The sequence below is a fragment of the Gorilla gorilla genome, chromosome 12 (genome assembly GCF_029281585.2).
Source record: "Gorilla gorilla gorilla isolate KB3781 chromosome 12, NHGRI_mGorGor1-v2.1_pri, whole genome shotgun sequence".
In the NCBI taxonomy this organism is placed as follows: Eukaryota; Metazoa; Chordata; class Mammalia; order Primates; family Hominidae; genus Gorilla; species Gorilla gorilla.
This window is the reverse complement of record NC_073236.2, coordinates 36,528,451-36,779,761: the sequence shown is the minus strand read 5'-3', so window position 1 is coordinate 36,779,761 and position 251,311 is coordinate 36,528,451. Positions and strand designations below refer to the sequence as shown.

Genomic DNA, 251,311 nt, shown 5'->3' with positions numbered 1-251,311 from the left:
ATGTGTTTTAGAAATTCTAAAATGTATTTGTGATCAGAACTTCACACTTCCTCTAGGGCAGGAAGAAAAGATTTTTTTCTGTCCAGTTCTGCACCTTGCATGAAGTATGGCTATTGCTATAACTGATCTACATTTGAATATCGCAGCCCTCATAACATCTATCAAATCCTTCTGCTTTTCTACAAACCTCAGTTATTTGTGAAGGTGGATTGTTCAGAGACAAGGATTTTCAGCCAGTGGATCAAAGATAAATGACTTCAGGTTTTCATTAAGCCCCTGCCTGGCAATAGGTTAGCCTTCAGAGGTTTTGAAATAAATACCTTTGGCTGGGCGCTGTGGCTCATGCCTGTAATCCCAGCACTTTGGGAGGCTGAGGCAGGCAGATCACGAGGTCAGGAGTTCGAGACCAGCTGGGCCAACATAGTGAAACCCCATCTCTACTAAAAATACAAAAAAATTAGCCAGGTGTGGTGGCAGGCGCCTGTAATCCCAGCTACTTGGGAGGCTGAGGCAGGAGAATCACTTGAACCTGGGAGGCGGAGGTTGCAGTGAGCTGAGATCACGCCACTGCACTCCAGCCCAGGCAACAGTGTGAGACTCCATCTCAAAAAAAAAAAAAAAAAAAGAAAAAGAAAAAGAAAAAAAGGAAAGAAAGAAATACCTTCACTGGGGCAAGTGGGTAATTCATTCATGAAGCAATAGAATAGTATCTCCTTTTATAGCAATGAATGGCAGGTTTATAGATATTAATTCTTAATGAGAAACAGTGACTAGGAGTTGTCTATTTGAAGAGTTTTCACAGATCATCAAAGCCAGACAGAGCAGACTGTTGTCTCTTTGGCCACTTCTCTGTGCTATCTATTCTGTTTGTGTACTGTTGCTCATAATGTTTAAGAGCTCTCTGGGGTAAAACAACAAAGACATCTCTGGATTCTACAATGGGGAGGAAGAGTTTTTTGCTTGTTTGCTTTTTCCGAAAAATAATATCTTTGTGACCATGATCACATAGGATTATAGACCTGACATCAGATATGCCAAATAAATTGAGAAAGCCTAGAAAAAGTCACCTGTAAGGATGAGGGGGAAAGTATTTGATCCTAATTTTCTGTATTTTGTTATTAGAAAAATCTAATAAGATAATAAAGTTTTAGCAATACTTCATAGCATGCATTTGTATTGTAAAGTATTATAACTGTACAGACAAGTATACAATACAAATTTTTTTTTCACATCCAAATTGTTTATTAATCTAAAACGTGTACTTTTTTTTTTTTTATTGTACTTTAAGTTTTAGTGTACATGTGCACATTGTGCAGGTTAGTTACATATGTATACATGTGCCATGCTGGTGCGCTGCACCCACTAACTCGTCATCTAGCATTAGGTATATCTCCCAATGCTATCCCTCCCCCCTCCCCCACCCCACAACAGTCCCCGGAGTGTGATATTCCCCTTCCTGTGTCCATGTGATCTCATTGTTCAATTCCCACCTATGAGTGAGAATATGCGGTGTTTGGTTTTTTGTTCTTGCGATAGTTTACTGAGAATGATGGTTTCCAATTTCATCCATGTCCCTACAAAGGACATGAACTCATCATTTTTTATGGCTGCATAGTATTCCATGGTGTATATGTGCCACATTTTCTTAATCCAGTCTATCATTGTTGCACATTTGGGTTGGTTCCAAGTCTTTGCTATTGTGAATAATGCCGCAATAAACATACGTGTGCATGTGTCTTTATAGCAGCATGATTTATAGTCCTTTGGGTATATACCCAGTAATGGGATGGCTGGGTCAAATGGTATTTCTAGTTCTGGATCCCTGAGGAATTGCCACACTGACTTCCACAATGGTTGAACTAGTTTACAGTCCCACCAACAGTGTAAAAGTGTTCCTATTTCTCCACATCCTCTCCAGCACCTGTTGTTTCCTGACTTTTTAATGATTGCCATTCTAACTGGTGTGAGATGATATCTCATAGTGGTTTTGATTTGCATTTCTCTGATGGCCAGTGATGGTGAGCATTTTTTCATGTGTTTTTTTGGCTGCATAAATGTCTTCTTTTGAGAAGTGTCTGTTCATATCCTTCGCCCACTTTTTGATGGGGTTGTTTGTTTTTTTCTTGTAAATTTGTTTGAGTTCATTGTAGATTCTGGATATTAGCCCTTTGTCAGATGAGTAGGTTGCGAAAATTTTCTCCCATGTTGTAGGTTGCCTGTTCACTCTGATGGCAGTTTCTTTTGCTGTGCAGAATCTCTTTAGTTTAATTAGATCCCATTTGTCAATTTTGTCTTTTGTTGCCATTGCTTTTGGTGTTTTGGACATGAAGTCCTTGCCCACGCCTATGTCCTGAATGGTATTGCCTAGATTTTCTTCTAGGGTTTTTATGGTTTTAGGTCTAACGTTTAAATCTTTAATCCATCTTGAATTGATTTTTGTATAAGGTGTAAGGAAGGGATCCAGTTTCAGCTTTCTACATATGGCTAGCCAGTTTTCCCAGCACCATTTATTAAATAGGGAATCCTTTCCCCATTGCTTGTTTTTCTCAGGTTTGTCAAAGATCAGATAGTTGTAGGTATGCGGCGTTATTTCTGAGGGCTCTGTTCTGTTCCATTGATCTATATCTCTGTTTTGGTACCAGTACCATACTGTTTTTGTTACTGTAGCCTTGTAGTATAGTTTGAAGTCAGGTAGTGTGATGCCTCCAGCTTTGTTCTTTTGGCTTAGACAATACAAATTTTTATGAGCTCAATAAGTTATCGTGGGATAAATAAATACCCATAAAATCATCACCTGAGTAAAAATATGAATAAATCAAATCTCAGTGGTTTCCTTTGTACACAGACTCAATCACTATTCCTGTCTCCTCGAAATAACCAATGTCCTGATTTCTAAGACTTATAATTTAGTTTTATCTATTTGACAAAATAGTTTTGTGCCTTGCATGAACTATGGCTATTGCTATAACTGATCTAGATTTGAAAATTGTAGCCCTCATCACGTCTATCAAATCCTTCTGCTTTTCTGCAAACCCCAGTTATTTGTGAAGGTGGACTGTTCAGAGACAAGGATTGTCTCTGGAATCAGAGTACTATTTTTCCTTCTTTTCAGGTGATGTTTATGAGATTTACCTATATTGATGAATGTAACTATAGTTTCAGTATGTTCATTTTCATTGTTGTGTATTATTCGATTGTACAAATGTAACACAAGTTATTCATTCTGCTGGTAATGGACGTTTGGGTTGTTTCGTGGTTTGGACTCTTACAAATGACGCTGCTGTGAACATTCATATGTATGTCTCTTGGTGCACATGTGCACACATTTTTGGGGGGTAAACATGTAGAAGTGGAATTACTGGATTAAAGAGTATGCATATGTTCCCCTTAGTAGATAATCCATATTGTTTTCCAAAGTAATTGCACTAATTTACACACCCCCAGCAAGGGAGTTTATGTTGCTCCACCAGCTTGGCATTGTCAATCATTTTAATTTTTGCCTTGCTGGTAGGTGTAAAATGGTGTCTCACTCAGTTATAATTTGCATTACACTAATAACTAATGGAGCTGAGCACCTTTTTAGGTGCTTATTTCCCAATCGGTATATGTATTTGTGAAGTTCCTATTCATGTTTTTTACCTAGTTTTCTACTGGGTTTTCTCTTTTTCTTAAATTATAGTTTTTTAGGTAGTATTATGGATACAAGCTTGTTGTTGGTAGCATGTGTTGCAAATAATCTTCCATTGTGGCTTGCTTTTTTCACTCATTTAATGTTGTCTTTTAATAAACAGAAGTTTTTAATTTTAATAATGTCCAATTTATTAATAATTTCCTTTAAGGATGTGGATTTTTTCTGTCCTTCTAAGAAATCTTGGCCAGGTGCAGTGGCTCACCTCTGTAATCCTAGCACTTTGGGAGGCCAAGGCAGATGGATCATGAGGTCAGGAGTTTGAGACCAGCCTGCCCAATATGGTGAAACCCCATCTCTACTAAAAATACAAAAATTAGCCAGGCGTGGTGGCGCACGCCTCTAATCCCAGCTACTCAGGAGGCTGAGGCAGGAGAATCATTTGAACCCAGGAGGCGGAGGTTGCAGTGAGCCGAGATCACACCGTTGCACTCCAGCCTGGGCGACAGGGTGAGATGCCCTCTCAAAAAAAAAAGAAAAAGAAAAAAAGAAATCTTTCCCTACCTTAAGGTCATAACTATATCTCATATTGTCTTTTATAAACTTTATTGTTTTTCTTGTGAATTTTAGAGCTACAGTTCATGTGGAATTGATTTTTATATATGGTTTGTGACAGATGTGGAAATTTTAAATATTCTACATAGATTTTGAGTTAACTCAGCATCATTTATTGAAAAGACCCTCTTACCCTGCTGCTGTGCTTTACTATCTTGTCCTATCAAGGATGAATTATGTGTGGCTTTGTTTCTGGGCATTCTATACTATTCTATTGGTCTGTTTGTCTGACAAATACCTCATTGCTTTAATTAGTATATCTTTACAATAAAGTCTTGATATCCTTTAGCGCAAGTCTTTTCATATTATGTTATTGTTCAAAAGTATCTTGGCCATTTTTGCTTTTGCATTTCCATATGATTTGAAAATCACTTAGCAAAATTCCTTGTGAAACTTATTAAGATTTTTATGGTACCATATCAAATCTATAGATCCATTTGAGGGGAATGAACATCTCCATGATATGGAGTCTTCCAGTCCCTGAACATACAGTCCTCTATTTATTTTATTTTTCTCAGTAATATTTCATAGTTTTCTGTGTAGAGGTATTATTCCATAAACTTTTAAATATGTTACTAAATACTTGAATTTTTGAATGCTTTTATAAATATGTATCTTTAAATCTATGTATCTTAATTCTTGCTGACAATTTTATTATGCCCTTTTTGTGGGTGGGAAGTGGCTTTGATTTGCATTTCCTAATAACTAATGATGTGGAGCATCCTTTAACATATTTATTAGCCATTCATATGTCTTTGGAGATATGCATGTTGGACTCTTTTGCCCACTTTTAATATGGTTGTCTTTTTATTGGTTTATTTATTTATTTTTTTTGAGACAGAGTCTCACTCTGTCACCCAGACTGGAGTGCAGTGGCGTGATCTTGGCTCACTGCAACCTCTGCCTCCCAGGTTCAAGCAATTCTCCTGCCTCAGCCTCCCCAGCAGCTGGGACTACAGGTGCGTGCCACCACGCCCGGCTAATTTTTTTTTGTATTTTTAATGGAGATAGGGTTTCACTATGTTAGCCAGGATGGTCTCGATCTCCTGACCTCGTGATCCCAAAGTGCTGGGATTACAGGCATGAGCCACCATACCCGGCCCGGTTGTCTTTTTATTATAGAATTGCAAGAGTTCTTTACATATTCTGGATACAAGTTCCTTATAAAATATAAAATTTACAAATATTTTGGGTTTTTTAAAACTTTTTTGATGGTGTACTTTGAAACACAAAATTTATGATGTTTACAAATGTTGACTTCCATCACTTGCACCTTTGGCATCAAACATAAAAAATCAATGCCTAACCGAAGTCAAAACTATTTATTCCTATGTTTTTGTCTAAGAGTTTTATAGTTTTATCTCTCACATATGTGTCTGCAATCCACTGTAGATTATTTTGTGTGTGTGTGATGTGAGGAAAGGATCCTCATTCCTTCTTTGGCATGCAGATTTCCAGTTGTTCCAGGAACATTTATTGAAAAGACTATTCCTTCTCCTAATGAATTGTCTTGACGTTGTTGTCAAATATTAATTAACCATAAATGTAAGGGTTTATTTACATATTAGCAATTCTGTTCCCTTGATATTATATGTCTATCCTGTACCAGTACCAAATCGTCTTGGTTTCTGTAGCTTTGCAATAACTTTGGAACTGGAAAGTATAAGTCCGCTATCTTTGTTATTTTTCAAGATTGTTGTTTTGGCTACTCTGGGTTTCTTGTATTTCCTTATGAATTTTAGGAACAGCTTATGAATTGCTGCAAAAAAAAGTGAGCTGGGTTTTTGATAGGCATTATATTAAATCTGTAAATCAACTTGGAATGTATTATGCTCTTAACAACATTAAGTTTTATTTTTATTTTTTATAGATGGAGTCTTGCTTTGTCACCCAAGCTGGAATGCAGTGGAGCAATCATGGCTCACTGCAGCGTCAACCTCCTGGGCTCAAACAATCCTCCCATCTTAGACTTTTGAGTAGCTGAGACTACAGGCACATGCCACCATGCTCAGCTAACTTTTTGAATTTTTTTGTAAAGATGTGGTCTCACTATATTACCCAGGCTGGTCTTGAACTCCTGGGCTCAACTGATTCTCCCACCTCAGCCTCCCAAAGTGCTGGGATTACAGGTGTGAACCACAGAACCCAGCCAACAATATTAAGTTTCTTATCCATGATTATGGAATAACTGTTCATTTACTCAGGTTTTCTTTAATTTATTTCAATGTTTGGCAGTTTTAGTATGTGAGTCTTGTGCTTCTATTGTCAAATTTATGAATTTGACTTCTCTTGTATATATTTTATTATTTTGATGCTATTCTAAATTGAATTGTTTTCTTAATTTAATTTCAGATTGTTTATTGCTAGTGCATGGAAATGTAATTGATTTTTGTGTATTGATCTTTTGCCATTCAACCCTTATGAATTTCTCTATTAGTTCTAATAGTTTTGGAGAATTCCTTAGGATTTTCTATCTACAGCATCAAGTCGTCTGAAAATATAGTTTTACTCTTCCTTTCGAGTATGAATGCCTTGTATTTCTTTTAATTTCCAATTACTCACCACGGTTGAGGCTGCAGTGAGCCATGATGGCACCACTGCATTCCAGCCTGGGTGACACAGTGAGATCCTTTCTCAAAAAAAGAAGAGGAGAAGGAGGGTGGGGAGGGAAGGGGGAAGGAAGATGTGATTTTATTTATTTTTTCACATGCACTGACCTATCACTTAAAATTTTTCCTTCCACTTGATTTAAAAAAATCTTATTTCTGAAAAAGAGAAACATTTTAAATTCTTTTCCCATTTATGGATATTATTCCATTGCTATTTCCTATAATAGAATGGATATTATTCCATTATTTTTTCCTGTAATAGAATGTATGTACTTCTGTTCACCTGCTGGAAACTCTGCGCTGTGCATTCACACAGACTTAAAAGTAATATATCTAATTTCAGGAAGAAATCAACAGAAGTTGAGTTTATTATGAAAATGAACCCCCTTTGATTTAAAACAGAAACAACTGAGTCATGTGGAGGAGGCTGGTGGTTGAAAGCATTGCTTTGCAACCAGTAAGACCTAAATGTGCTTCCTGGCTGTTATACTTTAAGGTGCCTTTGTTAAGCTTTGTTTCTTCAGATGTCAGTGCCAGTGAATAAGGAGTAAAATGAGACAATATGGTTATAACATGCTTGGTATTGTATATGGCACAGTGTAAATGCACAGTAAAAGGTGGCTGTTATTTTAACACAAATACAGCTGTAAATTCAATGGCAATGCCAAATAACACTATATGTAATGTATAACTTTCAAAAAATTGTTCATTGTCAATCTCTCATCTACCAAGAAAGAATGAAATGTAGCCTGTTAATCTTCTGCCAGAACTACTGAATGTTGGAATTTGAAATCAGATATATTCTAAACAGGTTAATCTTTTCATTTTACTGATAGGAAAATTGAAGTTAAGGAAGTTTCTGAAAATTGTCACAGGTAGACAATCACCTCAGGGCTGAATCAAGTCCAGAACTAGGATTCTTTTCACCAATACTAACACCATCGACGTTTATGGCACCCTTCCCAGTTTAGGCAGTGCCCCCTTCCACTCCCTGGCTTTGTTTATGACACTCCCCTGCTCATCCTGTGGAGACCCTATGGAAGTAGGCATCTGCCCCTACTTTTCTTTGGGGAAGAATTGTGGAAGATTTTTGAATACTTGTCTCTCCAAACCCACCCGTGTTTCTGCAGGAACCTTAAGTCAAAAAAAAAATTATAGGAAGAAAACCACGGTGTATTTCCCTGCCTTGTCCCACTGGAGGTCATACCTTGGTAGTCACAAAAGGAACAGTCTGTCTGAGAATTCTCATGCTGCTTGTCACTTCAGCACTAAATGACTCAGGCAGTGATTTTAATCTTTCAACGGGCATGGAGTTGTTAGTGGTCTACTCTTTTTAATGAGCCTCATTCTGAGAAAGAATGGCAAGACTGGGCGAGCTATTCTTCTTGTAAGGTTTTGCAGTGAGGTTTTCAGAGTATGAAGGGTAAAACCAATTCATTTCACCTCCCAGACTTTTTCCTTCCGATTACTTTTCTTTTTTGTAAGGTTCTCTTAAGGTATGTAGATTTAGATACTATAAAAGATAAGAGAGATCATGTGAGGAAGGAAATTAGCCAAAAAGTTCGAAACAACTCATTAATTAAAAATTAAAACTTGGAGATAGGATGGGAGAGAATAAGTTCTTTTGACACAGCTGTTACATACAGTGCAACTGTCTGCAAAAAATAGAATTAAAAAGATCACACACCAATTTAACTGCAGAATGAAACTGTAGTCTTGGATTTGCAGCTTTTAAAACCTTTAAAAATGGGCTGATCATTGAATACCTTTTCCTGAATAGGCTAAGAATGACACATCTAGTTTGGGTTTTAATGCTTTAAACTGCTCTCTGTCCAGCAGTTCACGGGGAGATACACTTGTGGGAGAATGCCCAGATTTTTTTTTTTTTTTTGAGACGGAGTCTCACTCTGTCACCCAGGCTGGAGTGCAGTGGCGTGATTTCGGCTCACTGCAAGCTCCACCTCCCGGGTTCACACCATTCTCCTGCCTCAGCCTCCTGAGAATGCCCAGATTTTTCCAGTCCAAATTTAACATTTGAGCCCAATGGATGGAAAATACACCTGGTTTGCCTGTTTGGAGTCTGCCAGTTAGTCCTGTAGGTTCCCAGTTCACCAGTTTAACCACTGGGTGAAGATCTGGTTATAACACCACTCCCAAAGAAGACATAATGTCTCCAAACACGTAAAGTCTGTCTACAAGATCTTTAAAGAACTCTGTGAAAAAGTCCAACATCTCCTCTGCCAGTCTTTCACAGGGGTCTTATCTAGAGAGACTTGATCACCTGAAATTTCTGTTGTTTTTTTTTTTTTTGAGACGGAGTCTCACTCTTGTCACCCATGCTGGAGTACAATGGCACAATTTCGGCTCACTGCAACCTCCTACTCCTGAGTTCAAGCGATTCTCCTGCCTCAGCCTCCCAAGTAGTTGGGATTACAGGCACCCACCACCATGCCTGGCTATTTTTGTTGTATTTTTAGTAGAGACGGGGTTTCACCATGTTGGGTAGGCTGGTCTTGAACTCCTGACCTCAAATGATCCAGCCGCCTCGGCCTCCCAAGGTGCTGGGATTACAGGCGTGAGCTACTGTGCCCGGCCCTGAAGTTTCTATGGAACACAGAGTCATCAAGTGGACCTTCAGCTTTTTGACATTTAGAATCTGGTTGTGGCAATGTGGGTGCAAACTGGTCTGGCCAAGGACACAGGATCTCGTAGAGTGTGGCGTCCCCAGCATTCCCCCACTGCCCATGCCCCGCCACCTGCTTTTGAGTTTTGTACATTAATTTGGTAGGGCTCCCATAACAAAGTACCACAAACTGAGTGGCTTGAACAACAGAAATGTATTTCTCACAGTCCTGGAAGTCCTAGGTCAATGTGATTGCAGGGCGGGTTTCTTCTGAGGGCTGTGAGGAAGAATCTGTTCCAGGCCTGTCCTTTGGCGTCTGGGGGCTTCCGGGCAGTCTTTGGTGTTTCTTGACTTGTAGACACATCACCCTGCTGTCTGCCTTCATGCTCACATGGCTTTCTTCCTGTGTTCCTGTGTGTGTCTGTGTCCAAATTTCCCCACATCTCTTTTTTTTTTTTTTTTTTTTTGGAAACAGAGGTTTGTTCTTGTTGCCCAGACTGGAGTGCAGTGGCATGGTCTCGGCTCACTGCAACCTCCACCTCCCTGGTTCAAGCAATTTTCCTGCCCCAGCCTCCCAAGTAGCTGGGATTACAGGCGCCCACCGCCACGCCCGGCTAATTTTTGTATTTTTAATAGAGACAGGGTTTCACCATATTGGCCAGGCTGGTCTCTAACTCTTGACCTCAGATGATCTGCCCGTCTCAGCCTCCCAAAGTGCTAGGATTACAGGCATGAGCCACTGTGCCCAGCCAAATTTCCCCTTTTTATAAGGACATCAGTCTCATGGGATTAGGGGCCCCGCCCAAAACAGTATGGCCTCATCTTAACTAATAACATCTATAATGACCCTCTTCCAAATTAGGGCACATTCTGAGGTACTGGAGGTTAGGTCTTCAACATAGGAGTTTTGAGGAGACACAATTTAAGCTCTCACGCTTTGCTCAGATAGGTCTAGAGGATGATTCATATAGGGAAAATCCCACTACTAAGGTTTGTCTTCACCAGTTGAGCTGTGTGATCCCCAAGGACTCCCTCTTGGGGCTCACAAGCTAGTCAATGTTTGAATATACCCCTATCTGTAGTTAGCACTGGGAATTGTTCAACCTACAGGTCCCTGTTCATCCTTTGCCCGGCCTTGTGGAGTTTCATTCTGTGCATTGCAGCCTCATTGTCAGCAGAGACTAGACTTCTGGAGTTCTCATCCCTCTGGCTTTTTCCTTTCCAGAACTCTGCCCTGCAAATTCCAGCTTCTTCAACCTCCCTCAATTCTGATCTCAATTTTCTTAACTCAGTGAGGCTGCCAGACACTGAGTTCTGTTTGCCCACGCAGTCCAGAAATCACCTTCGGGCAGGAAGCCAAGGCCATCTTAGGACTCAACTTTATTTGTTTCCTTCTCAGGGCTCACAGTCCTGTGCTGCTGGCAGTTAAATGAACATAACTGTTTCATTTTTTCCCCCCAGTTTTCTAGTTGTTAAAACTAGTTCTTCGTACATCATTGTACTCAAGGTCAGAAGTTCAGAATGAACTTTTAAAAATCTCTTGTTTTAAAAACTGAGCTATAAAGTCACTTGTGTTGATGTAAAATCCACAACTTTAATCGTCTGCAGAGCATTGAATACTGGGATGTGCTATTTGCACATCATGGCTTAGCTAAAAGAACTGCAGGGCCATCTTCCCAGAGGCTCACAAAGGCTGGCAATGACATTAATCACAGGTCCTCTCCCAGCCAGCACCCGTTTGTATATGAGGAAGCAGGAATATGTTAGTTTAGCTAAATCTGTTCTCAGGCCACGGAAGGGAGATAAACCACGGGAGGCAAGAGGGTGGCATCCCTAAGCTGCAGGCAATACCAGAAAAGCATGGGAGTCAGCTTCGCCGTATGCAGCTCTCACAGCTCGCTGGTTTTATGGTTATGCCCCATAGGCTAAAAGGAAAATACATTTAAGTTTCTACCAAGCATTTGAGTTCAGAACCACCAAATTATCTTAATCCATTTATCAGAATTTCTCCAAATTCTTCACAATAGAGAGGAAGAGAGGCAACTTCTGAGTGCATATGCCTGAGGCCTCATACTAAGTGCTTTGGGGTCAAACCCAGTTGGTTCTGAATTCTGGCTTCCCCACTCACTAGTTACTCAAACTTTGGGCAAGTTCCCTGTGAGTTTCCTGTTTCTTGGAATGGAGATAGCATTTATCTCACAGGACTTTTATGGGTATTAAGCAGGAGCATGTGTTGGCCAACAAAGCCTGCTATGCAATTGGTTTACCAACATGTTGGTTTACTAGCTGACGTTTATATGATGGGTACATTTGAAAGAAGTCTGGCGATGGGCAATCAAATAGGGCTTTGCCTGCAGAAGGCAGATCCAGGCATTTGCAGGATAGGTCTTTGAGCTGCAAGAGAACTCCAAGTGCACCACAAACAAGCCTCACCTATATCACAATTTCATATAGGGTCACCACTCCCTGGATGGTTTTGTATAGAATTAACATTGATCTGGCAATAGGCAACTAGATACAAAAACACAAAGAAAACTTTCATATATACATAGATGAAGTAAACCACAGAGTCCTAGATATTCAGAATGGGAGGAGATAATGGAGACGGTGGTAACATGATTAACAGTTGTTTAGAAAGTGATGTCAGCGCATGCCATCCCACTTCTTTTCAGCAAGTCTCCCAATCTGCCTAAGGCCTCACAGGCACAGCCAGACAGTGGCTACATCTATTCCCACTTCCCTATTTTTCCATGGAAACAGTGAATAAATTATTCCACATCTTACTTTCACTCCAAACACTATTTTTAGTGTTACCATTTGCTATAGAAACATTCGCTTAGTTCTTTCGCTTTAATGTCAGAGCATTTCCCTGACAGAGATAAGGAAGAGCTGCCGAAGCAGTTTTCACAAGAGGATGTGTTTTGGGTACCAAACAACTGCTTCTGAACGTATTTTTGTTCATAACTCAGCCACAGTTAAGGAACTCCCCACATATTGACCTGTTGTAACATCTTTGTAATTTAAAAAGCTCTACATTCCCTTTTTTATGTACAATGCGTCAGACAAATAGGATGTTGCTTTCCTATCAAATTAATAAGAATGTTGCTAATTTGTTCTACTAAGAAGATAAAATTGTCTGTCGAAATTTTGCTGGCAACTAGCAAAATAGCAGAGACTCGAGAAGCAGCAGAATCAGACAGAGATGGACTATTGGGAGAGTAGGTGGCAGGAGCTATATACACTGCCTCTTGGGTGCAGGCGTGAGGCAAGCTTGGCCATTTGTGGGTAACCTTGGGCCAGTCACTCTCTCGTCCTTCAGACAGTGAAGCTGAAGAGCATGATCTGTAGGCTCCAGGGCTGATCAAACCTTCCAAATCTGAATTCCAGTCACGTAGCACATCGTGCTGGGGAGGCAAAACAAGCCCCAGGTAGCTTCATCTAAGTGAAAATCGTGAACGCCATTGGGTACGCAGAAACACAGCAGTGCGTTCATTGGCAGAGACTGTCACTGTTATTCAGTGCCTCACATTTATACTCCCACATTTGTTCTCCTTGCTTCTAAATTAGTCTGTAAAGACTTTTTAAAAGATTAGCTGGTTTAAAGCCACATTTGCAAAGGGAGCTATGTGGGCCAGCACGCAAATCAGACACATGCTTGTTTTATCTCTTTGCCCAAAAGAAAAGCAGCGGTCTGGACTTTTTATGTATAATCATAATCGAAGTTCGTCTTTCTCTTGTTTAAAATATTATTTCATATAAACATAAAATGAGCATCATTATGTGCACTGTTTCAAAATAATCTTTCAGATTCGCCTGTAGTCCAGGAAGCTGACACGGCCTCTGAATAAGAAAGTGGTGTCAGAAAGAGTAAGCGTTAAGCAGGAAAGTGCAGTTTCATGGAAAGTAACATTGTTAATGTTAGAAACCAACAAACCTATGACTTTTAGATAGCGTAGCAAAAAGGACACACCTTTTTTTTAAGAGGGAAGAATTAATAATAAATCCTCTAAAATTTGAACCAGTTAAAACTGAAAATGTTTTTGAGTTACCAGAATATTGTGATGGACACTGCCCACAGGCATTTAAATGGCTGCCCAGGACTCCAAAATCTCAGACTGTCAGTGTTTAGCATGTGTCAAAAAAAAAAAAAAAGTGGTGCCTAGAAGAGCCTTAGCTTAGAGTCAGCCTAACTCCCATTAGAGCAGTGTGAATGACAACCCCCATTTAAAATATTATATTTGGCCAGGTTTCAGCCAAGGTGTGTCTGCCACTAGACACCTCTGCTATAGACTGTGCCAGTGAGTTGGAATTGGAAAATGGGGTTACCAGCAATGCAACTAGGGAAATTGAAAATAGATTCAGCATTAGTTTCTTACTGCTTTGATAACGAATTACCACAAATGTAGTGGCTTATGACAACACAAATTAATTACCTCACAGTTGTAGAGGCCAGAAGCCTGATAGGGGTCTCACTGGGCTAAAATAAAGGTGTCTGCAGGGTCACATTCCTTCTAGAGGTGCAAGGGAAGAATCCATTCTCTTGCCTTGTGGAGCTTTTAGAAGCTGTCCGCATTCCTCGGCCTGTGGCTCCTGCACCCTCAGAGCCGGCAGTGCTGAGCTGAGCCCTTTTCACACAATCGTCTCTCTGGTCCTCATCTGCCTCCCTCTTCCACTCTGAAACATCCTAATGATTACCTTGGGCCCATTTAGATGATCCAGGAAACTCTCCCCATTTTGAGGTCAGCTTATTAGTGAACTTGTACCTGGTAACTTGAATGTTTCCTGTAGAAGGAATCACAACCATCCAGAGGAGGACACGGTGGGGACCAGGAACACTCAATGAGTGAGGGCAGTTAGGGCTAGTTTTGCTGTGGGGAATGGCAAAGTGAGCTGTGCAGGGACACAGGAAAGAATGTGGTGTCATTCGGGCCTTAGAAGCCTCCCACCTGGGACTCAGTCAGATGCTTCAGCCCATTCACAGCATCTACTCAGGAATTCCTCTCTGTCTCCTAAGGAAATAAATATAGGCAAAATAAATGCAGACAAACTACATACACAGATATTTGTCAAATAATTTTGTATAATACCCTCAAACTAAAAAGAAGGCAATAGAGAAATGATAAAACATAAATTATGATGTACCCACATAATGGAGTATTAGCCAGTTATTAAAAATTAATATTTATACAAACTTTATCACATGGGAAAATACTTGTGTTACAATGTGCTTGAAAAAATCAGGATACAAAATTATGTATTTGTCTTAATCTCAACTATGTAGAAAACATTTGAGTTTCCAGGTCACCTCAAATGCCTTTTCTGTAAAAGAAAAACTGGAAGGAAAAACAATAAAATGGCAATAGTGATTCTTCCGTGGTTGGAATTATTGATCTTTCCTTTTTTCCTTATTTTATGTACTATCCCATTTGTTTTTTTAGAGAATGATTAAATGTTGTAAGGCCCAAGTGAGGCTGGAGACTGTACATTTTTGTGGTTTTGGTCTGCATGGCTCTGTGAATTTCCTTGGCAGCACAGAAGGGCCTGTGTAGGAACAAAGGAGGCCGATGCCGGAGAGGCAGGCCACAGACTGGGAGAAGGTATTTGCGCATTCTCTCTGTGTCCCTCCCTCCCTCTCTCTATGTATGTATGTATCTACACATGCACACACATATGTACACACAGACTTAAATACATAAATATATACAAATATAGATACATTTCCAATAAAGGAATGAAATCTGGAATATATAAAGGGTCCTATCTGGCTGGGTGTGGTGGCTCACACCTGTAATCCTATCACCTATCACTTTGGGAAGCCAAGGTGGGTGGATAACCTGAGGTCAGGAGTTCGAGACCAGCCTGGCCAAATGGCGAAACCCCGTCTCTACTAAAAATACGAAAAATTAGCCGGGCGTGGTGTGGGCACCTATAATCCCAGCTATTTGGGAGGCTGAGGCAGGAGAATCACTTGAACCTGGGAGGTGGAGGTTATAGTGAGCCAAGATCACGCCACTTCACTCCAGCCTGGGCAAAGAGCAAAACTCCATCAAAAAAAAAAAATCCTATCTATCTATCTATCTATCTATCTATCTATCTATCTATCTTTCTGTCATCCATCTCTATCATCTATCTATCTAAAGAAAAAATAGCCCAATAAAAAGCAAAAGACAAATAGGTACTTCACAAAAGAGGATATCAAAGTAGCCAATGGAAAGATACTCTTCATTAGTTATCAGAGAAATGAAGATTAAAACCACAATAAGACATCACTACAGCACCCACTGAAATGACTAAAATTAAAAAGAATGACAATATCACATATGCAAGGATGTGGAGCAGATGAAACTTCTACATGAATGGTAGTAATGTAAACTAGTTCAATCACCCCAGAAAAATGTTTGGCAATACTTACCAAAGCTAAGCATACATATGCCCTGACTTAGAATTCCAGACCTGGATAATATTCCAGAAAATTGAGTGCTTGTGCCTACCAAAAACATCTTTAAGAATGTTCATAGCAGATTTATCATAATAGCACAAACCTGGAATCAACTCAAATGCCCAAGATGGTGCCCAAGGTAAATTGGTATATCCATACAAGGGAATACTACACAGTGATAAAAAGGAATGAGCCAATATTCAAAACATGGTTGAATCTCACAGACATAATATTGAATAACAGAAGTCAGATACCAAAGAAGACACACTGTGTCAGTCTACTTATGCCTGTCTATGAGGTTTAACAACAGGCAAAATTAGTCTATGATAATAGAGGTTGGAATAGTGGTTAACCTGGGGTTGCCACGAATTGAAGAAGCACACAAGAAGGCTTCCTGGGTGCTGGAAATGATCTCGATCATGATGTGGATGATGGTGGTAGGGGAATAATCATATGTAAAAGTTCAAGCTACACACTTAAGATGTGTGTCCTTTAGGTCAGACAGAATCAGAAGACAGAAACCAAACCAATCCTTCCCTGCACACAAACAAGATTTACCCAACTGTAAAAGAATGCAATTTTATGAAATTTATCAGCCATGATAAATTTCTAATAGAAATATAACCTCCCAGCCTCGGCCAACACTAAGCCAGAGCTATTTAATGTTCACTAAACCTGAGATACCTTCCTACAGATCAGTAAACTGGCCGGATCAGATGTATAGTATTTAAATTAGGAGAAACATTCCAAAAGGGAAAATATAGAAGGCCTTGAACTTGTTCTGACCTAAATCTGCTTGATTTTTATTTATTTATTTATTTATTTGTTTATTTATTTATTTATTTATTTATTTTTATTTTTGAGACACAGTCTCACTCTGTCACCCAGGCTGGAGTGCAGTGGCGTGATCTTGGCTCATTGCAATCTCCGTCTCCTGGGTTCAAGGAATTCTCCTGCCTCAGCCTCGCGAGTGGCTGGGATTACAGGTGCCCACCACCACACTTGGCTAATTTTTGTATATTTAGTAGAGACGGGGTTTCACCATGTTGACCAGGCTGGTCTTGAACTCCTGACCTCAGGTGATCCACCTGCCTCGGCCTCCCAAAGTGCTGGGATTACAGGCATGAGACACTGCGCCTGGCCCTATGTCTTATATATTATAGGCACTAAATGAACAATGGGTGTCATGATCATATTTGCAGATTGGAAAGATCCATCTTTGTGGGTGGTGCTCTTGGAGGAAGTGGGTGCAAGCTGATCTTCCCTAAGATCTAAGCGGCAGGGAGATACTGTCTCATGTCTAGGATCAAAGATCAGTGTTACTGGTCTGGGGGTGGATACGGGGCATTGAGAGAGTTCATACCCATCATTAATGTTCTCCGAAGAAGAACGCAAAACCATCTGTTCAGAGGAGAACATGGTGCAGACCGGGAACACACAGTATGTGAGAGCAGTTAGGGCTACTTTTGCTGTGGGCAATGGCAAAGTGAGCTGTGCAGGAACAAAGGAAATAATGTGGCGTTTTTCAGGCCTTAGAACCTTAGACGCCTTCCCACGCTGAGACTCAGAACCTTCAGCTCATTCATAGCCATCAGCTCAGGGATTCCTCTCTGAATATCTCCTAAGGAAATAAATTAAATATAGGCAAAATAAATGCAGACAAAGTATGCATACAGATACTTTTTATTTTTTTTGATACGGAGTCTCGCTCTGCCACCCAGGCTGGAGTGCAGTGGCACGATCTTGGCTCACTGCAACCTCCACCTCCTGGGTTCAAGCGATTCTCCTGCCTCAGCCTCCCAAGTAGCTGGGACTACAGGCACGTGCCACCATGCCTGGCTAATTTTTGTATTTTTAGTAGAGACGGGGTTTCACTATGTTGGCCAGGCTGGTCTCAAGCTCCCGACCTCAGGTGATCCGCCTGCCTCAGCCTCCCAAAGTGCTGGGATTACAGGCGTGAGCCGCTGAGTCTGCCGCATACAGATCTTGTTAAAGAATTTTGTAGAACACTCCCAAGTTGAAAACAAGACAATACAGAAATGGTTTAAAATAATAAATCATGATGTATCACATAATGAAATATTAGTTATTAAAAACATATTTATAAAAACTACATTATCACAAGGGAAGATACTTGTGTTATAATGTAGCTGAAAAAAACAGGATACAATCTTGTGTATTTGCCTTAATCTCAACTATGTACAAGCCATTTGAGTTTGCAGGCCATCTTGAATCCCTTTTTGGAAAAAGAAAAACTGGAAGAAAAACAATAAAATGCCAACAGTGATTACCTCTGCGGTTGGAATTATTGGTGATCTTTCCTTCTTTCTTATTTTGTGTACCATCCTGTTTGTTTTTCAGAGAATGTTTAACCCATTTATGCTGGAGGTTGCAATTTTCTTATGTGAAAAATCAGACCTTGGCCATGACCTTGAGCAGTAGGATGTAAATAACTCCCACAAGCTTAGCATTCCAATAATGGAACACTAGGCATTAATGGGCTCAAAGTAGTAAGGCCCAAGTGTGGGTGGAGACTGTATTTTTGTGGTTTAGGTCTGCATGGTTCTGTGAATTTCCTTGGCAGCACAAAAGGGCTTGTGTAGGAAGAGAGGAGGCTGGTGTATGGTTGGGGTTTCAACCAGGAAGGTGTGGGGGCGGGGGACCAAGGGATGAGGGCACTGGGGGTGCTGGTAAGACAGCAGTCAAGGGATGACCATGAGGCCCAGGGCTAGGCAGGGTGGAGGCTGGAGAGAGATGACTAGTGAGAAATGAGCAGTTGAAGCAGAAGGTCCTTGGATGGGGGAGGAGCAGAAGTTTAGGAAACAACGGGATCAAGACTAGGGTGGAAAAGAATTGGGAAGAGAGAGTGGGTGCAGTCTCATGCATTTGAGATACAGCAGTTTCAGGGTCATGATAGGCTATGGTGAAAGTTCATTGATTAATAAATATTGATCCAGCAGCTATTGTAAACCAGCACCATGCTAGGTGCTGGACACAGATACAGACCCTGCCCTCCTGGAGGTTGTGCTCTGGTGAGGGACTCCAGTATGGAATAAAAAACAAACCACTCCAAAGTGTAATATGTTCTCTAAAGAAGAGGAGTAGGAGGGAAATACAGGTCAGGAAAAAAAGACCAAAGGAAGTATCATTGAAGCTAAGACCTGAAAAATTAGTGGGAGTCAGCCAGGTGAAGGGTGGGGGCAGCTGGGGCTAAGCCCTCAGGGCAGGAAGAAGCTTGGGGTGTACACAGAACTGGAAGAAAGCCAGTGTGGCTGGAGTGGAGGGAGCAGAGGGTGGTACTGAAAGGAAGCCCAAGAGATGTGGTCCTCTTAAGGAGTCTGGGTTTCACCCTAACTGCAGGGAAGCCAGGGAAGGGTTTTGAAACAGGGAAAGGACAGGGTCCAATCCCTATTGCTGGAGAAGGATCAGAGGGATGGTGGCTAAGATCTGGGTATTGCTGGACAGCCGCCTGCAGAGAGCCCCTCAGGAGTAGGGTCCCTGTGGCCTCTGGCAGTGAGGCAGCTCAATTCGACCTCTGCCACCACGGCTCACCTGGGCAATGGGCCTGTTGAGATATTGTTTCTTCCTAATTGGTTCCTGGCTGGCCCTTGACTCCAATCCTCTCCCCAGGTAGGGATGTCTGTGCCTACGGGGCCTGTATTTTCTGAACCCAAGTGAAGACAAGCAGATTGAGTGTCTGTGAAGACCCAAAAGCAGAACCCTGGGATGAACACTGTCCTGAAAATTGTCCCGGCTACCATCCTGGGCTAGAAAGCACATTGCCTTTGACTTCACCGTCTTCACCCCATTAATTACCAGCCTCTTGTTTGACTAAGTGAAGATTCAGGACTGATGATTAGCAATGATGATGATGGTGTTGGGAATAACTGAGTGAAGAAGCAAATGTAAATATTTTTAAGTGTAAATATCAAAAGTGTAGATACTCTTGCTTTCTGGGATCCCAAAAGATGCCTTTCTCTTAGTGTGGGAAGGGTTGATATTCCTTTCTTTTCTAAACTAAAAAATATTTTCAGTTTGCAGAGGTAGACATCATTTTCAGAAAGGCAGCTTTGCCCAGCCTTAAGTGCAGATTAGGGGTTCAAACCCTGGCTCTGCCACTTACTATCTGCATGCCCTTGGGCATGGTACTTGCCCTTCTCATGCTGAGTCTCCTCGTCTACCACATGGAGATAATAGCAGCATCTCGGTTGCAAAATCAGGGTAATGGCAGGTCTTAGCTCAGAGGGTCTGCTGGCAGGTGGATAATTTAAATGAGTGACTATTTGTAAATGGCTTAGATCAGTGCCTGGTTATTTGATAAAAGCATGTTCCCAGTGAGGTGCAATATATTTAGAAGTAGCATGGTCTTCTTTCTTTTGGCTTGTCAATGAGGTTCTCCTTCTCTGAAAGGGATGTGTTCAGGGGTAGCTGAGAGATTTTCTGGAGCCTCAAAAAACAACCAACCCCATGCTCTTGGCTTTCTGGTTGTCCATGCAGGCTGCAAGAAACACTATGTGGGGTCTATGTTTCTTTTGCACTTTTGACAAATCCTCACTTGAACATTTTAGTCTTTTCTTAACCTGGCTTCAAGGCTTGATCCAAAAGGCATTAAGGAGGGGAAGAGCCTCCTTGACTGCCAGCCACTTGGCAGGGCCCTGGGAACCAGAGCTCTCACAGGAAGGTGAAAGTCCCAGGGGTAGGGGAGGGGCACAGTTTCTTTCCACATTTTTAAAGCATGAAGGTGTTTGCTCTACTAGGCTCCAGATAATTTTCCATTTTCCCAACCTATTCACAAAATTCCCCACCAGTTTCTATTTTGAGTGTTGACACCATGTTCTCGGCCTTAACTAATCACCAGGAACCTCGGTTTTTGTCTTCTGAAAACCTCCAGGAACTTCAAAAGCCACCCACAGAATACAAATAAAGCCAGAGGTTTAAGATATTCTGGAAACGAAATTCTTAGGTAGAAAGGCAGTTTATGGAGTCCATAAATATTTAGTAGTTACAGTGGCAAAAACTAACATGATTTTGAAGAGCAAGGAGCAGAGGCTCAAGGTGGGAGAGGAGAGAGGGGAGTATAGTTTTTGCAGTTGTTCAGTTTAGTTTGAGGATTTTGAAAAAAACAAACACACAGACACCCAACAAACTCGTTGTCTCTGATTGTCATGAGTCACCCATACATTGTGAATGCAGGTTATTAATTTGGGGGGGGTTATAAGGCTGAATCACTATTTTTGTTCTTTTCATACAGGGAACTTAAAGCACTTAACCATCAAAAGAGGCTTTTACGTGAATAGCTTGTGCCCAAGGGATAACATTAAAAATTCAAAAAGGAAACTTCGTTTGATATGCCCAAGTAAATGGGAAACTGTCTTGGGCCTCGTTTCGCTCGATTCTTCTATCTGGGATTTTGAGCCCGTTGAAAGCCACAGGTGGAGAGAGCTCCTTCCGGGGTCCAGGCCCTCTCGGCCTCCGACAGCCGAGCAGCTCGGCTTTTCCAGGCCTCCAGTGTGCGCGGCGCTAGCCGTCGGACCCAGCGTCCCGCGGAGTAGCGCGGATTCCGCGTGATCTCCTCCAAACAATGCGGACCTCGCCGCTCGTTCTGGCGTCCGGTGACACCCGAGACTCCCCGTCTGACGTTAGTATCATCTCTTCCAGCCTGGGTTGAAGGCGTCCCCTGAGGACTCGTCGCGGCCTGGGCTCCCTGCTGGGACGCGACTCCCGCGCCTCTCGCCTGCCTGGCCCTGGGCGTGCACCGCCGGGGAAGAGGCCGGGACGGGGTCGCCGGGCTGTGCCATCCGCAGACCAAAGCCGCGGCTCGGGCTCCGGAGGAGATTCGCTGGGCGACCACCCAAGGCAGCTCCCTCCGTGCGCGGTCTCCCTAAATGGACCAGCCCTGTCTTTACAAGAAAAAGGATTTTAGAAAAAGAAGAAAGAAAGAAAATAAAGGCGCGCGCAGCTGAGACGGCATCAGCTGCCTTTCTTCCCACACTCGCCGGTGTCACACCCATGAATCACCTCCAGACGGGGCGGCAGCTTCCCTAATTAGCCTGGAGACGCTCAGGACCCACAGGGTTATAAAACAGCAACAATAACAAACTTTTACTTTTATTCAAATGCACACTTCCTTCCCTCGGCGCCCACGCCCGCCGCAGGCCACTGACTTCGAGGGCGGATCCGGAGGTCACCTGGAGTCCCGGGTCCCTCTCACCGACGCGCGCGGGTGCCCTGGGCCAGTCCCGGACTGACTTGCCGCCACCTCCGGGTCTCCGGTGCCCCCCGGCCCTCCCGGAGCCCCGACAGCGCCGCTGCGCGGACAGGCCGAGGCGGGTCGGGAGCGGCGCGGGCTTGGGAGGGAGCGCTGGGCAGCCGGGCCCGCACCCCGATTGCCCTCCCCGCACCCCGATCGCCCTCCCGCCTCCCGCGGGGCGTCCAAGGCCCAGGCCGGCGCCTGCACCCCCCGCCCCGAGGTCTCGGCCCCACTCCGCCGGGCCAGCTGCGGAGGCGGCATTGGGAGCTGTGCGCCGCGGGGGAGGTGCGCGCGGCGGCCGGCGAGGGGAGCTGAGCGGCGTCCGCCCCCGCCGAGCCGAGCGGAGCCGAGCGAAGCCGGCGCGCCTGCAGCTGGGAGCTGGGAGCTGGGAGCGCGCCGGGCGCAGGGCCGGGCCGGCCGCGGGAGGGTAGTGTCAGCGCCCGCGTCCAGCTCTTCGGCCGCAGACCCGGGCTGTCTGGAGGCCGCGCGGCCACCTGCTGCGTCGCCCCGGCTTTGGGCTGGGGCCAGACGCGCACCGCGGCGGGAGCAGCCCCGGCTCGCCGCACCCCGCGGAAGGTGCCCTTCTCTGCGCGTCTCGCCGAGCCCGGGCCACGCTCCTGTGCCAGGTACCTCGAGGGGTTTGAAATCGCGTGGCCCAAGGCAGGCGTGGGTCGAAGACGGGGTGGGCGCGGGGGCACCGGGCGGAGGTGGGGCGGGCCGGGGCTAGGGGGTCGAGGGCAGAGGCCGTGAAGCCAGGGGCCCCTCGGACCCGGAGAGGCGCCACCCCCGCCGCCGAAGCCCTGGGCAGCTCCTGCGGCCGAGGGGGAGCCGGACGCGCTCGTGCAAGTGCCCAAAGTTTCCCTTTGCTCACTTTGCTGGACCCAACTTTCCACTGTGAGGCAAATCCAGCAGTTTACGCGCCAGGAAAATGAAAGAGGAGGGAGAGAAGGTCCTGCTCGGTTGAAATTGCTAGCATACGAGGTCTTTATGCCCACTGTCTCCAAACGCCGTTGCAGGGGAAAGGAGTGGACACATTCACGAACTGCCTTATGCTTTAGGTGATGGTTTATTTAACAGGTTTTAGGCTTTGATTACACGCCACCCGGGAGGGATTCTGGAGTTGATCTAAGAAGTGTTCACATTTTTAATCAACAAATATTTGTTGAACAGAAGCTTCATCATAGGCAAAGATTGTGTATGAAGTTCACATGTGATCAGAGCATAATAGTCACTTGCTTTTGAAATGCAAGTCAGAAGCAGTGCGGCTGTGTGAATTTGACTCCGTGTAGGTGCAAACCGCCTGCAGGCATCAGGTCCTGTTGACAGTTTTGAGCCAGGAAATCCAAGTGGAAGACAGGCAGCTGTGTTACCCTTTTAGAGCCAGCTCACACCTTCCCAAACTGGTCTTAAAGTATCCTACTAGGTTATTGGAGCCTGCAGGCTTCCTTCATCTGCATATACCATAGACTAGAATCTGTGTAGACCCCTGGTATTTTCCCTGGAGCTCGGTCCCACGGGCGCACGCCTGGAATGATGGAGCACTGTGGTCATCCTAAGAACCTATTGAGGTTATAAAATTGTGAGGAGAAAGATATCTAGAGACAGTGTCCTGTGGTGACATCAGTCGTCCCTGCTTTGGAGCTGGTGGAGAAGGTTGAGCTGGGCTGGTTTCTGGGCTCTGCCCCCATGCTGTGCCATCTTGGAGTCTGAGACAAAAGGAAAAATCAGGAACACTGATCCTGTCTTTATTTAAAAATGTGAGATTTTGTACATTAGGGATTTTTGTATTTGTTTTGATGTTTTAAAATATTGTAATAAGGCATTTATCTGACTGCATTTTTGGTACCCCCTTAAATTTTGTGCCTGTAGTGAGGACCTGGCTTGCCTGAGTCTGATTCTGGACCTCCTCCGCGAGTCAGGTTCTTACTCTCTAAGCATCTGTTTCCTCACTTATAAAATAAAGTGTACCATCCATGGATGCTGCGCAGCTCAGCTGCTGCATAGGATCCGTCATGTGGGGCTCACTCACGGGTGGCTGTCCTGCTGGGATCACTGCTCTGCTTGGCCCTCTTAGGCTAGTTAAGATGAATCTTGGCTGGGCGCGATGGCTCACACTTGTAATCCCAGCACTTTGGGAGGCCAAGGCAGGTGGATTGCCTGAGGTCAGGAGTTCGTGACCAGTCTGGCCAACGTGGTGAAGCCCTGACTCTACTAAAAATACAAAACAAAAATAGCCAGGTGTGGCGCCTGTAATCCCAGCTACTCGGGAGGCCGAGGCAGGGGAATTGCTTGAACCAGGGAGGCAGAGGTTGCAGTGAGCTGAGATGGCACCACTGCACTCCAGCCTGGGCAGCAGAGTGAGACTCAGTCTCAAAAAAAAAAAAAAAAAAAAAAAAAAAAGATGAATCTTGACCAATCTCAGTGCACCATTCAGGGAAATGAGAGCAGTGATAGTGCTATGGTTTGAATGTTTGTGTCCTCCCCAAAATTTATATGTGGATTCCTAATCCTCAAGGTGATCATATTAAGAGATGAGGCCTTTGGGGAGTGATAGGTCATGAATGGGCTTGGTGCCCTTATAAAAGAAGCGCAAGGAGCTTGCTCGTCCCTTCCACCATGTGAGGGCACTGTGAGGAGGCGCCTTCTATGAGGAACGGGCCCCCACCAGACACCCAACCTTCCAGTGCCTTGATCTTGGACTTCCAGCCTCCGGAACTGCAAGGAATAAATGTCTGTTGTCTATGAGCTGCCCGGTTTATGGTATTTTGTTATAGCAGCTGAAATGGACTCAGCTGGCCAGCCCTCAGGGATGCTCTTGTTTAAATGAGAGAATAGATGTGAAGGTACCAGGCCTCCAGGAGGGCGGGTTTTCTGTGATGTCCTGGTGGGCCTGGATTTGACTTAGCTACCTTGCAGCCACTGGCTCTTCCCCTGCAGGCTGGCCCCGTGCCTTGTCATGCAGTTGCTTGTTGTGCACGTAAATACTGTTTGTGTTGCAGGTGGACTCTCTGGGTGGAAACCTGCCCAGGGTTTATCGTGGAAGGGTGCAAAATTTTGTGTAAGTGAGCTTGATTTTGCTGTCCCTAGTGAAGTCCCTTGGTTCCCTTTTTCATATACTCAGTTCCCAGTGCATGGTTCTGTTTTTCTAGAGCCTAATTCAATGGTATTATTTCAGTCACTATTTAGCTTAAAGGTAGCTTCGTCCCTGGAGGGAGTCAGTCTCTCAGTCTCTCCACGTTACTCCTCAGGGACCCCTTTTCGCTACAAGTAACCCCTGGGCACCAGGAAAGGGTTGTAGTCCCATCAGAGCTTGAGGGGAGTGGCCCTGACTGGTCATCTGGTCCTCTTGCGGTGCCCCAGTGAGTCCCTTTCCCCTCCACACGGAGCCTCCAGCTCACATTTCCATCATTGTCCAGCTGGTGTCCCCAGGGTGAGCCACAGTGGGGACCTGGCTCTTCCATTGGCCCAGAGGTCCCCATGCTCTGAGGTCTCTTCTGGGCCCCTATTGGGCACCTGGGAGCCCGCTCAGGTTGTGCGGAACCGTGCTAGGCCTCCATTTCTACTGTTCTGAGCTCGGCCTTCCCTGAGTTCCCACAGGAAGCAGGACAAGAACGCCCCCTCAGCCCCACCCCTGCTCCTCCAGGGGGGGTGCACAGCGGTAGGTGCTCAGTGCCTGGGTTCATGTCCCAGACCCAGAAGGCATTTTTCTACCTGTGGGGCAGGGCTGTTTCTTAGGTTCTGTCTTCTGTCCTCTGCGCATCATGGCTTTGGGGAGAGCTCTAGGCTCCAGCTTCCAGGCTTTGCCCTTGATACATAAAAGGAAGTTTAAAATATCTCTGTATTCACCACTGTCCTGGGTAAAGTGTGCTAGGCCTTTTTATTACCTGAAAAAGACTGGGAGAGCCATCGGGGCTGCTGGAGACTTCAGTCAGGGCTGGGAGAAGGCAAGGAAGGAGTAGCTGGCAGCGGCGTTGCGGGGATTGAATGGCTTTCTGCGTACACAGCCCGGCCCACTGTCATGGGGATGGGCGTCTTCCAAACCACCGTTCCTATTTATGCTGTTGCTGCCTCATCATCAGAGCAACCCCCCATGTGCTTGGCTCTCACTACAAGCCGGAAAGGTCCGAGTCATAATTGCTGCTTCTGGTGAATAAGATGAGCCCTTGTCAAGCCTGTACCTGCAAGCCTGAGCCCTGGATTTAGTTCACACTCAGTTCACACTGGATTTGGAAGGGGAGGTCATCAGGGGAAGCTTCTTGGAGGAGGTGGAACTTAAAGTAACAACTTGGCCACATGGATGTGAGATGCAAGAGAACTGCCTTTGAAAGGGAGACAGGCCGGCCCGGCCTGGTGTTCACAGGCCCAGCTGTGGCTTGATGCTGGTTGGTGTCCCGCCGATCTCTTCCGTTGTCTAGATACCTGCAAACACCAGTACTGCTGGTGTCACCTGTGAGTAGGACAACACAGACAGCCAGTGTTCAAAATCCTTTTGTTTTCCCCAAACTGAACGGAAATCAGGAGAATTCTCATCAAATAATGCTCTTTCTAGATCTCTGTGTCTTGAAAATAACTTCAAAACTTTAGGTCAGATTAAGAGTCCTTAAGACACATTTATGATTTTGACAAATTACCTTGAAGATATTTGTATTGCTTTTAAGGGGGTCTAACCCATAATCCTGAGCCAAGTGGATAATGAACTAGAGATGCTGTTTCTGTCAATGCCCAGTGAATTTAGCAGTGAAATGATGGGAAATGATAAGACAGGCATGTGATGTAACAGGGCACCCCCTTAGCAGCGTCAGCCACCAGCTTTTCACAGGCTCAGATACCATTCTGGAGGAGACTGCTGGTAGGAAGGATTCTCAGACATTTTTCTTATGATCTGGGTATCTGTGAAAGGAAATTATGGAAGTTCGTTTTGAAAAGTGCAGATGGAAAGGTATTTATTTGCTCAGGCCTTCTCCTGGCTGTGGTGTGTGGGGCTGGTTTTTAACTATGTGTGTAGCTGAAGAACTTCCAGAAATATTTGCCTTAACCTCTGAGGTCCATACACCAGTCTCTCCATGGTTTCTGCCCTCAAATTCTCATGTCTGTGGGAAGCACCAGAACCATGAGCTGCGGGGTGTGCAGTTTCCAAGAAACTACTCTTGGAAACACTGCCCCATATGTGGGAGGAGAAAATGTCAGAGAGGTTGCCTTCTTTTTAAAGCAGTTGGTCCAGTCAAGGTCAGGGGAGTCAGGCTCTAGTGTCTTTTTTTTTTTTTTTTGAGATGGAGTCTTGCTCTGTCGCCCAGGCTGGAGTGCAGTGGCGTGATCTCTGTTCACTGCAACCTCTGCCTCCTGGGTTCAAGGGATTCTCTTGCCTCAGCCTCCTGAGTAGCTGGGATTACAGGTGCCTGTCACCACACCTGGCAAATTTTTGTATTTTTAGTAGAGACGAGGTTTCTCCATGTTAGCCAGGCTGGTCTCGATCTCCTGACCTCAAGTGATCCACCCACCATGGCCTCCCGAAGTGCTGGGATTACAGGCGTAAGCCACCATGCCCAGCCCAGGCTCTGGTTTCTGCTGTGCCACTTAGAAGTCCTGCAACCTCAGTCACCCCTTAGATGGGGTGGGGGGTGGTAGACACACACACACACACACACACACACACACACACACACACACACGAGCATTACATGAGGTGCTGTATGACAAACTTAGAAAATGCTCCATAAATTATTTATAGGTATTACTCTCTTATTGTCTTTCTTGTAAGACGGTTAAAGGGCATTTGTTATAACTACCAGTTAGGACCCCCACTAATAATGTTCCCTAAAGCAATAAAGGGTCCTTCCATAACTGAGATCTGATAGCATTTAAGGAAAATGAGCATAACTGCCATACACAGTGCTCCTGAGCACAGCTGCTGGTGGAAGCTGTCATGTGGGGAACAACCTTGATGCAATTTAGAACACACAGGGAGAAGCGAGGGGACGGAAGAGGGGTAGGTGACACAGGACAGGGGTGGGACAGAGATGGGGTAGGTGATATAGGTAGGATAGGGTGGGGTCAGAGATGCAGTAGGGGACACAGGACAGAGGGTGGGGACGGGGATGGGGTAGGGGACACGGTACAGAGGGTGGGGACGGGGATGGGGTAGGGGACACGGTACAGAGGGTGGGGACGGGGATGGGGTAGGGGACACGGTTCAGAGGGTGGGGACGGAGATGGGGTAGGGGACACGGTTCAGAGGGTGGGGACGGGGATGGGGTAGGGGACACGGTACAGAGGGTGGGGACGGGGATGGGGTAGGGGACACGGTACAGAGGGTGGGGACGGGGATGGGGTAGGGGACACGGTACAGAGGGTGGGGATGGGGATGGGGTAGGGGACACGGTACAGAGGGTGGGGATGGGGTAGGGGACACGGTACAGAGGGTGGGGACAGAGATGGGGTAGGGGACACAGGACAGAGGGTGGGGACGGGGATGGAGTAGGGGACACAGGACAGAGGGTGGGGACGGGGATGGGGTAGGGGACACAGTACAGAGGGTGGGGACGGGGATGGGGTAGGGGACACGGTACAGAGGGTGGGGACGGGGATGCGGTAGGGGACACGGTACAGAGGGTGGGGACGGGGATGGGGTAGTGGACACGGTTCAGAGGGTGGGGACGAGGATGGGGTAGGGGACATCGTACAGAGGGTGGGGACGGGGATGGGGTAGGGGACATGGTACAGAGGGTGGCGACGGAGATGTGGTAGCTGGAAAGCATCCGTGTGTCCCGTCTTGCTCTGCAGCATCCGCCTTCCCCACTAATGTGTGAGGAGAAGGACCTGACTTGAAGCACTTGCATGGGGGCCACGGATGGGAGGTGCCCTGGGCCAAGACATACGCCCCGTCGTGTTGGAGAGACACAGGGATGGTTCTGCCCTGCCACGTCTGGGCTCACTAGTGAGTGTGTTGAACAGCCTTGGATTCAGAGGACCAGCATTGAGTCACCAGTGGGGAAGCGAATTTTGAGGGAATATCAGGTTCCTCTGGGTAACTGGTCCCGTGCATACGAATGTATCGTGGTATCGAGCACCTTTTCCATGTCGAATGTATCGTGAGTCTTTGCTGCCCAGCTGCCTTGGGTCCATGTGGCGCTTCATGAATACTAGGTGTCTTAGAGCTCGTATCTCCTCCTCTGTTTGATATACACCTGCTCTACTTCCTATTTATCTCTACTTGACATATCCTATGAGATTCACCCATTGCGTTTGTTGTTTTTTTCTTCAGAATTGAATGTTCCCAAACAATTTGGCAAATGCCCCTTATCGAAGACACTGAACTCGTCCCTGAGAATGGGTTTTGAGATTGGGCATATTTTTATGAAGCCATCATCCCATCCAGATGGGGGAGCCTGCCGTGCCTGGGGCATTCTGGGACCAGGTGTGGGTCTGTAGAGGTTCGTGAAGCTTTGCTTACACTCACTTCAGGTCCACAGACACTGAACTGTGTGCTCAGGGATGGTTTCTTCCCCTGGCTCCTCAGGACAGAGACATGACCAGGGAGGTGGCTCACCAGTCCCACTGTAGATGCTGCTTGGAGTCTGGGGCATACTGGGCTGCTCTCTGAGCTCTTGGTCTGATTACAACTCTGCGACTACACACAAGGTCTGCACCAGACAGGTAAGGGAGTAGGTGCGGTGGGCACAGGGGCCACACCAGGTCCAAGGACATTGGCCCAGACCGTGGCTCTTGGGTTCTCTCCCTTCTGTGCAGGCGGCATGGGAAATACCGCAAGCGCTCTGAAGCCCCATCTCCACTCTTTGCCTGCTTTCTAACCTGGGTTTAACACCTCCCTCCTGGCTCCGGAGTTTCTATGATCTTGCTTTAATACCTTAATTATTGACCTTTGTTCCCCAAGGAGGGATATTAAGAACTTTTTTGTGGATCTTTTCTGCACAGAAGATTTGTGACTTTGAATCTGCAGCACTAGCTTGGCCAGTGGAGGTGAGGAGGGAGAAGAAATGGGGTGTTTTCAGGGGTCAGACCCACTCCCTTGAAGGTCTGAGTCAAATGGCCACACCTCTCCATGGGGCTGGGTGATTCGGTCTCTGAGCTGTGATCATTTCTACGGGAACCGAATTCCATGTAGTTTTGGATGGTTGCTGGGTGTCAGCTACAAGCTCCATTGGAAATCACATTCTGAAATTATCATGTGTTAGTGCTTCCAGTATGCTCTCTGGTTGAAAATGGCATTTTTATAGACAAATACAAGCATTTTGAAGGTTTGAGTCACTTGCTTTGTGAGGCTTGGCCAGTGTTATCTTGTTTTCTTCACAGCCTTTGTGAGCCAAAACAGGTCTTTGAGTTGTGGTGTGCTGGTGCGAGGGGCTTCTCTGGTACCACATTCTAGAACAGAAATGACTGAGTGAATTTTGTGGGCCTGCGTCAGCCTCTCGAGTAGCTGGACCCTCGGTAGGGGAGGAAGCCCTATAGACCGGACATGGCCAGGCCAGCCAGCAGGGAGGGCCCAGCAATTAGCACGAAGAAGGCTGGTCAGCTGTCTGGGGCTCCGAACAGACTTGAGATTTCCCTCACCTCAGTCAGGCTGCTCTTTGGCCACAGTGTTACACAGCTTGAGGCTGGGTGCTGCAGTAACTGTCTCTACCATCAAGCCTGGGGGCGGAACAGGAGCGGATCTCTTAAAACATTTGGGGCAGAGCCTTCCGAACTTCTGTCTGTGCTATACTGACTATACATACATACGTATATGCGCTAACATACATATTTACCCCAAAGAGGTAACGTCTGTATTGTTTTGTGAGCTGCCCTATTTTTTTTAATTTTTATTTATTTATTTATTTATTTTGAGAGTCTTGCTTTGTCTCCCAGGCTGGAATGCAGTGGCGCCATTTCTGATCACTGCAACCTCCACCTCCTGGGTTCAACAGATTCTTCTGCATCAGTCTCTCGAGTAGCTGGGATTACAGGCATGCACCACCATGACTGGCTAATTTTTTTTTGTATTTTTAGCAGAGACAGGGTTTCACCGTGTTGGCCAGGCTGGTCTTGAACTCCTGACCTCAAGTGATCCACCTGCCTCAGCCTCTCAAAGTGCTGGGATTACAGGCATGAGCCACTGCACCTGGCCATGAGCTACCTTTTCAAAATGAATGGTACAAGTTGAACCTCTTTTCCACACTACTAGATTATTAGATATTCTTCGTTTGCATCCATTCTCAGGGCTGCAAGAAATTCCATTGTAGGGATAGGTTCCAGTCCGCGAGCCTTCTCTGGGATGGATGTTTAATTAAGTCATTTTCAACCATTTGCCAGTTAGTTAACATGACAATAGACATCCTTGTCCATTTGTCATTTAAAATTGTGATGTTTTGTGCATCATGGGTTTTTGTATTTTTTGCGCTTTTGTCTGATCAGTGCCTTTGCGTACAGTCTCCTAAGTAGATTTCCTGTGTATATACCAGACTCCTTCTTTGATATGTCCTGCCTGAAATAATTTTTTCACACCAAGTTGTTTTTTTTTTTCCCAAGAGATGAGTCTTTACCAAGATTTCCTGAATCTTGGTTGGCAGCATCTGTGTTACTCAGAATTCACTCTCATTCGCTGAGGCAGAAGAGGATTTAGTGCAGGGAATTCAGGACCCACAGAATTGTTGCAAGCTTGGGCCTTGGCCACATGCGCTGGAACCACCGCAGAGTGACGCTGCAGAGCTGGCCCGCCGGTAACTGCTGCCTCCAGCATGGCCACGGAGTCATTGGTGGCTCCAGGCCACACACCTCCCACCGTCCACCCGCACCAGGGAGAGTCCCACCTGCTGCTCTGCATTAGTGGAGCCGTGGAGGAAGCTCTGTGACCTCCATCTCCGTCCACAGGGGAAACCAGATACGTCCATAGTGGGGCCTCTTGACGTGAGCCCTGAAGCCTCCCTCCCTGCTGTCTCCTGGAAGTCAGATTGGACACTTCCCAGCCTGACTTTCAAAGCAGGTGGAGAAATGAGGGGAAGCCACACGCAAATAGTTCCTGCAGATTTACCTTGCATACAAACCAAGTACTTAGAAACGAATCCCTGGAGACCCGCCCTAGCTGAGAGGGTGGGTGGGTTGCGAGGGGCTGTCTGGTGAGTCTATCTGGACATTGGAGAATCTTCGCTCTCTCTGCCCCTTTCCTGGCCGTGTTGAGTCAATGCCGAGCAACCCTTCACTGCAGGCGTGGGAAGGAGGCAGGAATTAACCCACTGCTAAGTTAATAGCCAATGTTTTTTCATGAGTCATAATTGATTCACATTCAGTTTATGAACAACATTTCTCTTTGCCTCTTCAAACAGGCCTTTGTGCATACTTACTGTGAATTCAGGTGTCTGTAGAGTTCCAAGCTGCCCCTCTGAGTGGATCATTGTATTTTCTGTGTTCAGAGAGAACATTGCTGAGGAAGGGTTCCAGGAGACACATTGTCTTTAGCAGCCCCAAGTGCAGCTGTGGGCCTGCGAGGGTTGGAGACCATGGGGGCAGCTACTTGCTTCATGGTGCACGCTCTTGGGAGCCGGCAGTAAATGTCACCCCTTCAGAGATGGACTGTTCAAAATGGCCTGGTGCTCCCCACCCTGCAAGCTCCCAAGAGGATGGTGGGAGGGGATAGAAAGAAGGCGCCCAGCCCCCTCTAAGTTGAGGTGGAGTGGACAGCCTTCCCCATTCTAATCCTGGGAGGGTACAGTGGCTTATGCTTCTAGCCCATCCAGGAATTAGGCCTGTCCGGGGAACCCATATTTTCTTTAAAAAGAGAAAATCATACTGATTTCACATGTACTAAATGAGTCACCTTAGGTTTCTATGGCACCTTCCCTTTGTGAATTAAAAATAGGATATGATTTATATGTAACAGCTGGTTTTCTTCAATTTTGAAGGGTAAATGTTGATTGTGCATTATGAAGTAAATTGTAATAATTATTTTACCAGCTACAGCGGTTTTTCTTTCAATTCTTCTAATCATATAAAATGAGATCTTAAAAATTGTAAAAAAAATAGTTATTTTTTGTAGCATATAAATACTGGATAATCCAGGCTGCCTAATGCATAACCTCTCCCTCCTGCCCACCCCATATTGTGATTTAAAATAATTAATAAAGTATGTGTGTGTATGCATGTGTGTGCGCGCGCATGTGTGTGTTTAGAAGAGAAGTCCATTCCAGCTCAGAGATTTGATGCTGTATTCCACCTGTCGAGCATTGCTCCCCGCCTTTTGGGTAACTTCACCTTTTTCATCTTATTTAATCCTTGTAGTCACCCTGTGTATTTTATAAGTAAGAAGAATCAGGCTTAGCAAAGTGAAGTCACTTTGGCAGGGTTGCATAGCTGGTGAGCGAGAGCTGTGAGCCCACCTTTATCCCGCTTCCCTCACGAGGCGCACTCCCCATGTATGCAGCGTTTGTTCCTCTGGGTGAACCCTGATGCCTTTGCTCCTCTGCCTGTGCGTGCTGTGTGGTTGTCGGTTTCAGTACTGTTGTGGCTATTCAGCTGACACACAGGGGCTGCCATGATTGCTTCACCTCTCACTGTTTTTATCCCCACTTTACAGAAGAGCAAACTGAGGCACAGACAAGTTATGCAGGGATTTGAACCCAGGGTCCTTTCCTTGTCACCTTGTTTTTAACCTGTCTCAAGCCGAGAACTTGGAAACAGTGTCAGGAAGTGTCCTGGTAACCCACCCAGGGTTTCACTTAATGCAAGTGAACACTCTTGGGCAAGTTCCTCCCCCCAAGTGTGCACAGGGCCTGGGGCTGAGCCTAGGCGAGGGAGGGGCCCTTCATTCCCTGGTCAGCTCCTTCCTCCTCCTTGAAGTCCCACCTGGGACTGGACCCTGGCTGGAGTCCAGCCAAGAGCCCCTTCCTTCCCTCCTCCTTCCCTCCTGCCTCTCCCCAGCCCCTACTGGCAGCAGCTTCCACAGGAGAGAAGGGGAAGGAAAGGGACAGGCTGAGAGCTGGGTCATCCTGGACCACACCCTGGTGGGGCCCCGTGCTATTTAGGTGGCCTCAGGTGCAGCCTTGGGGTGACCTTCCTCCTCTGCACTCTGCGAGGTTGTAGCACCTGCCTCCTAGGGCTGTAGGGAGAAGGAAAGGCAAGCATTTGTGTGGAAATGGCAGATATGTTGTAACTGATGTCCAAGAAAGTTGGAAACAACGTTTTTATTATAATGAGACCTCATTCAGCACCCCCTTTTTGGGGGGCTAATGTATTCCTGGTTAAAATGGAATAAGACCTGCTGGGTGGAGGTGCTGGACAGGGCCCCTAGGTCATGGGAGGTGGAGGAGTAGGAGGAAGGAGGTGGGCCATGCTTGGGGGTGCCATGCCCTGGGGGGGCCCCTTAGGGGAGGCATGTTTTGTGGGGCATACCTTGCTGGGCCCAGCGAGAGCACATAATTAGCCCTGGCTGTTAAGTCCTTCTTCACCTTCTGAAGGAGTAAAGGTCAACTGGCTCCCATCTGTGAGAATAAAAGCTGAGCAGAGGGAGATGGGAATGTCTCTGAGGTTGGCTGAGCATGAGCTGTATTCCATGCACCGTTAGGTACTTAAGGGATATATTATAGCCTCATGTATTACCCCACTAATTAAAAGCAGAAATGATTATCTTTGTTTTGAGGTGGAGAAACTGAAGTTCAGGGAGGTGAAAGTGGCTTGCTTGTCCCCAGCCCAGGAGACCAAGGTGGGGCAGAGAGGGAGGTGGTCGCTGAAGCCCCTGACAGGGTGGGCTGGGGTCCCGAGCTGGCAGCTCCAGCCCAGGGTCTGCCAGGAGGATCCTGACTTGCACTTGGTCAGTGGTCACGTGGCACCAGAGTGGCTGCATCTGAGTCTTCTGGCTCCTGGGGTGAACCTGAGTGAACTGCTCGCCATGTGCCAGCATAATTAACTGAAGGAGCAGAGACTTCCCAAACATCATCTGTTCTTGTTTCTCCCCAATGCCTAAATAAACACTTCTGTTGTAATAGCATGTTAATACTACAACAGTTCTTTGCTCTTCTGATGGACACATGGTCTTTTGTACAAACTTGTGGCTTAAGCTCTTCACTGTCAACTAAAGTGGAATTCCCATCAAATTCCCTCCAAGGATCAATATCCAGGATGGCCTGCCATGGTTTTTGCTTTTGTAAAGGCTGGAAATTCTGCCCTAAAGCCAGAGTTCCCAGTTTTTCTGAGTATGAAGTTCCCTTTGTAATATTGAACAATTTGAGAAACCTTTCATATGACAGTAACTATGTTTTCACAATTCATCAGTAGGAAAAATGCGTATCAGCAAAAAGACAGACACTGTGAATTTTGAGACTTGTCTAAGTGTCATATTTTATTAATCACCTCAACATCTGACACATATTGAGAAATAATAGCCTGTATAAATATGTGACCTAGTATTGATTTCATTTCTAGATAGTGCATGTACATCAGGGATTCACATATAAAGAAATAAGGATCTGTGTTTGGATAACTAATATTTGTAGCCTCTCAAAGAAGTGGGTATGACAGGCTCTCCTTTTGCAATTTGCTTTTTCTTCCTGGGTACTTTGCTTGCAATTTGAGTAGGTTCCGTTAGGGGGTGCCCTGGGACCACAGCGCTTCTGCAATTGATGAGGCTTTCACTTCAGCTACAAGACAAAGTACCATTTTCCCCATGAATTTTTAAAAATAATATGAATTAGCAGAATATAGCCTAAAAGAGGTAACCAAACATGATCACAATTTTCTTTTCTTTTCTTTTTTTTTTTTTTGAGACAGAGTCTCGCTCTGTCACCCAGGCTGGAGTGCAGTGGCATGATCTCGGCTCACTGCAACTTCCGCCTCCTGGGTTCAAGTGATTCTCCTGCCTCAGCCTCCCAAGTAGCTGGGACTACAGGCGCACACTGCCACACCTGGCTAATTTTTTGTATTTTAGTAGAGACGAGATTTCACTGTGTTGCCCAGGCTGGTCTCGAACTCCTGAGCTCAGGCAATCTGCCCACCTCGGCCTCCCAAAGTGCTAGGATTACAGGCATAAGCCACCGCTCCTGGCCTATAAATTTAAAAGATGTAGTAGGCTCAGATAACTAAACTCTCTTAGTGAATTGCTGCTTAGTTTTATCAAATTCTGTATTTCATTTCTTTTTAGCTTCCAGGCATTAAAAGTAACCCCAAGCATTGGCTAGCCTGGTAGAGCTTGCAGCATTAGAAATATACAAGTTGTTTTGTCTGCTCAGGGATCGTGAGACATCCCAGACCCCTCTGTCCTCCCTGGCCCCTCACAAGAAGCTCTCGGACCCTTGCAGGCATGTCCTTCCCTCCGTGGCCCTGTCTTGCAGGGGACCTTGGCCTAGGCTCCCCTGTGAGGGAGAGCTAGGTGTCAAGCTAATTGGAGCTGCATGGCATCATAGGCAGCTTGTGCTTGAGCTGGTCTTCCCTGGGGAGTATTCTGGGCATCCTGCGCTGCTCATGGCAGGTCCAGGCCAGCTGGCCCACTGGGCACAGGGGGCACGGTGCCAAGAGCCCATTGTAGTTTGAGAGGCTTGTGAAAGTGTTTTAATTTCTTTTCTTTCTTTTTTCTTTTTCTTTTCTTTTTTTTTTTTTTTTTGAGACGGAGTCTTGGTCTGTTGCCAGATTGGGGTGCATTGGCGGGATCTCGGATCACTGCAACCTCTGCCTCCTGGGTTCAAGCGATTCCCCTGCCTCAGCCTCCTGAGTAGCTGGGACTACAGGCGTGCACCACCACGCCCGGTGCATGGGTGTATTTTGTATTTTAGTAGAGACGGGGCTTCACCATGTTGGTCAGGCTGGTCTCGAACTCTTGACCTCATGATCCACCTGCCTCAGCCTCCCAAAGTGCTGGGATCACAGGCATGAGCCACCGTGCCCGGCTATTTTAATTTCTTTAATTGGAAGATAAACACTGAGCTGTGATGCCTTCTTCAAAAAGAAAAGAAAAGAAAGAAATCAAAAAAGAAGAAAAACACGAACTTTAGGTCAAATAAAATGTTTTAATATATACTATTAATATATTCACCTTTGTACTGACACAATCGGAAAATATGCTTTTGTAATTGTTTTTTTAAGTGGAGCAAGGGGCATAGGAGGGTGAGTGTGCATGGGGCCCGAGAAAGTAATAATGTTGCCCTGGGTGGGAGTGGGACTCAGGGTCTCCATGACCTGGGGCAGAGTCACAGAGGCGGGGATGACTCCTTACAGGAGGGGCTGGCCGGTGGCTTGGCGTAGCTGTGCACGGGTGCAGGAGGAGCTGCAGGAGCACAGAGAGACCCCACCTCAGACAGAGCCTGTTCTGTGAGTCAAGCAGCCCTGGCTTCTGAGCACGTCTCAGGATCAAGTGCTCAGGGGCCTCAGCCTTAGGGATTACCAAGAGATGGATATGTGGGAATTTCAGGAACTTTGGAGTTTTAGCTAAGCTAGAAAAGGATGGATTTCTCAAATGTAGGGGAGTGGGGTTGGTCCTAGGCCCAGCCTGGTCACTCGGGGATGAGACTTACATTTTTTACTGTGTATCTTTATCTGTAAATGGGGGCAAGAATTCACCCACGTTCACTGAGGGAACACCATGATACATGTCAAGAACCTTCCGAGCCCAAGGCCTGCCTCTGGGCACTGCCCAATGTTGGTTTCCTCCTTTGCCTGTCTGCATTGTATTATTCAAGGAAGGCCAGGGAGATGGAGGTGCGCTCACCTGGGCCGCAGATTGGCCCAGTATCGGCACCACTTGTGGCTGCCCTGCCGCGCCCTGCCAGACTGACTCAGGAGGGCTGGGTGGGACCTTCTGGGGCTTAACAAGCTTTGCAGGTGAATCTGCTCTGTGACTGGGGCTGAGAACTTAGCCTTTGCCTGAGCACGTCTGGGCCATAGTCAGGCAGACTTGATTTCCAAGACGGGGCTCCCACCTTCCCAAGGGAGAGAGGATCGGCTCCTCTCTTGTTGGAAAGGTTCTGGGACCTTGTTGAGAAGGTTCTGGGAGTGCAGGCTGAGCAGGGCTGGCATGCACCCTCATCCACTCTGCAGAAGCATAAATGCTTCTTTGTCCTCAGCCTCCTGTCTTCCTGGAGTACTTCTTTTTGGCTCAGGGAGTGAGCAGGGAGGAACAGGTTCTCCACTCCTGAGGTTTCTTTGATCCACTTTGTCAACACGCATTTGCTGCAGCTGTGGGCACAGCGCTGGATTTGAGGCAGGATGACTTAGGGTGGGGTGTGCTTTCACACTTGACAGGGGACACAGACACGTGGGTGATTCTTATCACAAAGTAGATTAAAATAAGTGCTACTGTGCAAGATGGACTTCCAGTGGGGATTCATGAATTTGGGTTGGGGAGGTAGCGTTGGAGTGGATCTAGAGGAGTGAGACCCGTTTCCACAGGCAGGGAAGTATGGGGAGCTTTTCCAGCTGGGAGAGGGGTCCAGTGTGCATAAGTGTGCCGTGTCTGATGGGACTGGACGGGTGCTGGAGGGCTGGAGGGGACAGAGGAGTTTCAAACTAAGCTGCAGCCAGACTGGGGAGGTCCTGTGTCCCACAGAAAAGTGCTGGCACCCCTTGGTGGTGACAGCCCTGGGTGCCTGTGGGATGACCGCTCAGTGAAGGCTTTGGAACCAGCTGTGCCCCATTTGTGAAAGCTGCAGAGACAGTGCCTACGCATGCGAAGTATGCACAGTGTAGTTGTCTGCCTGCAAGAAGGTCAGCAGATGTGACAGGTGGGCAGTTCTACTCATGATAGAATCAAAGATGGAATACCCAGGAACGATACTCATGGGAAGTGTGTACAATCCGGATAATGAAACTGTACCAGGGACACAAAAGAGCCATTGTACAGGTAGAGATGTTCAGCGTGTTCCAGCAGTGGGGGATCAATATCTTACATATTTCAGTTGTTTCCAAATTAACTTATGGATTTAATGCAACCCCTAGCCAGAATCTGGGTGGATAACTTACCAGATGTTAAAACATATTAAAAAACATATTGTAGGCCAGGCACAGTGGCTCACACCTGTAGTCCCAACAATTTGGGAGGCTGAGGCAGGAGGATCGCTTGAGGCCAGGAGTTCAAGACGAACCTGAGCAACAGAGAGAGACCCCATCTCTACAAAACCTTTTAAAAATTAGCCAGATGTGGTGGTGCATACCTGCAGTCCCAACTACTCAGAAGGCTGATGTGGGAAGATTGCTTAAGGCCAGGACTTCAAGGCTGCAGTGAGCTGTGATCACACCACTGCACTCCAGCCTGGGCAACAGAGTGAGACCCTGTTTCAGAAAAATTTGTAAATTTATAATAATTTAAACAGTTTGATATTGTGATGGAAATAGACAACATGCCCATGGAACAGACTAGAAAGACTGGAATATAAAAGTTAATATATCTGGTTACTATTTAACCACTTGGGAAGCCATCAGGCCCCTTGCTCATATCAAACCCCCAAATATATTCCATGTGGATTAAAATTTAAATATAAAAATGAAATCATTGAAGTGCTAAAAATAATTTAGGTAAGTAAGTAGTTAAGGGATGAAAAACATCTTTCTACACATGATACCAGAGACAGAAAAAAAGTCTGCAACATAAATGACTAATGTATTATATAAACAACTTTAATAATGAATATGAACAACTCATTGTGAATGAACTTCTTAATGAGATAGTGGGTGAGAGATATGAATTAGTTTGCAAAAGGAAAAAATTGTCCTGAAATTAATATGGAACCTAAAAAGAATCCGAAGAGCCAAGGTAGTCTTAAGCAAAAAGAACAAAGCCAGAGACATCACATTACCTGAGTTCAAACTATACTAAAAGGCTAAAGTAACCAAAACAGCATGGCACTGGTATAAAAATGGACACCCCTTTCAATAAATGGTGCTGAGAAAATTGGATTGCCATATGGAGAAGAATGAAACTGGAACCCCTATCTATCACCATATACAAAATCAACTCAAAATGGATTAAAGACTCAAATGTAAGAGCTGAAACTGTAAAAACACTAGAAGAAAACCTAGGGGAAACTCTTCTGATCATTGATCTAGGCAAAGAATTCATGTCTAAGACCTCAAAAGTACATCCAACAAAAACAAAAATAGACAAATGGGACTTAAATGAAAAAGCTTCTGCACAGCAAAAGAAGCAATCAACAGAGAGAACAGACAACCTGCAGAATGGAAGAAAATATTTACAAACTATGTATCCAATAGGGGACTAATATCCAGAATTTACCAGGAACTTAACAACTCAACTAACCCACACAAAATCCCATTAAAACATGGGCAAAGGACATGAATAGACATTTTTTCAAAAGAAGACACACAAATGACCAACAAGCATATGAAAAAATGCTCAACATCACTAATCATTAGAGAAATGCAAATTAAAAGCACGATGAGATATCATCTTATAGCAGAAAGGATGGCTATTATAAAAAAGACAAAAAATAACAGTTGGCATGGATGAGGAGAAAAGGGAACTCTTTTTTTTTTTTTTTTTTTTTTTTTTTTTGTAGACAACGTCTTGCTCTGTCGCCCAGGCTGGAGTGCAGTGGCGTGATCTCGGCTCACTGCAACATCCACCTCCCAGGTTCAAACAATTCTCAGCCTGGGCCTCAGCCTCCCAAGAAGCTGGGATTACAGACATGTACCACCATGTCTGGCTAATTTTTGTATTTTTAGTAGAGTCAGCGTTTTGTCATGTTGGCCAGGCTGGTCTCGAACTCCTGAACTCAAGCGATCCACCCGCATTGGCCTCCCAAAGTGCTGGGATTACAGGTCTGAGCCACTGCACCCAGCTACTTCTACACTGTTGGTGGGAAAGTAAATTAGTACAAGCTGTATGGAAAACAGTGTGGAGATTTCTCAAAGAACTGAAAATAGAACTACCATCCAATTCAGTAATCCTACTGCTGGGTATCTACCCTAAGGAAAAGGAATCATTATTTTAAAAAGATACCTGCACTTTTATGTTCATCGCAGCACAGTTCACATAGCAAAGATATGGAATCAACCTAAGTGTCCATTAATGGATGATTGGAGAAAGAAAATGTGATATATATACACAGTGGAATACTATTCAGCCATAAAAAAGGATGAAAGCATATCTTTTGCAGCAACATGAATGGAACTGGAGGCCATTATCTTAAGTGAAATAACTTAGAAAGACAAAATACCCCATGTTCTCACTTATAAATGAGAGCGAAATAATGCATATACATGGACATAGAGCGTGGAATGATAGACATTGACAACTGGGAAGGATTAATGGGTGAGAGATGAGAAACTACCTACTGGGTACAATGTTTGGGTGATGGTTACACTAAAAGCCCAGACTTCACTGCACAATATATCCATGTAACAAAATTGTGCTTGTACCCTTTAAATGTATACACATTTTTAAAAAGGAATTTGCTCGTAAAAGGAGAAATAAATATCAGTAAGTGTGAGAAAGTCAATCTTACATTAATCAAGTAGGTGCCTATTAAAGTAAGATACTATTTTTTGCTATTAAATTGACAAATTTGTGGTGTGCTTTGCTTTTGTTTGTTTGTTTTTGTGAACGATGGTACTCAATGCATGTGAAAGTGTTTGGCAAGGATTCTCATATGCCTTGGGAGAGGAAGCTGCAAGCTTTCTGCCAAGCAGTTTGGCAGGATGTCTCAAACCCTTTAAAAGAATTCCTCCCTTTATCCTGGGGATTCCATTTCTAGGAATTTATCCCAAGGAAGCAATTAAATCTGCAGTCCAAAATTCCTATGCAAGGATGTTCATCACAATGTTATATATAAAGGTGCAGATTTGGAAGGAATTTGAACATCCAATGATGGGGAATGAGTCATTCGTCTGCCGGAGTGCAGTGAGGCCCTTAGGAACATTTCTGAAGGATGCTTAGTCACAAGGGAATGAGGGAACTTCATGATCTAAGGCTAAATGAAGAAGGCAGGAAGGATAGTGGGCCGAGCCGGAGGGAGAAGAAGGCCCATGGGGAAGAGGCAGGGGCCAGTGCCAAGATAGGAGACAGAAGGTGCAGGATGTGTTGGAGGGCAGGCTCAGCTTCATTTTATTCAGATTCCCTTTAGTAAATTCTGATTGAGCAGATACTGGGTGCAAAGTACTGTCATTTAGGCTCAGTTTAGCAAAGGAGATGGTTTGGGTGAAGTATACCGAAGGACAGGTGCTGACCCTGGGTAGGCTCTTGCTCAGGGCAACAGGCAGCTGCTCTGCCCTGTGTCCATGCCCCCACTCAGGGACTCGCTCCTCTCCTGGCCTCTCACCCCTTCTCTGGGGAGCTGCTGTCTTCACCTCCTCTTCCCAGGGTGCATAGAACTTTTAAAATTAAAAAGAAGAAAAAAAATTCAGGATAATAAAACTTTTTAAAAAGAGAGGTTGTATCCTACATAAAAAAAATTGATATTTATGTGTGGGAGTAGGGAAAAGACTGGAAGGAAACATATAAAAATGAGATTTCTGGTTAGCTGTGATAGAATTATGGGAGATTTCATATCTTTCTATATTTTTATAATCAGCATTTTTTAAAAAAAAACAGCTTTATTGAGGTATCATTGACATATAATCTGCACACATTTAAAGTGCACAGTTTCACACATCTTGATATATGTATATACCTGTGAAACCAACACCACGATCAAGATAGTGCACATATCCATCTTCCCCAAAATTCCTCATGCACGTCCATAATCCCTCCCCAGATCCCCTGTAGGGCAACCCCTGGTCCACTGTCTATCCCTATTACTCAGTTCACACTGTTTCCTAGGATTTGGCTTAAATGGAATCGTGCGCTTTTTGGCTTCTTCCAACCCATGATTATTTTGTGATTCATCCATGTAGTTGTGTGTGTCAGTGGTTTCTTCCTTTCTGTTGCTACGAAGTATTACATTGTGTGGGCATAGTACAGTTTTTCTAATCCAATGAATCACTTGATAATTAGGGAAGTCTCCCCTTTTTGTAAGCATGCCCAGAGATTGGCTAGGGTCCTGGGAGTTTGGATCTGTGCCATCTGTCTGTCTCTGTAAGTTTGGGACAGTTCCTCAGGCCTGGCCCAGTGACCATGAGGGCAATGGCCCGGCCAGCCCAGTGGGCACCTGGGCTGTCATTCGTCAAACACAAGGCTTGGCCATGCCTTGAAACACTCAAGCTGCCTAGAAAGCATGTCCTCATGGTCAGAGCTTTGATTTGGGTGCCAGGAGGTTTAGCGGTGGTCGGCGGATGTGCTTAGTAATTGCCTTTGTGCCTTGCCTCGGTGGGAGAGTTCGAGAAAGCTTGATGTCTTGTCTGAAGTTGGTGTTGCCTAACTTCCACGTGTCACTCATGCCCTTGCCTACACCTGTGTGTGGCTCACAGCTCTTTCCCCCACCCCCAGCAGGCAGCCCACCCTCTCTGAAGAGCAGTCCCCTCTTTGCCTGCCCAGTGCAGCCCTTACCATCACTCTGTGGCTCTCGTCCTTCACCTGGCAGAGCTGATGGCTGTCCCTCTGTGATCTAGGTGACTTTCATGAGGTCTCCCTGTCTCTTGGATTAGCACAGACCCAGGCAGCTCCTCCAGGGCTCCAGAGCAAGTCATGTTCCACCAGTCCCCGGGCATCCCTGGTCCCTATGGTCCCATGGCCTGCTGCCTGCCCTATGCCTTGCCCCACTCATCTCTGAGGGTTCCAGGAGGTGCCTCCCACGCACTCAGAAAAGAAACTGCTGTGATACCTGCTCCGGTTGGCTCCTGGCACTGCCACCAGGGCTGAAAGGGAGGACTTAGCCTGTGCTGTTCCGTGTAGAAAGGGGCAGGTGGCCAGCACCTCTCCAGCACTCTGTGCCCCCTTGTCTCTGAGCCTGAGTCTCCTAAGGTCTGGCACGTGATGTCCTTTTCTGCCTTCTCTTATCACTCTAAGCATGAGTTGGACCCAGTCCTGTCCTGGTCAACCTTCCTCCCCTCATTATTTCTCTACTTTGAGCAGCCTTTGCCAACCCCCTCAAAACCACTCATACTGGCAGGGACCTGTGACTGTGAACAGAGGCTGGTGCCAAGACCCTGGGTCTTCCAGACCTGGGGGACTCTGGACAGCACCTCTTTGCCCACCGGACACCCTCCAACTGCAAACAGCATCTCCTGGGGCTGGGCCCTGCTCTGGGAGCAGCCTTCCCCTTCTTCTCTCTCAGGGGCCTGGAGTCCTGGGATGGCGCTGTCTAACTGGGCACAGGAGGAAGAGAGGCTGGCTGCCCAGGGACCCACTCTTTGGAGGAGTGCTAGTGGACCTGTGCCCAGAGCCGCCCAGCCTCAGGCCTCTGTCCATGTCCCCACATTCAGCAGAGACACTGATGGAGGGGTCTGTTGGCAGGAGAGCCCCAGTTCTGGGGCCAGCGTGAAGCTCCATGAGGTTGCCAGTCGGCTCCCCAGAAGCAGGCGAGGGCTGGTGGGGGGCAGGGGACAGAGCTCCTCTGTGCCCTGCGGAAGCTCCTGTCTTTAAGAAAGTCTCCCTTGAAGAGGATGGAAACTAACAGTAAGCTGTCCTGGCCCATATCCAGCCATGTAATCTTAGAGCCCCCCACCTCGGCGGGGACAGGACTCAACTTCCGTAACCTGATGTCTGGGTGAGGGCTGCAGGCTCTGCTGGAAGCTGCTGCAGGGCTCCTCCTCATGCTGTGGGCTCAGGCTTGGGCCCCAACCTTGAGGGGAGGGTGGAGGGAGTGAGGGGGTAGGGTCCAGCCTAGGAAACAGGCCTGTGAGGAGGTGGGGCTCCTTGCTGTGGGGGGCTGGGAGCTGGGCCAGCAGGACCCTGCGAGTTGCTCAAGGGCCCCTTCCCGTGTCTGCAATTACAATTACCTCTGAAGTGAAGAGCTTCACCAACACAGTCATCTGGGTCCTTGGGGCTTCTGCCTCCTCCCCCCACCTGGCTCCTGCCTTGGCTTCCTGGCTCCTGGTCATGAGAGGGGCATGGGCAGGCAGCCAGCCTCTTACTGGCCAGATGATGCTGAAAGCCTGCATTGCAGAGGTGATTGCTTAGCCTTTCAACAGGGCACATACAATGCGCATTCTGGGAGGGAGGCAGCCGAGGCTTCCATGCATTCAGGACCTCCCCAGGTCCTAGGGCTGCACATAAAGCACAAACCGTGGAGTTGGGTCTGAAGCTGGCTTTATATTCTCCCCATCTCATCCTACTGGGTTGCTGCAGGATCACCTGCCCCAGGCCAGGCGCCTTGCCAGGGCTCCCACATAGCTTAGCTGATTGCATCCTGTAAACAACCCTGCAAGAAAAGGATTGCCTGAATCTTCATTCTAACGACTGGGGAGGCTCAGAGCGTGTAGGTCACTTGCACAGCCATGTACATTTGCTAGGGCTTTCTGCTCCCGAAGACCATGCTTTCTGTGACTCCTCAGATGCCCAGACCTGCCTTTGGGTGGGAGGTGTGGTCCTGAGTGACTAAGGGACTCCCGGGTGAGTCCATCGGCTTGGCCCTCTGCCTGCACCCTCCAATCTATCTCCTCCCAGCCAGCCCCGTGGGTCCTTCCCAGTCTGACCACAGTGCTTCTTGTGTCTGAGCCCTTCCCCACACTCCGCACAGGCTCCAGTCTTGTACTCCCTGTTCCCCAAGCACTCCCCTACCACAGGCCTCACACCTGTGTCCTCTCTGCCCAGGGACCTGCCCCGCTGGCTGACTGCCCACGGACCACCCTGAGTAGCTTTGCCAGCTCTCTTCCCTTCCCCCACCCCAGACAGAGGTGACCGTTCTCGTGTGGCTTCCCTCTAGACAGCACTCCACACACTTCCTTTACAAGTGGGTTACAGACATGCCTGTCTGCCTCCTGCACAGACCAAGGATTCTCAAGGGTGGGGATGGCACCTTAGGTTCTGGCATACTCAGAGGGAGAGCACATAGTAGGTCTTCAGGAAAAGGTTTTCAAATAAGATAGCATTGAACTTCTGGAGGCAAATTATTTCCCTTCTTTTCTGATCAAATGGTTTTTATGTTTGGGAAATGTGGCGGTAGTGTAAGAATTTGCCACATGCTGAAATAGGTCTCAGTGATAAAGAGTAACAGGTTTAATTTTTAATTCCAGGTTTTAACTCCATGATTGTGTGCTATGAGTATATGGCTGCATGTCTCAAGAAATTCACTGGCTTTAAAATGTGGGCTTAGCTACTGCCAGTATGATTTGATGAAAGCGGATAGAGGTCTCAGATCCACCCCCGGATTCCACCGTCAGGCCCAAGGACGGACCCCTGGCCATTGACTGATGCCAAGTGGGTGCCTGGCAGCAGCCTTCCTTCCCATCCCTGCTTCTGGACGCCTCAGCCGTGAGTCAGAGCATGTGCAGCGTGGGCTTGTGAGGGTGGCAGGGAGCCCAGAATTAGCTCAGCTGCGTTTCAGCAAGGCTGCAATGGGGAGGGGGAGGCTGTGCCAGGCGGGGGCTGAGAGTCAGTACCCTCAACCACAGTGGGGGTCGGCTTTCAGGAGCTGTCATAGACCTCAGGGCATTCAGGGAAAGCCTGCTGTGAGCTGAGCACAAGCCCGATCATAGATGAGCAGAGGGTCAAAGGACCAGGCCTTGCAAAGCCGCAGCTGGTGTGACCCCCGCCTGCCGGAGACAAACATGGACCCTGCATGGGTGTGGCCAGGTCATGCCTGGGGATCGAGTGGCAGACAGGTGTGAGCATCACCGAGCTCACTGCTCACAGTCTAGCAGAGACGGCCGGCTCAGTGCCTTCACCTACCCCCAGCACACCCAGGCAGGCAGAGCCAATACCAGACAATGCATCGCCTCCTGACTGGCGTTCTTTCACTCTTTGCGAACTGCCTTTTTGTTAAAAGGCAGAGAATTGTTAGCACAGGTACTTTAATATATTGCAAAATGTTTTATTTGCCCTTGCGCCTTTCCTGCTCATTCTAAACTCTGGCACAGGTATGCTGCCCAGGACGCCAGTGGTTGTCACACCAGAAAACAGGGGAGCAGCACTTGTCACTCTCTGCTCATTAGGGCAAAATGCAGGGTGGGTTTTGTGCCTCCCAGGGGTGTGGAGGGGTCAGGCACTTGTGTCACCACCAAATGAGTCAGCTAGATGGAACAGTAAAATATTTAATCACAAGCGTGTCAGCATTGTTCTAGAAAAACACATCTCTAGAGGCTTTGGTATGTGGTATGGGCACATCATGTTACCTTTGTGGGTTTCCCGTAGCCACATGCGAAACACACACGGAGCAGGGATTGGTATGTTTGGGGTTTCCGTGGGTTTAATTTTGTGAGCACCGCAGACTGGGAGGAAAACAAAACACCCTCATGTTCTCGGGGTGGCCCAGCTTGGAGGCTAAGCCAGATGGTTTCTGCCCTGACCTGGCCTTGGTCACCAGCATTCGGGTTCACAAAATCAGGGTGGGCTGGCTGCAGAGCATTGATAAGGGGCCACCCACCAGCTCCTTCAGGTGGGCTTGGGAGCACACTGTCCTTCAGGCGCCTCCCTTCCTGGCACTGGCACCCCTGACTGGGATCTGGTCCTTCTCTTTGATCTTTGGACAACGCGTGTTGGATGACAACTGGGCCTGGCACACGAAGTGGGAAATTCTCAACTGTGAGAGTCTGAGAGCGGGGACCTTGCTGCCCTCAGCCTTGTCCCTGCAGAGCCTGATGTGATCCGTGGCATGTGGAGGCCCCTTGCTAAGTGCTGTGGACTCCCACCCTGTCCACATCCCTCTGCCGGTACCAGCCCCGGAGGCATTGTGCAAAGGGTCTCACACATCTGGAGAAACCCTCCCACTGATGTAGCCTCTGTTCTTTGCAAGGCCCAGTGTGCACCCAGCAGTCTCGCTTGAGCCCCCGTCCACTATGAGGGGGGCAGGGCCAGAATTCATATGCCCTTTTTAAGGACGAGATACTTGAGGCCCAGAAAGCAGAAGAGGGGTGTGCCTGTGATGAGAGCAGAAGCACGGGCGTGGGGGTCTCCCGCCTCTCAGTTCAGCACCTCACCCAGGTGCCTGCTGCTCCCCCGATGCTTGGCACTGTCCTACCAGGATGTGCTGCTGACAACTTCTCAGCCTCGCTTTAAAAATAAAGGTGTCTTAGATTTTTCTGATTCTCTGTGCCCAGCAAACTCACTGGAAGCTAAGCCCAGAACAGCCCCTCTTTTACTGAGCGGTAATTCCCTGCAACCTTGAGCTCAACACCTTATTTACATCGCCTCATTTAATCCTCCTGTCACCCGTGAGAGGAGGCACCACATTATCGGCTCCACTTTGCAGAAAAGGAAATGGGCCCTGTCAGGGCAAACCCTGGCCGAGGCCACCAGCAGGTGAATGGAGCCAGGCCTGGTGAACTGCAACCCTGAGCTCTGATGGCAGGTGGGTGTGGAGGGAGGGAACACTCCAACTCCCACTCTCTCGGCTTTGAGGCTGCTCCTTCTTTTGTAGAAACGGTTGTCACTGTGAGCAGAGCAGACTCTGGTTTTGGGGGATCCTCAAAACAGTGGCTGGGAAACAAGGAGCATTATTTATTTATTTATTTATTTATTTATTTATTTATTTATTTATTTATTTTGAGACAGAGTCTTGCTGTGTTGCCCAGGCTGGAGTGTAGTGACGTGATCTTGGCTCACTGCAACCTCCACCTCCCAGGTTCAAGTGATTCTCCTGCTTCAGCCTCCCAAGTAGCTGGGATTACAGGCATGCGCCACCACGCCCAGCTAATTTTTTGTATTTTTAGTAGAGACGGGGTTTCACCATGTTGGTCAGGCTGGTCTCGAACTCCTGGCCTCAGGTGATTCACCCGCCTTGGCCTCCCAAAGTGCTGGGATTACAGGCGTAAGCCACCACACCTGGCCTCAAGGAGCTTCTTAGTTTTCAGAGGTGAGACAGTCTCCTCTTCTCAGTCTCCTCTGGGATGCCTGAGGGTGCATCCCAGCTCACAGCCCCCTTGGCAAGAGGTCTCTGAAATCGGCTTCCTGCAGGTAGGAGCAGCTGGAGGAGGAGACAGAGCCATCCTTCCGAGGTGGGAAGTGGTGCCAAGTTATAGGGAAAGTGCGATGTGGGAGAGATGGCGTTACTGACTACTCATGATGTACTAATCCGGAGGGGTGGGAATCGGGGCAAAATGCAGCCATTTCCTGCTTCAGAATTAAGTTTCCCCTTTTTGAAAGCGGCCCAAGCCCTGCTACCCATTCCTTTTGTTGTTGGCTTCCGTAGCTACTCTGCTGGCCCTCTGCCACTCTCACTGATGGGCTTTGTACCTTGAGACAGGCTCTGTGAGTTTACAGGTGGCAGAGGAACAAGATTCTCCTGCCTGTAAGGGAACCAGGGAAAAAGAGCAAAGTGGCCAGGTGGCTTGGGGTGTGCTAACAGATGGAGCGTTTGGTGCCAGGCCCGTTCCCTGGAGAGGCCAGCTGGTCTGGGCGTCAGGTTTCAGTGGGCCTTAGAGCAGGCGGGTCAGCAGCAGAAATGTGCTGGAGGGAGGAAATGCCATTTGCCTGGCCAGTGTTTGCTCGCGTCCTGAAGCCTGACAGCTCAATTTGTTTGCACCCACAGATTTCATGAACAGTGGTTTGACTACGGTTGCTTGGGTCCAGATTAGATGGAAACATTTAGAACCTCCCCTGGGATTGCATCCTTATCTCATAATCATAACTGCTTTCTCAGATGTGTAATAAGGGTTTTCCTGAACCTGCTCACCCCTTCTTATAAGTTACAGCAGTGACATCACAGTTTTTATGTGTAAACCAGAAGCAAGTTGAACCAAAATAAAGAAAGCAATTTTGTGAACAAATAAGTTCCCCTTGAGAAGCACTGGGAATCAAATGCAAATATCATAAGGGACAGTTAAGAATCTGCTGTTGCTATCTAGGGCTCATGAATCTCCTGATGTGCAGAGAAACCATACATAGCAATCGCTTGACAGCTTTCTGCCAATCTCTTCTGAATTTTCACTGGAGAAACCTCCCCAGAGTCTCAGAGGAAGCAGAGCTGCTGAGATGCTGATTCACTGTGTGAGGCTTAAACTCAGGACGCATTTATACATCCTGTACTCTCAGTGTTTGCATGAAGCTTTTAAACACAGGGCTGGGTAAGACAAGTTTGGGGCAGTGGGCTTTTTCCGTGTGTAGACCTGTGAACCTTTAGGATTATTCTGGCTGTGCAAATTTACTGATACAAATAAATATAGGGACTCTGGCTAGGCTGAGAGAAAACAGATGAGGTATGAATGAAATTTATTTCTGTACAGATGGACTTTTAATGGAAATTGTGAGGCTCACTCCACTTCCCAAGTGTAGGTCCCAGCCTTCGGTAGACTCTGAATGTTGTTGCACCACTGATGGAGGCAACACCAGAGAAGGGAAGGTCATTGGACTGTAAGCCACCTTGGAAACCCGAGCCTTGGTCTGTTGTCCAGGGCAAGTGGCAGCTTGTACCAGGGAAGGGAGGGGACAGACCTTAATGGAGTTTATCTGCCTGATAGGCATTTGCAGCAATAGAGTGAGTTTGGCTTTGGGTTTTTGTTTGGGCTGATAAAATCTTTCTGTTCACTTCCAAGCTGTTGGGTTGACAGGCTATCCACAGGCTATGGGATGGGAGAAACTGTGGAGCCATCCAGCTGTGTGGCCAGGAAGGATGGCTAGCCTCTCCCCTGCCAGACTACTCACTGCAGGGACAGGGCAGGCATTTGCCAGGTAAATAACTTTTGCTGGAGGGTTGACATGGAATGGCATCTGCAAGAGAGGCGGTGTGGGACCCATTCCTGTCCCACAGCTGAGATTTTGGAATTGTCTGGAAGAGATGCCCTACCTGAGGGTGACCTCGGAGCTCTCTAGGCCACACATTTAGGCTCTTCTGTTCTTGTGGCTTGCCTCCCAGTTGAGACAGCCAGTCCGTCTACTGGTTACAGCTTTGAACATGAAAGGAGCTCCAGGGTACTGGCAGCTCCTGCTACGGAGTGGCTGGGCTGGGCCAGAAAAACCATGAGGTGAGATCCTCCCATTCCAGCTTCAAAACTGCATGTTCTACCTGACGTCAGAGATGAAAACTGGCCTTCTATTCCCATGGGTTTACTGAAGGTACACATTTTACTCCTGATGCCTTGCAAAATTTGCAGAGATGTTTAACACGTGCAGAAACATTAGGTTTTCTGCTTCAAGAAATACTCCCTCATCACCCTTTTTCATCTGGTCTTAGTGTATGTAGTTCACCTGGCAGTCTCTTCTACGCAGCAACCAGAGTCACCTTTTAAAATGTAATCAGACTTCCAATCCCAGACATGATGGCATAATAAATATCAGACTTACTCTTCTTTCTCAAGCAATTGTGATATTGGACAGAATGCATGAAGGAACTGTTTTCGAGAATGGAACAACACTCAGTGCAGGTCTTTGGTCCAACTGGAAGCATGTGAGTCAAGCCCCACATTCACTCTGGCTTTCAGTCTGGGAGTGCCTTCAAAACAAAGGTACAAGGGAAGCAGAGGCCACCAGAGAGCTGAGCACAAGAAACAGAGATCAGAGTGCAGGCAGCTGGAACTTGCAGGGAGGGTAGTGGAGAGGAGGGTTCTGAGCAGAGAAGGGACTTCAGAAGTCTTCAAAGTGATCTTGAGTCTTGGCCAAATGCTAAGCTGCATTTGCACAGGGAACAACTCTTTGAGGCTCGGCAGAGAACAACTACTGGCCAGGACATTGTGGGGAGGATGGTGAGCTAAACACAACCTGGAAGTCACACAGTCACATTGTGCTGGGAGACTAAGAGTTTTTGTTTTGTTTTGTTTTGTTTTGTTTCCTGAGATGGAGTTTCACTGTTGTCGTCTAGGCTGCAGTGCAATGGCGTGATCTCGGCTCACCACAACCTCCGCCTCCTGGGTTCAAGTGATTCTTCTGCCTCAGCCTCCTGAGTAGCTGGGATTATAGGTGCCCACCACCATGCCCAGCTAATTTTTGTATTTTTAGTAGGGAAAGGGTTTCACCATGTTGGCCAGGCTGGTCTTGAACTCCTGACCTCAGATGATCAACCCACCTCGGCCTCCTGAAGTGCTGGGATTACAGTTGTGAGCCACTGCACCTGGCCAAGACTTAGAGTTCCAATCTGCTAGAGTGAGGAGACCTTACTGAGCACCTTGAACATTGAATCTGAGATCACAGAAACGTCATACATTAGGAATAAGACTGCTCTAGCCCCAAGACCACGCTAAACTCTCCATAACAAAACCTAAAAACAAGCCTTGTTAGGATCCAGATGCTATGCCAGTCAACTAACTCTCTGCCAGAATAAAACTCAGCACTCTTCAAACAAATTATTATCTGCAATATCCAGCATACAATTAAAAAAATCACTAGAGAGGCAGGACAGTGAGACAAATAACAAAGAGAAAAGGTCGATAAATACCAACCCATACAAACATAGTGAGTGCACAAATAGGAATTTCAGCAGAGAAGTGGCAATTTAAGAAACAACCAAATGGTAATTCCCAAGCTAGAATATATACTATCTCAAATGAGGAATTCACTGGATGGATGGCCAGGTGCGATGGCTCACGCCTGTAATCCCAGCACTTTGGGAGGCCGAGGCAGGCGGATCACCTGAGGTCAGGAGTTTGAGACCAGCCTGATCAACATGGCAAAACCCCGTCTGTACTAAAAATACAAAAATTAGCCTGGCGTAGTGGCATGCGCCTGTAGTCCCAGCTACTCAGGAGGCTGAGGCAGGAGAATTGCTTGAATCGGGGAGGTGGAGGTTGCAGTGAGCCGAGATTGCGCCACTGCACTCCAGCCTGATGACAGAGCGAGACTCTGTCTCAAACAGAAAAAAAAAAAAAGGAAAAGAAAAAAGAAAAAGAATTCACTGGATGGATCTAAGAGCAGTTTGGACACTGGCAGAAGAAAATGTCAGTGAGCTTGAAGACAAATCAATAAGAACCATTCAAACTGAGTCACAGAGTGACGAAACACTGAAAAGAAATTAGCAGAGCCTTAGTGACATATGAGAGATAATATCAAATAGCCCAACACGTGCAATTGGAATTTAGGAGATGAGAGAGAGATTGGGGCCAAAAAATATTTGAGGAAATTTCTCCAAATTTGATGAAAAAATATCAGCCTACAGATTCTAGAATTTCAGGGAACCCCTAGCAGGGTAAACTTAAAAAAAAAAATCACACCTAGGCCGGGCATGGTGACTCACGCCTGTAATCCCAGCACTTTGGTTGGCCGAAGCGGGAAGATCACCTGAGGTCAGGAGTTCGAGACCAGCCTGGCCAACATGGCGAAACCCTGTCTCTACTAAAATACAAAAATTAGCTGCGCATGGTGGCATGTGCCTGTTATCCCAGCTACTCGGGAGGATGAGGCAGGAGGATCACTTGAATCCAGGAGATGGAGCAGAGATCGTGCCACTGCACTCTAGCCTGGGTGACAGAACGAGACTCTGTCTCAAAAAAAAACAAAAAAACAAATGAGGTAACACCAGTCTTAGACTAAATCTTTCACAGAGGAGGGAGTAACACTTCCCAAATAAGTTTGAGGTCAGTGTGTTAGTCCATTTGTGTTGTTATAAAAGAATTCCTGAGACTGGGTAACTTAAAAAGCAAAGAGTTTTTAAAAGTTGTTATAAAAGAATATCTGAGACTTAGTAATTTATAAAGCAAAGAGGTTTATTTGACTCATGGTTCTGCAGACTACAGGGAATGTGGTGCTGGCATCTGCTTCTGGTGAGGGCCTCAGGAAGCTTCCAAGCATGGTGGAAGGCAGGGGGAGTCAGCATGTTGCATGGCAAGAGAGGCAGCAAGAGAGAGGGAGGTGAGGGCCCAGCCTCTCTCTTTTTTTTTTTTTTTTTAGACAGAGTCTGGCTCTGTCGCCCAGGCTGGAGTGCAGTGGTGCAATCTCGGCTCACTGCAAGCTCCGCCTCCCGGGTTCACGCCATTCTCCTGCCTCAGCCTCCCGAGTAGCTGGGACTACAGGCACCCCCCACTATGCCCGGCTAAATTTTTGTATTTTTAGTAGAGACGGTGTTTCACTGTGTTAGCCAGGATGGTCTCGATCTCCTGACCTCGTGATCCACCCGCCTCAGCCTCCCAAAGTGCTGGGATTACAGGCTTGAGCCACCGCGCCCGGCTGGGCCCAGCCTCTCTTAAACAGCCAGATCTAGCATGAACTCATTACTATGGGGAAGACACCAAAGCATTCAGGAGGGATCCACCCCCACGACCAGAATGCTTTCCACCAGGCCCCATCTCCAACACTGGGGGTCGCATTTCAACATGAGATTGGGTAGGGGACAAAATATCCAAACTATATCAGCAGGTATAACCATGATTGTTTTAAAAAGGAAAAGAAATTACAAACCAATATTCTTCATAAACATAGAGACACAATAAAACAAATTGAGCAGTGAGGGGGCCCACGTGGTTTTGTTCTTCTTGAATGAAACGAAATAAATTAAAATAAAGGTGGCTTTGTTCTTCTTGAATGAAAATTGAGTCAATAAACACTCATGGGTCCACTGTCACCTGGAAGGCTGGGCATTCATGTGCACTATCTAATTGGATCCTCAAACTGGATAAGAAAAAATGACGTCTTCATCTGCTCAGATGAAGAAGCAGGCTGAGGACAATCACATGGGTTTCCCAAGGCCATTCCCATATGTGGTGGCTCATCAGGGACAAGGATCCAGGTCTTCAAATGGCAAGGCTGGTTCTCTGCTGGAGGGCTCCCATGGAGAGACTTCCTGTGCTGAATGAATGATGGGGTGTGTGGCTGGGACAGAGAGTCACATGGCCACTGTGATGCTGTAGTAACTGCAGTGGGGAGCTTCCTGGAGATCTGTTCCCGAGGAAAGGACAATGAGGGTGTACCTAAGTAAGGAAAGGGATTGCAATAGCTCAGTGGAGGATGCGTGGAAAGTGGGCCCCTCGATCACACTGTTTTGTGTTCAGCGTCTGACCTCTCAGTGTTCCTTCTGTTTGTATAACTCTCTAGGGATCATTTTACCCTGTCCTCACAGCATTTGAGGCTGACGGGAACTCCAAGTATCGATGACACCTGGGATGAAAGTGGCTCAGGGCTCTCTTACATGAGGCTGTGTCCCTCTGTTTTGCAGATGTCTTTCTGGGCACCGAGCAGCTAGGGGACATGCCAGAGATCAGACAAAGGAGCATCACGCAGGCTGAGGGCCGGGAGAGCAGGACTTCTGAATGCAGCAGCATTTCTTAACCACAGGACCACGCTCATGTGTATGCACGTGGACGCGTGTGCATGTTGAAGGATGATCCTGGAAAGAATATTTTTTTCTTCATAATTTAGTGATGTATCTGACTTAAAAATGACTACTGAGACTAACTTCAAAAGCAATTAGAGGGGGAAGCTTGTGAGAATGTCTAGTGCATTTTCAGAGTTTGGGGTTAATCAGATGCAAATGGTTTCATCATTGGTATATTGGCACATTAGGAAAAAGAATTATTCCTTGATTTAAGTGTTTGCAGTAGTTTAAATCATCTGTCTCCTCCACATGCCCACTGAGATGTGGTTTCTTCCGCAAGGTGGAATTATTTAAGAGTGAAGACGATGTCCGCTCTTACGCCTCACTGAGAAACAGTTAGAGGACTCCTTTATTTTTTTCTTAGTGAGATTTTTAGGCATGGGGTGAAACAAAATGGGTTTGAAATCAGGGAATTTTTACAAGCGATGTGTCTTGAAGGTGGGCTTTTGGCAAATTTAAGACAGCGGGTCCCTCAGCCCCCCAATCATGGTCCATGCGCCCCCAGGGATGGAGCAGTGAACGCACTCGGTGTGAGCCTTGCCGTGAGTCTGTGCAGCAGTGAGGGAAGCTGAGGCCCGAAGGGAGCTCCTTTTGGCTTCAGGCTGTTTTGATCAAGGTGCTGAATCTGCCAGTTCACGTGAAGCCCCGGGGCTCGGAGAAGTGAGCTCTCTGCAGGCTTCTGCATCATTGAGGTTAGGTCTCCTAAGGAGCAGAGGCTGATCCCATCCTCACAGCAAATGGGCAGGAGCACTCGGGTCATAGGGATGAGGGTCCCCCGCCTGCTGCTGTGCAGTTGGGAGAGAGTGCTAGCGCGGCCCTGGGGGTGCACCCCAAGGGGAAGGGTGTTTTCATCTCAGCATGCGAAGCTTCCTGGAGGGAGTGGTAAAAGCTGGTCGTAGGCTCTAGGACAGTCGGTTCGTTTTCCTAAGTAGAGGTAGTAAATGTGGGGGCATGTTTTCTGGGGCTTCTTTGCCTACCTTGGGAGAGAAGACTTGTGGGCCAGGATGTCTTCTGGATGAAGAGGTGACTTGAGCCTGGAATACTGAGATCGGGGGTGACTCTGGGTCCCAGAGGCCAGGGAGGCTGGGCCGTGGCAAGTTCTGAGAGTTTGCCCGGTGAGGAGAGGCCTAGCTAGCACAGGGCCCTCTGTCCTACAGACCCTTCCCTCCAGCTCGAGGGATGGTCAGGCCCCGGCAGTAGCCAGCGATACCCACCTACGCTCATCTTATACTACTTTGAAGCCAGAAGCCTGGTTTATGAATTGGGAGAGGGGATACATCTACTCCAAAGACCAGAATGCCTGTGCCCACTGCTCAGGAGCCCCTGACACCCCCACACTCAGGCGCCCCACACACTCGGGGAGCCCACTTCATATTGATCAGATCATTTGCTGGCGTGGCTGGAGTCCTCAAGGGAAAGGTCTTGATCCCGTCTCAGCAGAAGGATTATGTTTCCTGGCTGAGAGGCAGGGTCATCACGTGCCTTCTCCGGAGGCCTGACTTGGGGCCCTGCAGGCAGAGCAGGGGTGAAGGCTGCCGGAGACCCCTTCAGCACAGGGCTGGCAGCACTGAGAGAGGCGAGCCCACTCGTGTCCATGACTACACCTGTCCTGCCTCCTTTCATTGATGACATTCTTCCCTTGTGCCGTATGGGCTGCCCTGACCTATAAATCTCATTTGCGAGCTGTTGCCAAGTCACGGTTTAGGATCGGTCAGTGTCAGAGTCACTAGCCCTAGTTGTTCCCTTTGCAGACCTTTGGAACTTTTTACAGTGGAGAATGGCCTTTTCTGACTGTCCTGGCATGGGGGGCTCTTCCATCTATGACGTCCCGCTTTCTCGGTTGGTGTCCAGACTTCATTGCGCCCACCTTTGTTCGCAGCTTCTCTTGTGTTCCTGTCTTACTGCTTCGCCCGGCTCGCGAGTTCCTGGGGAGGGGCTGTGTTTGATCCTGATGTGCAGCCAGCTGGGCGCAGTGTGTTCCCAGCAAGCTGTTGTTAATACTCACCAGCACCAGGTCACTTGCTGTTAATACTCACTGGCATCAGGTCGCATGATGCACACCCAGGGGGGTTCACTCAATTTTGCTCATTCTGACCCCACATTCCAGACTCTAACAAAGAGGCCCTATCCCAGAGTGTAAATTGGAGACTCTAGACTGTCTCTTTTGTGATTCAGGACTTTGAGAAGACATAGGATTTCTTGAGAACTGCAGGCCCTGTGGTCTGATGTGACTTTTGTGTGAGATCCCGTCACACATCCAGGATAAGATGCCCTGTGAGCTGTGCTGTCCACCTGCGGCCCCCAGTTTGCTTGTTGGTTAGGGCCTCAGGCCACGTGGGCTGGCCACCCAGGACATCTGCTCTGCCCTTCAGGGCTCTGAGCTCTGGATGGGGGGAGCCCTGGGACTGAGGTTTGTGCCATGCCCTGTGATCTGTATATAGAAGATCAGGGTTCTCCCAAGCGCTGGGTTGGGCAGATCTTGGTGGGAACTAAAACCAGAGGTCCTATTGTGTCATGCTGGCAACTTTCCCACTGTGGCAGAGGCTCAGTGGCCCATCATGGTCAAAATGGTCACCATTTATTGAGCCCTTTCTATGGAGGCTCTGTGCCAACACATCAGCATTTAACTCTCAACAACCCTGCAAAGAGGGATGAGCCCATTTCACAGATGAGAGGGGTTGCAGAACCTGTCCAAGGTCACGGTACTCTAAGTAGTGGAGCCAAGGGAAAAACTCAGGGCTGGCAGAGCCACGTGCCTTTACATGCTTGACCCTGTGCGCCAACCCCATTGCTTGCAGAATCGCTTTCTGTCCTAAGTGAGGGGAAGGGCTCAGCGCTCCTTCCTCTGGAGCTTGACTTCCTTCACTTGCCTCCTGGCACCATTATAGAAGGTGGAGCCGGGTGACCTCCTTCACAGGTGAGGCACCCTCCCGCAGCCACACTGGAGTCTCTGTTTCCTGTGACTGATCTGCTCTGCCCAACGAGGCTGTGGAGTGGAGTGGCCAGATTGCTCCCTGGCTGGGCTTGGGCCCTTGCGTCATTTTCAGGGTGCCAAGTCAGGATGGAAGGAGGGTGCTTAGTGTTCTTGAGAGGCCTGCCTTTCTCCATCTCTTGGGACCAAGGAGCTGACAAATAGTACTTTACTAAGCAGCACCGCCACCCTCCACACACACGCATGCACACACACCTGCACGCACGCATGCACACGCCCACACACATGCACAAACGTGTGCACACAGAGGGGACAGGCCCTACTCCCACCCCTGTTCTTTTTCTCACCTAGTCCCCCAGACTCCTTTGAAAAGCCAGAGGAGGAGGGTATTGGAGGTGTGGTTGCTGGGTGGGTTTTGTGGCCTGCCTCTGCCACAGGGGTACCAGGGCACTCCTCCCACTGAGCCTGCATCCTCCTGCCTCCCCTCCCACTGAGCCTCCGTCCCCTGCCTCCCCTCCTACTGAGCCTCCATCCCCTGCCTCCCCTCCCACTGAGCCTCTGTCCCCCTGCCTCCCCTCCTACTGAGCCTCCATCCCCTGCCTCCCCTCCTACTGAGCCTCCGTCTCCTGCCTCCCCTCCCACTGAGCCTCTGTCCCCCTGCCTCCCCTCCTACTGATCCTCTGTCCATCTGCCTCCCCTCCTGCTGAGCCTCTGTCCCCCTGCCTCCCCTCCTACTGATCCTCTGTCCATCTGCCTCCCCTCCTGCTGAGCCTCTGTCCCCCTGCCTCCCCTCCTACTGAGCCTCTGTACATCTGCCTCCCCTTCCCACTGAGCCTCTGTCCCCCTGCCTCCCCTCCTACTGAGCCTCTGTCCATCTGCCTCCCCTCCTACTGAGCCTCTGTCCATCTGCCTCCCCTCCTACTGAGCCTCTGTCCCCCTGCCTCCCCTCCTACTGAGCCTCTGTCCATCTGCCTCCCCTTCCCACTGAGCCTCTGTCCCCCTGCCTCCCCTCCTACTGAGCCTCTGTCCATCTGCCTCCCCTCCTACTGAGCCTCTGTCCATCTGCCTCCCCTCCTGCTGAGCCTCTGTCCATCTGCCTCCCCTCCTGCTGAGCCTCTGTCCCCCTGCCTCCCCTCCTGCTGAGCCTCTGTCCCCCTGCCTCCCCTCCTGCTGAGCCTCTGTCCATCTGTGTCCCCTCCTACTGAGCCTCTGTCCATCTGCCTCCCCTCCTGCTGATCCTCTGTCCATCTGCCTCCCCTCCTGCTGAGCCTCTGTCCCCCTGCCTCCCCTCCTACTGAGCCTCTGTCCATCTGCCTCCCCTTCCCACTGAGCCTCTGTCCCCCTGCCTCCCCTCCTGCTGAGCCTCTGTCCCCCTGCCTCCCCTCCTGCTGAGCCTCTGTCCATCTGTGTCCCCTCCTACTGAGCCTCTGTCCATCTGCCTCCCCTCCCACTGAGCCTCCATTCCCTGCCTCCCCTCTTACTGAGCCTCTGTCCACCTGCCTCCCCACTGAGCTAAGACTTCTCAGACATACTTCTTAGAGCATCAGCCTTGGGCCTCCAGCATCAGGCCGCCCTGGCCTTTCAGCCCTTTTCTCTCATTTCCTCCATAGATGCCTTTTTTTTTCACTCCAGTCTCACTGGGCCCCTCTGACTGCTGAGCACATCTTGCTCTTTGCCACCAGTGTCCCCCTGCTAGGGCACTCCCCTTGCCTGTGGGGCCACCCCTGGCCATTCCCTCACTGTCCTTCAGGCTCAACTGCAGTCCCAGGTGTTCCACACACATGGGATCACAGCCTCTGGGCTGTCCACTTGGCACCTGCTCCTGCACTGCCCTAAGAACATTCTTCTCTTTCTGGTGGAGACTCCTTCAACTGTCTATGTCTGCTCTCCCTCTGACTACAAGGTCCTATGAGGACTCTTGTGTATCTTTGTCACTTGGGTGCTTATTACATATTTGTACATTTTTAAAAGGCTTAACGTCTGAGGTTAAGAGCTCTGTGTCACCCCTTTGTGTGGCCCAGCGGCCCACAGGCTGGCAGAGGAGTGGCTGCAGGGAATTGCTTCACTGGAGTCTGGGGAATGGTCTGGTTTGCATGGTGGCAGGTGAATTTCATGTTCCTGCCACCACCCTGCCTTGGTGGGGTGGGAGGGACACATCCCAGTCATGTCAGCTTGTTTATGTTCAGGTCCCTGTTTGGTTTGACAAAGCAGAGGGTGTGTTGCTGGCGTCTTGACTTTAGGGAGGCCTGGTAGCCATGAACTATCACTGGGGATTTTTCAGTTACAACAAAAGGAGGCTGTGAATTGTGACCCCTGTCTGGATTTCAGCCTGTCTTCCCCCTTTTGGGAGACGATTACCTTCTGGCAGAAATAAGTGCATTCATCTTCTATTTAAGAAAAAAAATATTATCTTCTTTGAAATAGGCTCTTGCTGTTCTAGGCATGAGAACAGGTCAGCCTTTATGCTGCTTAAGCACAGCGGTGGCGGCGGCTCTGTTGCACTCATCCTTGAGGCACATAGTGATGGGACACGTGGCCTCCCTTCCTCATCCGCACAACGGCTGAGTTTTTCTCCATGCTGTCAGAAAGACGCTCAGGGCATCGTGGGCCCTGCTGAGCTCTAGACAATGTGGGAGCCACAGGCAGGTGCTGTGGGTCTGGGCAGACGAGGGCAGGCCAAGGAGGTCAGACTTAGCTCCCGCAAGCCCATCTGACTCTGGTGCACGTGCCCTGGCCCCGAGCATGCTCACTGTGACCAGGTAATGGGACTGGAGGTGTGCCCTACCTGACTGTGATGCGAAGAGCTGGCTGGTCACCCTGGCCCTCCGTTTTTTGAACTTCTGCGACATTTCTCTTCTAGGCCTCACATTTGTCACTTGTCACATGACACCATGCTTTCATGCTTTTACTGTGGGCATGTCTTCTCTCCCCACGCTCTTAGCGAGGTGACCTCTCTGAGGCCCCCACATTGCATACCAAGCCGGCTTGCCCATGGCTCTTCACTTGAGTATTGATCATTGCTGTTTTTTCTCTTTTATGTGTGAAATACTGTCTGACAGTTAAGCCTCACATTCACATTCCAGTCAAGTGACCAACAGAGGATTTTCCTTCAGCGGATTTCGTCATCTTTGTATCTTGACCTTTAGAGTTGCTACAGCCTAATATAACTAACTCTTGATTCGTTATTATGAATTCACCATTTTGGATTATATGTGACAACCTGTGTATCCCTTAGCAGCCTCCCCAGCTGCATTGAGGCTCCTTGACCCACCCACTGGTGGCGAAAGCTTGGGGAGCATCAGGATTTTAATGGAACCTAAGCAAGGTGCAGAGAGGGCAGTAATAAGCCAGCAGCGGAACCTCACAGTGGGCTCCGCGGCTGGGATCTCCTGGGACTGTCCGCCTGGAGGGCAGGAGCTGCACCCCCTGTCTCTGTTTTTAGTACTGTGCTGTGCACAGGCAGGCATCCAGTAAATGTTTGCTGGGTACATTGTCAAACAAGGATATTATCCAGAGTTGCCTTCTAGCTCAAAAGTCTGTGAACAGCTGAACCCATGACTATATGCACCTCTAGTCCCCTCTTATTTTTGTGGGAATGGTAAGGAAAAACTATAACTTGAGTCTTAACTATATCTCCCAAGTTAGGTTTGTAAATAATGAAAATAAAGGTTAATTTTTCTCCTTTCATTGGATTACATGGAACCTCCCTAATTTAGGAATCTAAAGTGACCAGAAAAAGTTATGAAACCTTCAAGGTTTTGGTGTTTTGCTCATCTGTTTCAGCAGAAGTCACTGATTTTCTGCATACTCCATGTTATGAATCTGGTGTGCTGAGATAAGGACACCTGTGACTGAGATGATTTCTTTGGCGTCCGTGCAAGATAAAATGTAGGTGCTAAGAGGAGCAAGGCAAATATATATTTAGCGATGCTGTCAGTGCCTTCACGTTTAATACCAGAAGGGTAAAAGGAACAAACCACCGGTACATGCAACAGCTTGGATGAAGCTCAAAAGCATCACACTTTGTGAAAGAAGCCAGTCTCAAAATGTTACATACTGTACGATTCCATTTTTGTGACATTCTCAAAGAGACAGAACGATCGTGACGGAGAACAGATCAGTGGTTGCCAGGGGGGAAGAGTGTGTGGCTATAAAGGAGCAGCATGGGGGAGGATTTTAGGGGTGGGGTGGTGATGGGACAATTCTGCATCCTGACTGTGCTGGTGGCTACATGACTCTACATGTGTGTCAAAACCCATGGGCTTGTATGTCAAACCCAAGTCCGATTTATGGTGCTATCCTTTAGAAATAACGCAAAGTATTTCCAGAAGGGTGAGCAATGCCTGCCAGGGGTGTCCAAGGCAGAGAGAGTACAGTCATGGGTTCTTAGTTTCTATTTCTGGCTGGTCTAGTAAAGCCCCTTCCTCATCCCTCTTTTCCACTTATCGCTAGAGACAGAAACTAAAAACCATGGCTTCAGGCTGCTAAAAGCCTAAAAGAAAACAAAACAGAACAACAACAACAAAGTAAGATAGGTTGGACAAGCTTGGTAGTCACTGACAACAGGCTCAGACCCCAGCCCTCCCTCCAGACACAGGGTGTTTGTTCTGTGCTGAGGTTTAAACACATCCCCAGCCTAGGGCTCACTTCCATGTTGTGAGTGTCAATCATTCTGCCGACAGCAGCTGTCAGGACTCCCTGAAGGTCACAGTCTGGTTTCCTCTGCTGCATAAAAGATTGTGGAGTTTGCAGCTCTGTCCCAGACTTGCCCCTTAAGGTGAATGTAGGGCACAGGTTTGGGTGGATTTTTTTTGGGCCACTCTCAGGATTTATTTCCTTTTGAGACTATTTATATAAATATGTTTGTTTATATGAAATTGATGAATTTAGAAGAGTTATTCCTGTTCAGCTCTTGATTTATTCCTCTGAAATATTTTCTTGTCTGAAGTCATGCATGTGTCCAAAACTCTCCCCAGCACAGCTGTGTCTTGTCTCAGCGAGGGACTCCACCATCCACTCTCATGCCCACATGTGAAACCTGGGTGCATGCTTGCCGTGTCTTCTCCTCACTTTCTGGCCTTGCTTCAGGCACCATGTCCTGTGTGTTCTGTCCTCAAATTGGCCTACTCCTCCTGTCCCATGCCACCAGCCAGCCCTCCTGCCACAGCCCCCCACTCCCGGTTCTGCCCTGTCTTAGTCCATTTGAGTTGCTGTAACAAACTTCTGGAGATTGTTTGCTCACAGTCCTGGAGGCCGGAAGTCCTAGATCAAGGCGCCAGCAGATTCAGTATCTGGTGAGAATCCACTTTCTGGTTCGTAGGTAGCACCTTCCTGCTGTGTCCTCTCATGGTGGAAGGTGCAAGCGAGCTCTCTGGGTTCTCTTTTATCTTATTCATGAAGGCCCCAGCCCCATGACCTAATCACCTCTCAGAGCCTCCACCACCTAAAGCCATCAGCTTGGGGTTAAGATTTCAACACAGGAATTTTGAGAGGACATGAACATTCAGACCGTAGCAGCCCTGTAACCAAGGGGATGGATCTTCCTTGCACTTGAATTTGATCATGAGATCCTCTGACTAAAATCTTGCCGTGCTTTAATTACCTTTAGAATAGAATCCAAACACCTTAGCATGGTGTAATGTTCTGGAATCATCTAGCCCCTTCTACTTAGTTCCCTTCCCCACCCCAATCCAGCCCTCAAAACTTCAGTGATACTGAATTTCTTCCAGGGCCTTGAGCAGGTTGTGATCCCCCCTGCCTCCGGGCCTCTACATCTGCCATTCCCTGGACCTGGAATCTCGTCTTTCCTGTTCTTTCCCTCCTTCCCACGCACCGTATTTGTCTGGCATGTTTTCCGTTCACCTGTCCAACTTCAGCCTAGTTCTGTCTTCCAAGCTGAGCGTCCGTCCTTCCTGCCCTCAAAACCACCAATCTTTCTATCCCAGCACCTGCCCCACTGTGTGTGTCATAATTCTAGATCTAGGCTATAAGATCTTTGCCATCAAGGCCCTCCCTCTGTTGTCACTGTTGTATCCTAGGCACCTAGCATGGTGCTTGTAGCTAGAAGCTGCTGAGGACAAATTTTCTGATGAATGGACAGAGGCATCTATGAGATCCCAGAGCCAGCCACCAACAGGAATTTTTTTGTTTTTTTTTAAGACAGTGTCTCCTCTGTTGCCCAGGCTGGAGCGCAGTGGTATGATCATGGACCGCTGAAGCCTCAATCTCCCAGGCTCAAGTGATCCTCCAACCTCAGCCTCCTGAGTAGCTAGACCACAGGTGCATGTCACCACACCTGGCTAAATTTTTAATTTTTTGTGTTTGTAAAGTTGAGCTCTTGCTATGTTACCAAGGCTGGTCCTGAACTCCTGAGCTCAGGTAATCCTCCCACCTCTGCCTCCCAAAGTGCTGAGATTACAGACATGAGCCACCATGCACAGCCACCAACAGGAATGTAATGAGTGACATCTAGGTGCAGGTCCCTGTCTTCGGATTTGCTTACATTCTGCTTAGGGAGATCATAACTGTTGACATACTTGAAAATAAGTATGTTAAACCATGGGACATGATCTCCAGATGCCATCCAGGGAGAGGACAGAGGCTGAGGAGTTGAGGCTGTTGGAGAAGGTTCACAGAGCTTCTTTCCCCACACCGTTTCTTGCCTGTTTTCTCATTGCGTATATATAAATATATTGGCCTCACTTCTCTCACTACACAGATTGCCACCCACTCACCAGTGCTGGGCCAGGAGGGCCCGCCCCGCACCCCTCTGTGCGTGACTTTAGGTAACTCCGAGGATTTTCCATCGTACATTGGGAAATCACATCTCCGGCTATTTTATATGGCCACTCTGCCCAGCCTCTCAGGTTCATGCTGCTTTTATGTGGTGTGGTTGTGTTGTTGCTTCTGTGCGCTAATTCACATTGACGCTGTTCCTCATGTGGCCTCTCTTGAGCCATCTCTCTCCTTCAGGGTGACTTCGCAGCCAAATCATTTATGGAGATGTGACGGGAGGGGGTGTTCTCATCCTCTTCCCACTCTGCTTTCCCTCCCCCTATACCTAAAATATCGCTTTCTGCTTGGAAAGCAGTGTCTTGAATCAGAGCTTAAGCAGAAGCATTGCTGATTCGAACTATATAGCCAGCGCCACTGGCGGAGGAAGAGGAAGTGGTGTGTAGGGGAGGTGAGTGCAGGCATGGAGTAGCTGAGTGTGCTCTGGGCCCTGTTGAGAGGAGCAAGCCCATTGCTTCTTGACCCTGGCTGCCCCTCGGAATCTCCTGGGGAGCTTGAACACAGCCTGATGCCCACGCCCATGCCCAGTGAATTCAGTCAGCACCTCTGGGGGTGGCACCCAGGGTCTCCACTGTGCGGTGCACAGGCGTTCGGGTGGATGTGATCATAAGTATTTGCTGATTCTTATGCCCTGACTGGGCTACCCCTGACGGCATGGATTTCCTCAGTAAAAGACAACCTGTTCAAAATGAGGGGGACAGAAATAGACGTGGGAGACTTCCTTCTTTTTAACTATCGTTTAATTACATGATGTAATTGGGGGAAAATATACTACAGAAGCAATAGAAGTAAAAAGATATAATGCCTTCCCCAGAGATAAAGCCATTGTGTGTCCTTCCAGATCTTTTTGATATGTTTACACAGCAGGATATGAAAATAGGGCTCCTTCAGGCGGGGCGCGGTGGCTCATGCCTGTAATCCCAGCACTTTGGGAGGCCGAGGCAGGCAGATCACGAGGTCAGGAGATCGAGACCATCCTGGCTAACATGTTGAAACCCCGTCTCTATTAAAAAATACAAAAAATTAGCCAGGTGTGGTGGTGGACGCCTGTAATCCCAGCTACTTGCGAGGCTGAGGCAGGAGAACGGCGTGAACTGAGATGGAGCTTGTAGTGAACTGAGATTGCATCACTGCACTCCAGCCTGGGCAACAGAGCGAGACTCCGTCTAAAAAAAAAAATAGGGTTCCTTCTCTGCTCTTGACTGAGGACAGTTTGGTAGCATCAGACAGCTCCTTGTCCCACGATGTGGTGAAGACAGATTGGATCTAGTGACCTCCAGCCTGCCACAGAGGTGCACTTTCAGGTGGAGAGGATTACCTTGGAGAAAGGTGCAGGGAGCCCATTTCCCTCCCTGTGCCCCGCTCCCTGCTGCTGTGCCTGGAGGCTGAGGGCACCTGGGAAGGGCCTTTCTGGGCCGAAGATGCTCCTGCAAGGGGTGATGTCAGGGTATAGGCTCCCCACACGGGAGCTGGCCAGGGGTTTGTGAGCTGGCGGTGGAGAGGCCAGACCCAGGTATCAGAGAAACCAAAAAAATCTGTGGCTGAGGTCCCTCGGAGAGACAGAGCAGGGCCACAGAGTGAGTTTAGTAAGAGTGTGAGGAAGGGTGCAGTGGGTTTCTGCTTTCACCGTAAGGAGTCCAGCTGGGTCTATCACTGGCTACATTTACATATATATAATATGCATATTAGGGTTTAGGGTTTTTTTGCAAAAATAAAATCATACTGTATATATGCATGTTTTCCTCAGATCATTTTTAAAAACTTTTTATTTTATTTTATTTCTTTTTTTTTTTTTTTTTTTTTTTTTTTTTTGAGACTGAGCCTCACTCTTTCGCCCAGGCTGGAGTGCAGTGGTGTGATCTTGGCTCACTGCAACCTCTGCCTTCTGGGTTAAAGCGATTCTCCTGCCTCAGCATCCGGAGTAGCTAGGACTACAGGTGCCCGCCGCCACACCCGGCTAATTTTCGTATTTTTAGTAGAGATGGGGTTTCACTATGTTGACTGTCTGGACTCGAACTCTTTACCTCAAGTGATCCGCTCACCTCAACCTCCTAAAGTGCTGGGATTACAGGCGTGAGCCATTACGCCTGGCCTGCTCAGATCTTTTTTTTTTTTAATTTACAGTATATTTTATAGATACTTCTATGTCCATAAATAGATCTACCTCATTTCTTTTAGCTACCCTTTAGTAGCTAATCATTCTCTTACCAAGGAATATTTATGATATGTATAATTTTTTAATACAAACCTGACTGCTGGGGATATATTTATTCATTTATCTACATTTGCCTCTGTGAATATTTCTGTAGAATAGATTCCCAGAGGTGGAATTGCCTGGTCAAAGGATGAATACTTTTAAGATTTTGATAGAAATTGCCAAATGGCTGTCCAAGAAAGGTATATGATTTTTTTACTCCTACAAGCAGTATGTTGGCATGCCTATTTCTCATACTCTGCCAATTGAGTAGTGTCTACCTTCTTAAATTTCCAGGAGTCTGATTGTTACATTTAGTTTTCAGTAGGATTGCCCATTTTGAATTTGCTATCATGTGAATTGTTTTTACATGTCCTTTGCCTACTTTTCAATTGAATTTTTACCATTTTTCATACTGCTTTATAGGACCTCTTTATAAATCAAGGATGGTTACAGTCACGCAGACACCCTTTATTGTATATGTTATATATACTTCCTCCTAGTCTGATTCATGCCTTTCAACGTTATTGAAAGCTTTCACAATGTGGAAAAGGTTTGAAATAAATAAAATAGAAAGTCACATACTTTTAGGACAAAAAATGTAAAGGGCTTATGATTTGTATACAGCCTTCCAAATTATGTTCAACTTGACCAAATAAGAAAGAAAAAAAATATCCAGGATTTACATTGTTTTAACTGTCTTAGATTGCTATTGTTTCACTTCCTCCTCTCTACTTTTAAAATAATTGACATATAATTAGCATATCCCCTAACAAGGTTGTGAACCATCAATACTATCTAATTCCAGAACAATTTCATTACCCCAAAAAGAAACCATGTACCCATTACAGGTTGACCATCCCAAATCCAAAATTCTGAAACCCAAAAAGCTCCAAAGTTTGGATTTTTTTTTTTTTTTTTGAGACGGAGTCTCCCTCTGTCACCCAAGCTGGAGTGCAGTAGCGTGATCTTGGCTCACTGCAGCCTCTGCCTCCGACATTCAAGTGATTCTCCTGCCTCAGCCTCCTGAGTAGCTGGAATTACAGGTGACCACCACCATGCCTGGCTAATTTTTTTATTTTTAGTAGAGATGGTTTCATCATGTTGGCCAGGCTGGTATTGAACTCCTGACCTCAAGTGATCTGCCCACCTTGGCCTTCCAAAGTGCTGGGATTACAGATGTGAGCCACTGCATCCAGCCCAAAGTTTGGAATCTTTTATTTATTTATTTATTTATTTATTTATTTATTTATTTATTTTTGAGACGGAGTCTTGCTCTTGTCACCCAGGCTGGAATGGCACAATCTTGGCTTGCTGCAACCTCCATCTCCTGGGTTCAAGCAATTCTCTTGCCTCAGCCTCCCAAGTAGCTGGGATTACAGGTGCCCACCACCATGCCCAGCTAGTTTTTGTATTTTTGGTAGAGACAGGGTTTCACCATGTTGGCGAGGCTGGTCTCGAACTACTGACCTCAGGTGGTCCACCCACCTTGGTCTCCCAATGTGCTGGGATTACATGTGTGAGCCACCGCGCCCAGCCCCCAAAGTTTCAAATGTTTTGGGCATCGACATGTGGCTCAAATGAAATGCTCATTGCAGCATTTCAGATTTAGGATTTTTGGATTTGGAATGCTTAACTGGTATATATAATGTAAAATATTAAAAAATCTGGAAAACCCCCAACTCTGAAACACTTCTGATCCCAAGCATTTTGGATAAGGGATACATAATTTGTACTATTCTTTAAACATTTAGTAGAATTTATCTGGTAGAAGCCACCTGAGCCTTGGCTTTTCTTTGCGGGAAGTTTTAAAAGTCTTAATTCAATCTCTTTAGTTGTTTTGGTCTATTCATAATTTTTATTCCTTCTTTAGTCAGTTTTGGTAGTTTGTGTCTTTCTAGAAATTTGACCATTTAGGTTATCTGGTTTGTTGGCATGCCATTGTTTGTATTATTTTCTTATCATCTTTATTTCTGTAATGTTGGTAGTGATGTCCCCTCTTTCATTCTTAATTTCCATAATTTGAGCCTTCTCTCCTTTCTTCTTGGTCAGTCTAACTAAAGGTTTGTTGATTTCATTGGTCTTTTCAAAGAACTAACTTTTGGTTTTGTTAGTTTTCTTTGTTTTTCTACTCTCAATTTTATTAATTTCTTCTCTAATCTTTATTATTGTTTTTCTCCTGTTTGATTTCAGTTTCTCTTGCTCTTTTTCTGATTCCTTAAAGTGGAAGTTTAGGTAATTGATTTGAGACTTTTCTTCTTTTTTAACGTTGTCACTTACAGCTATAAATGTCCTTGCAAGCATTGTTTTAACTACATACCATAAATATTGGTATGTGGTGGTTTTGTTTTTATTAATATCAAAGTCTTTTCTACTTATGATTTCTTCTTTGATCCATTGGTTAGGAGTGTGTTGTTTAATTTCAATCTATTTGTGAATTTCTCAAATTTCTTTTGTTAGTGATTTCTAACTTAATTCTGTTGTGGTTGGAGAACATACCTTGTATGATTTAAATTTTCAAAAATTTGTTGAGACTTATTTTATGACCTAACAGATGGTCTATCCTGGATAATGTTCCATGTGCCTTTGAGAAGAATGTGAATTCTGCTATTATTGGATGAGTATTCTATAGATGTCTGCTAGGTCTAGTTGTCGTATCATGCTTTTCAAGTCTCCTATTTCCTTATTGATCTTATGTTTAATTTTTCTATGAATTATTGAAGTAGGGTATTGAAGATTCCAACTATTACTGCTGTCTTCCTTCAGTTTTGTCAGCTTTGCTTCATGTATTTTTGGCCTCTGATATTAGATGCACATATGTGTGTGGTTGTTTAATCTTGATTCATTGGTACTTTTATCATTATACAATTTCCCACTTTGTCTGTAGTAATTTTTATCTTAAACAGACAATATTTTTTCTGTTATTAGTATAGCCACTCCAGCTCTGTTTTGGTTACTGTTTTCTTTCTTTCTTTCTTTCTTTCTTTCTTTCTTTCTTTCTTTCTTTCTTTCTTTCTTTCTTTCTTTTCTTTCTCTTTCTTTCTTTCTCTTTCTTTCTTTTTCTGTTTCTTTCTTTCTTTTTCTCTTTCTCTTTCTTTCTTTTTCTTTCCTTCCTTCCTTTCCCTTCCTTCCTTCCTTCTTTCCTTCCCCTTCCTTCCTTCCTTCTTTTCTTTTCTTCCCTTTTTTTTTTTTTGACAGAGTCTTGCTCTGTTGCCAGGCTAGAGTGCAGTGGCATGATCTTGGCTCTCTGCAACCTCTGTCTCCCAGATTCAAGCGATTCCCTTGCCTCAGCCTCCCGAGTAGCTGGGACTATAGGTGCACGCCACCATGCCTGGCTAATTTTTTGTATTTTAGTAGAGATGAGGTTTCACCATATTGGCCAGGATGGTCTCAATCTCCTGACCTCATGATCCACCTGCCTCGGCCACCCAAAGTGCTGGGATTACAGGCATGAGCCACTGCTCCTGGCTTGGTTACTGTTTTCATAGTATATATTTTTTTCCATTCTTATACTTTCAACCTATTTGTGTCTTTGAATTTAAATGTGTCTGTTGTATACAGCATGGATGTAGATCTTTTTAAAATTTTATTCTATTAACCTCTGCCTTTTAATTGGAGTATTTGAGTGATTTTTACTTAACATAATTTTTAATAAGGTGGGATTTACATCTGCCATTTTGCCCTTTGGTTTCTGTACATTTCATGTCTTTTTTGTGTCTCTATTCCTCCATTGCTCCTTTGATGTTCAACAGATATTTTCTAGTGTACCATTTTAATTCCCTTGTCATTTCTTCTACCATTTTTTTAGTTATTTTCTTAGTAATTGCCCTGGGGGTTTCAGATTGCAACTTAATTAATAACAATCTAGTTTGGATTAATACCAACTTAATTTCAATATTATACAAAAATTTTGCTCTTACGTTTGTGTATTCCCTCCTCCCTTTTCTGTGCTCTTATTGTTATACACATTATGTCTTTATATGCTCATTAACACAGATTTATAGCTATTGCTTTCCACAGTCGTCTTTTAAATTAGAAGGAAAAAATTACAAACAAAAGTATATTTATAGTATTTTTTATTTTTACACATGTAATTGCCTTAACTAGTACTCTTTATTCTTTCATTTGGATTTGGATTACTGTTCAATGCTCATTTCATGTAGGACAGGTTTGCTAGTGCTAATTTCTTTATGGTTTTTGTCTATCTTGGAATGTCTTAATTTTCCCTTCTTTTAAAAATTGAGGTGAAATTCATGTAATGTAAAATTAATCATCTTAAATTGAATGATCTAGTGACAGTGCATTTACAATGTTGTACAACCACCACATGTATCTAGTTCCAAAACATTTTCTTCACCCCAAAAGAAAACTCTATACTCGTTAAGCAATTTCTCCCCATTCCTTTTATTTTTGAAGGATAGTTTTGCTGGATATAGTGTTCTTGGTCCACAGTATTTCTCTTTCAGCCTGGATAGTTCATCTCACTGCCTCCTGGCATCCATAACTTTTCATGAGAAATCAGTTACTAATTTTATCTTATATGTGATAAGTCACTTCTCTCTTGCAGCTTTCAACATTCTCTCTTTGTCTTTGGGCTTGACTGTTTGATTATGATATGTCTAGGTGTCGATCTCTTTGAGTTTATCCTCCTTGAAGGTCATCAAGCTTCTTGAATGGGTCGTGTTTTCCTCAAATTTTGGAAGTGTTCAGTTACTAGTTCTTTGAATATTCTTTCTGCGCCTTTCTCTTTCCTCCGTTTCTGTGGCTCTCAGTGTACACATTGTATGCTCAGTGGTATCCTACCCCAAGGTCTTTGAGGCTCTGTTCATTTTTCTTTTTCTTTTTTTCTTTGTCACCCCGGCTGGAGTGCAGTGGCTTGATCATGGCTCATTGCAGCCTTGACCTCCAGGGCCCAAGCAAATCCTCTGCCTCAGCCTCCTGAGTAGTTGGGACTACAGGTGCACACAACATGTTTGGCCAATTTTTAATTTTTTTTTAAATAGAGATAGGACCTTGCTATGTTGCCCAAGCTGGTCTTGAACTCCTGACCAGCAATTCTCCTGCCTCAGCTTCCCAGACTGCTGGGATTATAGGCATGAGCCACTGTGCCAAGCCAATTTTCTTCATTGTTATTTTTTTCGATGCCTTAAATTGGCTAATCTCAATTGACCTGTCTTCAAGTTCACTGAATCTTTCTTCTTTTAGTTTAGATATGCTATTGAGCCCCTCTAGTGATTTTTAAATTTCAGTAATTGTACTTTGAAACTCCAGACCTTCTATTGGTTCTCTTTAAAAATTTTTCCTTATGTGTATTGTCTATTTGATGAGGCATCATTCTCATACTCTCCTTTATATATGTTTTCTTGATTCTTTGAAAATATTTAAAAGAATTTATTTAAGTTCTTTGTCTAGCAGATCTGACTGGGCTCCCTATATGTGGACCATATTTTCTTGTTTCTTTTTATATCTTGTAATTTTTTGCTGAAAATTTTAAAAATATAATGTGGCAACTTAGAATATTAGATTCTTTCTCTTTCCCTAGGGTTTGTGGTTGTTATTCTTTGTTTATTGACTTTTCTAAACTAATTCTGTAAGGTTTATATTTTTGTCATGTGTGGCCACTGAAGTCTCTGCCTAGTTGGCTTAGCAATCAGCGAATGATCAGACTGAGATTTTCTTAAACATTTAGAACTAGTAAACCTCCCAATATTTGGTGAAATCTCTGTGTGCATGTTGGGACACTCCTTTCAACACTCAACCAGGCAGTTGATGACTCTGTCTAAACCCTCTCTTCCTATTTGTGCAGAATCTCAAGATCAGCCTTGAGAGCTTAGTTAGGGCCTTCTCAGGCCTTCCCTGAGTATATGCGCAGGTGATATTCTAGATACCCAGGGATATGCTGAGCTTCCTTGCAAGCTTTTTAGACAATCTGTTGTTTGCCCCAACAGTTATTCACTTCCTCAGGCAGCTGTGAAGTTAAATATTTGCCGGTAATTGTCTTCAGCAAGCACCTCAGTGGGAGAGAAAAGGCTTTTCACACTGGGTGACTTCTGACTCAGGTCATAGTGGGTTTTCCTTCTTGCAAGTGAGGTTTTCCAGGGAACCACCAGCCAGGTCAATTAATGACAAATCTCTGAGAATGAAGCTTTGAAGAATCTTCAACCCAGTTGTCCCCTTCCAGCGGCTGCCAGGCTGCTGGTTTATACAGTTATTAGGAAGCTGTTGGTTGTCAAGGCTGCCATGGAACTAGAGAGCAGGGTAGTGAAATATGGCAAGCTAAAATGCTGTAGAGCTCACTATTTTTACCGAGATTTGGCTGTTTATCTCAAATAAATGTTCCCTGAATTACTGCATTAATTTCCAGAGTTCTGACAAAGTTCATTCTGACCTTTTTTTTTTTTAACCAGTTTTCTCATTATTTTCATGGGGGAGAGAATTTTTGGAGATCCTTATTCTGTCATTTTTGCTGATGTCACTTGCTTTTGGTTTTATTATTTAAAGTGTTTTGAATCACATTGAATGTTTGGTATCATCATATTTGATTAACCAAGAGAGATCAGTTTTGTCACTCATTCACTTTGTGTCCTGAGGCAAGTTACAGAACCTGTCAATCTCAGTTCCATTGCTTGAAAAATGGTTGGTTGGTTGCCAAGTGAGAGCTCCAGTTTTTACCACCTCTGAGATTCTGAGCCTCTGAAGGCCATATTTTCATCTACATTTTCTATTATCCCCTTGTGCAGTTTTATTGAGCTTATTTTTTTAAGTTCATACCACACCGTGTCAGTCATATTTTCATGACAGTTATTTCATTCTGAATGGTAAACATTAGCGTCCAACAGCATCATTATGGCTTTTCGCTGTTATTTATTTCTGCTGAGAAACTTTAAAAATGCAGTTGGTATGTATTTTACCACCATAACAAAACTGGAAAAAAAATGCAGTAGCTTTTCCCACCAACATCCTCCCCCTTGGTTTAGCAGCTCCTCGGCATAAGTTAAAAGAGAGACCTTTAAATCAGCCTAGTACAGGGTACTGATATGAAGTCAGGAGTTCCGATCCCATATTATCCAAGCCTTACGTCTCATGCACCCTTCATAGTTGCTGAGGAATTGGCCCCAGCAGCAGATTTCAGTCACTGTCTAGACTGGATCATCTCTATAAACCACAGCCCCTGTATTTGAGCTTCGACTTCTTCTGATGGTCCCATGGTACAGATGCCTAATTGCCATAGATACACACCCTTCCACACTCCTACACCTTTCTATGCCCTGCACCCTCTTGCTACCTTCCTTTTGAGCTGAAGCTGACTCAGTGGTCACTTGTTCCAAGGTTTGAAGAAGTAGGCACAGGATCTGACTGCACTCTCTGGAAGGCCCAAGTCCATCCTCCTGTTTTTCAGGTGCCTGCAGGTGGGGATAGGTCTCAGTCCTGTCAGGCTGCTCTAACAGAATACCATGAACTGGGCGGCTCACAAACAACAGCAGTGCCTTTCTCACAGTTCTGGGAGCCAAAAAGTTCAAGATGAAGGCGTTGGCAGGTTGGTGTCTGGCAAGAGTCCCCTTCCTGGTTCATGGACAGCTGTCTTCTCTCTGTGTTCTCGCATAGCAGGAGTGAGGGAACACTCTGGGGTCCCTTTTATAGGGCACAGATCCCATTTGTGAGGGCTCCACCCTCATTACCTAATCACCTGCCAAAGGCCCACCTCCTAATACCACTGCACTGGGGGTTAGGTTTCAACACATGAATTTTAGGCAGGGGACCTAACAATTTTGTGTATATAGGATCATCCATGCAATCCTCTGTCCACTGGAGTTGGTTCAGGTGGCAGTGATGGGCAGGGATGTCCTGCTGCCTGGCTCTGTCACTGTGGAAGAGGGTGGGGTTCAGATCCAGCCCCACCACCTTACTCTATTTTACCTGCTTCCAGCCCTGCATGTTTCTTCTCTGAAGACCTGTGCAGAGAGTGTGATAGGTACTTGGCAATATCTGGCTATTGCCCTCCCTGTCCTTCTGTGTTGAGCCCTTTCTCCTGACTGTGTGAGCTGTGCAGGCCCCTGAGTTATTTGGCCAGTGTTGGAGATTGCTGCTGATCCAGGCTCCCTCTTGGACTCAGTGCTGCTGGTCCGTGGCAGGCAGGGGCAGGTGTTTGCCTGTGCTTCCAGGGCCTCCTTAGCACCAGGCTGTGCCATGCCGCCCCCCTCATGCCCTCTACTGGCCCGTATCTCCAGGTGGGTGGGGCATCTGTGGGTCTGCTGCCCCGCTCCTGCCCCATCCCCCCAACACACGCCGCTTCCCAGCCACCGATCAGCTCCTGTGGGCGGCACTATTTCTGAATCCCAGTGAGTTAGGACGGGACAGCCAGAGCAGGTCTGTCTGGAGGTGGTGTGGGTGGGTGCCCATGTGCTGCATTTTGAGAGATGCCAAAAATAACAGTGAGCAATAATCTCTGCCATTAGCTTCATCCCTCCTTTGTACATTACATCATCTCATTCGGTCCTAAACAACAGCCTGGATGACAGGCCTTGTTTTCCCCTTTTGATAGGTGAGAAACTTACTAGGCCCAGGCTGTTAAGCAACACCAGGGCTCCAGTAAAGACAGAACTTGGAGTTACTTCTGTTCTACCCAGGCTCGGGTTTATTCTCTGGATGGTAGAAGTTTGTCATCTCTGGTTCGTTGTACTGGCTGTGTTAGCTTTATACAAACACGCTCTTCCCAAGGGGCCAGGGAACCAGTGGGAGCAATATGCTGCTGCCCCTTGCGGAGCACCTGATACGTACATGACTCCAGGCTGAGCTTTCCAGGTGCAGGTCTCAGGCCAGCAGTGCAGGCGCCTGAGAACTTTCAGCCTTGTTTATGCTTTGAGCCCCTAGGGCTGACTGCCTGCCATCTTAATCCCACCCAGCCTGGTGTTTCTTCCAGCCTCCAGCACCCAAGTTCTGGGAGGTGGATTGTGGTGCCTAGGCATGTGGATGGGAGAAACACCACTGTTCCTCCATGCCAACAAGACCTCCATCCTCCCAGCTCTGTGCCAGTCACCCTGGGTTGGCATGGAGCCTTCTGTCTTGTGGTCTCTTTTGTTTTTGGTGACCTGCCCTGCCCTAGGGCACCCCACCCCTGCTCCCAATGGGCACAGAACACCGTATGAGACATCCAAAGGCTTCCTTTCCCAAACACCACTTGCAGCTCTTTCTATGCAAGGACCTTGCTGCCACTACCTGGGTCTGCCTATGTCTGTCTCACTCTAAGACGCTTCATCCTTTGCTAGGTTCTTTCCCACCTGGCAGAAGAAGTGTGGCCATCAGATCACACTGGGCACGTGCAGGGGATGGGCCAAAGCTTGAGGTTTGCTTATTCTGCTGGTTACTGAGCTGTTGAAAAGTCACCCTGATACAAAGGGGTCATCCCTCTACCCTGTGAATCCACAACAAACAGATGCTGGTTCTACTGATACCTGCCTTAGAGATTGCCTCAGCCTGTCCTGGCTGTCACTGAAAGTCCTGAAAGTATCCCAAGCCCCTTTGTTCTACAGATCTAAAAATGGAACCAAACAAAGCATTCCATGTGGAATCAGGGGGGTTCAAATGGTTTGACATCACTCAGCCAGCCCCTGTTTGCTCAGGGAATTAGTTGGGACTCTTTCTGTTGCAGGTGAGGCTTGTTTGGCTTTTAAAAAAACCAGAGAGACAGGTTTTATGGCTCATCTGGAAAATCACAGCTAGCTAGCTTCAGGAATAGCTGGATCCAGGACTCCCAACAGAGTCCCCAGAGGCATTTGCTTTTCCTCTCTTCATTGTGCGGTGCTTCGTTCCTTCATAGACTCTCATTTTCCCAGGCCCAACAGAAAAGAAATATTCTCTTGCAACAATTCTGAAAATCCATGAGCTTCACTCTCCTGGGCCTGAAACCAGTCACATACCTGTCCCTGAAACAGCCACTCTTGCCAGGGGATAGAACTACATTGACTGGCTTAGGCCTGGGCCATGTCTGCAGTTTCTGTCTTGGGCCATACTATGTATTAAGAGTCTGGCTAACTGAATTCCTGGGTGATCACAATTTCTAGCCCTGCTGGAGGAGTGGTCCCCTCTGCTCAGTAGTGCCCAGAGTAGAGCTGCTGCCTCACCACTGGTTTCAAGTGAAATGCAGCCTAAATGGCCTTTAGTCGCCCGGCTGAGTTCCCATTTCTAGGAGGCTGCAGTCCCTCCATTCTCCTTTATTTGGCCTTCAGTGACTCGAAGGAAAACCTTCTGTTCTGCAGACTGTAGTATGGGACGTGGAACCAGGTGCCCCCACACAACACCCATGTTGTGTTTTAGTCCCATCAACTCTACTGTTCCCAGGTCCTCCCCCAGGATTAGAAAGCATCATGCCCCTTCCCAGGGAACTCCAGTTGTCCAGGCCTTCCGAGTGCAGCCTAAACAATTAGAGGCCGGGTCTTCCTGGGCTGCCTTAAGCCTGTGTTGGAAGAGGCACCTCTCAGAAGTGGACTGGATCAACTTCAGAGACTCCCTCCTCTCCCCGCCATGATGCTGTGTGCCCAGCTTCCACACCAGGTTACAGACCTGGAAAACACTCGTTGGCCATGAGTGGCTTCCATTGCCTGAATGGTGCAGAAACCAAGCTTGTGGCAGCTCCTTGTCCTTGTGGGTGAGCCCCATATGCATATACATGGCGCCCCAGCTGAAGGCTCCCCTGATGACATGAGGGTCACACTCAAAGTTGTTGATACACCTCTAGAACCGTGGTTCTCTACTCTGCCTGCATTCCAAAATCACCAGGGTGGGGCTTCAAAAATTACACACCCTAGCCCCAGTGCCAGCAGCTGGGCTGAGGCATAACCTGAGTGTCAGGATTTGTCAGAGCTCCCAGGCAATTCTGATGTGCAGCTGGGGTTGAGAACAAGAGCTGTAAGGCAGTGCTTCTCAAGCCTGAATGTGCAGAGGAACCACCTGGGGACCTTGGTGAAGTGCAGATTCAGATTCCCCAGTCTGCGGGGAGCCTGAGTGTCTGCATCTCCGACCTGCTCCCAGGTGGGGCTGAGGCCGCTGGGCCCCAGGCTGCACTTGAGGGGCAGGGGCACCAGCGTTCCCTCTGTGAGGCTTCTGAACATGCCCTGGCAGGTGAGCACATCAGCCTGTGACCATGCTTACCATCACAGACTTGGTCCTACAGGGCTGCCTCCAGGTAGAAACCAAAGCCACAGCCTCCCCAGACACAGAAGTGTCCATCTGGTTTCAGGCAGGTGCTGAGTGCGGCCCATCTGACGTGTCGGCTCTGAAGCCACTAGGAGCCCTGCAGTGGTGCTGATAGCCATCCTGAGAGTGGAAGGGGTGAGGCCTCTCCAGGGGGTTTTAGCTCACAGCCCCTCAAGCTATTAAAAAGGGCATTCTGCAAGTTCTCCTTCAGCCACAGCAGCCGAGGGGCCAAGTGAGTAGGGGAGGCAAGGCTTCCCCCTTGCGGGGAGGTGGATGTGTCACACTTGTCCAAATGACCATCTGTCACAATGGCCAGAAAGCCCCCCGGCTGGGGGCTCTCCCGATACCTGCCTTCCCTCGGGACCCACTGGGGCAAGTCTGGGTTGAGTTTGGCTCCAGTGCCTTGCCCTTGGAGCAACTAGATGCAGGTGTGGGAGGAGACCTTGTCTCCTCTCCTGGCTTTGTGGCCACCTGACCTCGTGGCCAGAGAACTGGAAATCCTCTTACTAACCCAGGGGCAGACACCCTGCAAATACCCGCTCAGAAACACACTCCATCCTATCGTCTGTAGGACTCAGGATGCCCAGAGAAGGGGGGGCCCACCTGCCCGCCATGCCCATACTGATGCAGCGATGTCACTCACTGCCACCTGATGATGCTACCTTTTAGTAACAACTTCGAGTTGCCTGGCTTGGTGCTCATAATATTCTATTCAGCTACCGCTTAAGGAGTAAGCATATATCAGCTACTTAGAACAGCGCCTAGCACAGGGTAAGCTGCCGTCATCATCATGCCTTGGCTTCCTGGAACAGTAAAGTTGGAGAATTCTCCAATGTCCTTGTTTGTTCACAGGATCTTGTCTGATCAGCACAGCCCGTCCTCCTCTGGTCACTCTTCCGTGCATCAGTCAACTAAGGAACGCAAGCAAATGCTCCCTTAGTGACTACAGTACCTTGCCCAGTGCTGCGTCCAACATAACCTGTACCAATAGGAGGATTACACAGTGTACGCGTTGCACTGTATTAATAACTCTGCATTTATTTAACACCTACCAAGTACTCAGCACTGTGGGATATGCAGAACTTATCAAGTTTATTGGTACCGTGCACACGCACTTTACAGTCTAACTGAGGAGGCCAGTTATGACCCATGAGACAACGCAGAAGTCATTATGTGCTAAATGGTGTGGGCCACCTGTGTACTGTGTCCACCCCCATGGAAATATTGAAGAAAATTGAGGCTTCGCTGCTTTTTTAAAGATCTTTGAAATACAGAGGCTGAGGCTGGGCACAGTGGCTCACGCCTGTAGTCCTAGCACTTTGGGAGGCCAGGGCGGGCAGATTGCCTGGGCTCAGGAGTTCGAGACCAGCCTGAGCAACACAGTGAAACCCTGTGTTTACTAAAATGTAAAATATTAGCTGGGCATGGCAGTGTGCACCTGGGGCAGCTACTCAGGAGGCTGAGGCAGGAGAATTGCTTGAACCCAGGAGGGAAAGGTTGCAGTGAACCGAGATTGTGCCACTGCACTCCAGCATAGGCAACAGAGCGAGACGCCATCTCTGAGAAACATAATAATAAATAAAATACAGAGGCTAGAATGATTTGGAATATTAGGTGTCTCATATAATGAGCCAAATGCATTTCCATATTGTTCTGTGTCCTCACTCTCTAAATGCATGTCTCAGAATTACAAACTAGGAAGATATTGATGTCGAACCAGGCCAACCCCACATCCACATCACACAGAGAATCCTATGAAACAGTTCAAAGAAAATCAACTATTTGACATTTGTTTTTCTTAGAGATTCAGAAGAAATGAACACAGTGAAAGACCTTAATAAAAGCGAGTGCAGGTTTGGTATCTGAGGCATTCTTTCCTTAGGTTTTCTAAGCATAGGTGGTGAGGCTCACTCATTCATAAAACATTTATCAAGCCCCACTGTGCATATGTATTAGGGCTACCAAGATGAAAAGAACTGGTTTCTGCCCTCAGGGAGCTCGGAGTCCAGGAGGGAGATGTGTGAAACCAGGTGTGAGTGGGCAGGGGCTCGGAGGAAGGGAGCAGGTTGCCAGGGCAGCGGGAAGATTTCTCAGGGCCAGGGTGGTGGTAATGGCTGGAGGTGAGGTGCACTGGGCCAGGCCAGAGGGACTTTCTGTGGTCATAGCATTCATTTTTCTGGATCACACACAAGCCGTATATTGAGAACCAGATTTTGAAAATATATCTTCAATACAGATGGTCCCTACTGTACAGTGGTTCAATTTAGGATTTCTCAACTTCACGATGGTATGAAAGCCATACGCATTCAATAGAAACTGTACTTCTCTCGTGATGCTGGGCGCCTCTCAGTCAGCCATGCGTTTGCCACTACAATATTTTTAGCTTACGATAGGTTTATCCGGACATAACCCCATAGTACGTCGAGGAGCATCTGTACCTGTTGGTCTCAGCTCCTGTACCTGGTTCATATGTTGGTTAACTAAAACATCTTCATGTAAAACTGAGTTTGTGCCAATTTTACAGACTTTTATTTTTCAAAAGTAAAATACAGTCATGGATCACTTAATCGCAGGAACATGTTCTGAGAAATGCAACCTTAGGTGATTTCATTGTGTGAACATCATGTAATATGCTTACGCAAACCTAGATGGTATAGCCTACTATGCAGCGAGGCTACATGTGGCCTGTTTCTTCTAGACGACAAACCTGAACAGCATGTTACTATACTGAACACTGTAGGCAATTGTAATACAATGGTAAGTTTGTGTGTATCTGAACATGTCTAAACATAGAAAAGGGACAGTAAAAAGATGGTATAAAATATTAAAAATGGGCCGGGTGCGGTGGCTCATGCCTGTAATCCTAGCACTTTGGAAGGCCAAGGCAGGTGGATCACCTAAGGTCAGGAGTTTGAGACCATCCTGGCCAACATGGTGAAACCCCGTCTTTACTAAAAATACAAATATTAGCCGGGTATGGTGGCGCACGCCTGTACTCCAAGCTACTTCAGAGGCTGAGGCAGGAGAATCGCTTGAACCTGGGGGGCAGAGGTTGCAGTGAGCCAAGATCGTGCCACTTCACTCCAGCCTGGGCAAAAGAGTGAAACTCCATCTCAAAAAAAAAAAAAAAATTAAAAATGGTACACCTTTGTAGTTACTTACTATGAATGGAGCTTGCAGGACTGGAGGAGTTGCTCTGGGTGACTGAGTGAGTGAGTGGTGAGTGAATATGAAAGCCTAGGATATGACTGTACACTACTGTAGACTTTATAAACACTGTGAACCGAGGATATACTGAATTTATTTATTTTAAATTTTATTATTATTTTTGAGACAGAGTCCCACTGTGTTGCCCAGGCTGGAGTGCAGCGGCGTGACCTCAGCTCACTGCAACCTCCTCCTCCCAGGTTCAAGCAATTCTCCTGTCTCAGCCTCCCGAGTTGCTGGGACTATAGGCACCCGCCACCATACCCGGCTAATTGTTTTGTATTTTTAGTAGTAACAGGGTTTTCACCATATTGGTCAGGCTGGTCTCAAACTCCTGACCTCAGGTAATCCGCCTGCCTCGGCCTCCCAAAGTGCTGGGATTACAGGCATGAGCCACCGACTAAATTTATTTTTAAAACTAATTGCACTATGATGTTACAATGTCTATAACATCACTAGGTGATAGGAATTTCCCAGCTCCGTTATAATCTTCTAGGATCACTGTCATGTATGCTTTTCATCATTGACTGAAACACCGTTACGTGGTGCATGACCATAATAGAATGTTAGATATCAGAGCCCAAACCACTTGGATCACAATTGAGGCCCAGAGAGGGAAGTGACTGATCACAAGTCACTCAGCTGCTTAGTAGCTTGTTAGTGGTAAAGTCAAGGGTAGAACCCAGTTCTACAGACTTATTGCTATTTCTACCAATAGAGGCAGCAAGCGTCTAGCCAAGTGCTGCCCTGAGCCACTGGCAATAGCTGCCTGGAGTATACACTGTGCTGTGAGCAACCTGAGAATGACACTGTGATTGATTACTGATTTCTGCCAAGGGCAGGTGATGGGAGCGTGGCAGTGGGTGTGCCAGTGTTGCATTTTTGCTTTATCTTTCCTTGTGGTGATGAAAAGAATGTATCTCTAAAAGTGGAAGCTGTGGTTACTAATCCCTTTAGAAAGTAGACTTACAATGCATTTATTTAAGTCTGTGACCATTTACTGGGGCCTAACACATGCTGTCGGTGCTGGGAAGACAAAGCTGAATTTCACCTAGCCTGGCCCTTCACAGGCTCACAGTCTTAGGGCAAAAGCCTTGTTCAGTAGGGAACCTTCCTGAGATTTCAACAACTTGTACACAATGAGAAAATGTGAAAATAATTTAATAGTGGATTTAAACTCTCTAGAGCAGCAGTCCCCAATCTTTTTGGCACCAGAGATCAGTTTTGTGGAAGACAATTATTCCATGGACCAGGGAAGGGCAGGGGGATGGCTTTGGAATAAAATTGTTCCACCTCACACCATCAGGGATTAGCCAGATTCTCATAAGGAGTGTGCAACCCAGATCCCTCACATGCGCAGTTCACAATAGGGCTCGCACTCCTATGAGAATCTAATGCCGCTGCTGACCTGACAGGAGATGGAGTTCAGGGGGTAATGTTTGCTCGCCCGTTACTTACCTCCTACTGTGTGGCCTGCTTCCTAACAGGCCATGGCCTGGTACCAGTCCATGGCCCAAGGGGTTGGGGACCCCCACTCTAGAGCATTCGTGCTGGTTGTCTAAACTATTTTTAACTTAAAATAAAAACTAAATTAATACCTTTTCAGTTACTAAACTTTCAAGGTGATTTTAGATCTGTAAAGGAATCTAAATATTACCTATATTTTTACTCTCGATTTAAGAAAATAAAGGCAAACAAATTCAGACATACTATTTGTTCTCAATAATTGTATAATTTCCTCATATCTACATCTCCAACTCTAAACCTGAATGTTCTCCCCGGTCAGGGAGATCACTGGAGCACACTGGCTTTTGCTCTCAAGTGTAAGAAACCAGTTTGCAAGCTTGTGGCTTAACCTGGGGTCCGGCTGACTGATGGAAAACCTGAGAGCTGACCAAGAGGGAAGCAAGCAGGCTGGCAGGCCATGTTACGTGCCTACAGACAATGTTCTACAGCCCCACCGGGGCAAATCGTTGGCATCTATGGCCTCTATGTCATCAGAGTTCCAAAGTGCCAGCCTACCAGGGGCAAATGTGTAATCTCATTAGCTGACAGGTTCCTATCATGTTTATTTTTGTTTAATAAATGCAGATACTAGCTCTGTATGGAACATCTATTTCTGTCCTTAGTGCTGAAGCCTATTTTCTTAGTCTCTTGTAATGGGTTATTTCCCAGTAATTCATGATGCCCCTGTGTTGAATCATTTATGTCTGCATGTCTTACGCGTCAGGCCACAAGGATCCTGAGTGCGGTTCTTCTGCCCAGACCACCAGCTGATAGAATGTCCGGTGACAGCCCACTGTCCCAGGCTTGCTCTGTTCTCTCTTGCTGTCTGTCAACTGGGACTTTCCTTCTTCCCTCTGTCAGAGATTGCAGTGGCCTGTCTCATCACACCCATACAGAGCGACTGACAGATGTGACAGATGTCAGTGAGGAGCACAGTGTCTGAGATGACACAGCTGGGAGTTGCTAATTTGCTGAGCTGACTAGCAGTGGCCTGTCTTGTGTGAAGAGGCACAGGGAAGTGGCAGTTAGGAGGCCAGGCATCTGGTTGTGCCTTTCCCACTAGGTGACTGTGAAAACCTGAGCCAGCAGCCAAATCTTTCTCTGAGCTGTGTCTTCATGTGCTGAGTGAAGGGCCCGACCACACTCTCTTCTGTGACTCGTGGTGTACATGGGCGGGAGGCCATGCCTGCCCCTGACAGTGAGGTGCTTAACTTAGGCGGTTGTACAGAGTGACGGCACTTTGGGAGGTGATGTTTGCAAGGCATTCCTGCGAATGTGGTTTGATCTCATAAGATGCTTATTATGCAAACTGTGTTTGTTCTGCATGCAGTACATGGGCTCCAGGTGGGAGGGAAGTGAAGAACAAATTGTGTAGCAAGCCTTGTGGGGGGCATTGCTACAGTGGGATTGTTTTGGGGAGGACATCTTGCTTTCCTTGGAGATGGCCAGAGGAACAGAATCGGGGTGAGCCTAGGCTGCCTTCATGAGCCGAGGGTCTGTGTTTGTGACACCCTTGGAAACAGCATGAAGTGATCAGTAACGAGGATGGGACTTTCTTTGTAGAAACACCAGCATTTGTCCCCTGTGCCTTGGGCTACCTCTAATGGTGGGGTGGTGGGGTGACAGATGATGACAATACTGGGCTGGCCCAAGACCAGAACAGAAGGAACCACTGGTTCTGTCACCATTCCTTGCCCAAAAACCTTCTATAGATTCTGCAGTCCCTTGTTGTTCCACAGTGTGGATTTTTGGAGGCCGTGGAGGAGGTCACCACACAGGTCCCATCTTTAAGAACAAGTTCTCCAATGACTGTTCTTTGCCTCCTGGACACTGGGAGGGGTGCATCCAGGCTTGCGGAGGGAGACTGGCCCCACGAGGCGCAAGGTGCTGTGATTCTGCCCAGCAGCCCGTGCGGAGCCTCCTGACTCCCGGCTAGGGCACAGCCCTCAGGTTTCACTCTGGTGTTCCCACAGAGCCATGTCCACCTGGAAGAAACTGTGAGAAACCATCAGGGGGGCAACACGAGCTGCAGCTGCGGTTTCCTGTTTCGATTTTGATCAGGAATCAATGTAATCTATGATGGCTGTTGGGTTCCGTATAGCATCACTTTGGGGTATTAAGCGAGAAAAGAATGTATCTGTGTCAGGTACCACTTATAAAAGTTCACCCTGAACAACACACAGCAAAGGGAAAATTCTGAAGTTACCTAACTTGTTTCTGATCATTGTTAACAACAGATCTAAGTAATTTAAGTGCTCAATTGGGCTTTGGGGCTATAATTGGTTGACTGCCTTTGCAGCTGAAAAGAACTTCCCAGTAGCAAACTTGTCTTGTGGAATTATTTCTTTTTTTTATTTTTGAGACAGAGTCTCACTCAGTCACCCAGGCTGGAGTGCAGTGGCACAATCTCAGCTCACTGCAACCTCTGCCTCCTGGGTTCAAGCGATTGTTGTACCTCAGCCACCTGAGTAGCTGGGATTACAGGCATGTGCCACCACGCCCAACTAATTTTTGTATTTTTAGTAGAGATGGGGTTTCTCCATGTTGGCCAGGCTGGTCTGGAATTACTGACCTCAGGTGATCTGCCTGCCTTGGCTTCCCAAAGTGCTGGGATTCCAGGCATGAGCCACCACGCCCAGCCAATTGTGGAGTTATTTCAATAGACTAGATGTTCAAAATATTCCATGAGGAAAAGCACGTTGTAATGTTTGTAAATCCCCATGAATGGGTGAGGGTTCCTCTTAGAGGGGCGGTGGGCTGAGTGGCACATCATGTGGGGGATCCCCTCGCCTGTTTCCTGGCGGGCCCAGAGGGACTCCAGTTCTGTATCCCTGTCCCAGGCCAGTTCAGCAGTGGACCTGTTCCCACCCTGGGGTCAGAGCTCAGCCACTGTGGTCCCTGTGTGTGGGGTGTGCATTGCCACATTAGGGGTAGTGGAGCCCAGAAGGGACGCTGTGTTCTTGGGACAGAGGTTCTAGGCACCCGTGCTGACTTGCTTTGTGGCCTTGGGCAGCTTGGTTGCTCTCAAGTTCTACAGTGATAGCTTCTCTTCCTGCCTCTGTCACAGAGGTGATGTGGAGACAAACAAGGGAGCCGGTGCAAAAGTACTTTGTGAAAAAGACAGAAATTGCCCCTCATAGACATGAGATCTTGTTCCCAGCAGTGGAGAAGGTAGATCCTGACATCGAGGGTTCCTTCTGTGTGCTAGGCACTGCGTAGAAACTTACATGTAGGATCTGCTTCAATTCTCACAACCGCTGAGGTATGAGGTTTCCAAGTTAGGAAACTGAGCCTCAGAGAGGGAAGTAACTTAACTCCAAATCCTCGGCCCCAAATCCCAGTCTATTTACATCACACTGCCTTGTCTTTAAAAGAAACTATTGGAGCTTCTTCTAATTGTAAAAATGAATGCGAAGTCAGAAAACTTAGGAAGCGTGAAAAAGCACAAGACAGTTTAAAATGAACATAATTCCATGACCCACAGATCATGTCAGTTCTCATCATTTTGTGATCCTTCCTTTATTTATTCTATGCACTAAGAGCTTTACGAAAATAAAAACGGGTTCTTACTGCATACATCATTTTGTACACGTGATACTCATCAAAGGAAGGTCCACAGGCAGCATCGTCAGCATCACCTGGGAGCTTGTTAGAAATGCAAGCATCTCGGGCTGCAGCCCAGGCTTACTGAAGCAAAATCCGTGATGAGCAAGCTCTTCAAATGACGGGGATACATCTTCACTTTTATTTTATTTAGTTTTAATTTTTTTACTCCGGGGGTACAAGTGCAGGTTTTTTGCATGGATATATTTTATAATATAATGGCGAGGTTTGGGCTTCTAGTGTTCCCATCACCCAAATAGTCCACATTATACCCAATAAATAATTTTCCACCCTCCCCCTTTTGGAGTCCCCATTGTCTATTGTTTCCATCTTTATCTCCATGTGTACTCCTTGTTTAGCTCCCACTTATAAGTGAGAACATGTGGTCTTTTCTTTTGAGACAGAGTCTCACTCTGTCACCCAGACTGGAGTGCAGTGGTGCGACCTCGGCTCACTGCAACCTCCTCCTCCAGGGTTGAAGCAATTCTCTTGCCTCAGCCTCCCTAGTAGCTGGGATTACAGGCATGTGCCACCACGCCCGGCTAATTTTTGTATTTTTAGTAGAGACAGTGTTGGCCAGGCTGGTCTTGAACTCCTGATCTCAAATAATCCACCCACCTCGGCCTCCCAAAGTGCTGGGATTACAGGCATGAGCCACCATGTCCAGCCTGGTATTGGATTTTCTGATTCTGAGTTGTTTCACTTAGGATAATGCCCCCAGCTCCATCTGTGTTGCTGGAAAGGACATGATTTCATTCTTTTTTATGGCTGTGTAATATTCTGTGGTGTACATGCACCACATTTTCTTTATCCAGTCATTTGTTGGTGGACACTCAGGTTGATTCCCTGACTTTGCTATTGCATACTCTTAGCAGTCTGTCATAGCTGATTTTCCCCCCATTGCAATGTGTGGTGGGTATTGTCCCACGTCACTGAATATTTTCCTGTATCATGATTTCTAGTGACTGGATAACATCCCTTATATGACTATGTCCTGCTGCTGTGTCTGGTCTGCCTATGTCTCCTACTGGTGAGCCTTCAGTATGTTTCCAGGACACTGTTATAAGAATGCTGGGTTATCTCCTTAGGACAAATTCCCCAGAAGTGAAATTACTAGAGCAGCAGGTTTTGATACATGCTGCCAGATTCCAGCCCAGAAAGGATGTAGCTTGCTTGGTCACTCAGACCCTTGCCAGGGTTTCTTGGGAGGCAGCTGCCATCATGGGGAAGAGCTCACACTTGCGGGGGCACAGGCCTTGATTTCAGGGTCGGACATTCCACTGACTGCCTCAGTCATCTCGGACTGGTTGCTTAGCTGCTCAGGCCCTCTATTTCCTCACCTGCAAAAAAAGCAGTGGACCATTTAACTCATAGCTGGTTGTGAGCCTTAAATGAGGCCTGAGATGTGCTTAATAAATGTTCATTTCCTTCCCTCTGAATGAAAATGAGCCCAGGGCCTAAGGAGGTCCTATCACAAAGTCCTTAGATGACCTTGCATAAGATATTTTCTGTTGCAGTTTATAAATTCTATTTTAATAGATGCACATGGGTGTCACTGACCTTTTCGTTTGGTTCTCTGATGTCTCAGGGAACGTATGGCTTGGGCACAGCAAAGAAGGGCAAAGAAAGAAAACTGAAGTTTTCTGCTCCTGAAATTTGAGCAGAGAGGTAACATGTGTGCACCGTGCTGTGGAGAGCATGCTGGGAGGCGGTGGAGGGGCAGTGAGAGGTGTCAAGGCCTGCAGGTGTCTTGCTACTCCTGCTCTTCGCGAATCTCGCAGTCCCTGGGCATTCACACAATGTGACAGCGCCTCCCTTCGGGGACTTTGTCTCAGTGTGGAGTGATGTCTTGTTCGGGCATTGGGCCACTCTGTGCTGGGCATGACTTGTATGCTGGGCTTCCACGGGGACAGCGTGCTGAAGAGGCTCCTGAGGGGGCCCTACTGCTGACAGAGGGCAGGTCACATGCCCAGAGCAGGCGAAAGCAAGCGGCAGAGGCAAGCTGCATGCTCAATCCGGCCCACCGAATGGGGTGGAATTGCCACTGTGGGCCTTGTGGGGTTTGGCCAGCTCGTGTTGCTGGGCAGAGTGCTGCTGGCTCGGACAGTCCTTAGAGACCTCAGCCCTGGGGCCCAGTCCCTGTCCCTTCAAAAATCCATTCTGCTGCAGGGGCCCCTGCACCACCTCCCAGGATACAGGGGACTCTCCACCAGCTAATTGGCCCTCTCCCTGGGAGAAGGCCAAGTCGTTGGCAGAAGCACAGTGGGCTGCAGACTCTAATTGCACAAAGGGCAAATGTATATAAACTACCTTCAGTGCACTGCGTGATTATCATCTGAGCTCTCCTCTGAACTCACTGCTTTCTTCTGTCATCATCAAATGCATTCGTTGTGCTTTAAAATTAAATTGTAGGCCATTTGAGTAGAATTCTATATACAGTTGCCATTTGGAAAACAGAAAAGCAAACTAGGGCTTTTTCAGAACCATCTTCAGAAGTTGCCTTTGCTGCTGCCTGTTCCTGAGTTTTACTAACATAGAATCACACCTGCCACCCAGAGCCCTCTGTCAACACTCCAGATATTGCCTGGAAACTGCTGACTGTACCGGTTGCAGTTGGCAGCCATCAGACTTGGGAGGAACTTGAGTCAGGTGGCATTGTGATGCCAGTTGCAGGAGTCTATTATTTTGAAGTGGCAGCTGCAGGTAATCAGAGAGGAGCCACCAGGGCAAGTGGCTGTGTCACGTGGGGTGGCTGGGGAGCCGGCTGGGCAGGCTCAGTGGGTGATTTTTGGGAGGGTGTGGCCCCTGCACCTGTCAGGTTTGGGCTCCAGGGGGAGGGCTGGAAATCCCATCAGTGCAACAATGAGTGGGGCAAGCAGGTCCCTGGTAAAGGAGCATTGGGAAGACCCCAGGAAAGCAGTTAACAAAGCATATCAAGGACCTGAGGTAACACGATGGGCCTTTAAGGAAAAGTAAAAAGAAAACTGAAACTGGGGAGCAAGTGTGCAGAGCAGAGACGAACGTGCCTCCCACAGGGTCCCTCGCACTGAGATAGCAAGTGGACATCAAGGCGAGGCAGGAGGGGCCGGGTGGTTTTGGTGCTGGAATGAGAGAGGAGAGCCCTGGGCCTGGGTGTGTCTGGCTCAGAAGCTGTTTCCGATTTTCTCAGCATTCTTCTTTCTTCCTGGGCCCTGCCCTTCCTCAGATGGGGAATGCAGCCTCACCTGCCATTGCCCTTTGCCTGCTTCCATGGTGAGCACAGTCAACAAAGTCCAAGCAACTCAGTGGGGATGCCAATCACAGGGAGGCGAGTCCAACTCCCTACAGAGCGAGGCCACCCCCATCCCGACCTTCAGGGCTTGGAGTGGAAGGCGGAAGTGCATTGCGTTTCTCAGACGGCCTTTTCTGCTGTGTGCCTGTGCACCCGCCCAAGGAGCTCACGGGGCACAGGAGGGCTGGGCTTGGCAGAAGCCCCACTTCCTCCTGGCGCACGGGTGCTTCTGTGAGAGATGGGGACAAGGGCTCTTGATCAGCAACCAGTGGTGACCCGTGGGCCCTAGGCCACTCAGAGGAAAGGGAGGCCCACTCTTCTCCCTGCTGCTAGCTTCCAGGAGGATGAGAGAGCTGGAGGCTCACAGCACACTCAGGAGGATGGCTGCCTTTTACCAGTGCATCACGCCTGACCCCAGGTGGGCCCTCTGAGAGCAAAGAGGTGGTGGGGGAGAGATGCGAGGGAGGGGAGGCCAGGCCGTGACTCCCGGGGCATGGGTGGCCACCATCCCCTGAGGCCTATGGATAAATCTGCAGCGTCTGTTACCTTATGTTCTAGAATGTTTGTGACCTCCTTACTTAACAGACTTTTTATCTCCTTGAGTTGTGTAAATTCTGGAGCAAAATAAGGATTTTCTTTGTTTCCTTTATGACACACATGCATATTCATAAAGAGAAAGGGAGAGGGAAAGGGGAGGAGGGCTGGGTGAGCAGAGTGTGCCATTCTTACCATACCGTGTTTACACTTGGGATCTCCATGGCATAGTTGATATGCTTTGAGTGAAGGGAAGGCAGCAGAGGTCAAAGTTTAAGGATGTTGTAATTATGCCACTACCTAAAGCTCAGCACCAAAGGACTTGTGCTCAACTGATAGCCACAGCCTTGGGAGACGCTCTGTCTGAGCTCCTGCACAGCCAAAGCCAGGGGCCCTACACAGAGACATCTTGTCCTGCTGTAGGTGACCTTATCCCTGGAAGGTGTTTGGCTCTCAGTGCATTTTGACTCTGTGCACCGTGGTGCAGAGGGAAATAGAGCTATGGCTTGATTAAAATTCATTTGCTTAGCATAAATAAACAGATTTGTGTTTCTCATACCCCACATGGAAAATTCCCAGTAGGGCAGTCTCTGTCAGTACAGGTGATGGTTATATCCGCACATCACTTGAGCTGGGCGAACGGTCTTGGGAAATTGTTGTTGCTTCTTTGGAAAGACCCACCCACTGCCTGGCAGCAGGGCTTGGAGGGTGCTCGGGGAGTTGGGGCAGACAGTCCATCCTCAAAGCCTCACTTTCGTTTGTTACAAAGGAGTAGTAACCCAACAACTCAAGGATTCCTTGTGAAGACAGGGCCTTGTACTGGGTAAAACCCTGTGCATATAAGTCATCATCATTGTTACTGTTTCATAAAACTTTTTACAAAGAATGAAACCTCAGTGCCTGATTCCGCCCATTTTGTATGGGCCAGGATAGAGTGGTGATGTTATGTCTTGGTAATAGGCTTCGGAGCATTATTTCCTACTGAAAAAACAAAACAAAAACAAAAACAAATTCAGCTCCACATCTGCTGTGCTGCAGAAATGTCAGTCATAAATGTAGGGTTCTACATTTTTGGGGATATATGCATAGAAAAATGGAGTATATTACCTCAATAAACTCATGAAGTTAAAAATAAGCCAGCCCTTGCAAAACTGTGCCCAGGGCTTCGGTGTCCTGTTCGTCGCATATGTGTGCAGCAGTCAGCACGAGTCATAGCTCTCACTCAGAGACTGAACGTTGCCAAGTTAGATGGCCTCTTTGCAAGACACTCCCCAGCGTTAGAGTGAATTTATATTGTATCTTCCCAAGAATTATGCAAATAGAATTTCTAAAATAAGGCTATGAAGTCTGATGCTTAGCTATTTTTGAAATAATGGTTTTGTAAAAGTCTCTGATAGTTTTTTTTTACTCTAATGACCTGAAAATGTCTAAACTAATGTTTTTCAAATCTCATATGAAAACATTCACCTCTGAATGAATGTGTAAACAGGTCGCTGTTATGAAAGCTGTCATGCTTTGCAGTCTAAGACATGAATTGTATTCAGGGGTGTTCTTGCAGGTTTAGGTGGCCCATGTGAACATAGGCTCATGTGTGCGTATATAGAGTATACACTGTGTTGGATAGCAGTATGCATGCCTAGCTAAGTTAGTTAATTTGTCCATTTATAGGGACTCTGAATACCACTAAATCAACTATTATATAGGTAGTTTCTAAAAAATAGTGTCGTTTATATAAGATACTATTTATATGCTTATAAACTATGCTGTTTATCTCATGGCTGACTGAGTGTTGGAATGAAGCTATGGTATTTTCTTGCAAAGAAGCAGCCCAGCAAGTTGTGGCCTGCCATTCTCTCTAGATGCCCTCACTGTCCCTGCCCTGCCCACGGCTGAGGGGAAGCCTGGGGAAGTAAACCAGGCCTCTAAGCAGGGGCCTCCTCTGCTTCTATATTCCTTTACTCCCAAACCGAGGGGTCTGCAAAGCCCAGCAGACTTCAGCTCTGTGTGGCTATAGGGTAGATGATGTTTATAGGAAGACACTAGGCAAGAAGAACTCAGGCTAAAGAAATGTGACATTGTCTAGCTGAGTCATAGATTTTGAAGGAAGTCTGTCCTTGAGGCATTAATGTGCTGAGTGATCATTAAGAAGTGATTGTTTCTGCTGGTCACGGTGGCTCACGCCTGTAATCCCAGCACTTTGGGAGGCTGAGGCGGGGGATCACCTGAGGTCAGGAGTTCGAGACCAGCCTGGCCAACATGGTGAAACCCTGTCTCTAATTAAAAAAAAAAAGTACAAAAAATTAGCCTGCGTGGTGGTGCGTGTCTGTAATCCCAGCTACTCAGGAGGCTGAGGCAGGAGAATCGCTTGAACCCAGGAGGAGGAGGTTGCAGTGAGCCAAGATCATGCCATTGTACTCCAGCCTGGGCATCGAGAGTGAAACTCTGTCTCAAAAAAAAAAAAAAAAAAAAAAGAAGAAGAAGTGATTGTTTCATCTATCAGGTGTTACTGCTAAGTGCCTCTGGATCATTTGCTCATTCATTCATTCATTCATTTAACAATATTTATTGAGCACTACCATGCAGCTGTTCTATGCTGGTGACATGTTATCTCTCCTCATGGAGTTACTCTTCCAGTTTTACCTACTTAGCAAGAAAGGGGCTTTCTCTAGGCCACGCCTTACTTTAGTTTTTAAACATCAGACAAACATTAACTACAGGGCAATAAGATACTTCAAATCTGACCAGCCAAGTTCCTTTACTCGCCCTTCTTGCTTTACTTAGAGCACTGTCATTTAGCATCTGAATATTCTCTAGTTTCAGCCCTTTGATTATGAGATTTCTTTGCTTGCTTTTCTCTTATATGTCAGAGCAGATCTGTCTCTCTGTCCTCGCTATCCTTTCTGACAAGTGGACAGAGAAGGTTTTGCACACAAGTGGATGACAGCTTCAAAGAGCAGGAGGTGGGAGGCAGAGGTGAGTGGATCACCTGAGGTCGGTCGTGGGCACCTGTAATCCCAGCTGCCCGGGAGGCTGAGGCAGGAGAATCACTTGAACCCAGGAGACAGAGGTTGTAGTGAGCTGAGGTTGCGCCATTGCACTCTAGGCTGGGCAACAAGAGCGAGACTCCGTCTCAAAAAAAAAAGAGCAGAAAGTCCTCTTGACACCTTCAGGGAGAAAGGGTTGGCTGCAGTGAGGTCCGGTCTTGACGCCTCTTTGGTGTGGGTACAGCTGTCAAGTCCTTCTGCTTTTCAGGATAATAATATCATTAAGCAGCAAGCTGGCACAATTTTTGAACAGAGATTTCTCACAGGAACTCTGCAAGCATTTCACATTCCATTTGCTTCAGTAATGTGAAACTTATTTTTCTAAAAAAAGGTACAGGCAGATCTTGGCGTGACTCACTAGAGAACAATAGTTAAGTCATAATTTATTTTCATCTTTTTCCCCAGGAAAGGGAAAAATTGATTAAATGTATGGGGAATGTAACCAGGCGTGAATCTGTAAAGGGGAAATGGATCAAAGAATCACACAAACATGTATACATGTAAAATGGGTAAGTTTTGTGAACAAAAGGCACAGGGTCTCCTATAGTATGTCGCGGGAGGTCTTGACACATCCTGAAGGGACAGATTGGTCTTCCTGCGGAAGTGGAATGAAAGCTGAAATCTGAAGGATGAGTAGGAGTAAGACCAAAGTGGAATGTGCAGGGAACATCAAGTTCAAGCAGAAGGAACAACATCTGCAAAGGCTCCAAGCTGGAAGGAAATGGAGTGCTATTGGTGGAGGGAGAGCAGGGCTGAGGCACGCATTCTGCCGGTGTGCACAGGGCTTGGGTTGGAGTCCAGCCCACCTCCTCCTCTTGTTGACGTTTGTGTCTATCCACGTTTGTGTTTTCCCCTATTCCTGCTTGCATCTCCAGTCTTCTCCATGAGATTGCATCCCTCTTCCTGTAACAGTCGTTTCAGTGTGAGTTTGCTGGAAACAAATTGTATCAACTTTTCTTTTCTGAAAATGTCTTTATTTCATCCTTTTTCCGCAGCTTTGATGACATATCATTTACATATCATAAAGTTCACCTGTTTAAAATGTATAATCAGGCCAGGCGCAGTGGTTCATGCCTGTAATCCCAGTACTTTGGGAGGCCAAGGCCTGTGGATCACCTGAGGTCAGGAGTTCAAAACCAGCTTGGCCAGCATGGTGAAACCCCGTCTCTACTAAAAATGCAAAAATTAGCCAGGCATGGTGGTGGCTGCCTGTAGTCCCAGCTACTCCAGAGGCTAGGGCAGGAGAATTGCTTGAACCTAGGAGGCGGAGGTTGCAGTGAGCCGAGATCGTGCCACTGCACTCAAACCTGGGTGATGGAACGAGACTCCGTCTCAAAAAAAAAAAAAAAGTGTACAACCAATGGGTTTTTGTTAAAGAGTTGTGCACCAAGGAACACAATCTAATTTTAGAACATTTCCATTTCCCCAGAAAGAAACCTTGTGCCCATTAGCAGTCACTCCCATTCTACCTGTGTTTCCCCAGCATCCCTCTCCCCACCTCTTTGCAACCACTAATCTACTCTGTGTCTCTGTGGATTTGCCTAGTCTGGACATTTCGTGTAAGTGGAATCATGCAGTATGTGGCCTTTTGCAGCTGCCTTCTTTCACTTAGGTTAATGTGTTCAATATTCATCCAGATTGTAGCATATATCATTACTTTATTCCTTTTTCTTGATGGATAATATTTCATTACATATATGTAACATGTTTTTTATTCTATCTATCCAGAGATGGATATTTGGGTTATTTCTACTTTTTGATTATTATATAAATAATGCTGCTATGAACATTGGTGTACAGGTTTTTTTGTGCATGTTTTAGTTGTGGTAAAATACACATAACATAAAACTTACCATCTTAATCATTTTAAGTGGTATTAAGTGCATTCAGATTGTTGTGCAGTCATCATCACTGTCCACCCCCAGAACTCTTTTTGGGGTCTTGCAAAATGGAAACACTACGCATTAAAAAGTAACTTCCTAATCCCTTCTCCCTCAGCCCCTGGCAGTCACCATTTTACTTTCTGATGCTACGATTTTGACTACTCTGAGTACCTCATAGAGGTGGAATCTAGTTTTGAGACTAATAATTCCAGGTGCTTCTTGACTTACGATGGGGTTACGTCCCGATATACCCATCATAAGTTGAAAATGTCATTAAGTTGAAAATGCACAGCTGACTGGAGACTTGGTGCCACTGCCCAGCATTGCAAGAGGTGGATGGTTTCTATTGACTGGGTATTACTTTTGCACCATTGTAAAGTCAAAAATCATAAATTGAACCATCATAAGTTGGTTTTAAAAGCCTGTACCTCTTTTTTTAAAAAAGTGCTAGTCTCTTAAATCACGTAAAATACAAAACAATGGAGTTACAAACCATTTTTACAATAATAGTAGCTTTAATAATTCCCGTGTATTTACTTTTATTGAGATCTTTATTTCTTTATATGCCTTCAAGTTAATATCTAGTGTCCTTTCATTTCAACCTGCAGGACTCTTTTTAGCATTTCTTGCAGAACAGCTCTAGTAGTAACAGACTCCCTCAGCTTTTATTTATTTGGGAATGTCTTAATTTCTCCCTCACTTTTCAAGGATACTTTTGCCAGTTATAGGACTCATGCTTGACATTTTTTTTCTTTTCACACTTTGAACATATCAGCCTACTACCTTCTGGCTTCCGAAGTTTCTGATGAAAAATCTACTGATAATCTTATTGCAGATCTGTTGTATGTCACAAGTCACATCTCTCTTGCTGCTTTCAAGATTTTCTGTCTTTGGCTTTCAACAGTTTGATCATAATGTGTCTTGGTGTGGGCTTAAGTTCATCCTACTTGGATTTCATTGAGCTAAATGGATGTTTTATACATACACACACATAAACATATGTGTGTGTATGTATAAACACATAAATGAATAAATGTATAAATGTAAAACGTATATATAGATATATGTATGTATAAACATATAAATGTAGAAATATATAATGTATATTTCATCAAATTTGGAAAGTTTGCAGCCATTATTTTCTCAAATATCCTTCCTCTCATTTCTCTCTCTCTTCTCTTTCTGGAAATCTTACAATGTGTATGTTGGTCCACTTCATGGTGTCTCACACAGATCCCCCATTTTCTGTTCACTTTTCTTCAAATCTTTTTTTCTGTTCCTTAGACTTGATAATTTCCATTGTTATATCTTCAAGTTTGCAGATTCTTCTTCTGCCTGCTCATATCTGCCTTTGAATTCCTCTAGTGAATTTTTCATTTCAGTTATTGTTCTTTTCACCTCCCAGATTTCTTTTTGGTTTCAAGATTTTAAAATCTCTTCAGTGATATTTCAATTTTGTTCAGACATCATTTTCTTGATTTTCTCCACATCTCCCTTTAGTTTGGTGAACATCTTTAAGATAGCTGTTTTAAAGTCTTTGTCTAGTAGATCCATCATCAGGTGTCTTTTGGAGATCATTTCTGTTGGTTTTTTTCCTTTGATGGTCCATACTTTCCTGTTCCTTTGTATGCCTTGTGATTTTTTGTTGTGGAAAACTGGATATTTGAGTCTAATAGTATGGTAACTCTGGAAATCAGCTTCTGTCCTTTTCCCAGGGTTTGCTGGTTTGGATTTTTGGGTTTTGTTTGTTTGTTTTAATTGTTGCAGGCAGTCTTAGTGCTGATGATCAGCCTGAAGTATAAACTTAAGGCCTTCCCAGATCTTTCCTGAGACTGAGCCTTTTTGCAGGCATGCATGGTGACTTTCTAATCTCCCCTTATGTAGTTGCTTTTGAGTGACCTAGTCTTTGATATCTGGCTCCGAGAATGAGAAACAAGAAAAGTGAAGGAAGAAAAAGGGTACCAGCCCATTAAATCTGCAGGGAGTCACCTGGGGCTGGAGGGAGTCTTGCAACAATGGGGAGAGGTGCAACAACAATGGCTGCCACCTCTTTGTCTGCACCTCTGTTATCAGAAGCAACAGCCAGAGGACAGATCCCTAGTGTTTGGAGGACAGGGTCCCTTTTGCTTACCCTGGCTTCTGCAAGCTGCATACAAGCTGCTCCTGGAACACATGCATGGAGAAGTGGGGGATGGGTGGATGCTACTGTGCTAAGAGCAGAAATGGGCAGAAATTAACCACAATGTACCCCCCCAGTCCTTCCCTTGGAAGTTGCAAGCCTTCAGTTGACTCCAGAGTTTCAAAATAATTACATCAGACAGATTCTGCTAGTGCAATTGCACTAGCAGAAACAGTGGGGAAACAGATTCCTGGTGCTTTCTACACTAACGTTTTCTCAGAATCTTTCATGGACATATGTTTTTATTTCCCTGAGGTAGATATCTAGGAATGTAATTGCTGGGCTGAATGGTAATTTTATGTTTCACATTTTGAGGAACTGCCAAGCTTTTCCAAAGTACCTGCTACATTTTACATTTCCACCAGCAATGAATGAAGGTTCCAGTTTCCTCACATCCTTGCAACACTTGTTATTATCTATCTCTTTTATTATAGTCATTCTAGTGAGTATGAAGTAGTAACTCACTGTGGTTTTGTTGTTGTTGTTGTTGTTGTTGTTGAGACCTGCTCTGTCACCCACGCTGGAGTGCAGTGGCATGATCTCAGCTCACTGCAACCTCCGCCTCCCAGGTTCAAGCGATTCTCCTTCCTCAGCCTCCCAAGTAGCTGGGATTACAAGTATGCACCACCACGCCCAGCTAATTTTTGTAGTTTTAGTAGAGATGGGGTTTCACCATGTTGGCCAGACTGGTCTCCTACTCCTGACCTCAAGTGATCCACCCACCTTGGCCTCCCAAAGTGCTGGGATTACAGGCATGCGCCATCACTATGGTTTTTATTTACAATTTTCTAGTGACTAAGAGGGTTGAGCATCTTTTCATGCACTTATTAGCCATTCATTTGCCTACTTTATGCCTTGTTTGTGTAAGTTTGCCTTGTTTGTGCAAGTTATGTTCAAATCCTTTGTCTGTTTTTAAATGGGATATCTTTTTATTATTGAGTTATAAGAATTCTTTCTATGTTCTGCATACCAATCCTTTATCAGATAGATGATATACAAATATTTTCCCTAGTCTGTTGTCTTTACAGTTTCTTGAGAGTCCTTTGAATTAAAATCTTATAATGTTGAAGTCAAACTTACCTATCTTCTCTTTTGATGCATTTGATGTCACATCTGAGTAATTATTGCCTAACCTAAAATGACAGGCTTACTCCTGTTTTCCTCTAAGAGCTTTATAGTTTTAGCACTTACAATTTAGATCTATGAGCCATTTTGGGGTAATTTTTATGTACAGTGTGAGGTAAGAGTACACATTATTTTTTGCATGTTGATGTCTACTTGTTCCAGCCCGGTTTGTTGAAAAGATGATATCCCTCCATTGAATTGTCTTGACAACCTCATTGAAAATCAATTGGCCATAACAGTATGCGTTTATTTCTGTTGAACTATATGTCTACCAATATGCCAGTACAGTACAGTCCTGATTACTGTAGCTTTGTGGTAAGTTTTGAAAATGGAAAGTGTGAATGCTCCATCTTTGTTATTTTTCAAGATTATTTTGACTTTGCAAGGTCCCTTGCATTTCCACATAAATTTTCAGATCAGCTTGTTACTTTCTGCCCAAAATCCAGCTGAGATTTTGATAAAGGTTGTGTTGATTCTGTAAATCAGTTTGGGGAATACTGCCATTTAATAATATTGTCTTCTGATTTATGAACACAGGATATCTTTCCATCTATTTATGTCTTCTTTAATTTTTTTTCAATGTTGTTATTTTCAGTGTACAAGTGTTCTACCTCCTTGGTTAAACTTACTCCTATTTTATTCTTTTGGATAGCATTTTAAATGCAGCTGTTTGTTTTCTTAATTTTGTCTGTGGATTGTTCATTGCTAGTATGTAGATATACAATTGGTTTTATTTTTGTATTGGTCTTAAATCCTGAAACCTTGCAAACTTTAGTTATACTAGTGTTTTAATGGATCCCTCAACATTATCTATGTGCATGATCATGTCATCTACAAATAGAAATAATTTAATTCTTCCCTTTCAATCTCAATGCTTTCTATTCTTTCTCTTAAGTGCTTGCCCTGTCAAGAATCTCCAGTACAAAGTTGATTATCAGTGTGACAGTAGATGTCCTTGTCTTTTTTCTTATCTCCGGGGAAAAGCATTCTGTCTTTCACCACTGAGTATGATGTAAGCTGTAGGTTTTTCATAGATGCCCTTTGTCATGCTGAGGAAGCTTTTGTCAATTCCTAGTTTGTTTGAGTGTTTGTATCATGAAGTGATGTTGGATTTTGTCAAGTGCTTTTTCTGTATCTACTGAGATAATAATGTAATAGTTTTCCATTAATATGGTTTATTGCATTGATTTTTCATATGTATGTTGAACCAACCTTGCATTCTTCAATAAATCCTACTTGGTCATGCTGTATAATCTCTTTAATATGTTGCTGGGTTGTTTTTGCCAGTATTCTGTTGAGGAGTTTTGCATCTTTATTTTTTATACCTCCATTAAAGTGATCATGTGATTTTTGTCCTTTATTTTATTAATATGGCTTTTGCATTAATTAGTTTTCATATGTTAAACCAACCTGTATTCCTGAGGTAAAACTCACCTTTATATCTTACTGGATTTAGCTTGCTAGTATTGTGTTGAGAATTTTTGTGTTTATATGCATAAGAGATATTGGTCTATAATTTTCTTTTATTGTGATGTCTTTGGGTTTGGTATTAGGGTAATACTGGCTTCACAATGAGCTGGAAAGTGCCACCTGTTCTTATATTTTTGAGAGGCGTTTGTGAAGGGAAAGGTTTCTGTTAATTCTTTAAGTGTTTGATAGGATTTACCAATGAAGACATTTGGAGCTGGATTCTTCTTTGTGGAAAGTTTTACAATTACTAATATCTTTTCTTATTATAAGTCTATTCAAACTTTCTTTTTATTATTGGCTTAGATTCAGTAGTTTGTGTCTTTCTAGGAATTTGTCTATTTCATCTAGGTTGTCTAATTTTTTGGCATACAGTAATACATAATATTCCCTTAAAATACATGCTTTTTATTTCTGTAAGGTTGGTAGTGATGCCTTCTTATTATTGGTTTTAGCAATTTGAATCTTCTCTCTTTTACTCTTGGTTAGTAGAGCGATAGGTCTGTTCATTTTATTGATTTTCTCAAAGAACCAACTTTTTGTTGCATTGATTATTTAAAATGTTTTTCTATTTTCTATTTCATTGCTTTTTCTCAATATTTATTTTGTCCTTTCTTCTGTTTGTTTTCAGTTTAGATTGCCCTTCTTTTTCTAGTTTTATATAGTGGAAAGTTATGATAGCGATTTGAAATTTTTCTTCTTCTTCTTCTTTTTTTTTTTTTTTTTTTTTGACAGAGTCTCACTCTGTCACCCAGGCTGGAGTGCAGTGGTGCAATCTGGGCTTACTGCAACTTCCACCTCCCAGGTTCAAGAGATTATCATGCCTCAGCCTCCCAGGTAGCTGGGATTACAGGAATGGGCCACCATACCCAGCTAATTTTTGTATTTTTGGTGGAGATGGGGTTTCACCATGTTGGCCAGACTGGTCTGGAACTCCTGGCCTCATGTGATCCGCCTGCCTCAGCAGTGTTGGGATTACAGACAGTGTTGGGATTACAGGCAGGCACCACTGCACCCGGCCTTTTCTTCTTTTTTATGTAGGTGTTTATAAGCACAACTTTTCTCCAAGCAGTGTTTTATCTGCATCACATATGTTTTGGTATGTTGTGGTTTTGTTTTTATTCATCTCAAAGGACTTTATAATTTTTCATGTAATTTATTCTTTGACTCATTTGTTATTTAGGAGTTCATTGGATAATTTCCACTTATTTATGAACTTCCCAAAATTCTTTCTGTTTTTGATTTCTAATTTAATTCTGTTGTGGTTAGAGAATATATTTTGCATGAACTAAATTCTTTTAAATATATTTTGTTTTGTTTTATGGCTGAGCATATGGTATCATTGTTAATGTTCCATAGGGAGATAAGATAGATAGATATGCATATATATACACACATACACATACATATATACACACATCTTTGGTCTAGTTGTTCTATAGGGTTGTTCAAGTCTCTTATATCACTGTTGATTTTCTGCTTATTTGTTCTATCTGGTATCGATTATTTAAACCATTTGCATTTAATGTCATTGGTATGGTTAAATCTACAAATTCCATTTTGCTTTTTGTTTTCTATTTATATCAGAGTACTTTGTTCTTCTGTGACTTGTTTACTACTTCCCTTTAAGTGTATATTGTCAGTCATACATTTTAATTTCTTATTGATTTTTAATTCTATTTTCTTCTGTTATTTTTTAGTAGCTGATCTAGGCCTTATAATATACATCTTAATATATCAGAATCAATTTAAGATTTATACTAATTTAGTTCCAGTAAGATATAAAAACATTACTCCTTAGTAGTTTTATTCCCTGCTCTATTTGTTGTACTATTATTGTTGTACATATTACATCTATATTTGTCATAGACCCAATAATTATATTTTTATATCATTTTCTGTCTTTTAAAGAAACTAATAGAAGAGAGAACAAAAATATATTCATAGAGTCTGTACAAAATATATCAATCTTTTACCATTTTTGTTTTTCTTTCCTTTTCCTGTGGATCATGTTACCATCTGATGTCATTTTCGTACTCCAATATAGCTGTGTTGTAAACGGGGTAATAAGTTCCCCCTTTTAGGGTGTTTAAGGATCATTCCAACATGACTATGCAAATTGCACCGGAGAGACAGATGCCATTAAAGGATTTATTATACTTGCAGGTCCTAGAGAAGGAGGCATGGCATGCCACACCATGCATGGGATCATATTGGAGGAGCTCCTAGGGAGCAGACTCAACAGAGCAGGTGGAGAGATAAGTAACAGTGTGGATCCCTGGGCAAGTGCTTTTATTAGGGGTCAGGGTATCATGACCCCTAATAAAAGAATTATGAGAAGATCTTACTGGTTCATTTGCATGTTGAATGTCACTAGGTCATAGTCAGGGGACAAGAAGGGGAACTTGTTGCAGGGACCAGCCTTCTCACACTGGTACACCTGGTTGCCTGGGCATGATGTTCACAGCCTGTTTGTGAGGACGTTGAGGCATCAGGAAAATATGAAGTTTTAAAAATTTACAAAAATTTCATTTCTACCCTCCTCCTTTTTGTTGTTGTTGTCAAATATACTATATGTTATAGTCCCAACAATGCACTTTTAATACCATTTTATGCCATTGCTTTTTGAATCAGCTGTAAGAAAAAAATGAGAAGGAATATTCGATTATACTGTCTTTTATCATTTCCTACAAAATTACCTTTATTGATGCCTCTGATTTTTTGTGTCGATTCAAGTTACTGCTTGGTGTTGCTTTTGGCCAGAAAAAATTCCTTTAATATTTATTGTAAGACAGGTCTGCTAGCAAGAAATCATCTCAGTTGTTGTTTATCTTGAATATCTCTAGTTCATCTTCATTTTTGAAAGATAGCTTTGTTGGATACAGAATTCTTGGTTGAAATTTTTTTCTTTTGGTACTTTGAATACGTCACCCTACTGCTTTCTGGCCTCCATTGTTTCTGATAAGAAATTAGCTGTAAATTTTATGATGATTTTCATCTATATAACTCTTTTTTCTCTGGCTGCTTTTAAGTTTTTCTCCTTATCTTTAGCTTTCACATTTTCACTCTTGTCTGGGAGCACTTCTCTGTGTTTATCTTACTTGAAGATTTTTGAGCTACTTGGATATGTAGATTACTGTTTTTCCTCAAATTTAGAAAGTTTTTGGCTATTATTTCAGAGAATCATTTTTCTACATTTTTCTCTGTCCTCTCCTTTGGGACTCCCTTTCTGAATATTTGTATAGTTAATGATGTTTTGAATTTTTCTGAGTCTCTGTTCATTTTTTTCCTTCAAATTGCATAATCTCTATTCATCTATTTTTAAATTTGCTGATTTTTTTATTGTGCCAACTCAAATCTCCTGTTGAGCCTCTTCAGTAAATTTTCTCATTTCACTTATTGTACTTTTCAACTCAAGAATTTTCAGTTTGTTTATTTTTATAGTTTCTGCCTCTGTTTTAATAATCTCAATTTGATAAGCTGTAATCATCCCTTCTTTTAACTCTTTAAGCACGTCTTCATTTCTTTGAGCATATCTATAATAGCTGCTTTGAAGGTTTTGTCTGAGGAGTTCAACACCTGTGCCCTCTTAAAGGCAGTTTCTATTGCCTGTTTTTTTCCCTGTGTATGAGTCAGACTTTTCACCAAATTCTTCAGACTACCATTCTGAAATTACTGCTTCCCTTTTTTTGGATAATTTTTGTATAACTTTTTATTTGATATAATACCAAATTTACAGAAAAGTTACATAGTGAAGGAATTTATCATATAATTTTTAGTCAGATTTACCAATTTTTCACATTTTGCCTCGTGATATATCCTTATTTCTTTATATATTTATATAAAGAACATATATATCTGTATGTTTGTAACATTTTTTGGACTGTTAGTGAGCTCAAAAAATCACATATGTACTTCCAAAGAACAAGAACTTTTTTTTTTTTTTTTTGAGATGGAGTCTTGCTCTGTAGCCCAGGCTGGAGTGCAGTGGCGTGATCTCGGCTCACCCTAACTTCTGCCTCCCAAGTCCCAGTTCAAGCAATTTTCTTGCCTCAGCCTCTCAAGTAGCTGGGATTACAGGAATAGGCCACCATGCCCAGCTAATTTTTGTATTTTTAGTAGAGATGGGGTTTCACCATGTTGGCCAGGCTGGTCTTGAACTCGTGATCCACCTGCCTTGGCCTCCCAAAGTGTTGGGATTACAGGTGTGAGCCGCCGCACCCAGCCAAGAACATTCTTTTTAATAATCACAGTTACAATGATCAAAATCAGCAAACTTTAAATTGATGTGATGTTATTATGTAATCCACAGTCCATATGTAACTTTTGTCATTTGTCCCAGTAATGGCTTTTATAGCACTTCCTCATTCTCCAGTCCTGGATCATATATTGCTTCTATTCTGAAATAGTTTCTTGGCCTTCCTCCTGTCCTTGACATGTTTTTAATAGTACTAGAGAGTTATTTTACAGAATGTCTCTCATTTGGGTTTGTCTGATGTTTCCTTAATTATATTCTTTTTCATGTGACATTTCATTATTGGCTATTTGCATATATTTCAAATCATTTGCCCAAGTTTAAGGCAGGGGATTGTTTGCATTTCATTTACTGAGTTCTAGGGATTCTTTATACATGCTAGATACAAGTGGTTTTATTTTTGTAAGATATTTTTTACGAATATTTTCTCTCTACCAGTCACTTACCTATTCATTTTTCTAACATTGTCTTTTGATGAGCAGAAGTATTTCATTTTGATGAAGTGCAAACTATAAATTTTTTCTTTTATGGTTTTTTTAGGCATGTGTAAGACATCTTTGCTTATCTCAAGGTCAAGTAGATAGGTTCTGATGATTTTTTAGAAGCTGTATATATTTTTTTATTTAATATTTATCATTTTTCCACTTTTTAATGTATCCCATCTGGTTTTCTTTTCTTTCTTTTTTTTTTTTTTTTTTTGAGACAGAGTCTCACTCTGTCGCCAGGCTGGAGTGCAATGGCATGATCTTGGCTCACTGCAACTTCTGCCTCCCGGGTTCAAGCAATTCTCCCGCCTCAGCCTCCCGAATAACTGGGACTACAGGTGCCCACTACCACACCCAGCTAATTTTTGTATTTTTAGTAGAGACGGGGTTTCACCATATTGGCCAGACTGGTCTCGAACTCCTGACCTCGTGATCCACCCACCTCGGCCTCCCAAAGTGCTGGTATTACAGGCGTGAGCCACTGCGCCAGCTTGGTTTTGTTTTTGTTCCTCTGTTCTTCCTATTTGTTTTGTTCCTCTGTTCTGCCTTCTTTGGGGTTAATTGAATTTTTGGGTGTTCCATTATAAATTTTATTTTAGCGTTTTAGCTAAACTTCTTTGCATTAAATTTTGTAGTGTTTTCTTTAGGGATCACAGTATTAATTCTGAAATTGTGACTGTCTGTTTAATCTTGTACCACTTCACGTAAAATGCCAGAACCTTGTGATAGTCTAGTCATACATACAACTCCTACCTTTATGTTATAGTCACATATTACATCTACATACATTGTAAATTCATAATAGTTTTTTTAGTTGTTATATGCATTTAAATAAATTTAGAGAAGAAAAACATGTACTTTTTAATATTTACCCACATATTTACCACATTCATTATGCTTCATTCTTTCTATAGCTTTCAATTTCAATCTGGTATCATTTTCTTTCATCCTAAAAAACTTTTGTTTTGCATTTCCTGTAGTACATATCTGCAGTACATATCACTTTTTAGAAAAGTGTAGTACATATCACTTTTTAGATAAGTGAAAGTACTTTTCACTTATCTGAAAATGTCTATATTTTGCCTTCATTATTGAAGGATAATTTTTCTGGATATAGAATATTGGGTTGTTCTTTGTTTCCTATCAGCACTTTAAAGAGACTATTCTGTTGGCTTTTCTTATCCATTGTTGGTCATTTATATTGTTGTTTGCCTGTTTATGATGTGTCATTTTTCTCTGGCTGTTGTCAAGATTTCCTCTTCATCTTTGGTTTTAGTACACTATGCTGTGTTCCACACTTCTCTGAGGTCTATGATGTGCCGTGTTGTGGTTTTCTTGGAGTTTGCTAAGATTCTCAGATCTGTAACATTATCTTTTCCACCATTTTGGAGAAATATTTATTCGTAAGTTCTCCAAATATTTTTACTGCCCTGCCTTCCCTTTCCCCTTCCCTTCCCTTTCCCCTTCCCTTCCCTTTCCCTTCCCCTTCTCCTTCCTTTTCCCTTACCTTCCCCTCCCCCCCTCCTCCCTCTCTCTCTCTCTCTCCCGCACCCACCCCTTCCCTCTCCTTCCTTCTTCTCTCTCCTTTTCCCTCTTTCTCTCTCCTGCTTCTTCACACTCCCCCCACTCCCTGTTTCTGGGACTCAATTAAATATATGTTAGACCAATCAATACTGTACCACTGGTCACTGAGGCTGTGTTCACATTCACTTTTTTCCCAGTCTTTTTCTCTCTGTTCTTCAGATTGGATCATTTCTATTGATCTCTCTTCAATTTGATTGATCCTTTCTTTTGATGTCTTCAATCTGCTGTTAAGCCCATTTAATAAATATTTTATTTTAGAAATTACAGTTTTCATCTTGATGATTTCCATGTGTTTCTTCTTTATATTGTATGTTTCTACTTTGAAATTCTTTATCTTTTTATTTATTATGGCTACATTTTTGTTTTAAGTAGCTTCTTTAAAGTCTTTGTCGGCTATTTAAGCATTTTGGTCAGTCAGGATTATTCTTTCTTAGGTGTTTTTTTTTCTCACGACTATGGGTCATATTTTCCTATTTCTTTACATGTTTTATAAATTTTGATTATATGGTAGACATTGTAAATGATATTTCATAGGAACTCTGGAACCTATGCTCTCCCGAAGATTATTGGTTTTGTTCTAGCAGGCTGTTTGTTACCTGTGAACTCTGTCTCTCCTGCAGTGAGCAGTAGAAAAATTTTAGTTCATTTCCCTCAGCCTCCCAGCTGTGATCTTCTGCCTGGTTCCTTGGAGTCTCCCCAGTATGTGCAGAATTCAGGGGAGGGGAGCCAAGAATTAGGATAGGGTTTACATGTGGATTTTGGTGCTCCTCTCTCTGAAGTTTTTTCCTTCCTAAGATATTCTCCCTCAGTTTCCATCTGCTCTGGCAGCCCTAAATTCCATTCTGGGATTCATCAAGCCCATAAGATTATGGCTTTGTATTTGAGCTCCAGCCACTCCACAACACACATACCTGAGAGCTTTTCCAGGTCAAAAGCCCTACACACATAAATCACTCCTACTGCAATTCCCTTTTTTTAAGTGTTGATTCCAAAAATAAAAAACTAAAAAATAATAAAAAAGAAAAGAAGAGTTGATTCCACTTTAATTTCTGCTTTCAGTTGCTCATAACTGCCTTCAAATGATTGTTTTTAATCTTTTCTCCGCAGTTTATACTTATCATCAGTGGAAAGTTTTACTGTGGTGTAGGCTACTCTACCACTTGGAAGTCTAACCTACCTTTAAATTTGAAGGATATTTTTCTGGAGTTTAGAATCTATGTTGGCAGTTATTTTCTTTCATTGGAGTTTTCTATTTAAAATACTTAGCTCTGAGAGGACATCACTGCTGATACTGACCTGAAAGTTGGTGGGTACAGAGACCCTGGAGAGGGTGATGCAGGGTAGATGGCAGAACCCTGCTATGGGAAGAAAGTGAGGGAAAGCTCTGTTGGAAAGGGAGGTGTAAAGACTGAATAAAGGTGGGTGTTTTCCCTGTCTCCCCTAACGCTGACCTCAGATAGATTAAATCACCTCTTCAAACTGATAAGGGAAAGGTGAACCAAGAGTCACTCTTTCTGGGTCTCTCTACAGCTCTCTGAGGTTAAATGAATTGATATTCAAAGATCTCAAAGGATTCTAATACCCAGAAGCCCCTCTAGTTTGTCAGTTCTCTTGTTTGGTGTGATCTGTTCAGTTCTCTGGTCGGGCACTGTCCTGGGTACTGGTAAAAGAGCAGTGAATATAATAGGCATAGCGCTCACCTCTCAAATCCCACAGCCTTGGGAGGAAGGGATGTTAAGCAGACACCTCCCAAACAAGTTATTGATGACAACCTTGGTGAGCAATGTGAAAGAACAGTACTGGGAGCTAAGAAAGAATCCACAGGGGTCCAAACAGCCTGGAGGGTGGTGTGGGATTAGGGAATCTGTAGGGTGAACACTAAAGCTTTCATACATAATTATGTGCTCAGATGTATGGAGTCAGGGTACAGATATTTTTCTTTGCATGGTGTAGGTGAATATAATGGATTGAAACCTTTAAAATGCCATATTAAAATCTGTTCTCATTCTTTACGTGAATTAACTTTTGTAGAAATATTTCTATAGAAGCTGAGACTAATGATAGAACTCTGCTATAAGCTGGGAAGGAGGCTGTGGTCAGTTAGGGTGGAGGGAGAGGGAGTGGGGCGGCCCCCACATTAAGGGGTCTTTTTAGATGCAGGACTCCCTTGCATTCTGTGGGTGCCCAGATACACACTGACAAAGTGCTGTGCCCCGCAGCAGGGCCTGGAGGCTCAGCACTCTGGTAAGTTCATTAGAAGCCCTGAAGAGGCCCTGCGGGTCCAGATTTAGCTTAAAGAGTAAGTTTTCTTTAACTTGGACTTGGAGCTCTCAGAACTCCAGGAGTGGAAGGGTGGAAGGCAGATGCTGGTTGAGGGGACACTGAGGTGGCCTGACTTGACCTTGGAGTTCCAGTGAGAAGCACTGTCTTCGTGTGAGGAGCAAAAGGAGGTCTGGGAGGGATTGGGTATTTGCCACATTGCCTTTCTAATTACGGTTTTACATCTGGCGTTTCCTTGAACTTTACTGCGGCTTGGGGAACGCATATTCAGAAAGGCAAGTTACTTGGCCCAACAGAGATGATGTTCCATTGTCACAGCTGTGGGGTGTTTCCACCTGGAATGTCCACATGAAGGAAACGGTTCTCCACCTGTGCAGCCTGCGAACTCCGGACAGACATTCCTCTGTGACCCTGAACGTGTTTTCATCAGTTACCTGGCAGTGGTTTGAGCCCATCGGGCGGTGGGGATCAGGAAGCACAGGGGTCAGCTGGAAAGCCGGGTGTTTGTCCTGTGACTGACAATGGCGACTTTGAAGTGAGCCATTTGCTTGGAAGACTGGCGCTTACCTGCTGCCAGGGCATGCCGGGCATGTGTGCTCTGGGAGCCTTTGTCCATAAACAGTATCACGTGGTGGTGAGGAGTGGGCTGCAGAAACCGACAACAGGGCTCAGCTTGTGCTTGCTGCATGCCATGTCCTGGTCTCATTTGATTATAGTATTATTATCCTCCTTTTGCCTATGAGGATACTGAGGCCTGGCACTGGTAGGTGGTAGGGTGAAGATGCCACCCCGGGACTGCCTAACATTCAAGTCTTTGCCACCTTCCTCCACCCCATGTTATGCTCTTATCTGTATGAAGATGCTTGGGACATAAAACATGAGTAGGTTCTGAAACCTTCCATGTGACATGAGATCCATTTGTTGTCCCTTTGTCGGTGGGCAACCTTTGCCTCCTTGTACGAGTCCACTGGTGGTCTTGGTGGTCTCGGGGTGCTGTCTGCATCTTCTGGCTGGGAGTAGGGTGGAAGGACCTACACAGGTGAGTCTGCATCCCCTCCCATGCTCCCCAATCCCCGGCCCTCCGCCTACATCTGCATCCGAACCCTCTGCCCCGTGCAGCTTTCTCACAACCATATTCTTCAACCCTGGGAGAAGCAAGCCTGAGCCTCTGGACTGATCCGGGCTTGGCAGGAGGGGGTGCCCCTCTGCACACCCACCCACAGGGCTCATACACACTCTCACACACACCTCTGGCACTCACCTTGTTCTTCCCAACAAGGACACTTTTCATTTGCCAGGTGTCCACATGACCTTGATGTGTTGCGTAACATCATGGTTTCTCCAGAGTGTTAATCCTTTCCCAGTTAGCGGACACATCACAGTGGCCTCCGGTTCCTTTCCCCAGACAAAGAAACCCCATCAGACCCAGTGCATGATCTCTTGGGGCTCCTCCAGCCTCTGAGTTCTGGCCTGACCCTGGGTAGGGCTTCTTGGCAGGCAGAGCCATTTCAGTGGGAGATCCTGTCCTTTGGATTCTCCAGCTTCTCTTGAGCCCCACTGGGGACAGCTCAGGGCTCTGCCCTTCACTGGGTCAGCACCTGCAAGAGGCGGGAACCACGTGGGTCTCATCTGTCACTGTATCCCAGTGCCTCAGAAGCACCCACCCATGCTGGGTATGCAGTCAGTGTGAGTGTAGACGCCATATCTGCTCTGCTACCTTAGGCAAGTTAATAAACCGCTTAATATCAGAAATGTTCTCTGCTGGGTGCAGTGGCTTACACCTGTAATCCCAAGCACTTTGGGAGGCCAAGGCAAGCAGATTGCTTGAGCTCAAGAGTTCAAGAGCAGCCTGGCCAACATGGCGAAACCCCATTTCTACAAAAAATACAAAAAATTAGCCAAGTGTGGTGGCGTGGGCCTGTGGTCCCAGCTATTTGTGGGGGGCTGAGGTGGGAGGATCTCTTGAGCCCAGGAGGTTGAGGATGCAGTGAGCTAAAAATGTTCTCGTCTCCAAAATGGGAATATTAAAAGTTCTTGGGGATTAAATGAGATAATTCAGGTGATAGCTGCATGCTTGATAAGTAATTTGCAGTTGCCATGGTTAACTCTAAATTCAGGCAATGGAAAACTCTTGCACTGAGCTAGAGCTCAGTGGCAGCCTCAGGAGATGGCGCTGAGGGGAACAGATGGTGACTCCTAGGCCACCCTCACCATCTTCACTCTTCCCCTTACACCGTATGTTTTCCTTCTCCATTGCCTCTTCCATTGAATCCCCGGCAGCTACCGCCTCTAAAGGACTCTTGGGGATGAGGGGGTTGCTGACTGACTAACATATTGCAGGGGGGATTGAGGGGGTGACCTTTGGAACACCTGGGCCTTTGGGTTGGGCCACCAGCCTAGAACTACTATCATTCTGCTGTTTGATAGCATTGTCTGTTGCTTTGAAAGTGAACACAGATGATGAAAGCAAGGATGTCCTTTGAAGCCTAAAACAGTGGTAAAGGATTTGAAAAATACTATTTCTGTCCAACCCTCATTTTATAGATAATGATAGCATGATCATGAGTCAAATCTGGTGAGGTTCCAAGAGTTTTTGGCAGAGCCGACACAAGACCGGACATTTTTTTGAAGCCAAATTGTATGAACATTGAGAGCTGGAGCTGGTGAAACTTTGTTCAGCTTTTGAGGGATTGGCTGGTAGGGAGGATGAACATTAGAAGAAATCTAAATATTAGAGCCAACTCGGGCACACACCCGCAAATCCTTTTCTCTGTTGGTGTTTTCTTTGCATTTCTCCCATCATTTCCCATTCTGTGCTGTGTACAAGTGGTATATGTGAATTGGTTAAATATTCAAGCCCCCCTTTTTAAGTGTGAGGATTCATCATACCTAACAGTAAGAAATAGCTTTCTAAATAAATGGTGTGATAGTATATGGAGGTAGAGCATACTGTAACAGTCAGTTATGGAAGGCATGGACACCACTAGCTCAGTATTCTGTAGCAGGAATATTGACCAGTGATCATGCATTTGATTTCCATGAAGAGTGAGGGATTTTTTTATTCAGGAAGCAGCTGAATTTATATGGATGAAATGATCATCACGTCTGGGATGATTTGCTTAGAAATCACCTCATAGGAGTGGGATGGGGTGTGGGGGTAAAGATGAAGCAAGATTAGCCGTATCTTGAGTTCATTATATGTTGTTCATATTTTTGTATCTGTTTGAAATTTTTCATTGCATTCAAAAAAGAATTTCAATGTAAATAAATAATGGTACAGTAGTATATCAAAATATTAGGTAGCCATTAAAATAACACGCGAATAATTTTAATGATGTGGTGTAAGTAAGAAAATCAGGAAGTCAAGCTTCCTAATATGATATGTGTGCATGTGGATCAAATATTTGCGTAAAAAATTATTGGAAGGAAATGAAAACATTAACTGTGGTTATCCTTGGTTGGTTGGATTATGGGTGATTTTCATTCTATTTTCCAAACTTCCTGTAGTAAACAAGAGAAAAAAATCATTTGTTATAATTTGAGAAAAGCTTTTTTGAAAGAAACCTAATCTGCAGTGTGTAAATTAGTGAAGCATTTGTTTCAGTGATCTGTTTTCCATTAAATTGCCCCAGTCAGTGATTAAACGCTTATGCGGTTACTGATCTTGTGGCTGTGGATATGGTTTTGGCCTGTACTGTGCTGCACTCTGCCCTGGACTGTCTTTGCTGGGGTGTGTGCAGGCCAGATCATGGCAAATGCAGTCACGGACACCATTTCACTCATTGGTAACTTCTGCTAACCATGTTTCTTTAACGTGAATTTCCATATAATTTCAGCGAGCTTGACATGATTTCCACAAGGGTGATGGACATTAAGCTTCGGGAGGCTGCAGAAGGCCTTGGGGAGGACAGCACAGGTAAGGCCCTGCTTCCCCTGCTCTGGGGAGGGCACTTGCTTTGTTGTGGGGCAGGGAGAGGGACTGACAGAGGCAGGCCTTTGGGGCTTTCTGTATGAAAATTGGGGATTTAGTTCCCAGTGTGATCAGATACCCCCAGGCCCTTCACGCTGTGACTGGGGGCACATGCGCATTATTTAAGGCTGCTCGGGGCAGATTTCCTCTGCTTCTGTGTCAAGCACCTGGACCTTTCAGCTCATTTTCCTCCTTTCTGGAGGTAAGCATGTCCCCATGTTTGGCTGACTTGAATGCAAAGGAAGAGGTACTAAATGGATTCATTCACCATCTAAGAATATCCAAAGGCATCAGTAGGAAGCTGAGCAAAGTACCTGATAGCCTGATCATTTGTAAAAAAATAATTACATCAGGAGAGAGCCTTTGATCCCTCTCCTTCGTGACTTTTGTTCTGAAGGAGATCTTTAGTATGTTCTCTGCTGAGCTGAATTCTAGGCCCATGAATCACCATCTCGTAAGACATTCTAAGAGTTCTCCAATTATGTCATTGGTTTACTGTTATCCAAATATTGCTATTTATGTCCTGATAGAGTTGTAAAATTGACATTAAAAAATTAATCTCCCCACAATGTACCTTTTCTCTAGATTTGCCATTCATATACTCCCCTTATTTTGGTAACCAAGGCCTCCATCTCTCTCTTATTTATACTGAAAATGCCAGTAGTGATTTTCTTTGAAATAGTTCAGGAGAAACAGCTCCCAATAATATTAAATCCTAGCTGCTAGCCACTAGCTTCAGATACTAATTTCAGCAAATACTCCATTTCAGATATTAAAGATAGATTTTTTCTTATTATTTCATATTAGAACCATTTTTCCTCTGTCACATTTCAATGGATACCAAATAAATCCAAATATAAGGTGAGGGTTTTTAGATGAGCCCTGAAAAAAAATTGAGTTTCACATTTTCTCATATTATGGGACACTGAATTATTACTAATTGTAAACAATAAATGTTTGAATAAATATTTCATCAGCGTGAAACGACCTCAATAAGTGCTAGTTCTGAATACATACAGAGGTTACTGAAGAAAACGGACTAAGTTTTCCTTTTTTCAAATAGTGAGCTTAAGTTATTCAGACCAACCCTCTTCCACTTAAAATTTAAAATTCTAGATAAGAATATTCTTTAAAATATTTTTCAGAGTAAGAAATAATAAGGCCAGAATTGAAAGGAAAATGGGCCAGGCACAGCGGCTTCCACCTGTAATCCCAGCACTCTGAGAGGCCGAGGTGGGAGGATTGCTTGAGCCCAGGAGTTCAAGACCAGCTTGGGCATAGTGAGACTCTGGCTCTACAAAAAAATTTAAAAATTGGCTGGACATGGTGACACACACCTGTAGTCCCATCTACTTGGGAGGCAGAGGTGGGAGGATTGTGTGAGCCTAGGAGGTTAATGCTACAGTGGGCCATGATTATGCCACTGCACTCCAGCCTGGGCAACAAGCAAGACCCTGCCTCCAAAAAAAAAAAAAAAAAAAAGAAGAAGAAGAAAGAAAAGAAAAGGAAAATGGTAACCTGGAGAGACAACAGAGTATAAAAGCCACTTTGCCCTTAGATCATTTACCAGTCTTGGAAATTTTCATGTCTTCATGGGGTGGAAGGTGAGAGCAAGGGTCAAATATCAAACGACAAAGCCTGTATAATGTAGGCTGTCTAATAGAAGACACTCTCTACAATAAAGGGGAGCCAAGGAGCTACCAAATCTGAGTAGGTGTGAACTAGGGGTAAACCAACCCTTTTGTAGATTTGTAGCTTGAGTTTGCATCATTTGGGTAATTCAGAGAACATCAACCCTTGAACTTGATTAATATTGCTTCTAGACTGGATGCAAACCCAGGTACTTTGCAGAAGCAAATAATATTCACTAAAGGAAGGTGCCTTCTATTTAGACTTCAAATTATCACAGAAAATAATATTTTCAGTATCATGACAAGCATATAGTCAGTAATAACCAGGCATCTAAGGCAACAGGATACTATGAATGAGAACCAACATGCTGTATGTTGAATGGTGCCCCCACCAAATCCATATGTCGAAGTCTCCAGTATCTCCAAATGTGGCTTTACGTGAAGACTGGGTTATTGCAGATGTAATTTGTTAAGATGAGATCATATTGGAATAGGGTGGGCTCCTACTCCAATATGATGGGTGTCCTTATGAAAAGGGGAACTATGGCCACAGATATGCACACAAGGAGAACGCCATGCACACATGAAGGCAGACAAGAGAAACAGACACATGAAGGCATCAATATCAGAATTACCAAATACATCCTATAAAACAACTATGCATACTATGTTTGAAGATAATAAAAAAGTTTTAAAACATCCAGGGAAAAGTGGCATAGCACCCAGCCAGTGCAATAAAGCCAGAGAAAGGAATAAAAGGCAGAGAGGTGGAAGAAAGAAATAAAACTATCTCTATTTATAGATGACATGTTTATACAACATATACAAAAAAGCACTTAGAACTGTTACACAAATATACCAAGATTGCAGTGCACTCTTTAAAAGTCAGTTATGGAAGACAGATATACAGTTAGCTCAATATTCTGTAGCAAGAATACTGACAAGTAATAATTTAATTTGATTTCCATGAGGAGTCAGAGATTTTTTTCATTTAGGAAAAAGCCAAGTCCACATAGGTGAAATAATAATAGTGCCTGGGATGATTTTTTTTGAAATAACCCATCAGAAACAGGGAGGAGGAGGGGTAAAGATGAAGCAATCAAAATCCCAGCAAAACTTTTTGCAGATATTGGCAAGCTGACTTGAAAATGTATGTGAAGAAGCAAAGAACTAGAATAGGTAAAACAATTTTGAAAAAACATAAAGTTGAAAGCTTCATACTACCTGTTTTTAAGACTTACTATAAAGCTGCAGTAATCAAGACAGTATGGTATTGGCAAAAGGACAGATACACAGAGACAGAAGGGAGTAGAGTTCAAAAACAGACCCATACAAATATGGTTAATTAATTTTGACAAAATTGCAAAATCAATTCATTGGATAAAAGATAATATTCCAACAAATGGTGCTGTAACAATTGGACATTCATATGCAAATATACCTCACAGATTATACAAAAATTAACTCAAAATGTGTCATAAACCTAAATGTAAAACTCTAACGCCTTTAAAAGAAAGCATAGCAGAAGATAGTTACGACCAAGGATTAGGCAAGGGTTCTTAGATATAATACCTGAATCCACAAAAGGAAAAAATGTATAAATTGGACTTCATCAAAACTTTAAAATATGGTCTGTGAAAGACACTTTAAGAAAATGAAAAGGCCGGGCGCGGTGGCTCACGCCTGTAATCCCAGCACTTTGGGAGGCCGAGGCGGGTGGATCACGAGGTCAGGAGATCGAGACCATCCTGGCTAACACGGTGAAACCCCGTCTCTACTAAAAATACTAAAAATTAGCCGGGCGTGGTGGCGGGCGCCTGTAGTCCCAGCTACTCGGGAGGCTGAGGCAGGAGAATGGCGTGAACCCAGGAGGCGGAGCTTGCAGTGAGCCGAGATCGCGCCACTGCACTCCAGCCTGGGCGACAGAGCGAGACTCCGTCTCAAAAAAAAAAAAAAAAAAGAAAATGAAAAGACAAGTCACAGACTAGAAGAAAATATTTATAAATCACACTTGATATAGGACTTACATCCAGCATGTATTTAGAACTCTCAAAATTCAAAAATAAGAAAACAAATAACTCAGTTACAAAATGGGGAGCAAATTTTAAATGATGCTTTACCTAAGAAGATGTACAAAATGGCAAAGAAGCATATGAAGAAATGCTCAATATCTATAATCATTAGGTAATGCAGAGTAAAACTGCAATGAGATACCAGGACACACCTATTAAACGTCTGGAGAAAACCACCATAACAACAGGAGCTGATAAGGATGCATTGAAGGGAGGAATGCAAAATGGCACAGCCACTTTGGAAAAACATTTTGGCAGCTCCTTGTGAAGTTAAACATACACTTAGCCTATGACTCAGCAATCCAACTCCTAGGTATTTACTGGGCAGTGAAAACTTATGTTTACACACACACACACACACACACACACACACACACACACGCACAAACTATAGCAACTTATTTATAATTGCTAAAAACTGAAAAGAACCCAGATGTCTTTCAGCAGGTTGAAATGGTTCAACAAACTGGTATATCCACACAATGGAGTTCTACTCAGCAATAAAAAGGAATAGGCTATTGATTTGGTATAACATGAGTGAGCCTCTAATGCACTGTGCTGAGTGAAAGAAGCCAGAATGAAAAGGGGACATACTGTGTGACTTAATCTACATGACATTCTAGAAAAGGCAAAATTATAGGAACAGAGAAGTTATAAGTGGTTGCCAGGGGTTAAAGGTAGCGGGGAATGTTGGACTACAAAAGGGCAGCATGAGGACAGTCCTGTATCTTGATTGTGGTGATGATTATACAACTCTATGTACACCAAAAAGAATGAATTTTACTGTGTGTAATTTAAAAAATAAGTTTTTTTACAAGGTATAGCAGATTTGAAAAACAAAGGAATTTTTAGAAATAAATGTAATAATTAAAATTTTATTTTAAATAAATTCATTTAAAATAAATGTAATTATTAAAATTTTATTTTAATTAAATTTATGTAAAATAAATGTAATTATTAAAATGCATGGTTATAACAACAGATTACATCAGCTCAAGATAGATCACAAGAAATTATGCAAAATGTACCATAGGATGGTAAAAAGATGGAAAATAAAGAAAAGGGAACAAGGGGCATAGAGAGTAAGTGAAAGGGTGTAATATCCATTTGAGCATAGTCTCGGGAGGAGAGAAGGGCTGAGAATTTTCTGGATTTTATCAGAAAGATGACCCAACCCACAGGTTTAAGAAACCCAATGAATCCCAAGAAGGATAAATCAAAGAAAATTCATATGAGGTAAAACTGCAGAAAACCAAAGAGGATGAAAAATCTTAAAATGAGTCTGAGAAAAAGAGACAGATTACCTGGACAGGAGCAAAAAAGTAACTTATGCCTAACTTCGCAACACAATAGAAGCCACAAAACAGGGAAATAATAGCCTAAATATCCTTAGGAAAAGTAACTGCCAAACTAATACGCTGGTACAAAAGTAATTGCTGTTTTTGCCATTAAATGTCATGGCAAGAGCTGCAATTACTTTTGCACCAACTTAATAGAATGTTATACCTAGGAAAAAATGTATTTCAGGAGTGATGGAGAAATGAAAGCATGTTTGGACAAACAAAAACTGGGTTGGCCCCAGTAAGCCCCCAGTAAAACAGATTCTACACGAATGCACCCTCAGGCCAAAGGAAGATCTTCCTAGTGGACAATCTGGAATATGAGAAGGAATGAAGAGCAAAGAAAACAATAAGCAAGTGGATACACCTGTGTGAACATGAAATAACTTCGAGGTTTTTTTTAACAATCAGAATTAAAACAATAGTGCATAAAAATGGAATTAAAGTATTCGAAGGTCCTTGTATTGACCTGTAATCAAATGTGTAGTATAACCACTGAAAGAGGAAGCAAAAGGTAAGGGTTATAAACTAGCAATGGAATAAATGGAATATTTTTTTAAAGATCAATTTAAAAACACATGATAGACTTGTTTTTATTAATATATCAGTAATTACAGTGAGTGTGAGTGGACTAGTTTAATTAATTAATTACATTAATTGTTCCAGTTAAGAGTTAAAGATTATTAGATTAGATACCAAAACTCTAAATATATGAATCTTAACTATAAAGGTTCAGAAAAGTAAGGATAGTAATAGGATACAGAAGCCTATACTTTGTGAACACTGGGTAAAGGGAAGATGGTGTCTCTACACAGATTGAGTATCCCTTATCCAAAATGCTGGGATCAGGAGTGTTTCAGATTTCAGATTTTTTCAGATTTTGGAATACTTGCATTATGCTTACCAGTTGAGGGTCTCAAATTTGAAAATCCAAAGTCTGAAATGCTCCAGTGAGCATCTCCTTTAAGCATCAGGTGGGAGCTCAAAAAGTTTCAGATTTTGCAGTATTTCAGATTTTCAAATTTGGTCTGATCGACCTATACTAATAGCAGTCAAAATGAAATGTAAGGCAAAAAACATAACTAAACATAAAAAGGGCCATTTCACAAAATGTTCATTTCCCCAGCAAGATAATAATTTTACATTTCTATGCATTAACGTATTATAGAAAGTTATATTACAGCTCTTTTAGAATTTGTCTAGCAGGCTTTCCGGTTTTTGCAGGAAAGCAACCTCCCCAAAAAATAAAGTTGTAAAGTGGAAATTGACAACTAAAGATAAATAAGAAAATCTATACGCAGAGTGGGGTTATTTTTAACACATCTCTCTCAGTAATTGATAAAACAAACACTTTAAAAATCAGTAAAGATATAAAATACTTGGACAACACAATTTAAAAAAAAGATTTTGTTCTAATTGACATATATAGAACACTGAAGAAAATGCATTATTTTCAAGCACACCAGGAACATTTTTAAAAATTGTTCATATGGTAAGCCGTAAAGCAAGTATCAACAGATTTGAATGGGTTCAGATCATTCAGAGTATGTTATTGGACCACAGTGCAATTAAGCTAGAAATCAATAACAGATAGAAAATCCTCAACTGCTTGGAAATGAAGAAGACATACTTTCCTAAATAACCCGTAAGTGTAAGAAGGTATCATAATAGAAGTTAGAAAATATTTTTGACCAAACAATAATGAAAATACCGCATTTTAAAACATGTAGATGCAGCTAAAACAGACTTAGAGGGAAATGCATTGCCTTAAATATTATATTATAAAAACAGGAAAGTCTAAAAAGTAATAAACCAAATGTTTATCTCAAGAAGTTTAAGAAAATAGCAAAGTAAACCTGCAGAAAGTAGGAAGGAAAGAATAAAGATAAGAACAGAAATTAATACAATATGAAATAAACATTCAACTGAAAGAATTAACAAAGCAAAACTTTTTTAAGGCAATTAAAATTGATAAGCCTGTGGTGCAATTGATCAAGGAACAAAGAAGAGGCACATTTATGATAATTAATATCAGGGTGAGAAAAGAGGCATCAATCACTATAGATGTTGTGAATGCTTGAAAGATAAAAAGATATTATTAATAATTTTTTGCCAATACATTTGAAAATTTGGAAAAAATACATTTTCAGAAAAATGTTACTTAAAAAAACAGATTCAGGAAGTAGAAAAATGGACTAGTCCTGTAACCATTAAAGAAATTGAATTACAAAGCCTAGTAGGAGAAGAAATATAATTTGAACAAATGGATGGCTAAGCCCTGCCAGTGGAACAAAGGTTGTACAGCAGTTATACTTGAGCTCTGCCAGTTATACTTGAGGAGACCATTAATGCTGTAAGCAGCATTTTTGATGGTCATGATATTGAGGCTGTGTATCTATTCAGGCCTTCGAGGATGCATACCAATTTGTTGACTAGGCAAAAGCCACAGGGTGTCCTGACCAAATGCAGAAAACTCTTAAGAATCTTTCAAAATCATAAATGCTCATTGAGAACCATCTACTAACAACATAAACTTTTTTTATGATTATAAAGTTGAGAACACTTCCACACTAGAAGGTGAGAAAACTGTGCTGTAGAACTGACTTATCCTTGGAGAGGGATTTGTTCTACCTGTAATGATGTAGGAACTCCTACTAAAGTAATCCTAAGTAATTCTCCCCATGAGAGTAAGACCATGTAAGCTTCCCAAGGAGGCAATAATATAAACACAACAGAAAGATCCTGGGTTTTTTAAGGAATTCAGTTTATTAAATTATTATAAAAAGTAATAAATTGTGCAAATTGTCAGGATGTATTAGACAGCATCCTGGTAGTCTACGATGCTGCATCCCTCCACTGTCAGTTCTGTAACTATTCCGGTAAAGGAATGAACTTTGCTGAGCAACTAATGTGAAATCATGGAAACCTGGGTAGGATAGAATTCATGGGAGAGAATGAAGGTGTCACCAGAGGAGCAATCACAAAATGTTGAAAAGTGTGGTGAATTCTAATAATCCAGGAAGCATGGCAGAGTTGGGCTCAGCCTGGCCACATCCCTCCCCTGCGGGGATGACCAATCTCATTGTTTTTCTCACCAAAAGTCATTAGCTCATCATGCAGTTGGTGCCCCACAGACCCACCTTCTTGCCCATGAGGTTGGGCCTCCTCTGATTGTCCTTGATGCTGTGTTCACACTAGACAAAGCAATTCATAATTTTTATTTTATTTTATTTTTTTTGAGAGAGGGTCTTGCTCTGTCACTAAGGCTGGAGTATAGTAGTGCAATCATAGCTCACTGCAGCCTCAAATATATTTTAGAAATTAAAACTTGATTATACATGAGAGGAAAGTTGCTAATTTTGAATCTGTGATCATCTTCCAAAGTGTTCTTGTGTCTTTTATTTAAATATCCTAAATAAAAAGAAACAAGATGTGTTTTCAGATATGCAAAACTGGTATACCATGTACTTTTGCTCAGTAAAAGGACTTTTCAGAAGCAGATAACTGATGCATGGATGGAAATCTTGCTTTCTCTCTTTTATGTGCCTGTTTCATAAATGCACATAAACACACACTGTAACAGTCTTATTTATTATTTTTTCTCTAATCTGTATAGGAAAGAAAAAATCTAAATTCAAAACTTTTAAGAAGTTTTTTGGGAAGAAGAAGAGAAAAGAATCGCCGTCGTCCACAGGAAGTAGCACCTGGAAACAAAGTCAGACGAGGAATGAGGTCATTGCCATCGAATCCGGGCCAGTGGGCTACGACTCCGAGGATGAGCTGGAGTAAGTTGCATTTTACATCCCTGGGGCCAGGAGCACCCAAATACATTATTTCATTATCCTGGTAACTTGCTGGATTTCTGAGCCCCCTTTCCTCCTGGGTAATTCCATTAGAGGTTCTTCCATAGAAGTTATGTTTTCTGTCTTTTCAAACCTAGGGATGGAGAACGCTGTGTGTGTTTAAGTCCACAATAACAGTGGGAGAGGAGGTACTATATGCCATTTTATACACGGACAAAATAAGCCCTAGATAAAATTTAGAACTTGCCCAGCATCCTACAGCTGAAAGTGACAGGATCAGGATAGGGGCCCTGGTTTAACTCGACTTAAAACTCTTTTGAGGACCTAGATACTATACTAGAAAAATGCATTTCTCTAAAGTTGAACGTTGAGTAATCTAATCAGAATATTTTCACTTAATGGGGGTGGGGATGGGGCGCTCCTTGCTATCTTAGAAAAAAAAATCATCCAAAAATATCATAAAGAGCAGACCCAATAAGCACAAAAAACTGGGGAGGTCTAGTAAAGAAATCCTTATTTTTGTAACTTGTATTTCATTAAAATATAGTTACAGTACATATGCTGCAGTTATTCTAGCAGTTATTCCTGTGACTAAGAGGAAACGAAACAGATTTGTTGCTATGCTAGCTTTTACCTTTTTTTTTTTTTAAGACAACGCTGGCCCTTTAAGGATAGAACTCTTCAGAAAACATAATATCCCTCAGGTTTGGGGTACAGACCACGCTGAGATGGGTCCCAGGCTTGAGCATCCCAATAGTGGTGTCCTGTCCCCTCTCTTGCTCTCCCCCCTCCCCAGCCTCCTTGCCTGTTTTTTAAAGGAGTAGAAATTTTGCTGGCCACTTGGTGGCACCAGATGACTGGAATGGAAAGATTGGAACTTTTTTTTTTTTTTTTTTTTTTTTCAGTTTTGGGTTTGATTTTGGTTTTGATTGTTTTTGGTGCTAGCAGGGAATGCAATAGACTCACATTGCACCATGTGAAGTGTGGAAGGGATATACTGTGCATGCATTTTTTTTTTTTTTTTTTTGAGACGGAGTCTCGCTCTGTCGCCCAGGCTGGAGTGCAGTGGCGCGATCTCAGCTCACTGCAAGCTCCGCCTCCCGGGTTCACGCCATCCTCCTGCCTCAGCCTCCCGAGTAGCTGGGACTACAGGCACCCGCCACCACGCCCGGCTAATTTTTTTTTGTATTTTCAGCAGAGACGGGATTTCACCGTGTTAGCCAGGATGGTCTCGATTTCCTGACCTCGCGATCCGCCCGCCTCGGCCTCCCAAAGTGCTGGGATTACAGGCGTGATCCACGGCGACAGGCGTGCATGCATTTTTTTTAGGCGGTTCTCTGAACTCTTGGGGAACGAGATGTTATCGCGATAATATTACTAATTATTCAATGTCATCACTTTGCTTGCAAAGTTTCCCCAGGGAAACTCTAACACCCACCCCCATCCACCCCTGTCTCTTGACTGGAGCACACAGTTCTGGTGTTGGAGAGACAGGCCTGGGAGTGGCCCCTCCAACCACAGACAGGAGCCCAGCCAGAGGGGCAAGCTGGGATGAATTGTCCTGTCCGCTTGCTGATGTCCTCCCTGTCACAGGAGCCCATGGAAAGTGGAGATGGTGTGCTTTTTATCTTGATATTCCCAGCACCTTGCAGGGAGCTGGCCCTCAGTGACTGGTAACAGTTTGCTGGTTTTGATGCTAGGCAAGGAAGATTGGGAATGGAGCATGATGAGGCCTGGGAAGTGCAAATGGCATTTTTAGAGAGCAGCACAGAGGAAGAGGAAAGTACTGCTTGGCCTGTGGGAGAGTCTGCGGCAACTTCTCATCCATCACTGTGGGGAAAACAGCTCCGTTTACTAAGGCACATTAGTGCGAGCAAACCACATGGGACCCTGTGGGTTGAATAAAGTGACGCCCATTTATCGTGTCTGTGTCTGTGCGGTTGTGCTTCTTAAGTCTGTTAATCTATAACGATTTCCTTTTGCCCTCTCCCTTTGTTTCACGTCATTGATCTGAAGGAAGAGCAGGGCCATGTGTCCTGCAGAATGTCCCATATTCTGGCTTTGCTTTCTTTTGGTGTGACTCAACTCTTTCCTGTATTCTCCCAATTCCCGGTACATCATTCGGTGGATCCAGATTCTGTCAGGTTCAAGCAGGTGCTGGATGTTGTCACATCCCATGATGAGTCACCTGCTTTCTGAGCAGTGGGTTCAGGGTGTGTCACTGTCGTCCCTCCACCAACCTTCACCCGACAGTTTTAAAACCTGGTGATGATCTGTTATTTTGTCACAAAGTGGTGGTTTTTCTAATTCTATCATTCACTGTACACTTGCTAACTGAAATTCTTTGATGAAGAACTTTCCTTCAGCAATTTCTTGGTTGCTCCGAAATACAATTTGTAAAGTCAGGATCATGCTTGGCTCTCCTTTTATTGATCCACCCTCAGAGTAATGACGTGGTCCCCTAGCAACTCCTGACAGTGGCCAGTGGGTTTTGTTTTTTTCTTTTTTTTTTTCCAAATATCATTGGGAATGCATTACTTTTTATATATTTGATTTGCTTTAATCCATGACAGTCTTTATTCATTTTAATGCTCAAGTTGTTCCATGTTAGGCTGTTGAGAGTCACTTGAAATTCGCTCCGTCTTTTGACATGACCCCATTCATCTTTGATGGCTTCCTTACTTTCTTGTCCAATGAGAAATCTCAGGTTTATTTGGTATATTTTCTTCCCCTGACCTGGAATCAGCACTTTCTCGACAGGACCTTGGCTCCCTCCTTGTGGTGTGAAATGGCTTTTAAAGACCTCAGTCCAGCTGCCAGGGGCGATGATTACTAATTGGCTGTCACTGATTCTAAACCTTTCCAGTGGATATAGCTGGGAAATGGTTTATTTTTCAAGAGAAAAATTAACCATTAATTTGCCGATATTTCCAATTCAAGTTTAATAAGACAACATTTTTACTTCTTTAATTCTTTGTATTCTCTTTTCTCTTACACTTGAAACCAGGGCTCCTTATGATATTAACAAAATGACTTATTTTCTTTAACCTATCATATATTTATAATAATTTCCTTATCCCTTCCCTATATGGAAGTTAAAAATATTATAAATACTTTTCTGCACACTGTCTTATAATCAGTGTTATTGCTAATAAAACTACAGAGTGCAATTTCATATTTTTGGTTTTTTAATTATTATTACTACTAATAAGATTAGTGAGTGCAATTTGATATCTTTGGTTTTCTTGTTGTTGTTCCTAGAATGTATTCTATCTTGGATGTGGAGTCAAAGTCACTTGAAATTATTATATTCTCTGTGTGGTCATGCCAACAATCTGATATAAAATTAGATTTGTTTGTTTGTGTTTGTTTTCTAGTTTTAGAGATTGTTTTATTTCTCTTTTTGTTTGGTTTCATCTTTTAATTATATAAAACGTTTGCATAGTTTCAAAGACAAAGTTGTCAATGTAGGTATCTTTGCACTATGTCTCCTCATCTAGTTATTTCTTTCCCCCTAAAGAAAACCACTTTTATTTATTTGTTATTCTTCTATTTTCATTTTTTTTAAATATAAGAAACACACACACATGTTCAGATAATATCCAGGCCCCCCTTTCCCATGCAGTGCTGACATGCTGTGAACATTGTTCTGCAGTGGTTGTTATTTATTTCACTTAGTAGTATCTGGTGATGCCTGTATGCAGCGTGTGGAGACCTTCCTGCCCATCAGACCAGCTGTGGAGTCCTCCATTGTATGACATTCATGGTTGATTCAGTTAGATGCCTACTGAGGGGCACTAGGTGTTTCCCGTCTTTCACTCTTTTGAATATTGCTGTAGTGCATGGTCTTGCACATGTGCCATTTTGTGTTTTTGCAGAGGCCTCTTTATGCCGCCTCCACTCCTCATTACATCCAAAGCGGAGGTGCTTGGGTGGTGGTTGTGGTTCCCAGAGAGTGTGGGCCATGGGCTGTCCACTGGGGGAGGGAAATCCAAGTGTGTGTGTGACCTTTGGGTTAAGAGCTGCCCTTGGCAGGGAGGTCCTGATTCCTTCAGTTGGCGTAGTTCCCTCCCTGGCATGTGAGGACACACACATCCTGGGAGCCATGGGTTCCCACTTGCAAGCTTACTGTTGCAGGCGTGAGAGTTTAATTAGAAGGAAGCATTATTAACCAACACAGTTTGATCTACAGTTGGACAGGGCCACACCTCAGAGTCCTTAATGCCCCACAGTGGACAGGATGCCCAGGGTAGGGGAGTGGCAGGAGGGAAGTGGGTGGGGTGGTGCACACAAGATGTCCAGTGTGTGCAGAGGCAGGCTTTCCTTCCTTCATCATCAGGTCTCAGTCATCTCCTTCCACCTATTGTTCAGGCAGCCAGTGCTGCTAGGAAAACTTGACAGCTAATTCCCACATCCTTTTAGGACATTTTGTGAATGTCCTGTGGGTTCAGTCCCAGATCAGATTCTTGAGTTCAGAGCTGAGGAAAGGACTGGGATGGCGATGACAGAAGGCCACCATCTCTGCTCCAGGATCTAGGCAGGCACAGAGGTTTTGGTCACACAGATGGTGCCAGGTCATAAAAAGAGGCCATGGCTTTGCAGATTTGCAGTTCTCATTTCAAACCATCCACGGATATATGTCTTGGTCTGTGTGAGGTGTGTGTGAGGATGCGTTCATCAAGCAGGCCCTCAGCCTGCTGCACACACAGCCATCAGCCCACGGAGGGGCTGCATGTTTGCCCACAAGGCGTGACCTCACCCTCCCTGGGGCAGCCGGGACAGGCCTCCTCAGAAGCTGGCCATGCCAGCCCCTCCCCTCTGCAGGCTTGCTGTCTTGCACCTCACACCTTATCAAACCTTGGTTTTTTCATTAATATAAAAATAATTCACACAACCTTTAGATCTCCTAGGAAAATTCCTATCTCTGCAATGCTCCAAATAGTTGACTGGCATTTGACAGTGTGTGGATGAACTGAAGTCAGGGACCACTGAAATGTAAATGCAGCAGAGGGAGTGTTGTTTGATGTTCTGTTAACTCACATCCCCGTTTCTCATTCTGAGCCCCCCAGGGGTCAGTAAGATGGAGGTGGGCAGAGTCTCACAGTGGCTCTTTTATCCTAGGGAGTCGAGGGGCACGCTGGGCAGCCGGGCCCTTTCTCACGACAGTATTTTCATTCCTGAGTCCGGACAGGACGCTACTCGGCCTGTGCGGGTGTTTTCCCAAGAAAATGTGTGTGATCGGATTAAAGCTCTGCAGGTAAATGTTTCCTTGGTCATGTCGCCTGGTGTGCAAGTCAAATATCCATCAAGAAGTTTTTAAATGATTTCTGCTTGGTTTATTTGATATGCTGTAAAGTAGAATCACATGTACATGACAGCTCCCCCAGGACACACCAAATGAGCTGCAATGGGACCTCAACTCATTCTTAGATGAACAAAGAAGAGATGGCAGTGGAAGAGCTGGTGGCAGATGCACGTTCAGTTCAGTTCTCTGCACCACACCAAGACACTGAAGGCATTTCCAGCATGAATGAATTAGAGCGGGAGGATTTGTTGATAAATATCATTGATGAAAATAAGAGCACATGTTCTTTATTCCAATCTAGTTAAAAATACAGTGTAATGTGAAAATGGGGGCACCACCTCCTCCAGGGGGGCTTCCTGCCAAGCGGGGAGAGGATGCCGGCATGAGCTCTGAGGACGACGGGCTGCCCAGGAGCCCCCCAGAGATGTCTCTGCTGCACGACGTGGGTCCTGGCACCACCATAAAGGCAAGTGCGGCCTGTACCACTGCATGTCTTCATCCACACCTGCCCTGGAGGGTGCTGGAGCTCTGAGATCCCCTGTATGTGCCCCTAAGATCTCCAGGCTGTGCATGGTGTGGCCAACCGGGTCACTGGAGCCTACAATCAGCCCTTGAGCTGGGTTTATTTTCGTTCTTTGAGTAGAAATTCAGGTCTGGTTAGGAGACGTGGTTTTGGTGACTTTTTTTTATGAGGGCGATAGGTTGATAGAATCAACCCAGAATCAACCCTGTCCCTTGACTTTCCTGTCTGAGCAGATGACCAGACCCAGAACCCCATTAGAAGTAGGGAAACACGTTGTATCTGTTTTCCGTTGCCACGACATTTGGCCGGTGGGAGGGGGAAGTAGTGAGCATGTGATAGTTGAGGCTCTGATGGTCTCTGGTGCCTGAGTTTGTGACCTTGAGGCGGTGTTGGCCTAGGGGTAGTAATGTGCTGTATTGCTGGCAAACAGGGCAGCAGGGAAAGGTTGACAAGCAAGAGAGGAACTGATGACCTCAGCAGGGTGGAGGAACCAGTCCCAAACACCACCTTCTCCATTAGAATCCAAGAGGGGGGCCCTGAGGAACTCGGGAAAGAGCACGAGCTCTTTCTCGTGCATAAACAACATAGCTCATGATGCTGCCACATTTTAAATTCTTTATGTTATTGTGGTAAGAACACTTAATGCCCATACACTGTACTTGCATATAAATGTTAAAAATAGGTGGTCATCCTTCCCATGTAGACAAGCCTGACTGTGGAGGATGGATAGAGTTGGAGTTATCTGTTATGCTGACATTTGAAAAACAAATAAAGGCCAGAGTTTATTTTTTATAGCCACACACCTTCCCCTGTCACCTCTGGCCTGCTCAAGGGGCCATTCACAGTGAAGGGGGAGCTTCGTTGCGACCCACTGCCTTGCAGATTCTGTGCTTCTCTGAATTCTGTTCAGAAGCCACTTCAGTGTGGACACCTATACACCCTGCCACACCAAATTTTTGTGTGTAGTTGTGAGTTCCCCGAACGTCACTGACGAAAAAGGCAGAAGGACTGTGGTGTGGCTGAGTGTGTGGGGTGGGGACTGACATGAAGCCAGCTAGAGAATTATTCTCTCCAGAATTCTGCTCTGGGGCGAAGCTGTCCCTGCTCATTCCAGGAGCAGGGTCTGAGGACAGTGGGCTACCCAGGCCTGCTCTCCAGCCTCGAGCAGAAGGGAGAAAGGATGAGGAGGATGGGGTGGCCTATTTCATAGACTTCACCGAGCCAACCCTGTACCCCTTTTAACACCTCCAAATACTCCTATGTGCAGTTTCATCATCCCCCTCTCAGGAGCAGATGTGATTTTGTGTATTTCTGAGCTATGCAGTAGGAAGAGGTCTGTCATGAGCTGCCTCTTTCCTCATCATAGATGGACTTCCCCTCCTCCCATCCCACAGGTCTCTGACTCTCACAGCATCCCAGTTCTCTGCCTTTAGCCAGGACAGGCAGTAAGAGGAGAGGTAGTTTCTAACCCATCCATTGAAGAGCAAGCCTATCTCCAAACCCATGTGACACCATGAGGCACAAATTCCACAGCTGGCTCGGCTGGGCCAGCCTGACTTTATCTCTCACAGCACAACCACCTCCTGTGGTTGGTCCTTTATTTAAAAAAAAAAAAGTTCTGAGATTTTATCAATTATTGGGTAATATGGACAATCTACCAGCTTCATAGGAAACCAAAATTTGGGCCTTTAAGACTTAAAAACAGAAAGGTAATCTTTAGTGTCTTCATCGTTTTGAAGACACAATGATTGCATTTTGAGGCCTGAAAGTTTTTATGCATAATTGGTTGATTAAGAGGGAAAAACAACATACCCTTTAAAATGGGCTTGTAGAATATGTGGTATTTGATGTAATAGTGCCTTAAGCCCCAAAAGGATGGGCTGCAGACTGTTTACACCTTACACTGACCCACAGGCTTACACACAGGCCCACACAGACAGAAAAATTTAAGATTATTGTGGAAAAAAGAGTCTTTAGTACCAAGTATTTGATGTTATAACCAAGGTGACATTTCCTGATAGAATTAGTTTTTCAGGAAATATATGGAATAATTTTTCAAATTTTATCACCAAGTGTGATAACAACTGATGAAAGTTTACCTGGTGGTTTTTAAGATAAAATGATGTCTAACTGGTCATATTCTAGTTGTCCTGCTATGAAGCAGGACATGCCAGGTAGAGTGTGATAAACTGGCAAGGCCAATGAGTCATTTTGCTCCTTGGTGATGCGGGAAGGGAAGATGGGGAGGGAACACAGATCTGGTGGCAAATGAACAAATACATGCCCCACAGCTCCAGAGGGAGGCCTCAGGCAGGCTTATCACCTCTTAGAATCTGTGTCCTGAGAGGGTTTTGGCTCAGAGGGTTTTGGGGGATGAGATGAGATTGGATAGATCAGCACCTCTCCTTCCCAGCAGGACCAGCGGCTTCTTTTCACCCCTCGAACAGCCAGGCCCCCCTGCTTCCTGTCCAGTGGCCCTTCCTGCATGCACTGCCCCCAGCCCACTCCTCAGTGGCTGAGCCCCTCTTTTTGAGGACACACATCCTAAAGCACCTGTCACTCAGGGCTGCCCATGAAAAGCTTCTGACCCCAGCTGTTTCCTTTGGGTCCTTTGAGCTGCCTTCCCTGCAACAAAGAGACACATGCTAGACTTTTAAATCCTCTGCTTTCAGAATCATCCAGAAGCACCGATTTCAGGAAAAATTGGGTGACTGGAAGCAAGCCATGCAGAGGTGAATGTTCTGGATGCTGCCAGCCCTCCCATGAAGCCAGCTTCCCAGCCCTCACCTCCTCCCCATGGGCCCCAAACCACCTCACGTAGTTACATCACTGATCAACAACAGACACGATTCTCCTTGGTCATGAAGATGAGGGTCTTTCTGGACCCCAAGATCTCTCAGAGCAACAGTGGAAACAGAATTGAGAGTTCTGAGGCCAGAGGAGTTGAGTTCCCTAGTCAGGGAGAGCTTGTACCTGGGGCACAGGTCAGGGAAGTTAAGCTCCATGCCAAGGTCCCCTAACCAGGGGCCACAGTGGGCCTGAGCCCAAGACATCTGCCCAAGCAGGACAGACGCAGGGCGGCCCACAGGGAGGAGGTCCTGCTGTGCATCCTTCAGAGCCTTCAGGGTATTGGGCTTTATTCTATAAAGAGGAGTGGTCAGGGGTATTATTGTCACAGGCACCGTGATCATTCTTACTGCACTTGCAAAGCAGCTGATCTTGTCTATTCTCATGAGTCCTAGGCAGTGAGATTTTCTTTTTAACCAAATGTTTATACATTGTTCCTCTAGACAAGGGTAAATATTACAGATTCTGTATGCTTATTTTTAAGTGTACACATCCTGTTTGTGACCTTTAAGGAAGACTCTCTGGGAAAGGTATCGATTTCCCAATCTAAGGTGACTTCCTGAGTTGTCAGTGACTACAGTGACAGCCAAAGCCACAGGCACAGATGTAGTTGTTGCCAGGAGACTTGCGGCTTATTTTTAACATAATTTTTCTTGCTTTATTCCCGTAAGTACCTGAGTAGCTAAAAGAGAATTCAAATAGATTATGTCCACTTTTAGCCCCCTTTCCCCCATTTTAGTAATTATCTCCTTCTTGTTTACACAGATAAACTTACACTTTTATTAGAAAATAGGAGAGACCTTCACGTGAACAGGAAGAGGTTGTTCCTCCCGTATCGAAGCCCATCTCTCCAGTACGATCATCCTTATGGTTCCCTGTCCGGGTTAGCAAAGGCTGCTGGGCACCTGCTCTGTGTGGGGGTCCCAGGGTTATTAGAAAAGAAACAGCGGATGTGCCCATGGCCCTAGGAGTTCACCACTGGGGACGGCACTGGTGTGTTGTCTCATTGCCTCACTCACTGTTTTCATGAGGGCTTACTGAATTGTTGTGTGAATAAAACTCTATTCTTAAGTTAAATGGAAACTTGACACTAATATTGCACACTGTGCTCGAATAGAAAGCTTGCTTGAAGATCACAGAGTTATACGAAAAGCCTGTCACCTCCCAGAGTCTCCCTGTGCACCTCGCCCCTCATCTGGGCTGCATGTGCTCACAGGCGCTCCGAGTTTCATCCCAACTTGTGTCTGCAGGGGAGCCCACTTCGACCTCACTCAGTGGTGGAGCTGGCCAAGTTCAGGGGGCAGGGATCTGTGGGTATTGCCCTCATTCTTTCACATGACTGCCAGCATCCCTTTGTCCCAGGTGACATGTTTGCCATTTGCTATCAGTTCTTCTGTGCTGAAGTATAAATGAGTAAAATACCTGTAACTTAACAGATGGCAATGTCCAGCCAGATTTCTTCAAAAGGACACATGAGCACACAGAGACCTTCTAGGTTGAACCAACAGGGCTCCAGTGATGGAATACTGGGCAGTGGGCTTCGCACTTCCTGCGCCCCAGCCTCTAAAATCACACCTCTGAACCTTCCCCTCAGCTTCCAGAGACAGGACCAGGTGACTGTGCCCTTGGACAAATCAGGCTGGTGTGTTTTGAGAGAGAAAGCTCTTGTCTGAAGTGCCTGTGCCAGCCACCATGGGAGGGTGACAGGGGAGCCTGAGACACAGGTTCTCTGCATGGTCTTGGGAAGGAGTAGGTGGTTTCCAGGAGCTGGCCCCACACTTTAAACTCCCAGCTATTTACCTTTCTCCAGGAGGATCCTAGACCCCTCCTTGTTGAGAATCAAAATGAAAGTATTGGCCGGGCATGGTGGCTCACACCTGTAATCCCAGCACTTTGGGAGGCCAAGGCGGGCAGATCACAAGGTCAGGAGTTTAAGACCAGCCTGGCCAACATGGTGAAACCCCATCTCTACTAAAAATACAAAAATTAGCTGGGTGTGGTGGCAGGTGCCTGTAATACCAGCTACTTGGCAGGAGAATGATTGAACTCAGGTGGCAGAGGTTGCAGTGAGCAGAGATCACGCCACTGCACTCCAGCCTGGGTGACAGAACAAGACTCCATCTCGGGGGGGAAAAAAAAGAAAGTATTTCCACACACGTAAAGCCAGAGACAGTGTGGGAAGACTGAGCCTGGGCAGAAAAGAGCATTGTTGCATTGGTCGTCCTTATTTCACACGGTGAAGTTCATGCTCCGTGTGTTTGTTCCTTGTCCCACGAAGGTCTCTGTCGTGTCTCCAGACCACGTGAGCGACAGCACTGTCTCTGCCCGGATCTCAGACAACAGCCTGGCACCAGTGGCCGACTTCAGTTACCCTGCAGAATCCTCCTCCTGCCTGGACAACTCTGCAGCTAAGCACAAGCTCCAGGTCAAGCCACGCAACCAGCGGTCGAGTAAGATGAGGCGGCTCTCATCGGTAATTGGGTTTCCTTCTCCACACAGAGGCGCGCCAGGCAGGCTTGGCACCCCCCTATACCCCCGCAACCTGCCTCACTCCCCCGCACAGGGTCTCATGCCCCCTCTGAGCACCCCCACAGCTGATGGAGCCATGCTGCAGGAGCTGAAGTTGCTCATCTTTTTAAACATAAACCAGATCTGTCTCTCCCTTGCAGAAATGCTCCATTCATTCATCCATCCGTCTGTCCGTCATTCCTCACACACTCACTACTGAATGCTGGTTGCCTTCCCCCTGCACTCAGAGGAAAGTCCACACTCCAGGCCTGGCACATCAGGTCCTGCCTACCCCTCAGGCTTCTTACCTTCTTTCTCACTCAGCGCTCTGGCCACCTTTCTGCCTCTTGAGCTCAAGAGCTGCCTCTAGCCTCAGGCCTTGGTGCTGCTGTGTCCCAGCCTTGGGGCCTGAGAGTCCCCCAAAAAAACTCACCCTGCCCGTTCACTTCCTTTAGAGCACTCGCCACATGCCAAAGTGACCTTTGTAAATGGATGTGTTCTTATTGCCAGTCTTCTTTGAGACCCTGTCCTGGCTGCATTTTCAGCCCTTAGAACATTTCTAGTCACAGAGTTGTTGAATGGATGAACCACTGAACAAACAAATGAATGAATTAACAAATGAGTGAATGAAAGAAGCTGAAACACTAGCGTGGACACCTGTCTTGGATGAGGGCCTACTCAGTAGCATGGGGAGCATGCCTCGGAAAGATAGACCCCTCTTTGGGTGTGCTGCCTCAGGGTGTCATTACCTCCTAGTCCTAGAAGCTGAGAAACTGGCTCATGGAATACTTTGGCTTCATTTACTGGCAGGTTCGAGGTTCACATAGGGTTGTTCCCTCTCCCCTACCTGACGGGCACTGTAACGTGTCCCCCCTGGAGTGGGGACCAGCCTGGCCACAGAGAATGACAGTGCTGATAAAGAGATGCTCACAGGCTAATGTCCTCTGTCCTTCCCTCGTGACATGATTGTGGTGTGTTGGTGAAGTACCCAGGGCAAGCTGGGTGCCTCAGCTGGAGACAGTTGGGCTAGGGCCACTCAGGAGTTCAGCAACTCCCTGAAGAGAGTGAGTTTTCCTTTGGGCATATGGAAGGTGTTCTTTAAACTCATGCCAGCAGAGTAGACTTTTGAGGGGACTAATGCTGGAGGAAGAAGCAAAGGTGAGTTACCTTCAGGCTGATGTGCCAGCTAGGAACCAGGATACTTGTGCCTAGGTGTGTGTGTCCAGTGCATGCACAGTTAAAGGCTGTGTGCTGTGTCAGTGTGACAAGGTCCAGTCACTCAAGACCTGCCTGTCCTCGTGCTGAATGAGACTACAGGGCCAGGGCCTGCTCCCTTCTGGCCCTCAAGTCTGTGATTTATGAATCCCACGGGGATGTCTTTGGCTCTGGCCAGGGCATTTATAGCCAGCCACAACCTGGCCAGGACTTGAGTGACAGAGCGAAGCGTGGTGTCTATTTCAGGTGGAAACGCAGCCTCCCTTCTTGCTCCCATCTGGGCAGGGCTTGTATCCTTCTTTCTTTACATTTGAACTTGACTTAGTTCTTGAATCCCACTTTGTAGAATAACAGAAAACCTGATGTAGCCAGCCTGGGCAAACAGGTAAACACAGCCTTTCCTTGATTTCAACTCTGTCACATCCATGGTCTTTCCCTCTTTTCCCCTTCCCTGCTTGGTAAGGAGCAGGCATGGATATCTTAAGTTCTCAGAGGTGTCCATATTTTCCTCCATCCACTGTTGTGGAACCTATGATGCTGGGGGCCTCTGTCCTTCAGTGTCCATAGCACCCTTTGCCCGTTGGTCATGAGGTCCCTCTTCCCAACCATAAGGACCTTCCTTGTGGCCTGGCCCCTCTCAGGGATCAAGGTGCTTTCAGATGCTCCCTAAATGCTCCCAGGATGGGAAAGAACAGCCATGCTGCCCCCTCTGCTGCCTTGTGTGGGCTCTGTGACTGATAGTTTTAAAAGGTGACCTCCATCCTAAAGAGGTTTCAACATCAGCAGTTTCCTGTAGTAGCAGAAGGCCATCAACATGGCAAAGTAAAGAACCTGCAGCTTTTGAAAGTTCTTCTGTAGCTTTCTTTGTGCCTCTTCCTCTTTTTAAATCCAAAAGAATAGGATTGTGCATTTTGGCAAGAGTTTGCTTAGGTATTGTCACAAACATCCCAGGCATCCTATATTCTATTAGCAAGCAGATGCCATGAAAAATGTTAAAATAATAACAAACAGCAAGAAGAAAAACCTATTGCAAACATACCCTGTCACAGTTCCTGCTTTAGAAAAGGGGAAGGAGAGAGCAATAGCCTGGGTGACTCTTGGTGTCTAATATCACAAACTTTCTAAAAAGATCAGTCTCTACACCATCAACCTTTTTGTCATTTCCACATGTTACTTTTGAATGATTCTTGGTTACCTGGAGCTCCTTTCCTTCCCGAGAGAGCAGGAACTGACTTTGTGACAAAAGGAGGAAGTTGGACTGGAATCTGAATTCTAGAGGTCTTTCAGAAGACGACTATCACAAGGCAGTGTATGTTTGCCAAGCCAGTAGGGCTTCAGGAGGCCAGAGAAGGGGGAAATCTTAAACTGCATAGAGTGGGAGAGTTTGAAATAGTCCTTGGGGGCCCTGGTAGAGTATCTTGGAGGTTGGGGGACAGGGGGGTGGGGGAGAGTGAGGAGGTGACAGTCACTCAGACCAAGTGTCTGGCACAGTGTTGAGGGCTTGGTTTGACCTGAGTAGGGAGTGGAAGAAACGGCTTAAGACCAGAGAATCTAGGACTTTAAATTTAGCTGAAAATTTTGGTTTTATCCTATAAGCCATGGTTAGCTATTGGCATGATATGAGCCATCTCTTAGGAAAACCAGTCTGGCTTTACTATGAGGGTACATTCCTGAAGTGTTGACATGGGAGACTGGCTGGGAGGAACACAGAGCCATAGAGTCCCAGCTGTTCAGCTCGGCCACCTGCTTGCCCAGGCTTGAACAAGGTATTGGCCTCTCTGAGTTCCTGGCTCTCAAGTGCAAAAAGGGACTCATCATCCCTTCCTCACTGGGATGAATGGAAGATTAAATGAAATAACAAGTGTGGGAGCACCGAGCATAGCAGACACTGGCTGCTGTTGGTCGCCTTCCCTTGGCATTACTCTAGTCCACTGGTTTTGAGGCTCTGCCAGAGGAGCTGTAGACATTTACTTTGGAGGCATATCTGCCATCGTCCTGATAAACTTGTGAGCCCAAGTAGACCAGTAGGATACAGACTGAGAAAAGACACCCGTGGGTACATGCCTACTTAAGTGCCAGCTTTATAGTGCTGCTATCACTAAACCATTATAAGCCTTGAAAAAAGTGGGGAGGTGACAGGCTTCCTGGAATTTGCTATAGCGACGATGCTTTTTATCTTTATTTCTCTCAGCGTGCTCAGTCTGAATCCCTGAGCGACCTGACGTGCACCCCAGAGGATGAGGAAAACGAGGAGAAGCCACTTTTGGAAGTCAGCCCAGAAGAGAGCCCCAGCTCTGGGCAGCAGGACGTGGCGCCAGACAGAGTCCCTGAGCCTGGGCCACCGGCGCCCTTGCCGCCACCCGGAGGGGCCCGTGCCAGACGCGCCCGCCTGCAGCACTGCTCGGCGCTCACGGGCAGCGTGGAGGAGGGGGGCGTCCCCGGGGAGGACCCCTCAAGCCGCCCGGCCACCCCGGAGCTCGCCGAGCCCGAGTCGGCCCCCACTCTCCGCGTGGAGCCCCCGTCCCCGCCGGAGGGTCCCCCGAATCCCGGTCCCGACGGCGGAAAGCAGGATGGGGAGGCGCCCCCCGCAGGCCCGTGTGCCCCGGCCACGGACAAGGCGGAGGAGGTGGTCTGTGCTCCCGAAGACGTCGCGAGCCCGTTTCCCACCGCCATCCCTGAGGGGGACACGACTACCCCCGAGACTGACCCCGCCGCCACCTCAGAGGCGCCCTCTGCTCCCGACGGGCCAGAACGCAGTGTCCCGAAGGAAGCGGAGCCGACGCCGCCCGTGCTCCCGGATGAGGAGAAGGGGCCCCCAGGGCCGGCGCCTGAGCCCGAGAGAGGAGCGGAGACGGAGTCCGAGAGAGGAGCGGGGACCGAGCCCGAGAGAATTGGGACCGAGCCCTCCACGGCGCCCGCCCCGAGCCCGCCGGCGCCCAAGAGCTGCCTGAAACACCGGCCTGCGGCCGCCAGCGAGGGCCCTGCCGCGTCCCCGCCACTTGCCGCCGCGGAGTCTCCCCCGGTGGAGCCCGGCCCCGGTTCCCTCGACGCAGAGGCCGCCGCCCCGGAGCGCCCCAAAGCCGAGCGAGCCGAGGCGCCACCGGCGGGCGCCGAGAGGGCGGCGCCAGAGCGGAAGGCGGAGAGGGGCGGTGCCGAGCTGCGAGGCGCGAAGAAGTTCTCGGTGTCCTCGTGCCGAGCGCGGCCTCGTCCGGGCGTCTCCCGCCCGCTGGAACGGGCCAGCGGCCGCCTGCCCCTCGCGAGGAGCAGCCCGGTCTGGAGGAGCGAGGCGGCTCTTGACGACCTCCAGGGTCTCCCCGAGCCCCAGCACGCGAAACCTGGCCCTCGGAAGCCGGCGGAGCGCGGCCCTCAGGACTCGGGGGACAGGGCGGCCAGCCCGGCCGGGCCGCGCAAGAGCCCCCAGGAGGCGGCCGCCGCGCCCAGCACGAGAGAGCCCTGCCCAGCTGCCCAGGAGCCGGCCGCGAGTGAGGACAGAAACCCCTTCCCCGTCAAGCTCCGGTCCACCTCCCTCTCGCTCAAATACAGGGATGGCGCCTCTCAGGAGGTGAAGGGTGTGAAGAGGTACAGTGCCGAGGTCCGGTTAGAAAGGTCGCTGACCGTGCTCCCGAAGGAGGAGAAGTGTCCCCTCGGGACGGCCCCCGCCCTTCGAGGCGCCAGGGCCCCCAGCGACCAAGGAAAGGGGAAGGCCCGGCCCCCCGAGCCGCTCAGCTCCAAGCCGCCCCTGCCCCGGAAGCCGCTTCTGCAGAGCTTCACGCTCCCGCACCAGCCCGCGCCCCCCGACGCCGGCCCGGGAGAGCGGGAACCCAGGAAGGAGCCCAGGACGGCGGAGAAAAGGCCGCTGCGCAGGGGAGCTGGTAAGAGCCCGCCGAGGGTGCGGGAAGGGCAGGGCCTGGGGAGATCCACATCCACTGGCACATCTTGCTGGACACTCGCCAAATGCTCCTGGTACAAACTTTGTTGCAGGGGAATTGGAAGGAGTCAGAATTCCCACTAACATCATGTCTGATCTAGAGCAAGCTTGTCCAACTCGCGGCCTGGGCCCGGGGCGGCTTTGAATGTGGCCCAACAGGAATTCCTAAACTTTCTTAAAACATTGAGACTTTTTGCGAATTTTTTTTAAGCTCATCAGCTGTCCTTAGTTTAGTGTATTTTATGTGTGGCCCAAGGCAATTCTTCCAGTGTGGCCCAGGGAAGCCAAAAGATTGGACACCCCTAATCTAGAGTAAGGAATAGGCCGACCTCGGTAGCTCATGCCTGTAATCCCAGCACTTTGGGAGGCCAAGGCCTGCTGATAAGCCCAGGAGTTCAACACCAACCTGGGCAACATAGTGAGACGTCGTTCTACAAAAAATTTTAAAACTAGCCAGGCGTGGTAATGAGGGCCTGTAGTCCCAGCTACTTGGGAGGCTGAAATAGGATTGCTTGAGCCCAGGAGTTCAAGGCTGCAGTGAACTATGATGGTGCCATGCACTCCAGCCTGGGTGACAGAGTGAGACCCTGTCTGTTTTAAAAAGAGAGAGATAAAATAAGGAATAAAGAGTAGAAAAGGGAAAATAAATACCAGGATTTTGCATAAGTACAGAGAAGTCAGTGTGTAAACATGAGATAAAGAGAAATGTAAAAACTGATTTTGATAGGACTCTCAGCGAATCCCTCAAATTCTTCTCCCACTTTTGACCTAAGAAACTCAGCAAAGTCCAAATCCCAGGACATGTGTACTCATTTTGATGCAGGTTCTTTCAGGGCCTAAGCTATTTCTTGGCTATAAATGAAATATACTCCTCTATTAGGGTCCTTCTGACCTTTTCCTCCAAGAAAGAATTTCCTCCTGCTTCGTAATCAGGTTCACGTGGCTCAGCTGCAACATGGAAAGTATTCCATATATTGGAATCACAAGTCTGTATAAAACGTAAGTCTCTCAAGAGGGTCAGCATTTACTTGCTGTCCTGAAAGGGAGATTGTGTTAACATTGAGGCAGAACGTAAGAATATTTGAAAGCAGCTGTCTTTTGAAATGAGCAGAGACAAAGTAGATGACCTTTCTCTTTGACATTTGTCACTTCTTATAGTGCTTCAGATGAAATGAGAAATCTGTTGAAAATGTGTATTTGCAGCAGAGCTAAAGAATCTTTCATTGCTGGGTTTTTTGTTGTTTTTGTTGTTGTTTGTTTTTGAGACTCCGTCTCACTCTGTTGCCCAGGCTGGAATGCAGTGGTACGATCTTGGCTCACTGCAACCTCCACCTGCTGGGTTCAAGTGATTCTCCTGCCTCAGCCTCCCAAGTAGCTGGGATTACAGGCACACACGATACTACGCCCGGCTAATTTTTTTATATTTTTGGTAGAGACGAGGTTTCACCATGTTGGCCAGGCTGGTCTCGAGCTCCTGACCTCAAGTGATCTGCCCGCCTCAGCCTCCCAAAGTGCTGGGATTACAGACATGAGCCACCATGCCTGACCTGCTGGTTTTTTAAATTAATGGAAATCTGTGAACCAGAAAATGAAACTACACAAATAAGTTGTGTGTGCATGTGATGGGGGCCCTAGGGAGAAGTTTTCCATGACAAATTTTGTTTTTTAAAAATGTTTTGGCCTGGCGTGGTGGCTCACACTTGTAATCCCAGCACTTTGGGATGCCGAGGCAGGCGGATCACAAGGTGAGGAGTTCAAGACCAGCCTGGCCAACATGGTGAAACCCCATCTCTACTAAAAATACAAAAATTAGCCAGGCATGGTGGCGCACACCTCTAATCCCAGCTACTCAGGAGGCTGAGCCAGGAGAATCACTTGAACCCAGGAGGCGGAGGTTGCAGTGAGCCGAGATCACACCACTGCACTCCAGCCTGGGTGACAGAGCGAGACTCCATCTCAAAAAAAAAAGAATGTTTCAGGCTACTCAAGCAGTGTATTGTGGGACAGAGAGGAAATAGAACCCAGTAGCTCTCTTAGGGAATCCTGCACCCTAAGAGGAAGATGCATACATAGGAAGAAAATTAGCTCATACAAAACAATGTGAAAACAGTTCCAAAATAGTCTAATCTTTTCTGGCTCTTTTACAGTGCTTTAAATTCCTAACGTGACACACAAGGATTCACAGTTCCAAAGAGCCCACACATGTGGCCTTCCCAATCTGAAGGCCCCTTGGCACAGCCGTGATTTTGTGTTGCTGCTGCCACTGCAGTAGGATAATCAGTGCGGAATCTGGAGGAAGTTCAAGCCATCACTGACGATCCACTCTGCAGATTTCCATTGAGGTTATTGAAGCTATTGTAGAGTGATTCAAAAAGCCATTGAAGTAGCAAGGGAGGAAGGAGTTGCTCTCTGTGCACATGAAACCCTGACCTTCATGGCCTAGAATTGAAAATGTCTCTCAAGAGCTTGCTAAATGAATGGAACTTAAAAACAGTATCAAGCTCGTAGTCAGATCTGAAAAAGAAGCTTCAGAGGGCAATGCTTTGCCCATTATTTATATGTAAGTTTCTCAACCTAAGCCAGGCTTTCTTCACTATAAAATGCCTGGGATAATCTGTAAAGACTTTGTGTATTTTTCTTTGATTTATAAAATGTAATAGAGTATTTTTTTATTAACAGCTTTGCTTATATAGTAGAAGAGAATTGTCTCATCCAAGTTTAATCACATTCACTAAAGCCATAGAAATGACAGAGTTAGATGAATTCCAAAACGAAAGAAGAATCTAGGTTACTTTATGGGTATGGTTAATGATATTCATTTTAACACAGAGAGAGGGAAGGAATTACCCACATTCTATAGGGAAGCAACTCTGGGGGCAGGGGCAGTGGTATTGGAAGGACAGGTACCAGGACAGGCTGGGCCTGCTGCCTGATCCTACCTGGACCTTGAGGGGCTATCTCATGCTGACCAGAGCAGAATCTCAGGGTCTGCGCCGTCAGACCCCAGCAGTGAAGCTGCCCCCACACTTTCCCTAGATGCCAAATATGTTTGTGCTTTCATTGATTATTATCACTTCTACTATTATCATTCTCATTGCTCCCAAATTACATTAGCTAGAAGCAATTCAGTTCACATAAAACATACAGATAATGAAAGTTTTAATAACAATATCACTCTGTTTCCAGAAAGACCTAATATTTGCTGTTGTGGTGGCAAATACCTTGCCCAGAGCTCCCAGATAGTCTGCCACCTCCCCCGTCCTCTCTCCAGGGCATGTACAGTAAAGTTGGATGATTGAAGTGTTCCAGATGACTCGGCTTTGGGCACTCAAACTGCTTTGTCCCCAGCACCTGGTTTATTCCTCCTCCTCTCTTCCACACCTTGTTTTCTTTCTTTGAAGGAATGGAGGGACGCTTCAGCAGAAGGAGTAGGAAAGGATGCAATGGTGGTTGGTTGTAATAAACAGGAGCCTGGGTTGCCGAAGGGGCTGAGCCTCACAGGGGCTGTCCTGGAGTGGTTACTGCAAGCTTAGTATGTGTCTGTGCTCCTCGAGGCAGAGGAGCCCTGTTTATAAGCCTGGTTCATAATTTGCTGATCTGTCGTAGGAAGTAAATGGCCCAGGGTTATCAGCCTTGTTCATTTGTGCAGAACATTATGCATCCTCCTGTTGGTTCAATCCATCCCAGAGTCTAAATTACAGGTCATAAAGCAGCTTCTGCACGCAGGATTAGAATGAGAACAAAGGAGTTAGAGAATATTGTGTGGAAAAATTGCAAAACACAGAAAGTATGTAGAAAAAAAAATCACTCCTAGGTCGTCTCTCCTTCTAGTCTGTCTTGTTTCTGGGTATGAGATTTATTTTTTTTACAAAGTCATGGTCACATGTTGGTGTTTTGGAAGGTAGTGCAAGAAACCACCCTTCTCACCTGGGGACCTCATTTGATAACCAGCATTGGCTAATCTGAGCTTGATTCCTCCAGACAGGGTTGGTGACAGAGTAACACACTCCAGTCTCTGACCCTCTGTTTCTAGACTCCAGTACTCACTCATTCATGCATTCTTTTTTTCAACAAATATTTAATGTCCTCCTGCCATGCAAGCTCTTTCTTGGCCCCAAAAGATGGGAAGAGCACAGGGGACTGACCCTCAGAGTTTATTGCACAGAGAAGGCAGGTGGTAGCTGGATGCTGGAGGAGTGTAGACAGCCATTTTCTGGCCACCTTGTCTTTGTATGTCACAGCCATTTTCTGAAGGAAATGAACTGAAAGAGACTGTCGTCCTTTTTTAATGACACAGTTCAGATATATTCAAATTCATTTGGGTTAGAATACAAGCTGTGGGGGGTTTTATTGGCATCATGCTAAAAATATATTCCTGTCTCTTGAATTTTTAAAATGTCATTTTATTGTGATATGAACACATAACATGAGATTGACCCTCTTAAATTTTAAAATGTACAATGCAGTATTGTTGTCTATAGGTACAGTGTTATAGAGCAGATCTCTAGAACGTACTCTTCTTAACATAACTGAAACTTTATAAACATTGATGAATAGCCCCCAATTTCCCTCTCCCCCGCCCAGCTCCTCATGACCACCTTTCCGCTCTTCAATTGTATGAATTTGACTATTTTAGATTTCACATAGAAATGTGATCATGTAATACTTGTCCTTCTGTGACTAGCTGATTTCACTTAGCATAATGTCCTCAAGGTTCATTCATGTTGCTGCAAGTATAGAATTCCCTTCCTTTTTAAGGCTGAATAATATTCCATTGTAGGTATACACTGCATTTGCTTTATCCATTTGTTTGTCCAAGCACATTTAGGCTGTTTCTGCATCTTGGCTGTTGTGAATAGTGCCTCAGTGAACAGGGGGTGTTAATATCTCTGAGATTCCGATTTCAGTTATTTTGGATATATACCCACATATGTCTTGAATTCTTAAAGAAAACCAACTTTGCTCACATTGGCATTTCTTTTTGTCTTGCCCTTCCCTTCACAGTCCCTTCTGAGCAAGTGTCATCAACACTGTAACCTCTGTTTCCCTGCCTCTTTCCTCTGCTCCTCAACCATGTGTGTCTTATCCTTGCGTGTCACCCAGTACAAAGCGACCTCTCCTCATTTCCCCTCGTGCAAGACACATCACAGATTCCCACCTGTTTCCTGGAGTTCTTGCTTCCCTTGACTTCTTGGGCCACAGCAATCAGCCACCTACCCATCTGATGAGCAGCCCTGACTTGACACTTCAGCATTCATAATTCCATTTGTCAATGCCACCTCCAGCACAGTTCTCTTTCCTTCTCAGTACTCCATCTACCCAGATACTCAAGCCAGAAACCTCAGCATTATTACAAATATCTTTATATGAACAATCCTGAGAGGCCTAAAAATGATAGTAAAATCACCTCATAATCCTACTACTTTAAAAGTGACATATAAAGGGACTTGCTGTTCTGACCAAGATGGAATAAACACCACCCCATCTCTCCCACTGATACATCATAAAACCCTAAACTGAATGCATAAAGTGAGTATCAGGGGACTCTGAAAGGTAGGTAAGAGGAGCTGGTAGCCTGAGGGGATAGATCAGGACCTGAGTGTTGACTCCATAGCAAGTGTGAGCAGTGAAGTAGCACCTCTGCGCTCTGCCACTGGTGGTGTCAACAACCCCTGCAGGCCAGAGCTCCTGGGACTTTCCTAGCCCAGATCCTACTGCACCACCCCCCACACCAGCCCCTATGGGACAGAGCTTGTTGGACAGCCTTGGCCCTACTCCAAGTGAACACCAGCAACTAAGCAGCAAATTCCTCTTGGCAGCAGCATCCCTGCAGGATGGAGTTCTTTCTATTCTCTCATCCCTATGCCAGGCAAATGCCAACAACAAGCTAAAACTACTTGCCCAGGTGGCAGTGGCAGTGATGTCCCTTGTGAGGCACAACTCTTGATTCTTTCAGTCCTAATCTTTGGTCATCAGTGAAGTGGCCAACCCCTCACCCCTGCTGAAGATGGTAGCAATACCCTCTGCAGGGCAACGGTCCTTTAGCCCTTCCAGCCCTGCTCCAAGTATGCACCAGCCTAGAGCACTCCAAGTGAGTACCTGCCTCTCCCCACAGCAGCTCCTATGGGTCAGAGCTCTTTTGACTCTTTAGACATTACCCCCAGAGAAACCCAGTAATGAAGCTATACCCCCGTATTAGCACAGACAGCAGCAACAGGTATGGTGGTTGGGGGTCCTGCAGGCTCCTTTCCCTTGCCACTCTGTCCTGAGGTGGTCCCAGTCACAAGAAGGTGCTACAGTGCAGAGAGGCTAAACCTTGGCTTTCTAGCCATAGAACCTTGAGGAGTGGAGATTACAGAAAGGAGACATCTGAGTTAGATATCCTTTAAATGTGTGTATGAAGTTCTGGGCTCATCCCTGAGCTGCACATGCGTAAAACTGACCAGAATGAGCACAGCAAAACCTTTTGAGAATTTTAGTAGGACCAAGTCTCAGCATAATATTCAAAATCTGTAGGATATGAACCAAAATTATCCAACATACAAAGAACCAGGAAAGCCTAAAAAATTCTCGAGGAAAAAGGCAATCAACAAATGCCAACCCTGAGAGGATTCAAATGTTGGAATTATTAGACAAAGACTTTAAAGCAACTATTATGCCACATTCTAAGAAGTAAAAATGAGTACTCTTGGAATTAATGGAAAGATAGAAATTCTCTGTAAAAAAAAAATAGAAGCTATAAAGATAGAAATTTTAGAGTTGGAAAAGCTGGAGTGGCTATATATTCATATAACACAAAGAAGACTTCAGAAAAAGGACAATTATTAGTGATAAAATGGAACATTATATAATGATAATTTCAGTAATATTGGTGAATCAAGAATGCATAAGAGTACTAAATGTGTGTGTCCCTAACAACAGAGCTTCAAAATACATGAAGCAAAAACTTGGTAGTACTGAAAGGAAAAATAAATAAATCCATAGTAAGATGTAGAGACTTTAGCGCTCCTCTGTCAGTAGTCAAGAAAAGTAGCAGGTAGAAAATCAGAAAGGATATTTCAATTAGGTCAAGTTGGTTGAACATCATCATCAACCAACTTGACCTAATTGATATTTATAGAACAGCCCACCAGCCACAGCAGAATACATGTTCTTTTCAAGTGCACATGGGACATTCATGAAGATAGACCATATTCTAGGTCACTAAACAGCCCTTATTAAATTCGAAAGAATTGAAATTATTCAAAGCTTGTTCTCTGCCCTTAATGAATTAAATAAGAATTTGATAACATCTGAAAAATATCTGGAAAGAAATATGAAAAAGATCATCAAATATTTGAAATTAAACACTACACCACTATATAATCCATGGATCAAAGAGGATGTCTCAAGGGAAATTAGAACACTGGATTAAAATGAAAATACAACATATCAAAATTTGTGGAATGCAGATAAACAGGTACTTAGGGAAACTCAACATTAAATTATATTAGAAAGAAAAAATGTTTCAAAGCAGTAATTTAAGCTTCCACTTTAAGGAACTAGAAAAAGAAAAGCAAACTAAACTCAAAGCAAGAAGGAAAGAAATAATAAACATAAGAGCAAACATAAATGAAAATATAAAAATAATAGAAAAAAAATTGATGAAACCAAAAGATGGTTCTTCAAAATAGCCAATAAAGTTGATTTAAAAACTGAGGGGAAAAAAGACACAAATTACAAACATTATGGAGTGCCACTACGGACTCCATAGGCATTAAAATGATAATAAGGGAATACTATGAACAATTCTACGCACATAAATTTGACAAATGAGAAGAAAAGGGCCAATTCCTTGAAAGACACAAACTATCAAACTTAAAAAATAGCATGAATGGTCCTGTATCTGTTAAAGTGATCAAATCTGTAGGTAAAAACCTTCCAGAAAACTCCATTTTCACGTGGTTTGACTGGTGATTTCTACCAAGCATTTAAAGAAGAAATAACACCAATTATACAAAATCTCAGCAAAACTAAGGGGAAACACTTCCCAACCCGTTTTATGAGGCCAGCATGATTGTAATACTGGAATTAAAGACAATACAGAAAACTACAGACTCTCTGTATACTATGCTAAATTCAGAGATACTATATTTTCTCATATTTTTTTCTAAAATTTTTATAGTTTTCATTTTACATTTAAGTCCATGACCCCTTTTGAGTTCATTTTGTATATGATGTGAGACTTAGGTCAAGGTTCATACTTTTGCCTATGAATGTTCCTATGCTTCAGGACCATTTGGTTGTGATGTACAATTTAGTATACTATAGTATCTCTGAATTTAGATGCAAAATTTTTTTTTTTAAGACAGAGTCTTGCTCTTTTTGCCCAAGCTGGAGTGCAATGGCTCAATCTTGGCTCACTGCAACCTCCATCTGCCAGGTTCAAGCAATTCTCCTGCCTCAGCCTCCCGAGTAGCTAGGATTACAGGCACCCACCACCACACCTGGCCAATTTTTTGTATTTTTAGTGAAGACAGGGTTTCACCATGTTGGTCAAGCTGGTCTCAAACTCCTGACCTCAGGTGATCCACCCGCCTCAGCCTCCCAAAGTGCTGGGATTACAGGCATGAGCCACTGTGCCTGCCCTAGATGCAAAATTCTTAACAAAATATTATCAAATTGTACATCACAACCAAATGGTCCCGAAGCATAGGAACATTCATAGGCAAAAGTATGAACCTTGACCTAAGTCTTACATCATATACAAAATTAACTCAAAAGGGGTCATGGACTTAAATGTAAAATGAAAACTATAAAACTTTTAGAAAAAAAATGAGAAAATATTTGGGATATAGGGCTAGGCAAAGACATCTTAGACTTGTCATCAAAGCATCCAAAGTGGAAAATTTGATGAATTGGACACTATTAAAATTAATACCTTTTGCTTTGCAAAAGACCTATTTAAGAGCCTGAAAAGACAAACTACAAACTGCAAGAAAAGATAGGCAAACTACATATCCTATAAAGGACCAGTATTTAGAATATATAAAGTATTCTTTAAAGTCAATAGTAAAAAAAAAAAAAAAAAAAGCAAACCAATTAGAAAACGGGCAAAAGACATGAACAGACATTTCACCAGAGAAAGTGTACAGATGGCAAATAAGCACCTGAAAATATGCTTACCATCATTAGCCATTAGGGAAACACAAAACCATAATGAGATACCATTACGTAACTATTAAAATGACCAAAACAAAAAATATTGATAATACCATTGTGCTGGTGAGGATGTGGAGAAAATGCAATTCTCATTAGAGTATTATCTCTATGGCCGATGGGAATGCAAAATGGCACAGTCACTTTGGAAAACAGTTTGGCAATTTCTTATAAAATTAAAAATATGCTTATGACCCAGCAATTCCACTTTAGGTATTTATCCTAGATAAATGGAAATGTACGTTCCCACAAAAGTCATACGTTCATGTCTACAACAGCATTATTCAAAATCACCAAAAACCAGCCAGGTGCGGTGGCTCACGCCTGTAATCCCAGCACTTTGGAAGGCCAAGGTGGGTGGATCACTTGAGTCCAGGAGTTCGAGACCAGCATGGCCAACATGGTGAAACCCCATGTATACTAAAAATAAAAAATTAACTGAGTGCAGTGGTGCACACCTGTAGTCCCAGCAACTTGGGAGGCTGAGGCAGGAGAATCGCTTGAACCCAGGAGGTGGAGGTTGCAGTGAGCAGAGATTGTGCCACTGCACTCCAGCCTGGGTGACAGAGCAACACTGTCTCAAAAGTAAAAATATAAATGACATAATCACCCAAAACTGGAAACAACCCACATGTAACTCAGCTGGTGAATGGGTAAACAAACTGTGGTACATCCATATGATTAAAAACTACTTAGCCATCAAAAGGAATGGACCCTCAATATACACAGTAACCTTAATTGTGCATGCTCAGTGAATAAAGCCAGTCTTTCAAAATTGCAAACTGAATTATTCCATTTCTATGACATTTGGAAGAGGCAAAAATATATGGACAGAGAACAAATAGATCAGTAGTTGCCAGGGGTTGGGAGTAGGAGGAGAGTCTGGTTACATAGGGGAAGGAAGAAGGAATTCTTCGGGGTGTTGATATTCTGTATCCTGTTTGTGACGGTTGTTATAAGAAGCTAAACGTGTTAAAATTCAGAACTGTACAACCAAAGGGTGAATTTCACTATATATCAATGTAAGAATAATTTTCTTTTTTTTTTTTTTTTTTTTTTTTTTTGAGACGGAGTCTCGCTCTGTCACCAGGCTGGAGTGCAGTGGCATGATCTTGGCTCACTGCAGCCTCCGCCTCCCAGATTCAAGCAATTCTCCTGCCTCAGCCTCCCGAGTAGCTGGGACTACAGGCACACCACCATGCCTAGCTAATTTTTTTGTATTTTTAGGAGAGACAGGGTTTCACCATGTTGGCCAGGATGGTCTCTATTTCCTGACCTTGTGATCCGCCCACCTCAGCCTCCCAAAGTGCTGGGATTGCAGGCATGAGCCACCATGCCCGGCCAGAATAATTTTCAAATACAAAAAAAAAGGGATAGTGGCCTCCTGCCCACCCCTTTCTGAACCTCTTTAATCCCACTCCCCAGGGGGAACCGCACCACCAGATTCATCGTGTTTCCCTTGAACACTGCAGTCATAACCACAGCAAGATGGGCATGCATATCTAGGCACATGGATCCTTTTATTTTAATCACAAAAATGCTGTACATCTTGGCTTGCACCTTCACTCCACAGTAAAGCATGGGCATCTTTTTTTTTTTTTTTATCAGAGTGAACTGCCTCGCCTCTTTCTTTTTAAGGGTTGCACTGCATGTGTTCTGTATTTTATTTAACTGTTCCCCTCCTGTGGGGCATTCCACTTGTTTGAGCTTTTCTCCCTCTTGCTGACAGTGCTGCAGTAATCATTCTTGTCCATTTTAATCCCTATGTATTTACACGGTTGTTTCTCTATGATAGATTCCTAAAAGTGGATTTTCAGGTTCTCAGATCATGTGCACTTTTAATAGACAACTTTAAATTACCCTCCATAAATGTCGTGCTGGTTTACACTTCTTCCAGCAGAATAGAGACTATTTCTCCACCCTCTCATCAACACTAAGTGTCGTCAGTGTTTTTTTTCCTCCAGTCTGATGGATGAAAAATGCCAGTCGTGATGTTCACCTTGGTCAGCAAGTTCTGGTCATCCTAATGTGCAGCGTCTTTATCCTCCCACGTCCCCATGCCAGCCTCATCTTTAACCTGACACCTACAGTACCTCCTCCCTCCAACTCTCTTCTTACCCTTTCTTCCCAGGTCGTGGGTGGAACCATGGAGCTTTCCTCTTTAAAAATTCGCATTGCCTTCCCATTATATTTAGAATAAAATTCAAACTCCTAGAGAAGGCATTTAAGGCTTTTTAGATTCTGGCCAAAACAAACATTTCTGCCTCTATAAGTTTGTCTGCCATTTCACTCCCTCCAACATCTCCTGCAGCCCTGCCCCTGATACCAGCTCCCTGGCACTCTGTACACACCCCTGCCCATATTGAGCATACTTCACTCGACCCCTGAACTAGATCCTGAGCCCTTGAGAACTTCCAGGGTTTTTCTTCCTCTGTTGAGCACCCATACGCATGCCCTGGGGTTCCTAGCCTGCAGTGGGTGATCCTTGGACCAGGCTGTGTCTGCATGACCAGGTGCTGGGATGAGGGAGGGAGCAAGGCAGGGGCTGGGTGGTAAGATTGAAGAGTGTGGATCTGTGGGGTTTACTCTGAGGAGCACCTCTTAGGGGCTGTGGGATTCTGAGCAAGTTGAGTCTTGTAAACTCTGAGTCTTAATTTCCTCGTTTATATAATGAGGTTATTTGTAATAACAGCAAATAGGGCAGCAAAGGCATTTTAACTGCAAAATGTGATACAGTTTCATAGAGTACAGTCATACTTTCCTAAACATGTACTAAAATATTCTCATCTCAGCTGCACAGAATGCTGTGTGAGAATGGGATTCTCCTTGTCCCAGTTTTGGTTAAGGCACCAATGCAGAGATGTAAGATACCAGAGAGCACATGTGCAGGATCTGTGGAGTCAACAACCACTCACCACCCCCACCCTCAGAATATACGGACGGTGGGGAGGAATAAAGCTGATTTGCAAAACACTTTCTGTGGAGAGCACACTGCAGTCCTGTGAGCCACCAGCGCAGAGGAAACTTCCCTCATGCAGAGTCTGCAAGGGTGGCTTCCATGGGACTTCTTAGAAGCTGGACAGGTGTGCCCTGCAGTTGGGAGACATGAAGGACTGCTGCTGGACTCAGACCACCTGTGGGCATGGGGCAGACAGGACCACCACATGACCCACCTGTGCTCCCAGAGCCCCACATGAGGAGCCAGCCAAGAGGACAAGGGGACAATGAGAAGCGGTCACAACCAGAGTCCCAGTGGTGGCTGGGAATCCCCCAGTGTCAGTTTCAAGTGTCTGCCAGGCCCAGGCAGGACAAAACCTTGTAAGGCTCCAAAGAGTCCTGCTGATCTCCCTACTCTCCTTCTTCCCCAGCTCTCAGCCCTCGGGAAAGGAGTCCCCGCCCCAACTCAGACACCCTGCATTCAGGAGTCATAGCCTCACTTCGCCCAGAGGCTACACATTTTAATTACTGAATTAAAACTGATTATAACAAAAGTGACCATGGTGACTGCTGGGACCTGAGAAGGACTGAGAAGGTGCTGGAAGTCTTACAGTCTACCTGGGATGGGGGACCGTGGGAGACCAGGATCGGGCAGTGCTTTTCTGTCTCTAGAACCTGCAGATGCAGTGCTCTGGTTCCTGCACAGGTGCAGCCCACCTCCCAGGGGCAGATGAGCAGCGCCGCCCATCCCCTGCAGCTGCACTGGTGCCATTTCAGAGGGCTGGCTTCAGTACTTTCTCCACGGCAGCCATTAACCTTATGTGGGGGACGCTGAGACCCTCTGTGCACTCACCCCAGGGCTCAGGAGAGAAGTAGGTTTGAAGAAGAGAAGACAGTATCTTTACGACAAGTAGGAAGTGTCCCAGGCCCCTCTGAGCAGGGCCAAGGGTATGGCAGGAGGTGAGGTCTGAGGTGGCAACAGTGTGGACCCATAGCATGGGCAGCCCTGGGGGTAGATGTCCTGGGGACCAGGGGCACTGGCTGGTTAAAAGAAGCATCTACCAGAGCCTAGGGGCAGGGGGCAGATGTCAGCCCAGTTCTCAAGAACTGGGTCATCTGGTCAGCTGGGCACTGTTGTCCCCAGAAAGGGGACAACATACTGTGAGCTCTCTCTTCAGGGTTTCTTTGGGCAGAAGCTCAGAGCAGCATCAAGATCAGTGGTTGGCAACGCTGGCTGCAACTTGCGGTCACCTGGGAGTCCACACCCACAGATTTGGTGGACCTTCCCAGGATGAATCCCAGACAGTGAGAGTGTTAAAGGCTGCCCAGGTGGTTCTAATGTGTGGCCAGTGTTGAGATACTGGGCTCTAGGACAGCGGCGCTTCTCAAACTTAGGAGTGCTTATGAATCTGCTTAAGGTGATGCTTCCCACCCAGTACGTCTGGAATGATGGCAGCAGTGCTGGTGCGTGGACGACACTTGGAGTGGTGAGGCTCCAGGTCTGCGCTCTCTAACACAGAGCCAGTAGCTGCATGTGGCTGTTTAAATGTAAATGTAAGCGAAATTAAAATGCAGTTCCTCAGTCACAGCAGCCACATTTCAAGAGCTCAGGAGCCATGTATGACTGGTTGACAGCACAGAGGGCATTTCCATCATTATACAAAGTTTTACTGGGCAGCACTGTTTCAGGGCTGTCACTAGCAAATAGCATCTTGCTGAGACCCTGTAAGGGTTGTGCTCTTCCCAAAAATGGCTTGGGTGTCAAGGCACCATAATACTTCACCTTTCTGCCTGTATGCCTGCCTCCCTCTATCAGCTTCTTGAAGTCAGGGTCTGCAGCAGATTTACCCTCTCAGTAAATGGGTAAATAATAACAACAATAGCTAACATATAGTGAGCACTTACTAAGTGCCAAGTATTAACGTTAAATGCTTTACGCGTTAATTTTCAACAATTCTATTTAGTAAATAAGAAAAGAAACTTAGGTTAAAGAACTTGCACAAAGGCATGTAGCTAGTAAACTGTGGAGAAGAGGTGGAGGCCGCATAGACTCACTGCAGCCCACGCTCCGCAGTGTCATGCTGCACTGCAGTTCTCAGCTGGGGCAGGCGTGGGCCCCAGCAGACATTGGCAGTGCCTGGAGACATACTTGATTGACACCGCTGTGGTAGGGTGGGGAAGGGAGGTATACCAGCATCTAGCAGGTAGAGATGCTGAGCATCCTGCAGTGCACAGGACAGCTCCCCACAACAAAGACCTATCCAGCCCAAAATGTCAGCAGTGCCAAGGCTGAGTAACTGTTGTTTGCCACTCAATGAATAAGTTAAAATGGGGAGGAAGTGGTTTTATAGGACAGTCATGAGGTCATACCTCTTAGTAAGAGATGGTATGTGATGTAGTGAATGAAGATTAGAGATCAAGAGGTCTGTGTTCAAATCCCAGCTTTGTTACATATTGGCCAAGTTCACTGGACAAGTCACTTTGTTCCATAAGACTCTGTGGTCCCATATCCAAAATGGGGATTGAAAATATCCTTACGTTGCAAGGAGGGCTGTGAGGGTCATTATGAATATGATACTGCTCTGAAGACAAAGATGGAATAAACCTTAGCTGTGAACATTTCTTTGGTCGGGAGAAACTTCCCTACCTGACTAGTGGTGAGTGAAGGAGGGCCCAGATGTAATAGAGAAAGGGAAATCTGAGCTCCAAGGACAATGGCCGCCCCTGGAATGGATTACTTACTCTTCTGTTGGCCACCCTAGACAGTTCTTGTAGAATTCCAGCAGTTCCTGGAGATCTGAGGTGGGGAGACAAGGAATCTAAGGTGAGGTGTTTGTGTACATTTCAAAGTGTAAGTAGAATAATTTTTCACCTTTTTCTCAATCATGTGCTCTAGCTCAAAGTTATTTTTAAATAACAGTGCCTTTCCCTCCCCATATCCTTGTGAGGTCCCAGTTATATCAGCTGGTTGGGAGCGGAGACCAGCTGTCTCTGTGGAGGTAGACTGGTCATTGCCTCCTGCGGAGAGGCTAGCTTTAATTGCACAGGCAGCGGCAGTTTAGCAAGTGTGCTTTCAGTCCAGCTCCTCCACTGACAACTCTGTGCCGTTGAGCCTGGCCCTGGCTCCCCGGGATCTCCACTATGAGATGTGGAGGTTGGACCAGGCCACCCTGGGATGTCTGCCAGCCTTGGCATGCCAAGTGCTGGGCAGCTGTCCCAGAAGTCAGGAAAAGAGCCTGGTAAGGCATCTGCCCCTTGGGGTGCCCCCAATACACATGGCTGGCCAGATTCCTGGCCTCACTCCACACACCCAAACACATATGTGACTCACGATTGTTTTTTCTTTATGAATGCCTTCTCAAGATGTTACCTGTGAGCAATAGATCCCCAAAGCAGGTATAGTTGGGGCTCTGACAACAACCAAAGCAGACCCCAGGGCCCCGTTTGGGAAAAACTCACATCAGTTTCTACTATGGGGACCTGAGCAAACTCCTGCCCTGGGACAAGGACCAACACTCACCCCACCCCATGATGAGTATACTACCATATGAGGCCCTCGTAAATAAATGCTGCCACTGGGAGACTCTCTGACTCCCTCAGCCTTTTCACTGGGGAAGACGGCCCCTCTGGGCCCTCACTCCCTCGCCTTTTATGATAGAAGCGTGCTACCAGGGCTGTTAAAGCAGCAGTGGCTTTTGTCTTTCTGCCATGTGGAGTTGAAGCTTGTGTGAAAAGAGATATGTGGCCCAGGGGGAGGCGGGTTTCTGAGCATCAGTTGGGAAATTCAAACCACAGAAAGCCTGGCCTGGGAAAGCAGGAGAGCCGGCTGAGGAGCCCTTGGCAGTGCCCCCTGACCTGGGAGTCAGGTAAGGGATGAGGGCAGTTTGGCCCTGGCGGCCCCATGCTGGTGGCTGGGAAAGAAGCTTCCAGAAACAGTGTCCTTCTGTTTGCCCCTAGGCTGCAAAGTGAGTCTGTGTGGAGTCAGATCCTCTGCACTCGCTGAGTTGTGCAATTCCACTTAGAGGAAGTGGAGCAAGAGGAGGGGAGGCTCTGGAGGGTGGAGGAGGAGGGAGATTGTGTGGATGAGGGGAGGCAGTGGTTAGAAAAGGCAAAGGGGGTGAGGCCCTACAGAGGGTGCACTTGAAGCTGTGGGGTAGTGAAGCGGTGGAAAGGGTCTGCTGGTGAGGGCATCCGGGGCACCTTGCTTAATCGCAGTGTGGAAACAGCTCTGGGTGCAAACTTGCCTCATTTCTCTATGTGCACAGGGAGCTAGGCTCTTCTTCCTGGTCACTCTCAAGCACCTAGTGACTCCTGTCTTAGGGGGTTTTTTGTTATTTGTGTGCTTTTACTTCTAATTGAAGAATAATATGCATACAGAGAAGTGCACAGATCCTATGTGTGTAGCTCAGTGCATTTCCAGACTGAATACACCAGACCAAGAAAGAGAATGAGACCAGCACCCCAGAGGCCCTGCCGTGTCCCCTTTCAGCAGGCTCTGGAACTCATTCCTGATTGTGGACCATGGTGACTGTCAGAAGATCCTCTGGTCCTGATGGCTTTTGCAGGAGAGCCTGTCTCCATGCACTGGAGAGAAAGATTCAAAAAATCCTTCCTGTCTAGACTCAGCACCTTCCCCAGGGCCTGGCACCTGGTGGGCACTCACCAGGTCCAGTCCGTTCTCATTGTCTAAGGAAGTTATGCTCTGAGAAGTCACTGCAAGCTAACTTAGCAAGTACTGAGCCACTGCTCCTGGAGGAAATGCAAGGTTAGCTTCCTGTGTGTCTCCTGCCACAGCATCAATAGATCAACACATAACCTCGTTTTAGGTGTAATTCTGTTTAAAGATGCTTTATTTAGTATATATTGTTGACGCATTGACACCGAACACACAGCCAACGGCACTGTAACTCAGGCCTGAATGAAGCTTATCTGAAACACACATTATCTCCATCGGGCACATCACAGCCTCCTTGGCCTTAGGAACATTAGACAGCACATCAGCACTCCACTTGGCAGCCTAACCAGCAGAATCACCAAGAAAACCTAGTGCCCCAAAATGTGGCACTGAGTAGACTACAAAAGAGATACTGTATACGGTGTAAGAGCTAAAACGATAAGGCGGCGCATCACTGCTTGACCTCAGCTGGGAACTTGCACATTGGGAAACTCAGATGTTTTGCTGCCCTGCACATGTTTGCAAATGACCATGCCAACACCATGCGTATTGATTTTGGGATTACAAATGTATTTTAGCAAGTAGGCGAATTCTCAAATATGGAGTCAGCTCACAGCGATGATTGACTCTATTTGTTGAATGAGGAGAGGAAGGAATGGCGGTAAGCTTAATTTGAGGTGGAGCTGGGACACAGCACCGTCTCCTGTCATTAGCAGTGGGGGCCTGCCCTGAAAAGCTCTTGCTCAGTCTCAAAATGCTCAGCACGGTTTTGAGAAGAAGACTTGGTTGAGCATTACCACCCTGAGTTCCACAGTGAGATCACACAGCCTGGCTCTGGGACAGATCTGATGACGAGTGACTGTAGACTTTGCCAGCATGTATTGATCAGGAGCAGCCTGTGAGTCAAGACTGACAACAGATCAATAAATGGCTTTTAAAAAGCAAAACCCCTCAAGTTGTTTATCTAGGAAGCCTGACAAACCCTGCAGCAGTGGTGTGGCCCCATGTGTCCCCAGGGCCTGGGGCCCGCCTCTGCCCCAGAAGTCCTCTTAGTGTCTGTAGACAGGTCCCATTTCCACCAGGTCAACCAGGGCTGTGGCAGTGGACCTGGATGGCAGGCAGAGCAGAGGACCACTGTTCTATTTGTTGAAGCAACGAGGCACAGTGACTGTTCTAGCACAGCTGGCTGTGAGAAATGGCGATGATGCATCCACCTTAGATCCGAAGTCTTAGCAAACTCAGGCCTCTTTTCCACACAGAATGTTGTGAAGACCTGGGAATGAGCTGTTGATGTGCATTTTTAGGATGAGAGCATAATGGAGAAAATTGGAAGTAGCATATGCCAAAGTATGAAGTGTTCACACAGCTCCCTTGGGTTGTTGATTTATGGGAAGCTTTTTTCTCCTTTATACTTTTATGTACTTTCTAAATCTGTACAATATGCTTGTGTACTTCTATGAACAAGAAAGAAATGTTATGAAAAGAAAAAGTTTAAAAATTGCTGCATCAGGCTGGGTGCAGTGGCTCACACCCATAATCCCAGCACTTTGGGAGGCAGAGGTGAGAAGATCATTTGAGACCAGGCTGGGTGACATAGCGAGACCCCATCTCTACAAAAATTAATTTAAAAAAAATTAGCCAGTCATAGCCGGGCGCAGTGGCTCATGCCTGTAATCCCAGCACTTTGGGAGGCTGAGGCGGGTGGATCACGAGGTCAGGAGATTGAGACCATCCTGGCTAACATGGTGAAACCCTGTCTCTACTAAAAAATACAAAAAATTAGCCGAGCATGGTGGTGCATGCCTGTAGTCCCAGCTACTCGGGAGGCTGAGGCAAGGGAATCCCTTGAACCCAGGAGGCGGAGCTTGCAGTGAGCCGAGATTGTGCCACTGCACTCCAGCCTGGGCAACAGAGCGAGACTCCATCTCAAAAAAAAAAAAAAAAAGCCAGGCATGTGGCTCACACCCGTAGTTCCAGCTACTCAGGAGGCTGAAAAAGTTGCTGCTTCAGAAAGGACACCATGTACCAAATTTTTCAGAGGCCTGGAAATCTTGTTGCCTTACCTTAAGGCAGAGCCTGTGCTTTATATCCTCAGCCAAAAGGCAAGCAACCTGGGAATTTACATTGTACGACAACTCATTGCTTCTCGGGAGACTGTGTTTGACAGCCCTCAGCTTCCAGACTTAACAGCTGCATCCCTAGTGTCATACGGGGTGTGGCCCACCATTGGGGTCCCACCCTGGCCCCCTCAACTCGTCATAGCAGAAGTCCTTCTGAAAGAAAAAAACAATACCTTAAGGCTGAATTTTAATAGGCACTAAAAGAACTAACCATCACCTATCAGAAAGTCAAAATGAAGTGATGAGACGAATCTGTCCCACGTAGGCGTAGTTGAACACCTCTAGAAATGGTTTAACATTGAGGATTTTTGAAAGGGTTCGTTTTAGATCTTCCCGAATACAAATAGCTCAGTAATAATGCCAAATGTGGGTCTGAAAACTTTGTCATCCTCTCCTACAGGAGAGTTCTGTGTCAGGGGGTATTTTAAGAGTGATTCCTGGGAATGCAGATGAAAACGGCTCTCATCTCGGGCAGCGTGTCCTGCATCCGGGATGGCCAGGCTCGCCGTAACACACAGCGTGTGCACGGAGGAGAGAGCGCCGCTGTGGATAGCGGGACTGCGGTGCACACTGGTGTGGCTTGGGCCAGGCTCCTCCATGATGCGGCACCAGCAGGGCAGCCCCGGTCAGACCCGCTGGCTCTCACACACTGTGGCAGACGTGACCAGGATGAGGCGCCTGCCCTTACGGGGCTTGCAGGCAGACTGGCACACACAGCATTGAGATGGTCTGCTGGAACCCGTGGACAATGTTCTCAGGGAGCCAAGAGTCAGCCTGGCTGCCTGACCCTGCAAGAGGCTGGGGTGCAACCCAGTGCTTGCTGTGGTTTTCTTATCACAACAGCCACGAGGGCTCGTTGTCATGGCAGAATGGCTCTCTGGTCTCCATCAAGCTCCAGGGTAAGGTTTGACCAAAATTCTCCACCCCTCCTCCAGCAGGAACAATAACAACGCTAGCGACAAGCACATAACAGCAGCAATTGTGGCAGCAACTAACACCACTAAGGGCTTTCCCTGGATTCTCTCACAGAATCTTCACAACCACGCTGGGAAGTGTAGACAGTGGATATTTCACCTGATCTTCACCAACCACACTGAGAGGTATAGACAGTGGATATTTCACCCAGTCTTCACAATCACACCAAGAGGGACAGTGGATATTTCACTTATCTTCAAAACCACACTGAGAGATATAGACAGTGGATATTTCACTTCACAACCACACTGGGAGGCATAGGTCATGGATCATGTCATGGAATCTTCACACCACACTAGCAAGTATAGATAGTGAGTTATGTCAAGAAATCTTCATAACCACAGCAGGAGGTGTAGACAGTGGGTTATCTCATGGAATCGTTACAGTCATACTGGGAGGTGTAGAGACTTCTGTTTCTTCATTTTACACTGAAATCGAGTCTCAGGGAGGTCCTGGAAGTTGCCCAAGAGCACTAGCCTGAGGCCCTAAACTAGCTCTGCAGGCCCCAGGGCCACATCATTAGCAGCTCCGTTGCCCTGGCCCCAGGGAGGAAGCATTCTTCATTAGCACAGCCCATTGAGCCCAACCCCAAGAACGGGAGCCCTCAGAAGTTAGTGCTGGAGCAATGTCCTTTTCAGAACCAATCCTGGACTACAGGGCCATGTTAAGGAGAAGGAGGAATCTGGAGAAGAGCAAGCTTACCACCTGCTCCTTTGAAGGAATCCTATCCTTAAATGACAACATAATATTTTCTCTGATCAAAAGTTGTTTTCCTAGCTTTGTGGCTGTCCCGGCTTCCTGCACCCTCTGCACTGTGCCTTCAGAGGTGTCATGCTGCATCTGCTCTGCAGCAAACCAAACTTGCTACCCTTCCTCCCAGGGCAGCTGCACAGGGAATCAGGCTCTTCCACAATCCGCGAAGGTGGTCACACAGCTACAGACCTGGAATTGCTGGTCCCTGGTCTGTGAGAAATGCTCCTGGGCTGTTTGTTGCAAACTCAGGCACACTTGACAGCTTAAACTCTTTGCCAGTTGGAGAGGAGAAATTGAGATGTCAGAGTCTTTAGCCAAATCCCCGGGAGATTAAGGTTGTCTGTGTATGGAGGCAGGAAGAGGTAAACAAAGGAGTGTTTCCAACTGATTTGTCTGAACTGAGGCCACATCTACATTATCCCGGGATTAATGACATTTTGAACATGTTTAATCTCAAGCTATTTTATGGTGCAGCCTTGAACCTGAATGTTCATGCTTGAGTGGTCACATTGTAAGGTCTTTGGCCTCTGTAGCCTGCCTTACCCTGCACATTGCCAGGGGCTTTAGCCCCTTCTCCTGCCCTCCCCAGGTGGAGTATGGCACAGATCACAGAGCTCCTACGCTGCCAGTGTTGGTGCCAAGCACAGGAGGTAAGCATACAGTTCAGAGAGGCCTCCTAGGCCCCTGCCACAGAGCAGAGTGGCTCATCACACAGCTGCTCTGCCTGTGCTCACTGGGGACAAAGGCACAGCTTCTCTGAGGCTCAGCACTGTGGAAGGTGATGCTCAGCCCATCACCCCTTTCTCAGCTTATCTGCTGAGAGGCTCCAGGTGGAATCTCAGGCATCTGTGAACTACATTAGGGAGCTGGAGTGGGTTCTCTCCCTTTTTCCTGGTGTCTAGACCCCCGTTTGCCATTCCTGCACTCCTCTGCCAATGAGGGTGGCCCTGGACAGTCCCTGTAACAGGGCCTAGAGATTACAAGGGCCCTCTTGCATTCCTGACAAGGAAAAAGGTGAGAAAGAAGAGAATACAGAATAAAAGGAAAGACCAGCAGTTGCAGAGAAAGAGGCAGGAACCAAAAAGGAGAGAAATGGTGGTGTGGTCATAAGCTGGCCCAGTGCTTGGCGATGCTGCTATTGCAGGTTACCTTATCCCACAGCAGCATGGCCTGGCCCAGCCAGGGCACCCACCCACTCCTGTGAGTCTGCATGTGAACACAGACACATGCTTAAAACACACACACAGTACAGCTGGAAACATTCCTACCCCACAGACAGGCAGCAGCAGGTGACCCTTCTGTGTTTGGGATGGAATTCTGCCAGCATGCTCTTGATGTAAGGAAAGGAAAATTTACCTCTTGCCAAGCTCAGCATTTAGAAGTGTATCTGGTACATAGTCTGTGGCGTGTGTTTGTTCGGTAGATAAGAAATGCTTATGACCAAAGGCATACTTCAGTTGGGTAGATGGTCAGCTAGCAAACATGTCTAATACCAAACATAGTGAGGCAAGTGTCTCGAGAGGTTACAGAGGACTTAGGAGAGAGACTGACCAGAACACACTTCATGGAGGAGGTAGTGTCTAGGGACCCCGGTGAACCAGCGGGGAGGATTCTAGAATAAGATATCCAAACCCTTGTCACCTCTCTTGAGCTGTGGCCACAGCCTCCCTCCTAGCTTCCCAGCCTCTCGTCCCTCTACAGTCAGACTGATTCTCCACACAACCTTCAGAGTGAGCCCATGGTTTAAAACCCCCACAGTGTCCCCATTATGGACAGAAAAAGAAAAAAGACAGAAAAGACCCTTCCTTGGGGCTGGTTTACACAACTCCTCCACCTACCCCCAACCCCAGCCTGGAAGATTGTTCTCCAGATCCCAACCCAGAAGGCACCCCTACTCCCACTCACCAGTGTTAGCCCCTGTGTCCGCATAGCCCTTTGTAAATTTTAGCATTTTCCAGTTTCTACCACAGTTACTTGTTTGTGTCTCGTCTCCCCAACTACTCCTTTGAGCTTTTTGAAGGAACAATTTGTTGTTTATTTTCCCACCTCAAATATAAGGTCGTCCTTACTCATAGCAAACACTGAATGAATGGGAAGAAGAAAGAAAGGTGAAACAGGAGAATAGAAATGCTGGGCTCTGGCTAGGAATAGAAAGTAGGGCTGGATTGTACACTAGGAAGTATTAGTAATTTCAGCAATTCTGCCTGTTGGATCAGGAGTAGAAGAGAGAACGCTGGGAGGAAGCGATGATGGCTGAGGGTCAGGAGCAAGCAGGAGTTCCAGGTTAGGAACAAAAGTCAGACAAGGACCTGGAGAAGGGCCTCAGAGGCTGGAGGGATGCCCCAGGAGGACAGGCTCCCCCAGAGAGGATGTGCAGCCACGTCAGAGCTGCAAGGGTGAAGCAGGTTGAGGACCAGGCTTGACCCTGGGATTTGGGGTTGGGTGGTTGGGAGGATGGAAGGAGTGGTGTTAACTCGTGGCTGGTTCAGCAAGTGGCTGATGAGACATAGGCAGAGGCCATTTGAGCTAAGGGTAGAGGAGGAGGGAGAACTGGACCTTCAAGGGACAGTGAGGCTCCGTGGAGACTTCTTTCAAGCTATGGAAGACCCAAGCATTCTGCTAAGCTGCAGGGAAGACGTCAGTGGGAGAGACTGAAGAGTCAGGAAAGGGGTAGGATGAGTCCAAGAGGTGCAGCAGGATTCCCAGGGGGCCAGTCAGGTGGAGGCCCCAGGGAGCAGCCAGAAAAAGGAGTGAGAGCCGTCCCTGGCTGCCAGGGCCAGGGGAGGTCCTGGCTGTGTGAGGCTGAAGGCTCCTCTCACCCCCAGCAAGAGACTGTAGCTTGCAAAGCAGTGGCCACCCCGCTTGCACCTCCTTGTTGACCAGGGCACTAAGGGAAAAGAATTCCAGCCTGAACTGGAAGCAGAAACAAAGGCAAAGTGAGTAATATCCTCTGCACACCAGAGCAAGGGGTGGAATGCATCAGGCCACAGAGAATAATGACATTCACTCCTCCTGGACATCTGCATGTGTTACTGTGAAACAGTGCTGTTGTCACCTGGCTGACTCAAGCACATTGTGTAGAAGGGAACTAAGGAGAGGTGCCAGGTGGTTGGAGATAAGTTTCAGCCTTTGTTTTATCCCGTGGCAGGCAAACATCCAGAAGCAGGCTCATGGGGAACCTTGGGTTCTATGCTTTTGATGTACCTGTAAGAAGCCACTTATTGGCCAGGGGAGGTGGCTCACGCCTGTAATTCCAGCACTTTGGGAAGCTGAGGCAGGCGGATTGTTTGAGCTCAGGAGTTCGAGACCAGCCTGGGCAACATGGCAAGACCCCATCTCTACAAAAAATTCACTGGGCGTGATGGTGCATGACTGTAATCCCAGCTGCTCAGGAGACCAAGGTGGGAGGATCACTTGAGCCTGGTAGGCGAGGTTGCAGTGAGCCTTGATCGCACCACTGTACTTCAGCCTGGTGTCAGAGTGAGACCCTGTCTCAAAAAAAAAAAAGAAAAGAAAAGCCACTTATTTAATCCACAGATTTCTTTTTTCTATTGATGAAGGTAATAAATTCTTATCGTAGAAAATATGAAAATACAGAAGAGTTGAAATGTAAGAGGAGGGGAATGACCCACAATTTCACCACCCAAAGACAAGCACAGTAAATATGGACGGAGATTCAACAAAACATATGGTGTCTTTTTTTTTTTTTTTTTTTTGAGACAGAGTGTCACTCTTGTCCAGGCTGGAGTGCAATGGCGTGATCTCAGCTCACTGCTACCTCCACCTCCCAAGTTCAAGCGATTGTCCTGCCACAGTCTCCCAAGTAGGTGGGACTACAGGCATGTGCCACCATGCCCGGCTAATTTTTGTATTTTTAGTAGAGACGGGGTTTTTCCATGTTGACCAAGTTGGTCTCGAACTCCTGACCTCAGGTGATCCACCCCTTCTTGGCCTTCCAGAGTGCTGGGATTACAGGCATGCGCCACCGCACCCGGCCAACTCTATATGGTTTCAAAGGCACTATTTCTTTTCTCTCTAGAACATTAAGGAAAGCAACTGTGACCAGTTTTTGGTGTCACTGTCTCCAGAAAGGGAAGGTTATGCTCACAGTTTTTAGAAGACAAGAGATTAATAGTGTGTCTACAGCATTTGAGCAGGAATCAGCATTTGGACCAGTACATACTGGTCCAAAATGACAGGATTATATTAAAGAAATTTTATCTATTTGTGTACTTATTTTTATCTCCTTCCAGAAAGGATTCCTAGGAGGAAGTTGGCTTTAAATTACACACCGACCCTATAGAAGCAGTTGCATTTAATTTTGGGGGGCTCAGACTAGAGGAGCATAATCTCTCTGATGCATCTTTAATAAGAAAACAAAGCCCCTAAAGAAAGTAATCCTCTCCCAGACCCCCTGCAACCCTGAACCAAAGCAGTAGTGTTCTCTGTGCGGGAGACACAAAGGGTGAAACCGAAGAGGGAATAGGACTGTTTCTATAATCTTGTGCCTTTACCCAACAGAAAAGAGTCTGCCGCCTGCAGCAACAGGGCCTGGAGCTGATGGGCAGCCTGCGCCACCCTGGATCACCGTCACTCGGCAGAAGCGGAGGGGGACCTTGGACCAGCCACCCAACCAGGAAGACAAGCCTGGGGCACGGACCCTGAAGTCTGAACCAGGAAAGCAAGCCAAGGTGCCCGAGAGAGGCCAGGTGCTTAGAGCAAATACTTCCGTTCTGTGGGTGCAGGAGGGAGCAGCCAGCTGGGACTGGGGCGAGGACCCTGTAAGGACCACATGTCCTGCATGGGCGTCACAGGGACCGTCACCTGTGATGGTTGTGGATGTGTGGTCGAGAGCCAATGAAGCAAAATAAATGACTTGCCAAATCATAACCTCCATGGTGGAGCATTCTGCCTGCCTTTGCATATGCTGAGCTGTTGGGGATGCAGAGAAGCACGTGAATCACTTAGGCAGTGCAGACAGCTCTCTACTCCCTGCCTCCTTGGCAACGCAGCAGCTCAGCATCTAGAAAAATGGAAGGAGGTTAAAATAACTTCGAGTTAGACACACAGCAGTGATGTCAACAGCTCCATCCCAGCTTATCATGCTGTGAGGAGCGAGCCCTGCTCTTTGCTGCTCCACTGGCCACATGCTGGAGCTCCTCATTCCTCACCTGGGGCTGCGGGGCTGGAACTTGTGGTTCCATTTTGTACTCTGAACTGAAGGCAGCTTTCACTAACCCAAACAACTACGCCTAGAATCAGGCCGAGACTCGCAATTTTTGTATCCCCCAGTAGCACCGTGATGAATCTGTGTGTTTCAGCCATGTGGGGAAGAGAGCCTGAGCCTGCATTAGGACCTGCTTCCCCTCGTTTTAACCAGAAGCTCAACTATACCAGACTTGAAGACCCTCATGTAGGCGTGGGGAATTTAGAAAACGAATAGTAACCAGTTTGGGACATCTATAACTATACCAACTGTCATAAAAATCACAAAACAATTTCTAAACAAATCTTGACTTTCAAATGGAATCCCTGCCATCTGGCACTGAGGCCAGGTGTGGGGACAGGAAGGAAGCCATGATGCACGTGTGTGCCAGGATAAGGCCGCATACTGGTCCAAGCGCCAGCATCTGACCACTCGGTGTTAGTGAGCTGACACCAGGGCGCCCTCCCGAGAAAGTGCCAGCAGCGCAGGCATCTTGGACGAGCAGCTTTGCCGCTCCTTCACTTTGGATGTGTTTGCCCCTGTCTGAATCATTGTTAACTTGGCAGCATGTGTCTTATGTCCCAACAGGAGCCTGTGAAGCAAGCTGACTTTGTCCGCAGCAAGTCTTTCCTGATAACCCCTGTGAAGCCCGCTGTGGACCGGAAGCAGGGGGCAAAGCTCAACTTCAAGGAGGGGCTGCAAAGAGGAATCTCATTGTCCCATCAGAATTTGGGTATGAAATCTGCAAACATTACCACATACTTTGAAATCATTTTCCTGGGTCGTTCCTGCAGTTTGAGTTTTGGTTTGGTTTGGTTTTTGCAAATTACTTGCAACATTGAGTTTTCTACACAGCTCTTACGGAGATACAATTTACGTGTCATAAAACTCATCCATTTTAGTGTACAGTTCATTAAGTATAAGGTTGACCCTTGAACAACACGGGTTTGAACTGCACAGGTCTACTTAAATGCTGACTTTTTTTCCAACCAAACCCAGATGGAAAATTACCTGTATCCTATCCTCAGGATGTGAAATCTGAGAAAACAGGGCCGTCTTTTTTTATGTGCGGGTTCCACGGGCTGACTGCAGTACTTGAGTATTCATAGATTTTGGTATATGCAGGTGGGAGAGGTCCTAGAACCAACCCCCTGCATACACCAGGGGACAACTGTATATTGACAGTGAGCATGTATGTATTTACAGAGTTGCACAACTGTGATGAAAATCTAATTTTACAATATTTCCCTCACACTAAAGAGAAACCTCATGCCCATTTACAGTCACTTCCCACTCCCACTCCTAGCTCTAGGCAACCACTAATCTACTCTGTCTCTATAGATTTGCCTTTTTGGGACATTTCTAATGAATAGAATACTAACGTATGTACCCTTTTATATCTGGTGTCTTTCACGGAGCATAGCATCTTCAAGATATGCCTTTGTTGTTGCATGTATCAGTATTTAAAAATTTTTAGGCCGGACGCCATGGCTTACGCGTGTAATCCCAGCACTTTGGGAGGCCGAGTCGGGCAGATCACCTGAGGTCAGGAGTTCGAGACCAGCCTGGCCAACATGGCAAAACCCCGTCTCTACTAAAAATACAAAAATTAGACAGGCATGGTGGCGCATGTCTGTAATCCCAGCTATTCGGGAGGCTGAGGCAGGAGAGTCGCTTGAACCCGGGAGGCAGAGATTGCAGGGAGCTGAGATTGTACCACTGCACTCCAGCCTGGGCAACACAGTGAGACTTCTATCTCAAAAAAAAAAAAAAAAAATATATATATATATATATATATATATATATATATATATATATATAAATTTTTATATATTTTTAATTATGGTAAGGGCACATAACAGAATTTATCATCTTAGCCATTTTTAAGTGCACAGTTCAGTTCAGTAGTTTTAAGTAGAGGGACATTGCTGCAGCCCATCTGTAGAGCTCCTGCCATTTTATTTCCAAAGTCTCTCTCACCTCATTGCATTGCCAGAATTGTTTGAGCTTGCTCATAAGTCTTTTTATCACATAAATGACATATTCTAGGCCCAAATCTTCCTTACATGTTGACATATTATCGAATTTTATGTTCGAGAACACAGTTAAGAACTTGATGTCTAGTTCGAGAAACACAAGAGGCTTAAGGGAAAATTCAAAGTCACTGCTCATGTTTCTGTTGGTTTTGTCTCCCTTCCAAGCAGCTCAGTCTGCAGTGATGATGGAGAAGGAACTTCATCAGCTGAAGAGAGCCAGTTATGCCAGTACAGATCAGCCATCCTGGATGGAACTTGCCAGAAAGAAATCTCAAGCTTGGAGTGACATGCCCCAGATTATAAAATAGGTGGGCAGTGTGCTGATAAAGCATGTCCACTACCCTGACAAGCCACTTAGTTAAAAACTGCCAGTATATTGTGGCAAACAAACTGTGAAACTTAAAGATTGATTTTATCATCAAGTTATGACGAACTTGGGGAAGAGGAAGGAACCAGGCAAAACAAAGAGGATAAACACACAGCCATACTCCTGGGCCAGAGGGCCCAGAAACAAGAACAACATTGAAAAAGTCCAGGAACCAGTTCCTGTGCCCAAAGGTACGAATGTGTCTTTTCGAATTCCCTTGATAAAGAAGCCTCAGACAAGGAAGAAAATAGAAATGAAATTGGACACATAAATAGGACACCCAGCAAAGGCCAGAAGAGAAGCCCTTCTAGGAGAAGGGACATCTGTGCTTCCAGCTGAGATTGGCCCATGTCTCTGGTCGCTCTCTTGCCTGTGGATCCTGTCTTCTTTCATGTTTACTACGAGGCATGACATTCATGGCAAAACGGATGCCGTTTCCAAGAGCAGCTATAAAACAATCTGTTTTCCTAAAGACAGCCACTCTGAGAAGGAGATGAAGGAACATGGCAGGGTTCATCAATTCATAGACTGTTTCCAAAAATAATTTTTAAACTTTTCCACTAGGCATCTGTGTCTTTAACCGCTGCACAATGCATTGCCTGTTTAATAAAAGGTTTCAAACATGCCTCTGTTCTAAGTGTAAATGTTATTTCCACTCAGAGAACATCCTCCAGCACTGAGTTAAATGCAATGAATAGGGTTTTGCTTCATGCATGCCTCATTTCAAATTCTGAATTGGGTTAATTGTGGAGTTTGAGTTTTTGAGGTTTTTTTTTCCCCCGGTGAGAATTTTGGAAGACAGACGGTAATGTAGGGTTTTAACTCTTTTCATCTATTTAGTACGACATACTAAATACATAAAATTTCCTTAGAAGTTATCATTCTTTAGCATCTAATCAATCGAACCTGCATATTTCTGTTGAAAGCTGGGTTACCGGTGCATCAGCCAGTGTGACCCATGAATGTGGAATGTGGAAAAACCAGGCAGAAGGAAAACATATTTGAAATCTCGGAATTGTCTTGGTTACATAATGCCTCTTTGCTGTTTAAAATAGTTCCAATTTGTTCCTTTGAACAAGGTAATCTCCATGGGAGTACGCGTAGCTGGGGGCATTTAGCCATCAGAATCGCTACAACTTCATGATATACTGTAATTTGATTTTATATACCCTAGGGCCTTGCTACTTTTATTGTATTTTCCATCTTTATGAATATTATTTTTCTAGCTGTTAGTACTACACAGATTGATTGAGCCTACCTTTATTGAGAAAGTCCTGGGTCAGTTTTTTTCCCAACCGAGTTGATTTACTAATTGCATTCTCTTAGAGAACGTCAATACCGAATTCCATGGTGAATATGCTCTAACACAAGAGCTCCGTCCATCTAGCCTTGCTTCCAAAGCCGAGGCGTCTGTGAACTGTTTTAACTGGCAAACATTGTGTTGGCTATTATTACCCTCAAACCACCATTTCTCCCTAGCAGATGATCAGATGAACCATTTTGAGACAGCAGATTTCACTGCAAGATCAAAAGTATTTGGTTTGGTTTTGTTCAAGCAGATGCTGATATTCTCTGTGTATTTGAGGACTTGGTTTAATTCTCTCTGACGCCTGGTGAGTTAGAAGGGTGCCATTTTTAGGACACTGGGAGAATTCACTAGGGTGTGGCCCTGCAGTTGCCACTTTCAGCATGGAGGTGGTGACCCTTCTGTCGTAACCAGCTGAGACGTTGGCCGAAATTTGGGGATGTCGGAAGTCCAGAGTGGCAGCAGAGATGGTAAAAGCCTGCAAGGAATTACCAGCCCTGGTTTTCCTAAGAAGAAAGACGGGGGAGCAATTACTGAGCCAGCCACTGCTCTGTATTTCATATGTAATTTAGAATCCTCTGCACAGTCCTTTGAGGGTAAGTACTTTATGTCCACTTTGCAGGTGCGGAAACTGAGGCACATTGAGGTTAAGATCCCACAGCAGGTATGCACCTGGAAAGTGACTCCAAGGCCCATGCTTTTAAACACTACCTTCGAGTAACATCCCCATTTTTATATTTTATTTATTTTATTTTATTGACAGGGTCTCGCTCTGCCCCCAGGCTGGAGTGCAGTGGAGCAATCTCAGCTCACTGCAGCCTTGAGCTCCTGAGCTCAAGCAGTCCTCCCACCTCAGCCTTCCAAGTAGCTGAGACAACAGATGTGCACCACCACACCTGGCTAACCTTTTTTTTTTTTTTTGGTAGAGATGGGGTCTCACTATGTCGCCTAGGCTAGTCTTGAACTCCTGGGCTCAAGCGATCCTCCTGCCTCAGCCTCCGAGAGTGTGGGATTACAGGCATGAGCCACTCCACCCAGCCAACATCCCCATTTTTAAAAAGCATTGGTGCAGCGAATCACTTGAGGTTAGGAGTTCGAGACCAGCCTGGCCAACATGGTGAAACCCCATCTCTACTAAAAATACAAAAAAATTAGCTGGGTATGGTGGCAGGCGCCTGTAATCCCAGCTACTCAGGAGGCTGAAGCAGGAGAATTGCTTGAACTCGGGAGGCAGAGGTTGCAGTGAGTCGAGATCACACCACTGCACTCCAGCCTGGGCAACAGAGTGACACTCCATCTCAGAAAAAAAAAAAAATTTTTTTAAATAAAAAGCACTGGTGCAGTGGTGAATCTGTGGTCTCCAAGACAACCCAGACATGAGAGCACTGAACTTGACCTTGGGGGTTCCTATGTCCTAGGGACACCTCATCCTTTAATTCCTTGGACAGACTGGAAAAAGGGAGGAGGAGGGGTTTATAGTTTTTAATCATGAGCAACTGCCTCAACTATGTGGTATTTTCATTCATTCCTTCACCTCATTCAGGTGACGCTTTAGTGCCTGCATTCTATGAGGGTATAGGGACAGCTGATGAACAAACAAGTAACAGGCTAACCTTGTGCCACACCTGTCTTATTTGGGTATGGGGGGGGACAATAAATAAATATAAAACCAAAAAACCCCAAGTAAAAACAGTAATAAGTTCAATGACGAGTCTAAAACAGAAGTTCTTGATCATGGTGGAAAGACTACGTGAGATTGGGTGGTTAGTGAAAGGTTTGCTGGAAGTGATCTAATTATAAAAATGATCATGGTAGCCTAGTCTAAGGTAATGCTAGAGGTGGAGAGAAGTAGATGGATTCAAACCACAATTTAAAGGTAGCGTCAGGCCGGGTGCGGTGGCTCATGCCTGTAATCCCAACACTTTGGGAGGCTGCGGCAGGTGGATCATCTGAGGTCAGGAGTTCCAGACCAGCCTGGTCAACATGGTAAGACCCTGCCTCTACTAAAAATACAAAAAAAAAAAAAATTAGCCAGGTGTGATGGTGCATGCCTCTAATCCCAGCTACTAGGAAGGCTGAGGCAAGAGAATCATTTGAACCTGGGAGGCAGAGGTTGCAGTGAGCTAAGATCACACCACTGCACTCCAGCCTGGGCAACAGAATGAGACTCCATCTCAAAAATAATAAAGTAGAGTTAACATCAAATCCAACATACAGGTGGGTTTGATATGTTTGGTATGAGAAGGAAAGGATGGAGGTAGAGATGACACCTAGATTTTTGGCTGGAGCTTCTAGGTGAGTCGTGGTAACACAGAAATGGGAGTGGAGGGTGAGATTCACAGAAAGGAGTTCAGTTTGGACATCTTAAATCTGAGATTCCCATTAGACATCTAAGTGGAAATATCAAGTTATACAATTGTAGGTAATCAGCATTTGGATAGAATGGGAATTTAGGGGTCTAGACAAGGGAGAACAGGGTGGGAGGATTGATCCTAGGACACTCCTGTACTAGGGATCTAGAGTTGTCAAAAGGGTCTGTGAAGGAAGAGGGACAACAAGAGCGAGGCAAGAAAAAGTGTTTGAAAGAAGAGGGAAGAATCAGCTGTGTCAAGAGGGACCTGCTGAGAGTGGGATCTGCTGAGTGGGATCTGCTGAGAGTGGGATCCACTGAGATTGGGACCTGCTGAGCGTGGGATCTGCTGAGCGTGGGACCCACTGTGAGTGGGACCTGCTGAGAGTGGGACCCGCTGAGAGTGGGATTGGCCGAGAGTGGCATCTGCTGAGAGTGGGATCTGCTGCTGAGAGTGGGATCTGCTGAGAGTGGGATCTGCTGAGAGTGGGATCCGCTGAGAGATCCAACCAGATGAGAACAAGAGCAGCCATTGGCTTGGGAACACAAAAGCCATAGGTGGCTTGACAAGGGCCCTTTCTGTGGAAAAGTGGGGGTGGAGGCACAGGGTAGATTAGGTCAAAGCTGGCCAGTCTGTAGCTACATCAGCTATAACCAACTTCCAAGAAATTTTACTCATACATGAATAGGAGCAGAAGAAATGGCAGTAGCTGGGGGCAAGAGAAAGTTTTCCTATTCATTTGATACAAGAGGAGGTTTACGTATGGATAGGAGTAGACTTGTAGGAGAGAAGGGAAAATTGCTGAAGCGGGTCTTTCCGAAGCACACCTCGCCATCCAGAGATTCAGACAAGGATGAAGCACCCACACCTGCAGGCTGCTTTTGTTGTTCTTGGAAATAGGAGCCCCACGTTTTGATCCAGCTGATAAGGGGGAGCCACTGTAACGATGACATGGTCATGTGCTTGCCCTGGCTAAATGTGGACGCTGGCCCGTTTTCCTTACCGTGGCTTGAGTGTTAGTGCAGAGCTTTGGTATTCAGGGAGAAGGGTGTGTGACGTTATTTGGGTGTACAGTGCTCTGACAGCCCATATATATGATTGATACCCCAGGAGTCTCCTTTCCCCTGAAGAGCGAGGTAAAATCAACTTGGATGCCAACAGATTCTATGCTTGAGAAATCCAAAGCTTTCCCCCTGGTTCCCGGGTCTTCTGTTTCTACTGTCTCCTTTGCACTTGGAACTTGTGCATTCTTGGAAGTTTTGCTCTCTTTCCCCAGAACTTGGCCCCTTCAGCAGTCTGCAGAAGAACTCCATACATATCTGCATTCTGTGTCTTGGTCAAACCCGTTAAATAATTGGGACTAGGGTCACAAGGAGGGGACGCATCCTGAGGGACGTGGCCCTCCCTAGCTTCCTAGTCCCACAGCTCTACCTGCCTAGCGGGACAGATTTCCCTTGTTTGTCTTAGGCACATCAGGCCTGCCTTGGGCTCTCCCTCATACACGACTCCAAGCAGCTTAACAGAGAATGTCTTCAGAACAAATGGAGTCGTCCCACTGAGGAGAATGTGATGAGTAAAATGTTCTTCACCTCATTCAAGGCTATGCTTTGATGAGTGCTTAAAACCACCAGCAACAGGATCTGTGGTTCTTGTGATTCCATCCATCCTGAGTTGCCACACTTCTCAAAAAAAAAATCCGTCTTATAGGACTGACAATGCAAACGGCCCTGAAGAGAGTCCTCCTCCATACTCCATCCAGGTTTGGATAAGCCTGTCCCTGAGACCATCACCATTTCGGACTCAGGTGAGGCCGCCCACCTGAGGAGAACCCAGGCTTCTTTGTGCACACTTCAGAGGGGGTGCTCGTCTATTTCATAGGCAGAGAGTCATTGAGAAGAAGAAAAAACAGGGAGCAAATAGAGGTACCCCTGCCATTTTAAGAAAAATGCAGCCAGTGAGGTGGGCTCTAGATTTGCATCACTGTTAAATGGAAAACGGAGGAAGAAAAAAATTCAAAGACAGCAATTATTGTATTAGATTCTGGGGGAAAAGACAGGAAAATATTTCTATAGAGGAGGTTTGAAATTGAAATATTTTAGGCATTTCAAAGTATGTCCACAAATGCTGTGGCAGTCCTCTCTTCAACGTGTGGAGCCTAATTCCCCTTCCCTTGAGTGTGGGACAGACAGAGTGCTCACTTCTAACTGCAGAACAGTTAGCAGATGGGAAGATATGTGCTGTCTGAAGCCAGGCCATGAAAGACACAGCTGCATTTGCCTTGCATGTTCTTGGACCATTCACTCCGAAGGAAGTCAGTCCCTGTATCTCGAGGACACTCAGGCAGCCTGTGGAGATGCCCACACAGCTCGATGGCCAGCAAGTTGGTGCTGGTGGCTGAGGCCTCCCACCAGCCAAGTGGATGAACTGCCTTGGAATGGGCCCCGCCAGCCCCTGTCAAGCCTTCAGAGGCCTGCAACCCAGCTGACACACTGACAGCAGCCTCACGAGAAACCTCAGATCAGACTGCCTGGCGGGGCTGCTCCCAAACCTTGACCCACTGAAACTGCATGTATTATTAAGTCAGCACGATTGGGGATAATTTGTTACACAGCAACGGGTTTTTCATATTATTTTTCTGGATCTTGAAGTGAAAAATCCTTAGTTGTTTTAAAGTTAACATTTTAGCTGGGGTTAAGAATATAAGCGTAAGCACAGTATGAGAAAATGTTATTTAACACCTCCCGAACGGCAGGCTGTCTCAGGCTGTGCAGCAGAGATAGCTGGAGGCATACCTCAAACACCTGTGGTCCCCTCGCATGGTATGGAGTTGTTCTGGAAGCAAATGCCCAGTTGGGAACCGCATCGCCAGCCTCAGCCCCCTCCCACCCAACACACACAACTGCCTAGGCCTGTAATCAAGTCCTGGCTCCTGGAATGTAGGCGGAAGTGATACGCACCCCCCCAATACAAATCCTTAACTTCTAGAGAAGGTTCATGTGAGGACAACCAGGATGGCAGGCGAGAAAGTCTCCTGTGGGTGAGACTTCACAGAAGCGAGAGGCTTAGCTCAGAAAGACCCAGGGGAGGGAGGAGAGGTTTCGACAGCATCTGTTGGAAGGAAAGAGGAAGAGAAAATGGACTCATTCAGTATAATGCCACAGGGAAGAAACCAGGACCATAAATGAATGTTTGAGAGGACAAAGAAAGACATGTTTTAACTGTGAGAGCTGTTCAGTGCAGGACAGGATGTCCAGTCAGGAGTGAGCTCTCTGGCACCTGAGGGGGCAGGCTGCCAGAGGACCTCACCCCTCCAGGATGCTATATGGATCCTCACCTTCGGAGGAAGTCTGAACTAAGCGGCCTCCCCAGCCTGGAGCCACTCTGCATCTTGAACTACAACAGGTACTATCTGAGGCAGGGGCATTTCATATAGTGCTCTTCTTACTATTTATTACCAAGAAATAATCATTCAGAAAGTCCTCCAAGTAGGCTTTTATGTAGAATGTCATTGTCCAGAATGCTTTGACAGCTTTTTATTACCAGAAGGCAGCCATGCAGAACCAGCCAGTCAGAAGACGGTCCTTCTGGGCCCCGTACACATCTGTTTCCCCAGCCCCACCCCTGAGCCCTTCAGTTGGTTCTGTTGAACTCCCGTGTGGAGGGAAATATTTATCCTTTGATCGATGGAAATAATCTGTAGTGAATAGGTGTTTTTGGATCAAATAGCAGAAATAATGCAGGCTGAACACATGCTTGTTGGGTGACATTTGCTTTCTATGCATTGTCTAACTTCCTTCCTGCCTTCTCTGTTGGGAAATTATCCTTATTTGCATGGAAAGAAAAGAGAGGTGTGTGTGATGTCCAGAAGGTGACTAGAAAAAGTGGCGGCTGGGCTGGTGGTTAGGGTGTGCCCCAGGAGTCCAGCCTCTCCAGAAAGCACCCTGAAGGTGTGCAGGCAGGCCAGAGGCCTCCAGACCTGCAGGCCTTATAGCCTGAGTGGCCCTTCCTGCCAAACGCCCAGTTTGACAGCTGCTATTCCACTTGCAGAAAAACTGAAATTCAGTATTGAGCTCACTATCCAGTAAGAACGAGTTGCTCCTGAAAGATTTCCCATGGGAAGAAGAATTCTGCCATCAAACTTAGGATAATGCAAAATTGCATTACCTTTCAACTCAATCTTTCAGGAGCAGAAGCCTTTATATTTAGATTCTCCATCTCTCCCAAGGAGGGGCGGAGGGATTGTTTTCATCACCACTTACCCCTGCCGCCCCACTTACCATCTCATCTGTAAGGATCAGGTGCTTCTGCCAGTGGGGGCTGCCCAGGCTCCCACGAGGCAGAGCAGGAGGCAGTGGTTGGACGCCCGCCATAATGCTGGGTGTAGGGCAGCCCACTGGAGCCTCTGCCTCAAATTGCCCTGTCCTCTCAGAGCACTGTCCACCAGTGGTGCTGAAATGAGGAGTTTACAAAGGATATAGGGCTGGGCACTAAACTCACAGTGGCCAAGATCAGAGCCGGCTTTCCTGGCACTGGCTAGAGACAGGTATGTCTTGGATCAATGGGGACCCTGAATGTGACTGCAGGGGACCTGAGTCCCAGCAGCTGCTACCCTTACAGGCAAGAGTTCCGTGCATCCAGTGGACACCTCTGCACTGGCCATAGCAGGGTTTCAGAGCTCTCTTCTCTCTATGATCTCTTCCCATGGGAGGCTGGGCTTCAGAGCTATTCAGAGCTACACTATAGGCTAAATTGGGTCCCTCAAAATTCATATGTGGAAGTCTTAAACCTAATGCCTCATAATTGGCTGTGTTTGGAGACAGGGTCTTTAAAGAGGTAATCAAAGTAAAATGAAGTCACTAGTGTGCGCCCTAATCCAGTATGACTGGTGTACCAAGAAGAAAAGGAGATTAAGACACAGACACACGCTGAAGGAAGACCATATGAAGACAGAGGTGGCCGTCTACAAGCCAAGGAAAGGCCTCGGAAAAAATGAACCCTGCTGACACCTTAATTTTTGACTTTCAGTCTCTAGAATTATGAAAAAAAAATTTATCTTGTTTAAGCTGCCCAGTCTGGGATACTGTGTTATGGCAGTCCTGATTAACCTACAAGTCTAGTGTGGTCTACATTTAGGATTGCGGTTGCCTCTCTGGGTCTAGGCTAGGAGAGGTGACCTCTTGGGCCCCACCAACTCTGAGCCTTTGTGGTCAACCACAAATAAGGCCAGCTTATTTTTGATACTTGTGGCAGGCAGCTTTTTATTAAGAAAAAGAGTCTGGGTGCGGTGGCCCATGCCTGTAATCCCAGCACTTTGGGAGGCTGAGGCGGGTGGATCATGAGGTCAGGAGTTCCAGTCCAGCCTGGCCAACATGGTGAAACCTCGTCTCTACCAAAAATACAAAAATTAGCCAGCATGGTGGTGCGTGCCTATAATCCCAGCTACTCCAGAGGCTGAGGCGTGAGAATCGCTTGAACCTAGGAGGTAGAGATTGCAGTAAGCTGAGATCGCGCCACTGTACTCCAGCCTGGGTGACAGGGCGAGACTCTCTCCAAAAACAAAAAAGAAAGAAAGAAAGAAAAAGAATCACCTTTCATTTTTAGTTCTCTTTGCTCTCCCTAGTTTCCAATACCTTCAGTCTCTGTGCCCCTCCCTCCTTCTCAGTACATTGCTTTGATTCAGTCTGGAGAAGGCTGCAGTCTTCATTTGCGAGGCACTCACCAGCCCTGGCAATGCCGTCTTTTACTTTACACCCAGTCAGTCGTCAGCATGGTGGTGCACCTGGTACACAGCAGGTGTCTAGCTAATGTCTGTGGAATGGATTAATAAAGAAGGTAATCAGTTACATGAATGTTTCCATACAGGGTTTCTTAGTGGGAGTAGAAGGGCAGCAGAGATGGAAAGAAGGAGACAGGCAAAAGAAAAGAGGAACTTTGTTTGAAACTATCCAAACCTGCTCTTCTCAGCTACATATCAGACCACAACTACCTGTTATATGGAATATTGCCTTTACATGGGCATTTTGTAGCCCAAAATATGGCAAATGTTCTTGGCTAATTAATGTTCCATGTACAATTGAGAAATGCTGTTGTTGGGTAAAAAGTCCTATAAATGTTAATTAGACCAAATTAGACACGATTGGTTGATCGTGTTGTTTGGGTCATTTATAACCTTAATGATTTTTTGCCTACTTATTCCACCATTTACTGAAAGAGGAGTGTTGAACTCTCAAACTGTAATTGTGGATTTCTCTATTTCTCCTTTCAAATCTATTAGTTTTTGTCTTGGGGATTTTGAAGCCTCTGTGGTTAGGTGCAAACACGTAGAGAACTGTTACGTCTTCTTGGATAATTGACCCCTTTATTACTATATAATGCCTCTATTCCTGATTATCTTCCTTGTTTTAAGTTTACTTTAAAATTAATACAGCTACTCCAGCTTTCTTTTGGCTGGTGTTTGCATAGTGTACATTTCTCCATCCATTTCCTTTTTTTTTTTCATTTTTAATTGTAAAGATGAGATTTTGCCATGTTGGCCAGGCTGGTCTCAAACCCCTGGCCTCAAGTGATCTGCCTGCCTTGGCATCCCAAAGTGCTGGGATTACAGGCATGAGCCACCATGCCTGGCCTCCATCCATTTACTTTTAATGTATGTATGTCTTATCTTTAAAGTGGGTTTATTGTAGACAGCATAAAGTTGAGGCACGCTTTTTTATTCAGTCATAGTCTTTTAATTGGCATGTTTAGACCATTCATATTTTAAATGGTTATTGATATGGTCAGATTTAAATTTACCATGTTACTAGCTGTTTTCTAGTTGTTCTATGTGTTGTTTGCTGTTTTTTCTCTTTTACAACATTCTCTGTGTTTATTTTTCTATTATTTTATTTTATTTTGAGAGTGTCTCACTCTGCCATTCAATCTGGAGTGCAGTAGCTCAATCACAGCTCACTGCAGCCTCAACCTCCTAGGCTCAAGAAATCCTCCCACCTCAGTCTCCCAAACTACAGGTGTGTGCCATCATGGCTGGCTAATTTTTTTTTCATAGGTAGAGTCTTCCTATGTTGCCCAGACTGGAAGTATTTTTTATGATTCAATTTTGTCTCTTCTATTAATATATCAATATTGAATATCCCCTCTATTAAAGTATTTCTATGACTCAATTTTATCTCATTTATACTTTAAAAACAGTTTTAGTGGTTGCTCTAGCATTTAAAATATACATTTTAAAATAATCTGAGTACACCTTCAAATAATGTTATGCAATTCCACAGTTATTGTAAGTGTTTTATAAAAATATATTTCCAATTCTTCCTTCCCGTTTCTTGTGCCTTGTTTGCCATACATTTCACTTTTCCATATGTTATAAACACGTATTCTATCGTTACCATGTTTGCTTTTAACAGTTATCTTTTAGAGGAAATATAAGTAAAGAAAAAATGTTTTACTTTGCTTTTATTTATTTTATTTTGATGCTTTTTTGACCTTTATCATATTCCTTCTCCCTAAAGATCTACCTTTATTTTTTATTTATTTATTTATTTATTTGATACAAGAGTCTCGCTCTGTCACCCAGGCTGGAGTGCAGTGATGCAATCTCCGCTTACTGCAAGCTCCACCTCCTGGGTTCACACCATTCTCCTGCCTCAGCCTCCCAAGTAGCTGGGACTACAGGCACCCGCCACCATGTCCAGCTAATTTTTTTGTTTTGTTGTATTTTTAGTAGAGACAGGGTTTCACCATGTTAGCCAGGATGGTCTTGATCTCCTGACATTGTGATCTGCCCATCTTAGCCTCCCAAAGTGCTGGGATTACAGGCATGAGCCACCGCACCCGGCCTAAAGATCTGCCTTTAGTATTTATGGTAGAGTACGTTTACTGGCAATGAATTTCCTCAATCTCTGTCTGCCTGAGAAGGTTTTTACTTCTCATATCTTTTTAAGGATATTCTAAGTAGGTATAGAATTTTGGATTGCCAGCCTTTTTTTTTTTCTTCATTTAGTACTTTAAAGATGTTAATCCATCGTGTTCTGGCTTGCATGGTTTCTGACAGAAGTCTGTTGTATCCTTGTTCCTCAATAGACAGCATGTTTATTTTCTCTGATCGCCTTCAAGAGTTTCTCTTTGTCTTTGATTTACAGCAATTTACATATGATATGTGTAGGTATGTTTGTTTCTTTGTTTTTGGTATTTATCCTGCTGGTGTGCTCTGGTATTCTTAGGTCTTTGATTCTGTGTCTCTAAGTTTTTTCTTTTTTTTAACTATAAAGTTCAGTGTCTGTACAGACTGTCAAAAATTGCCAATGCTGATTATATTTCAAGTCATCATGGTGGAGTATTGGGAAAAGTTTTCAATTAGCAATAATCACACCTCAGATAAACCTCATTGGCTATGATACTGCCACTGCATAAAGCTCTGTCACTAATTTTTTAAAGTTCTCAGCCATTATTTTTCTCAGATACGTTTTCTGCGTAATTTTTTCTTCTTCTTCTGGAATTCTAATTATGCTTATGTTAGACTGTCTGATATTTCTGGTATTGTCCTACAGTTCTTGGATTATCTGTACTGTCTTGAGATTTTTTTTTTTGCTTTTTTCCTCTTTGCATTTTATTTTGGGTAATATCTTTAAGTTTACTTATTCTTTACCCAGCTCTACAAATTATACTGATGGGCCCATCAAAAGCACATCTCATCTCCATTACTGTGTTTTGTTTCTAGTATTTCCATTTGATTCTTTATAATGGTTTCCATTTCTCTGCTGCAATTACCTATCTGGTCTTGCATGCTGTCTACCTTTTCCTTTAGATCCTTTAACATATTAATCATAATTAATGTCTGATAGCTCCAACATCTGTGTCATATATGAGTCTGGTCCCAATGTTTGCTTCATGTCTTCAGAGTGTGCTTTTCATGGTTTTTTGTATGCCACATTTTTGTTGTTGTTATTGAGAGCTGGAAATATTAAATAGAACAATATGGTGAATATTCCAGTCCCAGGATCAAATGCATGTGACTAGAGACAATTTAGGAATGAAAAGAAGTTATGTGGAGGTTTTATAACCTAGAGTTCAAGTCTACAGTGGTTTGGAAATAGACTTTGAAAAGTGGGCAGCTTAGACTTTCCCCTCACTTTAATTTTTTAAAATCAGGATAAAGCATACATATGGGTTTTTTTTTTTTAAATCATAGTCTATAGCAGAGGTCAGCAAATTTTTTCTTAAAAGGCCAAATGACAAATATTTTAGGCTATGTGGTCTCTGTCACAACTACTCAACTCTCCCATTATCAACACAAAGTCATCCATACACTCATACATCCACATATTTATACAAATGAGTGTGACTGTGTCCCAATAAAACTTTATTTACAAAAGAGGCAGCCAGCCTGTGGGCCATAGTTAACTGATTCCTGAGCTATAGAATAATATTAAATGAGCAAAGTCTTGCTCTCCATGAAGGAGTCCTGCTCTCCAGGATAACCACATTTAACTATTTTCTGCATTCTTTGGGTGGATGCACACATAATTCTATGTAATATAGGCTTATAACTCTATTTATTGATATATTAATCTATTGAGACTCCCTCACCCAACCATGAAACATGAGAAAATTTCCTCCCAGCACTTTGGGAGCCTGAGGCGGGTAGATCACTTGAGATCAGGAGTTTGAGATCAGCCTGGCCAATGTGGTGAAACTCCATCTCCAGTAAAAATACAAAAATTAGCTGGGCATGGTGGCAGGTGCCTGTAATTCCCAGAGACTTGGGAGGCTGAGGCAGGAGAATCGCTTGAACCTGGGAGGTGGGGGTTGCAGTGAGCCAAGATTATGCCACAATACTCCAGCCTAGGCAACAGAGCAAGACTCCATCACAAAAAATAAAAAAACTAAAAATTAAAACAGTTTTTTTAAAAAATAAAATTTCCTGTCTTACGTTACCTCTTTTTTCTGTGATAAGCAGGTAAACCCATCCCCAGAGGCCAAAGGAGCTGAGAGGTAGAAGAAAGAGACTAACAAATCCAGTTTCTCAGAAAGAAACATTTAGGCTGGGCATGGTGGCTCATGCCTGTAATTCCAGCACTTTGGGGGGACTGAAGCAGATAGATCCCTTGAGCCCAGGAGTTTGAGACCAGCCTAGGCAACATAATGAGACTCTATCTCCACCAAACATACAAAAATTAGCTGGGCATGGTGGTGCATGCCTGTAGTCCCAGCTACTTGGGAGACTGATGTGGATCACTTGAGCCTGGAAGGCGGAGGTTGCAGTGAGCCATGATCATGCCATTGCACTCCAGCCTGAACAACAGAGTCATACCCTATCTCAAAAAAAAAAAAAAAAAAAAAAAGTCACTCTGTTGCCCAGGCTGGAGTCAGTGGCATGATTTCACCTCACTACAGCCTCCGCCTCCTGGGTTCAAGTGATTCTCCTGCCTCAGCCTCCCAAGTAGCTGGGATTACAGGAGTGCATCACCACGCCTAATTTTTGTATTTTTAGTAGAGATGGGGTTTCACCATGTTGGCCAGACTGGTCTTGAACTCCTGACCTCAGGTGACACTCGCCTGCCTCACCCTCCCATAGTGCTGGGATTACAGGCATGAGTCACCGCATCTAGCTAAGAAAGAAAGAAACATTTAATAGGAGCTAACAAACAGAAGCAATATCTCTGGTGGCCAAGAGACGGTTGATTCCTATACTTGCCCTCCAGAAAGTAGTCTTTATATAGCAAGCTGCTTTTGGTAAAACATGTACAGTTGGTCACGTCTCAGACCCTCCCACAAAGTGTGTGACCACTGGGAAAGTTAGATAAGCATCTTTATAAGGGGTTATCTATGCTACAGGAATTGTTTCTTGGCCTGACTGCAGGAACACCTTGGTATTCAGGAGTCAAACATCGATCCTGATGGTGATTTCACTTCAGGTGGCATTACTCTTGCCTTGCAACAGGCTGTTTTCTTACACTCTTTCCTCCGCAACCCTCCAAGACTTGTCTTTCATCAACATATAGTAATAGTTTTTCCCATTGGTTTGTTTCCCTTTATAACTTTGCTGTTTCTTTTTCCATTAACAGGAGACCATTCCTCTTGAGCCTCCCCTGGGCAACATGAGGATCTTGCTATTCCTTCCTCACCCTACCCTTCTCCCCATCTTTGCCCGACTGCTATTAATGCTACTGTTACTTTCACAGCACCCATACTATAATGTTTGCATTCTGTTTTGTAAATTAATTAGGTCTTTGGTGCTCTGCCAGAAGTTGATTCTAAAAATTGCAACCGAAGAAACAATATTTACATTATTTTAATTACATAAATATTAGTCATTGCAGAACTAAGTAGTGTGATTGGAGAAATAAATATAATTCACTGGTACTAAATCAGTTCCAAGCATCAAAGTCACACGCGTTCTTTTTTCTTATACTCCAGTAAATACTCAAAATCATGTCACGTTTCAATTTTCAGTCTAACCAATAATCTTCAAGAACTCTTGTTCTCTGCACCTTTACTGGGTCAACCTACTGTTGTTTCTTGGAAGCAATGTGCTGACATGGCGCTCTGAGACGTCCACATCTTGAATCGTCTCTCCTTTCCCTGGGAACCAACCTTGGGTTGCTTATCTTGGTTATTCTCTTTGAAGCTGTTAGTTTTCCTAAAGGTTATCTTGAGGAAAGCTTCAGTTCTTCATATTCTAGGAGGTATTCAAAAGAACGTCATTAATCCATTAGGCTGAACTGTTTTCTCCTTTCTCCCTGTGTATTGGTATGATTGATATTTTAACAGCCTGGGAAGCTAAGAGTGACGTCAACAACCTCAGCTGCACTGAGAGTGAGGTGAATCATTCCAGGAGAGTTCTGAGCCCAAACACACACTGGCTTGAGTGGTCCTGGGCTTGGTGTTCCCAACAAAGGCTCTTAGAACTCTCTTTAAGCCTCAGTCAGTATTTGGTGATCCAGTGGGTGTTTTCCAAGCCAGGCTGTCAGCTTGAAGAGTTCTCCCTTGGGGCAAAGTCCTTTTAGCATCTCAATTTAGGTAATGAGTTCCCTTTAAAATGCTGAAAAGACCTGATGTGATGGCTCACATCTGTAATCCCAGCACTCTGGGAGGATGAGGCGGGCGGATCACTTGAGGCCAGGAGTCTGAGACCAACCTGCCCAACGTGGTGAACTGCTGTCTCCATTAAAAATGCAAAAATTATCTGGGCGTGGTGGTGGACGCCTGTAACTCCCAGCTCCTTGGGAGGCTGAGGCAGGAGAATCACTTGAAACCTGGAGGTGGAGGTTGCAGTGAGCCAAGATCACACCACTGTACTCCAGCCTGGGCAACAAAGTGAGACTCAAATAAGTAAATACATAAATAAAATGCTGAACAGGTTAATCCCTTGACCTTCTAAAATTGGGAAAGCTGGGTTCCAGGGGCTGAGCACAATGCACAGAAATAAACGACGTGAGTCATTGGTTCCAGGAACTCAATATTCTCAGCGAGGGGCCCTCCAGAGCAGCAAGTGCCAATGGAAGCATCTCTAAATTAATTGGATCTCTTTGTAAATCCAAAGGACAAATTAAATAAATGAATTGTCTGAGGCCAATTGATTTGTAGTTCACATTTCCTCTGCAAAGGCTTGACTACAGATTTATTCACGCATTTCTGAAGCCACATGATTTAGTGCTGAGGCCTTCTTGGGCCTTTGATAACTGCCATGATTATTAAGGCCTTGGAAGGTATAAAATGTGTTTTTCCACAATATTTACTTATGTCCTTTGTACAAAATGCATAAATATGTTACCAAGAATGTTACTAAAAACAGAAAAGAAAGGGAATGTTGTTCTTTTTTTTCCCCTCTGAGGCACTGCTTAAATATCATCTGCAAATTGTTAATTGCTCAGCTTGCGCTTTTATGACAGGGTTGGACCTGGGGAATGAAAAACAGCTCCCAGTGCTGATGCAGGGACACACCTGGCTGGCAACTTTGTTTTCAGAATGCCAAAGAGTGTAGGCTTCATTCCTTCATTCTGTAATAGGGTACAATGGGCATTGTCTAACTTTTATTTCAGCTACTTAGGGGGAAAAAAGCTACCATGACACTTGTGATAATTTTATGTTTCAACTTGACTAGGTCACTGGTTGCCCAGATAGCTGGTTAAACATTATTTCTGTATTTGTCTGTGTGGGTGTTTCTGGAAGAGATTATCATTTGGATTAGTGGGCTCAGTAAAGCAGATTGCCGTCAGCAATACAGGTAGGCATTGCCCAATCTATTGAAGACCCAAACAGAATAAAAATGGAGCGGGGGGAGGATTTGCCATCTCTCTGTCTGATGCTTGCCATCTTCCCCCAGTGCTCCTGCTTTTCAGGCCTTCAGACTCAATCTACACCATTGGCCCTCCAACTCTTAGGCCTCTGAACTAACCACCAGCTTTCCTGAGTCTCTAGCTTGCAGACAGCAGATTGTGGGACTTCTCAGCCTCCATACTCATGTGAACCAATACCGTATACTAAATCTCTTCATATGCAGTCATGCATTGCTTAACAATGAGGATACATTCTGAAACATGCATTGTTGGGCAATTAAGTCATTGTGTGGACATCATAGAACGCACTTAAACAAGCCTATAGGCTTTGTGGTGTAGCCTGTTGCTCCTGGGCTACAAACCTATACAGCATGATACTGTACTGAATACTCTAGGCAATGTAACACAATGGTAAGTATTCGTGTATCTAAACATAGAAAAGGCACAGTAAGGCTGGGCGCAGTGGCTCATGCCTGTAATCCCAGCACTTGAGGTTGGGAGTTTGAGACCAGCCTGGCCAAAATGGGGAAACCTCATCTCTTCTAAAAATACAAAAATTAGCTGGATGTGGTGGTGCACTCCTGTAGTCCCAGATACTCAGGAGGCTGAGGCAAAAGAATCGCTTGAACCCAGGAGCCAGGAGGCAGAGGTTGCAGTGAGCCGAGATCACCCCCACTGCACTCCAGCCTGGGGAACAGAGAGAGAGAGACTCCATCTCAAAAAAAAAAAAAAAGAGAGAGAGAGAAAAGGCACAATAAAAATACTGTTTCATATGTGGCCTGTCATTCACCAAAACATTGTTATACAGTACATAATTGTATATCTATATGCTATTGGTTCTGTTTCTCTGAGAATCTAGACTAATATACCATCTAATGGTGATCTCTAATGTTGCAAGGACAATAACTATCTTATCTGTCCTCACACATTTTATTGCGAAGTGACATTGTGTGCTATCCAGACTGAGAATTTACCAGCTATAATTTCCCCCCACTTCAGAAACAGATTGGTAAATCATGATCAACAAGAAGTGTGTTCACTGAGAGAAGTCACCCACTGTTCAGACACAGGAGTGAGACTCTGGGGGCAGGAGGGCATCCAGGAGAAATATACAGTGACTTTCCCTTTAAACACAGAAGCTGGAACAAGGCTCTGGGTTTAATTTGACTTGGAATTGCCTCTGCGGTTCTCAGCCAGCTCTGAGGAAGTTAAGAACCCACCCTTGCCTGTTCAAGGCTGGCTTCCAGCTCAGGAGGAAGGCTAGGGGGGTGAGAATTAGGAATCCCCCACCAAAACACACACACACGCACGCACACACAAACACACATGTCCAAAGCTGACTGTTATTCTCTGGGATTGTATTTCAAGGCCTCTGAAGTCATCAAAGTCTCTAAAACACAGGTGGTCATGGGGCTTTTCATGATAAACTTTTGGAATCTTCTCCCCTCATTAAAACCAAACCACAGTTCTGCAGGGCTTCTCCGAGAGCCAGCCTGATGCGACCCATTAGGCTTCCTCCATTACCAGTGAGCAGCCTACAGGGACCCCAAGCGTGACCTGGGGTGGGGCCAGAGGGCAGGCCAGGCACTCTCGGCCTCCTGAGACCTTTCTCATGCCTAGGGTACTCCACAGGCACCTTGATGCCTAGTGAGCGAGGAATCCAGCTTAGCAAAGAACAGGCACAGACATTTCCTGCTTGATTGGAGTTGTTAATACTCAGTTCCAGGAACCTGACAAGTTCTGCTTCGCTTGGCACCTAGCACAGTCCCAGATGGTAAATCTTCCCTGTCACCACCGTTGTAACTCCCCAGAGGGGTCCTGGAATTGCTCCAGGAGGCCTTGTGCCAACTGCTAAATCCCAATGTCCCCTTCTCGTCGTCTCACCAGAGCAGTTCATGGTCCAAGACCCTCGATGCTTCCACGAAGACGCAGATCGGCACCTTGTTGCATGCAGCCAAACCATACATGAGTGCACAATACAAAAATGATGATAGATTTGAGCTCAGTGGGTGAGAGGCAGCAGCTGTGTGTTTACTCAAGGTGGGTTTGGAAAAGCTACATGGCATGGTCAGGCTTTTGAGACCTGTTTGAAATGTGGCCGGAAAAGGGCAGGCTGACGTGGGAGGAAGAAATGGGCACGTGTCCCTGGCATCTGCTGCAAGTCCTCCTGCCTCCCTGAGAACACAGTGCACAGCATCCGGGAGAGACTGGCCAGGACTTGGTGTTCAGTTACCTCCAACACCAACGACAGTTGGACTTGCATTCCCTGGGGCCGGCTCACAACCCTCAGAGGGCTCACAGCATAATGTCTTCTTCTGACACATGCTCACTGAACATCCACCATGAGCCAGGCACTGGGTAAGCACTGAGGAAACACGGGGCTAGTGACAAGGATGTCTCTGCCCCCAGTGGGCTGTCAGCTCACTGGGCAGAGGAGTTGGGCAAGTCCTGGGACAGAGACAGAACGGCCCTTCCATGCAGGGCACATGGCGGTCACCACCGCCAGAGGATCTGCTGGAGTAAGCAGGAGAAGCCCTGCTGAGGTCTGGATGTTGACGTCCCCCCAAATTCCTATGTTGAAGCCTAACACCCATGTGCTGGTGTTAGGAGGTGGGGCGTTTGAGAGCTGGTTAGGTCATGAGGGTGGGGCCCTGATGAACGGGATAGGTTCCTACAAGAAGAGTCCCCAGGGAGCCCCCTCGCCCCTTCCACCATGGGAGGACACAGACAGAAGTCACCATCTATGAACCAGAAATTGAGCCCTCACCAGACACTAAATCTGCCCCTTAATCATGAACTTCCCGACCTCCAGAACTGTGAAAAATAAGCATGTTGTTTATAGGCCACACAGTCTATGGTATTTCAGTATTGAAGCCCGAACCACCCAAGGCAGGTATGGCATCCACCATCTTGCAGGAAGTGGATGAAGGGGAGGGGCAAGGGAGGGTGGAGGAGGGGAGCCGGCGCTGAGACCCAAACCAAGAGCAAGGGCGAGCTGAGGGGCGGGGGCATTGTTGGAGACCATGCTTAGGCGTTTAGAATTTATTCTAAAATCCATGAAAACTTGCTGAAAATTTTTGTTTTCATCTATGTGACATTGCTATCATCTGTACGCTAACAACTCCCACCTTTATTTCATCCCAGACCTCTGTTCTGAACGCCATGTGCCTCCCCTGGTCTCTGGAAGTCCAGTAGGCACCTGTACACCTAGACACCTCCCCTGCACACAAATCTGCTCTTCCTATGACAGTCCCTGTGACATTGTCATAAGAGATACATTTGATTCTCCACCCTGGTTCTGGCACGAGAACTCTAAAAGCCTTGGGATTTCCTAAGAGATGAGGGTGAGAGGAATGTCTTTTGTTATTCAAGATGAGCCCCTTCTAACCATACCTGAGTTTATAGTGAGCTCCTAGAGAGCCTCAGGTGGGAGTGGTTGCCACAGGAACCAACCTCGTGACTACAGGGTTAGCACTTTCAGCTCCCCCATCTCCCCTCCAAGGAGATGAGAAGGACTGGAGGTTGAGGTACATACCAATGCCCAGTGTTTTAATCTACCATACCTAAGGGATGTGACCTCCACAAAACTCTTCAGGGACAGGGCTGGAGAGCTTCCGGGCTGGTGAGCACAGGGAGGTGCTGGGATGGTGGCGCATCCAGAGAGAGCCTGGACACTCCGCAACAATCACCCCCATGCCTTGCCCAGGGCAGTCCTTTCATCTGCTGCCCCTGAGTTACATCCTAATCATAAACCAGTACGTGTAAGTAAAATGTTTTCCTGAGTTCTGTGAGCTGTTCTAAATCTGAGGAGGAGTTTGTGGGAACCACCGGTTTGTAGTCCATTGGTCAGACGTCTGGGAGGCCTAGGCCTTGCAACTGGCCTCTGAAGTGGGGGCAGCCTTGCAGGACAGAGCTCTTAACCTGTAGGACCTGAGGCTGATGGATAGTGTCAAAACTGAATTGAATCGTAGGACACCCAGTTGGTGTCGGGAGAGCTGGAGAACTGGTTAGTGTGAGGTAAAAACCCACACACTTGGTGTCAGAAGTTAGAACAGAAATGATTCAAAGTCCCTGTGTCAGTGAATGCTTTGTCTCCGCCTGGATGCCTGTGCCAGGCACCTGGGAATCACCACCCACCCTCCACATTCGGTGCGTGCCCTTGTCTGTGGGTTCCGCTCCACAAGCAACCACGAATGTATCCAGGTCTGTGCACCTCTGCTCTCACCAGCCTGGCCCCAGCCTGGCCCCAGCCCGGCCTCTCTGAGCCACTGCAGCAGTCTCCCAGAGGCTCAAAAGCGGTGCTTAAGACTTACATTTGAGAAAGATGGGTTTTGGATAAATGTGGAGGATGGACTGGGGGCCAGTGAGAAGGGGACAAGGGATAGTTTCAGCAACCCGTTCTTTCATGTGTTCACTGACGTCATGATGCACCGTGAGCGCCTGCTGTGGGCCAAAGCCTGGGAGGGGGCTGGGGATAGAGAATGGAGTGTCACCCACAGAGAGAAGAGGATCACTGGGCGGGGAGACGGCTGAAGTTGCTAAGAGAGAGCTCAAAGGGAGCCAGGGCTGAGGCCAGAAACCCTGAGGGACGGATCAAGGAGAGGAATTGAGGAAGGACAGAGAGCAGGAGCATATGGACAGAGGAGAGGCAGAAGCCGGGCTCTGCAGGGCTGTGGAAGCTGGAGGAGTAGGTTGTCCCAGAGTCCCGTACCCCTGGGGATCCAGGAAGATAAGAGGGAAGTCAGCAACAAGGAGGTGGGAGAGGTTCCTCGGCATGTGGGCAGAAGCCAGACTGTGGTGATTGAGAACTGTGTAGGGGTGGAAAAGTGGCTACAAGGCACGACCACAGGCAGGACAGCTGATTGTGAAATCTGCAGGAATTTTCTGAGCCAGGCGCCAAACACAGCCAGTGTTAAAAATTAAATGATGAAAACTCACAGTTAAATAGGTTACATTAGAGACAAAGCAATAAATACTGAAAACTCATCTCTTCCTAGTTTGTTGCCTTCTACCAATAGCTATTCCCCTGAGATAATGTCCATCCATTGTGTCCCTGTGGCGAGAATGCTATATAATCACTCACGTCTATGCATCTCTTCCAACTCTGCGTGTAGTGTTATCTCACTGGTGGCTTGAAATTGGCTGTGTTGGGAGTATTTACACCACAGAAACCAGCAAACTCCTCAAATCAGACCTTTTTATTCCCAGAGAGTCAGTTGTGAAACGTTTACCAGCACCACTGGAGGAGTGAGATCAGAGCACTTTCAGTAAGAGAGCAGTGGCACGTTAGCAAATGGAAGGGAGAAAAAGACAGCAGCAAACGTGGACAGGTTTGTGGGCTTTGTGGCGCGTTGCCTCTGATGACTTTCATTTCTCTCAGTTACACTGAGGTGAGGCCAACTGCTCTGTGTGTGGAAGCCAGAGAAGAAAGCAGCACAGAACAGACGCAAACCAAGGAGGCTGCAAGATAAGAGCAGAGCCATCAGGACCCGAGCCCCTCGGGGGTATGAAACAGGAGTCGTGGGAGCAAATTAGTAGGTGCACTGCATGGAGGGACGGAAGGGGCAGGGAGGAGCATCTGAATGTAAGATTTCAGAGAAGCTCATTTTGTCAGCATTTCAGAGCTTCCTGTGTGCAGCATGGATCTAAAGCTGGTGGATGCAGGGGGGTGAACAAGACAACATCTTCACTTCCTGCATGCTGATGGCGGAAGTGAGACATCAGTGAAGAAACATCACGATCACCAAATTATGATGAACACCATGGAGGAAACAAAGGACACTGTGACACCAAGGAAGGAAGGGAGGTTACTTTTCATAGTGGCTGTAAATAGAACTGAAGGCTGAAAAAGAGCTGTTAAAATGGCTTGTTTGTTTGAAGATGAATGAGAGTACACAATAAAAGGTAATTCTCCCTCCCATCCCCAATGCCAGCTCCCATGTTTCTCTCCCCAGAAGCAGCCATGGTTCATCACATCCATTTCCAGAGGTATCCTAGGAGCAAGCTGTATGAGGAACCGGGGAAAGAGGAGCATGTGCAAAGGCCCTGGGGTGGAAAGGGCCTGCTGTGCTCTGAGCTGCAGCAGAGCTTCTCAAGCCTTAATTTGCATTTGAATCACCCAGGGATCTTGCTGAAATCCTGATTCCTGATTCGGTAGATCTGGAGAGGGCTTGAGATTTCTAACAAGCTCCAGGTAATGCTAAGGTGCCTGATCCAGATCTCACTTAGAGTATTAAATAAAGTCCTAGGGGATCGTTAGAGATCAATCCAGCCAGAAATGTCATAGGAGAGGGAAGAACAGGTCAAGACAGGGCTGCACAGATAGGTGGGGCGGCTCAGTCAGGGTCTCTGTGCAGTAAGAAACGTGGGTATTATTCTAAGTGCGACAGGAACTCACTGAAAAGCTTTGTGCAGACTGGGGGTGGGAGTGGCGTTACATGATCTACTTATTCTTTCTAAATCACTCTATCTGCTGGTTGGGCAGGCAAAGTGACAGTGGGAGATCCACTAGGAGGCTACTGCACAAATCTCAGCCAGAGGTGACAGTGACAGGACCCATGTGATGACCGGGAAGATGGACAGAAGTGGGCAGACCCCAGGGGTATTTTTTTTTTTTTTGAGACGGAGTCTCACTCTGTCACCCAGGCTGGAGTGCGGTGGCGCGATCTTGGCTCACTGCAAGCTCCGCCTCCCAGGTTCACATCATTCTGCCTCAGCCTCCTGAGTAGCTGGGACTACAGGCGCCCGCCACCACGCGCGGCTAATTTTGTGTGTGTGTGTGTGTTTTTAGTAGAGATGGGGTTTCACCGTGTTAGCCAGGATGGTCTCGATCTCCTGACCTCATGATGCGCCCACCTCGGCCTCCCAAAGTGCTGGGATGACAGGCGTGAGCCACCGCGCCCGACCCCTAGGGGTATTTTTAAGGTGGAACTGAAAGAACTCATGGATGGGTTGGATATGGGGAGTGAGGGAAAAGGAAGCATCAAGGATGCCTCTTGGGATTGTGTCTTGAGCAAGTGAGCAGCCTGGGCCAGCATTTACTGAGGCGGAGGGAGGAGCAGGGAGATTGAGAAGCCTGCACGTCACCAACTAGAGATGTCAAGAAGACCTCGGAGGGGGGGCAGGGGGCGTGGGCATGTGTGAGGCTGGGGCTCCGAGGAAGGTCTTGGCGTGGAATATAAGTTGGGAGTTGTCAGTAGAGGCATTTTCCAAGGCTATGAGAATGGGCCGTAGAGAAGAGCAGGAGCTCTAGGATGAACCCTGAGGGGCATGATCCCTAGGGATTGGGTAGAAGAACAAGCGACCAGACGGGCGCAGAGGGAGGCTGCAGGCGGCTTTGCCAGCAGGATTTGAAATAGGAGATTTTATCAGGGCTAACTCAAAGGGTTTGCATTTCACCTTTTGCCCCCTCTTGCATAAATGGCGTCATCTGAAAAGAGAAGAGACGGGAAGGTGGGGGAGTCAGGAACGCAGGCGAAGCGCATCTGCCTGGTTCTGGTGAGACCAGCCCGGCAACTGTCAAGACATCCCTGCTTAATAACACCTGCTGGAAGGACAAAGGAAAGAGCTGCTGGCACCGAGTCACATGTCCACACAAACCACAGAGCAGGCCGTAGATGCCAAGCCCTTCCCCTTCCCATCCTGTACCTGTTCTTCATGTTAATCTATTACTCTAATAATTTATTCATTGTGTAGCAAATGATCATTTTCCTATCATTTGTTTATTACTATTTTTACTTTCATTATCACGTTAGATTTTCACACATGGGAGCATATGGGGGACATATTTGTTTGTTAGTTTATAACCTAAAATGAATATTTTATACAGGAACATTTTAAACAGAGGCAGAAAAACCCTTAACCCAATTTTATCTTATGCTAAAATTTCATTATCACCAATTCTCAGGCCTCCAAGCACTGTGCAAACAATCCTCGAGGAATGGGTGTTATCAATTATTAATAACTATTAAATTAGCATGGAGTTTGATTTTCCCCTAAGTATGTTTCATAACTGCAGAGCAGAGAAAGAGCCTCTGCTCCCTTCCGGGTCTCCTGTTCAAACAAACCTGAACCTGGCCCAGGCACTCAGGCATCTTGGAGTGGCCAGCAGTGAGCCCACGGCTGTGCCTCTGCCCTGCAGGGCACCCGGGGCCTGAACATCCTCCGGGGTGGAAGGATGAACCCTTCTCCTGGGGAATTTCTGGCAGGTGCATGTGATCTTGATATTCTCTGCAAGAGGCAGAAGGAGCTTGTCCTCCTCACCATCTGTTACGGGCTGAATTCTGTCCCTCCAAGATTCAAATGTTGAAACCCTAACCTCCAGACATCCAGAATGTGACTGCATTTGGAAATAGGGCCTTTAAAGGTGACTAAATTAAAATGGACTGGTCCTTACTTCAATATGACTGCTGTCCTTATAGGAAAAAAATTTGGACACAGACGCACACAGAGGGATGACCACATGGAGACGCAGGGAGAGGATAGCAGCTACAGGCCAGGGCGAGAGGCCTCAGAGGAAACCAGCCCTGCTGACCCTTTGAACTCGGACTTCCAGCCTCCAGAACTGTGAGAAAATAAATTTATGTTTTAAGTCATGTGGTCTGTGGTATTTGCTTTGGCAGCCAACACAAACCAATATGCCATCTGCACCCTTCCCTCCCACCGTGTCTGATGCCCTTAGGAACCACTGTCTTCCTTATCCCAGGATGTCTGCAAGGAAGAAAATGTCCTTTTTCTAGCATTTAGAGGCCACCAACATTGAATAACCACACTGGGGTAGACACAGCGGGGAAAAGATTCCTGCTGTTCCCACCACAGCAGCCTTGGAGATGTGGAGACAGATGGATCTGACCAGAGTGAGTCCCAGCCCGACCTTCTCCCACACACTCTACACATCAGCTATCAAGACTGAGCCAGCCTTGTGAGGGCAGAGTGGGAGGAAGATGAGGCCCAAGGTTCTTAGAATTCACCTGGCCTCATCAGGACCTTCAAGATCTTCCTCTCTTCTCTGCTACCAAAACTGTGTGAGGGGGAAAAAAAGCCAGGGTAAGATTGGAAATTCAGCCACCCACATCCTTGCAGTGACTAACAGCTGTTAAGAGACATTTTATTTGTGTTTTGTTTTGTGACAGAGTCTCCCTCTGTCACTCAGGCTGGAGTGCAGTGGTGCAATCTCAGCTCACTGCAACCTCTGCCTCCTGGCTTTAAGTAATTCTCCTGCCTCTGCCTCCTGGCTTTAAGTAATTCTCCTGCCTCTGCCTCCCGAGTAGCTGAGATTACAGGGGCCTGCCACCACACCCTGCTAATTTTTGTATTTTTTAGTAGAGATGGGGTTTCACCATGTTGGCCAGGCTGGTCTCAAACTCCTGACCTCAGGTGATCTTCCTACCTTGGCCTCCCAAAGTTCTGGGATTACAGGTGTGAGCCACTGTGCCCAGCTAAGGGACATTTTAATAAACCCCAAACTGCAAACAGCCTTAAGCTAAAAAATGGTATTCTGAGCATGTATTCTCAGATAGGAAGGTTTAGAAGAGCCCAGCAAAGCTGGCTTAGTGCCCTTCAAGTCACCCCAAAAGAGCTAGCTGCCTGATCGAAGCCAGAGCCTGCCCTCCTTTTAATGTGTACAGCATCTCACGGACTGCCCTGTTTACAGCACCTCTTACGGTTAGATGTGGCCACCACAAGGATGCTTTGCTGTGTTCATGTACAGCATAGCCATGGGGGGGACACAGGCTCTGGGGTCAGATTTGTTTCTGTTTGTGTCTCAGATCTGCGACTTAATATGTGTGACCTCAGCGAGTTACTTATTCCTCCTGTGCCTCAGTTTCCTCATATGCAAAGTGGGATAATAATGGCAACTCCCACATAGGGTTTGCTGAGGATTAAATGAGTGAGTACATGACTGTAGCACGATGTAGGAGTGTTTAATGGCATTATCGCCATGATTAGCTGTGTGGACCTTGGCTTCCCATCTGTAGCATAGAGCTACCAATACCTACCCATGGCATATTGTTACTTTGGGGATTAAACGAGACGCTGAATGACAAGCACATGGCATATAGGTGCAAGTGTTTGTTCCTTTCCTGCTTCTACCATTTTTTTTTCCCGAGACAGAGTCTTGCTCTGCCACCCAGGCTGGAGTGCAGTGGCTTGATCTCAGCTCACTGCAACCTCCACCTCCCGGGTTCAAGCAATTCTCCTACCTCAGCCTCCTGAGTAGCTGGGATTACAGGCGCCAGCCACCACATCTGGCTAATTTTTGTATTTTTGGTAGAGACGAGGTTTCACCATGTTGGCCAGGCTGGTCTCGAGCTCCTGACCTTGTGATCCACCTGCCTCAGCCTCCCAAAGTGCTGGGATTATAGGCATAAGCTACCGCGCCCAGCCTGCCCCTTCTACTATTTTAAGGAACACTGGTGATTCAGTTAACATCTCATCTGGCAGGAACATTCATTGATACCAACATCCTTAACATCTAACCGAGTTGAGTAGCCAGAATAACTACCTCCAGGGTCATGCTCTGAGGATTCACTACAGATTTATCTGTAGTGAAACTTTCTCTGACAGCCTGCTGATTTCCCCTTCCCAGATACAAAGTCCTTTTGATCACTTACTATGAGTCAGACATGTTCTGAGCTTTATCTCCTTTAATCCTCACCATAACACCATGAGGTAGATATCATCATCCCTGTTTTATGGAAGTTGAGCATAAAAAGGTTAAAAAAACCTCCAACACTTTGGGAGGCCGAGGTGAGTGGATCACCTGAGATCAGGAATTCGAGACCAGCCTGGCCAACACGGTGAAACCCTGTCTCTACTAAAAATACAAAAAAATTAGCCACGCGTGGTGCTGGGAGCCTGTAATCCCAGCTACTCGGGAGGCTGAGGCGGGAGAATTGCTTGAACCTGGGAGGCGGAGGTTGCAGTGAGCCAAGGTTGCACCACTGCACTCCAGCCTGGGCAACAAGAGCAAAACTTCGTCTCCAAAAAAAAAAAAAAAAAAAAGGTTAAAGAAACTTGTCCAAGGTCACATTGCTGGTGCAGGTTACACCCCTGTCATAAAACCAGGGGCTTTCCGACTCCCAAGCCCAGCCTTGAACCTCTGTGGTTTCCAGAACCAGAGCTGATGGGGAGCAGCTGATACCATAGAAGCTGTCACAGGCAGGCATGGGGACAGGAAGGAGAGCAGATGGTGGAGTAGCAGAGTGTCCCAAGCTAGTCCAGGAGGGGCAAAGGATCCTACGGAGACAAAGAGGGACTGATCCTCATTTTGAACCAGGCCCACCCACTGTCCTCCCTTCCTCATCCTTGTTCAGGTGCTGTCTCTTTCTGTTTTCCGAACATTGCCAACAACTTTGTTTAAAAACGGGCTTTATTGTGATGTATGTCACACACCGTATGATTCACCCATTTACAGTGTACCACGGAGTCGTTTTTTAATATATTCATGGTTGTGTATCCACCACCACAATCAGCAGTGCATTATCATTGCCCCAGATGTCATTAGAACACCATCATCACCCCACACTAGCCACTGCGCCCCAGTACCCCCAGCCCCAGGCAGCCACTAATCTACTTTCTGTCTTTGCAGACTTGCCTATTCTGGGCATTTCATATAAATGGAATGATACAAATGTATGGTCCTTTGGGACTGATGTCTTTCACTTAGCATAATGTTTTCAAGGCCTAGTTTTAAAGTAAATTTAAAAATGGTTAAAGGTCAATGTGTAGTACTTGGCACAAAGCAGAGAGGCTCAGTAAATTCTTATTGAATTGAAATACAATTTTTTTTTTTTGAGATGGTGTTTCACTCTGTCACCCAGGCTGGAGTGCAGTGGTGCAATCTTGGCTCACTGCAGGCTCGACCTCCCGCATTCAAGCGATTCTCCTGCCTCGGTCTCTTGAGTGGCTGGGATTACAGGCGTACACCACCACGCCCAGCTAATTTTTGTATTCTTAGTGGTGATGGGGTTTCACCATGTTGGCAGGGCTGGTCTCGAATTCCTGACCTCAAGTGATCTGCCTGCTTTGGCCTCCCAAAGTGCTGGGATTACAGGCTGAAATAGAATTTCCGATCATAAGTAATTGCCCCGAGTCATCGATAAAAGGCTACATTATATTTGTCACATTCTTTTTTTTTTTTTTTTTTGAGACAGGATTTCACTTTGATATGCAGACTATAGTACAGTGGTGCCAACTTGGCTCACTGCAGCCTCAACCCCCTGGGCTCAAGCAATCCTCCTGCTTCAGCCCCCCAAGTAGCTGGGACCACAGGTGTGTACCATCTTGCCTGGCTAATTTTTGTATTTTTTGTAGAGACGGAGTTTCACCATGTTGCCCAGGCTGGTCTCAACCTCCTGACCTCAAGGGATCTGCCTGCCTTGGCCTCTCAAAGTTTTGGAATTACAGGCATGAGCCACTGCGCCCAGCCCATCACATTTTTTTTTGAGATGGAGTTTTGCTGTTGTTGCCCAGGCTGGAGTGCAGTGGCGCAATCTCGGCTCACTGCAACCTCCGCTTCCCAGACTCAAGCAAGTCTCCTGCCTCAGCCTCCCAAGTAGCTGGGATTATAGGCATGCGCCACCATGCCCGGCTAATTTTGTGTTTTTGGTAGAGACCAGGTTTCACCATGTTGGTCAGGCTGGTCTCAAATTCTTGACCTCAGATGATCCACCTGCCTCGGCCTCCCGAACTGCTGGGATTACAGGCATGAGCCACCACACCTGGCCCATCACATTCTTTAAAAAGCGGATAACTGATTAACACATTCTTGAAAATGTGGAGCAAATGTTGCATGACCAAATGTTTCTTAATCAGTTTCCTGAAATTGCAGCTGTCTTCTTTCAATTCCCATAAAAGTGCTTTAACATTTTTTATACTAATACTGTAGTTCCTCAAATTTTGACTTCTGAGCACCAATAAGGAAATGTGGAGAGAAGGGACCTTGCTACACAGTTGGTAGGAATGGAAATTAGTCTAACTATCATGGAAAACAGTATGGAGCTTCCTCAAAAAATTAAAAATTGAACTACCATACCCATCCAAAGGAAATGAAATCAGTATATCGATTGGGGGTGCTGGCTCAGACCTGTCATCCTAGCACTTTGGGAAGCTGAGGTAGGAGGATCATTTGAGTTCAGGGGTTCAAGTCCAGGGGTCTCCCTGTGTTGCTCAGGCAGGTGGATCACCTGAGGTCAAGAATTTGAGACCAGCCTGACCAACATGGTGAGCAACATAGGGAGACCTCATTTCTACTAACAATTTAAAAATTAGCTGAGTGTGGTGGTGCACACCTGTGGTCTCAGCTACTCAGAAGGCTGAGGCAGGAGGATTGCCTGAACTTGGGAGGTCGAGGCTGCAGTGAGCCCTAAGCATGCCACCGCACTCCAGCCTGGATAACAGAATAAGATCCTGTTTCAAAAAGAAAAGAAAAGAAATCAGCATGGCAAAGAGTTATATGCACTTACACGCTCACTGCAGCATTATTCACAATAGCCAAGATATAAAATCAACCTATGTGTGTATCAATGGATAAATGGATTTTTAAAATGTGGTATATAAATGCAATGAAATGCTATTCAGCCTTAGAAAACAAGGGAATCCTGGGGACATTTTGCTAAGTGAAATAAGCTAGGCACAGAAAGAGAAATACCACATTATTTCATTCATAAGAGAAACCTAAAAACGTCAAACTCATAACAGCAAAGTGGAATGGTGGTTAGCAGGGAGTCAGGGCAGAGGTGATGGGGAATGCCTTTAATGGCCAAAGAATACCAATTTTCAGTTAGACAGAAGTTCAAGAGGTCTATTATACAGCACGGTGTCTATAGTTAATAACAATGTATTGTATGCTTGAAATGTGCTAAGAGAGTAGATTGCATATGTTAATTAGTGTGATTTAGTCATTTCACAATGTAAACATATATCAAAACACGTAGTACATCATAAATATATATAATTTCTATTTGTCAATTGAAAAACAGTCGTCTGGACCTGCTTCCTGTCACATAGGTCAATTTGCATCTCTTTTTTTTTTTTTTTTTTTTTTTTTTGAGACTAGCGTCTCACTCTGCTGCCCAGGTTGGAGTGCAGTGGTGCCATCCGGGCTCACTGCAGCCTTGAACTTCTGGCCTCAGATGATCCTCTGGCCTCAGCCTCTCATGTGGCTGGGGCCATATGTACTCACGACACCACCTGGCTAATTTTTAAAGTTTTTGTAGAGCTGGGTCTCTTGTTGTTGCCCAGGCTGACCTCAAACTCCTGGGCTCAAGCGATCCTCCTGCCTCAGCCTCCCAAAGCCCTGGGATTATTGGTGTGAGTTGCCACACCTGGCCTAATCTGTGTCTTTATCAATACTATAGGAAACGAAAAAGAAAAAACAAAGAACTAAACAAACTACCTCTTAGACTCAAATAGCCAATTACTGAAACTGAATTTGACTCGCGGATTCTGGTTACTTGTGCAGATAGCCCAGGTTTCTTTGGGACCCCAGGGCTTGTCATCAAAGACAAAGTATCTAGTTGAATGGGGGAGATCATTATGAGGCAGTGGCCCTTCTCACAGGACAAGCCCCAGAAAAGAAAGTGTCCCACCGTTGGGAGGCACATGGGGAGGCGGGTGGGAGTTCAGTCACGCCTGGCAGAGGATGTATGGAGGCAGGTCCCTCGTGCCTTTAACTGCTCCACTGCTGCCTTACAACAAAGGAGAGACCTTCCAGACCCTCATCTGGCGTCCTTCCCCTCTCTTCTCCTGAGCCCTGACATTCTGGCAATGCTTCGGCAACACAGAAGATAAAGCATGGTGAGGGAGACTCAGCCACATTTTCTTACAGATGAGGGTGTGTGGCTGGAAAAGGGCCATTATCGACTCCTGTTCTCGCTTCCCCTCCTCTCTCAGAGTCTGGAGAACTTCAAGAAAAAAGGAGGAGGACACAAAAGGAAAGAACAAAAAAGATGCATCCGGAGCAACTATGAGGATGGTAAATTGGTGTCTAATTCTGAAAATCATAATTGGTATAAATGCTATGCACTGTGGAAGGAGGGATGAAGGGTAGAGGGAATAAAAAAGAACATGAAGTTAGAATCCTTGGCATGAAAGCCTGCCGTTTATACAAGCAAACAAACAAGATCAGAGACTATCAACTGGCTGGCTGAATTGGACCAATAGGCAGGTTTATTCAGCCCTACACTTCAAAAATTAGGAGATCTCCACATTAAAATCTGGGAATCTGACCTTTTGTAACAAATCAGAGGATTTGCAACACCAAGAGCATCATCACAGGCAACAACCAGCTTGGATAGGCAGCGGCTGCCCCTGCAGGTGGGTCAGGTGCTCTTCCGTTGGACACAGTCTCCACCACTCCCTGTCGCTTGCTCCTTGCTCCCCATCAGCATAACTGTTTGGGCCTTATAGCATATGTATTTGTCACTCCCTACTAGGACGTCCACAACATGAAATGAGAGAACGATTTGGTAAGTTCAACAAAAGGCATATTACGCAGCCACCGTACATTCTTTGTGGAAAGAGAAGTGGCATAAATCAATTCATAAATTATCTCAAGTTGTTTCCTCTGGAGTCCTGGGCTGGCTGCTGGATGAATTCATCTGTCTTCTAGCAGATGGACAAGAAAATTGAATTGTAGTGGCCAATCAGGTGTCGATCGCAGCCTCTGGGCCCATGTGGGTGAGCCCTCACCACAGAGAGAATGAGAGCTGGCTCTAGGACGGGGTGTTGACCTGTGCACAGCTGCCTGGGAAAGGGCCTAGAGAGAGGAGCTATGAGTCCTGCACTGACATCAGCCTTGAACATGAGGCTGGCGTGGCAGCGGCGGGGGGGTGGGGGGGACATGAATAATTCATATCGCAACCAGATTGATGCTCAGTGAGCTTCAATAGGAATGAATTACCTTGTGTGCATTTCCTGCCTAAATGTCAGTGTATCTTTTCACAAGCGCCTGGGACGGGTTTATGAATAGGTGCATTCTCCGATGCCTCTGCTTTAGGCAAGGCAGTTTCAGAATCTTGGCTGAGTTTCCAACTTCTGACTTGCTATTTACAAACTGTAATCATAAGATTTCAAGTGACACATGACTAAAAAAAAAAAAAAAGCCCTTACTCAGGAGAAATCTGGATGGAAATGGAACAATGGTTTTGAATGTATCTGGATCATGAAATGAAAGTCAGGAGGCTTGAGTGTTCTGCTGAGAAAAAGTGATGGGGGAAGAACATAAACGTGTATAGGACACTTACTGTCTTGGGAACTTTATGGGTGTTCTCATTGTTAACATCATTTAACAGATGAGAAAAACAGAGTTCTCAGACATTGCTGCTAATAGAAATTCAATGCGAGCCACATTTGTAATTTAAGATTTCCTAGTAACCACATTAAAAAAGAGAAAAATAAAAAAGAGACTGAAATTAAATTTAATGGTATATTTTATTTAACTCAGTATATCCAAAATGAACATTTAAATATGCCATTGATATAAAAATTACTGATGAGATATTATGCATATTTTTTCAAAACACGTCTTGGAAGTCCAGGGCATAATTCACTCTTAGAACACATCTCATTTCAGACAGCCACAATGTAAGAGCTAAAAAGCCGCCAGGCGTGGTGGCTCATGCCTGTAATCCCAGCACTTTGGGAGGCCGAGGCGGGCAGATCACATGAGGTCAGGAGTTCGAGACCACCCTGCCCAACAGGGTGAAATCCTGTCCCTGTTAAAAATACAAATATTAGCCAGGAGTGGTGGCAGGCGCCTGTAATCCCAGCTACTCGGGAGGCTGAGGCAGGAGAACTGCTTGAACCTCAGGAGGCAGAGTTGCAGTGAGCCGAGGTTGCGCCATTGCACTCCAGCCTGGGCGACAAGAGGGAAACTCTGTCTCAAAAAAAAACAAACAACAATAAAAAAAAAAAAAACACAAAAACAGGGCAGCAGCTCTGACACATGCACTTCAAGCTGCATGGCCTTGGGCAAATTGCTTAACTCCTCTGGTCCCCATTTCCTTATCATAATGTTGAGGAATGATATGTCTTCTCAGTTCCTCCTCGGTCATAGGGTAACAGACAAGCACGGCACAGTGGTCACTGTCACACAGCAGCAGGGGATCTATGGGTGCAGGCAAGTGGCAAGATGACATATGTGAAATCGTTAAAGTTGTATCTCAGATCCAGATGACAAGGATTGTTAAAGGCTGTTTGCATAACCATATTCAATTTGGGGTGATGCAGAAGGGGTATTCAAGGTCTGGTCAGCTCCCACGGGAGGCTTCCTACAACCTGCCAGGCCTTCACCTGGGCAGGCAGAATGCTAATGCCACCAGCTAGGAGGATGTTCTCAGAGGGACGGAGGAGATGGCAGCTTCTCCAAGTTGATCCCTCAAAACCATGACTTCTCTGAGATTTGTGTATCAGGCACTCGTTTGCAATGACTACTGTAGCAAAATGACGAGACACGTGCAAAAATGCTGCATCCAGCTTGTTTGAACAATTGCAGTTGTTCAGTTTCATTCAGACCAATTAGGCCATATTTTTAGTATGATTATTCAAAGCATTGGTACTACTTAGACAAAATCTCAGCTAACAAAAGTTAGCTGGAATGAAAATTTTACAGAAAGTAGAATATCTTTGTTACCAAAGGGAAGTTTATTTTGATAAAATTAAAAAGGCCAGGTACAGAGTAACATGCAACTTAAAACTATCACGAGTGGGACAGTGTAGACGTGAGAAGAAGATGCCTTTGGGGCCAATGGGCCTGCATTCACATTTTATTTTCGCCACCCTTTTCTTTGGTGACTTTATTACCTTTAAAATGGGAAAGATACACATGTACCTTCCAAGTTACAGGAAGGATTTACATTCTTGGCACCATAAATATTAGTTCCTTTTTTTTCTACATCAGTGAGAAAGGATGTGGTAAAACAGGGGGAAAAAAAAAACAGGCAAGGCCTTTGTGTTTTTGCTTTTTTTGTGGTCTAATTTCTTTTAACAAATAACAGTTGTTTTTCTGATTAGGAAGGTAACACATTCATTGTAGAACACTTGGAATATTCAGAAAAAAATGTATTTTTTTTTTTAAAATCACCAGTAATTCTACCACCAGAGATAAATACTATGAATGTTTTTGTTTGCCCTAAGCATGCCTATGTGATTGGGATAATATTATTACCTAAAGTGTTGTGTTCCACTTTTCATGCATGTGCTCTTTTTACATTCTATTTTATTTTGAGACAGGATCTCACTCTGTCACCCAGGCTGGAGTGCAGTGGTGGAATCAGAGCTCACTACAGCCTCAAACTCCTGGGCTCAAGCAATCCTCCCACCTCAGCCTCCCAAGTAGCTGGGACCACAGGTGTGCACCAACACACCTGGTTAATTTTTTGTATTTTTTTGTAGAGACAGGGTCTCACTGTGTTGCCCAGGCTGGTCTCCAGCTCCTGGCCTCAAGTGATCCACTTGCCTTGGCCTCCCAGAGTGCTGGGATTGTAAGTGTGTACCACTGTGCCTGGTCTGTACTCTCGTTTTTAAAAAGACTCCTCAAAAACGTTGGAATTTTCCTTATTTTAAAAATACTGTTGAAGAACATAACTTAATGGTTATATAATATTTCACTATATTGCTGTACCATGTTTTATTTAGTCCTATTTTTGGACAGCTAGGCTGTCTCCAAATTTTCTCAATACAGAAATTCTACATAATATTCTTGCACACAAATTTTGGTCCACATCTGTTGACGTCTTTAGGATAAGTTCCTAAGAGTGGAATGAGCAACTCTAAGGGTTTTTTAAGTGGTCCTGACTTATATTGCTAAATTACTTTTCCAAAAGATTATGGTAGTTGACGGCCCTACTATGAGTGAATGGTAATTTTTGTACCATCTGGTCTCAGAACCAAACCATCAGCTACATTTTAAAAATAATGAATTGAGAATGGATGAATTGTAGGCACATATGGGGGTTCTATTTCTCTTCCTATGGGACTCTAGGTATGATTTTCCCATTTTTGTAATTAGGATATACGGCTCCAGGAAATTGAGAGTGAGCCAGATAGTTTCTGGAGAAGTCAACTGTACCGAGGCCAGGAAACACTAGTCATCCCTGAGGGTCAAACACAGTTATGTACTAAGAATGAGGAAGTCCCACACAAAGTGTCAAGATGCTGGGTTAGCCCACAGTCTTAAGAGGGAAACCTGTTCCAGACACGACTTCCGCCCTTGGCAGATGAGGCTTCTGGTTGCCTGCCAATTATAACTAGCTAGAAACAGCATCACGGAGAAACAGTAAAGCAACAGCAAGGTGGCGGCTGGAGACTCAGGCATGAGGCCCAAGGCCAGGAGAGGAGCAGCGGGTGGGAAAAGCCTGAAGGAGGGGCTGGGTCTAGACCAGCTAGCAATCCCACAGCAGCCAATAGCCCAGCCTGCTGGAGAAGAGATTTCTAGAAATGCAAAAGTTTTCACGCGCAACCACGAAAGCAGTTCACGGGCGTTCCTGGCACTGTCAGGAGGAAGTCAGGATCACACAGGGTGCACCTGGAAAGCAGCTGCACTCCCCAAGTTTGACCTGGGCTAGCAGCTGCTACTGCCATGTGGGCTCTGGGTTTTATGAAGTTGCAACACCAGAACCAGGAATTTGGGGAAGATAAAATAGAAACAGAGAAAATATTTATGTTTATTTAGACGAGAGGTGTGCACAAACCACAAGCCCTGGAGATGCAGGGCGTCTAAACCACTGCCATTATTTCAGTAGCTTTAGGAGAGTTCGCAAGGTAGCTAATGATAAGAAACGGGAGAAAAATCATTCTCCAACCCTCACAAAGGAAAATGTCTGATCCGAGCACCCGTGGCTGTCTCACTGCTTAACCCTTCCAAAGAATAAACATGAAGTACTCTTCAGTATGGCTATGGGAACAGCACACCCTGTTGCATTAGGAAACTTTAACTACTAAGTTTGATAAATCAAAGGTTGTCATTTACATGATACATCTTAACTTCAGCAAGAGGTTTAAACTCATCTCACATAAATCACTCAACAACCAGAGAAATATGGTCCTGATGTTGGCATGAGAGAACACACAAAGAATGTTTTCAAAGGCTGATCTTGGGCCAATATAGCTTAAATTTTCATCAGTGATGATAGAGGAGGGTGCAAGAGTAAATGAGTAAAACAGACAACCCAGTATGGGGTTAAAACAGTAACTAGCCATTGAAGATAGGGGGAAGTGGGGGGTAGGTCAACAGAAATCAGTAGTATAGACATACAGAATGAAGTTTGATAGCATCACTTGCCTTTAAAAATGAACAAATTAAGAAAATAACAAATGGAGTGAACACACAGCCTAGTAAAACATTCACTGTCTGGAGTCTCCAAGAATAGGCCACCCTAGGAAGCTAGGTTTCCCATCTGAGAAACTTTAAATAACTAATCTTGGGTTTCATCCATTCGTAATGGAAAGTTTTCAAGAATGTGTCACTCATTTCTCCGCTTTTTTAAAGAATGTGATGGGCCGGGTGTGGTGGCTCGCACCTGTAATCCCAGCATTTTGGGAGGCCGAGGTGGGTGGATCACCTGAGGTCAGGAGTTCAAGACCAGCCTAACCAACATGGTGAAACCCAGTCTCTACTAAAAATACAAAATTAGCTGGGCATGGTGGCACGTGCCTGTAATCCCAGCTACTTGGGAGGCTGAAGCAGGAGACTTGCTTGAACCTGAGAGGCGGAGGTTGCAGTGAGCCAAGATTTTCCATGGAGTAAACTTGCTCCATAACTTGTATACGAGAATGATCTAGGGTGCCTGTAGGTTCAGGCAAGTGAGTAGCTAGATTTAAAGTATGCCATACTTTAAGAGTTACATCAGGAGTGTCTAGCAATAAAGCCTGATATTTTAATAAGAGTCCCCCTGTCATCCACTGGTGTCTTTTAGTTTCTAGGACTCCTTGTACTTGGTGTAGGGTTAAAACCTCCAGATGTTGTCTTAAAGCCAGTTTATTGTTTCATCTACTAAGGCAGTTGCTGCAACTGCCCTGAGGTATCCAGGCCATCTTGAAGTGACATGGTCTAGTTGTTTAGAAAAATATGTCACTGGTCAGGGAATAGCTCCCAATTTCTGGACAAAGACACCTAGGGCAGTGCTTTGTTTTTCAGTCATATAAAGGAAAAACAGCTTATCAAAATTAGGGATCCCTAGGGCTGGGGTTGATCCCAATTTCTCCTTGAGAGTATTAAAAACCCGTTCACAATTACTATCCCATTCAAAAGGATCTACATCTGCTCCTTTCAGAGTCTCATCAAAAGGCTTGGCTATATGCCCAAATCCAACTACCCATAAAGAGCAGAATCCTGCCATCCCTAGGAAAGTCCACAGGTGTTTTCTAGTTTGGGGTTTTGGAATGTCCAAGATAGTTTCCCTTCATTCTGGTGTTATTGTCAGGGGTTGGAATTTATTCTGAGTATTTAATCTCTTGAGTTGAAATCTGGGCTTTGTGTGGTGAGACCCTGTACTTACTAGTTCCCAGAAAGTTTAGTAACTGAATGGTATTTTTGTCCAAGTTTCTTTTAGTTGAGCTAGTAACCAACAAGTCACTCACCTATTGGGTAATAGTGTTTTTACTTAATTGTACCATTTTAAATTCTCTAGTTAGTGCATTTTTAAACAGATGAGGGTTGTCCCTAGACCCCTGGGGAAGAACTGTCCAAGTTAATTAAGAAACTAAATGACTATCAGTACCAGTCTTTTCAAAAGTAAAGATGAATTGTGAATCAGGGTGTACTGGAATGCAAAAAAAAAAGGTCCCTGGGCTAACAGCGTGTAGGGATTGGGCACTGTAGTATGTATAGGAATGATAGTCTCATTGACAGCTCGAAGATCTTGAACAAATCTGTAGTCTCCATTTGGCTTTTTAACTGGCAAGGTTGGTGTATGACAGGAGATTCACAGGGCCTTAACAACCCAAACTGCAAAAAGTTAGCAATTAGTGGTTGGATCCCTCTTTATGTCTCTGGCTTTAAGGGGTATTGTCTCTTCCATGGGTGTGGGACACCAGGCTTAAGTTGGATGCAAACTGGGGGAAGGTTTAGCATTTTGCCTGTAACTTTAGTGACCCATACTATAGGATTTACTTGGGAGGTTACTTCAACAGGTAAAGTAGGTAAGCCCCTTTGACTCTCCTCCCTTAACAAAGGAAAGGAGAAGGAACAACCCCTAGTCTGTGTTTTTGATTTCTAAAAGATACCACTGTTTGCAATTCAGTTAACAATCCCTTCCCAACAAGGGGGTGAAGCATTCAGGTATGATAAGAAAGGCATGTGAGAAAACCAAAGTTGTTAAAGGATAGGTAAAATGGCATTCATGGGCTTGTCCATCTATCCCCGTGACCACACAGTTTTGGGGTGACAGAATCCCATTATAATGGGTCAAAACAGAGCAAGCAGATCCCATGTCCAAAAGGAAGTTAACAGTCTTACCTGCCACGTCGAGGGTTACCCGGGGCTCCTTCGGAGATATGGCTAGTTGTCCAATGGGAGTTGTGGCGGAAGGTCCCAGGTCCCGTCACTCTTGGGCTTGCCTGGCTATTTCGGCCATCATTAATTTGGGTGCTGATGGCCCCCTTTGGAGCGCTGGGCAGTCCCCCTTCCAATGGCCAGTTTTCTTATAGTGTGTACACTGATTTATGTCCAAGGCACGGAGATGCGGATACCCAGCTTTGGGCTTTTCATCTTTCTGCTTTCCTTGTTCAGACCAAGAGTCAGGAGGGCAACCCCATGTGGAAGGAGAGTTTAAGGCTGCAGTGAAGAGCTGCACCTTGCGGGAGGTCCTTCTTGTTCTTTCTGTTTCCTCTGTTTTTCCCTGTTATTAAAAACTAAAAATGCCACATCCAAAAGTTGTTCCATAGGAGTCTGGGGACCCAGAGTTGATTTTTGTAGTTTTCTACAGATATCATGGGTAGACTGGATTATGAAATGTACTCCCAAAATGGTCTGTCCTTCCCTTGAGGCAGGATCAGTGTTAGTATATTTCCTAATCACCTCAAATAAATGTCCTTGAAACAAAGCTGGATTCTCATCTTTACCCTGAGAAATTTATTTAACCTCTTCAATAGTTAACAGGCTTTTTCACAAATTTCTTCATCCCTTCCAACAAATAAGTGACTATATGATCTCTCCTCTCCAAGTCCTCACTGCCCCTTTGATTGTTCTATTCTGGATCTTGATCTGGAACTGTTACACCTCCTGCCTAATATATATTATGGTTAGGGTTATAAGCCAATACCTCATCTGTATGGGTCCTAGTTGTCCCCAAAATGTGTTGTTTCTCTTCCGCTGTACAGCACAGAGAAAACAAAACATGCAGATCCTGCAATGTTAAACTATAGGTCAGAGTTAATTTCTCAAACTCGTCTATGAATTTTCCTGGATCTTTAAAGAAATGACCAAACTTCTCTCCACATAGAGCCAAATCAGACATAGAAAAGGGGACATGTATTCTTGCAGTGACTTCTTCCCCATTTGCAACCTGTGTAAATGGCCAAAGATTTCCCTTTGGAGGTTGATAAGAGGCTCCACTCTAAGTAGTACTTGCAGGGCTAAGTTCCTCAGGGAGTGGTGAGTATAGAGTGGGACTAGACAGGTAAGGAGGAGTGGATGAAGGGTTCTCAATAGAACTTTCAGGTGGACTACAGGGAGAAAGGGCCGACACATCTGAACCTCCAGAGCTGACAGAAGGAGGTTCTGCTCCACCCAAAAATGTCCACTGAACTGTGGGGGCTGTATCAAGGGATCACCTAGTATGTCTGGTTCTTTTTCTTCCTTTTCTCCCATCAAACATGCACATGTCTGCTGCAGGGTTTTATTCTGACTGAGCAGTAAAACACTTGAACATATGGTATTTCATCCCATTTTCCTTCCTGCTTACAAAACAAATCGAGCTGAAGTATAGTATTAAAGGCCACAGTTCCAGTAGGAGGCCATTTCTCTTGTTTTTCTAAATAATACCAAGGCCAAACATATTACACAGAAAGACCAGTTTTCTCTTCTTAAGGCCATTTAGTTTAAACTGCTCCCAGTGTTCAAGAATACATCTTGCTGGTGAGTCTTTTGGGATTGATGCCATGATTCCCATGAAGGAGGCAGGTGATACTGCAAAACTTGTGAGATTATATTGTCACTGGCCACATTCACTAAAAAGGATAAAAGAAGTTTTTAAGGCCAGCTACATTAATGAGGGGATCTTTGCCAAAAATTGGATTCTCTTATTCAGACTATCTGAACAATAAAATGAGATGAGCCATGAATCTTAGATAATACACAACATGGACTCCAACAAAAGAAATGTCAAATAAGGCAAAGGAAATGCAGAGGATGTAGATGGTGATATAGTTTGGCTGTGTCCCCACCCAAATCTCATCTTGAATTATAGCTCCCATAATTCCCACATGTCATGGGAGGGACCTGGTGGGAGGTAACTGAATCATGGAGTGGGTCTTTCCTATGCTGTTCTTGTGATAGTGAGTAAGTCTCATGGGATCTGATGGTTTTATAAAAAGGAGTTCCCCTGCACACACTCTCTTTGTCTGCAGCCATGTAAGATGTGACTTTGCTCCTCCTTCGTCTTCTGCCATGATTGTGATACCTCCTCAGCCATGTGGAACTGTGAGTCAATTAAATCTCTTCCCTTTATAAATTACCCAGTCTCGGGTATGTCTTTATTGGCAATATGAGAACAGACCAATAAAGATGGGAATGACCAGAGCACACAGGTTCTGGGCAATAGTGGCATGTGGATTAGACAGGAAAAGACAGTTTGCCCAAATCCAAGAGAGGAAATAAGTGTTTGTTTGTTTAGTGTGCACAATGAAACAAAACAGTAAGGAGAAAATTCCCCTGATTTCCATCCTAGTGCTTCTCAATCATACCTAGTGGGCATAGCAGCAACAAAACACAATCACATCTATCTAATCTTATTACACTTAGCTGTTAAATACCAAATCTCAATCAGCAAGTTTAGAGACAGAACCTTCAGTGCTTTTTTCCCCCAATGTTTCACAAGTAACTGGACGGAAATCAGGAGGCACACGGGGGAAGGGTAACTTAAAATCCCTAGGACCAGTTAAATGAAGTCTCCTGAAAATGACAGTGAAACAGAGACGGCAACCAAGAAATTGATTCATGCAGCGAAGAGGACAGGGCAGATTAATACAAAGAACATAGCAGCTAACACCCCATGGTGCCAAACCATTCTTAGCCGAAAGGGACTTATACTAGAATCATCTGGAAGATATAAAAAACCAAATGTCTAGGCCACACCCCATATCAAGTCCTTAAAACCTTTTGAGGTGAGATCCAGGCAGCAATAATTTTTAGAGCTTCTCTGGTGAGAAAACTGGGAACCACTGATTAGGGATTTTACATAACAAGAAATCTGGGGTTAGGCAGTTCAGGGCTGATGTGGCAGCTTCTCAAAGCATTGGCAACCCAGGCTCCTCCTGGTTCTCAACTCCACTATCCCTGGAGGGTGAGGTCTTCGTCCTCATAGTCATAAAATCACTGCCAAAGCCCCAGACATCAGGTCCATTGTCCACACAACAGGAAGGAGGAAGGGCCAAGATAAAAGCCTCACCTCACAACTTCTGCTTAATTATCAATGACAGGAACTTTATCATATTTTCACCCATATCTTCAAGAGAGACTGGGAAAGGTATTTATTTATTTGGGTACATTGTCATGCCCCCCTGCCCCCACCCAAATCAGGATTCTATTAGTAAAGAAGAGTGAAGAATTGATATTGGACAAGCAAATATGAGGACCAAGGCCCTTGGTCCCCTAAAGTTTCACTAAAAATCACTGACTGAAGCAGACTGATTAATAGAAGAAAGGGCATAGATATTTATTTAACATGTACACGTGAGAGCCTTCCAAATGAAGAACCAACTTCCCAATGAGGTTACAGAAAGAATGGAGGCTTGGATCCTGGTAAAACAGGTTATGGGAGGGAAGAGAAGAGGAATTCTGTGGAGCAGATTACTACGGAGAATGAATGACTCCAGTAACAGAGATTAACTTGTAGATAGTTCTGTTTGGAATCTGAACAGCCCTTGGAGACATCAGGATACTTGGAAAAGGATCTGCTCAGGTGTGCTTACATCTTGGTCTTCTTTCCTGCAATAAACAATGACAACAGGGAGGGAACAAGAATAATTCTTCTCCTTGGTGGGTCTGGGTCTTAGGTGGACAAAGGAACTCCAGATTCCATGGGAGAGGCAGTGGGAGTGGGGGAGTCAGAGAGATCCCAGTTTAACAGGTCAAAACACCATCTTTGGGGATGTTGATTTCTGAGCCCCAACACAACTATCTATTTCTGCCACTAAAATGCTTATTAAACAAAAAACAACAGATACCCATTGGAGAGCTCCTTTCTCTGTTAATCCACTCGACTATAATAAAATACCAAGGACGGCTATAATAAACTACTGAGATGGGATAATTCCCTTGACCCCCCTCTCAGGACTTGCAATAGGGGTGTGGCTCATTTACTCAGCCTCCCCGTGCTCAATCCCCGTGCAAGAGGGAGCATGCGAGTGAGCAAGTGTGGGCACCAGAGTGAACCAACGCTGGAACTGGCCAATCGCTCCTCTCTGGTGGGAGCAGTCTCTGTGCAGGCCCTGCATCGGTGTCCAACCAATGCTCTTTGAGCTCTGCCATCCTGGGACAGCCAAGTGCCAACCAGCTCAGTGGAGGATGGCAGCCCTTGCCCTCTCTGCACCCAGGTTCTTGTCCGGCATCCAGGAAGAATCAGGTCTCACAAATGGCTTGAAAGGCAGTGTATGTGGAGGATTTTATTGGGCAATGGAAGTGGCTCTCAGCGGGATAGGGAGTTGGAAAGAGGATGGTGCCCAAAGAAGGTGATGTTTCCCTGAAGCCCGGCTGTTTCCAGCCAGACCCCTCTCCAAAGCTGCACCGGCTGAAGTTAGCCATATCTTTCCACAGTCTCTGATGCTCAGTTGCTTCTCTGCTTGCCATTAAATCACTTGAATCCCTGATGCTTAGCAGCTTGTATCCTGAGCACTCAGCCGCTTGTGTTGCTCTGCCAGCTGAAGTCTTTTTATGGGCACAGGATGGGGCATGGAAGGCCAAAAAGGCGTCATTTGGGTGGAAAAACAGGGTCAGCTGTTTTCACTTAGGGCCACAGTTCCAGGCTCAAGGGTGGGGTTTAGTCGGGAGCCCAGTCCTTCTGTATCAATACCAAAGACTGCCATAATGGAAATGCCAAAACTGCTAGAGTAAAATACCAAAGACTGGATGGCTTATAACCAACATTTATTTCTCACCGTTCTGGAGGCTGGGAAGTCCAAGGTGCTGGCAGGTGCGGTGCTTGGTGAGGGCCAGCTTCCTAGTTCAGACTTGGTTCAGTTTTTTGGTTTGTCCTCATATAATGGAAGAGTTAAGGGATCCACCCTCATGATCTAATCACCTCCCAAAGGCCCCACCTCTTTGAGGGTTAGGACTTCAACACCAGAATTTGGCGGTACATTCAGATCACAGCACCTTCATATCTTTGGAACTCCATCAATATATAGTGGAAGAAACTTCTATGCCATACCACCTAGTTATAGGTTACATAACAGAGCATTTTCTAAAAAGTCAGGATGTAAGTTTTATTCTACTTACGTCTTACTGAAATGAGGCCTTCATCTTAATGAGATATATTTCTTTTCTTAGACATTTTTATTTCCTAAGGCCCCTTACAATTTAAAATCATATTTTTTTTGAATGATATGAGGAAAAAGAAGCATGAATGTTCATGGTGTTTTTGAGGAGAAACGTTCAAGAGGTGCTGTTGGTAAGGCAGGAAACCATAATGCCAGGGCAGGCTTTGAGTGCCAGGCTGAGGGGTTTGGGACTCTTCCTTTACAGAAGATCAAGTGTCCCCTCTTCTCCCACCTCCCAATCCTTCCCTCCAATAAAGTCTCCGGTTTTTGTTTCCAGTTCCTGGTTTCTGTCCCTCATGGTGCCCAGATGTACTCCCTTTTTATGTCTAAGCTAGATTGCAAGGGCTTCCACAACACTCACCAGACAGCTGAGGTCATGAGGCTTAGTGCTAATGAGGAGACAGGAGAAATGAGACAAGATGCATGTACTCAAGGCTGCTGACAACAGGCAGCCAGATGGGAGTTGGCAGCTGAGTCAGAAGTGCACAGGGGTAGGGGGAGAGAGAGGCAGGGAGCAAAGGCTGAGTCTGAGATTTGAGCCATAGTCATATGTGAGCAAGAGGATGCTGTACAAGGAATGGGGAAGCTGGGGGGAGAAGATGCATTTTGGAGAAAGATGATGAGTTTGGTTTCAAAAGGGAAAGGCATTTCTCTTTTACTGAGAGACAGCCCACTCTGGGCTGGTTCTATGTTACACACTCAACAGTGTGGGACTATCAAATAAAGTTGCAGCAAGCGACGGTGATTCAGGATGGTAGCATGAGGGCAGGGGTGGGAGTGGAGGCATGCATGCCAGGGTAGACAGCACGAGTACACTCATGGAGAAAGAGGGCACAGGGGCCTCGGGCTTAGGACCTGACCTCCAGTTCCATCTACATGGCAGGGCCAGAGGGAGGCATAGAGTGCCGAGGAAACAAGGAAGAGGCAGCAGCCTCAAAACCAGGAGTGGGGGGGTGGCTCACATCTGTAATCCCAGTGCTTTGGGAGGCTGAGGTGGGAGGATTGCTTGAGCCCAGGAGTTTGAGACCAGCATGAGCAACACAGGGAGACCCACCCCCCCAATCTCTACAAAAAATAAAAAACAATTAGCCAAGTGTGGTGGTGCCTGCCTGTAGTCCCACCTTCCCGAGATCTGAGGCAGGAGGATCGCTTGAGCCCAGGAGTTTGAGGCTGCAGTGAGCTGTGATGGCACCACTGCACTCCAGCCTGGTTGACAGACGAAAAACAAAACTCAACAACAAAAAACAAAATTAGGTGGGGCACAGCCCAGCAAAGTCTCATTTCTCCTGTCTCCTTCTAAAATACCAAAGACTGGCTGGCTTAGCATAGCATAGCACGAGCATAAAGGATTTCACAAGGGACCCAGCAGAGCTCAAGGCTGCTGAGTGGGGTGGGAAATCCAAACTGAGAAGAACATCAGCCTGGGGAGCTCATACGTTCTGGGAAAAACTGTGCTCCCTCCCACCCACGTTTTGGGGTACTCCACACAGGAGGTTTTTCATTCCTACAGACATCTATTTTTCTTTTTACAAAGTTATAACTGTGTTTTACACATTGCAAACTGCCTTTGTTAAACCGAGCATGATGCGATCTCTACGGAGTCTGAACAGGTCTGGGCTAAGGCAGACACCACAGGAGGCAGGACAACTGCACTCGCCCGAGGCTGCAAAGCACAGTGGGGGGTGCCACCTACCCGAGCTGACCAGGGCCACTTCCTGCCCTGGCCCCTCCCTGCCACCAGCACTGTTTCCCATTCATCATCTGTTCCATCTTAAAGAGTGAATACTTCTGGAAAGGAGGGGCATTACATCAAGATGCACAAAAGCGCACAGTCATGAAAACCAGAGACAAGAGCTGAAGATAAGGAAACAGGCCCAGTCTCCAGCATTCCCTTCTGTGGCTGCTCCAAAATTTCTCCATGTTCAATTCCCAATCCCATTCCCATCTGCCTTACTCTGGCTTTAAAAACAAGCTTTTTCATGAAATATCAAACCTAAAGGGACCCAGGTTTCAGGTAGCTCCCCTAGAGCATTCAATCCAAATGCAAAAGAATTCGTTTCACAAACACAATAGCCCTGCAAGGTGGCTGAGGTCATATTTATTTTACAGATGCATTCAGTTTGTGGTTGGGATAAACAAAAACATAAAATGAAATAAAAATATCTTACAGATGCAAAACTGGGCTTCTACAATTCCATAATATGAATAGCTGATGGATACAGCATATACTGTATAACATATTAATATGCAACACATATATTCATAAAGTACAGTCGTGTACCTCACAATGACATTTCAGTCAAGGATGGACCACATATACAATGGTGGTCCCAAAAGATTATAATGGAACTGAAAAATTCCTATTGCCTAATGACATCATAACCATCATAATGTCATAGAGCAATTATGTTTTGTTTTTATAAATTTGGTGTAACCTAATTGTATAGTTTGTTGTTGTTGTTGTTGTTTTTGAGATGGAGTCTCGCTCTGTCGCCCAGGCTGGAGTGCAGTGGCGCAATCTCGGCTCACTGCAACCTCCTTCTTCCAGGCTCAAGAGATTCTCCTGCCTCAGCCTCCTGAGTAGCTGGAACTACAGGCATGTGCCACCACGCTGAGCTAACTTTTTGTAATTTTGGTAGATACGGGGTTTCACCACGTTGCCGAGGCTAGTCTCAGACTCCTGACCTCAGGTGATCCTCCTGCCTTAGCCTCCCAAAGTGCTGGGATTACAGGTGTGAGCCACCATGCCCAGCCAGTGTATAGTGTTTTTAAAGTCTACAGTAGTGTACAATAATGTCCTAGGCCTTCACATTCACTCACCACTCACTCACTGACTCACCCAGAGCAGCTTCCAGGCCTTCCCTATACAAGCGTACATTTTGTTAAGCGTACATTTGTTAAGTGTATACATTTTGTATACACTAAACAAAATGTATACAGATATACCATTTTATATCCTTTATACTGTAATTTTCCTGTACTTTTTCTACATTTAGATATGTTTAGATACACAAATACTTAACATTATGCTACAACTGCTTACAGTATTCAGTATAGTAACTTGCCGTCCAGGTTTGTAGCCCAGGAGCAATGGGCCATACCATAGAGCCTGGGTGTATAGTAGGCTCTACCATCTAGGTTTGTGTAAGCACACTCTATGATGTTCACACAATGATGAAATCACCTAATGATGCATTTCTCAGAATGTGTCCCTGTCATTAAATGACACATAACTGTATATACCATATATTCATTTATATGTAACACAGATATTGAATGGAAAGTCTAGGATTCAGACTAGATCTAAAGATCCTACCTGGACAGGTGCAGTGGCTCATGCCTGTAATCCCAGCACTTTGGGAGGCTGAGGTGGGCAGATCACTTGAGCCCAGGAGTTTGAGACCAGCCTGGGCAACACAGTGAGACCCCGTCTCTATAAAACATAATAAAAAATTAGCTGGGCCTGGTTGCCTGTGGTCCCAGCTACTTGGGAGGCTGAGATGGGAGGCTCACTTGAGCCCAGGAGGTCAAGGCTGCAGTGAGCCATGATTTTGTCACTGCACCCCAGCTTGGGTGATGGAGAAAGACCCTGTGCCAAGGGGGAAAAATGATCCTACCCATTGGTTACATGAAAGACAACAATAACTGAGAGGGTTTCACAGAGACTGGAAGCTGAGGCCCACACGCTAGATATGGCCAGAAAATATGTTCTGTATAGTCCCCCAGCTACTTTAAAACTGGGAAAATCAACATTAGGCTCAGAACTTCAATTGCTTCTGAAAGAAGCAGATGTGACTACTCTGGGCTTCCATCCCAGGAGGTGAGAAATTGGCCGGAGCTGTGTGGCAGCTGCTCATCCGTGACCCACCTCCACGATTCCCTACTGCCTGCCTGACCTGGGGGCTAAACTCAGTTGTCATTTGCCATTGTGCTCAAGCTGGCAATGTCCTTACCCTGGCTCTCCTCACTTGTCTTGATGACCTGTCTGCACCCACAGGCCTTTATCAACCCTGGTGAAATGCAACTTCCTTTCCAGGAGCCTTCACTCTTGAACAAATGGAAAATCCTTCCACTGAAGTAACAAAGCCACTTACTAAGGTTAGTGGCTAACCTTAGCCACTAACATGCTAAGGTTCAGACATCAGTGAATCCCCAAGAAAACTAACTTTTTTCCTGGGGTTGCTCTAGTGTTCCTAATCAAATCCATGTAAATAACTGCCTATTCAGCATACTCTAAAATTCAAGCCAAAAACTAGGCATATTTTTGATGTGTAAAGTAAATGTGTTTGTATTCTCTTTAAGTCATTTAACTTAAGGCAAATGCAAAAGATGATCCTTGGATAGTAAAAACTTCTCCTTCTCCTGCTTGCAAGTTTTAGCACCACCCAAAAAGCGGTAACACTTTTGGGAGAGGTGGTTATTTTGCAAAATGTGCTTTTTGTTTCTTGGCCTATGTGTAGGGCCATTTAGGGAGAAGCCATGTTTGCACAGTAAGTTTTTGTGTGTATGGAAAGTTGTTTTTGCAAGAGACACACGCTCAGTGTTTTCACATTACTGCATCCCTGTTGACGACAAGATGAAATGCCATTAAAAGGTGAAAGTTACCAACTGCAACTTATATGCTGGGAGCTTCAATGTTGAAGTGGACAAATCTTAAAAGATCAGTACGAACATTGCACAGTTCAAGTTACTGCTACAGACAGTGTCTTTTTCTTTTGCAAGATTCAAGAAGATTCTACTGAAGCTATTTTCCCACTTCCCTGGCAGATCTAGGCAAGATCTGGGGAACGATTTTTCCTCTCCATTTCTCCTTTGATCATTAGCTCATGTACAGATACATTAGTTAATTTTAAAACATTAATTAAGCACTAATGGGTCAGGCCTCATCAACACTTTGTCCTGGGCATAGATAGTGTAAGACACAGGAGGAGAGAAAAAGGAAATGAGTCATGTGAAATGGCTGAAAGGTAACATGCAAATTCCGAGCCACCTCTCAGAAGAGGCCTGAGATGGGCTGCAGCCTATGGGCAGGCCCGTGCCACGCAGCCTGCACCCTGGACTGGGCTCTAGGCACAGCCTCACCTCAGCTGCTTCCTTCCTCCCTCACCGCACCCTTCTTCCTGTCTCCTCTACCTCCAGCCCCTTTGGGTGCAGTGGAAAAACTTGGGACACTGAGTTCCAGTCTCTGCTGGCTCTTAGCCACGACGTAACCTTGACCAGGCCACTCTGCTGGCCTGGATGGTGGTTTCTTTTTATGTGAAAGAAGGCACTTAACTGTAGATGCGTTAAGGTCCTTCCTGTGTCTGAGTCCTCAATCGTAGGCTTATGGTGCTGGTAGATTTTTCAGCTCTGATGTTGAATTTAGTCCATGGCACTCTCCAAAAGCAGCTGGCATATTAAAAAATTAATATCGAAAGCTTTCTACAATTTTGTTTAGTTTCTGTAAAACTCCTAGAACTCCTTTTATACTTTTTTTGAGACAGGGTCTTGCTCTGTTGCCCAGGATGGAGTGCCGTGTCGTGATCATGGCTTATTGCAGCTTCGACCTCCTAGGCTCAAGCAATCCTCCCACCTCAACCTCCCAAGTAGCTGAGACCACAGGCTCATGCCACCATGCCTGGCTAATTTTTTAATTTTTTTGGAGGGGCGGGGTCTCACTATGTTGCCCAGGCTGATCTTGAACCCCTGGGCTCAAGCAATCTGCCTCCCTAGGCCTCCCAAAGGGCTGGGATTACAGATGTGAGCCACCATGCCCTGCCTTCCTTTCTACCTTTGCAGTGGTTGGAGGGTGGCCAAGATCTTAATTAAGAGCACAGACTTCAGCACATTTCCTGGGCTGACTCCCAGCTCAGCTACTTCCTAGTTGTGTGAACTTACGTAAGTTATTTAATTTCTCTTGCCTCATTTTCCTCACCTGTAAAACAGGCAAAATGAGAGTCCCAACTTCTCAGGGCTGTAGGGAAGATTAAATTAATTAATATGTATTAATATTCTTAGTGTGATGCCTGGTAGAGTATACATGCTTTGGGAATACTAGCTGCTTTTACTATTATTTCAGTCTTATCTATAATTATAGAAAAATAGCAGAGGTGTCAAGAGTAGTTAGGAATACTAAGCTGGCCAAGACAAAGGGATGCTCAGTGGGATGCAGCCAGTTATGGGAAAGACCATGATTTTCGATTTATCCATCAGACCCCTTTTTCTTTTCTTTTCTTCTTTTTTTTTTTTTTTAGGCAAAGTCTTGCTCTGTCATCCAGGCTGGAGTTGGAATGCAGTGGCACAATCACAGCTCACTGCAGCCTCTACCTCATGGGCTCACGCAATCCTCCACCTCAGCGTCCCAAGTGGCTGGAACCACAGGCATGTGCCACCATGTCCAGCTAATATATATATATATATATATATTTTTTTATAAAGTTGGGGGTCTCCCTATATGGCCCAAACTGGTCTGGAACTCCTGGGCTCAAGTGATCCTCCTGCCTCAGGTTCCCAAAGTGCTGGGCTTACAGGCACGAGCCACTGTGCCCGGGCCCCACGTTTCTTAAAAACAAAACCAGAAAGCCTTAGTCCTCCCTGCAAATGCATAGCCCAAGCCCATCCCCACACATTCAACCTCGACAAATGGCCATGTGGCCTTTAGCCAATACTGTTCCACTGAAATGACTCTCAGGAAAGTGACCAGTGGCCGAGTTGGTAAACTCCATGGCTTCTACTCAGCCATCATCTCTCTCCATCTTGCTGGTGTCCTCTGATTCTCTCAAGTTCTGGTGCTCATTGCCCACTCCTGCCAAAGGGCAGCATCCACATGTCTCTCACCAACACAGATTTGGCAGAGCCAGCACTGAAGCAGCCTTCCTCCCAAGCACCTTCGCCTCAGTCCCTGCTTTGCCTTGGAATCCACCATCAGCCCCACCTGTGCTCCCAACCTCAGTGCCTCCGGTGCCCTCCTCCTCTCCCCATCCTCTCAGCAGCCCCAAGTCAGGGCTGATTCGCTCTTGCTTGGAGGACCCACCCTTCCTCCCCTGCCCACTGTTCGTGTTGTCACCAGGAAGATCTCCTGACCCAGCTCTGACCAAGTCACGCTCACAAATGCCCTCTGCCAGCACTGCATCCATTAAAGGCAGTCCACACTTTCTATGCTTGCGCTTGTGCTTCCCACCTCCCCCATCAAAAAAACAAAACAAACTGAGACCAATCCCAGCCTTTCTGCCATTTTTTTTCTTTTCTTTTTTTTTTTTTTTTTGAGACAGAGTCTCGCTCTGTCGCCCAGGCTGGAGTGCAGTGGCGCAATCTCGGCTCACTGCAAGCTCCGCCTCCCGGGTTCACGCCATTCTCCTGCCTCAGCCTCCCGAGTAGCTGGGACTACAGGTGCCTTACCACCACGCCCGGCTAATTTTTTTGTATTTTTAGTAGAGACGGGATTTCACCGTGTTAGCCAGGATGGTCTCGATCTCCTGTCCTCGTGATCCACCCGCCTCGGCCTCCCAAAGTGCTGGGATTACAGGCGTGAGCCACCGCGCCCGGCTGCCTTTCTGTTTTTATTAGTAAAATCTGCATATAAACTTCATTTCTTGCGTATCTACCTGCCCTTACCGTTCACCCCAGACACAATGAAGAGCCGTGTTCAGCTGTGGACACCACACAGTGCCTGGTGCCCAGCACAAGGAAAGCACTCAGAAAATATTTAACAGGAAAGGAATATGATGTATAATCAAATAGTGACTGTGGCAAGTACTAAAATCTATGAGGAAAAAGCTTCCCAAATATTTGTTCTTCTCTGCAGAGGCCAAGGTGATGGCTTTTCCTTTAGTGCTTGGAAGATGAAGAAATTGGCATATGTACTTTCATTGCAAGATTGAAGCTTTCATTTGAAATGAGAAATTATTTCAGGTTGCTGGACAGAAGATACTTTCATAATTATGAAAACATTTGAGAGATACTCGAGTGGAATGTCCTTTTATACGAGGGCGATGAAACAGTAACACATGAAGACCACTAGATGATGGGGGGAGCTAATGTTCTTTTTTTACTGTTATCAGATTTTTCTAATAAAAACCCAATTCTCATTTAAGGACAGTTCTTTTGGGTACTTTCCCAATACAATTCCAATTTATTTTCCCATTAGCTGGGGGGCAGCTTTTATATATTTTTTCATTACAAGCCCATGATGGCAAATTCACATCTTGCTGGAAGCTTCAGAGTCCAACTCTTTAATACTTCTGAATATCACCTTCTCTGTTATTGCTGAATGGCATCATAAATGTGGCCAGTGAGATAGGATTCAGGTTAGAAAATTAGAAAAATGATTAAAAAATAGTATCACACAGGTGGTACCAGCGAATACTGAAATTAAAGAGGATTTATCTGTGTGATTTTGGTCATTTGGTAGTATTTTGGCTTTTGGTAAAATAAATGGAACAGAAAAATTAGAATCGTGATTATTAGAAGCAAATCATTTTTGTCCTCTACATGATGGTTTTAGAATATGTATGGAAAAGTCAGTCACACATTTATCCTTACTGGATCTGTGGCTGCCTTAATGAGATCTGGAAGTTTGTTTCTTCTGCACCTTCCATCCATGCCCAGTTCTCTTAAATGAAAACAAGTATAATTACCTACTACTTTCTTCAACTCAGAGTGACAGGAGAAGGAATAAAGGAGCCCATAACATAAACCATGGATAATCTGAAAAGCATGTGTATGTCATTTATTCTAGAATGTTGGATTGTTTGCATTTGAATTCACATATGTGATATTGTTAAGTCCTCACAGTCCTTCACAAAAATTGAGTCCTGTTTTGAGGACTTGACACTCCTCCTCAACTCCCTGGCCCCTCTGCTCTGTCCTATCCACAGTGTTTTATGATGGTAAGTCCAGACGAGCAGGAATCCAAGCAGGAAGGTCCTGCAGCCTCATGGCTGAATTCCAGTCCATCCATCCTTCCCACCAGTAATGGACACTCCCACTGTCCCACAGAAACTGCCTCCCTGGTGCCTCAGCCCCTCAGTTGGCTTCTCCGTCTCTGCCACTTCTGCCCTTTCACTGACTCACGCATTCTCCCTCTACTTTCCTCTCTGCCTTTTGGCTTCCTCTTGGTTTACTCTCAGCTTCTGCCTGCTCCATCCTCTGCGTTTCTGCTTCTACCTTGGCACTGAATGAGACTGCATGCCTCTGTGTAAAAGGCCTTCCAAGAAGACATTTGAACAGTTCTTTTGGTCTCAGTCCCTGAAATCATCCCTGTGGGGCAGGGCCCAAGTGCTAGGGCCCTGTGTTCCAGCTAGCCCTCTTTGTGCTAGCATCACATTTGTGTGAATCAAACTTCTGATTGCCTGTTTGTGCATAATTCAGTTAATATTAGGAAAATGATGCTCAATAAATGTGCTTGTCTTGTGTGCAAAAGCTTCAGCTAACATGGAGTCATGAAGAAAACCAACAGGACAAAGGTTCTCAGTGATACAGCAACTGTTCAACTGGTGGAGGAAGTCAACGCTGAGGAAAGCCTACGGGCTGGCTGGAAGATGGCCCAAGGCTATGAGCCATCCTAGGGGCCCAGAGGAGAAGGAATGGGAGTGCTACTGGCTCAAGACTTGAGTTCCTCTAGAGTGAGGGCTCTCGGTGGTAACTCAACTGTGTGTTCAGGTTTCCTGCACCTCTCTTAACCTTGTTCTCTTGCTCCCTCACCTGGGAAGGACCTGCTGACATCCCCCTCATCTCCAGGATAAGATACGAATGTTGCTCTTCCAACCCATTCCATACAGAACCAGAGGCAACTCATTTTCATAACATGTACCTTTAATAAGCATTTGTTAAGTACACAAAACAAATTGCTGGCAAAAAGTTTTTAAGGAATTTTTTAGGCCGGGCACAGTAGCTCATGCCTGCAATTTCAGCACTTTGGGAGGCTGAGGCAGGTGGGTTGCTTGCACTCAGGAATTTGAGACCAGCTTGGGCAACATGGTGAAACCTTGTCACTACTAAAATGTAAAATAAAAATTAGCCAGGTATGGTGGCAAACATCTGTAGTCTCAGCTCCTTGGCGGGGCAGGAAGATCGCTTGAGCCCGAGAAGTTGAGGTTGCACTGAGCCCCGATTGTGCCACTACACTCCAGCCTGGGTGACTGAGCAAGACCCTGTCTCAAAAAAAGAAAAATAAAAAGAAAAAGAATTTGTTAAAATTAGGTTTACAGTGTTACAGTGCACTTTGCGGAAATTATCTTGGAATGTGTTATTGATGCTTCCATGAATGAATATTTTATTTTTGGAAGGCATTGTTGATTTCTTATGCTGTCTCTCTCTTCCCAGACAGATGCTTCCCTTATGTAGATGCCGACTTGAACAAGTCTATTGAATGGAGGCTTCAGAATTCCAGAAGATTCTTTTCTGTAAAGAGACACCTTAATTTTTACTACAGTTCATTTCTGAAGCAATATGGCATTTTCAATTGCCTCTGAGACACTAATATTAGTACATTTGGTCATGTACTGAAGACAGCTCTCTTTCCCTGCTCTCCTTTATCTGTCTTAAGCCTTGTGAATTTAATCCTATACCAATGTACAGTTTCAGATAGGAAGCAAAACCAAGGCAATGAGCAAATATTTACTAAGGGTCTGTAGTAGAGGTATGTAGACTGGACATATTGTTGCAGCTCAGTAATTTTTTTTTTTTTTTTTTTGAGGCGGAGTCTCTCTCTGTCGCCCAGGCTGGAGTAAAAGGGCACAATCTTAGCTCACTGCAACCTCTGCCTCCCGGGTTCAAGTGATTCTCCTGCCTAAGCCTCCTGAGCAGCTAGGATTACAGGCACCTGCCATCATGCCCAGCTAATTTTTATATTTTTGTAGAGACAGGGTTTCACCATGTTGGCCAGGTTGGTCTTGAACTCCTGACCTCAGGTGATTCGCCTGCCTCGGCCTCCCAAACTGCTGGGATTACAGGTGTGAGCCACCATGCTTGGCCCATCAATAAGTATTTTTTTTTTGATGATCACAAGATCCATTTTTTTTCACTCAGGTGAAAACATTACACAGCAACTCCCTAGTTGGTGTCAGTGACATCAGACTTCCTCTGTCAATTTGTCCTTTTTTCAGACTCATCTTTAAATATTTTTGTTATAATGTTGCTTCTCTCTTCGGAAATTTTCAGTGCTTTCCTCTTACCCAAGCCTGAGGTGCGAACCCTCCTGCACAGCTTCCATGGCATGACACATTTCCCATGATGCCTCTGTTCACACCATCCATCCTGGCCAGGCTATCCTGCCCAGGTGCCAGGAACACTGAGTGTGTACCACCCTCTTTGTGACCTTGCAGGTGTGCTCCTTCTCTTATCATGTGTATTTCCTTTTTCTCTGCACAGGTCCAAATCCGACATCTGTTCTTCAAGGTTCAGATCAAGTCTGTTCTCTCCCACAAAGTCCTCCTCCATTCTGTCAATGAACATTTGCAGAATGGCTCCCAGGTGCCTGGGACATATTGATGACTAAGACAGTCTCTGCCCTCAAGAGCTGGGTGAATGAGGCAAATACATTAGCAGATGATAGTGGTGCTGCCAAGCCTTTTTCACTTAATAAAACACAGAGAAAATGAAAATATTTATCATGGCACCTTGGGCTGCTTGTAGCTGGCTCCAGGTCCCACCCAGCACCCAGACACTCCAAAGGCTGAGAAACTCTCAGGCTTGCCTTCCTCTAACCTACTTGTGGCAAACCAGCTTGGAAACTCAGAGTGAGGCTATACGCTCTGATAGGAGTAGGGACAGATTGCAGCCGGTGTCTTTCCCAGGCATGTGGGTAAGGGGAGGCTTCCTAGGCAGGTGGCTTCCAGCTGAGTCTTGAAGGATGTTAGCTAGCCAACGAGGCAGTGGGATGGACATGGGAGTGAGTCTGCCAGAGGCAGCTGCGTGTGTCACAGCATAGAAGGGGGAATGGCTCAGCTTGAGGGCCAGAGGTTAGAGGCGAGCAGGCATGAGAAGAGGCGGGTCTTGGGTTTTCCTCCAACCAGACTGTAAACTCCTTGAGGGCCAAGACCACATTTTACACTTCTGTCTTTCAGACAGCTGATCACGTGATGAGAGCTCAACACAGAGACACTGATAGAGTAGTCTCTCTTTACCAGTGATACTGTCCTGATGGCTGCCATGAGACACGTGAACGGTCTCTTTTAAGAACAATGTAAATAAGAGAGGTGTTTTCTAGAATCTGTATAAATCTCACTTGACCTGAAAGATCTGAGAGGCTTATAGTTCTCCATTCCCTCATGTTTCCAGGACCAGCTTCTGGTTTGGCTTGAAATGATGCCTAATATGTTTTTTGTTTTTTGAGATGGAGTTTCGCTTTTATTGCCAGGCTGGAGTGCAATGGTGCAATCTTGGCTCACTGCAACCTCCGCCTCCTGGGTTCAAACGATTCTCTTGACTCAGCCTCCTGAGTAGCTGGGATTACAGGCGCGTGCCACCATGCCCAGTTAATTATGTACTTTTAGTAGAGGTGGGGTTTCACCATGTTGGCCAGGCTGTTCTTGAACTCCTGACCTCAACTGACCTGCCTGCCTTGGTCTCCCAAAGTGCTGGGATTACACGCATGGGCCACCATGCCTGGCCCCCTCCACCTTTTTTTCTTGACTGGACTCTGGCTTTCACAAACACCTACTTGTAGGGATATGGTCAGTTGCCCTAAAAGAGGATAAAGAAACATCCAAGGCCATGACAAGGTAGCATAGACTCTGTTGTCCAGATACCCATAACTCCAACAATTGGCAGTCAGGGTACTGGATGTTTGATGTGAACAAAGATTTTTATTCTCTTTGAAATGTACTGATAGAGTAGCACAGTTGAATTGCTTGAATTGGTTTTATGCATGGGCAGATTTCAGATACACGGCTGTTCATCCAGTATCTTTTACAAGTACCAAATTTATAAAAGAAGAAAAAGAAATGAAAAAAATCTCCAAAGCTCTGTAATTGTCTGGCACACAATTCTCTTCCACTGTGTCTTCTGAGTACACATTGAATATAATGAAAATAAGTGAGTCAGCTTGAATGATGTGGCTACATCCCTTACAAGGGAGGGGCGATCCCTTCAAGCTTTCTAAACCATCTTGACAGAGACTTTTGCTGCCACTCAGAATTGTTGTTTGTTCTAACAATGCATACAGGGTAGCCTGTCCCCCACTAAGACAGGTTGGATTCTCTAGAGTTCTCTGTAAAAATTTTAGGAATGCCTTGTGCACATTATGTAAATACCAACAGCCACAACACTTAAGCATGGTAAACACTTACAATTTCATAATTGTGTAGCCACACAACCTGACATTTGTATGAGTCACTTGATAGATAACATCTTCCCCAGTGGTATGAAAGTGAAATAGAAAAGGCATCTTTCAAGGGTTCTCTCTTTGGGCAAAGGTGTGGGGGGAAGAATAAAAATTTAAAAATAAGAATAATTTTGCTGGGCACAGTGGCTCACACCTGTAATCTCAGCACTTTGGGAGGCCAAGGTGGGCATATCACTTGAACTCAGGAGTTCAAGACCAGCCTGGGCAACGTGACAAAACCCTGTCTTTACAAAAAATACAAAAGTTAGCCAAGCATGGTGGTGTGTGCCTGTAGTCCCAGCTACTTGGGAGGCTGAGGCAAGAGAATCACTGAGCCTCGGACGTGGAGCTTGCAGTGAGCTGAAATCACACCACTGCACTCCAGCCTGGGTGATGGGTGTGAAACCCTGTCTCAAAAAATAAAAATAAAAAAATAATAATTCAGTTCTGTTAGAAATCTAAGGTCTTTCATCTGGATGAAACTTAACATCCACCTAGAGTTGAATATACACAGTGGTTGGTTCTGTTTGAATTTTCTCTCCTTAATTTCTTGGGCCTCCCGTGCCCTGTCTGATTATACAACAGAAATAGTTTGTATGCTGTGTCTGAAACACTCTCCATCTAACAAAGAGTTAATAGACTCTACACTGTTCACCTTGGTCCCAGTTTATCTAGTTTCTAGATGAAAGTGATTGAGTGCACTGTTGATCAATTACAATGGAGAGGTCTCCTACCGTTTGTGCATATACGTTTAAAAAAGCCAGGGAGGTCCGAGCGCGGTGGCTCACACCCATAATCCCAGCACTTTGGGAGGCCGAGGTGGGCAGATCACCTGAGGTCGGGAGTTTGAGACCAGCCTGACCAACATGGAGAAACCCCATCTCTACTAAAAATACAAAATTAGCTGGACATGGTGGCACATGCCTGTAATCCCAGCTATTTGGGAGGCTGAGGCAGGAGAATCACTTGAACCCAGGAGGCAGAGGTTGCGGTGAGCCAAGACTGCGCCATTGCACTCCAGCCTGAGCAACAGGAGCAAAACTCCATCTCAAAATAAAATAAAATAAAATAAAATAAAATAAAATAAAATAAAAAATAAATAAAATAAAAAGCCAGGGAGAACCTCCTGATGTGATTCCTCTAGCAGGCTTTACACTGGGTCGGGGAAAGAATCTCACTAGAGCTAGTAGCCAAGAAGCCAGAAAACACAATCTTTATAAATATTCATAAATAATGCAAGCTTGATTGTTAATGCATGGAGGGGGCTGAGGTAGAAAAGAAAACTACAGATTATGTGCTTGAATTCTTAGAAGCTGACTGCTATAGGCATGGCCCCACCAACAGCCATTTACCATCAAAGAGATAAAAGGAAAAGATTCACTTCCTGTGTGTACTCTGCTTTTAGCTCAGATATCACTTCCAGGAAGGCTTCCTTGCCCCCAGATGGCTTAGTCCTATCGACTGTCCCAGAACTGTGCGTTTGTAGCATTGTACTGTGGTTTAATTACTTACCCATTTCTTCTACTGTGAGCACTTTGTGGTTAGATAACAGCTGCCTCTGTAATCATAGGCACTCAGAAAAAGTTTGTGGAACAGCAAAAATGTGTGTGGAAAGGAAAACAGCCTCAACATAGAAGCTTTGTTGGGGACAGACTACAAAATAAATGGTAAAGTTCTGGCAGAACCTCTTGGGTACAATTCCACTGAGAAATAAAGGCAGAAACAGAAACTGTAGAAGTAGAGAATAAATAAAAAGGAAGTGATAGAGGAGGAGAATCATCATCAACAATATTAAAAAGAGAAAAAGATATGGAATGGGATTCAGTGGGGTTTGGATGGATTGTCTTTGATTATTAACAGATACTATGGACTTAGTTGGAAAATCCAGGATCATAAACTCTGCTAAGTTAACATGAATCATCAACCAATTATACCCTATACCTTGGAATCATATACTCTATGGCATTCCAGTTTCTTGGGACAACTCACTGAAATCCGGACTTTCCTGAGCTACAATGTATATGGTTTGAGATAAGTGTAACCCTATTTTCCAAAACCTGCCCTTCTGCTGCCAGTTGAAGCAGCAACGAAGTATCAAAAAAGCCTCCAAGTGAAAGCAGTTGTGTTTTTCCTGTACACTTTTTGTCTTCTGCTGTGCTTCCTCCACTACCCAGAGTGCAGGGGAAATTCCGCTTTTTATCTGAACAAGCCGGTGGAGTCTATAACTGAAGTTTGTCCTTCCCCCCATTCCTTTCTCCTCTGACATATGCCTCTGCTTATAGAATGTCTGTAAATGCTTTCATTTCCTTCCTTCACTAAGAGAAAAAACTGGAGAAGGTGAAGAGAAACTTCTTTTTTTTTTTTTTTGATGGAGTTTCACTCTTGTTGCCCAGGCTGGAGTGCAATGGCGCGATCTTGGCTCACTGTGACCTCTGCCTCCTGAGTTCAAGCGATTCTCCTGCCTCAGCCTCCCAAGTAGCTGGGATTATAGGCACACACAACCATGCCCAGCTAATTTTTGTATTTTTAATAGAGACAGGGTTTCACACTGTTGGTCAGACTGGTCTTGAACTCCTGAACCTCAGGTGATCTGCCCGCCTCAGCCTCCCAAAGTGCTGGGATTACAGGAGTGAGCCACCACACCCGGCTTTTTTTTTTTCTTTCTTTTGAGAGAGAGAGAGACAGAGAGAGACAGGGTCTCACTCTGTCACCCAGGCTGTAGTGCAGTGGCATGATCATATTTCATTGCAGCCTGGAACTCCTGGGCTCAAATGATCCTCCCGCCTCAGCCTTCCCAGTAGCTGGGACTACTGGTGCATGCACACCAGGCTAATTTTTAATTTTTATTTTTTTTAAAGACATGGGTCTCTCTCTGTTTCCCAGGCCGGTCTTGAACTCCTGGGCTCAAGCAATCCTCCTACCTCTGCTTCCCAAAGTGCTGGGATTATGGGCATGAGCCACTGTGCCCAGCTGGGAAATATATGTAAAAATATTCATCCACTCAACAAAATTTTGTAACTTGCTGAAGATGTGAGCAGAGAGGTAGTCTGGTGGGGTGATGTAGGGGCTCTGGAATCAAACAGACCTGGATTTGAACTCTGATTCAAACATTTACTAATTGCCTAAATTACTGTTTGTATCTGTCAAATGTCTTAATTTCTCAGGGCCTCAGTTTCTTCGTGAATAAAATAGGGATAATAGCTCCTGTTCCATTTGGTCTTTTGGGTAATTCATGAAAATGGCTTGGGGGCATTCTCCATGATGTTATCAAATGGCAGGACTTTCTTCCTCTGCAAGAAGTAGTTTGCTTGTCTGTCATTAAGAACACTGTAATAGCAAAGCCTAGAATCATCTATTCCTAGGAGATATTTTAGGCAGGATATATCCAACAATGTATTAAAAGCTTTACCTTGGAATGGTCTCAGTCTTTACCTCTGTTTACATCTGGTCATGAATCAAATTGCCAGCTTGCTACTTGGCAATGGCTTTGTCATAGAATACAGGAAACCTGGCTTTCAGGTTCCCAACGTATTCGTCCGTTTTCATGCTGCTGATAAAGACATACCCAAGACTGGGCAACGTACAAAAGAGGTTCAATGGAGTTACAGTTCCACATGGCAGGGGAGGCCTCACAATCATGGTGGAAGGCAAGGAGGAGCAAGTCACTTCTTACATGGATGGTGGCAGGCAAAGAGAGTTTGTGCAGCAAAACTCCCTTTTTTAAAACCATCAGATTTCGTGAGACTTATTCACTATCACGAGAACAGCACGGGAAAGACCCTCCCCCATGATTCAATTACCTCCCACCAGGTTCCTCCCACCACACAGGAATTGTGGGATTTACAATTCAAGATGATATTTGGGTGAGGACACAGCCAAACCGGAAGTAGAGAGAAAACACACTCAAAGTAGAGGGAAGAGCTGTCATTGGATATCATGGCTGTGATCCCCCAAGTTGTGTCCACAGTGCTGGGCAGTGGACAGATCTTTTGGTATGGTTCCCCTAAACTAGTAAGAGACTATGGGAGCAGGGATGTCACGTGTCTCTTCCTGAAGTTTTAAATTAGCCGTCATGGAGAAACCTCAACATGGGAAGGCTGATAACGCCATGCATGTTCTAGCTGATTATTAATTATTCTTATCTTGAGATAAAAATAATGGAATTTATCGGAGGTGGGGAGGGGACCCTGTTCTGATTGATGCCTCTTAAGAGTTGTCGATGATTGAAATTACTGTTTTCTGAAAAGAATCTACTTATTACTTTGGGAGTTTGGCAGGAACAAGGCTGCCTCCTTGATCTTTGGCCCCTCAATTCCCTTACAGGTTACCCGGTAGGATTGCTGTAAGGATTATTGAGGCAATAAAGTTAACACATCCCTTGTTTTTGAACCATTACCAGCTGTGTGACCTTGGGCAAGCCCTTTCACCTCTCAGCTAGTTTCCTCTTATGAAAAATGGGGAATAAATTTAAAACATGAGATATGCAATAAACGATCTAACACCCATGCCTGCTATACGGTTAAGTATTCAAGAGGACGTACCCAGGGGTAGTTACTGTTAGCACAAGTCCTATGGATACTATGAAAAACAGGGACAGACCACCCAGGCTTTCTACAAACGAGTCAGTTTTTTGCCTTTGAAGTTAACCTCTAACCTTGTGAAACGGTGACAGATAAGGACATGGGGTTCAGGAGAACGGGGCATAGTGGAAAATCAGGGGCATTAGCACCCAACGATGTGCGTTGAAACCCTAGTTGTTTTTCTCCTTCCCAGCTGCTGAAATCAGCCCTTCTGGCCGATTCGCGGGGTTCTCACCGGGAAGTTGGGGCTGTCGCGACCGTCCGCGGGGCCTCGGGAGCTCCTGTGGGGCTGGGCCCGGGACCTGTCCCCGGGGAGGCCGCCCAGTTTGGGCGGCCCGGAGCGGGGCGCGCCGCTGGGAAGGGGCCGGGTCGAGGCAGGCAGGCGCCTGGGAGCTGGGGCAGCCCTGGATGGTCGGGTCGCGCGCCAAGGCGCAGGCCGAGGGCTCGCCCGGGCCTTTGTTGGCCGCCGGAGCGGTCCCTGCACGCGCCGGGAGGATCTCAGCCAGATGTGGCAGCGGGGCGGCGGGGAGCAGGCCGGCGCCCAGAGCTGGGACCCGAGACCGCGGCTCCGCTCCGGACCTCGCCGTGACACCGATGAGCCGGGCCAGCCTCCCGAACGCTCCGCAGGCTGCGTGGCGGCGCCCCTAAGTGACAGTCGCGCGGGCCACTGGTGGGGCGCGGGGCGCGGGGCCCGCGGGGCCGGCGGCGGGCGGCCAATGGCTGGCGGGGTCGGGGCGGCCCGGCGGGGCGGGGCGGGCGCTCCAGCGGCGGGGGCGGGGGCGGGGGCGGAGCCGGCGGGGCGGGCGGGGCGGGCGGGGCGGCCCGCAGCGGCGGCGGCAGCGGCGGCCACAGCAGCTCCGCCGGCAGCCGCGGGAGCACGGCGACGCCAGCGGCGGGTGAGGGGCTCGCGGCAGCAGCGGCGGCAGCGGCGGCGCGCGGGGGCGGGAGGGGGCGCGGGGCGGCTGCGCGGAGGGCGCGGGAGTGGGGGGCGGCGCCGGCGGCCGGGCTGGCGGCCCCGGGCTGCGGGAGATCCACCTGCTGGTAAAGGAGCCTACTGCGCCGCGGCCCGGCCGGAGCTCTGTGCGGGGGAGCTGTTGGCGCCTCTGGGCGCGGGGCCGGCTCCGGGAGCGGCTGGGCCTCGGGGGCGGGCGGCGGGGCGCGGGCCGGGCCGGGCCGTCGTCCCAGCGTCCCTGCCCCGCACCGCGCACCCCTCGGGGTCGCGCGCCCTCCCTGCGGCCGGCTCGGCGCCTGGTGCGTTCCTGGCGCTCCCCGGCGTGGCGGGGCTCGGCGACTTTGGGGGAAAGTGGAGCAAAGTGCTGATGCGGGGGGTGCGGAGAGGGAGGGACAGCTGCCTGTGGGACCCGGGGGCTGCGCGGGAGTCGGCGCCTTCGCGGGGGCCGCGGGGCAGGTGGGCGGGGGCCGGATGGTCCGGGGCGCAGGGGCAGGGGCTGCTCCCGAGGGGACCGGCCGTGCAGCCTTCGCAGGGAATTTTCACACAAAGTGAAGGGCTGCGGGGCCCGCGTGAAAGAGCAGCCCCCGTTTCCCCAGGCCTCAGCTCTCTCCGTAATGAGGAAGCTGCAGTAGGACCCTGAGGCTGGGTCTCGGTGACTCCACCAAGTGTGCCAGGTGACATCTCGGAGGCGAGCTTTTCTGAGCTGGCAGTCGAGCCACTTGCACACCCGCCTTTATTCCTCGCAACAGTGTGTTTCTCTGGAGCGGTTTCATTGCCTACATTCCGCATTGGAAAATAGAAGCAGGCACAATGTATGCTTTGAATGCTTTCCATGTATTTTGCTGTTGTGCTTTTGCTGTTGGACAAATTATTTGATAAAAGATAATGACAGTCGTTCGTTGGAACGTAGACTGTAAATTTAGAATAAAAATATGCGTTTTGTGGTTTATGTTTCTTTTTCTGAATGTTTAAAAAACAGTTTGATGAACAGGTTATCTTGACATAGATTTCTTTAACCCACACGTGTAAACCCGAAAACGCACTGGGCGATGACATTACGTAAGCTGTATTAAAGAAAACTACTGACCCGTTTATAAATGGCAAATAAATGAATTTTGCCACAGTTGTGGTGTGTAAAGTTATATAGGCTTACGTCATGGATTTTATTGATTCCAGATATCAGGGATTATTGTGCCTTTCATTCTTAAGTCACCTCTCCCCTGTCTGTGGGATGCTGATTAAGGAAGATGCCAAACGTTCGGCAAAGTGTTCTCAGCCGTGGACTATATTGAGTATTTCAGAGAACACTTTAAAATAAGTAAAGGTTTTGTATCCAATAATAAAATGAAGACTGAAGCCCTTAAAGGATTGCTAACAAAACAGTCTGATGTCTAGAGTTGAAAGTTCCATTCACCTTTGGGAGGGTGGAGAAATGACTAGCAATTTTAGCCACTACCTTTTTTTGTTGTTGTTAAAGATTCAAACGTGTTAGGTTATAGTCTCCGAGAATATTAAGGGGCTAGATTAAAATTTTTGCAAATGTGGACACTAATAAAAATGTGGGTCACCTGTGTCTTACAAGCCAGCCAGTGAATTATGTCTCATAATTGAAGAGTGAGTAGATTCTTGGTTTTACTCTTGTCCGAAGAGTTTCTTCACTTGTGCCGTGCAGTTAAACTTATTAGCTGGGAAACCCTAATTAAAAATGTATGACTACATTCTTACTGAGTAAAACACTCATATTTTTCTTGCAAAATTTCAGGGCTTATTTGCTAGTAGAATTTATTGTAAGTATCTTCAGAGTTTCATAACTTACTGGATCCAGTATTTTTTATTTTTTTCATATATTAGGGGTAGTATATCAATAGTTTACTTTGGTTTTAGAGTTCATTTACTTGTCTCTATGCATTTCTACGGAATGTTTTTACAAGCTTTATTTGTATTTAGTAAAACTTTTAAAATATCCTTAACTATATGATGTGCGCTCTACCTCCCCGTTATTATGAATTGAGTGCTTACTCTAATAACCTGTATGCTTTTTAGATCTTTTACTAGAACAAAATTCTTTCTCAAGTAAAATAGGGCTAAGTAGATAGCAGCTGAAAGTTGTAAGTATTTTAATATAATGCCACACCGGGATTAATGTTCCAAGTTATATAATTCATAGAATTATCACCCCTGTTTTTATAATCAGAATTCATTATTGGGTGCTTATTGATTTAAGACAATTAGAGCAGTCTTGCTATGAAGTTTTTTTTTTTTTTTTGAAACGGAGTCTCTGTCACCCAGGCTGGAGTGCAGTGGTGTGATCTCGGCTCACTGCAACCTCTGCCTCCCAGGTTCAAGTAATTCTCCTGCCTCAGCCTCCCGAGTAAGCTGGGATTACAGGCACCTGCCACCACGCCTGGCTAATTTTTGTATTTTTAATAGAGACAGGGTTTCGTCATGTTGGCCAGGCTGGCCTTGAACTCCTGACCTCGGGTAATCTGCCTGCCTCAGCCTCCCAAAGTGCTAGGATTACAGGCATGAGCCACCACACCTGGCCACTGTGAAGATTTTAATTCTAAACTGTAGACGTGGGCATGTTTGATGTTAACTTGTCTTAACTGTAGAAGGTGAATAAGTTCAGTCTTAGAGAACAATGATAACTTCTGCATGAGAATATTTTTAGATCTCTTTGTGTTCAGGTAGTAAAAGAGGTTAGGTGCTTCTAGAATATTATGTGGAAGGTAGAGCTGCTGTCTGAGGAGGGTTAACAGGCATAGTTTGGTGGAGGGTTGTGGTGAGGTATTAGCCAAAAGCTACAGGAAGTGGAGATTTGTTTAAAGTTGTATGTTTAGACTTTGAAAATTTCCATGAATTTTGCAACTTAACTCCATAGTAGATCAGTGTGTGTTATATAATTTTTTTTAAATTTACACTTACAGTTGGGTATAATTCTGCAGTTTTACCTGATACTTGGAGTATACCTGGAACTTCTCTTCGTATTGCCAGGTGCAGGAGGCCTCATTTGAGAGGGAAAGTGTAGCAGCTAAGAGCTTGGACTTTGGAGACAAACAAATTCGAGTTGTTTCTCTGGATTCATTTCCTTGTGTGTAGAACAGGGTTAATAATGCCTGCCTCATAGGAACGACTTTGTGAAGATTTAAACCATGTGGTGGATCAGGCACATAGGAAACATTTCATAAGTTATAGTGGCTGTCATTATTAGTACTATGCCCATGTGATCTTTCTTTACTAGGGGGAATTTCTAGTAGTGTTCAGTGTTAAGAAGCAGTGGTGGTGGCAATTTCTGAATTGCCTGCAAATGGCTGCTTGAATCAGTTGTGCTCTTCCCCAGAGAGAATTTTCCCTTGGAACTGCTGGCCATTTTTGGAGGTATATTAACTCCCCCACTACAGTGTCAGTATATTACCAGGTGCATCCTGTGGCACCCCCTGAGGCTACCAGGAATCTGTGCACATCTTGGAGGGCCTGACGTGCCTCCAGGGATTGAGACTGACCATGCATAGAGTGGACTGGAACCAGTAGCTGGCTGGTTTTGTTGTTGGTGTTCAATTAACCAAAAAAGTTTGGTTTTTAGTACAGTTGACATTTTTTGAGAACCTATTATATGCTGAATGCTGTGCTTAAGTACTTCTAATGACTTCATATCTTCCCTTTTCCCAACAGCTTTGTTCGATCAGTGGTGATTTCCCAGATTTCTTGATTTAAAGCAATGCAGAGTGATAGAGCCTAAGGCGTACAGTATCCTGGCTGGATTGCTGCATTTTCTAAATGCTTAAATAGTTCCAGTTTACACCCTGGGAGTGGGTTAGTCACTGGAAAGACGACATTTATTTTATGACAGTGATAAACAGCAGTTATAACTGTAACCTTTTTATAATTTATGACAATATGTGAAAGAGGACACAGGACAGATTGTTACCTCATTTTGTGGATGAAACCTTGAGACCTAGATAAGTGGCATGCCCCAAATCATGTAAGTAATGACAGAGCTGGGTCAAGGGTCCAGGTCTTTTGACCCTTATATATTGTATTCTGTCAATTTTCTTATTAAAAAAATTTCCTATTGTGCAATAGGAAAACTGGAGAGAGTGAAGATTATGTTACTCAGGAACCATTGTGTGATCATTAGAGTTCTCATCTTGGAATCTGTGAGCTCCACTTCTCCCTTTAAAATCAGTCACCATAACTTTCTTTTTACAGACGAAACAAAACCAATGAGGAGGGAATATAGTTTGAAGCTGTTTTGTATTTTTTTCTAGAAGGAGAAGGACCATATAATTCCAGTATGTTAAATGAGTAGATTCGATGTAGGGATAATCTTTATAGATGCAATTTAGCCCTGCCAAAAGTCTGTTTATAATGATGAATAGTAAATGAAGAAACTTACATTTTGCATTACCGAATGAGCTTGACTTTCTCTTTTCCCCTGAATAGGAAGGGAAAAGGCCGAGGCATCAGCGTGTGAAGACCGCAAAGACGATCCCGAGTACAGTTGTGAACGGCATTGCTGCTAGGCTCCTCCTGCAGATCATCTGAAATGAATCTCTCTTATTGATTTTTATTGGCCTAGAGCCAGGAGTACTGCATTCAGTTGACTTTCAGGGTGAAAAGAAAACAGTCCTGGTTGTTGTCATCATAAACATATGGACCAGTGTGATGGTGAAATGAGATGAGGCTCCGCAATGGAACTGTAGCCACTGCTTTAGCATTTATCACTTCCTTCCTTACTTTGTCTTGGTATACTACATGGCAAAATGGGAAAGGTAAGGAAAATGACTCGGAAAATCTGCATGAAATGTACTAGGGTTTTTGCTTGGTTAAGGTGCCTAAATGCTTAGGTCAAATACCCTGGCAATCTGCATGTTACGTGCTATCTGCTGGCAGTTTCTTTCTGATATAAAAATGAAACAGTATTCTTGGACAGAGGACACAGAATTTCTAATTCCAGTGGGGCTTGTTTTGTTTTCAGTTTCTTATAATTGTACTTGGAGAAACAGATACTGATCAGTGGTTTATATTCTAAAAGACAGCCAAGTTGAATAATAAAGACTTTTGTTTTGGCATTTTATTCTTTTTACTAAACATAATTAAGTGTTTAATAAGCTTCCTTGTACCGAGTGTTGCATAAAACACTTAAAAGGACACAATTAGTGCCTTCGTGAGATTTACATGCTAATTATGCTAATGATTGGGTGCTATGTAGTTAATGATTTAAACTGCATGCATTGACAGATTACTCCTTAGGCAAAAGTATTTAAGAAGGGATAAGTAGAAATTCTGATTGGAATATTAAAACATTTTTAAAAAAATAATTATGTTTAGACTGTTGAACCGTGTTTTAAAGAGAAGCTATCTGTTCATTAACTGGAATTATATAATTTTAGGATAATGGATTTATTTGCTTTTTTTTGTTTGTTTTTTAAGAGAAACTACTTGAAGTAAATTCCTACCCATACTTCTTACTTGTCTCCTTTCCTTTGATTAATCTAAGGAATGTTGATGATGAGAAGAAAGATGGAAATGTTGAGGTGGTTGCATATTTGGTTTGTTAGAATATCTCATCATCTGGGCTATTTGAAGCTGCTGTTGCTGGTGTTGTTTTATTGACTCATATGAAGACAACTGAAAAGATTGCTTTGTAACCTTATTTTTTTTCTGATGTGTGTTTACATCCATGTCTATATATACATATTGCATATGCATATATCTGTATGTGCATGTATATGTTAAAAATCTGATATAAGTAAAAACATGCTCTGTGCTTTGAGCAAGTAGAGTCTTTTCCCCTTCTTTGTCTTTCTCTGAGTTGGGCTCTAATTTTGGGGGAACTCTTGGGGGAAAATGAATGAAAAACTTGCTAACGTCCTTTTTGCTTTATATACAAATATGTACATTTTAGAATTCATGTTTTTATTGTACTAAATGAGAAGGCTTAATCAGGAGGTTCTTTGTTTTTGTTTGTTTTTGAGACAGAGTTTCACTCTGTTGCCTAGGCTAGAGTGCAGTGGCAAGACCTCGGCTCACTGCAACCTCTGCCTCCTGGGTTCAGGCAATTCTTGTGCCTCAGCCACAGGAGTAGCTGGGACTACAGGCGCAGGCCATCATGCCCGGCCAATCAAGAAGTAGTTTGAATAGTTAATCAAACTATTGATTGTCCCTGACATGAACAAAACAAATGACTGGCTATTAAAAGTCTGTTTATGAAATAAGAGGGTTGATGAGCAGAAAAGTATATGGGTTTTTTTTTTTTTTTTTTTTGTAGGAAACTTACCTATTCAGAGAATTATAGTAGTGGAGAAACTTGACCCTTCTCACTGTGCCTTATTTGAAAGATGGCAAGTCTTGGAATCTCCATTTAATTTTCCTTGTTTCTTATGTAAAGGCCTTATAATAAGCATAATTATTAAGCTGTCTTTAGAATGAAAATTAATTAAAAAAATAAAGATTCTTTCTTCACGCAGTGTTAGATGCACACATACAGTCTGTTAACTTTGATCATCATTCTCTGAATAGCTCCATAATTCTTCTTTGCAAACTTCTGCTCTGATTTTCTACTTAGTGTTTTTTCCAGACTCTTCCAGGTATCAACACAGGTTTCTGGTTATGGTTACACAAAATCTTCTGTGTTAAATGTTATTGTTTCTGTAGCCACTCAAACTGTTGGGCATTTGGATTCTTTCTAGATAGTTCTGGCAGTCAGACAGCCTGGGTTTTCCAGAGAAGTCCTGATTTGAGAGACTCAATTCTAATATACCCATAAACCACGTGCTCTGATTTTTATTTTGAAAGTGTGGTCTCTATAAGCTTTGACGTTGCTACACTAATGGGTTTTTTTTGTTGTTTTTTCATTCATTCATGGGTCCCTTACATGTACCTATCTTGCGCCTAGCCCTATATTATATGCTATTAATAAGAAAAGCAATAAGTAATTTTATGCCTTTGAGCAGCTCAGGGACTGGTCAGGGAAAGATGCATGTAAACAAATTTACCATCAGATAGAGTTAGATAGAAACAATAACAGTGCTTGCCTGTAAGTGTATTATATGTATTTTAATCCTCATAACAACAATTGGAGATATTATCTCCTTTCTGTAAATGGAGAAACCAAGGCAGAGTGACTGAGAAACTTACCAAGGTCATATGTTAAGTAGTGGAGTTAAAGTTTGAATTCAGGCAGCCTCATTCAAGAGCTTATGCTCTTAGCTATTGGTCTGTTGCTCAGAAAAGCAGAAGCAGAGGCTACTAATTCTTCAGGTGCTTTACACAGGAGGTAGAATGTGAAGGATGAATGTGAAGGCCAAGCCAGGCAGAGTGGGGAACACTGGGCATATCAGGTCCAGGGACCTGCGTGTGCAGCTACAAGTTCTGAAGGGAAGTAGAGTATTCATCCTTTGGAATTGTGAGATGCTCATTAATACCAGCACATAGGACTCAGGCCCTCTCAGTGTTTGGCTGGTAATCACAGTACTGCAAGGTTCTTGTATCGGTTCAAACCCCAACAACGCACCAACAGACAACACGAGGCGGTATGGAGCAACATGCTGTTTTAATGAGCAGGCAGGCTGAGGCCTAAAATGGTGTCAGCCCCAAGCGAGGATGGGGCAAAGGTTTTATAGTCTCCTGTAAATAAGAAGTGTCCTAGTCTGACGTAACTGCTCCGTTGTACCCAGGTGACCCCTTTCTCAATCTTCAGGGGTACGTGTCTTCCGGCCAGCTCTCTTCCTGCTTCTGCTATCTTGCTGGCGCATGCTGCTGGTGCAAGTTGCACCTTGGGACTGGGCCTGAGAAGGGAGGAGTTATTCATCTCCTTAAGCTTTCAGGCCCTGGGGAGAATCTTACAAGTACAGTTCCTAGAAGTACTGGTTTGACATAGTCCTCATTCACCGCTTGAAAGAATACATGAGCTGGTCCATGGGATTGGCATAAGTTGGGGAGTATCTCAGGAATCCTGCCAGCGAAGCTGTGGTGCAAGACAGAGTAACAGTTTCAGCGGGGTATACTGGATTCCCACATAAAAATGAGGCAGATTTCCAATTATGTGGAATGGACAAATTGGGACAGTTGTAGGTGGGTGTTGTGAGAGTGGGGCAGGAGTAGTTACGTGTCTGTCTTGCCAGGAGGAGCATGGCTCCTGATGGACCTCCTGCTGTGGTCAGGCGCAATCTAGACCCTGGGCGAGATTGATGAAGCAGTCACGGGTCCCTGTCCATGGGGACAGAGACTGGTCTTATTTTTGCAGTGCCTGATCCAGTGATGCTTAGTAAACATGTAGTAAACATTTGTTAGATAAATGATTGATTCCTTCAGCAAAAATGTATTTAAACAGTTTTAAACAGCTTGAGATATAATTTACATACTATACAATTCATCCATTTAAAGTGTACAATGAATTGGTTTTTGGTATATTCACAGATATGTATCCATCACCACAGTCAATTTTAGAGCATTTTTATCACCTCAAAAAGAAATCCTATACCCTTTAGCTATTACCGTCCTAATCCCTACCTCCCTCCCCTCCCCTCCTAGGGGTTAGACAACCACTAATTTTTCCGTCTCTATAGATTTCGCTATTCTGGATTTTCAGATAAATGTAATCATACAGTATGTGGTCTTTTGTGACTGGCTTTTTTCACTTAGTGTAATCTATGCAATGTTCACCCGTGTTGTGGCAGATCACTTCACAGTGGGGTTGCTTCACGTACACAGAAAGGATGTGTGCTTCGTCCCTTCTTACAGCTGAATAATAGTCCCTTGTATGGATGTACCACACTGTTTATCCATCCATCCGCTGGTGAACTTTAGGTTGTTTCTACGTTTTGGCTATTATGAATAATGCTGTTATAAACATTCAGGTACATGTTTCTGTGTGGACATGTGTTTTTATTTTTCTTGGGTATTTACCAAGGAGTGGAATTGCTGGGTCCTATCATAACTCTATTATGTTTAATCATTTGAGGAATTACCAGACTTTTTCAAAGTGATGAGACCAGTACACATTCTTATACTTTTACTTCAATCTGTTTATCTTTGAATTTACTGTGTGTCTCCTGTAGACAACATACAATTGGATCATGCTTTTTAAAATCCAGTCTGACACCCTCTGTGTTTTGATTGGGTTGTATATGCATACATACTTAATGCTATTACTAATATAACTGGATTCATTTCTGTCATCTGATTTTTTGTTTTTCCTGTGCCTTATGTCTTTTTTGTTCCTGTGTTCCTCCCTTATTGCTTTTCTTTTGCATTAATTGAATTCTAATATAGCATTTTAATTTCATTAATGACTTTTTCACTACTTTTGAGTATTTTTAGTAGTCTCTCAACAGAATCAGCTTTAGATTTATACTAGCTTAATTTTAGTAATATATAGGAGTGTTGCTCCTATGTAGGTCTATTCCTTTTTACCCTTTTGGGGGGTATTGTTATACTTATTACATCTGTTAATGTTGCAAACCACACAATATATTGTTATAATTATTATTTTTATGTGTTATTATTTCCTTAGCCCATTACAGTTTTATTTCCACCTACCTCCTCTGTGCTATTACTGACAATTATATTACTGATATATTTCCACACATTATAGACCTAGCAATGAATTACATAAATATTTTATACCATTGACTTTTTAAATCAGTTAACAGAAAGAAGAAAAAATACATTAATAGTGTATATTCTAATTTCATAATTATTGCTGCTTTTTGTGTGGATTTGAACCACCATCTGGGGTAACTTCCTTTCAGCCTGAAGAATTTCCCTTAGTGTTTCTTATAAGGCATGTCTGCTAACAATGAATTCCCTCAGTTTCTGTTTATTTAGGTATGTCTTTATTTCACCTTTATTTTTGAAAGATAGCTTTTCTGGACATAGGATTCTTGGTTAACAAGGACTTTTGTTGGTTTTGAACACTGTGTGATTGCATTGCCTTCGTCCTCTATTATTTCTGCTGAGAAGTCAGCTATTAATCTTATGGAAGTTCCCTTGTAAGTAATGTCATTTTTCTCTTGCAGCTTTCAAGATTTTCTTGTGTTTGACTTTTTTCATTTCCACCATGTGTTTGTGGGTCTCTTTTATTGACCCTGTTTGGAGTCTGTTGAGCTTCCTGGATGAATAGCTTATTGTTTTTCAGTAAATTTGGGAAGTATTAAGTCATTATTTCTTTGAATTATTTTCTTCTCCTTTCTCTCTCCTTTCCTTCTGGTATTCCCATTACACGTGTGGTGGTGTGCTTATTGGTGTTCCACCTTTCTCTGAGGCTGTGTTCATTTTTCATTTTTTTCTCCCTCTTGAGCTTACATAATCTCTACTGACCTGCCTTCAAGTTTGCTAATTCTTTCTCCATTGTGTACAAATCTATTCTTGAGGCATGTATTAGGGTTCATCAGAGAAACAGAACACACACACACACACACACACACACACACATGTGCACGCACACACAAGATTTATTATACGAACTGGCACATGTGATTATGGAGGCTGAGAGGTCCTAGAATCTGCCGCCTGCAAGCTGGAGAACCAGGAAAGCTGGTGGTGTAATTCAGTCTCAGTCCAAAGGCCTGAGGATAAGGGAGCCAATGGTGAAAGTCCCAGTTCAAGTTCAAAGGCCCGAGGACCAGCTGGGCTGATGTCTGAGGGTGGGATATCCTAGCTCAGACCAGAAACAAAGTTGCCCTTCCTCCACCTTTTTGATCTACTCAGGCTCTTAGTAGATTGGATGATACCCACCCACATTGGTGAGGGTCATGTTCTTTCCTCAGTCTGCAGATTCAAATACTAATCTCATCTAGAAATACCTTCACAGACATATCCAGAAATAATGTTTTATCAGCTGTCTGGGCATTCCTTAGCCCCGTGAGACTGACACATAAAATTAACCATCACAAGGTCCTCTGGTGAATTTTTACTTCTATTGTACTTTTCAACTCCAGAATTTCCATTTGGTTCTTTCTTAAAATTTCTCTCTTCTTATTAGTAGTTTATATTTGATGCCACTTTGTCATACCTTCTTTTACTTCTTCAATTAAATTTTCTTTTAGTTCTGTGAGTTTATTTATAATGGCTGATTTGAAATCCTTTTAAAAATAAATCCTGGCTGGGCACGGTGGCTCATGCCTATAATCCCAGCACTTTGGGAGGCTGAGGCAGGTGGATCACCTGAGGTCAGGAGTTCAAGACCAGCCTAGCCAATATGGCAAAATCCCATCTCTACTAAAAATAAAAAATTAGCTGGGCGTGGTGGTGGGCACCTGTAATCCCAGCTACTGGGGAGGCTGAGGCAAGGAGAATTGCTTGAACCCAGGAGGCGGAGGTTGCAGTGAGCCGAGATCGCCCCACTGTACTCCAGTCTGGGTGACAGAGCTAGACTCCATCTCAAAAAATAAAAATAAATAAATAAATCCAACATCTAGTTCATCTAGTTGTACTCACAGGCAGTTTCTGTTACCTGCTTGGTTTTTTTTTCCCCGTTTGGTGTATTGGTTGTATTTTTCTGTTTCTTTGCACATCTCATAATTTTTTTATTGGAAACTGGACATTTTAGAGAAATGTATTTTAGCAACCTGGGGTACTAAGGTCCCCTTTACCTGTTGTTATTTGCTGGTTTATTTGTTTAGTGGCTGGCTGCAGCTTCAGCTCTTGGTTTGCCCGCACTCACCCTGGGATACCCCTTTACTCTTTCTAAGACTCCTACACTCGTTACCAGCTGATTGTTTTATTGTTTACACCAATGCCCTGGGGCATAAATTCTGCTACAAACTAAATTGTGGTTCCTTTTTTTTCCTTTTCCACCTATAATGTATTCTATGATAAAATTGTGATTCCTTTGAAGAAATAGTTTCTAAGGTCAGTGTCCGATATTTTTCTGACCCCAGGAGGACTCCTTGCCACCTCTTTTGCAGGTTCTCTCCTGCAAGCTAGCTCCCACACTCTAGGCCGTATCTTCACTAGATCCACAATTCTCCCCATTCTCTCACCACAAGCCCAAAATTCTCCAGGCGCTGTTGCAAATGAAACCCCTTCTTTGGGAAGAGATCAGGAGCTGTTTTATGGTACCAGGCAGGATTTCTGAGTCTTGAGGTGGGACTGAGGATAATGACAGGTTTTTCTCTGAGTGGCAGCCGCACTCTAGGGGCTGAGCACTAAGTGGAGGGGCCAAGAGGTTGAGGTTCTTGTGGCTGTGCTATTCCAGGGGTGGAACCACTGCCTTACAAGCCCAGGAAGGGCTGTCAGGGCCCTAATATTCTCACCACACTGCACCCAGTGTAGAGCCTCCATTCCATCAGCAGGGGTTGGGTAGAGTAAGAGAGCCCCCACGTCTCAGTTGCACTTGCCTGGGACTTAACCTTAGCTACAGGCAGTTGGGGGCAGCAGGAGAAAAGTTGAAGTCCTGCTTCTCCTAGGATGAAATCCTGCAGCTTGGAGCTGGAGAGCAAAGGGAGCCCTGTGTTCTTGGCTGCTGTAGTCTGGAGTGAGGTCTCTACCTCACTGGTTGGGGAGAAAAGAGGGGGGAATGATCTTAGTTCAAATACTGTGCTCTCAGCTTTCTCACTGAATTTTTATAGATTTTCTCGTATAGGCATTTATTCATGTGCTATTTGTCCTTGAGACAGTTTTCAGGTCCTGTTAACAGGTTTTTAAAACAATAATTTTCACTAGTTTCACTTCACAGGGGATCAGCAGAGCTTATGCTGTTGCGTTGGAAGTGGAGCTCCAAAAATATTTTGAAAATGCTTTATTCATTACCAGATTTCATCAAATTTAATACACCATTAGATGCACCATGATTGTAAAGTACTGCTAAGCAGGAAAAGCAGCTGCTGATTAAACTATGACATGCCATCACGTGTAAGAGTCACCTTGATTTCAGATGTTGAAATATGGGAGAAAATGTGTACCTTTGAATCAGTAGACTACAGTATATTCTGAGAAAACACTTACTGCAAGAAAAGATCAGATTCATATCCTGTTAGCTATAACAGAAACACCAGACGAAGCATTTTATTGGAAACTATGATTCTTATTTGTAAACAAACAGTGAATAAAAGTTTTTAGATTTGTTTTTCTTTACAGAATAAGCAAAGCTGCTTTCAAATACGATATAAGGAAAATTAATACTAAGTCTAGGACTTGGAATATGCCATCATCATTCTGGCTTACCGAAATTGTCGACCTGTGTTTTTTGAGTGCCTTTGGCGTGCCAGACACTGTTTGTGGTCTGGGATGCATTAGCATTAGAACATGTTAGAGGAATATCCTTGCCGTAGTGTAGGAGAGGAGGGAGGAGAGAGCTGCAAAACAGTAAAACAGTAAATTAAACAGTAAGTTGAACAGCAGTAAATGTTTTTAAAAACTTTATTATGAAATACTTTTAGATTTACAATAAATGTACAAAAATAGTACACAGATTTCCCTTATACCTAGCCTCCCCCAATATTAACAACTTATATATAATCAGAGTAGTATAATTTTTGAAACCAAAAAATTAATTTTGATTTAAAATTATTAACTAATCTACAAACCTTATTTGAATTTCACCAGAGTTCCCACTAATGTCCTTCTGTGCCAGAGTCCAATCTAGGATCCCATGGTGCATTTAGTTGTCATGTCCTCCTACTTTCTTCCAGTATGCAAAATCTCCTCCATCTTTTTTTTTTTTTTTTTTTTTGAGATGGAGTCTCGCTATGTTGCCCAGGCTGCAGTGCAGTGGCACGACCTCGGCTCACTGTAACCTCCACCTCCCACGTTCAAGCGATTCTCCTATCTCGGCCTCCCTGGTAGCTGAGATTACAGATACCCTCTACCATGCCTGGCTAATTTTGTATTTTTAGTAGAGATGGGGTTTCACCATGTTGGCCAGGCTGTTCTCAAACTCCTGACCTCAGGTGATCTGCCCGCCTCGGCTTCCCAAAGTGCTGGGATTACAGGTGTGAGCCACCATGCCTGGCCCTTTCTTTGTCTTTTATGTCCTCGACATTTTTGTGGAATGCCCCTTAATTTGAATTTGCCTGATGATTTATCTGGTTAGATTGAGGCACAGTTGGCCCTCTGTATACACAGATTCAACCAACCGCAGATGGAAAATGTGGTTAGGTCTACAGTGTTTGTGTCTGTACTGAACATATACAAACTGGTTTTTTTTGGTCATTATTCCCTGAAAAACACAGTATAACAACTATTTAGCATTTACATTGTATTAGATATTATAAGTAATCTAGAGATGATTTAAAGTATACAGGAGGCTGTGTGTAGGTCATATGTAAATACTGTGTCATATATCAGAGACTTGAGCATCTGCAGATTTTGGTATCCTCAGAGATACTGGAACCTATCCCCCATGGATAGCAAGGGACAACTCTAATGCATTTTTGGCAAGAATACCACAGAAATGATGTTGATGTTATGTCCTTTCTTTTCTGAGATGGAGTTTCGCTCTGTAGCCCAGGCTGGAGTGCAGTGGTGCAATCGACAATCTTGGCTCACTGCAACCTCTGCCCCCTGGGTTCAAGCAATTCTCCTGCCTCAGCCTCCTGAGCAGCTGGGATTACAGGTGCACCCCACCACACCCAGCTAAGTTTTGTATTTTTAGTAGAGACAGAGTTTCTCTATGTTGTCCAGGCTGGTCTCAAACTCCTGACCTCAGGTGATCTACCCGCCTTGGCCTCCCAAAGTGTTAGGATTACAGGCGTGAGCCACCATGCCCAGCTACCTTTTTTGTTTTTTGAAACTGGGTCTCACTCTGTCACACAGGCTGCAGCGAAGTAGTGTGATCATGGTTCACTGCAGCCTTGACTTCCTGGGCCCAATCAGTCCCCCTCACCTCAGCTTCCAAAGTTGAGGGAAGGCCCACAGGCATGCACTACCATGCCCGGCTAATTGTAAAAATTTTTTGTAGAGACAGGGTCTCACTATGTTGTCCAGGCTGGTCTCGAACTCCTGGGCTCAAGTGATCCTCCTGCCTCAGCCTCCCAAACTGCTAGAATTACAGGCATGAGCCACCGCACCCTGGCTGTATTCTTCAGTTAGCACATTATATCAGGAGGTGTGTGATGTTGATGTGTCTTGTTACTGGTGATGTTTGCTTCGATCACTTGGTTGAAGTGGTGTCTGACAGGCTTTTCCATTGTAAAGTTACTATTTTTGCCATTGTAATTAATAAGCATTTTGTGGAAGCCAATATCTTGTTTCTTATCATACTTTTACCTACAAACGTTAACATCCTTTGATGATTTTTGCCTGCAGCAATTTTTTTAAACTTTTATTTTAAGTTCAAGGGTACAAGTGCAGATTTGTTGCATAGGTAAACTTGTGTTATGGGGTTTGTTGTAAAGATTATTTCATCACCCAGGTATTATACCCATTAGTTATTTTTTCTGATCCTCTCCCTCCTCACACCCTCCACCCTCCAAAAGGCCCCAGTGTGTGTTGTTTCCCTCTGTGTGTCCATGTGTTCTCATTTAGCTGCCACTTATGAGGACATGGGGTGTTTGGTTTTCTGTTCCTGCATTAGTTTGCTAAGGATAATGGCCTCCAGCTCCATCTATGTCCCTGCAGAGGACATGATCTCGTTCTTTTTTTATGGCTACCTGCAGCAATTCTTACTGTGGTGTTTTCCAAATGTAACTTTCTGTTTCCATCATTCATTCTGTACTTATTAGTTAATAGGAATTCCACTGTAAGGAAGAGATGTCTCTTCTCCCTCATTTCTTTTTTTTTTTCTTTTTTTTTTTTTTTGAGATGAAGTCTAGCTCTGTCACCCAGGCTGGAACGCAGTGGCACAATCTCGGCTCACTGCACCCTCTGCCTCTCGGATTCAAGTGATTCTTGTGCCTCCACCACCTGAGTAGCTGGGATTACAGGCATGCGCCACCATGCCCTGCTACTGTTTTTTGTATTTTTAGTAGAGATGGGTTTCACCATGTTGGCCAGCCTGGTCTTGAACTCTTGACCTCAGGTGATCCACCTGCCTCAGCCTCCCAAAGTGCTGGGATTACAGGCTTGAGTCACCACGCATGGCCCTCCTTCATGTATTTCTTTCTTATTTCTTTACATAAGTATGAACTCATGGATATTTATTTAATTCTGGGGTTATGATCCTTTATTACAGTAACTTATTTTGTTGTTTAAATTGTCTCAGAGGTGGCCATTAGGAGCTTCCTCAAGTTGGCTTCTGAGCCTTTTGTTGTGCCCCTATCATTTTTTTCAAATTTATTGAGGTGAAATTAACATAACGAAATTAACCCTTTTAAAATAAACAATTTAGTACATTCACAATGTTGTGCAACTACCACCTCTATCTAGTCTCCATCATTTTTAGAGCCATTTTTCCCTTTCTGGTGCCGTAGCATGCTCCAGGCTTGTCCTGTATTTTCTCTACCCCTGTCCTGGAAGCAATCATTTTTCTGAGGAGCCTGTAGTTCCTTTGGAGAATAGAGTCTTGCTGTGCTCATTCCTACCGTGGCATCATCTTTCCAGTCCCTCTCAGTGCACAGAGCAAGGGGATACATGTGTGCGTGCATAGCATCCTCAGCTATTTCCATGTCCACCTGCGTTTCTTGAATTCCTAGTGATCCCTCGGATTTTAATTGAATACTGTAGTGTCCATGCTAGTCTCCTCATTTCCTTATTTGTAAGTTCTGCCTCTGACAGTAAAAAATATGGCTCTGGCAGGATGCGGTGGCTCATGCCTATAATCCCAGCACTTTGGGAGGCTGAGGCAGGTGGATCACTTGAGGTCAGGAGTTCGAGACCAGCCTGGCCAACATGGTGAAACCCCATCTCTACTAAAAATACAAAAAATTAGCCGGGCATGGTGGATGTGGCTGTAGTCCAGCTGTTCGGGAGGCTGAGACACAAGAATAGCTTGAACCCGGGAGGCGAAGGTGGCAGTGAGCTGAGATCGCGCCACTGCACTCCAGCCTGGGTGACAGAGCGAGACTCCGTCTCAAAGAAAAAAAATATGGCTCTTACTATCCCAATATAGTTGCTTATGCTCAATCCCAGTATATACGTACAGTAGTGTCAGAATTCTAACCCATACACAAATGAAAAGTAAATTTACTACGGTTCAATATTTGTGCACAGTTCTTTTTGTATTTAGTCTTGTAATATACAGATGCTATTTTCTAAAGTTACTTAGGTTACGTTTTAGTCACTTCCTCTTCCGTGTGGTTATGTTATTTATTTATAATCTGTTTAGGTCAATATATTACTGTTTGTATTCTGTTTTCGGTTTCTCCCATGTCCTGCTAATTGCAGTCATTTACATTTTGGATATGTGAAACATGTTGGTTCTGAGTCAGAACAGTAAAAAAGGTATGCTGAGAGATGTGTCTCTTCTCATTCCTCCTGTCCCATTTCTATTCCTTCCTTGTTTCTACCCATCCATCCCTTGTAGGTGTTCAATCTCACTATTTTCTGATTTATCCTTCCTGGATTTCTTTTGTATTTTTAGTGTAGACAGGGTTTCGCCATGTTGGCCAGGCTGGTCTGGAACTCCTGACCTCAAGTTATCCACCTGTCTCAGCCTCTCAGAGTGCTGGGATTACAGATGTGAGCCACTGTACCTGGCCTACGGGTTTTTGTTTTTTTGTTTTTTTTTTTTAAGATTAGATTTAGCCTTAATTTTTTTATTCAAACCACGGTAAAGCAAGAATTTAGTTTTTGGGAGAAAACTCTAGTTGCCAATTATGTTGTAAACATGAAAGTCTGGGGATAGAGTTGATTTGATTAACATTTAGATTTAAATAACTTATTTGGGAAAAGTAGATTCTGTATCTTTTTTTGCTGAAGTATATTTTGCATGTCTATTAATATTTACTTTTCAAAACCTAAAGATAAGAGGCCTTTTTTTTTTTTTTTTTTTTTGAGACATGATCTTGCCCTGTTGCCCAGGCTGGAGTGCTGTGGTGTGATCTCGGCCCACTGCATCCTCCATCTCCAGGCTCACTGCAGCCTCTGGGCTCAAGCAATCCTCCCACCTTAACCTCTTGAGTAGCTGGGACTACAGGTGTGTGCCACTACACCAGGCTAATTTTTTTAAAATGTATTTTTAGTAGAGGTGAGGTCTCACAGTGTTGCCAAGGCTGGTCTCAAACTCCTGAGCTCAAGCAATCCTCCCACCTCAGCTTCCTAAAGTGCTGGGATTACAGGCATGAGCCACTGTGCCTGGCCCAAAAGGGCATTTTTTAAGAAGCTCTGTTCTGTGTATTTCCACTAGGAAGCTAGAAAGTAACTTAAAGCAAATTATAGTCAGTATTCATTTGGTAAAGTTTGTTTCCAGCTTAAATAATAGTAAATGTTCACATGTCAGGGTTTTGTCTTCCCTCCACAGTTGAGATGAGATAATATGATTTTCTAACCAAGAAGATGAGGGGTTGGCGTGTGAATCCGTCTTCAGTTCAGCAGGTTTAGATATTTATTGCATTCAGAGCGGTTTCTCTTCTTTTAAGTAATGTTTTAAGTATAAGAAAGATGTAAAAAGTGCACAGATCATAAGTGTACAGCTCTATGAGTTGTCACAAAGGGGTACACCTGTGTGACAGACTCCAGAAGTACAACATTTCAGCATTTACCTGTCTTTCCTGTATTTTGGTGCACATATTGGTACACAACTATTTCAGTTGTTGGGTCAGCAGCTTTTTAAAAAGGAGTCTTTCTCATGGTGCATCTCTGAAGGACCCAGACAAGTGATGAGAATCAGTAGTGTTACTCATGCATTCATGGAGGTGTGAACACAGTGCTATGATAGCACTGGGGTAGAAACAGCACATTCAGATGAGGGATTCTGGAAAGGATTCTCACAAGAAGCGGTGTTGGAGTTGGTCTGAAAAGAAGATAGGAATTTAATGGGGGAGAAAGGTATTCGCTGTGTTAATAGGGAAGGTGGATGTTGGATTGAACCAAGGAGTGGGCACGTGTAGTGTTTGGTCTGATGAATACAGGTCCAGATGCACGAAGGATGGAGAAGAGTGGAGGAGACTGAGGGAATGAGGAGGGGACAGGGACTGGTAGAGCTGGGAGCAGGGATGGTAGCAGTAAAGGTGACGAGAGATCTGAAGGGCTCGGCAGGAATTTCTGGTGAAGAGTGTCATTATGTTACTACTTTATCCTAAATTTTACTTGCTATAAAATATCCTGCTGTGTGTGGTGACTCATGCCCGTAATCCCAACACTTTGGGAAGTTGAGGCAGGAGGATCCCTTGAAATGAGCCTGGGCAACAAAGTAAGACTCCATCTCTACAAAAAATGTAAAAATTAGCCAAGTGTGATGGCTTTTGTCTGTGGTCCCGGCTACTGAGGAAGCTGAGGCAGGAGGATTGCTTGAGGACTGGGAGGTTGAGGCTGCAGTGAGCCATGATTGAGGCTAACGTGGTGCTTATGCATGTGTGAACACATGTTTTTTTTTCTCTTGTAAGTTACTTAAGTGGTTAGCTGATTTTTTTTGAACTTCAAACACCTCAATCAATATAAAAAACAAGCACAAATATTGTAAAACTACCATATTTATATTTAAACTTATTATTAATTAGCAATACTATGGGCTTTTTCATTAATTTCTTCATTTCTAAACCTTCCTAAGGTTAATAGTAATTCTCATTTTTATACCTTTCTGGGATTTTAGAAATCTCATCAAGCTGGAAAATAAAAAAGTGAGTGTCTTCTGGGACCATTCGTGTCAAATGTGATCAGGATTATTGACTGAGCATTGAGTAGGGGCCAGGAACCTGGTTGCTTCCCCGGATGTAATTTAAATCTAGGTTACTTGTTGTCTGGGTCCTTTTTTTTTTTTTTTTCTCCAAATTAACTTGTTAGTTTAATGAGGCCTTTTGAGCTCAAATTTATCATATAGATTTTAGTTTTGCCCAGGCTGGTGTTTCCCCTATGGAATAGCATTCCTTACCGACCACTTGTCATTATATCGACTTAGTAGAGAGATTGCAAACTTAAGCATTTCTTGTTGGGATCTTCTGATTAGAAAGCCACTTAGAGTTTTTTTCTTCTTCTCAGACAAGAGGTCTAGTCTAGCATCTTGGTTATTTTACGACAGATCACTGATTTTTTTTTTAACCCAACTTCTTTATGTGACCGCTGTGCTTATCTTCCTCCCCACCCCCCGTTCTTCTTATACTTCTTATTTTGCTCCAAAACTGTGGGTTTGCACAGAACTTCCTTTTTCCTTCCTTCATTATTGTACACACAGATAGACAAAAGTTTCTATATAAGCAGACATACTTATTAGAGGAAGGAAATAACAAATGTATTGACTGTCTTCTACTTATTCAAATTCAGAAAAAAAATTGCTGGGCACAGTAGCTCACGCCTGTAATCCCAGCACTTTGGTAGATCACTTGAGTTCAGGAGGTCAAGACTGGCCTGGGCAACATGGTGAACTGTCCGCCTCCCCGCCCCCCATCTGTACTAAAAATACAAAAATTAGCCAGGCATGGTGGTGCGTGCCTGTAGTTCCACCTACTCAGGAGGCTGAGGCAGGAGAATCACTTGAACTGGGGAGGTGAAGGTTGCAGTGAGCCGAGTTCGGGCCACTGCACTCCAGCCTAGGTGGTGGAGTGAGACTGTCTCAAAACAAAAAACAACAACAACCCAAATTGACACAAAATTAATCATATTCCTTGTCTTTAAATTTTTGCATTTCAACTTTTTTGGAATAACTTTTTTTGTTTTCAAATGTATATCCACTAAATATAATTTGTTTTCTTTTAATATCTACGTTGTCACAACCTGGCTACCGGATACCATGTTAGGCTGTTTTCTTTGCCTCTTCTGCATTCTGCCCTGACATCCTTGAAAGCACTCTTGCATTCTTACCCTGTTTCCATGCTTGCAGACCCATCCTGGTTTTTATTTTCCTATCTGATGATGTGGAATTAGCTATGTCTTAAGATCCTAGTTCCTTTCACGAGGAGTTGTTTTAGAGACTTCAAAATTTGGGTGTCTATGAGGGTTAGTGATGGACAAAAGTGTTCCTGTTGTTTTTGGGAAATGGTCATTGATTGTTTTTTTTCCAATTTAACCAGTCATGTTGCTCTACTCTCCTTTTCAGTGAGATTTCATTGATGGCTAAGACTTTGCTCTGTGTTGGTGAACTCCAGCTCACTAAAGTGAAGTTCTAATAGGACTGGAGTTTTATAGGGAAACTGGGTAGCCTGAATTTCTTAATTAAAGGAGAAAGTGAAAAGTGTTGTCGGCTAGGGAAAGAGTTTGCCAACTAGTTTATCTCTTGCTTTATGCTGTGGCAGATGGCCAGTCATGGCTTGAATTTACCCCTTTGTTTGTCCTGGCAAGCTTGTGTGTAGAGAGGCTTCTGTTGGCAGCTTGGTTGCTGTTTCAAAGTACCAAAAATTTTGAAAAACATTCTTCACAAATCCTGTGTGTGAGTTGTGGAAAAAGGAGGTAAATGTTCCAGGAAATCTCATACTCCTGAACTGGATGTCCAGTGGTTGGCTACCATGTTAGGTTTTTCCCTTCTACTGGGTTGTTCTTTCATTAAGTTGGTGTAAGTTAAACTT

At 45.2% G+C, this 251,311-nt stretch overlaps 2 protein-coding genes, 1 long non-coding RNA gene and 2 other non-coding genes across 10 annotated transcripts in view; 4 read left to right on the top strand and 1 right to left on the bottom strand.

Annotated features, from left to right (window-relative positions):
* The first annotated feature begins 21,432 nt into the window (after positions 1–21,432).
* Positions 21,433–166,929, top strand: CRACDL (CRACD like). 4 transcript variants are annotated; one of them, XM_031008321.3, is made up of 11 exons: positions 21,433–22,790; positions 46,204–46,441; positions 112,732–112,811; positions 121,525–121,693; positions 126,833–126,968; positions 127,318–127,482; positions 132,665–132,859; positions 136,301–137,981; positions 163,217–163,404; positions 164,490–164,634; positions 166,103–166,929. In XM_031008321.3, the coding sequence occupies exons 3-11, from the start codon at positions 112,742–112,744 to the stop codon at positions 166,243–166,245; spliced, it is 2,892 nt and encodes a 963-aa protein (XP_030864181.3). In that variant the 5' UTR covers positions 21,433–22,790; positions 46,204–46,441; positions 112,732–112,741; the 3' UTR covers positions 166,246–166,929. The 4 variants fall into 4 exon arrangements, with proteins under 4 accessions (XP_030864181.3, XP_030864180.3, XP_055234447.2 ...); XM_055378472.2 differs by having other exon boundaries at positions 21,434–22,790; positions 166,106–166,929; XM_031008320.3 differs by lacking the exon at positions 46,204–46,441.
* Positions 119,081–119,142, top strand: LOC115933616 (U7 small nuclear RNA). The gene has a single exon (XR_004069483.1). It is a non-coding gene; the product is annotated as a U7 small nuclear RNA (small nuclear RNA).
* An 11,306-nt stretch (positions 166,930–178,235) lies between the features above and the next one.
* LOC115933680 (U4 spliceosomal RNA) lies at positions 178,236–178,374 on the bottom strand. The gene has a single exon (XR_004069534.2). It is a non-coding gene; the product is annotated as a U4 spliceosomal RNA (small nuclear RNA).
* A 10,435-nt stretch (positions 178,375–188,809) lies between these two features.
* LOC109025671 (uncharacterized) lies at positions 188,810–199,654 on the top strand. Its single transcript, XR_002004596.4, has 4 exons — positions 188,810–189,142; positions 191,659–191,803; positions 191,919–192,093; positions 198,134–199,654. It is a non-coding gene; the product is annotated as an uncharacterized lncRNA (long non-coding RNA).
* A 29,976-nt stretch (positions 199,655–229,630) lies between these two features.
* The window catches only part of MGAT4A (alpha-1,3-mannosyl-glycoprotein 4-beta-N-acetylglucosaminyltransferase A), a 121,197-nt gene continuing 99,516 nt past the window's right edge, over positions 229,631–251,311 (top strand). For 2 of the 3 annotated variants that reach the window (XM_031007132.3, XM_031007144.3), the window contains exons 1-2: positions 229,631–229,716; positions 234,216–234,544. In XM_031007132.3, the coding sequence (XP_030862992.1) occupies positions 234,451–234,544 (94 nt within the window). In that variant the 5' untranslated portion in view covers positions 229,631–229,716; positions 234,216–234,450. Of the gene's footprint in view, positions 229,717–229,802; positions 229,862–234,215; positions 234,545–251,311 lie in introns of those variants that run through there. The other variant, XM_055378485.2, reaches the window with a different exon arrangement.

What these genes read in the sequence shown, in the direction of transcription:
- CRACDL (XM_031008320.3), top strand. Translation starts at nt 112,742, where the DNA reads ATGATTTCCACAAGGGTGATGGACATTAAGCTTCGGGAGGCTGCAGAA. An exon ending in GTCCTGGCACCACCATAAAG is followed by an intron (nt 127,483 to 132,664) that starts GCAAGTGCGGCC and finishes TGTCCCACGAAG; the next exon opens with GTCTCTGTCGTGTCTCCAGA. An exon ending in AGATGAGGCGGCTCTCATCG is followed by an intron (nt 132,860 to 136,300) that starts GTAATTGGGTTT and finishes TATTTCTCTCAG; the next exon opens with CGTGCTCAGTCTGAATCCCT.